The sequence below is a fragment of the Oncorhynchus keta genome, chromosome 16 (assembly GCF_023373465.1).
Source record: "Oncorhynchus keta strain PuntledgeMale-10-30-2019 chromosome 16, Oket_V2, whole genome shotgun sequence".
NCBI lineage: Eukaryota > Metazoa > Chordata > Actinopteri > Salmoniformes > Salmonidae > Oncorhynchus > Oncorhynchus keta.
In genome coordinates, this window is record NC_068436.1 from 3,924,871 (window position 1) to 4,213,228 (window position 288,358).

General features: G+C 44.4%; 5 protein-coding genes, 1 long non-coding RNA gene and 3 other non-coding genes across 25 annotated transcripts; 4 read left to right on the forward strand and 5 right to left on the reverse strand.

Moving 5' to 3' along the window:
• Window positions 1-4,280: 4,280 nt before the first annotated feature.
• On the forward strand, window positions 4,281-72,989 carry LOC118395363 (RING finger protein 24-like). 4 transcript variants are annotated; one of them, XM_035789109.2, is made up of 6 exons: window positions 4,281-4,442; window positions 52,357-52,506; window positions 59,706-59,748; window positions 60,370-60,411; window positions 69,712-69,791; window positions 72,124-72,989. In XM_035789109.2, exons 2-6 carry the CDS (start codon window positions 52,364-52,366, stop codon window positions 72,272-72,274), a joined length of 459 nt encoding a protein of 152 aa, XP_035645002.1. In that variant the 5' UTR covers window positions 4,281-4,442; window positions 52,357-52,363; the 3' UTR covers window positions 72,275-72,989. The 4 variants fall into 4 exon arrangements, with proteins under 4 accessions (XP_035645002.1, XP_035645001.1, XP_052320380.1 ...); XM_035789108.2 differs by lacking the exon at window positions 4,281-4,442 and adding an exon at window positions 15,462-15,920; XM_052464420.1 differs by lacking the exon at window positions 4,281-4,442 and adding an exon at window positions 25,521-25,615.
• Window positions 72,990-87,392: 14,403 nt separating this feature from the next.
• LOC118395365 (F-box only protein 41-like) lies at window positions 87,393-200,509 on the reverse strand. 3 transcript variants are annotated; one of them, XM_035789110.2, is made up of 14 exons: window positions 200,255-200,504; window positions 166,870-167,792; window positions 166,265-166,494; window positions 143,668-143,884; window positions 135,392-135,465; window positions 124,640-125,034; window positions 115,426-115,673; window positions 114,970-115,085; window positions 105,013-105,165; window positions 100,956-101,051; window positions 100,759-100,877; window positions 94,629-94,787; window positions 94,089-94,204; window positions 87,393-92,639 (listed from the first exon to the last, which is right to left on the reverse strand). In XM_035789110.2, exons 2-14 carry the CDS (start codon window positions 167,470-167,472, stop codon window positions 92,577-92,579), a joined length of 2,589 nt encoding a protein of 862 aa, XP_035645003.2. In that variant the 5' UTR covers window positions 167,473-167,792; window positions 200,255-200,504; the 3' UTR covers window positions 87,393-92,576. The 3 variants fall into 3 exon arrangements, 2 of the variants coding, with proteins under 2 accessions (XP_035645003.2, XP_035645004.2); XM_035789111.2 differs by having other exon boundaries at window positions 166,876-167,792; window positions 200,255-200,503; XR_004827942.2 differs by lacking the exon at window positions 87,393-92,639 and adding an exon at window positions 99,952-100,057 and having other exon boundaries at window positions 200,255-200,509.
• LOC127907914 (uncharacterized) lies at window positions 118,106-122,448 on the forward strand. 9 transcript variants are annotated; one of them, XR_008065521.1, is made up of 6 exons: window positions 119,121-119,216; window positions 119,708-119,810; window positions 119,914-120,245; window positions 120,705-120,774; window positions 120,812-120,881; window positions 122,080-122,448. It is a non-coding gene; the product is annotated as an uncharacterized LOC127907914 (long non-coding RNA). The 9 variants fall into 9 exon arrangements; XR_008065524.1 differs by having other exon boundaries at window positions 119,914-120,172; XR_008065528.1 differs by lacking the exons at window positions 119,121-119,216; window positions 119,708-119,810; window positions 120,812-120,881 and adding exons at window positions 118,106-118,155; window positions 119,503-119,539 and having other exon boundaries at window positions 122,047-122,448.
• Window positions 200,510-227,025: 26,516 nt separating the features above from the next.
• Window positions 227,026-230,621, reverse strand: LOC118395673 (early growth response protein 4). The gene is made up of 2 exons (XM_035789541.2): window positions 230,226-230,621; window positions 227,026-229,970 (listed from the first exon to the last, which is right to left on the reverse strand). Exons 1-2 carry the CDS (start codon window positions 230,380-230,382, stop codon window positions 228,664-228,666), a joined length of 1,464 nt encoding a protein of 487 aa, XP_035645434.1. The 5' UTR covers window positions 230,383-230,621; the 3' UTR covers window positions 227,026-228,663.
• A 12,402-nt stretch (window positions 230,622-243,023) lies between these two features.
• Window positions 243,024-250,868, reverse strand: mogs (mannosyl-oligosaccharide glucosidase). 4 transcript variants are annotated; one of them, XM_035789112.2, is made up of 5 exons: window positions 250,711-250,868; window positions 248,850-249,209; window positions 246,921-247,144; window positions 246,502-246,695; window positions 243,024-245,595 (listed from the first exon to the last, which is right to left on the reverse strand). In XM_035789112.2, the coding sequence occupies exons 2-5, from the start codon at window positions 249,199-249,201 to the stop codon at window positions 243,834-243,836; spliced, it is 2,532 nt and encodes an 843-aa protein (XP_035645005.1). In that variant the 5' UTR covers window positions 249,202-249,209; window positions 250,711-250,868; the 3' UTR covers window positions 243,024-243,833. The 4 variants fall into 4 exon arrangements, with proteins under 4 accessions (XP_035645005.1, XP_035645007.1, XP_035645008.1 ...); XM_035789114.2 differs by lacking the exons at window positions 248,850-249,209; window positions 250,711-250,868 and adding an exon at window positions 248,255-248,424; XM_035789115.2 differs by lacking the exons at window positions 248,850-249,209; window positions 250,711-250,868 and adding an exon at window positions 248,229-248,424.
• Window positions 250,869-251,260: 392 nt separating this feature from the next.
• On the reverse strand, window positions 251,261-279,930 carry LOC118395368 (programmed cell death protein 4-like). The gene is made up of 12 exons (XM_035789116.2): window positions 279,705-279,930; window positions 279,486-279,585; window positions 265,912-266,202; window positions 265,520-265,617; window positions 263,856-263,969; window positions 263,439-263,660; window positions 263,064-263,161; window positions 261,467-261,581; window positions 255,580-255,687; window positions 254,027-254,134; window positions 253,471-253,610; window positions 251,261-253,144 (listed from the first exon to the last, which is right to left on the reverse strand). Exons 2-12 carry the CDS (start codon window positions 279,529-279,531, stop codon window positions 253,093-253,095), a joined length of 1,392 nt encoding a protein of 463 aa, XP_035645009.1. The 5' UTR covers window positions 279,532-279,585; window positions 279,705-279,930; the 3' UTR covers window positions 251,261-253,092.
• Window positions 279,931-281,476: 1,546 nt separating this feature from the next.
• trnag-gcc (transfer RNA glycine (anticodon GCC)) lies at window positions 281,477-281,558 on the forward strand. The gene has a single exon. It is a non-coding gene; the product is annotated as a tRNA-Gly (tRNA).
• A 5,872-nt stretch (window positions 281,559-287,430) lies between these two features.
• On the reverse strand, window positions 287,431-287,522 carry trnar-ucu (transfer RNA arginine (anticodon UCU)). Its single transcript is given in 2 exon segments — window positions 287,431-287,466; window positions 287,486-287,522. It is a non-coding gene; the product is annotated as a tRNA-Arg (tRNA).
• Window positions 287,523-288,060: 538 nt separating this feature from the next.
• Window positions 288,061-288,133, forward strand: trnak-uuu (transfer RNA lysine (anticodon UUU)). Its single transcript has one exon. It is a non-coding gene; the product is annotated as a tRNA-Lys (tRNA).
• Window positions 288,134-288,358: the final 225 nt, after the last annotated feature.

Below are 288,358 nucleotides of genomic sequence, written 5' to 3' on the forward strand. Positions count from 1 at the left end.
TGTCTGTTCTTTTGGGTCCTTTGCTGTATGTCTCATTCTGGATAGAAGATTGATTCTGTTTCAAGGTAACACAACAAGGTGCACTCACAATGGTTAATGGAGGACGTACATTCCTGGGAGAGAAGAGTCCTCTTTTTAAAGGTCAAGGAACATGGTTCTTTTGTGAACCTCTCCTTTTACATAGGGAGTAGTGCTGTATGTACACTTCCCTGCATATTTATTTGAACACTGAAGATGAAATTGTAACATTTTGCTCTATAATCCACCATTTTTTTTTATTTGAGACCATATTCTTCATATGAAGCGACAGTACAGAGTCACCTTTCATTGGAGGGTATTTACATGCATATCTGTTTTACCTTTTAGAAATGAAAGCACGTTATGTATCTAGACCTCCTATTTGAATACGTTTTTTTCCCCCACAAGTATTTGGACAAATTCACTGTGTATAAAAATGGTCAAAAGTTTGGTATTTGGTCTCATATTCCTAGCACACGATGACCACATCAAGCGTGTTGCTCTACAAACTTGTTGGATGCAATTGCAGTTTGTTTTGGTTGTATTTTGGAATATGTTTTGCCCAACAGGAACTGAATGAGTAATAGTGTATTATGTTATTTTGGAGTCACTTTTAATTGTAAATAAGAATAGAAAAAGTCTCTGAAAACTTCGACATTAATGATGATTCTTCTATGATTACAGATAATCATGACTGAATCATGAATAATGATGAGTGAGAAAATTACAGAGGAACAAGGATCATACACCCCCCCCAAAAAAAAATACGAAACTTCCCTTGGTCGTTCCACGAAATGATTGCTTTTTGTGTCCCTTTGATATTTTCTGTATAAATTGTGCACAAATATGACATTTTCAAGGCCTGATATAATACATTAAGTGCCCTTTAATATAGACCATATGGAACATTCAATCAATCTGATTTTTATATGAATAAAGACTTGCTGAAGTGCCCAGATTCAACATTTTCACATGTCCCTCTGTGACTTCTAGGAAGATTCTGACACACTTAACCCCAACATCATTGTAAAGCCCTAGTTATTCTTTAATGTGATTAGTGGTTCACTTTGAGGTCAACTCTGTTAAGTGAACTGGACTCTTGTTTTAATATGGTGAAAGTATTCCTTTTTAAATGGTTTTTTTTTTTCAAAAGAAAGATTTAACATCTAGTAGTCAAATCACAGTGTATAATCGGGTGAGTCGGTTCTATTCTTTGTGGGCATTTTGTGGTGGAGAACTGAGCGGTTCAGGCATAACACGTTGACCCTGTGACCCATGGATAGGCAGGCTAGAATGTTTTTAACAATGACATGTTTTTGTTTAGCTTGTTTAAAATTGCCCCTCCATGTTGCACACAAAAAAAACTTGTCACAGGTCTATTTATGGATGATTTCAAGATGAATTCGTCAACCCTGTTACACAGGTTGAAGTTCATTGTCATGAATCTTCCCCTGGAGGCAGAACTGAGCGATTTCTGCTAGCTGGGCCAGCTGCAAAGTAAAAATTGGTTATCATTATTGTACAAATTAATGAAAACAAAAAATGTGCTTTTTGGTCTTAATTTATGGTTAGGTTTAAAATGACGCCTCCCGAGTGTCGCAGTGGTCTAAGACACTGCATTGCAGTGCTAGCTGTGCGACCGGAGATTCTGGGTTCGAGTCCAGGCTCTGTTGCATCTGGCCTTGATCGGGAGACCCATGGGGCAGCGCACAACTGGCCCAGTGCCGTCCGGGTTAGGGGAGGGTTTGGCCGGTAGGTATGTCCTTGTCCCGTTGTGCACTAGCGACTCCTGTGGCGGGCCAGGTGCAGTGCATGCTGACACGGTTGCCAGGTTTACGGTGTTTCCTCTGTCCTTTTAATTGTCCCCAGCACAAGGGTATTTTCATATCTGTTTTACCATTTAGAAATGAAGGCACTATGTATCTACTATAGTCCCCATTTGAAGGTGCCATAAGTATTTGGACAAATCTAGAGTTTGGGACTATAAGGTTCTATCTGCATTTATGTCCAAATGATATTGACATAGTCTTGTTCTGTTCAATGTTCTCTACCAATATAGTACTCTAAATTCCCCAATTCATGTTGTTAAGTTAAAAGAATAGAAGATAAACATTTCTGAAAGATTGAAACTTATTGTCCCAAACTCTAGAACAACATGTATAGTGTATTACATTTAGTCAAAGGTTTAGTAGGTCCCATCTTCAGCTACTTTCTTCACTGCCTCGGCATATGACAACTTCTGCACTACTCTAACCCTGGAAACCTCAACCTGCCTCTCTCGCACGGGACATTTCTGATCCCCTGCCCCATGGGCACCCCTACAATTAACACATACCACTACTTTCTTTTTCCCTTGTGTTCCTTTGTCTCATGACCTTCCGCCCACTTCTCACACCTAGGAACCTCCCTCCTACACACTGCTGCCACATGCCCATGAGCTTGACACCTGTAACAACGTAATGTGTTCGGCACAAACGCTCGCACCGGATAACTTATATATCCTAACGTCACTTTGTCGAGCAAAGGCTCAACATCAAAACTCAAAAGAACAGACAATGTGTAACGGTTTTCATGTGGTGAAGGAGAGTCGGACCAAACTGCAGCGTGTATATTGCGATCCATGTTCAATCAAATAAACGTAACACGAATCAATACAAAAAACACTACAAAACAATAAACGAAATGAAAACCAAAACAGCCTAAACTGGTGCAAACTAACACAGCATAAGGACATCAAGACACTAAGGACAATCACCCACAACACAACCAAAGAATATGGCTGCCTAAATATGGTTCCCAATCAGAGACAACGATAAACACCTGCCTCTGATTGAGAACCACTTCAGACAGCCATAGACCTACCTAGAACACCCCACTAAGCTACAATCCCACTACATACACACCACATACAAAAACTCATGTCACACCCTGGCCTGACCAAATGAATGAAGATAAACACAAAAATACTTCGACCAGGGCGTGACAGAACCCCCGGACTCCCGAACGCACCTCAAAACAATAGGGAGGGTCCGGGTGGGCGTCTGTCCATGGTGGCGGCTCCGGCGCGGGACGTGGACTCCACTCAACCACTGTCTTAGTCCCTCCTCGCGTCCTTGGATAGTCCACCCTCGCCGCCGACCATGGCCTAGTAGTCCTCACCCAGAACCCCACTAGACTGAGGAGCAGATCGGGACTGAGGGGCAGCTCGGGACTGAGGGGAAGCTCAGCTCGGGACTGAGGGGAAGCTCGGGACTGAGGGGAAGCTCGGGAGTGAAAGTTGTTGTTCTGAACCCACTGGACGCAAGTCGTTGTGACTCACCACCCCACTACCCACATCCGTTGGTTGGTTGCGCATGCTGGTCTGCCCTGTCTAATCCCCATATACTAAAATATCCACGTAAGCCATTAGCCAGCCAGACATATATCATGGGTTAGAAGATTATGATTATATTATGAAGTTATTATTTAAGAGCATTGAAGATAAATCATAATCAGTCCCAAAAAATATTGCGCTAGCTAACTAGCAGATTTACATAAATCATCAACATCCATGATGAGCTGATAGTCCACCCTATTTCCCCGATGTAAATCATGTCTTTAGGAGGCACTGTGACTAGCTTGCATACAATTTGTGATGCTGAGTGAGTGTGTTGTTGCAGAAATAAATAGACCTATTCTATGTAAAAAAATAAATAAAAAAAAGATATATAAAAAAAAAAAACATTTTGAGCACCTGCCCCTTGAAAGGTCTGTACACTGTACTGGTGTGCAAGCTGTCCCATGGGGGGCATAAATTACGTAACACTGCGACCCTGTCCCTTTCAGAGCGGAGGACAATGAGGAGCTGGTATGCACATGACAGGCCGACAGGCTGACTACTGTCCCTTAGAAAATACATCCCTTTCATCTTTTGCAATTTACAGGAAGCAGAACGAGAGATGCATTCATATTTGAATCGTGCGTACATAAATGAGCTGTATAATACTATAGCTGCGAATCCTATTTCTCCTCACATGTGCTTTGCTTTATATCGTCTTTCTGTTGTGAGTGTGTTGTTGTGAGTTTGTTTTTGTATTCCCAATTATTTTTGAAAATGCTGAGCAGAGTATACTACTGTATAACTTATGCCACATTACCGGAATTACCATTCCATTGCCACCTGACCTGTGAGGCACGGTTTTCAACAGTAGAGGGCAGTAGAGATTCATATATTGTGGAAACAGCTCACGAGTCAACTCTTTCGCTGCCTCTCAAGACAAGGGGCAGACTGCCGAAACATAACTCAACACTAAATATCCACACATGTATTTGATGGAATGCGTTGTAAAAGTTGGCGGTAAAGTTCCCCAAACGAGACAATAAATGCTTCTCTAGAAGGCAACGATTGAGCACACATTCCAAAAGAGCACCAAGGTTACAGCAAAGTAAGTAAACAGAGAGAAAAACCAGACATAGAATAACTGATATTTGAGTTGCCTCTGAACTTAATAATAAAAAAAAGTATATATTCATATAAAATACATTTTATGGCTTAGAGTCTTACACTCGTGAAATTCAGAGGTATGTTGGTTTCTAAATATGTGATATGAATCATTGTCAGCTCCATAGCAGAAGTTGGGTCTTCTGTGACCTTTGACTCTCTGGAGGGCTGATGTGTATGCATGTTTAGTTAGATCAGATGCGATTGTGCTGAGCTGGAACAAAAACATGTACAAGGTTATTATAGTTAACTAACACTAAAACAAATCATGAAAAAACTTTTGAGTCCACTAAAACAAAATAATTCATAATAATTTGCTTGTGCATCACAACCCCAAGCTATCACAAGCTAAAAGGGGGAAAAAATGCTAAGTAGCTAACTTGAATTTTCTTACATGTTGAAAAGCAGGTGTAAACATGGGTGAGAGAGAGTTTCCTTCCACCATATTTGTTGCACCAGTCTCTGCGCCATTCCTTTAAATCCAAGTCACATTGAGATTGACTTTATATCATTTAAACTTAACCTATGACCTGACCCTAACCCTCACCTTATGTATTACTGCCCCCGAAATTGCACACTAACCCTTGAGGAATAACAAAGACTGTCTTGGAGATACCAAGTAGCCTACTCAGGGAGCACGATATTCATTTTCATTTTCAGCATCTTTTCAACTAAAAATAATGATTGTCAACGTCTTTTGCTCATAGGCTACAAGTCATTTGACGTTCATTGTGAAATCCGTTAGTTATGTGTGTTCTGTTCTCTAGACTGTGTTCTGTAGAACTTACTCCATGACATAGACTGACCAGGTGAATCCAGGTGAAAGGTATGATCCATTATTGAGGTTACCTGTTAAATCCACTTCAATCAGTGTAGATGAAGGGGGAGGAGACGGTTTAAAGAAGGATTTTTAAGCATTGGCATAAGTGAGACGTGGATGGTGTATGTGTGCCATTTAGAGGGTGAATGGGGAAGACAAAAGATTGAAGTGTCTTTGAACAGGGTATGGTAGTAGGTGCCAGGCGCACCGGTCTGTGTCAAGAATTGCAAAGCTTCTGTGTTTTCACGCTCAACAGTTTCCTGTGTGTCAAGAATGGTCCACCACCCAAAGAAAATCCAGCCAACTTGACACAACTGTGGGAAGCATTGGAGTCAACATGAGCCAGCATCCCTGTGGAACGCTTTCGACGCCTGGTAGAGTCCATGCCCTGACGAATTGAGGCTGTTCTGAGGGCAAAAGGGGGGGTGCAAGTGCAGTTCAATATTAAGGTGTTCCTAATGTTCGGTAAGTGAAATAGTTTTGCTTCGTAAACATGGAATTGAATATATTAAAAAGCAGCTTGTCTGCAGTTGACAAGGTGTGGGCGTAACCCTTGTTGCATAATGACGTGGGCGTGTTCCAATCATAAAACATATTAACGTGAGTAGGCCACTGATTGGCCAGCTCATCCTTCTCAGGAGCAAATAGCAAGCATTTTTGAGGCAGGGGTTTTGAAGTGTTTTCTTCTTCTTCTTTTTTCCTCTCCAGTTTATCCGTTGGAGACAAACCATATTTGTTCCAACCCAATGGTGATCAGTGCTTTACTCAACAAACCTGTATAAAACGACTTACTTACTTGGAATCTAGTGCACCTTGCTTTGTACACTTCAATCAACCCAGTGAGCGTTGTCACACATTCTGTCTCAAAGTACCTGTAAAGTGAAAATCTCACTTTTAAAAGGTAATGTTCTGATGACTCATACCCAGATAATGTTGTTGACTCATCCTATACTCGTCTCTGTGTGTACTTCATGGTCAAGTAGTCCTAGGAATCAGTATCATGTGAACATTACTAGATATGCGTGTTTATCTAGAACAAACCTATTTTGGGCTAAGTGTGTACGTGTCCTTCCTCTCTGTGTGTGTGTACGTGTGTCGTGCCTCATAAATGAGCCAAATGTCTTTTTCACCTCTCTACATTTTGGGGAGTAAAACACTGATATAGTCTGTTTTATTGTTTTATTGCCATTTTATAAGGTTTGGACCTTGTATGAGCAATCTTCTCCCATAAAGGCCATATGGGCAAAACGCTCTGAGTAGATGTCGATAATACACTTCTGTGTACAAAACGGGACATAATAGCTAACATTAGCATGGAATGATGAAGTGCAAAATGCTCTCCTATTCTAGCTGGAAGAATCATTCTATTCAGCCTGTACCAGGCAGCAGGCTTCCTCCTCACCCACCCCACTCATGCCGGGTATGTCAGGGTGGCTGGGGTACTGGTGCCAGTCTAGCACCCAGTGTGCCACACTCAATGGGCCTTTGTGGACACTGCCATCCTTCCCTCCTGACCAACCCCCCGCTGTCCATTCAGGGTGGTCACATCGCACGCCCACTCCCAGCCTGCCGTGCTCTGTCTCACAATGTGTCCCTGTCACGGGCACCTCGTTGGCATGCAAACGCCGTGGTGTTCGTCTGGAACGGGCGCGCTCCTTGACGCCTCTCACAGGATAAGGGAAATGAGGGATACAGGCTTGTGATAGGGTGGTGATGGCTGCTTCCTGTATCCGTTGGTAACTCATTCAAATCCTCTTATTATAGTCTGGGAAGATTCCTCACTATGGAAGCTAGTGGGAAATTCAATGACATCATCCCTTTAACGATGAGGTAAGATAAGATGAGATAAGATGGTCAACAAAAATAAGACCCTCACGAAATTCTACAAATTCACAATTGAGAGCATCCTGTCGGGCTGTATCACCGCCTGGTACGACAATTGCACCGTCCGCAACCAGCCGCAGGGCTCTCCAGATGGTGGTGCTGGTGCCGTCAGCTCAGTATCTCACCAGGGGAACACTGCCTGCCCTCCAGGACATCTACATCACCTGGTGTCACAGGAAGGCCAAGAAGATCCTCAAGGACCGCAGCCACCCGAGCCGCGGCCTGTTCACCCTGCTACCATGCATCCACCCTGTACCCTGCCTCGAAACGTAGACTTTTTAAAATTTTCTTAAAAATAAAAAAACTTTATTTAACTAGGCAAGTCGGTTAAGAACAAATTCTTATTTACAATGACGGCCTGGCAAAAGGCCTCTTGCGAGGACATTGGGCTGGGATTAAAACAAAAAATGGAATTAAAATATAGGACCAAACACACATCGCGACATGAGACACCACAACACTACATAAAGAGAGACCTAAGACGACAACACAGCATGGCAGCAACACAACAGCACAACGGGCAAGACGATAGAGACCGCAATACATCACGCGAAGCGGCCACAACTGTCAGTAAGAGTGTCCATGATTGAGTCGTTGAATGAAGAGATGGAGATAAATCTGTCCAGTTTGAGTGTTTGTTGCAGCTCGTTCCAGTCGCTAGCTGTAGTGAACTGAAAAGAGGAGCGACCCAGGGATGTGTGTGCTTTGGGGACCTTTAACAGAATGTGACTGGCAGAACGGGTGTTGTATGTTGGAGGATGAGGGCTGCAGTAGATATCTCAGAGTTAGGCCAAAGTGGGTTTTATAAATAAGCATCAACCAGTGGGTCTTCCGACGGGTATACAGGGAAGACCAGTTTATAGAGGAGTATAGAGTGCAGTGATGTGTCCTATACGGAGCATTGGTGGCAAATCTGATGGCTGAATGTTAAAGAACATCTAGCCGCTTGAGAGCACCCTTACCTGCCAATCTATAAATTACGTCTCCGTAATCTAGCATGGGTAAGATGGTCCTGAATCAGGTTTAGTTTGGCAGCTGGGGTGAAAGAGGAGCGATTACAATAGAGGAAACCATGTCTAGATTTAACCTTAGACTGCAGCTTGGATATGTGCTGAGAAGGACACTGTACCATCTAGCCATACTCCCAAGTACTTGTATGAGGTTACTACCTCAAGCTCTAAACCCCCAGAGGTAGTTATCACACCTGTGGAGAGAGGAGCATTCTTCTTACCAAACCACATGGCCTTTGTTTTGGAGGTGTTCAGAACAAGGTTAAGGGCAGAGAAAGCTTGTTGGACACTAAGAAAGCTTTGTTGCAGAGCGTTTAGCACAAAATCCAGGGTGGGGCCAGCTGAGTATAAGACTGTATCATCTGCATATAAATGGATGAGAGAGCTTCCTACTGCCTGAGCTATGTTGTTGATGTAAATTGAGAAGAGCGTGGGGCCTAGGATCGAACCTTGGAGTACTCCCTTGGTGACAGGCAGTGGCTGAGGTAGCAGATGTTCTGACTTTATACACTGCACTCTTTAAGAGAGGTAGTTAGCAAACCAGGCCAAAGACCCCTCAGAGACACCAATACTCCTTAGCCAGCCCACAAGATTGGAATGGTCTACCGTATCAAAAGTTGGCCAAGTCAATAAAAACAACATCATTGAGGAGCTTTATGATTGCAGTGACACATCCATAACCTGAGCGGAAACCAGATTGCATACCAGAGAGAATACTATAGACATCAAGAACGCCAGTCAGTTTATTGATTATTTTCCAACACTTTTGATAAACAGGAATAAATAGAAATGGGCCTATAACAATTAGGATCCGCTTGATCTCCCCCTTTAAATAAAGGACACACCGTGGCTGCCTTCCAAGCAATGGCAACCTCCCCAGAGAGGAGAGAGAGGTTTTTAAAGCTAATAGAAAGGCTTGGCGATGATAGGGGCAGCAAGCTTAAAGAAGAAAGGGTCTAAACCATCTGACACAGATGTTTTTTTGGGGTCAATTTTAAGGAGCTCCTTTAGTACCTCGGACTCAGTGACTGCATGCAGGGAGAAACTTTGTAGCGGGACAGGGGAAAAAGAGGGAGTCGCATGAGAAGGTGTGGGAGATGAGGAAATGTTGGACGGGCAAGGAGGCATGGCTGAGTCAAATAGGAACCCTGACTTAATAAAGTACTGACTAAAGAGCCCAGCCATGTGCTCCTTGTCAGTAACAACCACATCATCAACATGAGGTGTGAGGAGAAGGGTTTATTCTCCAGGTCTTTTACCATGTTCCTGTCAGGATTTGGCCAGGGTTGTTCCGGTTTTGGTTTCTGACCCTTTTGTTTTCCCTTGTTCCCAGTTATTATTTGCACCTGTGCCTCGTTTCCCTTGATTGTATTTAAACCCTTAGTTTTCCTCAGTTCTTTGCTCTGTGTTTGAATGTTGGCACCCAGCCCAAGTGATGCTGTGAACATTTGTTGCTCCAGTTGGACTCGCTTGTGGTACTCTGTTTTTGTTCTTGTTTATTTATTTTTGTCTTGGAGTATTACCTTTGTTCTCTTGGAATTACTTTTGACGTTGTGGATTTATATTTTTGCCTGAAGAACTTTCCTTTTACTTTATTAAAGCACCGTCTCAAGTACTGCTGTGTCTGCCTCATCTTCTGGGTTCTGCCGACGATTCGTGGCTCCGTTTGCTACGTGATTGTTTCTCACACCGGAGACCCGGGTTCGTAACTGGGTCCTGACAGTTCCAGAACTTGTTGGGGTTAGATCCACAGAGAGAGAACTGCTCCTTAAAGTACCTAACTTTGGCCTTCCAGATAGCCTGAGTGCACTTATTTCTCATTTACTTGAAACGAGAGCCTGAGTATGCGTGTGCCGAGCCTTTCGCCAAATGGAATTCTTTAGGTGGGGTAACTCTGCAAGATCACGGTCGAACCAGGGGGAAGAACCGGTTTTTAGTTCTTATTTTCTTTATGGGGGCGTGTTTGTTAACAATACCACTGAAAATATTAAAAAAGAAGGTCCAGGCGTCTTCGACAGAGGGGATCAAGCTGATTCTATACCAATTTACAGAGGCCAGGTCATGAAGGAAGGTTTACTCATTAACATTTTTTTAGCAAGCATCTATGACAAATCAGGAGAGGTCGTTTCACTGAGCAGCCATTACAAACACAGGCTGTAAAACAGTGATCACTAAGGTCATTACAGAAAGCATCAGACTGATACCTATCAGGATTATTTGTGAGGATAACATCAAGGAGAGTAGCCTTTTCTGGGTGTTTGGAGTCATACTTGGTCACTGTTACTAGCTGGCTATCACCCTGTACTCTATACAGCACCTTAGAGACTGCTGCCCTATGTACATTGTTATTGAACACTGGTCACTTTAATAATGTTTACATGTTTTACCCACTTCATATGTATATACTGTATTCTAGTCAAGGATCATCCTATAAATATACTACTGTACACAACTTTTATATTCATATACTGTCTATACTGTCTACACACACCATTATATTCATATATACATACATACACACACACACATACAGTGCATTTGGAAAGTATTCACTATTCCCTTTGACTTTTTCCACATTTTGTTACATTACAACCTTAATTTAGAATGGATTCATTTGTTTTACTTCCTTGTCAATCTAAATCCAATACCCTATAATGATAAAGCAAAAACAGGTTTTTAGAAATTTGTGCAAATTTGATTAAAATAAATACTTTACTTAGTACTTTGTTGAAGCACCTTTAGCATCAATTACAACCTCAAGTGTTCTTGAGTACGACGCCACGAGCTTGGCACACCTGTATTTAGGATGTTTCTTCCATTCTTCTCTGCAGATCCTCTCAAGCTCTGTCACGGCACAGCTATTTTCAGGTTTCTCCAGAGATGTTCGATCGGGTTCAAGTCCCGGCTCTGGCTGGGTCACTCAAGGACATTAAGAAACTTGATGACGAAGCCACCCCTGCATTGTCTTGGCTGTGTGCTTATGGTTGTTGTCCTGTTGGAAGGTGAAACTTCGCCCCAGTCTGAGAACCTGCTCCAGAGTGATCAGGATCAAGAATCTCTCTGTACTTTGCTCTGTTCATTTTTCTCTCGATCCTGACTAGTCTTCCAGTCCCTACCACTGAAAAACATCCCCACGATGGTGCAAGTTTTCCTCCAGACCTGACGGTTGGCATTCAGGCCAATCTTAGTTTCATCAGAGCAGAGAATCTTGTTTCTCATGGTCTGACAGTTCCTTCAGCGGATTTTGGCAAACTCCAAGCGGGCTGTCATGTGGCTTTTACTGAGGAGTGGCTTCCGTCTGACCACTCTACCATAAAAGCCTGATTGGTGGAGTGCTGCAGAGATGGTTGTCCTTCTGGAAGGTTCTCCCATCTCCACAGAAGAGCTCCGGAGCTCTGTCAGACTGACCATCGGGTTCTTGGTCACCTCCCTGACCAACGCCCTTCTTCCCCGATTGCTCAGTTTGGTCGAGCAACAAGTTCTTTGAGGAATCTTGGTGGTTCCAAACTTCTACCATGTAAGAATGATGGAGGCCACTGTGTTCTTGGGGACCTTCAATGCTGCATACATTTTTGGTACCCTTCCCCAGATCTGGGCCTGGACACCATCCTGTCTCGAAGCTCAACGGACAATTCCTTCGACATCATGGCTTTGTTTTTGCTCTGACATGCACTGTCAACTGTGGGACCTTTTTATAGACAGGTGTGTGCCTTTCCAAATCATGTCCGATTCATTGAATTTACCACAGGTGGATTCCAATCAAGTTATAGAAACATCTCAAGGATGATCCTTGGAAACAGGATGCACCTGAGCTCAATTTCGAGTCTCATAGCAAAGGGTCTGAAAACTTATATAAATAAGCTATTTAAGTTTTTTTTTATTTTTAATACTTTTGCAAGAATCTGTATAAACCTGTTTTCACTTTGCCATTATGGGGTATTGTGTGTAGATTGATGAGGAAAACATATAATTTAATCAATTTTAGAATAAGGCTGTAATGTAGAAAAAGTCAATGGGTCTGAATACTTTCCGAAGGCACTGTCTATATACACTACCATTCAAAATGTTGGGGTCACATAGAAATGTCTGTCATGCCCTGACCATAGAGAGCCTTTGTTTCTCTATTGTGTAGTAGGTCAGGGCGTGACTGGGGGGTATTCTAGTTTATTATTTCTATGTGGGGTTCTAGTTTATTATTTCTATGTTGGTGATTTGTATGAATCCCAATTAGAAGCAGCTGGTAATCGTTGTCTCTAATTGGGGATCATATTTAGGTAGCATTTTTCCCACCTGTGTTTGTGGGATATTATTTAGTGTTTTGTGCATGTGCACCACGTATTCACATTTCGTTGTTAGTTCATTGATTTATTGTTTTTGCTAAGTTTCACTTTAATAAATATTATGTGGAACTCAACATACCCTGCACCTTGGTCCGTCTCTCCACACGTACGTGACAATGTCCTTGTTTTTGATAGAAAATTTAGAAGAAAAACAATAACATCAAATTGATCAGAAATACAGTGTAGACATTGTTAATGTTGTAAATGGCTAATGTAGCTGGAAACGGCTGATATTTTTTTAAATGGAATATCTACAGTTGAAGTCGGAAGATTACATACACCTTAGCCAAGTACATTTAAACTCAGTTTTTCAGAATTCCTGACATATAATCCTAGTAAAAATTCCCTGTCTTAGGTCAGTTAGGATCACCACTTTATTTTAAGAATGTGAAATGTCAGAATAATAGTAGAGAGAATGATTTATTTCAGATTTTATTTCTTTCATCACATTCCAAGTTGGTCAGAAGTTTACATACACTCAATTAGAATTTGGTAGCACTTCATTTAAATGTTTTAACTTGGGTCAAACGTTTCGGGTAGCCTTCCACAAGCTTCCCACAATAAGCTGGGGGAATTTTGGCCCATTCCTCCTGACAGAGCTTTGTGATGGCCACTCCAATACCTTGACTTTGTTGTCCTTAAGAATTTTGCCACAACTTTGGAATTATGCTTGGGATCATTGTCCATTTGGAAGACCCATTTGCGACCAAGTTTTAACTGATGTCTTGAGATGTTGCTTCAATATATCCACATCATTTTCCTTCCTCATGATGCTATTTATTTTGGGAAGTGCACCAGTCCCTCCGGCAGCAAAGCACCCCCACAACATGAGGCTGCCACCCCCGTGCTTCACAGTTGGCATGGTGTTCTTCAGTTTGCAAGCCTCCCCCTTTTTCCTCCAAACATAATGGTCATTATGGCCAAACAGTTCAATTTTTGTTTCATCAGACCAGAGGACATTTCTCCAAAAACTGTGATCTTCGTACCCATGTGGAGTTTCAAACCATAGTCTGGCTTTTTTTATGCCAGTTTTGGAGCAGTTGCTTCTTCCTTGCTGAGTGGTCTTTCAGGTTATGTCGATATAGGACTCGTTTTACTGTGGATATAGATACTTTTGTACCTGTTTCCTCCAGCATCTTCACTAGGTCCTTTTGTGTTGTTCTGGGACTGATTTGCACTTTTCATCTCTAGGAGACAGAACGTATCTCCTTCTTGAGCGGTATGACGGCTGCGTGGTCCCATGGTGTTTATACTTGCGTACTATTGTTTGTACAGATGAACGTGGTACCTTCAGGCATTTGGAAATTGCTCTCAAGGAATGACCATACTTGTGGAGGTCTACAATTATTTTTCTGAGGTCTTGGCTGATTTCTTTATATTTTCCCATGATGTCAAGCAAATAGGCACTGAGTTTGAAGGTAGGCCTTGAAATACATCAACAGGTACACCTCCAATTGACAGAAGCTTCTAAAGCCATGACATCATTTGCCAAGCTGTTTAAAGGCACAGGCAACGTAGTGTATGTAAACTTCTGACCCACTGGAATTGTGATAAGTGAAATAATCTGTCTGTAAACAATTGTTGGAGAAATGACCTGTGTCATGCACAAAGTAAATGTACCAACCGAATTGCCAAAACTATAGTTTGTTAACAAGAAATGTGTGGAGTGGTTGAAAAACAAGTTAATGACTCCAACCAAAGTGTATATAAACTTCTGACTTCAATTGTACATAGGCGTACGGAGGCCCATTATCAGCAACCATCACTCCTGTGTTCCAAAGGCAAGTTCTGTTAGCTAATCCAAGTTTATCATTTTAAAAGGCTAATTGATCATTAGAAAAACTTTTGCAATTATGTTAGCACAGCTGAAGCAATAAAACTGGACATCTTTGACTAGTTGAGTATCTGGAGCATCAGCATTTGTGGGTTCAATTACAGGCTCAAAATGGACAGAAACAAATAACATTCTGCTGAAACTCATCATTTTATTCTTGTTCTGAAAAATGAAGGCTATTCCATGAGAGAAATTGCCAAGAAACTGAAGATCTCGTACAACGCTGTGTACTATTCCCTTCACAGAACAGCGCAAACTGGCCCTAACCAGAATAGAAAGAGGAGTGGGAGGCCCCAGTGCACAACTGAGCAAGAGGACAAGTACATTAGAGTGTCTAGTTTGAGAAACAGATGCCTCACAAGTCCTCAACTGGCAGTTTCATTAAATAGTACCCACAAAACACCAGTCGTAACGTCAACAGTGAAGAGGTGACTCCGGGATGCTGGCCTTCTAGGAAGAGTTTCAAAGAAAAAGCCATATCTCAGACTGGCCAATAAATAGAATAGATTAAGATGGGTGAAGGAACACAGACACTGGACAAAGATACGCCCCATGTATGGAATGATCTGCAGACCCCAAACTTTTGAAGGAGTGTGTATATATTCCGGACTCTGACATTGTTCAATCTGGTATTTCTTCATTTCATTATTTAAATTGTTTGGATTTGTGTGTATTGTTAGGTATTACTGCACTGTTGAAGCTAGAAACATAAGCAAGATTTTGCTGCACCTGCGATAACATGCAAAATATGTGTACGTGACCAATAACATTTTATTTGATTTAAAAAAAAATAGTTGTTTGCTTTTGGTCTAGTTTTAATGGACTAATCCTATTGATTATATAGGTGACACTTGACACGTGATCTAGTATAATTCACTTTGAGAGATGCTTTTTATTGTTCATCATCATGTCAAAAATGTCCAATCCCGACGCCAGCCAGGCAGATGTGAAGTTCTCCCATATTTTATGCCAGCTAGGAATACACACAGCAAACGACGTGAGCAATGCATCAATTCTTCTGCCTCCCTCCTTCCTTCCAGAACACAGCCATCCCCGCGTATACACTGTACACGACTCTGTCTCCGTTAAACGGGCTAGGAGGAGGGACTACGAGCACTACGTGCTGGGAGAACTGTTCAAAATTGACCACGAGAATAGTGTACACCTGGGAATCAATTTAGAAAGTCGTCCGAGGAGCAGTGGTTGCGATTTTAATCGGTTTCATTTATCGTTATGTCCGCTTCTCAGTTTTTTTATGTCTGTTACAGTGTTGATAAATATTGCTACATTGCTCGCCAGCAAGCCAATATCGAGCAGACCATAGTCGACCACCAACATTGCGAGTTGAATGAAGACGCGTTGCATGGGCTGTAGCCTATCCCGTGTAGATAAGACAGTTGTGTAGCTAACGTTACTGTAACTAGTTATCTGACGTGCAGAGTTTTTTTTTAGTTTGAGTTTTTATTGGCCTGATATTTATCTCATTGGTATTGGTGAAGAAGAGACGAGCAGATATCGAGGACGGTATTGATTGGTAAGTGTCCTCTAATATTTGTATTGCTTTGCAGCATCAAACGTGTCTGTATACAGGTTTGTATGTATAATAGGCGTGGTTGCAGCTGGGATATCGTTGTGAAAATCGAGCTAGTTTACTTGTTTTGTCTGATGTATAAATTATAGGGGTTCAACCTAAACCATTGTTTCATCGATTTTTGCAAATACGCCCCCCCCCCCCTCCGCGCTATCCTTTTCAGCTGACGATGGACAAGCAAAATGCATTTAGGCCCGTTATCATCAGCTGGGCTTTAGCCTACCTCTCGTTGGCTAATATTGGATCATGTTTTCATAATAACATAGTAAAACGATTGTCAATATTGTATGAGTCGATACAATCGACGCTGTTGATAAGCAAGTGTAATACTCGTTAGGCCTAGCTCGTGCTGTGGAAATCAGTTGCTCGGGATGAACTGCTTGTTCAATCGTTTGCATATCAGACTGATTTGCGAATTGTGAATTTGCTATGTAGTTTCACTTTTAAAACGCATTGGCTACTGGTTCAGCAAAACGTGAAAGTGAAGTTACTATGTTTGCACACACGATAGAATGTTCTAGACTTGCTCCTATTCGAAGTGCTGTTGGCTGGCTTTGTGCTTTGGCCATGCATGTGCATAGTAGTGCTAACGTTATATAAACAAACTAGTACCACCAGACAGCACTATAACCAATGGCGAAATAATTTTCTTCCCTATTGACGTAGGCTAAGTAGTTGCACATAATTGCATATCATTACAGGGTTGGTGTCATCAGTGGATGGGAAGAAAGGGTTTAGGTAAAGCATTAACCCTTACCTGTCCAGAACAGACTGCTGTTAAGTTCGAGGCTCGCCATTAGCTACTGCACATACAGCATCTGCTCTCTTCCTGGGGTCCACATAAAACTGTTATGGCTATATGATGCTATAACCCCGCTATAGACCTCACTGGCTTCTGACTCAAGTTGCTCAGCATATGTCATGCCATGTGCACACAGATAGTTGAATAGCTGAAGACGTAAAATCTTAACTCTGTATTCTCTGTGATTCAGTCCCTGGCAGCAATTTCCATACCATGTCCTTAGGCATACAGTTTCACTGTAAACCCAAGTGTACCAAGAGCTTCTAAGGTGTCATGTTCATTAGGGCACAGAAAGGACAAAGGTTTGAAAACATTTTACAACGGAAAATTCATTTGTGTTTCTCATTGGACAACTCCTGTTTCATTCCCGTTTCCTTCTGTATTGCACCCAATGAACACGACCAAGGTCTCTAAAGCCATTAGGAAGGTGACGCCACCCAAATGCGTACCCCATTTACCAAACCTGTCAATCAATGGAGTGGTACAGTAGATGACAGGCTTCAAGCTGCGCTAGCTAATCCCAAAACGACACAATTCTGCTGTTAGGCGCAGGGGTGCAAGAAATGTGGTCCGGTATATAAATAGTGGGGGTACGCCGTACCGGTAAAACGTGAGCCTATGAAGATGAATACAACATGCCTAAAGAACTGTTACACCGCTATGTAATATTACTGCATGTCAGCCGCATGAAATGTGCAAATGAACTGGAAACTGGGAAGTATACGCTCCAAATTGCGTTGTGGTTTGAGGAGAACACTACCAGTTTTGTCAAGGCGGAGATGAGTGGCCGAGACCGAGGCGCGCATGGACAACAGTGGACAGATGATGCATCAATTCAGGCTACAAGTGTAGGCCTAATGACAATCGCAGAATGTCATTGCACGTAGGTGTCTTAGGACTTGTCTCTTTCCATGCATTAGATAGCGGGTGCACAGTGAACTGTTGGGGTTTGGATGCTGAAATGATTTTGTGAGTGAACGAATGATTGATTGTTCGACAATCAGATGAAAACGTCATGACTGGTTGTGTTTATGCCACATTAGAAGGCAAAGTCCATAAGGCTAGGGAAAGCTAGGTTTTCCCTAAAGTAAATGTAATTAAATTGCCAAAATTATATATTATTTTATATATATATATATATATATTAGTATACCTTACTCCTGTCCAGTGGTGGAAAAAGTACTCAATTGTCATACTTGAGTAAAAGTAAAGATACCTTAATAGAAAATGACTCGTAAGTAAAAGTGAAAGTCACCCAGTAAAATACTACTTGAGTAAGTCTAAAAGTATTTGGTTTTAAATATACTTAAGTATCAAAAGTAAAAGGATAATAATTTCAAATTCCTTATATTAAGCAAACCAGATAGCACCATTTTCTTGCCAAAAGGCCAGTATCTTTGGCAATGACATGGAGGGGTCGCGGCCAGCTGCGACACAGCCTAAGATTGAACCTGAGTCTGTAGTGACACCTCAAGCACGGCGATGCGGTGCCTTAGAAAGTTGCGCCAGTCGGGAGGCCCGTTTTATTTATATATATATTTTAATGGTGGCACTTGTGTGCACTTCCGGTAATACCGAATACCCCAGTGTTGTACAGAAACGGTAGGATTGGGCTGTCCCCAACAGCAAAAAAATCTTGGTCGACCGGGAGTCGTCCTATTCTTTCCACCGATCGATTGGTGTAAATGTTTAAACCTATTTTTTTTTCCCATATATAGACACACACCCTTTGTGTTTGAATGAATTCAACTACATATGCACTGAGCTTGTTTGATACTTTTGAGCACACCGTTTGATTTGAAATGGTTAAAGACACAAATGACTCAAGAAAGAGCCCGACGGTCACACTGTGTTAACAAAAATGACAGAGTACCTGTGTGAGAGGCGGGTGTTTTCTCGCTCTCCTCCCTACTGCAGCACAGCAAGCGTTTCTTGCGCTGTCTGTGTTGAAGCTGCAACATCATGTCAGCCGCTTAGTTTCTGATTGAGAGGTTCTGTTAACGAAGTCCCTCATTTCTTTACTTAAAACATCCCCCTATTCCCTCAACCCTCTCTTTACGTGAACCATGTAAGTATCGCATGCTTGTAACCAATAGGCCTGACCTATTGCCTGTCATAATCACATCAATAAATTGGTTATAACAAACTTCGAACACAAATAAGGTTGGCAGCAAAAATGGATGTGGAAGACGTGAAAAATAAACTTGAGTCTGTTCTAGTGTACCAGAGAGTCTGTTCTAGTGTACCAGAGAGTCTGTTCTAACAGGGAACAAATGTATAAAGCATTTTATTACAGCAGACTAAGAACAGTTGCATGCGTTTGTGAATTGCGGTTTATTTATTGTTTAGGCTAATTATTCAAAGCACCCTTTGTTATTTGATTTGAAAACGAAAATGCTCGATTGCATTTCAAATCATGAACGTTTCGTATTCTGTGTGACGGCATGAACGAACGAATGAATGATACTGTAGCCTATATATTGAAATACAAGCCTAAGTAAGTTATGGTATTAAGACTAAACAGGACGCCTTCTTAGGCCTACAGCTCGATGGTGGTTATACAAGCCTACGATACAAAGCCTACTAATGATGACAACATGACTTATTATGATGATAATAGTTGTAATAATAACAATAAGAAGGAGCTCAAGAAAAAGGGGGGTATAGGAACAAGAGCTGTGTACTTATTATGTGTGACAAACAGGTGCTGTTATATTACAATATGATTTTTCTGCCTGTTTGGAATAGTGTAAACAACACTAAATCAGTTATAAGTAATACCAGTCTGTTCTAACAAAAAAAAAAGTTAAGTCTTCATTACAGCATAGCAAATATTAAAAAGAGCAAAATTGCTTTGCCCAACATTTTGCTGTTGCATGAGGCTTGGCGCTCACGGAATCAGTAGGCTATTAAACACTCAAACAGGAAACAGAAGCAAGATCTGTCTTATTTCTGTAGATCTATATATGGATGATTATATACCTAATTAAATTGGGGTTTCTTCCCTCAATTTTCTTCGACAATTAGGCTAAGGCAAGGGCTGTATCCTTGTCTCTGCTGCTGCCGCTGGTTAACTTATATGCACATGGCAACATAGGGAAAGGCGTCAATTCCACGGTGCACTGAAGATTATGTTTCAGAACCGAGGACAGCGACCGTATCCAACGTGGGAGAAATAATGTTAGATTTATTAGTGTTGCACCATTATTTTTTTTTGAGTCAGACAAGACTCAGTAGAGGTCGACCGATTAATCGGAATGGCCGATTTTAATTAGGGCCGATTTTAAGTTTTCATAACTTTTTTTTAATACCTTTTATTTAACTAGGCAAGTCAGTTAAGAACACATTCTTATTTTCAATGACGGCCTAGGAACGGTGGGTTAACTGCCTTGTTCAGGGGCAGAATGATAGATTTTCACCTTGTCAGCTCAGGGGATCCAATCTTGCAACCGTACAGTTAACTCGTCCAACGCTCTAACCATTGCACTCCACGAGTAGCCTGCCTGTTACGCGAATGCAGTAGAAGCCAAGGTAAATTGCTAGCTAGCATTACACTTATCTTATAAAAAACAATCAATCATAATCACTAGTTATAACTACTAATTCAGTTTAGCAGGCAATATTAACCAGGTGAAACTGTGTCATTTCTCTTGCGTTCATTGCACGCAGTCAGGGTATATGCAACAGTTTGGGCTGCCTGGCTCATTGCGAACTAATTTGCCAGAATTTTATGTAATTATGATATAACATTGAAGGTTGTGCAATGTAACAAGAATATTTATACTTAGGGATGCCACTCGTTAGATAAAATACCGAACGGTTCCGTATTTCACTGAATTAATAAACGTTTTGTTTTCGAAATTATAGTTTCCGGATTCGACCATGTTAATGACCAAAGGCTCGTATTTGATAGAGAAGTCTGACTGAGCAGCAGCAGACCCGTAATCATTCATTCAAACAGCACTTCCGTGCCAGCAGCTCTTCGCAAGCACAGCACTGTTTATAACTTCAAGCCTATCAGCCTAATGACTGGTGTAACCAATGTGAAATGGCTAGCTAGTTAGCTGGGTGTGCGCTTATATCGTTAAATAGTTCTATAAATACTATAACTACAACCTAAAACCTCTTACCTTGGAATATTGAAGTCTCATGTTTAAAGGAACCACCAACTTTCATATGTTCTCATGTTCTGAGCAAGCAACTTAAATGTTAGCTTTTTTACATGGCACATATTTTTACATGGCACACACTTCTCCAACACTTTGTTTTTGCATTATTTAAACCAAATTGAACATGTTTCATTATTTATTTGAGGCTAAATTGATTTTATTGATGTATTATATTAAGTTAAAATAAGTGTTAATTCAGTATTGTTGTAATTGTCATTATTACAAGTAAATAAAAAAATTGGCTGATTTTAATCGGTATCGTCTTTTTTGGTCCTCCAATAATCGATATCAGCGTTGAAAAATCATAATCGGTCGAACTCTACTTATCAGAGTTAGTGCAGTATGCTGACAATTTATTAGGTAAACCAATCGAGTACTGGATCGGACCCCCCCTTTGCCTTCAGAACAGCCTGAGTTCTTCGGGCCATTCTACGAAGTGTCGGAAATGTTCCACAGGGATGTTGGTCCATGCTGACGCGATAGCAGATTGGACGACGGGAAATTCATGCTGCCAACAGCCTGGTCCATCTCATCCCAATGACGCTTTATTGGGTTGAGGTCTGAGGACTCCGCAGGCCACTCGAGTAAACTGAACACGCCGTCATGTTCCAGGCAATGTCGTTCCACTCTTCAATTGACCAGTGATCATGTGCCCGCTGGAGCCGCCTCTTCTTGTTTTTAGCTGATAGGAGTGGGACCCGGCGTGGTCGTCTGCTGCAATAGCCAATCCGTGACAAGGATCGACCATTTGTGCATTCCGAGGTGCCGCTCTGTTTGCGGCCCGCGTGTCTGTTTGCACGATTCTTGCCGTTCTCTTTCGACGTCTCTCCTCAACGAGTTGTTTTCACCCACAGGACTACCGCCCACTGGATGGTTTTCTGTTTGTTTGTCACCGCATTCTCGATAAATAGTAGAGTGTCGTGACTGAAAAGCCCAGGAGGGCGGCCGTTTGTGACAGACTGGACCCAGTGTGCCAGGCACTGACTATCATACCACGCTCAAAGTCGCTTAGGTCACTCGTTTTGTCCATTCTTCTAACGTTCAGTCGAACAGTAACCGGATGCCTGTCTGCCTGCTTTGTATAGCAAGCCACGCCCACGTGACTCACTGTCTGTAGGGGTGATCCATTTTCGTGAACGGGGTGGTGTGCCTAATAAACTGGCCTATAATTCAACCTAATAAAAAGCAAGTGCCATTTAAGGTACCTTTTTTTGAAACCGTAATATTATATTGTTATTATATCGTGGAACACAATCTTCAAAGGCAGTAACCTCAGCAGTGGCGCTTGCATAGAAGCCTATGGCTGTGCAATGGCATAGCCTTGTTTTGTTTATTTAATGAGCCCCTTATCACAGTCAAGACTCACCCAAACCATGACGTAATATAAAATAATAAAATGGAACATTTGCCGGTGCGAAGTGATGTGCATCTCGTGTCTGGAACACTTATTCTCAGTGATAATTTGCATCACTGTGTGATGCCTGGCTTGGTTTATTTTTTTGTTGTTGTGCCCCGCAAATGTACAAATGGAACACTAGAGTCAACGGAAGTTAACATGGTCTTCTCACTTGCCTGTTTGGGCAGCCATGAATTTCTTTTCTTTCTTCTCTCTCTCCTCGCCAAATGAAGCCCCGTTTCAAATTATCACTGAGAATAACTGTTCCAGACACGAGATGCACATCACTTTGCTCCGGCAAATGTTCCATTTTATTATGTTCCTAGGCCGTCACTGTTCCTAGGCCGTCATTGAAAATAAGAATTTGTTCTTAACTGACTTGCCTAGTTAAATAAATGTAAAATCAATAAAAATACCATTATTGCATTGAGATGAATTACAGCCACAACGTCTGTTTGTTGATTAGGCCTATATCTAAGGATTCTGATGACAATACACTCTTTGACTTTATCAAACTGATGTTTTTGTGTATTTATAGTGTGGAACCTGTCTATGTTTACGGGGGTCATAGCCTAGGTTAACCAATTTAAAAATGTCACTAGCAGTTTGCAAAGTAGCCTAAAGAGAAAATAGACCGGACGCAATTATTCTAAGACTGCAGCTCGTTGTTGGAACACCATTTTTTTCCTTCTTCAATCAACCAGTCCATTTTGAATTCTGTGATAGAACTGTCGTGATTTGACAAGGAATGTAAGCTTGTGTATCCCATCAGTTAGATACCTTTTCATAGGCATTTCTGTAAGCCTAATGGGAGCTTGTGTGTGCACTCAGCACACGTGTGGAGGAAGGAGTCGGAACGCATTTGAGTGACTGAGACACAAGGGGAAAGGGAATTTAGGGAGAATCACTGTGATTTTGAATTTTTTAAATTTGACCTTTATTTAACCAGGCAAGTCAGTTAAGAACATATTCTTATTTTCAATGACTGCCTGGGAACAGTGGGTTAACTGCCTGTTCAGGGGCAGAACGACAGATTTGTACCTTGTCAGCTCGGGGGTTTGAACTCGCAACCTTACGGTTACTAGTCCAACGCTCTAACCACTAGGCTACGCTGCTTGGCTTGGTTTATTTTTTTGTTGTTGTGCCCCGCAAATGTACAAATGGAACACTAGAGTCAACGGAAGTTAACATTGTCTTTTCACTTGCCTGTTTGGGCAGCCATGAAGCACATTCCACTTAATAGTTTTACAGTATAATAAAATAAAAAAAATCTCTGGTTAAAAATCGAGCTTGACGTTACTCATTCTCATCCCTAATCTTGACTGTACCCAATTCAAGAGTGTAGAAACAACAGACACAACATCCTTTACTTCTGTTGGGTAACTCCATTCTCCAGTCGTAAACAAGGAAGTTGGGCACCGGCTTAGTAACAGTGTTACCATTTAGCATCCTATCTGTCATCGTACACATGATGCACCTCTGTCATCACGCAGATTTACGATTCCCTTTTTTGATGCAACCGAGCTTACTTAACGGTTAAGCAGCCACAGATGTGAGGCAGTCATCTCATAGGCCTTTTATAGCAGTCGGACACACGCACATCCCCTGGCTTGGCTTAGTGCTGGGTAGTATTGACCAATGAACTTGCAATAGTATTGTGCCATGGTGCCTCAGGATATAACTTCTGTTCTGAGACAGTCTCTTGTCATAGGTCTGTCTTGTCAGGGCTGCAGGTAGCCTAGCGGTTAAGAGCTTTGGGCCAGTAACCGAAAGCCGACTAGGTGAAAAATCTGATGTGCCCCTGAGCCAGGGCACTTAACCCTAAATTACTAAAATGTCAAATGTATTTCAGGAAGTACTAGCCTAAACTTATTTGACATGTTGGAATGTCATTTATGTGATGGAATTGTAGCAAGGAGGGCGCTTGGTGGGCAAGCACAAACACAATTAGGGCCTAGGCTATAGGCCTGCATCAATAACACTCATTTCCTCAGTGTTGACCTGTAGCCTAATCCTGATTAAGCCTAACTGATGGTTTGAAAATGTGAATATTTAATACATTTCCACTTTAGCTTTCTTAGGGCTCGTTTTCCTTGTCGTTTGTGCCAGGCAGTGGCTTGCTCTGTAAGCCAACATCTGGACGATGCTCAAGGACAAGGCGGTCAGGCCTTTGAGAGTGCTGCTGAGTCAGGGCTTTGCTTCATTTGACCTTGATTAATGTGTCATGTCCCATTCAGTCCCATTTGTCCACCACGGGTAATCAATTAGGCATCTTTAGCCCACGGGTTCGGTGGTGTGTGTGTGCGCGCGCGTGCACATGTGCAACTATTCTTAGGTGTAGAGATGTTGATATTGATGCCATGTTTTATATCCATTCTTGTCTCACTCTTTGTATTTGTATAGTAGGCGCTCGACTCTTCCGATCACATTAATGCTGTACTATATGCAGAAGTTCAGCCAACAAAAGCATTGATATTGAGTCTTTGTGTTGTGTTGGATTTGTCTTTGGCTTTGCCAAGCGTTGCCAAGTTGTTGTCAGGCCCCGGTCTGCCCATTCACTCGTCACATGACCACAGGATTTATTTAGCGACACTGGGCAGGGCTCTTCTTTCTATCATCTCATTGAAATGAAATGCAAGTAGACCATTAGCAAAACATCTACATACTGTGTTGTGTTTAGTGAATCTGATTTGGTCAATTTATATCCCCAAACAAAAGCCTATGTCTAAGAACTAGCATAGTAGGCAAATTGGGTTGAAAAGTAGCCCAAGTTCAGGCTAAAAGTTAGAACATGTTCAACTATAGACGAAAGGCCTGGGTGACCGTTTAAACTCCATTTAGAAACACAGGAGAGTTTGATCCCCTGGCTTTGAATGAGTCACCCAATAGTCAGTCAATTATTATGTGTGTATGTGTATGCAGACAGGACGTGTAAACCATGTGAATGGGGGTAAAGTGCGAAACCAGGGGCCTCCACCAAAAAGTAGGGCTGTTTAAAAATGGTCCATGTTCATGAGATGACACAGAGAGAGATGGGTAAGAAGAGAGTAATTTCTTCCTGAAAATGTAGGCCTAGTGCAGGATGTGAGGGGGGAGGAGGAAGAGGGGAGGGCTACATGCGACAGCTGCGCGTGTCAGTTCCCAGCTTGTTTGTACCAGCTTGTGTTACTGTCTGAGCCCACCGAAGAAGAGCGAGAAAAGCTAAAAGGGAGGTGGAGAGAAGTGTTTGGCTGCTGGCCACAGGGAGTGTGAGAGAAATAAATGCAGAAAGGTATGAAAAACACATTTTCATTTTTGAAGTAGACAAATATGGGCCCTATGGCTCTATATCTCTTCATTATCAGTTTCTCACAAAACTACAGATATGAAAGCCTGTTGTGGCTAATAATTAGCATAATGCTACGACCAATGTCAGTCATGAAGGTGGGTTCTATGCCTTTTTTTTTGCGTCTCGTGGAACACAATCTAATAAAGTCATGACCAATGTTGGTCATGCAGCCAGGTCAGTGTCCCACATCAAGACATGCAGCCAGTGTCCCGCCTCAGTCTCTTGCCCATCTGCCTCTAAAGCCATTGAATCCAAGTCGGTGTCCGTGAGGCCGATCCCACAGCACAGCCCCAGATCATCCCTCAGGGTAAAGGGGATTAATTAGCCGCAGGAGCAACACCGTTGCCCTGGGTCAGGGGTTAGAAGATTGATCCTGCTGCCCGGCTCGCACGCAGGGAACTTAGACTGTCTGCCATGCAGTTCTGGTCCCGTATTCATAAAGCATCTCAGAGTAGGAGTGCTGATCTAGGATCAGTTTTGCCTTCCATTCTAATGAATAGGACCTGGTCCTTGGCCCTAGTGATAGTTTCATATTGGGATATTATTTTTGATGTATCATTTTGCCAATAGTGCAACATGCTTGCGGTAGTTGGCTGTACCTGCACCAGAAAGCAGTATTTTTTTTTTTTTTTCTCTCTAACTTTATCTCAACTTTTTCTTTTTTCAAGGGAGCCAATTTGTTTTCAGCACTTATTTCCATCAAAGACTAATCTTGTTTTCTCATGGCTCTCTCTTGTCCCTCTGCAGCAGACACATGGTGAGCAAAAAGTTTGGAACATCGAATCGCAATAAGAACACAGTATTGAATCGCAATACATATCGCATTAGCACCAAAGTATCATGATAATATTGTATCTTTAGGTCCCTGGCAATTCCCAGCCCTAAAGGGTCCTGATCCTAGATCAGCACTCCTCATTTTTTGACGCTCAAGAAGGCTCCTGAAGAACACAGTGTAGTGGTCTATGGTTTCAACAGCCTCTGTTCTGTTGTTGTAAGGTTTCTTCTAAAAGTCACTCTAGCAATGTTTTCCCCAAACCAACTGACCTTTGCTATCTCTAAGCAGTCATTGGTCTGTTTATGTGACCTACTTGGAGTATTCCCTGGTTTAATTCTGGGAATCGAGGCATCTGCCCTCAGTATCCTGACATCTGATACCAAATGAGACAATGACAAAACGTCTGTGTTCCATTGGTTCAGTGCCGTCTATTAAAGATGGGCTATAGAAGAGTAGCATAATCTTAGACATAGGCCTATGTTATTGTGAATGCTGGCTTTGGATACAGTGCAATTAAAAACACAATCCTTAGATAGCTTTTCAGAATTCACAGATAAATTGGTCCACGTGGAAAACTAAAGGCCATAAAGGACTTGGTAATGGGAAATAAAGTTATTTACATGACAGAATTAAAAGCAATTTTGGACTGACCAATGTTGATATTTTCAAATACATGCAACTTGAAAGTTTAATATCAAGAAATGTAGATTTGAAATCTTTTGGACATCAGCGCAATCTTGAGGGAATCCTTTGTCACGCCCTGATCTGTTTCACCTGTCTTTGTGATTGTCTCCACCCACCTCCAGGTGTCTCCTGTTTTCCCCATTAGTCCCCAGTGTATTTATCCCTGTGTTTCCTGTCTCTCTCTGCCAGATTGTCTTGTTTTGCCAAGTCAACCAGTGCTTCTCCTAGCTCCTATTTTTCTCAGTCTGTTTTTTCCTAGCCCTCCTGGTTTTGACCCTCGCCTGTCCTGACCACTCTGCCTGTTCTGACCTCGAGCCTGCCTACCCCCTGGTACTGTTTGGACTCTGACCTGGTTTATGAACTCTCTCCTTTCCCCGACCTGCCTTTTGCCTACCCCGTTTGGTGTAATACATTATCGGAGCTCAACCATCTGCCTCCTGTGTCTGCATTTGGGTCTCGCCTTGTGCCCTTATAATCTGAGTCAGAAAATGATATTCATATGATAGGTAAGATATATATAAAACCTTGCAGAGAGCCTATCCAACTGACAATCTCTTTTGAAAAATATGAACTATTGGAACAAGATTTAAAATAACTGATATTGGCACAAGATGGAGGGAAAGTTGGAACATAACTAACGAAATGAGTTAGCGAAAATGCTTAATCCGGTAAAAACTAATGTTTAGAATTTATTACTAGACAATTCACAAATTCTACTGCACAAAAGCATGCCATGTTGTTATAGTCAGAAGTATGTACATTTGGGCCTACTTTAAATCTGTCTGTGTGCATATTTCAAGCCTTGGTATATGAGGAAGCAGTGAGATATCCGATGAGTTGACGATACTTTCCTTGTCAATCATCTTGGAAAGCTGACGTGGCAATGGGCACAGTCGGCACAGCTGAATTTACGAGGCCCCGCATCTTGACATTTTTTTTTCACGCCCATTTCCTGTAATTCTAATACTTTCTCCATGGAGCTGAACTATTTGCAGTTTTAAAGCAAATTTTCAGGAATTCTGCACATTTTGAATTGACAGAAAATGTTGCCGTTTTTAAAACAAATTTCCTGCAATTCTATGCATTTGGCCTTGGCTAATGGTGTGCTATTTTGCTCAAACATAATAACAAAACCAATACTGCTAAATTAATTGTTTTTGTCATTTAATTCTCCCTGACTGTCTAGTTTTTATTTTGGGGATTTTTAGTTCTCAAAGATTATATTATTTAAAAAAATATATATATATATATATATATCATCATTGTTTCTACATACTTTCATCTGGTTTTAGTCATTTAAGTTTACACCGTGATTTATTATTAATACAGCGGCTCGAAAAAAACCGCTAAGGATTTCAATGGCAGAAACATAATACATCCCTGAGGTTGACCTTGTTTGCTCTTATTGAAATGCATTCTCTACCCTTCGCCACCACATCTCCATCTCTGGAACTAAAGTTAGTCTGACCTAGTTTATTGCAGAACTTGGCATCAACTGTGCAGAAAAACAATCATTCTTTTTTTTTTCGCAATACATATTTCAGCGCCTGAGGGAACAGTGCTGTTATGTTTTCTCCCCGAATCGCTATGACACCTATTTAACGCTATAGCAGTGTCGCTCCCCCTCGGTGAACAAAACCAATCACCCATATTGTCCCGCTGGCCAATAGAGAACAAAGTGGAGCTTTTCCGAAGGTTTCCCCTTTTAAGAAAGAGACTAAATGACAGAAGTATAGGATGTATCCCGTGGTAAGCTTTGTGAGTCTTCTGCATTAGGGCTGACTTGACTGGGTCATTTTGCAGATTAGCTCACCACTGTTGTCACAATGATTAGGAACAATGCTATATACTTTTAGTCTAAGCTGTGATGATTCCAATTACTTCTAAAGCCCTGATAATGCTACTACCACCATGTCAGGAATTTGGGCTTCAAACTCAATTAAACAATGGCTGACTGATTTGTGTGTGTATAGGAGTGGTGTGTCGTGACGGGCAGCTTTTTGAACAGCAACATGTCTGCCTGCCTGCCTGCTGCCGCTTATGGAGCTCTGCCTTCTGCCCGATGCCTCTGGTTTGGTGTTGCCCTTTGGCATGTTAAGTTTAAAATGTGCAAATCATGGCTGGCTGTAGCTGCCAGTGGAAATTTCCACGTCAGAATCAGATAGTGGACTTTGTTTCGGGGGCTGGGGGCTCGTCACAAGCCCTCTGTAAATTGTCTGGTGGTGTTGGTGGTGTTGTGAAACACTGCAAACGGTCAGCTATTTTAATACAAAAGAAAGAGAGAGGGGGGGGGGTGTCTTACAAAAGCATGTGTTCTGAACCAAAACTATACAACTGGAGTTAGTTAAAAAAAAGCAGTTCTACAAAAAGGTATTTTGTCTCCTTGATTTCTCATAAGAGGGTGAAAGCCCGGTTTTAGTGTGAACGTGTTACACTACTGTCTATGATAATTAGTGAACTACTGTAGTGACTTTTTGCTTGCTGATGTTCCTTCATAATGTATCAACCTACCATGTTTTGTCGGTTGAGCCCACCGAAAGTCTAATTGTTTGATGAATCTCTGCCAATGAGTGTAATCAAACCACCACGAAAACCATTTACAATAGGATATGAATACAAATGAAAACATGTTGTGATCTTGTTTCCTAATCAAGCAGTAGTGACAGTCGGTTTCCCTTCAATCCCGCACAATTCTGTTGCGACGGAGAATTATTCGTCCTCTAGCAAAACTAGTATTGATCAAACTCTGTAAGAGATCTTCAGGAAAACCCCCCAGCTAAATGTCTTTTGTCTGAATGTAAAGGGTGTGTACTCTGCCCTCTCCTGTACTCCCTGTTCACCCACGACTGTGTGGCCATGCACGCCTCTAACTCAATCATCAAGTTTGCAGACGACACAACAGTAGTGGGCTTGATCAACAACAACGACGAGACAGCCTACCGGGAGGAGGTGAGGGCCCTCGGAGTGTGCAGTCAGGAAAACAACCTCTCACCCAAAGTTTAAAAAAGGAGATGATCATGGGCTTCAGGAAACAGCAGAGGGCGCACCCCCCTATCCATATTGACGGAACAGTAGTGGCGAAGGTGGAAAGTTTTAAGTTCCTGGGCATACACATCACAGACAAACTGAAATGGTCCACCCACACAAAGTGTGGAGAAGGCGCAACAGTGCCTCCTCAACCTTAGGAGGCTGAAGAAATGTGGCTTGTCACCCAAAACCCTGACAAACTTTTACAGATGCACAATCGAGAGCATCCTGTCGGGCTGTATCACAGCCTGGTACGGAAACTGCTCCACCCTCAACCGCAAGGCTCTCCAGAGGGTAGTGAGGTCTGCACAACGCATCACCGGGGGCAAACTACCTGCCCTCCATGACACCTACAGCACCCGATGTCACAGGAAGGCCAAAAAGGTCATGAAGGACAACAACCACCCGAGCCACTGCCTGTTCACACCGCTATCATCAAGAAGGCGAGAGGTGCATCAAAGCTGGGATAGAGAGACTGAAAAACAGCTTCTATCTCAATCTGGAAAATGGATGCTGTGTCTAGATAAGCCACTGACTTACCCTGCTTTGGACCATTCCTGCTGCTTAGTATTAGGCCCTGCCCAATGCAATGGAAAATTACTGGAAAGATGCAATGAGGGTTCTTCTTTCACTTTCTGGCTATCTACTTGGCTGGCTATCTGGTGGGAGGGACATCCAGGCACCTCTAATTTTAGGTCCAGTGTAAGGCAATATGCTCTGGTCTGGGGTTCCTTAGTTTGCCGGAACAGCACGGCTCAGAGTGGATATGGTATTACGGCCCCATGCCAGCTTGTAATGTGATTTGAGAAAGCCACAGGTTATTCAAGGGAGAAAAGGAGGGTCATTTTGTTAGAGCCTTTCAAAGGGCATTTTGGGTTGTGGCGTATTCAGATTGAGGTATGAAAGCAATGATTTTTCAACACAAATTGACAAATTGAGCCATTACATTTATTGCGGGGGGGGGGGGGATGCACACTAAAGATAGCTCCTTCATGGCCGTATTAATTAGATAACCAACATTTTAAATGGTACAGCTTGCCAGTAAACCACCACTTCCCTCCAAAAATAAGGAAATGACCTTGCCCAATAATCCCCGGACTACTCACTTGGCACCTAACATCCTACCGTGTGGGCGGTTACTCTGGTGGAATCCAGGAACCAGCGGCCAGCGCCATGTGACCAACGCATGGCGGCAACGAGGGGAAAACTACTGAGGCCTCACCCTGAGGTCACCCAGTCCCAGCCAAGGTAATCAGATCCCTTATCCCTGGGCAATACTCTAGTCAACGGTTTCTCATACTAGTCCTCGTCCTGGGAACCTCAGGCGATCCACATATGTAATATATTCCAGTACGAACACACCTGTTTAAGCTTGTCAACAAGCCATCATCATCAAGCCCTTAACCAGGTGTGCAAGCGGTGGAATAGATCAAATGTGGAAAACTGTCAATGCGACCAACGACATGTTTGAGAAACACTACTTTAACGAGAGAAACAGCCTTCCCTCAGTGCTGGTGATCTTGTTTCTCTGCAGCCGATACATGTCTGACTGGGACTTCTGTGGCATAAGAAATGCACCCTCTTTTGCATGTGTATTTGTGTAGTCAAACTTTTGTTCGGGTCAAGGCTTTGAGATTGGTCACATCTTTCAGTGTTGTCTGACTAGACTAAATTGTAATCAATAAAGCAGGCTAGTTTTTATTGAAAGCCAGTTTGGCATTAAGTAGGCTTTGGCTACTGTATGTTTTGGCATTAACTAGGCTAGGTGTTGTTTAAGTGTTTTGGCCCATCTATTTCCCCTTGAAGATGATTTGTGAACAGTCCTGTGGATTGGCAGCTGGTTGGTGGCTGCTGGGCAATGGCTGAGAGGCACTCCAGAGAGTATGTGTGTGTGTGTGTGCAAACACAAGGCATGTCTTACTTCCTATACAACACTTCTGAATCGCATACTGTGGTTTTATGGTGCTTAACCAAATACATTTAAATTGTTTGAGCATTCGTTTGGACTATTTTGTTGAAACAAATCGGTTCAGTAACCCCATACCTTTATAATTTGCCAAATGTCCAATTTCCGTATGAAACGTGGTCAAAGACTTCGCTCCAGCCACATTGGAGGGCTTATTGAAATCAATGTACGATGGGATCACACAGAGGGCAAATAATTTATCTTCAAACCAGATCTGGTTTCACTTTCACTGTCCAGCAGGAATCTCCACTGCTGTAACCTCCGGAGGACACCCAGGACAAGCTGGAGAAGGGGAGTAGAAGAAGGTCTAGAAGAGTAAATTACTGTAAGAAAAGCCCTGTGGAAGAACTTCGAGCTGTTCTGGGGCTTGTGGGAAGAGGGTGTTGGTTGTGTCATTTGAGACCTCCACTTGTTAAAAATTGCAACCCACTTGAAGGCTGCAGCACTTGAGGAATCTTTCAAAAAACATCTCTGCTTAACTACAACCTACATCAGAGGGCCTATCGTCAAAATGTGGCTGCTGGTTTTTGTGGAAATGTCAGCAAATTAGTTTAGTCTAAATAAATGATTCAATATGGAATGAAACCTGAAAGACACTGCAAGCCTTGAAGACTAAAAATGTCTATTTATTCTGGACAAATGTTAAGAGCCTTGCCAAAGAGAGAGAGCCCTCACCTTATCTAAACTCACAAAGCGCTTAGGCTACATAGCTTCTCAAAGGTTAGCCTTTGAAACAAAGAGCCAACAACCAAAAGCCTTTTTTGCCTTGTCGTTGTCTCACCTTAAATCACACTCTCTCAAAACGAGTTGGCTATCAGTTCTCCGCTTCTCACATTGCAGAGTGCGTCGTGTTCTCTCTCGGTCTATTTTTAAGGCTTTATCATCCTCTGTGAGCCTTGTATAAGTCTCCTCTGAGAGAGGCACGACCGACATGTTGAAATGCGAACTACTACTGTAAGGATGGACCCGTTACCTCATAGAACGATGAGAGTGCAAAGCCTTTGTTCCTCCCATTTAAAATGCTTTTGGCTGAACTGGCCTTGGCATAGTTAGCGAGAATATACGGCCTATATTGAGCAGATATAGGCTAGTCTGTAAGCACAATCCCATTTCCCTCTCCTCCTCAAGGCTGTCTCCAGTCGACTATGAGCTGTGGGGTTGTTGTGTATTGTCCTGGCTGAGAGGGCCTTCCAGTTTGAAGGGAGGATAGGCTAGCCTAGGAGGTGTTTTTAGATGCTCTAATAGATTTTGGATTGGAACCAGTCTGAGGTGGATGGAGTGTTGAGTAAAGGAGAAGTAGGAGCTAGGGAATTTTCAGGTCTTTTTTGTAGGATATTTTAGGTACTTTTCTGTGATGAGATCTGATGACATTTAGGTGCTTTCCTTTTGAGGGCAGTGGTGTGTCAGCGGTAGATTCTGTAATTTATACAGTCAATAGTCCTCTGACTGCCAGTTCAATTGGCTTTGTTTTGGCACTGTGTGAGGCAAATGAAGTGTACTTTGGATTTTTCCCCTCTCAAAGTGGCCTGATTCAGTACAAACAAGGGAAATGTGAATAAAGGTCCACGTTGTGAGGTCCGTTGATCCCTGGAGTGAGTGTGCGTTTTATTTGTAGGCATTTGTGTGTCCCAGGCCCACAGAGTAACTGGCTGTAGGCCGTAGTCTCCCTAGCTGTCAGTGCCCATTTGAGAGTAGATGTCTCTCTGTCTGTTTGCTCCTTCAGTGAATGACCGTCGCTGTCAGTGCTGAGAGGCATAGGCTCTGGACCAGTATCTCCACTTCCTGGGCTTCTTCGACCTCCTGTAAGGATGTGCTTAGAGACGGAGAGAGGTCCCAGTGATGAAAGAAGAAAAAGTATTTTTAGAGGGTAGTCGGTGACAGAATTTAAAAGGGATAAATTAGGACTGCCAATAGTGTGTTTGAGTATTTTCTTCTCATTTCTTTGCTCCATTCAATAGCAGGACAACATACAGCCCTGAGTGACACCTGAAACGCGCCTTTGTGGACGACGTCGGTTGTTTACCGCGGCGGGGTAGGGTTACCGGGACGACGGGGTGTACCCGGGACCATCTAGCTAAGCGAATCCTGATACTGTCCATTAGCAGGGGGCCGATGGTCGACAGCCACCTGCGACACAACGAGGGGAGGAAGGGGTTCTGGGAGGGATTCTATAAATCACTCTGGACGAGATCCCCAAGAGAGACCATTAAAATCCGCTCTTCCCTGCCCCGTTCCCCAACCCCCTCCTTACCCCGTCCCACCCTACTTGAATATGTGAACCCTTTAGAAATACCTGGATTTCTGCATAAATTGGTCATACAATTTGATCAGATTATCATCTAGGTCACAACAAACACAGTCGGCTTAAATGAATAACAAATGATTATACGTTTTCATGTCTTTATTGAACACACCGTGTAAACATTCACAGTGCAGGGTGGAAAAGTATGTGAACCCTTGGATTTAATAACTGGTTGACCCTCCTTTGGCAGCAATAACTTCAACCAAACGTTTTCTGTAGTTGCGGATCAGACCTGTACAACGGTCAGGAGGAATTTTGGACCATTCCTCTTTACAAAACTGTTTCAGTTCAGCAATATTCTTGGGATGTCTGGTGTGAACTGCTCTCTTGAAGTCATGCCACAGCATCGCAATCGGGTTGAGGTCAGAACACTGTTGTTGTTTTACTTCTGTGTTTTGGGTCGTTGTGCTGTTGCATCACCCAACTTCTGTTGGCGGACAGACTACATTCTCCTGCAAAATGTCTTGATAAACTTGGGAATTCATTCTTCTGTCAATGATAGCAAGCTGCCCAGGCCCTGAGGCAGCAAAGCAGCCCCAAACCATGATGCTCCCTCCACCATACTTTACAGTTGGGATGAGGTTTTGATGTTGGTGTGCTGAGCCTTTTTTTTTCTCCACACCTAGTGTTGTGTGTTCCTTCCAAACAATTCCATACATCTGTCCACAGAATATTTTGCCAGTAGCGCTGTGGAACATCCAGGTGCACTTTTGCAAACTTCAGACGTGCAGCAATGTTTTTTTTGGACAGCAGTGACTTCCGTGGTGTCCTCCCATGAACACCATTCTTGTTTAGTGTTTTACGTATGTAGATGTTAGCATGTTCCTCAGATTTCTGTAAGTCTTTAGCTGACACTCCAGGATTCTTCTTAACCTCACTGAGTATTCTGCTCTTGCATCTTTGCAGGACGGCCACTCATAGGGAGAGTAGCAACAGTGCTGAACTTTCTCCATTTATAGACCATTTGTCTTACTGTGGACTGATGAACATCAAAGTTTTTAGAGATACTTTTGTAACCCTTTCCAGCTTTATGCAAGTCAACAATTCTTAATCTTAAGTCTTCTGAGATCTGTTTTGTTCGAGGTATGGCTCACATCAAGCGATGCTTCTCGTGAATAGCAAACTCATATTTTGTGAGTTTTTTTTTTATAGTGCAAGGCAGCTCTAAACAACATTACCAAATCTCTTCTCATTGATTGGACTCCAGGTTAGCTGACTCCTGACTCCAATTAGCTTTTGGAGAAGTCATTAGCCTAGGGGTTCACATACTTTTCCCAACCTACACTGTGAATGTTTAAATTATGTATTCAATATAGACAAGAAAAATACAATAATTTGTGTTATTAGTTTAAGCACAGTTTGTCTATTGTCAATGTATGCAGAAATCCAGTTAATTCCAAAGGGTACTTTTTCTTGCCACTGTAGGCCAAGACCTGAACGGCCAGATCTTACATCAATTGAATCAAAGCCGTGTCCTGTATGTCCTCTGTGTGTCACCACACGTGGTGAAAACGTAGCTTTTTAATCAACATCATAAATCATGCCTAACTGTAATAGGCTAGATTTTTGGGAATGTAGTGGTAAGAAGTCCACCATTTTGAGATGATAGTCAGGGGCCTCGGACAGTTGGTCAGGGACTGAAATGGTCTTTTGTATTCAAGTCCTCTTGTAGCTAGCCTGTTAGCCTTTCTGTTTTTTTACACTGACTAATCTTTAATGACCGCAAATTGCCTAATGGTCAATCCATAAAACTCTGAAAAAAAATCACAGTATGCTACCCGGGGCACCAGTCGTAAAAACAAACTGCTCCTCCACACACACCTTCTAGTCTACCTCAGTCATAAGTTATAACAGTCCCTTCATAAAGAAATGAGTGATCATATCTGAGTGCTGCTTGCCTGCCATGGCATTGGCACCCACCCAACAACGTTTACACGGTGGGTGTTGCATAACGACGCGTGGCTCTGCCAGTCCGGACAGAAACAGCCTTTGTCTCAGCAAGCTTGCGCAGGCTCGTGTGTGTGTGTGTGTGTGTGTGTGTGTGTGTGTGTGTGTGTGTGTGTGTGTGTGTGTGTGTGTGTGTCTGTGTGTGTTTCTCAACATTGTTCAGAGGGAGAGAGTTCCACTGCCGGATCCAGCTCGAGCCACAGCAGAACTACTCTTAGGGTGAGCCAAGCCAAGCCCAGTCCAAACAAGGCGATAGTGGAGCTAATTGTTATCCATCTGGGCTAAATATATAAACTCAGCAAAAAAAGAAACGTCAATTTTTCAGGACCCTGTCTTTCAAAGAAAGTGAGAGAAAATCCAAATAACTTCACATATCTTCATTTTAAAGGGTTTAAACACTGTTTCCCATGCTTGTTCAATGAACCATACATAATTAATGAACATGCACCTGTGGAACGGTCTTTAAGACATTAAAAGATTAGGCAATTAAGGTCATAGTTATGGAAACTTAGGACACTAAAGAGGCCTTTCTAAAAACACTAAAAGAAAGATGCCCAGGGTCCCTGCTCATCTGCGTGAACGTGCCTTAGGCATGCTGCAAGGGGGCATGAGGACTGCAGATGTGGCCAGAGCAATAAATTGCAATGTCCGTACTGTGAGACGCCTAAGACAGCGCTACAGGGAGAGGGGACGGACGGACAGGATCGGTACATCCGAACATCACACCTGAGAGACGGGTACAGGATGGCAACAACAACTGCCCGAGTTACACCAGGAACGCACAATCCCTCCATCAGTGCTCAGACTCTCTGCAATAGGCTGAGAGAGGCTGGACTGAGGGCTTGTAGGGCTGTTGTAAGGTAGGTCCTCACCAGACATCACTGGCACCAACATCGCCTATGGGCACAAACCCACCGTCGCTGGACCAGACAGAACTAGCGAAAAGTGCTCTTCACTGACGAGTCGCGGTTTTGTCTCACCAGGGGGATGGTTGGATTTGCGTTTATCATCGAAGGAATGGGCGTTACCCTGAGGCCTGTACTCTGGAGCTGGATCGAGTTGGAGGTGGGGGGTGGCATGGGGAGGTGTCAATGGACTGAGCTTGTTGTCATTGCAGGCGATCTCAATGCTGTGCGTTACAGGGAAGACGATCCCCCCACACAGAAATGTCCGGGAACTTGGTGGAAGAGTGGGGTAACATCTCAGCAAGAACTGGCAAATCTGGTGCAGTCCATGAGGAGGAGATGCACTGCAGTACTTAACTCTTGGAACTACCCATCCTGGATCCGGGAGAATTGTCATCAACTACACTAATTAGCATAGCGCAACGGTCAACAAATATTACTCGACAATACTTATATTCATGAAATCACAAGTGAAATATAATGAAACAAAGCTTAGCCATTTAATCTCAGATTTTGAAATTATTCTTTACAGCCAAAGCAAGACAAGCGTTTGTGTAAGCATTCGATAGCCTAGCATAGCATTATGTCCAGCTAGCAGCAGGAAGCTTGGTCACGAAAATCGGAAAAGTAATCAAATTAACCGTTTACCTTTGTTTTCACTGACGAGACTCCCAGTTAGACAGCAAATGTTCCTTTTGTTCCATAAAGATTATTTTTATACCCAAACTACCTCCGTTTGTTGGTTACGTTATGTTGAGAAATCCACCGGAAATAGCGGTCACGACAACGCTGAAAAATGTCAATTATATCCATAATATCGACAAACATGGCAAATGTTTTTTTATAATCAAGCCTCAAGGTGTTTTTCAAATATCTACTCGATAATATATCAACCGGGACAATTGGCTTTTCAGTAGGAGCAAGAGGAAAAATGACTACCTCTGTCTTTTACGCAAGAATCACTGAGAGCCCTCAGCTGGCCACTTACGCAATGTAGTCGTTTACGTTCATTCTTCAACATAAAGGCGTGAAACTACGTCTAAAGGCTGTAGACACCTTGGGGAATACGTAGAAAAGGAAGCTGGTTGATATCCCTTTCAATGGCCAATCGGGATGCGTAGGAACACAACGGTTTCAAAATAAGAGGCACTTCCTGATTGGATTTTCCTCAGGTTTTCGCTTGCAATATCAGTTCTGTTATACTCACAGACAATATTTTGACAGTTTTGGAAACTTTAGTGTTTTCTATCCTAAGCTGTCAATTATATGCATATTCTAGCATCTGGTCCAGAGAAATAGGCCGTTTACTTTGGGATGTTATTTTTCCCCAAAATAAAAATAGTGCACCCTAGTTTCAAGAGGTTAATGCAGCTGGTGGCCACACCAGATACTGACTGTTACTTTGTTCAGGGACACATTATTCCATTTCTGTTAGTCACACGTCTGTGGAACTTGTTCAGTTTATGTCTCGGTTGTTGAATCTAGTTATGTTCATACAAACATTTACACATTACGTTTGCTGAAAATAAACACAGTTGGCAGTGAGAGGACGTTTATTTTTTGCTGAGTTTAGATTGGATTAACATACAACAATGTCTCCAAGTAGCCCTAGACTAGCCGTCATAGTTGCCTTTGGGTCTATATGCGAGCAGGCCTTTCTAATCGGCCTTGGGTCTATCTGCGAGCAGGCCTTTCTAATCGACCTGGCCCGTGTATCCTGGAAGGACATTGACCTCATCCCGTCAGTTGAGGATGCCTGGTCATTCTTTAAAAGTAACTTCCTCACCATTTTAGATAAGCATGCTCCGTTCAAAAATGCAGAACCAAGAACAGATACAGCCCTTGGTTCACTCCAGACCTGACTGCCCTCGACCAGCACAAAAACATCCTGTGGCGGACTGCAATAGCATCGAATAGCCCCGTGATATGCAACTGTTCAGGGAAGTCAGGAACCAATACACGCAGTCAGTCAGGAAAGCTAAGGCCAGCTTCTTCAGGCAGAAGTTTGCATCCTGTAGCTCCAACTCCAAAAAGTTCTGGGACACTGTGAAGTCTATGGAGAACAAGAGCACCTCCTCCCAGCTGCCCACTGCACTGAGGCTAGGAAACACGGTCTCCACCGATAAATCCATGATTATCGAAAACTTCAATAAGCACTTCTCAACGGCTGGCCATGCCTTCCGCCTGGCTACTCCAACCTCGGCCAACAGCTCCGCCCCCCCGTAGTTCCTCACCCAAGCCTCTCCAGGTTCTCCTTTACCCAGATCCAGATAGCAGATGTTCTGAAAGAGCTGCAAAACCTGGACCCGTACAAATCAGCTGGGCTTGACAATCTGGACCCGCTATTTCTGAAACTATCTGCCGCCATTGTCGCAACCCCTATTACCAGCCTGTTCAACCTCTCTTTCATATCGTCTGAGATCCCCAAGGATTGGAAAGCTGCCGCAGTCATCCCCCTCTTCAAAGGGGGAGACACCCTGGACCCAAACTGCTATAGACCTATATCCATCCTGCCCTGCCTATCTAAGGTCTTCGAAAGCCAAGTCAACAAACAGGTCACTGACCATCTCGAATCCCACCGTACCTTCTCCGCTGTGCAATCTGGTTTCCGAGCCGGTCACGGGTGCACCTCAGCCACACTCAAGGTACTAAATGATATCATAACCGCCATCGATAAAAGACAGTACTGTGCAGCCGTCTTCATCGACCTCGCCAAGGCTTTCGACTCTGTCAATCACCAAATTCTTATCGGCAGACTCAACAGCCTCGGTTTTTCGGATGACTGCCTTGCCTGGTTCACCAATTACTTTGCAGACAGAGTTCAGTGTGTCAAATCAGAGGGCATGCTGTCCGGTCCTCTGGCAGTCTCTATGGGGGTGCCACAGGGTTCAATTCTCGGGCCGACTCTTTTCTCTGTATATATCAATGATGTTGCTCTTGCTGCGGGCGATTCCCTGATCCACCTCTACGCAGACGACACCATTCTATATACTTTCGGCCCGTCATTGGACACTGTGCTATCCAACCTCCAAACGAGCTTCAATGCCATACAGCACTCCTTCCGTGGCCTCCAACTGCTCTTAAACGCGAGTAAAACCAAATGCATGCTTTTCAACCGATCGCTGCCTGCACCCGCATGCCTGACCAGCATCACCACCCTGGATGGTTCCAACCTTGAATATGTGGACATCTATAAGTACCTAGGTGTCTGGCTAGACTGCAAACTCTCCTTCCAGACTCACATCAAACATCTCCAATCAAAAATCAAATCCAGAGTCGGCTTTCTATTCCGCAACAAAGCCTCCTTCACTCACGCTGCCAAGCTTACCCTAGTAAAACTGACTATCCTACCGATCCTCGACTTCGGCGATGTCATCTACAAAATGGCTTCCAACACTCTACTCAGCAAACTGGATGCAGTCTACCACAGTGCCATCCGTTTTGTCACTAAAGCACCTTATACCACCCACCACTGCGACTTGTATGCTCTAGTCGGCTGGCCCTCACTACATATTCGTCGCCAGACCCACTGGCTCAGGTCATCTACAAGTCCATGCTAGGTAAAGCTCCGCCTTATCTCAGTTCACTGGTCACGATGGCAACACCCATCCGTAGCACGCGCTCCAGCAGGTGTATCTCACTGATCATCCCTAAAGCCAACACCTCATTTGGCCGCCTTTCGTTCCAGTACTCTGCTGCCTGTGACTGGAACGACAGTGAAGTTGGAGACTTTTATCTCCCTCTCCAACTTCAAACATCAGCTATCCGAGCAGCTAACCGATCGCTGCAGCTGTACATAGTCTATAGGTAAATAGCTCACCCTTTTCACCTACCTCATTCCCATACTGTTTTTATACTGTTTTTATTTATTTACTTTTCTGCTCTTTTGCACACCAATATCTCTACCTGTACATGCCCATCTGATCATTTATCACTCCAGTGTTAATCTGCAAAATTGTATTATTCGCCTACCTCCTCATGCCTTTTGCACACATTGTATATAGACTGCCCATTTTTTCTACTGTGTTATTGACTTGCTAATTGTTTACTCCATGTGTAACTCTGTGTTGTCTGTTCACACTGCTATGCTTTATCTTGGCCAGGTCGCAGTTGCAAATGAGAACTTGTTCTCAACTAGCCTACCTGGTTAAATAAAGGTGAAATAAATAAATAAAAATATATAATATCCACAGAAGTAGAATCGCTCGAAGGGTTTCCAGTCAAATTGCCATGGACAGAGATTCTGTCCGATATAGTGATCCTGTCTATCTCTATATCACTGCAGAAAATAAGGCAGTTAGGCTTTTTGTTGGTTTCTGTATCAATAAGCCAAGGTAAGTTGCTAGCTAGCATTAAACTTATCTTATAAAAAACAATCAATCATAATCACTAGTTAACTACACATGTTTGATGATATTACTAGCGTGTCCTGCGTCGCATATAATGTGACTGAGCATACAAGTATCTAAGTATCTGACTGAGCGGTGGTAGGCAGAAGCAGGCGCGTAAACATTCATTCAAACAGCACTTTCGTGCATTTTGCCAGCAGCTCTTTGTTGTGCGTCAAGCATTGCGCTGTTTATGACTTCAAGCCTATCAACTCCCGAGATGAGGCTGGTGTAACCGAAGTGAAATGGTTAGCTAGTTAGCGCGCGCTAATATCGTTTCAAACGTCACTCGCTCTGAGCCTTCTAGTAGTTGTTCCACTTGCTCTGCATGGCTAACGCTGCTTCGATGGTGGCTGTTTTCGTTGTGTTGCTGGTTCGAGCCCAGGGAGGAGCGAGGAGAGGGACGGAAGCTATCAAATCAAAAATCAAATTTATTTATATAGCCCTTCGTACATCAGCTGATATCTCAAAGTGCTGTACAGAAACCCAGCCTAAAACCCCAAACAGCAAACAATGCAGGTGTAAAAGCACGGACGGAAGCACGGACGGAAGCTATACTGTTACACTGGCAATACTAAAGTGCCTATAAGAACATCCATTAGTCAAAGGTTAGTGAAATAGAAATGGTATAGAGGGAAATAGACCTATAATTCATATAATAACTACAACCTAAAACTTCTTAAATGGGGATATTGATGACTCATGTTCTCATGTTCTGAGCAAGGAACTGAAACGTTAGCTTTCTTACATGGCACATATTGCACTTTTACTTTCTTCTCCAACACTTTGTTTTTGCATTATTTAAACCAAATTGAACATGTTTCATTATTTACTTGAGGCTAAATTGATTTTATTGATGTATTATATTAAGTTAAAATAAGTGTTCATTCGGTATTGTTGTAATTGTCATTATTACAAATAAATAAATAAAAATCGGCCAAATGTTTTTATTTTTTTATATATATTTTTAAAAAAATCGGTATCAGCTTTTTTTGGTCCTCCAATAATCGCTATCGGCATTGAAAAATCATAATCAGTCGACCTCTAGTTTGGACCATTCTAGTTTGTTGGTGATGTGGACCCCAAGGAACTTGAAGCTCTCAACATGCTCCACTACAGCTCCGTTGATGAGAATGGGGGCGTGCTCGGTCTTCCTTTCCCTGTAGTCCACAATCATCTTTTTTGTCTTGATTATGTTGAGGGATAGGTTGCTATTCTGGCACCACCCGGCCAGGTCTCAGCCTGTAGGGAGGAGGTCAGTCTCGTCGTTGTCAGTGATCAGTCCTACCACTGTTGTGTCGTCTGCAAACTTAATGATGGTGTTGGAGTCATGCCTGGCCACACAGCCGTGGGTGAACAGGGAGTACACGAGGGGACTGAGAACACACCCCTGAGGGTCTCCAGTGTTGAGGATGAGCGTAGCAGATGTGTTGCTACCTACACTCGCCACCTGGGGGCGGCCCTTCAGGAAGTCAAGGATCCAGTTGCAGAGGGAGGTGTTTAGTCCCAGGATCCTTAGCTTAGTGATGAGCTTAGAGGGCACTGTGGTTTTGAACGCTGAGCTGTAGTCAATTAATAGCATTCTCACATAGGTGTTCCTTTTATCCAGGTGGGAAAGGGCAGTGTGGAGTGCAATAGAGATTGCATCATCTGTGGATCTGTTTGGGCGTTAGGCAAATTGGAGTGGGTTTAAGGTTTCTGGGATAATGGTGTTAATGTGAGCCATTACCAGTCTTTCAAAGCTCTTCATCGCTACGGACGTGAGTGCTACGGGTCTTTAGTCATTTAGGCAGGTTACCTTAGTCCCTGTGGCCAAGAACACTATGGTGGTCTGCTTGAAACATGTTGGTATTACAGACTCAATCAGGGACCTGTTGAAAATGTCGGTGAAGACACCTGCCAGTTGGTCAGCACATTTCCGGAGCACACATCTTTTTAATCCATCTGGCCCCATGGCCTTGTGAATGTTGACCTGTTTAAAGATCTTCCTCACGTCGGCTACGGAGAGCGAGATCACACAGTCGTCCGGAACGGCTGATGCTCTCATGCATGCCTCGGTGTTGCTTGCCTCGAAGCAAACATAGAAGTGATTTAGCTCGTCTGGTAGGCTCGTGTCACTGGGCAGCTCGCGGCTGTGCGTCCCATTGTAGCATGTAAGAGTTTGCAGGCCCTGCCACATAAGACGAGCGTCGGAGCCGGTGTAGTACGATTCAATCTTAGTCCTGTATTGGCGCTTTGCCTGTTTGATGGTTCATCGGAGGGCATAGCAGGTTTCTTATAAGCTTCCGGGTTAGAGTCCCGCACCTTGAAAGTGGTGGCTCTACCCTTTAGCGCAGTGTGAATGTCACCTGTAATCTATGGTTTCTGGTAGGATATGTACGCGCAGTCACTGTGGGGACGACGTCCTCAATAAACTTATTGATGAAGCCAGTGACTAATGTGGTGTACTCGATGGCATTGGAAGAATCCCTGAACATATTCCAGTCTATGCTAGCAAAACAGTCCTGTAGTTTAGCATCTGCTTCATCTGACCACTTTTTTTTAGATTGAGTCACTGGTGCTTCCTGCTTTTATTTTTGCGTGTATGCAGGAATCAGGAGGTTAAAATTGTGGTCAGATTTGCCGAATGGAGGGCGAGGGAGAGCTTTGTATGCGTCTGTGTGTGGAGTACAAGTGATCTGGAATGGTTTTCCCTCTGGTTGCGCATTTAACATGCTGATAGAAATTTTGGTAAAACTGATTTAAGTTTCCCTGCATTAAAGTCCCTGGCCGCTAGGAGCGTCGCCTCTGGGTGAACAGTTTCCTGTTTGCTTATTTCCTTATACAGCTGACTGAGTGCGGTCTTAGTGCAGGAATCCGTCTGTGGTGGTAAATAAACAGCTACGACAAATATAGATGAAAACTCTCTTGGCAAATAGTGTGGTCTACAGCTTATCGTGAGATCCTCTACTTCAGGTGAGCAAAATCTAGAGACTTCCTTAGATTTTGTGCACCAGCTGTTTACAAATATGCACGATCTGCCGCAAGCTGAATATCCATGTTGGCAAGTAATACTGGCGGTGAAGGCAGATTTCCCACCTGCCATTGGCGTATCCTTACGAGGCACCCTGCTCTGTGTCCTCTGTACCTGAGTCTCTTTCTCCTGCCAATGATGGGGATGTTGGCCTTGTCGGGTGTCTGAAGTTCATCCTGTGCGTCCTGCTTGTTGAAGAAAAAATCTGTCTAATCCGAGGTGAGTGATCGCTGTCCTGATATTCAGAAGCTCTTTTTTTTTTTTGCCGTTAGATACAGTGGCAGAAACATTGTGTACAAAATAAGTTGGAAATAACACGAGAATCACCCCCACATAATAACACAATTGGTTAGGCGCCCGTTAAACTGCTGCCATTTCTTCCGGCGCCATTTGCCTTCTCTTCCCTAACAGTTGAAACTCAACTCAAACATTGAAAAACAACCGAGCTTGTGAACAAAACAAGGTAAATAGCCAAGAAAAACAAGGACAGAGTCTCACTTCAGTAGACTTTAGTTTCAAGTAAATTAGACCTGTCACGGTGGCTGCTGGACCAACAAGTTAATTTTAGGCCCTGGTCTGAACTTATGGGTTTAATTTTACCCCAGAGTTTGTGTGTGTGTGTGTGTGTGTGTGTGTGTGTGTGTGTGTGTGTGTGTGTGTGTGTGTGTGTGTGTGTGTGTCAAAGGGCCATGTGGAACCAGTGTGTTTGGGAGCCCAGCTAAGTGGCGATAACCAGGCTTTCCAGTCGTGGCCTCGTTTTGATAAAGACTGTGAGGTTGGCGTGGGGCCACAGCATACTAGCAGAGCAGGGGGGGGGGCAGATTTGAGCCCAACCCAGAGGGCAGAAGTGTTTATGACCGCATACTAGCCTAGCGGCTAAGCTAGGGAGACTGAGGGTGTTAAATTGTGATGGTGTTATTATTGCCATTCGTGTTCGCAGTGTGTGTGACAGGGGGAAAAGGAAAATGAACAAAGGCTGAGCCTCTTCCCAGCGCTGCCGTTCTCAGAGTTATAGATTTAAAGATTGGGTTCCACTCAACACTATGAAGGCACCACGCGGGTGAGTGTGTGTGTGTGTGTGTGTGTGTGTGTGTGTGGGTTAATGAGTGTGTCCTCTGGACGTAGACAGTGTGTGTGGAAGACAGGGTTTATGGTTTATTATGTCTGTTGGCTTGGCTGTATAGGGAGGAGTAACTGTAAACTCTCTGTGTGTGTGTGTGTGTGTGTGTGTGTGTGTGTGTGTAGAGTTGGGCTCTATCCAGTTTCCTACCTTCTTACTGTGCCTGTGCCATCCCAGGATATACATTATTACCGGTAGTGCACACAAGGGGTGCAGTTTTTTCCCCAAAAAAGCCCCCCCCAAAAAAATGTATTTACCAGAATGCTAACATGAACTAAGGAATCCCCATAGGGGATGCTAGGTAAACTCTAACGAGCACATGCAAACATTTTCTACTAGGACATCTCATAAAGTAATGCAAGTATCTCTAAACACAGTTTGCAGCACACACAAAACAAATATTAGACCGCAGGGATCTTCATCTAGGAGGTGATTGTCTCTGTTGCTGTCACCAAGAAGCTTGATCTTGCAAGCTAACGTTGGCCATTTAGCAAAACCCAGCTGGAATGAGTTAATTTGGCACATCTTAGATAGTTAACTTAATAGTTATAAAATATATCAGTTTTGAATTTCATACACGTGTAACTTGTTCACCTCACTTAAGTTGCGCCGCAGGAGTGACTCACCTCAAGAAGCTCCAGTTTTGCTTGTTGTGCATCTTTGTAAACAAACACACTTGACTGGCTTAAACATCTGTTTTGGGAAACTAGTACCGGTAAGCTTCATAATGAAAAATGATCTAACGGGGGAACTGATGAACATGATCTGCTTTGTCTATTTCCTAGTGCACAGGTTGACTGCAGGTATTTATTTAAAATGGCCAAATATTCAGATTTATATATATTTTTTAAATGTATTGGAAAATCCATACAGAGGATCTTTCTAAATTCCCGGGATACGGTAAATATGGTATACCACCAAACCCTTGAAAATAAAAGTGAGCCGCACACTCTTAACAGTATAGCAACGTTTCGACAGCCAGGCTGTCTTCATCAGGGTATAATCACAAACACTGCGGGATGACTTGTTTATGTAGTGTCAAAAGTGTCTGTAATCATGGCCAAGAGTGGCCTAATCATTGGTTAATTATCAAATATTAAAATGGCATACAAAGAACAGCATACAAACAACAAATGGATAGCATACGATCATAAATTCATTTTAGACGACACAAGCTTAACAAAAATTGCAAAGGCAAAGTCACAATAATCACAAGAATGGCTTCAGATCGAAGTCTACGTTGAGACCGAAGGGAGCAAGGGTCTTTAAGTTAAAGATCCAGCCTCTCGTTTTAACAAGAAATTATCAAGGTCACCCCCTCTCCTAGGGAGGGTGACATGTTCGATGCCAATATAACGTAGAGACGAAATCGAGTGGCCTGCCTCCAAGAAGGTGGCCGCAACTGGGTAAGTAAAGTTTTTACACCTAAGTGTGCTACGATGCTCTGAGATACATACATACTTTTAATTGCCGCTTTGTTTTACCCACATTATTTTTACCACAAGGACAAGTTATAAGATAAATAACTGCCTTAGTGGAGCACGTAATGACACCTTTGATTGGGATCGATTTTCCCTGTTTGTGGGTGTTTTGAAGGATCTACATTTATAAGTGCCATTGCATTGAGCACAGCCATTGTAGTTTCCATCCAGTAGGGGTGCAAATAGACATTGTTCAGGAATATCTTTGGGTGGTAAATCAGAGTGTACCAATTGGTCTGAGATTTCTGCCCCGCGAGAATACGACCAAGGGAAGGTCCGAAAACACATTACATAAACTATCATCGGATTTTAGACTGTGCCAATGTTTGTGAACGATTCCCTTAATATGTTCAGAATGCTTTGAATAGCGGGTAGTTAGAACACAAGAATGCGTCTTTTTGCGAGACTGACCTTGAAAAAGGTAATGTTTTGAATTTTCTCAATGGCAATATTAATCTGATAATTTTTGTAGCCCCTGATTTTTGCGTCTCAGCCATATTTCTGTCGAAATCTGATTTTGTTTTTTGCAAATTCTTTTGATTCGACAGAATTGGCTGTAGGGCAAACTATTTTTCAAGGGAAGTGGGTGACAACTATCGGCCCTCAACAAACTGTTACGATCAGAAGGCTTCCTGTAAAGATCAGTGTATAAAACATTATCTTCACACAAGATCGGAAGATCAAGAAAACTGATTTGACGTGTATCAGATTGCATAGTAAATCTCAGATGATCAGAACAGGAGTTAAGAAAAGCATGGAAAGCCTGGAACAGTTTTGCATCACCTCTCCATAGAACAAAAATATCATCAATATATACCACCTAATCCTAGCATGTGTGTGTTTTTGATTCTCTTTTCCTCTTTTCATTCTTAGGCATGTCCCTCTGTGGAGAATGGGAATTTTCAGTTGTGGACCACTAAAAAACACATACTCAATAGTAGTGTGTGTGTGTGTGGACAAATTATACTATACTTGTTAGTACCAAAAGTCCTCACAAGAATAGTAAACCAACTAACATTGGGGCGGCAGGGTAGCCTAGTGGTTAGAGCGTTGGACTAGTAACCGGAAGGTTGCAAGTTCAAATCCCCAAGCTGACAAGGTACAAATCTGTCGTTCTGCCCCTGAACAGGCACTGTTCCTAGGCCGTCATTGAAAATAAGAATTTGTTCTTAACCGACTTGCCTAGTAAAACAAAGGTAAAATAAAAACTAAATAAGTCAAAAACATTGTGAGGACATTTTGGGTGAGGGAAAATAGGATTTTGAATGGGCATAAATTGTTGGTCCCCAAAAAGTGTGTGTGTGTGTGTGTGTGTGTGTGTGTGTGTGTGTGTGTGTGTAAAAAAATATGTGTATGTAAGTACCTAAACTGAGAATGGCAATCTACCACCACACTATCAGATTAGAGAAGCAATGTATGTTAAAAAAAAACTCAATCACATCAAAATTACCATCACCCACTAATTAACTTGTCATTTTTGCACTGTTTGCACGAGTAATTTATTTGTCTTAAACAATTAGCTATGACAACCAAATAATATATAGCACAACTTTGGAATTCACCCCAACTTTTTGGGTGACCTGACTAAATTGAATACTCCACCAAAAGTATGTGCCTTGTGCACGGGGAAATTGTCATGCTGAAACAGGAAATGGCCTTTTCCCAAGCTATTGCCACAATGTTGGAAGCTCGGAAATGTCTAAAATGTAATTGTATGCAGTAAGCGTTAAGACTTCCCTTCACTAGAACTAAGGGGCCCAAACCATGAAAAACAGCCCCAGACCATTATTCCTCCTCCACCAAACTTTACAGTTGGCCGTATGTATTCCGGCAGATAGTGTGTGGGGGGGGGGGCTTTTGAAGTGTGTTTGGAACAATATTGGCTGTATCCAAGGCTCAGCAAATCGTAACAGCAGAATGCAGCATGCGACTGAAGAGAGAAGAGACGACCAATTTGCTAGTTACAACATCTGCTCTGGAATGACCGCAGAGAGTAGAAAGGCAGTTTGCCATTTACAGCAATGCGTCCCCTGAACAATAACGAAGAGCTCGGTCTCCTGACCACGGAGACGGGGGTGAGAAAGGCGATGAAGCTTACTTCATGACCTGTAACCGAAAAACAACTGGCATTTGGAAAATTTGAGGTGAGGGATAAAGTGCGGTGGAACAAGTATTGTTAGCAAGATAACGTTTCTTAAAATGCTATCTGGATCAAATGATCCGTTAGCTAAGTTAGCCAGAGAAACCTATAGAGGTGAAAGAAACACCACACACTTTCCCTCTTTCTCACTTGTTCAATACAGTGGATAAAAAAAGGGGTATGCCAAGTGTACTCTCTGCCTGAAAGAGAGAAATTATGCCAACAAAGGGTCTCATGCTCTGCTGCTGGCACATTGTAGAACAGATGTCCACAGGCAGAAAGTGTGCAATGTAATAACCTGCAGAGTAGCCCAAAGATATTGCTTTTAGTTGTGTTGAGCTCGACAGTAACACTTTTGTGTGAGTGAGGGGGGATTATAATGAGGGGGGATTTTTTTACTCAGTGAACATTATTTTTGGACACATGTAGCCTTGTGCACTTGATCGATGTCTATAGTATCTAATAGTATCCACTGTAATAGAGCAAAAATAAAATGCCTGTTTCATTCTATTTCTACTCTGTTTTTTCCCAAGTGCAATATTTAGATGTGTGTGTGTGTGGTCACAAGCGTTCTATTATAAAGGCTGCCTTGGCTAACTGCAATATTAGTGTACTGTTTTTGTTTTTTTCAAGACTTGGATCAATTGCAGTAAAGTCTAGGCAACAAATATTTTTTTTTAGCTATGGGTTAGGTTCACATTAAGCACTTTTTATTTTATACAACCACAATTCTTTGTTGTTTAATTAGTTAACCTGCATTTCCCCAAAGAAGGGATTCTTTTTGCATTGTTTCGGTGCAACAAAATAAAGTGACACCTTTTTTGGGCCCCCACCAGTTTGCATCCCTGCAGACTGCCAGATGGTGAAGCGTGATTCATCATTCCAGAGAACGCTTTTCCACTGCTCCCAATGGCGGCGAGCTTTACACCACTCCAGCCGACGCTTGGCACTGTGCATGGTGATCTTAGGCTTGTAGCTGCCCTGCTATGGAGACGCATTTCATGAAGCCCCCGACGAACAGTTCTTGTTCTGACGTTGCTTCCAGAGGCAGTTTGGAACTCGGTAGTGCGTGTTGCAACCAAGGACAGACGACTTCAGCACTCGCCGGTCCTTTTCTGTGAGCTTGTGTGGCCTACCACTTCGCAGCTGAGTCGTTGTTGCTCCACTTCACAATAACAGCATGTACAGTTGAGCAGGTCAGAAATTTGACGAACTGACTTGTTGGGAAGGTGACGGTGTCCTGTTGAAAGTCACTGAGCTCTTCAGTAAGGCCATTCTACTGCCAATGTTTGTCTATGGCTGTGTGCTCGATTTTTATACACCTGTCAGCAATGGGTGTGGCTGAAAATAGGTGTCCACTAATTTGAAAGGGTGTCCACATACTTTTGTGTATAGATAGATCTATAACTCACGTTTATACACTGTCATTCGCATGGAAAGCATGTCTAAGAAGCAGTATGTGCTCTATTTTTGATGCTTTCCGTGTTTATGTTCTTCTGCGTCTTTTACTTTCGAATTTGTACACTAGCTTCAAACCACTGAAAATACAATATTTTGGTTACTGAAAATATATTTTACAGCGATTTAGATGGCACAATGATTCTCTACACCCCTCAAACTCTTATGGACCAAGTGGCGCAGCGGTTTATGGCACTGGCGTCACTCTGTCCCTAAGAGGTTTAAGGGGTGTAGAGAATCATTGTACCATCCAAATCGCTGTGAAATCTCTTTTGTCTGGCGCAGCGGTCTAAGGCACTGGATCGCTGTGCTACAGGCGTCACCACAGACCCAGGTTCGATCCCAGGCTGTATCACAGCCGGCCATGATTGGTAGCACCATAAGGCGGTGCACAATTGGCTCAGCGTCGTCCGGGTTAGGGGAGGGTTTGGCCGGGGTAGGCAGTCATTGTAAATAAGAATTTGTTCTTAACTGACTTGCCTAGTTTAAATCAGGCCCTGATTTTAGAGGGAACAATGAAACATTGCAGTGGATCTAGCTCCGAGGTCCAGAATTGAATTTATTTATTATTTAAACTTTATTTCACCTGGGACACTTAAGTGGGTGCAATTATTTATCAGGTAGAACAGAAAACCAGCAAACCACCTCGTAGGATTAGAGACAAATAACCCTGCTCTACACTGAAATTAGGTGAACTAATCGAATTTTAGCAACCAGGAAATGGTGTTGCATCTTTTAAAATCGAGTGGTTTTGACCATTTTGGAGATTTTTACAGCATGAGCTTCTCTTCTCATCCCACTTCAACATGCAGTGCTATTATGGTGGTGATCTTGAACAATAAAATCTAATGTAAGCCCCGATCAGCAGGTATAGCCAGATGAGAGATGTCTCCGGTAGGTAAAACACCATTTTCAACAGCGCATTTGTTAACAACAACCTAGGAAATTACATTGTCACTGTACTAATGAAGACTAATATTGCTCAATCCATTTTACAAGCATTCGAATGCTGAAGGTGCCGCAGTGATGTGCAAGATCTGGAATAGGCCTACCTCAGATATTACGCAACTAACAAATGTATATGATCATGGTGGCCTGTTCTCGTCAATTCACCCTACCTATTGTCATCATATGGCAGGCTGGAAGCCTTATTATTATTATTATTATTATTTTTTTACCTTTATTTAACTAGGCAAGTCAGTTAAGAACAAATTCTTATTTTCAATGACGGCCTAGGAACAGTGGGTTAACTGCCTGTTCAGGGGCAGAACGACAGATTTGTACCTTGTCAGCTCGGGGATTTGAACTTGCAACCTTTCGGCTGCTAGTCCAACGCTCTAAGATTTCTGCTGGCTATGAGAAATTGTCCAGTACTCTCAGCCCAATAGTCACATACAGTCCTGTGGTCAATCTATCACTTTATCACATCCCCTAATCCATCTCTCTCTCTCTCTCTCTCTCTCTCTCTCTCGTTGCAGGATATCCATGAGCTCCAATTTCCAGCACTACAGTTTCAGGATGCCTAATATCGGGTTTCAGAACCTTCCTCTCAACATCTACATTGTGGTGTTTGGAACCGCCATCTTTGTCTTCATTCTCAGCCTTCTCTTCTGTTGCTACTTGATAAGGTATGATCCACACTGCTACATCCTAGTTGACATAGGCTGGTTTCTATAGTCTCCTTTGAAAATCTTGATTTGTTTTTAGGTTTCCTTGCACCGGTGCCAGACAGTGTAGATTCTGGGTTATGACATTTGTTTGTGACCCCATATTTGACATCAACAGAGCCTCACTCCAATGTTTACGGTGGCCATTTTTTTAAATGCTAGCACACTAAGTGTAATAAACCACAGATTCTTAAAAGCTGATTGATGTAGGCTGAATCTATTTCCTCGAGAATTACTTGCCATATCCAATTTTGAGTTACCAGTGTTTTTAATTTCAACCCCAGTGGTCAAAATATGACTTTGTTTTTCCCATATGAGATGCAGCATTTTCACTGTAACCTCATTGGTTATTGATATACCCACACCAATAGGTTAGATGTTAAATACACCCGGACTGCGAGTGAATTCACAGTCATACACAGTCATTCGCCTCCCAGGATGGTATGTCCCACCATGTGATGGTCTACTCTGTTTACAACAAAACTGTGCGTCCCAAATGGCACCCTATTCCCTACATAGTGCAATACTTTTGTCCAGATTGCCTATGAATACGGCTTTCTCCCAAACACAAGTAGCCTAGCCGTGCTGTTTTACAAGACCTCGGTGTAATAGAGGGACTATTTGTGTCTTTCAGTCCAAGCAGTGCATGTTTCTCTCTCTGGTGTAGTTTGTAGAACTAGGGGGGACAACATATTTCCCCTATGAAAGAGGGTGATGTTTTTAATACAGCTTTAAGCCAATATAACGTGAGAACAGAGGGATAAACAGCATAAGAGAGGAACACAGACAGATGGTACAGCTTGGGAGAGAAGGACACTTCTTTCATCCCTCTCTCCACCATGTCAGTGACTACGTGTCCTAAATGGCACCCTATTCCCCATATAGTTCATTACTTTTGACCAAAGCCCTATCGGCACTGGTTAAAAATAGCACACCATACAGTGGGGCAAAAAAGTATTGTCAGCCACCAATTATGCAAGTTCTCGCACTTAAAAAGATGAGGCATGTAATTTTCATCATAGGTACACTTCAACTATGACAGACAAAATGAGAAAAAATTGTAGGATTTTTAATGAATTTATTTGCAAATTATGGTGGAAAATAAGTATTTGGTCACCTACAAACAAGCAAGATTTCTGTCTCTCAGACCTGTAACTTCTTCTTTAAGAGGCTCCTCTGTCCTCCACTCGTTACCTGTATTAATGGCACCTGTTTGAACTTGTTATAGAACTTTTTGGTAAAAACTCAACTCGTCGTGTTTGGAGGACAAATAATGCTGAGTTGCATCCAAAGAACACCATACCTACTGTGAAGCATGGGGGTGGAAACGTCATGCTTTGGGGCTGTTTTTCTGCAAAGGGACCAGGACGACTGATCCGTGTAAAGGAAAGAATGAATGGGGCCATGTATCGTGAGATTTTGAGTGAAAACCTCCTTCCATCAGCAAGGGCATTGAAGATGAAACGTGGCTGGGTCTTTTAGCATGACAATGATCAGTGTTGCCCAGCAACAGCCCCAAAACATCACTGCTCTAGAGGGGATCTGCATGGAGGAATGGGCCAAAATACCAGCAACAGTGTGTGCAAACCTTGTGAAGACTTACAGAAAACGTTTGACCTCTGTCATTGCCAACCAAGGGTATATAACAAAGTATTGAGATGAACTTTTGTTATTGACCAAATACTTAAAATACTTATATTCCACCATAATTTGCAAATAAATTCATTAAAAATCCTACAATGTGATTTTCTGGATTTTTTTTCTTCTCATTTTGTCTGTCATAGTTGAAGTGTACCTAGGCCTGTAATTTTAATAATTTCTCATCTTTTTAAGTGGGAGAAGTTGCACAATTGGTGGCTGACTAAATACTTTTTCGCTGTATAGGGGATTGGGAGTCATTTGGGACACAGAACAGGCTGTTCATCATTCACACTAGTTGACTTTGAAGACCTGAGCTGCTTTGCGCACAGGCAGAAACACAGAGGGTTAGCCAACATTTAGGCTGCTTTAACACGAGCAAAGGTGCTCATTATATAAGAGTTGCTAAACTGTGTTGCCAGCCTGCGATCATCAGATGTGATGATGAGACTAGAATTTGTGCATTTTCAGGCTCCCAGCATGCAACACTCAGCAGGGGTACCAGGCAATCTGGTAGTCCATCAACTGCATATAAAAAAAATACTTCTGTCCACAGCAAATAAGGCTGGATTTGTCTGAAGTGTAAGATCTGTTACCTAATGTGTTCAGGCTACAGGTTTTTGAACTCAACTATGACCTAGCCTAACCTTTGCGGCTCCAAACAAAGCTACCAAGGCTTTACAACCAACCAACGAGATGTAATGCACTAATTAACTGCAGCAGTGTTTTTAAAGTAGTTGAGAGCCCAGATGGACAGAAAAGCGCCAGGTCTGTCTTACGCTTAATGAAATGGCTTAAGTAACTGAAGCGAGTCCAATTATTAGCCAAAAGTAAATGCATGTTCTCCAAGACAGGTCAATCACATTTGCTGTCATTAAGGCCTAAAAAAACTCCTTTCTTGGTGGTCTCGATTTAATGAAACATTGGCATATTGGGTCTAAATTCAATCTGGGTTGTTTTTAATTTCCTTTTGTTGTGTTTTTATCATGTTCTTCTCAAATAAAAATGTTTTCATTAAAGGCTTATAAAAAAAGATTCAACAGCACAGTTTGGAGAAGGTATCGCTGACTTGATCATCTGAACTGGAATAAAAATCCCACCAGAAAAAGAAAATCCAGACTTGTTCTCCCCTGCTGAAACATTTTATAGAAACATCTATTAAAAACTGCTTAGCTGCATAATCACTACCACTACAACTCCCAACCTTGGAAGAGGCTTGTGTCGTGCCTCTCATGTTAAGTCCTTAGGCATCCTCTCTTCTCTTAGCTGGAAATGGGCGTCTGAGTAGATGTTGGTATAAATCCAGCACAGTTTATGCATGCTTCCAATTGGCATCCAATTTGCTATATAATGCACAACTTTTTACCAGGGTCGATAGGGCTCTTAGCACTGAGTGGTTAACATGGCTGAACCGTGGACAACGAAATTAGTATTATCTCCTTAAAGAATGGCCCCTTCAATATGTTTGAAGTCCCAGACCTGGCTGTATTATATTGCTTGCGGAGATCTTATTGGCCCGCCACTCTAGCCCCTCTGGTCCAATCACGGTAGTCCTGAGCACTGTTGCCATGGTGGACAACCATGGAACGTTCCAATGACGTTGGAACTCTGTAGCATTTCTCTTCTAAAGTAGTGAGAAGCCGCATCGCTCAACCCAAAATCACCCTGCCCTTTACCTAACCCAGCGGGGGAGAGGGTAAGTGTGTTTCTGCTTTTGTTTCGTTGTTTTGCCCCTCCCTCCTCAAGACAAACTATGAAATTGATGCAGTGTCATGATACAATTCTGTGAGGGAAAAGGTGGTCGGATTACCAAGTAATTTATAGAAAAACGTTGTCCCAAATGGCACCCTATTCCCTATAGTGCACTACATTTGAGCAAGCAGAGCCCTATGGGCCCTAGTCAAAAGTAATGCACTGTATAGGGTGCCATTTGGGACAGTTTTTACTCTGAAAGGCTTCTGAAGATGCAGTCTCCCTTTCTAACATGTGACCCCCATGGTTCCCTAAACCACAAAACCACAAGGCCTCACTGGATAGGCTACACTTCCCATGTATATTAACACAGAATCATTTTGATTTTCCTTGACCCAGTTTCATTGCCTTTAGAGACCAATGGATGAAACACTGAACTTTAGCCCCATTCACATCACACCGAGGCTCCAGTGTGGCATTTCCCCTAGATACAGATCTAGGATCAGCTTCCCCCAATCCTAACCTTAACCATTAGTGGGGAAAATGCAAAACTACCCATAGATGCTCTTCTTGGGTCAACTTGACCCTACTCCTCACAACCAGTCCACAGATGATCCTCTAAAAGCTGGACAAATACAGGAAAGGAGAGGGGAACGAGGCCAGTCGGGCTCTGGAGAGGACATGTGAATCCTCGCTTTCCCGGTGTGACCCAAGCAAACACGGCCCGGACAGCTTGACATGAGGCTGAACGTCACAGGTAGACTCGACTCCCTCCTCTCGGTCAGTCCCGAAGTCCACACACATACGTGAAATAAGCCTGTGGCTGGCGAACACACCATACGTACACACACGTTGAGGAGTGTTTATGTTGCCCAGTTCTGTTTTAGGAGTCAGTTACATTATTTTAGTGTAGGAGTCCATGGAAAGATCACATCCCTAAGCACCACGTGGCCCTTCTGTGGTCTCCTGTACTAAATGTTACTGAAACTTTAATCTATCCCCCTCACTACCATGCTAACAGGGCCACTCATCAAATCAGCCCCTGACCCCTCACCCAATGGGGATCTCTGCACATTTACCCGCTGCTATTTTTCAGAAGGTGTCAGTCTCTCGCCTAGAACTGTGCCGCTGTGTTTTACAGATCCCTCAGCCTCTCGCTCTGCTCCGAGAGGTTCAGGTTACTAGTAAACGGAGGTGAATCTTCAACACATGTCTCTCAATCGCTTTCTCTTTTTCTCCCTGTTGATTTTTTTATACACTGAGTGCACAAAATATTAGGAACACGTTTCTAATATTGAGTTGCACCCCCTTTTTGCCCTCAGAACAGCCTCAATTCGTTCCTACAGGGATGCTGGCCCTTGTTAACTCCAAGGCTTCCTTAAGTTGTGTCAAGTTGGCTGGATGTCCTTTGGGCGGTGGATCATTCTTGATAGACACGGGAAACTGTTGAGCGTGGGAAAAACCCAGCAGCAGTTCTTGACACACTCATCCCAGTGCGCCTGGCACATACCCTGTTCAAATGCACTGAAATCTTTTGTTTTGCCCATTCACCTTCGAATGACACACACACACACACACAATCCATGTCTCAATTGTCTCGAGGCTTAAAAAGTCCTTCTTTAACCTGTCTCCTCCACCTTCATCGACACTGATTGAAGTGGATTTAACAGGTGACATGTGTAAGGGATCATAGCTTTCACCTGGATTCAGTCTGTCATGGAAAGAGCCGGTGTTCCTAATGTTTCGTGAAACTCTGTGTATATCTATCTATCCCTCCTACTACTGTCTTTCCGTTCTGTTTTTCATTCAACATGTGTTTTTTTGTTGTTGTTGCCTCTTCTTTGATTTGTGCTGAAGTGAATGGTTGGTTGGTGTATGACAATCCAAACCGACTACTGGCGTTATTTATCTATGATCTTCCTTTTAACTTCAGGTGATGGTGGAAAATGTCTAAACGGAGATATTATTTGTTTATAAATGTCTGTTAATATCGAAGCTAGCTTAATGTTAATGCACCACTTGTATTAACTGGTCATAGTAAAAAATTTCACAGGGTGGTATATACTCACCGTTTTCATAGTATTTTGGGATCATTTTCCATTCACAACACTTTTCAAAGGGGTTATTTATCTTAAGAATATGGACTTCCCTATGCTTGGCTGCCTTGACCTTAGTACTCCTCTCCCTTTCGTTAACATTATCAGGCCCTTCTAAAGGGCCTCAGCTCCCCCACTAAAGATGAAGGTTAATGTGCCCATTCGTTTCCTTAAAGGTGAAAGTGAAATATCAGAGCCCTATCCAGTCCTTATCGCCCATCATTGCTTGTGAAGGTCAAGGGAAGAAAATCAAGAAAGGATTTCTTTTTTAAAAAGTTTTATTGGGGATGTACTGTAGTAAAGCAAAGCTCCCATTTCTCCCACACAAGTGATTCATCTGTCTCTCCTTCTAGCCTAGTCAGGACTACGGTAAGGACTACGGTAAAGTCAAGACAGGAGCTCTGGTTAGATGGGCACTCTCACGTGAAAAGCATCCCTGCTGCATTCACACAAATGATGGTGATAAAACCACGTGTCCTGCTGGCAGAAACCGTACGTGGGGGGTGCTGAAGAGTTGCTAATGTAACAGGGATGATTGGTTTAAAGGGGATGTATCCTAGGCTATAACCACCTCAAAGCTGTCAGTTGTGGTACTTTTTTTTTTTTAATGCTTGAGAGAGAGCATTAGTCTCTCGACCTGGCTGACATTTTGTCTAAGCAGTCCAGTTCGGACCAGACCATTTGCCATTCAGTACGGGGGGCCCACATTAAATTGAGTTGTGTCAAGGTGTGGAATTCCCACCTAGTTGTGGCAGTGGAGCTGTGCCACAGCACGACTGCTGACCAGTGCTCCGTCAAAGTCGTCATAAGGTCGTCCGGGTGACGTTTGAGTGAGATTGAGTTTGGTACTGATAGGTGGGAAGTAGGTTATGTTTTGGTTTGGTCGGGGTTAGTGGGGGAGGTGTATAACTGTGTCATTAGAGCCAGAAGCAGCCAAGCCATTGGGGTTAAATGTCACTGTTCACAGTTGTTCGTCCCAAATGACACCCTATTCCCTATATAGTGCACTAGTTTAGACAAGAGCACATAGGGATTTGCGATACCCCCATTGTGAAATCAAATGGGTCTGTGGGCAGAACGGGTGACCTACCCGACCTCGGGCCATTCCATTTCATAGACCGTAAAAGATAGCAGATCCAATCCTTTTCAAAAGCCATTTTTAAAATGCCAAGTGGAACCACTTATGATGACAGACAGTATTTCCTGTGTGTGTATATAAAGAGTTCATAGGGAAAGGCCTGGATTCAATTCAGTGGTTATTACAATGACCATAGCTTTTATCTTCCATCAACTCATCTGGATTGATTTATGACTTCAAAACTAAAGATTTAAAAGAAAATGTGAAGGTTAAGATTGAATCCAGGCTACCGTAGTCAAGATATTGTACAGGGCTGAGTTTCCTGAAAGTTTTGTAGCACTAAAATCATTTTTAATCCAATGTATACCAGGCTAGTTCAAAACTGCAGCGCTGCCATCAATGTCTGTTTCTAACAGCGTCTAAACAGTTGAATTTGACTTGCTTTTATTTCCGTGCTGGAGATTTGAATGGACATTGTTACATCAGCTATGTTCTTCTGCCCTGAATGCTCTCTATCTATACAGTTGCTCACTTCCTGATTCAGGGTCTATTGACTTGCCACTGTATCTGAATGTACTGTGAGTGCAACTGGCGAGTTGTAGCGGCTCCTTTTACTAATTGAAGAGATGCTGTGTTTCTCTGCGTTGTCCCTGCAGGTTAAGGCACCAGGCGCACAAGGAGCTGTATGCATACAAACAAGTAAGAGGCCCGTCGTCTTACGCACGTGCGCACACACACACGTGCGCACACACACACACACACACACACACGCACACAATTACATGGTTTATTTTTCTCACAGTATGTCACTGGAGCCTACAAATCCTCTGTTGCTGAACACACACATTATATAGTACACACCCTTTAATATACATACTGTAGAAGGCATCGGAGTAAAAACAGAAGGATTGTGGTTTATTTTGGGTTAGTTTCAATAGAAGTGGGGGACTCGCCCCTTAATCAAACGTACGGCCAGTTTTAGCCAGCCAGCCTGCTGAAAAAGTAACTTCTGGTCGTAGCTGTACTACTTCCTGTCAGAAGACATTTCCAGATGCTATGCGTGAAATAGCAGCAGGAAGCATTGATTTTGTTGATACGCCTTTTAAGTGAGTGGTGAGGGCTTGGTGCTGAGCCACACAGGACCATAACTGCCTGTAACTGAACTGAACTCTACTGTCCATTCACACATCACCATTCTTCTAATACAAAAAAAAAGAGTATTGGATTCACTTCTGGATGTTTCCTTTGAGAGAAAGTGTGTTTTATGTTGTCTGTTCTAATTGTATGCTTTTTTTTTTCTCTCTCTCTTTTTCCCCTCAGGTTATACAGAAGGAAAAGGTCAAAGAGCTAAATTTGCATGAGGTAAGCACTTAACCTTTTTCTTGTTCCATTGTCTTGTAATTCTATTGATCTCATGGTTACATGGGCTCTGAGTTGATATTGTTTAGCTTTGCACCAGGTGTTGAGAAACTTTTGTTGTTGTTATTGGACCGGACATGGACATTCTGTAATACGACTGACGAGCTCCGCACACTCTGCGCTGTACTTCCCTAATGTAACATTAGCAACGGCGTTTGGTCGTCGTACTGAACTGTGCTTCTCTCAAATGCAAAACCTTTCAGACAGCAAACGCCACGTATTTGTTTTACCATTTTTTTTTAAAGAAAATGATTGCAATTACGTTAGGGGTTTGCGTTAGGCTCGGCTCCTTCGGGGGTCTCTCACTGCCAGAGCGTGCGTCGTGTTGAAGCTGTAATATGTCACTTTTTTTTGGGGTGACCCTTACCCAATTCACATAGAAATATGAGTTATAGATCTGTGGTTCTCATTGAAAGCAAGTCTAAGACGCAGTAGATATGTTCTATGTGTGCTATTTCCTTTTGGTTTTGTACGCCAGCGGAAAATACAACATTTTTGGTTATGGAAAATCTATTTCACAGTGGATTAGATGGTACAATGATTCTCTACTTGCTTGTTTTGTCACATAAACTGAAATTAGGCTAACTATTCACATTTTTGCAACCAGGAAATGGCGGAGTGATTTTTGCATAGTGCACCTTTTTTTTATGATCGTAATAATTACAGGCATTGAGCAAGGTACTCTGTACCAATCCCACCACAGGACGGAAACACAGAACCAACCAGGTGGTGGTGGGTGGGTACAAGAAAATGCACCCGCATACTATCGCGTAACCAACAGCAGTAGACAATGTGAGTAAAACTTGATCAGCTTAAATATACCACCATATTAAGGTAGAAAGTGTTTGTAGAATATGATTGGTGTGATGTCAGCTAATGCATATCCTCTGGTTTCCTGTCTGAACAGGCTGCGCTTCATAAACTGTAAAGTCGCCGTTGGTCTGGTGTTTTACATTGATTGTTTTGGGGTTTACTGCTGTGTTATATGGGTCCCATGACATACATTTAGGCTACTTATTGGTTTAGAAACGTGTGATCTTGGTGAGGCAGATGTATCATTGTCGTCTGAAGCAAACTGGTTATTCAATAGCCACAAGATCCCTGAAGTTTCTCTTGAAAAATAGATTTGTATCTCAACTAGACTAACCTGCTAAAATGACAATGTTGTTTACATAGCGAGGGAACCCCTTTATGCAAAGTGGACCTGTCGAGACACATTTAGTTGAGCTGTCAGCAGACTGTTGTTGTATCTCTCTCATGTTTAGGGTATCCATGTCAGAAGAGGCTGTGTGTGTGTGTGTGTGTGTGTGTGTGTGTGTGTGTGTGTGTGTGTGTGTGTGTGTGTGTGTGTGTGTGTGTGTGTGTGTGTGTGTGTGTGTGTGTGTGTGTGTGTGTGTGTGCGCGCGCGCGCATTGTGCCCTGTCCTCTCATTATGCCATGTCTGTCTCTGGAGCTTGTTACAATCCCATCTGTTGCGTCAGACAATGTGTTGAAGTCATGTCAGCCCCTTTTCCACAGATCTCCTTCACAGCCTCAGCCCTGGCCCCTGTTATTGAGTCATTCTATGTCATTAAACGTGGGAGAGCGCTACAGTATGTGACATGTTTGTGAGCGTGTGTGCGTGATTGTTGGACAGCCAAGTTGTTATGTATTACTGAAAAACACTCACCAACGCTGGCCGGGGGAATGACCGATTTTATTGGAAAGGCCCTGTCCAAAGGAAAATGTTTTGGAAAAAAGTGTATAGATTGCGCCTCTTGCAGCTGTATACATCTAACCTTCATTTGACACAGAGCATGGCTACAACAGTGTTGAATAACACTCGCTGGCAAGGTACAAATCTGTCGTTCTGCCCCTGAACAAGGCAGTTAACCCACTGTTCCTAGGCCGTCATTGAAAATAAGAATTTGTTCTTAACTGCCTTGCCTAATTATATAAAGGTCAAATACATTTTTTTTTTTTAAATGAATTGTATCCAGCTGAACATAATAACCCTTGTAAATACACATAGGTCTACAACCTCACACACACACACACACACCGGTACTTCACTTGGTGTCCTTGTATGTGTATGATGGACAGGGGTTGTATTGTGCGAGGAAGCGCATCAGCTCAATGTTGTTGCAGTTCAGTAGTGGTGTCCTTGATAGTACTCAGCCAAACTATTACCGATAGTGTTGCTGTGACGTTGCACTGTACAGCCGCAGCAATGTAACATTCAAAGAACATTAAGGGAACTTTCTAGGCCTAAACGTTGTGACAAAGTAGCATATTCAAAATGTAGGACTACTGGTATGTGGCTGATGAGTGTTGAAATTAGCAAGCTTTGACTTGACTTTTGCTTCAATACGCTCTCAGCTCTGTTTGACTTGACTTTTGCTTCAATACGCTCTCAGCTCTGTTTGACTTGACTTTTGCTTCAATACGCTCTCAGCTCTGTTTGACTTGACTTTTGCTTCAATACGCTCTCAGCTCTGTTTGACTTGACTTTTGCTTCAATACGCTCTCAGCTCTGTTTGACTTGCCGTATTGTACTTGCGATCCTTCCCAGAGCAAACAGAGGCCTACTTTTGAATTAGTCAGCCGATATCGTTTTGATAAGATAAGCCTAACTCTGGCATTGCATCACAAGTGGCACCCTATTCCCTACATAGCATAGTGCACTACTTTTGTTCTGAGCCTTTTGGGGACACGGTCAGGGTCTAGGTTCACAGCACTACTGATGATCTCAGGAGCATGAATGAAATGCCATTACAAGGGCATGGTTTGGTGGGAGCAGCAATGCTCCCTGTTTGCCAATATTTGCCTATAGATTAAGGTAGGCTTTTTCAGTTTGAACACGCACGCACACACACACACTGCTGTTTACGAGCATCGTAATGGACGTCTGTGATGACCAAGGGACTGTGGCCCCCAACAGTAGTTTTGTATGGGCCCCTGGGGGTGAATCACTGTCCCCATTACGCCCCCACATTGTCCCCATCAACTCAAAAGCTCTTTGTCCCTGGTTGTGTTTCATTCCAGAGGTATGTCCGCTTCTTATCTGTCATTGGACAGATATAGACTAACCGATAGCTGAACTTTTCCCTAGTTTCCTTGCCAACTGGTCATCTGAAATGAAACCCAGTCCCTCAACTCTAGTTCAGTGCAGTTGTAGAGGGGAGAAGGGAAACTTGTCAGGAATGAGATGCAGCCCATCTCAACTCAGTGCAATTAGCCTAGTGGTTAGAGCGTTGGGCCAGTAACTGAAAGGTTGCTAGATCGTATCCCAGAGCTGACAAGCTAAAAATCTGTCGTTCTGCCCCTGAACAAGACCGTTAACCCACTGTTCCTAGGCCGTCATTGTAAGTAAGAATGTGTTCTTAACTGACTTCCCTAGTTAAATGGAAAAACAAGCAAAAAAAAAGATTTACTCAGTGGAAAAACTCACTAGCCTCAGCCTGGATCTCTGGTGACCCCATTTCCTGCCCAAGGCAGAGCTGCTTACCCTCCAACCCATAGCCTGCCTGGGGGCGCACACACTGACCAGTACACTTTCTGACACACACACACCTCACGTACCATCCCCACTTAACAAACTGCTCATTATGCCAAAGGGTTTTATTTTTTTACCTTTATTTAACTAGGAAAGCCAGTTAAGAACAAATTATTATTTACAATGACGGCCTACCGGGGAACAGTGGGTTAACGGCCTTGTTCAGAGGCAGAATGACAGATTTTGACCTTGTCAGTTCGGGGACTTTCAGTTACTGACCCAACGCTCTAACCACTAAGCTACGTGCCGGCCCTCTTAAGTGGCTACGTGGGATTAGAACTACGCAGAACGGTTTGGTTAATAGGAATTGTATCTCACAAACTGGCCTAACCTGAACCAGCGCGAGACGTTGTTGCTGATCTTGGGTCAGCTTAGCATTTTCTCCACTAATGGTTAAGTATATGATTGGGGGAGGGGAAACCAGATCTGTACCCAGGGGAAACTTCAGACGGAAAACAACCCAAGCAACCTTTAGGTGGAACGGTAATAATAGAGCCAGACTGAATAAATGAATTTGCCGTCATGAATTTTCATGAGGCCGTTGGCATTTGGAGCAGAGCGGTTGTTTTTCAATCAGACACAGGCTGTCTGACTTTGTTTAAAACGCTAGCTATGGGGATAGTGGTCTGTGTTGTTGCTCAATTTTTCCGAGAGCAAGAAGGTATGTCTTACGTAAGCTGGGATGTGGACCAAGAGGAGCAATGGATGGCCAGTTGCCAGGGCCAGTATTTCATAAAGCGTAGGATCAGGTCCCCCTCTAATCTCTCGACGGACAGATCTACGTAAACATAACTGACACCGTGGAATCTGGCGGGACTGTACGGGATGCGTAGGATAACCAGCAGCAGTAGTTTGGGATATTTGGACAAATCACGTTTTTGCAGGTGCTGGCGTCTTCTGAGTTTCGGGAAGGGGAGGGGACTTTCGGCCCGTGACTTGCTCCACCCTCTCTCTTCGCTCCTCGTTCATTATCATCTGAAAGGCAAACCTGATACTAAATCAGCACTCCCACTGAGACGCATTATCAATATGGGCTGAGCTGGAATCAAAGTGAAGAGACACGTAATAGCCTAGTAAATATTCTTACTGTGTAACTGCTGTACATCTGTACAACGGGATGATTTGAGTTAAAATAAACAAACAAGCAGTTACATAGTATAAGATAGAGAGAGCACTCACAATGTCAGACTCTCTATCTCGCCCACCCCCCTCTCCTTGAGTGGAGTGACTATCTTTTCATAAAAATGTATTCCAGGATTTGCAGTGGTTGGAGTTGTCGGGATGTTTTTTTCCCATGGCGACAGAGCTCAGTGGTCTCGTAAATACTCATATGATGGCCGCTGTCTCCAGTGTCCCTATGTCCTGACTCTCAAATCAATCAAATGTATTTATAAAGCCTAAAGCCCTTTTCACATCAGCAGATGTCAAAGTGCTGTATAGAAACCCAGCCCGAAACTCCAAACAGCAAGCAATGCTGGGAAAAACTCCCTAGGAAGAAACCTAGAGAGGAACCAGGCTCTGATGGGTGGCCTGTCCTCTTCTGGCTGTGCTGGGTGGGGATAGTTCATGGCTATTAAGGCCAGATTGTTCTTAGATAAAGAGAGGCGCGCGCACAGCAGGTGATCAGGTCAGGGTTGAAACTGGAGCAGCAGCACGACAGGGGACTGCCAGTAGTCCTGAGGCATGGTCCTCGGGCTCAGATCCTCTGTGTGGAAGCTGGCTCCTTAGACTATTTTCAGTGCAGGTTGCTATTGTAACCCTGGCTACATCCAGAGACTGCTTTCCCGAATTGAGCACAGCAGCACACCGATTTATTCTAGTGATTTGTAAGGACATGTACATGCCCCCGTACACTCGCACACGCTGTGAGACCTGGGTGTGTGCTGTACTGAGCTCAGGAGGAGGTAGTGCTGAGATGTGCAGTTTGTTCCATATCGTGCACACAACTGTCAGATTTAATGCACTGCTCATCTCCGTGATTTAACTCTCACTTGCATAGATACCACACACACACACACACACACACACACACACACACACACACAGGAGGAGGTGATGCTGAGACGTGCAGTTTTGGGCCGTATCTCACACACACCATCCTTGCTCATCACTCCTCTCCTCCCATTAGTGTAACAACGTAGTTAAAGAGAGGGCAATGAAAGGAACTGACACCATTGATCTAGTGAATGAGAAGGAGCCAGGGTTAGTGTTCAATGGAGCTCAACCGAGAGGATGGTGTCTTGTCTCTAACTACACCCTAGAGAGAAACCTTAGAGGGCTTAGCCGGCAGTACCTCTTTTCATCCCCAGCCCCAAGCTAGTCTGTATTGAAAAGGGGGGAGAAAGGGAGAAGTATGCCTTTTGTCCTTGAAGTGTAGCACTCCGAAGTAGGTCCTGCCCCGACGTAATACTGTAGCCAAAATGGCCGCAGACAAAAAGCTAGGCTCATAGAGTTGGATAGAGGACACATTTGCAAAGATGTGACCTCTATCCAACTCTATGGCGAGGATAAACAGCACTAGAGGTTATTCTGTATTGAGGGAATGTTACACGCATTCTTGAATTTAGCCTAGTAACTCGCATAGAGGTCATTGTGCTTGTGTTTCGTGAGCCTCCTGGGCCGTCGTCCCAGGACAGATGTCATGTGTTGTACTGATATTTTTAATTTTTTTTTTAATTTTACCTTTATTTAACCAGGCAAGTCAGTTAAGAACATATTCTTATTTTCAATGACGGCCTGGGAACAGTGGGTTAACTGCCTGTTCAGGGGCAGAACGACAGATTTGTACCTTGTCAGCTCGGGGGTTTGAACTCGCAACCTTCCGGTTACTAGTCCAACGCTCTAACCACTAGGCTACGCTTAGTTTTTGAAAGTACCCTTGGACATAGGGATGCACTTAATGACGCAGTACAACATTACTATCTTTGTCTAGATAGCGTTTGTGGTGGTTAATTTCTGTATTATGAAATGAGGAGAGACAAACTTATCACACAAGTCAGAGTTATACTTAAACTGAATCTTTATTAGTGAGAGCTTTGCAATAGCGATGGCTGGTTGATGAATCAACCTCAGAAGATTCGTTGAGAGCCACAACACAAAGGCTACTGAGATCTTTTATGGCAAAGATCCACCCCCTAGTTTACATAACAAACAACAGATGTTTGGAACGGGTCACAAGGTGAGACTTTTTAAATGAGAAAGGAGTGTCCGGTAGCCAGATAGCATTCGCTATAAATTATCGTTCAGTTTGGCCCCTAAGACGAGGCTCCGATCTCATTCCTGGTACTTCATAGCACAAAAACACCAACTCATCCAATGTCATAAATCAATTGTCAACTCCAGATACTCTCATCTCAAGTAAAACCCCTTCTTGACCACACGCCTGGACAAGCTGATTGAGGGGACTGAGCCTCTAGGTCACACACTATCCAGGGATAAGTGCAACATCAGAGATGATATACAATGGTTCCAGACACTACCCAGCACATCTGTTGTCTCAAACCTTATTTCCCCCAAGGCCAAAGGAGGAAGTGACTGGCACACAGACATTGTGGAGACAAGTAATTGGTTCCCCATTAATCACGCCATCCCTTCACATGTTTTAGAATAGGTAAAGACACATTCACATATGAAGACAATGTTCCCTCCTGTCCTCTTCCCTTTCTGATATTCTGCATAGCACCAGGGACATGTGAAAGACGAGCCTGACTTCTCCCCTCTCTGGGCCCCAGGTGACTGAGCCCCAGCCTGAGGGAAGAAGTGCAACTGCCAACACCAGAGTCTGAAAGAATGCATTCTAATAACAAGTATATCATATAATAAACATATTATGCAGATAAGACAGATAAGACATCTTAATTATCTGTTACCCAACTAATTCTGATTCTTCTGCCACAAGTTACAAGGGTGATTCTTCATGAACATTGTGGAACCACTACTGGCAGTAATGTACACACACACACACACACACACACACACACACACACAATAGTGCTGATAGGTCACTGAATGGGGAGTGTGTGTGTGTACAGCAGCACTGACAAGCTCCATCCTGCCTCTGTCAGCACCGTTGTCTTGTACCTTCTCCATTGACCACTGACAGACTGAAAAACAGACAAAGATCTCCCGGTCCACACAGAGACCTATTGTGACAGTGGGTTAAATGCTTCATCACAGACCCCAACACTCATGCAAACCACACACACACTCTTCTTCTCCCAGCCCACACATAGTCCTATTGTGACAGTAGGGCTCATCCTTCCTCACTACCACAAACAGACTACTCCCAGTCATTGTCAACACACACACACACACAACCACTGCCTCTCAGCACGCTGCTCAATCGAACATGCTCAGCTGGTACAAACAGTGTGCGTCCCAAATGACACCATAATCTCTACTAAGTGCACTACTTTTGAGCAGGGTCCATGCGATTCAAATCCAATGTAGTGGACTATATAGGGAATAAGGTGTCATGAGACTCATGCATAGACTAATTTCTCCAGGGGGTGTCCTATAACAGAGCCAATTTGGCTTTGGGTGACTTAGGTGGGTGCTTACAGGTTTTCAGAATAAGGTCTGAGCATGTAGTAGTAGTTCTAAACAACGATCCCTGCATCAATATTGCTAATGCAGAAGTGATTGAATCTAGCCCTCCACAAAAAGAGACTTTAAATACCCAGGCGAGTGTACCTCTCCCTCCCTTTGTGGTGTTCTCTTGTCTTACTACACAGCTAGCATTTGCTTCATCTTGGCCAAACTAGGCTATAAAACTAGCTTTTAATGATCTTATTCAGGCCTATTTGCCAAGCGGTCTGGGCTGGCACCTTTACTCAGGAAAGTACACACAGTACACCGCACCCAGCTGGGCCAGACTGTTTTGGGCTGAGGAGACCATTACTGGATCTAGTTTCAACTGGTTTTAATGACTCGTGAAGTTGTGGGCACAATCGACATTGTGTGTCTGTATCGTATGTAATTTCTTGATTTAGTTGGGCTGTGGTATAGATCACACCCCTGTGCATTTCTACAACACTCCAGGTGCAGAGGCCTTTTCTGTTTCCACTCTCCAGAACGCTCCCTCTAACGTCACAGTTTAATGACAACATTCTACTGTTTGAGGGAGAGGCTTCTTTCTCCAGCCCGAGGAGTCTGATCTCGCGAGGTGTGTCGCCACTCTTTCTAGGCCTGACAAATCACATATTGACGTCTGGCATGAGAAGTGGTATATCGAGGTGATGTGTTCCAGGGCCTATATTCAGAAAGCATCTAGTAGGAGTGCTGATCTAGGATCAGGTTCCCCTGTCCATGTAGCCTTATTCATTATGATCTAAAAGGCAAAACTATCTGATCCTAGATCAGCACTCTCTGAGAAGCTTCAGGAATATGGGCCCAGAAGTGTACAAATCGTATATATGTGTCGACGCTCCCTCCCGTGGCAATGCCCGGCATGTTTTGGTTAGAGATACCGACGCCTGTCATCCTTGATGCGTTGCCATAACGGTACATACAAAACCCACTATCTCGAAGCTGTTTTATGTTGTTTGGTTTTTCTGCCCTGCTAGTGCTAACAGTCCTGTTTCTCCCTCGCTCTGTCTCAATCTCTCCTCTCTCTCTCTCCTTAAACTTCAGCTACAGTGACTGTGGTTGTTTTGCTGCCTTGCTAACCCTGTTCCCCCCCGCCCATCTCTCTCCGTCTGTGTCAACAGATATGTGCGGTGTGCTTGGAGGAGTTCAAACAGAAAGACGAGCTGGGGATTTGCCCGTGCAAACACGCCTTTCACAGGAAGTAAGTACATCAGAGGCCTGGCTGATGCCCACACCCTGTACACAGAGCCTGTGGATGGAGCCTAGCCCAGTTAGGCCTAGCCCAGCTAAGCCTAGGCTGTCTTCCACTCAGCCCCAGTCTCACAATAACATTAAACAGTGTGGTTGAGCCCCATTTACATAACCCAATCTAATAGCCACACCCTGTACACAGAGCACCGTCCCCATCCAAACTGCGATCTCTAAAAGATCACCCAGTTGCAGGATAAGTTCTGTTGATGAGCATGTATAGCTAAGCGGACCCAAAATGGTGCCTCCCGCCTCCTTGCACAAAGTTACATCCACACAGTGATTCCAGCTCGCTCAGCCCAGTCTAATACACACACACACACACACACACACACACACACACACACACACACACACACACACACACACACACACACACACACACACACACGCTGTATGCAGCCCTATTCGCACAATAACAAGTTCCGTTGATGATGAGCATGTGGGTCCAACTAGACCCAAAATGGTACACAGAGCACCTTTCCCCATCCTAAATGTGATTCCAACTCACTTATCCTAGTCTAATTCACACACCCACTGTACTCAGCCCAGTCGCACAATAACAATGATATTGGTCTGTTGTTGATAAGCATGAGGGGCAAAGTGGATCCAAAATGGTGGATGTCCTCCTCACACAGAGTGCTTACCGTCAACACAGTAAGTCCAGTGATTCCAACTCACTCAGCCCCAGTTGCGCAATAACCGTAACTTCTGTTGAGGGGCAACGTGGACCCAATATTGTGGACCGGGCACTTCCTCACACCAAGTCAAACATGTTATGATTCGGCTGCAGAAGTGATGGTCCCTTTACTGCCATTTCTTCACCGCTATCTAAAGTACACGCCCAAGGTCTCTTAGTAGAGCAACCCAGCACACGGCAACAGAGTGAAAGACTGGGGGAGATTATAGGGAAAGGAAACTACCGACCGAGAGCAAGTGAGAGGGAACACAATGCAGCACTTGATGGATTGGAAGTCTCTGGTGGCCTGGGGCCAAATGAGTTTCCTCCCACCAGCATGACAATTTAAATTGGGCTGTTTACGTCGTGCGAGCCTCAGCCTAGTTTTTACTACGTGTCAGGAGCTGGGGCGAGGCCCACTCAATCACAACACACTGACTTGCATGTCAACACACTCCGCTGTGTGTGTGTGTGTGGCCCTCTGGGACTGCAGAGAGAACTAGATGGCACTAGAGAGCAGAAGATTTATAAACCTCACAGGGGTTGAATGCACCCCTCTAGTAGGTGACCGTGGGAAGGAAGCACAGTCCCTCTCCTCTCCCCCTTCACTCCTGTGTGTGAGTCCCTTCCCACCCCTGTTGGACCAGAGTGTACCAAAATAGAACTGCCAGCCCCACTGTCAATAATTAAGTAGCAACGAACACGCCACACCGCCCCCACTTACTTCTGACTGAGTCATGGGCAGAAGCTCTAGTTGTGCTTCCCAAATGGCACCCTATTCCCTCTTTAGTGCTCTACTTTTGCACTCCATTCCCTGTTTAGGGCTGCATACATTTTGCACCCTATTCCCTATTTAGTGCACTATATCGTGCCATTTGGGACGCACACCCTAGTCTAGGCCCCATCAACCTACTGTACTGACTCGCGCTGTAGTCTCGCTGTCCGGTCCGTTAACAATGCATAGCGCAGAGCATCCTTATTCAGTAGGGCTGAACGTGTAGGGATGGTAGATGGCTGCAGATAGAAATGGAACACACAGAACAGGTAGACAGAACACACACATTCAATTTGTATTATACAGTTACTGAGCTATTTCTAGCTGCTATGCGGAACAGTCTGCCCTGTGGAATAAGCCCCCTGGTCTCCCAGTGCTAGCACTTTGTGAGCAGTCAGAAATAGAATAGCTGGATCAGTTGCAGCAGTCAAAGAGCTGAACGGAGAGGCCTAGTGTTTTAGAGAGACAACACTAGAAACGCCCACACAGGTACACTCATAGTCTAGCCGATGTTAGTGTCACCCACATTTGCAAGTGATGACTTAAGCCTAAGGGTTAAGAGAGTTGGGTCAGTAACTGAAAGGTTGCTGGTTTGACTCCCTGAGCCGACTAGGTGAACAATCTGTCGATGTGCCCCTTGAGCAAGGCACTTAACCCTAATTGCTCATGTAATTCGCTCTGGATAAAAGTGTCTGCTAAATGACCTTAAAAATGAACAATCTTGTCTCTTTCCATCCCTCACCATCCTCTATCCCCCCCCTCTCTCCCTGTTCTTCTCCCTCACTCCCCCACCCCTCTCTGTTCTCCCATTGGTCTCTCTCGCTCTACCAGGTGCCTCATTAAGTGGCTGGAGGTGAGGAAGGTGTGCCCGCTGTGCAACATGCCCGTCCTGCAGCTTGCCCAGCAGGCGGGCAACACCATCGACGTTACCGTCACCGTGCCCATACAGCAGCCCCTGCCAGGCATGGAAAACCTGGTGTAGCGCAGACTGCAGTGCACATACACACACACCTGTACAAGTACACATATACCTCGATCACACAGGCAGCGTCATTGCATTTTTGGTACACCAGAAGTACATTAATTTCCAATGGAACGCTGTGTTTGCCTTGCATCATCGGACGTATGCATCAAATTTCTTCGGCTTGACAGAGATGGTAGAAGAAGGTGAAGGTTGAACTTTTGTTGCACACATATCCAGATGATGCCGCGTACCATTTTGCGCAATGACGCTGAAGGGATGATCGAGGCGTTTTATACGTGATTAAGAGACAGGGCAGAAACGCAACAGTGTTACGGTGCGGACAGAGACTCACGGTGACGAAGAAGTGAATCTGCTGCATCTCCTCTCATCTCTCTGCCTTGGTGGATTCCCATAAGGATTTTTTGTAATAACGGTTCTTTACTGACACACTTTTATTTTTTGGACACGGCCGTGGTCACTATTCTGACCGTTTCACAACCAAAGCACTTTTCTGGGGACACCAGCGCGTGACGAGTAAGAGGCACGAAAACCAACAACTACAACACGTTGAAATGAAAATGGCGTCATCGTTTAGTTCTTTTTAACAACTAAACCTTAGTCATTTTTTTTTCTACAAGCACTTTAAAAATGGAACGCTTGTGAGGAGGTTGTAGTAGCAACAAGGTTATATTTTATATTTTATTATTATTTCAATTAACTTTTTTTGTGTGTACATACAGAGCCACGTGAGTTAATTTTGTAGTTGAGTGGATACTGTTTTTTTGGGGGGATATCTTAAAGGGACAGTAGCCTCCAAATGAATTAATGTCAGGATACTCATGGGAAGCTCAAGGAACTGCAGAATTCTGTGGCCTGATCCACCCTCTCTCACACACATACAAAAGTGGATATTGGAGGTGTTTGTTGTGTGTGTGTGTGTGTGTGTGTGTGTGTGTGTGTGTGTGTGTGTGTGTGAAGGGAGGATCACCTCAGTACTTGGTGTGAATTAAGAGAGGATGGGTGTGAATGTGGGGTTGTGACCCGACTGATTCACCAGTGTGCATCGGACTCTGCGTCCCCTCTTGCATATGAAGGTTGTACAGTTTGTTAATCACTGCACACCTCAGTGTCAGCGTTCCCAAATGGCACCCTATTCTCTAAAAAGTGCACTATTTAGGTAATAGGGTGCCATTTGGGACACTACCTGTGTGTGTGTGTGTGTTACAAAAAGGCTATGTGGCCACTGTCACGGTCTGCATCTCATTTCAGAAAAAGCCAATAGTTACTATTCTGTTGGGGGGGAAAAAAATGTGAACTAATTGTTAAAACGCAACAATGCCGAGTTCGTATTCTCATTGAAATATTTTTCACAATGAGGTTGAGGGTAGAATCAAAATAAAATAGTAGTATTCTCTAGTGTAAACATAGAGCCCCCCGTGTGTGTCCCACACAGACAGACAGACACACACACACACCCGACACAAACTGTGGAGGGGTCCTGGCCTCTGTCACTTCCTGTGGACTGGCGATCAGGAAGTAAGAGAAACCCAACACCCAGAGCTCATGGCACCCCTAGAGCCAACATCCAATCAGATGCCTCCGTTACTGTTACATAAGAGAAGACTGAGCCCCTCCCGAGCCCACAGTGCTCCCAAAGCATTACTCATTCAGCTTGTGGCAACGGAGCGCTATGAAAACGCATAGCTGGAAGATTCCTTTTTTGGTTTTATACAGTTAAAAATGCATCCCTCTCTTGCCGTCCTCGGGTTTGAGTTTGAATGAGGTTTAGCCTGATGGTAGTCTAAAACAACTAGCCCAATCTACACACTACATAGTAAACTAGAGTACTTGATATAATGCCAATATGATTATATTCCATATTGTCTCCGATGTGATTATGTCTAGAATCATATATTCTATACGCTAATCTTTACGAAACCTAGAACAAACACTGGTCCACTGAGGCAGTGGTGGTTCTTAAACTTTTCCAGCTCGAGAACCAAATTTAGAAATTGATCGTCCTCCAACAACCCAAATGAAGAATAAATAGTGCGTGATTATAGATGTTTTCCCACAACTCGCAACCCACCTGACATGCCCAGGGCCCCAACCCATACAGTAGTTTAAGAAACCCTGCGCTAAAAGGCATTGTTGCATTTTGACTGCTATACATAAAAGTATCAAACCAGACAAATTTTCTCAATTCATTTTATTTCCATCAAACTTTTGACACACTATGATGGTAGTGAACGCTACAGGGTGACACAGCACTGCCTTGGAGCGTGAAAGGCTTGGTGAAATCGATCAAGTTGTGACTCTACGCAAACTAGGCAGCAAACCTCGTCTCTTGTTTGCTAGCCGTTACGGATGTAGCGTGACATATGGCAGAAAGACGCATGGTCTTTTGCTCAGCACTGAAAGAGCAGGACCACCCGCACTTTCACTTCCTTCTCAATTCAGTCAACGACTCAAAGCTGCTTCTGGGATTAGTAACTACTTAACGCTATTTAGCTTTAGCTTAGCGTTGAGCTAATTAGGCTATGGGAGATGTAGGCTAATTATCTAGTTCAAATTCTGGCAGCACTCATCGGTCAACACGCATAAGTACGTTTCCAGCAGATGTCATTGAGCTGGTATAGGTCCTGGTTAGCAGTCGTAGAGAACAGCAGGCTCATTCTAGCGCTTTTCCCAATCGCTCTCTCCACACTGGCGTTTTTGTTCCCCGATATACACACGCACACTAACCCCTCTACCCTGGTGCTTTGTTGCACCACCTTTTGTGGCATCACTGTAGTAAAAGTGCTGTGTGATATTTTGGAACAGAGGGGAAACAGTGTCCCATAGGTCAGGGGTCAGCTTGTGTCACTGGTCACAGACTAGATCTAGGTGATTGGTCATAATAATGGTGTTAAATTCAACTTTATTTATAAGAAAGCCTGGTCTGTCCTAACGGGGTCGATTCAGTTCTTCCCTCTTAAGTGTTTGTACCTTTTCAGGAACCCGGGCTATTTCAGTGTCCCGAGCATCAGGCCCAGCTCTAGAACCACTGCGCTTGTGTCTCCTAAAAAATAGAATGGTATTCTTAGAATTCTAGGTGTTAAGAACACCAAGTCGTTAATGAAATGTTCTGTGTCCACTGGCTTTACCTTCGTACAACAACAGAGGGGAATGCTAGCTGGTGAAAAGAATAGGAGGCCATTATTTCTTGCCAATATCAGAAACAATGTCTCCCTTCCCACTTCGCCCAATAATATCTATTGTATTTGAGGGAGGAGGATGACAATTGTGATTATTGTATATATATTTTTTTTAACTTGTGCTTTACTTACTGTGTGTTCATTTTGGCTATTTGTTTGAAGAGACGCCAGTCCGTGGTTGAATGTGGAATGAGAAAAACCATAACCTCTTTATTGAAGGCTCCCGGCGTTACTTGTATGTGCGGGTCGCTTCGGCACCTGTTTGCCTCTTCTTGGTTCTTCTTTGTGGCTACACACAAAAATGAGCTACACAGGATGCAATGGACGTGACACCCTTTCTGTATACAACTCAAATATAGGTATATAACACACATCATTGTACAAAGAGACTTCAACTCTGATATTAATCTCAGAACTCCAAAGTTTGACTGGTCCGAAGTTTATCTTTTGACAACTAGCCCCGGCACTTTCTTATTCCCTTAAGACTCCGATATTGTAACAGACAGCCAACAAGAACACAGCAAGTCTTGACGCTTCGTCCTCTACTATGTGTGGTCGTCTCTGAATTGACGGTTTAGAGGGAGATTTAACGATAGGACTGGGTGGGGAGGAGACCGATAATGTGAATAGCATGCGATGAAATGGCGGCTGCACTTGCAACCGATTTCACCATTTTGCAATTGTACATAGAGAGTAGTAGTGTTGGTAGGACGACATACTGCATAAACACTTTTTTACTGTGGAGGGGGTGTGCATTGTGCACCTGTGAGGTTCTAATTCAGAGTAAAAACACTCAACGGACACTATGAAAGCTTAGCCAAGTTTATTCTGCCCAGAGGCTCCATACAGCTGCATTCAGACAAACACATGTTTCCACCACCACACGTGTATATATATATACTCCAATTTAGGCACTCCTCCTTCTCTCCAATCCTTACATCTTTTATGGTTTGAAAGGAAGACGAAGTGATAGGGTAATAAACCATCATTTCTCCCTCAAGCGGATCTGACCTGACCCCCACCTTGATGCCTAATACAAAGATCTCCACCCGTATCCCCTCTAGCAATCCTGTGACTTCTTCCCATCCACCTAGCACATTCCAAAGCCATCTGGATCCTACAGATAACCATTCACTTCTGATGTAAAAACCCAGTCTCTACGATAGCAATGTTCCAAGTTTAACACAACATATAGTTGAGGATAATTCTTCCATTGAAAACACTGCATCTGAGCACTTAGAACTACTGCCATTTACCCATCTGAGAATTGCAACAATTCCAGACATTTTGTAATGTCTTCTTTCAAATGAGAGTTGAAGGTCAGAAGATAACTCATCTATTATACCCCATAATTTATTCCTGTGTAACTCCCTAATCCTTCCCCCACTCTTCTCAGACCAGACAACATGGTTCTAGGTTCTCTCCGAGTCCTGGAAAGCATGTAGCCACGGTCAAGTGCCATAACAGCAGGCAGTTTGAGGGCCTTCTGCGAGAGGAAGGAATCATGTGTATATTCATAGTGAATAATCACCCATCGTCTATTGGTTATTACTGCGAGGAAAGTACCAGGCCAAATCTATTTGAAAAACATTGGGATTTTGGACGGTTGATGAATTTAGTGATGACTCACCCCACCGTAACCTCCATTGATGTCAGCACTGTTCCAGAGAACGCCAGGCTATTGGGCTGTAATATTAAAGGACTATGATGTACTTGCTTCAATATCATGAATTACTGAGAGGAAAGTGAGGCTCTTTGTCAGCAACCAAAATGCTTAATAATGGGCCCCTTATCGCTTATCCTTTCTATAAGGTGCTTTTATCTCAAAGTATGTATACCCAGAGACAGAGGAACATCCCACTCCTTATTTCTTTCTGTTTCAATGGAAGCCAATGAACTAAGTAGACCAGACCAAACTGCGATCACATTGGTGTCTATAGTAGAGCCACTCCCTTAAGTAGACATTTTTTCAATGGTAAGTGAAACACTTTTTTTTTTAATCAACCATCTGGCTGTTGGCAGCCATTTTGTGAGTCGGACCTCAAGGTCAACGCTGTGTAAATTGGCCGCTTGGGCCTCAATAACACATGTCACTGCCTCTCAATGTTGTGTATGGTGTCTATTTATTCAATGTATAGCTCTTGTAGTGCCCCCTCCCCCTTCTCTCCCTTCCTCAAGTACATCCCCTGTCTCGCCCCTAACCCACTTTATCCGATAGCCACCACATTCTTCAATGGGTCAACCTACCCCACCCTGTGATAACCTCTCCCACCATCTTACCCCAACCTCCTGCTTCATCCACCAGCCCACACTTTCTTCCCTTGATGGGTGAACCTACCCTCCATGGGTCTACCCATCCTACCCTGAGATATAACATTGTTTATACAATTAAGAATTCTGCAGCAGAATATTTTTGGAGAAATTTGCTGTACAGTATTTGTAAGCTCTATTTTTGTATATTTAATTGACATTTTGGAGGGAAAAAAAATAATGAATGCATTTCTTTTGCTAATTCTGTTTTATTCATTAAAAAAAATGTTGCATGTGACTGACTTGAACTGTAAATAAAATTACCACATTTTGGAAATAATGACCGCTTGCTATGCTTTATTAGTGAAGTTCCTTTTACATGGTTGTAGCAGCATCCTTAAAGGGGTAATATGGGATTCAAACAGCAGTAGGTCCCCGACACATGTTTTGTAAACAGCTGAGGGTTGGGGGCTGTTGAAATAGAACCACTCCAATCCCAGATTGCGACTTTTGAACATTGTACTGCACAGGAAGGTATGTCAAATAGTTAGCCAGATCTCAATGATCCTGAACATGTGCTATTACGCCTGAGGGGTATACTAGGAAGGAAGCTATAATGAACTAAAATATATACCGTTTCAAAGATTTGAGTTACAGTTCACATAAGGAAATCAGTCAATTGAAATAAATTAATTGGGCCCAAATCTGTGGATTTCACATGACTGGGAATACAGATATGCAACTGTTGGTTACAACTTTTTATTTATTTATTACAAAATGGGTTGTGGATCAGAACCAGTCAGTAGCTGGTGTGACCACCATTTGCCTTGTGCAGTGTGACATCTTCGCATAGACTTGTGGACTGTTGTCCCACTCTTCAATGGCTGTGCAAAGTTGCTAGATATTGTCGGGAACTGGAACACGCTGTCGGAAGACGTCGATCCAGATCATCCCAAACATGCTCAATGGTGACATGCCTGAGTATGCAGGCCATGGAAGAACTGGGACATTTTCAGATTCCAGGAATCGTGTACAGATCCTTGTGACATGGGGCCTTACATTACCATGCTGAAATATGAGGTGATGGCAGCAGATGAATGGCACAACAATGGGCCTCAGGATCTCGTCACGGTATCTATGTGCATTCAAATTGCCATCGATAAAATGCAATTGTGTTTATTGTCCATCGCTTATGCCTGTCCATACGATAACCCCACCGCCACCATGGGGCACTCTGTTCACAACATTGTCATCAGCAAACCGCTCACCCACGCGGCGCCATACACGTTGGACGTACTACCAAATTCTCTACAACAACCGAGGCAATTTATTTGTGCACAACATTTGAGAGAAATAAGCTTTTTGTGCATATGGAACATTTCTGGGATCTTATTCCAGCTCGTGAAACATGGGACCAACACTTTACATGTTCGTTCAGTGTAGATCTACTCTGGGTTTTCTACAGCTAGCCAGCTTCAGTTAACTTCACATTCCAGCCCAGGCTTCATCCGTACTACACAACGGTGGATAATTGCTTTTCTGCCTGCCGCTAACTAGCAGGTTTGTAATTGCACATGCATGCCGCACGTGGATAGTCCAACACCGAACTCTTCATTGAGACAATGACGTAACATCAATCCATGGGCGAGTTATTGCAACATCTTCATTTGTGCTCGAAATCTAAATGAAAGAAGACCTAGCCTGCTGAATTTGCCAAGATATGGTGTGAGAGGCTTTTCGAAGTGCAGTCTTTATTTTATTACTTATCCCCATTCCGTCTTTGTACATTTTTCTCCCCACCCTTATCGATTTAAATAATTGTATTAAATCATACAAAAGTTTGACTGCATCAGTGGAGCTCATCTCAAGAACATGGAAGCGCCGTTCTTGGGGAGAGTAGTGGGGGCAGGAGCGAGAACTGCCACTGACCTGACACACCCACTCAACCAGGAGTACCAACTCTTACCATCGAGCCCCCGATAGAGTCCATCTTTACAGATCCCAGAAATCATCCTTTCCCACCACCCCGCTGACCAGAAGCTCTCTGGGTGTGCGAGAACACGTGGGCGGACGAAGAGAGAGCAGTAGGAGTAGCAGTGTTATCTGTGGTGATCCATGTTTCCGTCAGCGCCAAGAAGTCGAGGGACTGGAGGGAGGCATAGGCTGAGATTAACTCTGCCTTGTTGGCCGCAGATCGGCAGTTCCAGAGGCTACCGGAGACCTGGAACTCCACGTGGGTCGTGCGCGCTGGGACCACCAGATTAGGGTGGCCGCGGCCACGCGGTGTGGAGCGTTTGTATGGTCTGTGCAGAGAGGAGAGAACAGGGATAGACAGACACATAGTTGACAGGCTACAGAAGAGGCTACGCTAATGCAAGGAGATTGGAATGACAAGTGGACTACACGTCTCGAATGTTCAGAAAGTTAAGCTTACGTAGCAAGAATCTTATTGACTAAAATGATACAGTACTGCTGAAGTAGGCTAGCTGGCAGTGGCTGCGTTGTTGACTTTGTAGGCTAGCTGGCAGTGGCTGCGTTGTTGACACTACACTAATCAAGTCGTTCCGTTGAGTGTAATAGTTTCTACAGTGCTGCTATTCGGGGGCTAGCTGGCTAGCTATCAGTGTTGATTACGTTACGTTGCTTTAAAAGAACGACAATAGCTGGCTAGCTAACCTAGAAAATCGCTCTAGACTACACAATTATCTTTGATACAAAGACGGCTATGTAGCTAGCTATGTAGCTAGCTACGATCAAACAAATCAAACCGTTGTGCTGTAATGAAATGAAATGAAAATGTGATACTACCTGTGGAGCGAAGCGGAATGCGACCGGGTTGTTGAGTGCGGAAGTTCTATTCGGTAGACGTTGGCTAGCTAGCAGTGTCTCCTACGTTAAGGATGACAAATAGCTGTCTAGCTAACCTCGGTAAATTAAGATAATCACTCTAAGACTACACACTCTAAACTACACAATTATCTTGGATACGAAGACAGCAAAGACAACTATGTAGCTAGCTAACACTACACTAATCAAGTCGTTCAGTTGAGTGTAATAGTTTCTACAGTGCTGCTATTCGGTAGACGGTGGACGTTTGCTAGCTGGCTAGCTGCTGGGCAGATAGCAGTGTAGACTACGTTAGGACGACAAAATAAGATTAGACAAATCAAACTGTTGTACTATAATGAAATGTAATGAAAAGTTATACTACCTGCGGACCGAAGTGCGGATGCGACCGCTCGCTCCAACCCGGAAGCAGAATATGTTATATTCAAGTGGCTAATCAAGACTCTTGGCTCGCACACTGCATCAATAGTTGCATAACGCCAACTTTTACGGATGCAGACCCGCCCCAAACAAACAGCAACACTCCAAATGACATTGCTTAGTTTATAGCCGAACGTGGCAGGTAAACGCATGGTGTGAGTATTCTGTCATCGGTGCTGTATCATTCCTGTTACAGTAACAGACTTTAAAGTGGAGGCGTGGTTTGTCTAATAGATGGAAACAAACCTGATAAGTTTACTCGGGCCGTTTACCATTGGACCATTTTTTTCAAGGTTCCTGTATGTCAGTGGGTGTCTCTGTTGTTGTTCTCAACCTCTCTCAACCTCTCTCTCTCAACCTCTCTCTCTCAACCTCTCTCTCTCAACCTCTCTCTCTCAACCTCTCTCTCAACCTCTCTCTCTCAACCTTCTCAACCTCTCTCTCTCAACCTCTCTCTCTCAACCTCTCTCTCAACCTCTCTCAACCTCTCAACTCTCTCTCTCTCTCTCTCTCTCTCTCAACTCTCTCTCTCTCTCTCCTCTCTCTCTCTCTCTCTCTCTCTCTCTCTCTCTCTCTCTCTCTCTCTCTCTCTCTCTCTCTCTCTCGTTCCCCTTCCCAGACGTTGCATGCATCAACCAATAACATATGTGGTTAGCTGATACGTAAAATACCTTTCCAGGCGTTGTAAGATCTAGCAGGCATCAATGACACCTGGGCAGAGGAATGCGCCCAATATCTGGCATGCTCATGTGACAGAGGGGACAGTTGGCTCTGGTCTACTTATTGTCCCTTCCCGCTCAACCAGATTTTTTTTTTTTGCCAGTGCGATATCTTGCCCCGGGGGCAATGAGTAGACCAGAGAAAATGAGTGGGGTGTCACACCTTCCTTACCTCAGAGCTACATGGCAACAACAGGCCTCAGAGTGTCTGTACTGTTCCCTTACTCAACATGCTTCGGCCAATCAGAGAATTGGCTGGTTTAGATCATTCAAACTCAACTCTGGACCTCAAAGCCAGTTGCATTTCATTTTTTCAACGTTCCCCTCTAATTGGGGACTGTTTTAGACCTGGGACACCAGGTGTGTGCAATTAATTACCAGAACAGAAAACCAGCAGGCTCCAGACCTTGTAGGGTAAGAGTTGAAGGTATTTAGATTGAAGGTATTGAGTCTGATAATCATGTTGTACAGGATAAACTGTGATTGACTAAGATTATCACGAGAAATGGGACAAACGCATTGTATCGAGCATCTCAGAGCAGGAGTAGCGATTTAGAATCAGTTTTGTACTTTCAATCACAAAAGTTACATAGACAGGGAAGACATGACTCTAGATCAGCACTGCTACTCTGAGACCCTTTATAAATACAGACCGATTAGGGTGTGAAGTGCCACCACTAACTCACTACCTGTTGAACTAAACAGGAGATTGGTGCTTTGATTCGACCATTTATAAAGAATCTACAGACGTTTAATGTATGTTTTAAGGATATGGGGCCCAGAAAGTTAGCCTGGATAAACCAGACTGGACACTGCACTCACCATTGTGAATCCCTTCTTTCAGTACGGTGTAAACAGGCTACCACGAAAGCGGCCTGCATCTGCGCTCTAACGCAGCCCACTCAGATTCTTTGCCCAAATGTTGGCAAAAGATCAGAATTGGGCTGCCTGTGTAGAACCACCCTAAGAGCTGTACCACTCTAAAGTGCTTTTAAAATGTAAGACAGATGTGAATCGGCCACGAGAGGAAATTAAAAGTAGTGCCTGGTTGGACGCCTTCAGTTTGCTGAAATAAAAAGGAAATTGCCTTGCCACTTTACACCTGTTTTCAGACCAATTTGTCCATGCCTGTTGAGTTTCTGTAATCACAGGCAAGTGAAAGCATCTCACCTCGAATTCACACTCCAAATATCCATATTCAGAACACGGTGACTCACACACACGCGCATTCCAGTTAGCAAAATGACATTGAAAATACATTTTTTATGACGTTGACAATCAAGGTTAATTTTCAGTTCTGAAATCAAATAAAAAGGGATCTGGTTCAGCCAGCAGCTCATACGAGGCAAACACAAAAACCCCAGAGAAATAAAAGTTATACAGTTAACCGCCAGAAGCAATGGAGGATGACAAATCACATATTATAAACGTGAATGTTTTGATTGGCTAATTGCCGGTAGGAAGTCAACCATGTTTACGTGCCGTGACATTGCACATAACAGGGCGGTGGTGCTCACATTGGGCTCAGACGACATTGAATCATAAGATCTCCATATTGTGTAATGACAACTCAAATCTATGTCAACATTTCGTAATGAAACCAATGTGTTAACGGAAATGGTTCGAGGAAGAAAGGCTCCATTGTCAAAAGTATATGAATAGAGCCGCAGGCTCTGTTGCTCAGTCCACTTTTACAGCAGGGGTATACAAGTAATACCAACATCTGGACTTGGTATATTCCACACACTCTGGTCAGCAGTGATGACTATCAATAGTAAATCCTGTTCCAGTGTTTGTCTGTCCCAACCGTCACCCTATTCCCTATATAGTGTACACATTTTGACCAGGGCTCTTATGTAGGTAATAGGGTGACATTTGGGACACATACTTGGCCTTCACTGGAGCCCTCTGGGCCACAAATCAAATAGTACGGCCATTCATGACTTCTCTGTACAGCTGGAGCAGAGCTGGTGTCCATTTGTCTTGTCACGTGATGGAGTTGACACGTGTGTGTGTGTGTGTGTGTGTGTGTGAGAGTGGGTTGGTCTGAAAGGTGAAGAATATATCAAAAGCAGACCAGGGGCCACACATCACGTGCAACCTCTGCACCATGGATGGGAGCCTAACGACCTTGACCAGTCTTCAGCAGTTGAGGGCCCCCTATGGGCCATGGTTAAAAGTAGTGAACTAAATAGGGAATAGGTGCCAATAAGGATGCAGCCTGTGTTGTTGTTTCCCTTTGCCCTACTGACCAACTGGCCTCTCCCAGTCCATACTGTGTTGCGTCTGCTCTGGATTGGCTCGAGAGGTGAGACGATAAGACTAATCAGCCGCTTGACTTCCACCTACTTTCCCCTGCAGTCAGAACCTTGTGACCCGGTCAAAGGTCAACCACAGAGTGCCGTGGTCTGGCTGAGTTGTCCTTTAGTTTATAGCCTTTGGTCCTGTCCAGAAACGACCCCTAAGCGTAGACCAGGGGGATTCCCAGACGCTTTTTACCTCGTGACCCACCAATTGATGTGTCTGTTGAGTCGCGACCCAACGTGACGGTTGAGTGGTGAAAAAAACATGTTCAGACCAAAGAATAAGTTGTTAATTTATTAGTAATACCCTCTTCTTCAAAACATGTACCTGAATGTAGATTACAGTACGGGGTCTTAAGGAATTGACTGCATAATAACGCAAATATTTGTAACAATGCACACAAAAACGTCATCCCGTGACCCACCTGTTCCCCTGCCGCAACCCAAAAGTCGGTCCCGACCCACAGTTTGGGAACCACTGTCCTAGACTATGATGGAAGAATTGGACGGGTGTAAGTTGTGTGACGCATAAATGATATCTGGCCGGTCAAAGGTTAGACATGTGGCAGACAATGCCGTGTGCAGTCCACGTTAAATCGTCATCACAGGCATGTTGTAGAATCTCGAAAGCAGCAGCGATAGTACCTTGGGTGTGAGCCTTGCTTTTGCCACACGTGTTAAGGTGGTTGTGTGAGGCCTGGGGCTCTATTCAGTCCGTAACACGGCCGTCAAAGCCCCATTTAAAGGCAATGTTCCCACGTTAGCGGACACCTCATTCACAGTAAACGCTGCATACGCTCAATCGGAGTTGCATACATCTGTGAAGTTGCATACATCTGTGAAGGGTGATGATACTCTTGACTAGATTTTGGCCGGTTTTACCGGGTTGAGTTCTGTTATCCAATAGAGAGAGGAAGGAATAAGTTGAACTACCATAGGCACAGCCCGAGGCCCAACATTAGGCCACTGTGCTCGTAAATGGAGGAGCACTGCCCTCTAGTGGACAAATAGGATGCTTCAACTCAATCTATTGGCCGCTTAAATAGAGTATGGCGAAGTGACACTGATCTTAGGTCAGTTTAGTATCTCCTCCCCCCACACACTACTAATGGTTAAGGATAGGATTGGAGGAAGGGATAGCTGATTCTAGATCTATACCTAGGGGAAACAGTCCATTAGGAGTACATCAAGCGTTTTTTAAAAGAGAACTGCTTCTTTTGTAAGTCGCTCTGGATAAGAGCGTCTGCTAAATGACTTAAATGTAAATGTAAATGTTTTAGGCTTGGTTTTTATGTAAACACTTTCTGACAACTGTTGTAAGAAGGGCTCTATAAATACATTTCATTGATTGATTTATTCTACAAAAAATATATATATAATTTGCTTTACAAACAATTCAATGTATTTAAGCCATTTTATTGATGATAAGAAATGGATGAATTTGACTATGAATGGGAAAATAACACCTTTTAATTTATTGCAATGGTCTTAGGATGATGAACATTGTAGTGGGAATGACCTGTTTGGGTTTTGAATCAACCTGGTCATACCAATATGACATACCTATATTCGATACAGTACATTAATGAGCAGAATATCAATGACTGTCTAAAAGAATAAAGAATGTGCACACTTAGTTGCCCAGATAAGTGTTGAGGTAATGAGTTCAAATACTATTCAGACAAATGGACAGAAAAATACAATCATCTATACAGAGAATGTGTGCAGAAGAGGTAAAAAGATGCTAGCTAGCCTGTGTCCCGGGTTCTGTTTGTGCCATCTCGCCAATCCCTATGGTCATTGACATGGCAAGATGTAGCAACAGATCTGGATCCAGGCTAATTAATCACATGAGACTTGACACATTTGTTTCTAAAATGGCACCCTATTCACTATATAGCGCACTACTTTTGATCAGGGCCCATAGGATTCTGGTCAAAAGCAGTGCACTATATCGGGGATAGTGTGCCATTTGAGACAAAAGAGACATAAGAGATGAAAACATAAAATCTTGGCACAAAGCTGGTCTTAGGAAAATGCAGTCAAATGCCTGACACAGGAGAATAGTATGTTTTACAGACAGAAAGGGCCATATCCCAAACAACCTTACTCCATGAATCAGAACTGGGCTTTGAAAGAGCAAAAATTAAGATGCACACAACAACAAAAAAAGAGTATCAATAGGAAACAATAGCCAGGGTTCTCGAAAACAACAAAACAATTAAAGTGTCATGTACAAACTTATTACAATAAACGAATACAAATAAAATGTCGACAAGGAATCTTGATCATGGGAATCATTCAATTATTTGATATTCGGAATGACTAAGTCACCAAATCAAGTCCTAAAAACTTCAAAAGGGATAGTTCACCAAATTACAAACGGTTACATTGGTTTCCTTATAAGCAGCCTGCGGCAGTGTCCAGGTAAACAAAACCAAAGCACGGACTTACCTCGTCAATAGACTGCTTATAGGGTAAGGGAAACTATGTCATTTTGTCATTTGGGCTAATTCTCTCTTTTAACTACAGACACATTGAATCTTAGCTATGGATAAGATCCTAGTAGTGGAACATACAGCAGGGATCATCCAACTATAAATCGGCCGTGGGCCGGTTTTATTCTTGAGCGGCTGGCCAGGGGGAATAGAAGATAATTACAAATCATTTGTAGGCTAAAACTTTTACCTTACGGTAAAACAGATACAGTACCAGTCAAAAGTTCCAGATTGACTGACCTTCATGTCTTAAAGTAATGATGGACTGTCGTATCTCTTTGTTTATTTGAGCTGTTCTTGCCATAATATGGACTTGGTCTTTTACCAAATAGGCTAAATATACCAATCCTACCATGTCACAACACAACTGATTGGCTCAAACGCATTAAGGAAATTCCACAAATTCACTTTTAAGAAGGCACACCTGTTAATTGAAATGCATTCCAGGTACCTCAAGAAGCTGGTTGAGAGAATGCCAAGAGTGTAAAAAGCTGTCATCAAGGCAAAGGGTGTCAAATCTAAAATATATTTGAATTTGTTTAACCCTTTTTTGGTTACTAGAAAATAGTAAAGAAAAATAATAAATAAAAACCTTTTGAATGGATACGAGTCTAAACTTTTGACTAGTACTGTATATTTGCCCAAAACAATCATTTCAAACCTTGCATACATTTGTATACGATCACATATCTCTCTCTATTATGCGTGGGAATAGGCGGTGTCAGAAGAAAGCCCAAGAAATTGTCAGAGACTCCAGTCGCATAGACTTGCCACCGAACGGCAAGTGGTACCGGAGCGTCAAGTCTAGGTCCAAAGGGCTTCTTAGCAGCTTCTACCCCCAAGTCATAAGACTGCTGAACAATTCATTAAAAATGGCCACTGGACCATTACATTTACCCCCCTCCATTTGTTTAGTACATATTGTCTTGAACTGCACTGTTGGTGAAGGGCTTGTAAAAGTAAGCATTTCACAGTATGGTCGACACTTGTTGTATTGGGCGCATTTGACAAAGAAAGTTTCATTTGAATACTTTGGAACAGATTTCCTAAATGAAAATCAATTGGAGCCGATTTGATGGTTTTAACAGTACTTTATGTCCAACCAAGTTCTCTTTTGTTGCTCAGAAATCAAATACAACCCCGGCCCGGGACCCCCAGTCGGGGAACCCAGACATAGAGTATGTTTTTGTCCGAACGACTCCTCTTCAACTCTTAATCTCATTCTCTTATTTGATTTTGGTTTTCAGGACATGTTCTAAAACAATGTCAGCAGGGCTTCTGTCACACAATACATTTGGATAAGAAGCTTTAAAGCAAACCAACACAAACACACAGAGGACACGAACATAGTTAGACTCGCCATTACCTGGTAACGATCATGAGCATAAGGTCATGTCGGCGTAAAATGAACCTCAACAGGACTTGAAATCCAGTTGACCCAGGTTCAACCATAAACTTCAACCGCCAATGACAGATATAGGCGATTAAAATAGGGTCTGCATTGTGTGACATGTTAAAAACTCCCACCATTGCCATTGGCTACCGGTCATGAAGTGATCTACCTTCTTGCCCCTAATTGGCCACCATTCAGTTTAAACAAAAATCAACCAAATCATCACGACTATGTAAGAGAGCAACCAACCGATCGCTCACACCACAGAGGAAACCATGGAAACGGCATGACAATGTTTGACCGACGGAAGTGTGATTTTTGTTCATCTTTACAGAACCACACGGGCCTCTAAAAGCGCTCGGGGGGAAAAAGTGCATCATTATCTGTCAAATACTGAGAAAGCGTTTTAAAACATTAAAAAAACAGCACTAATATTAAATATCAGTATTATCTTATTTTTTCCCACTAGTGCAAACAGACGTATTAAAAATAAAAAAAACACAGCATAAACCTTTTGCAAGCAATCTTAAAATCTTTTAAAATATTAATCTAGAACTACAGCCACTACAGCAGAATATGTTAAAGGCAACGTGATGATTGGTGCATGAACACAAACATGCCAACATTATAGACCTCTCTTTTTTTTATAGAAATAAATAGCTCAAATAAATCTTTATCCTCTTTCTTTCCTAAATAATGTCCATCTCTATCGCACATTTCTGATGAACACTGAATACAAAGCATCTATAGGACACAACTGCAAACTTCAACACTACCGTTTATACATAATATACAGTGGCAAGAAAAAGTATGTGAACCTTTTGAATTACCTGGATTTCTGCATGAATTGGTCATCAAAATCTCATCTGATCTTCATCTAAGTCACAAACACAGTGTGCTCAATAGACAAACTGTGCTTAAAACTAATAACACACACATTATTGTATTTTTCTTGTCTATATTGTATACATAATTTAAACATTGGGGAAAGTATGTGAACCCTTAGGCTAATGACTTCTCCAAAAGCTAATGGGAGTCAGGAGTCAGCTAACCTGGAGCCCAATCAATGAGAAGAGATTTGGTAATGTTGTTTAGAGCTGCCTTGCCCAATAAAAAAAACCTCACAAAATATGAGTTTGCTATTCACGAGAAGCATCGCCTGATGTGAGCCATGCCTCGAACAAAACAGATCTCAGAAGACTTAAGATTAAGAATTCTTGACTTGCATAAAGCTGGAAAGGGTTACAAAAGTATCTCTAAAAGCCTTGATGTTCATCAGTCCATAGTAAGACAATTTGTCTATAAATGGAGAAAGTTCAGCACTGTCGGACAGATGAAACTACAGTTGAGTTGTTTAGAAGGAACACACAACACTATGTGTGGAGAAAAAAAAAGGCACAGCACACCAACATCAAAACCTCATGCCAACTGTAAAGTATGGTGGAGGGAGCATCATGGTTTGGGGCTGCCTCAGGGCCTGGGCCGCTTGCTATCATAGACTGAAAAAATGAATTCCCAAGTTTATCAAGACATTTTGCAGGAGGATGTTAGGCTATCTGTCCGCCAATTGAAGCTCAACAGAAGTTGTGTGATGCAACAGGACAACGTCCCAAAACACAGAAGTAAATCAACAACAGAATGGCTTCAACCGAAGAAAATTACGCCTTCTGGAGTGGCCCAGTCAGAGTCCTGACCTCAACCCAATTGACATGCTGTGGCATGACCTCAAGAGAACGGTTCACACCAGACCTCCCAAGAATGTTACTGAACTGAAAGAGTTCTGTAAAGAGGAATGGTCCAAAATTCCTCCTGACTGTTTTTGCAGGTCTGATCCGCAACTACAGAAAACATTTGGTTGAGGATATTGCTGCCAAAGGAGCACATTTTTCCCAACCTGCACTGTGAATGTTTACACGGTGTGTTCAATAAAGACATGAAAATGTATAATTGTTTGCGTGTTAATAGTTTAAGCAGACTGTGTTTGTCTATTGTTGTGACATTTGATGACCAATTTATGCAGAAATCCGGGTATTTCCAAAGGGTTCACATGCTTTTTCTTACCACTGTAGTTGAATCTTTCCTTTCGACTTTGGAGAAAAAAAAACCTCACAGAATGGACACCTGTAGACTCTTAATATTTGTCTGTTTTCGTCATTTCGATACTTATACGTATGACCTTAATTTTTTAGAACACCAAATGCAGTAATCTTTTTATATTATAAACAACATTATGTACAGTGTTTAATGTCTTAAAGAAGACAAGATTGTCAGGAACTGAAAACCCCCTAAAGTTGAATCCCAGAATGGCACCCCACTCCCTATATAGTGCACTACTTTTGACCGGAGCCCTATGGGCCCTGGTCTAACTTACAGCAGTTCACTATACAGGGGGAAAGGGTGCCATTTGGACCACAGCCTAAAAAAAAACAAAGGATAAGTCAAAGCCTACCAGAGGATCAGCTTCCAACTGTTGTCTTCTGTCAGAAGGAGTCCACAATAGACTTGAGATGCCTCCCTGGGGTGTTGCATGGTTTGGGTCGGTGTGCATTGTTGCCTGAGCTCGACGACTTGCTTGAATGCATTAACGGTACAGTATTGCGAGTGGATCCATACAGGCTAATGCTGTCCTCTTCTCCCATCATTGCACTGAGCGAAAAACAACTGGTCAGGTGTAAGATAGCCTAACTGGGAGCTTCCACCATTTTGCTTTCACTTGACAAGGCAATCAGTGCAGGTGAAGAAACAAGAGGACTTTGAGGCAAATTGAGATCAACGCTGCATCCCAAATGTCACCCTATTCCCAATATAGTGCACTGCCTTTGACCAGAGCCATTTGGGAGGCATCCAGGGACACTTCCTACCTCTCCACCAGCTGTGTGTCGTTGCACGAGTCATCCTGCTCAGCAGAGGGCTCCGGAGAGTCAGCTGATCTATGACATCGAACAAATTGCAACTGGCCATAAAGTTGGATAGAGGGCACACCTATGAAGTCGTTGTGACGAAAGAGGCAAGTATGTGCCCTCTATCCAACTCTATGTAACTGGCGGACAATTAAAAGCCCTTCCGGTGTACTGGCTGTAAATACAACAGCGTGTATATATATATATATATATATATATCATAATAAACGGCTGTAACATATATACATGTATTATACATTATGTTTATAGCCAGTTAACATATAAATTGCATCGTGTCAATCAACAATCAACAACTCTTTTCGCTCACGGAAGTTGTGCTTTTGCGTGCACTGGATGTAGGCTATAGCCGTTTCTCAACTGGCACCCTATTCCGCGCACTACTTTTGACCAGAGCCTTATGAGCCCTGGCTAAACGTATTACACTACATAGGGAATAGGGTGCATTTGGGATACAGCTTATGCATGTAATTCACTGCAGCTTACAGAGCAAGTGGCTAGTATAGGGTTAACGCCTGCCTTTTACAACACTCCTATAGATCAGTGGCACACTGGAGAAAGCATTGTACGAAATGGAGAACAGACACACGGCTGTGAATGGCATCAACTCTGAAATAGAGGCCTAATGAATTCATTTGCAACCCTGCTTAAAAACAAATAACACAGTAGCTGCCTTGTGGACCAACCGGCCTATAGATACCGTATGACTCCCACAGACAAAAGTAATTGACAGCTGAAAAATCCAAGAGTGTGCGAGAGATGGTGCTCGGCTGATGAGCATGCGGAGGATGGACCTAGTGTTCAATACTGCGCTGTTCCCATGGCGACCGCACCACGGAGTGGCTGATAGGCCGATAAAGAACTTGGAATAAAAACGTTCTCGAGGTGACAAGATATCTTCTCGTTTTATGTTCGACCAAGTCTGCAGCTGGTGTGTCATGTATCCCTCCCTTAAAAACACACACACACACAGGTTGGGAATCTATTTTAACTAACGGTTTAGCATCTTGATAAAAAGCATCCCAGACGCAATGCTCTCAGTGAAGAACGAGAGCCTGCTCTTTCATGACATCCGTCCTCCTGCTTACAGCTCTTTTCTCAGTTGAAATCAAAATGGCCGCCGAGATTACAGCATCTACAAAGTCCAATAGTCCTGCTGAGTTTACGTTTCAAATCTGTTTGGCAGGTCAGCAACTCACAGGCAGGGTCCCTGTATGCTTTTGCGGAAACTTACGGTTCCCTGGTCTTGTTACCTGACGGATGATGTCTTTACCACACCATAAAGTTGGATAGAGGACACACAAAATGTAATACTTTAAAATGGAGTTATAGCCCTCAATGTTGCTGCCCATGAGCTCTCGTACTTATCTATGGTAAAGGAGGGCTTGGTCCCTTCATGAAAATCTCCACTGGGTTTGTATGCTCCAGGGTAAGGTGTGGACCTATCCTACCCAGGCCTCTTGTCTTGTCTATCCTCTGTTCCGTAATGCATTGTAATGGTCTATCGGAGCATCTATCTGTCTGTGGTGTCTGTGTCTGTCTTTTAGTCGAGGCTAAGGGCCGAAAACACATTGGTTTTTATTTTTAACTAAAAAGCAGCATGTTCATCAACTTCCACTTTCTCCAACAGTTGCTGCATTTCCTCTTCAGTTATGTGTGTGTGTTGGCTGACTGGTACGTCAAGGGGTTTCAAATGACAGGGTCTGTTCTGTTGGTGTGGCTGGAAACAAAATGACCGACCCTTCTTTGGGGGGGGTCCTGAGTGGTGAAAGGGGTTAGCAGAGGATGTCCGCCTTCACGTGCAGAATTTTGGAGAAGCCCGGTCTCTTCTTCAAGCCCTGGAGGGTAAAGAGGGGATGGATGGAGGGCTTAGACCACTACACTCATTTATGCAGAGAAAAGTCAACATCACTTCTTGAGTTTGTAGACCATTGTGCATACGCACGCACACACACACACACACACACACACACACACACACACACACACACACACACAGTAGAGGCCGTTGAACCATCGAAAGGGTGTGTGTAAATGAGCGTGCCTCAATCTATTAGGGCCCGGTGACTATGCCAGCGTCGCGATACTCGTTAGTATCACGGCAAGGGAGCAAAACGCAAAGCGGCTTCAACGTCTTTAGGAAAATAGCTCTAATGTCGGAAACAAACATCAATACGTTGTCATTCCCGAGTCACATTTATTTATTTCCCTAAACTATTAGCACACTACATTTAACATACAGCGGACGAAAGAGTTCGGTCTGCTTTTTGCTTTTTCATATTCGACCATGGGAAAAATATTGCGACGTCAATATCGTCACAGCCCTATTAAGAATGTGTGAACCGAAAATACACTTAAGAGTGTTTCTCCAGGAGAAGCGGTATTTAGATACAGAAAAGTAAGCATATAACTACATTTGTAGACCAGCATATAACTAAGTTTGTAGACGGTGCTGGTTCCTTATAGCGGTTTTCACTGACTGTACAGTACACACACACACACACACACACACAACTCATAGGTTTCTCCCCCTCGAGGGTTTATTGAGTTTGACTAAATGTTTGCTCTGCTTCTCCCCCGTCTGGCTACAGCCATGACAAATGAACAGTGCCGAAATTACACACACACACACACACACACTTTTAGCTCTCTGGAGTTAGTTACTTAACGACTATGAGCAATCTAGCACAGCATTCACCAGTGGGAAAGGGGCACCTTCCCCACTGACTCACAGAAGGAGGGAAGGCTCACACGCCCACCCTATTCCCTATTTAGTACGCTACTTTGACCAGGGCCCATAGAGAAAAATGTAGACGAAATCCGAGTGCGAATATCGACGCGCTCTTCCTCTTAACCTCTTAACGCCGTGGGCGTGCGGCCGCCCTCAACGCCCCGCTTCCTCCCTTCAGAAAGCAGCTGGGATTAATTCCATTTCCTCAATTCCTCAGACGACCAGCTGAACTGGACTTCCTGGTTTGGAGTCGCGGAACGGTTCAGTGTGGTCGAGTTGTAATAATAGACAACTCTCGCTCGCCCACCGAACCGCCGCTAAAGGATGCTACAGACTTAGTCATATACATTACGTGTATACTGTGGGCAGGAGAGAACCCAAAGACAGGAAATTGTTTGGACTGGCATAGTTAGGAGAACTGATCCAGAGTAAGTTTTAATAGTATTCCCCCCCTTATTAAGTGTATTACACCCCCTTTTTAAAAATGATCTAAGCTGATTTTTAAATGCAATTCTTTTTAAGAGCATTTGGGATTCATTGGGACTGTTCTAATTACCTGCAGCTTGTTCACCATCTCGTCAAACAGCTTCCTAGCCTCAGGGCTGCTGGGGTCCTCGAAGTAGTCCTCCACCCCGATCTGCACCACCATGGACTTCAGGTTACGACACACACCTGGAGGGGCGAGACTGTGTTTTACAACCCTCACGCGGAAGCTGCAGACTCGCCATCCAATTCCAAATAGAACCCCCTTCGACCCTACGCCCCCAGTCACTTGTGTAGATCTGAAATGATTGGCTGGATGAGAAAAGTGCAGGCCTGGGTTCAAAAAGGGTGCTTACGCAACACTTTGAGCCGTTGCTTGGGCAATGGAAAACTAAAAATGGGCAGGGATTTCACTTTTGGGATTGTTCTATTGGTTCCTTTGTGAAAATAAAGCACATATTTACTTGAACCTGGGTCTGGTGTAGGATGTACTCACTGTTGAAGTACAGCAGTGTCTTGGGGGTGGAGGTGAGGACCCGCATCTCTCGAACCTCCAGACCCTCCCAGTAGTGTTCTATGTAGTGCACTATGCAGTGTAGTCGGGTGTACTCACTGTTGAAGTGAAGCAGGGCCTTAGGGGTGACCGGGGTGGAGGTGAGGACCAGCATCTCCAGGCCCTTCAGACCCTCCCTGCACACCTCAGCTGCCACTTCCTGGTTGACCTCACTCACGTGGTCCAGCTCCAACACCTGCAAACGCATGCAGTTTCTCGCTGCAGGGGGAAGAGGGAGGAGGAGAGAAGGAGGTTGAGATGCCTTTGATACCAACAGCTTAGTCGGTAGTATGGAAGTAAGTAGCATTGACCGCACCAGAACAGCCCATAGGGCAGGGGAATATCTTCAGTTTCTGTAGCGTGAGGCAGCTAGAAGCACAAGTACCCCCCCCCCCGGACAGGACGCTTGGTATGTGCTAATCCATCATTTTTCAAGTGCTAGGTAAGATATCTAAAGAGCCTATCCCGAGTCTAAAGCAGTCATATACACCTGGCACCACATATTGATATACTTCTGTTCACGGGTTGAAGTGTTAGACGAAAATAAAACTTAATAACGACACTACCTAAAAAAAAGTTGAAAAGAGAGACGGCCATAGCGAAAGCGCACATAACCAGCCTACAAAACCAAAACAGTAAGTTCACCGGGTTTCTACCATTTGTATGATATACTCTCAGATATAGATGTATTTGAGACAGCTTGGGGATAGTGTTTCCTCATGTTTCGCCCGAGATGGTAGGATGAGTGTGAACCGATCAGAATGGCTGATTTCCAAATGGCATCCTATTCCCTTAACAAGTCCACTACCTTTCACTAGCGCACATACAGAGCCTTCAGAAAGTATTCATACCCCTTGATTTATTCCACATTTTGTTGCGTCACCAGCTTGAATTTAAAATGGATTAAAACAAAATCTGCTCACCCATCATCAAACAACACCCCACAATGACAACGTGAAAACATGTTTTAAGAAATGTTTGCAATTTTGTTGAAAATGAAATAAATCTCATTTATGTAAGTATTCACACCCCTGAGTCGATGCATGTTAGAATCACCTTTGGCAGCGATTATAGTGTTTCTGGGTAAGTCTAAGAGCTCTGCACAAAAGGATTGTGCAATATTTCCACTTAAAAATATATATATTCAAGCTATGTCAAGTTGGTTGTTGATCATTGCTAGACAGCCATTTTCAAAGTCTTGCCATAGATTTTCAAGCCACTCAGGAACATTCAATGTCGTCTTGGTATGCTACTCCAGTGTATATTTGGCCTCGTGTTTTAGGTTATTGTCCTGCTGAAAGGTGAATTTATCTCCCAGTGTCTGTGAAAAAGTAGACACAGGTTTTCCTCTAGGATTTTGCCTGTGCTTAGCTCTATTCCATTTATTACAAAAAAAATTGATGATGATAAGCATACCCATAACATGGTGTAGCCACCACCATGCTTGAAAATATGAAGAGTGGTACTCAGTGATGTGTTGGATTTGCCCCAAACATAACGCTTTGGATTCAGGACAAAGTTAATTTCTTTGCCGCAGTTTCACTTTAGTGCCTTATTGCAAACAGAACACATGTTTTGGAATATTTTTATATTCTGTACAGGCTTCCTTTTCACTATGTTAATTAGATTAGTATTGTGTGGTAATTGCAATGTTATTGATCCATCCTCACTTTTCTCCTATGACAGCCATTAAAAGTGTTTTAAAATCACCATTGGCCTCATGGTGAAATCCCTGAGTGGTTTCCTTCCTCTCCGGCAACTGAGTTAGGAAGGACACCTATATCTTTGTTGTGACTGGGTGTATTGAAACGCCATCCAAAGTGTAATTAATAACTTCACCATGCTCAAAGGGATATTCAATGTCTTTTTTTATCTACCAATAGGTGCCCTTCTTTGCGAGGCATTGGAAAACCTCCCTGGTTCTGTGGTAGATTCTACACTATATATACACAAATGTATGTGGACACCACTTCAAATTAGTGGATTTGGCTATTTCAGCCACGCCCGTTCCTGACAGGTGTATAAAATCGAGCACACAGCCTCCATAGACAAACATTAGGAGTAGAATTGCCCGTACTTAAGAGCTCAGTGACTTTCAACGTGGCACAGTGATAGGAAGCCACCTTTCAGTTTGGCAAAAGCTTTCCCCTGCTAGAGCTGCCCCGGTCAACTTTAAGTGCTTGTTATTGTGAAGTGGAAACATCTAGGAGCAACAATGACTCAGGCGCTAAGTGGTAGGCCACACAAGCTCACAGAATGGGGCCGCCGATTCATCGAGCTTCATGAAATGGGTTTCCATGGCCCAGCAGCTGCACATAAGCGTAAGATCACCATGCGCAATGCCAAGCGTCAGATGTCGGTCCGAAGGACTAATCTGGGTTTGGCGGATGCCAGGTGAATGTTACCTGCCCCAACACATCCTCGGATGGGGCCACAGTGTCTCCTGACCCCTCCTGTCTCAGCCTCCAGTATTTATGCTGCAGTAGTTTGTGTCGGGGGGCTAGGGTCAGTTTGTTATATCTGGAGTACTTCTCCTGTCCTATTCGGTGTCCTGTGTGAATCTAAGTGTGCGTTCTCTAATTCTCTGCTTCTCTCTTTCTTTCTCTCTCTCGGAGGACCTGAGCCCTAGGACCATGTCCCAGGACTACCTGACATGAGGACTCCTTGCTGTCCCCAGTCCACCTGGCCATGCTCCTGCTCCAGTTTCAACTGACCTGAGCCCTAGGACCGTGCCCCAGGACTACCTGACATGAAGGCTCCTTGCTGTCCCCAGTCCACCTGACTGTGCTGCTGCTCCAGTTTCAACTGTTCTGCCTTATTATTATTCGACCATGCTGGTCATTTATGAACATTTGAACATCTTGGTCATGTTCTGTTATAATCTCTACCCGGCACAGCCAGAAGAGGACTGGCCACCCCACATAGCCCGGTTCCTCTCTAGGTTTCTTCCTAGGTTTTGGCCTTTCTAGGGAGTTTTTCCTAGCCACCGTGCTTTTACACCTGCATTGTTTGCTGTTTGGGGTTTTAGGCTGGGTTTCTGTACAGCACTTTGAGATATCAGCTGATGTACGAAGGGCTATATAAATAAATTTGATTTGATTTGATAATGCCAACTGTAAAGTTTGGTGGAGGAGGAATAATGGTCTGGGGCTGTTTTTCTTGGTTCAGGTGAGGCCCCTTAGTCCCAGTGAAGGGAAATCTTAACACTACAGCATACAATGACATTCTAGACGATTCTGTGCTTCCAACTTTGTGGCAACAGTTTGGGGAAGGCCCTTCCCTGTTTCAGCATGACAATGCCCCCCGGGCACAAAGAGAGGTCCATACAGAAATGGTTTGTAGAGATTGGTGTGGAGGAACTTGACTTGCCTGTAAAGAGTCCTGACCTCAACCCCATCAAACACCTTTGGGATGAATTGTAATGCCCAAAATCAGTGCTCGACCTCACCATTGCTTGTGCCTGAATGGAAGCAAGTCCTCGCAGCAATGCTCCAACATCTAGCGGAAAGCCTTCTCAGGAGAGTGGAGGCTGTTTTAGCTGCAAACTACATGGGTTTGGAATGAGATGTTTGAGGAGCAGGTGTCCACATACTTTTGGTCATGTAGTGCATGTTTGAAATTCACTGCTCGACTTGAGGGACCTTACAGGTACGTGTACAGATATGATAAACACTACCATTGCACACAGAGTGAGTCCATGCAACTTATTGTGACTTGTTAAGCAAAGTTTGACTCCTGAACTTAATTAGGCTTTCCAATAAAAAAAAAAAGAGGTTGAATACCTTTTCAGCTTTACATTTTTAATTAATTAGTAAGCATTTCTAAAAACACTAAACATAATTCCACTTTGACATTACGGGGTATTGAATGTAGGCCAATGAGCCAAAATCTAAATAAAATATAAAATGTTCAATTCAGGTTGTAACACAACAAAATGTGGAAAAAGTCTAACTTTTTGAAGGCACTGTAGGGCTCTGGCCAAGAGTAGTGCACTATATAGGAAATAGGGTGTTATTTGAGAGGCACTCAATGTCCTTTCCTATTGCCACCCCTCATCCTCACTCAGCCCATGTTTGTTTATTTTACAAATGTTAATTTCACCTTTATTTAACCAGGTAGGCCAGTTGAGAACAAGTTGTCATTTACAACTGGGACCTGGCCGAGATAAAGCAACGCAGTGTGACAAAAAACAACAACGCAGAGTTACACATAAACAAACGTACGGTCAATAACGCAACATAAAAAATATATGTACACTGTGTGCAAATGTAGAAGAGTAGGGAGGTAAGACAAAATAGGCCATAGAGGCAAAATCATTACAATTTAGCATTAACACTGGAGTGATAGATGGTCCTTCTGTAGCTCAGTTGGTAGAGCATGGTGCTTGTAACGCCAGGGTAGTGGGTTCGATCCCCGGGACCACCCATACGTAGAATGTATGCACACATGACTGTAAGTCGCTTTGGATAAAAGCGTCTGCTAAATGGCATATATTATTATTATTATTATGTGCAGATGATGATGTGCAAGTAGAGATACTGGGGTGCAAACGAACAAGAGGATAAATAACAATATGGGGATGTACTGATAGACAGACCACCAAAACAACTGTTTCTCATCTAGCCACAAAAGTCATTTCCTCCCTCTGTTCCTGCATGCTGTGAATCGTGAGGAGGAACGTAATAGCTGGGTTACATTTTTCCTTCTGACTGGGAGGGTATTTGCAGTCGCACGCATCCCGCTTCCCATACGTGTGGACGGGCCAGAAATAAATCAGAATATTTTGTTCCTCAGAAGAAGAAAAAAAGTGGGGGGAAAAAATCTAATATGTGACAAATAACCCCTTGAAGTACAAAGTTCTATCCATCAACAAACAGTTCCTCCAGGATTCCGCAATCGCATAATTCAATGCAAAATCTACCAATCAGCGTATATTATGCGAGAGCTCGCAATTTTGACCAAATCCCGCACTTCTAGCGCATAAAATGGGTCCAATCAAAAGCGGGTTAATAATTTTGACTAATTACTGCACTGTTACCGTGGAAAATGGCCCAATCCAACCACGCGTCAACGAAGTTTCCCCCCCTAGCCTGTCAGCGTATTCACGTGAGAAGATCATGGGCGATTGTTGATGGCTTGACAGGCAGTACAACGAACAGAAATCAATCTCATTTGCCAACCAAAAATAACAGCTAACGGCCGTGCGAAACTATTTCTAAATGTTTTTGGAAACTAGAGAAAGTCGACAATCAACAGTCACTTCAAATCAGCAAAGCATATGAGAATGTCAGAATAGTTCCCACAGCAAAGTGGTAGCAGGGAAGACCGTGGCAAGCGCTGACAGTAGTATGAATCAAGGTGAGTGGCGTTTTACTCCGCTAACCTTGGCTTCAGTAGGGTGGTCGGCACTCTGCTCTCCGCCAGTCTGTCTATGGAGACGCTGCTCAAAGAGCTGAGTGTAATTCGTCGGTTTTGCCATTTTAAACTCTCTGTAAAACATAATACGGATCACGAAAGCACAATCTTTCTGGATTTTTTTATTTATTTCTTTAGAAATGGAACAGTACATTTCAACCACGATATTATATTTCTATGTTTCCTGTTGTTTGTCTCCCTTACGACACTTTCAGGAAAAAAAATCTCTCGAGAATTTTGAAGACAACTTATTAGAAATAAATATTGATCCTCAAATTGAAAGCGATTGATCAGCTTTGAATCCATTAGGGGGGGGGGGGTTGAGAGAGAGAGAGTGAGTTGGAATGGGAGGTGCATCTTGTGTTGATAGCAAGCCCCAAGCCTGATGGATTGGAGAGGTGTGTGTGACTGATGCGTGAGTGGATTATGACAGAGCTGTTTGTTCAGGAAAATAAACTAAACTAAGCACTTTAGATGTTTCTAATTGTTTTTGGATGATGTATTCTGCTTTGTATTGCTTTATATGAAATTTAGCGTGAAGAAGAAGAAAAAAAACATCGCAAAATGTATTGCAGAATTTCAGAAAAGCTGCCGCAAAATCAAGCATTTTTGGCCGCAGAAATCGCAACAAAAACAGGCGAAAACCTGGGACTGAACAAAGACCTCTGATTACAAAGCACTTCAATCCAAATGGTTTCTTTTTTTCTGAAAGAATAGTCCCTATATCAGTTTATTTATTAAATCATGAGATATTTATCCAAATGAATTTCCTCACCCAACGAGGCTAGTCCCTGAATGCCACATCCTGCCCCGCCCACGCCCAGGGCTCTGAGGTGCGGCCAGCATCGGCCAATGGTCTGCAGGCATCGGTTGCTGAAGCGAGCCGGTTGTTGGCTGGAGGAGAAAGAGAGAGAGGTACGTTACAATATATGTGTTAAGAGTATTCATAAAATAAAATGTGTAGCCTCTCACCATGGATGTAGTGGTGCCACCTGGAGGGAGATGATGTCTCTACAGCCGGCTCCTAGAGCCCAGATCACCTCCTGTCCTACAGGGTCTGTGGCACTCCTAGAACAAAAAACACCAATTCACTATACTTCATGGTATATCAATCTAGACACACATTCATAATATATAATCAGGGGTCTCAAACTCATGGCACGCGGGCCAAACGTGGCCCGTCTACTGCTTTAATGTGGCAGATTAAATGCTACTGTACTTACAGTATATTCTGTAATACCACAGTGGAATACTATATAGTATACATACTGTAGTGGATTATATTGTATAGAGTGTGAGCACCCCGTGGTGGTAGTACCTGTAAAGACAGGTGGGTTGTTTAGCAACAAAGCCGATGCATGCACAATCGTGGAGCAAAACAGGCGGGGGTTGGCTTAGAATCAAAGGATTGTTGACAGAATAACCAGAATAATGTCATAGATCGATTGAGTCATTTATTTTATCTAGTCAACGTTGGTAAAATTCTTCAATCTCTGCTTCTCTTGCGCAGCAAAATTTCCTAATAACAGTTTGCCCGGAAAATGTAAAAAAGGTGTGAATACTACCCAACATGTTTCTGATAAGATTTCAGTTTAACTTCATGATGCTGATAAAGATGGCACCTATAGATGATCACGAACTGTCTAAATGTGTATAGCGCCTCGCAATCATCCTCTACACCAAATCCTTCCTGAACATTAGGCTATTGTTCTGGTCCTCCCTTCTATTGATTTTCCAACTCCTTTTTGCAGCTTTTTTCTTATAGAATTAAACTCCGACATTGTTCTTTTTGACTCAGTGGGTCGAAGTGAACTTCTTCTACCCAAGTACTTATTTGCACTGGCAAATAAACCGCTTCAGAAAGTATTAGAAAACATGAATATAAACTAAACTTATCTGCAGATGATCTCCTGATATACCTGACCAATACTTATTGCAAAAAATATTTTCGGAATACTCTCAAATCTCAGGATATAAAATTAACGTGAGAAAACTAAATAAATGCAATAAGTGTTTAAAAAAAAAAAATTTAACTCATGATTTACAGCAGTCTAAGTGGACCACAAAAAAATATTAAATACTTGGGAATAAACCTCTTCAAAAAGGTTTTGTATTTATTTTTGTAATACTAATTCATAGAATAAAAAAGGAACGTTTGACATCTTCCTACTTTACGTCTTGAGGGTTGTTTTAACCTTCAAGACTTGGAATTGTATCATCAAATCGCCACCCAAGTTTTTTTACTTGCTTCAAATTCACTAAAGAGGAACAACAGGTAACAACTACTGTATCTTTTAACGTGTCTATTTTCAAAGGGGAACGTTAAGAACATGAATAACTTCATTGTTAAGAACACGAGAACAACGTGGAAGTAAATGAAATATAATTCTACAAAAAAAAAAAAAAAAAACCTTGTGGAACAATCCTTGGATTAGCTTTTCAGAATTCACCGATGAATCGGTCCACGTGGAAAACTTCAAAGGCATAGAAACCGTAGATGACTTGGGAATAGGAAATACATTCATCTCCATGACGGCTTTAAAAAGCTATTTTGGATCGGTCAACGTAGATATTTTCAAATACAATGCAGCTTAAAAGTTGTCTATTACAAAATGTCGATTTGAAATCTTTTGGATATCAGAACAATCTTGAGGGAATCCCATTTGAGTCAGAAAAGGATATTCATATGATAGGTAAGATATATGAAACCTTGCAGAGAGCTTAACCAACTGACAATCTCTTTTGAAAAATATGAACAAGACTTTTACAGAACAAGATGGAGGGAAAGTTGGAACACAACTAACGCGTTAACAAAAGAATGTACATTTAATTCGGTATAAAATCATGTATACAACGTATTATACAAGAGACAACATCCTAACTCTACAGAACAATCGAAGAGTCATGTCTGAAGTGTAAAACTAACAAGGACTCCATAATTCATGCCTTCTGGGATTGTTATAAAGTCCAAAAGTTATGGCGGCGTTAGAAGGTTGAAGTAGTACAACGTAAATGTACTTTAAATCTGTCTGTCTGCATATTTCAAGACGTGGCATATGAGGGTGCCTTGAGAAAGCCGATGGGTTGAATGATGCTTTTGTGTACTCAACAAAAAATGTCTGCAGCATTGAAGGTCCCCAAGAACACAGTGGCCTCCATCATTCTTAAATGGAAGAAGTTTGGAACCACCAAGACTCTTCCTAGAGCTGGCCGCCCGGCCAAACTGAACAATCGGAGGAGAAGGGTCTTGGTCAGGGAGGTGACCGAGAACCCAATTGCCACTCTGACAGAGCTCCAGAGTTCCTGTGTGGGGATCGGAGAACCTTCCAGAAGGACAACCTTCTCTGCAGCACTCCACCAATCAGGCCTTTATGGTAGAGCGGCCAGACGGAAGCCACTCCTCAGTAAAAGGCACATGACAGCCCACTTGGAGTTTGCCAAAAGGCACCTACAGGACTGTCAGACCATGAGAAACCAGATTCTCTGGAGAGACCTGAAAATAGCTGTGCAGCGACGCTCCCCCATCCAACCTGACAGAGCTTGAGAGGACTTGAAGAGAAGCGAGAATCAGTTTTTCCTTTTGTCGTTATGGGTTATTGCGTGTAGATTGATGAGGGGGAAAAAAACAATTTAATCAATTTTAGAATGCTGTAACAAAATGTGGAAAAAGTCAAGGGGTCTGAATACTTTCCGAATCCACTATACTGAATGAACACTTAATTTAATATAATACAGAAATAAAATCTATTTAGTCTCACATAAATAATGAAACGGTCAATAATGCAAAAACAGGAGGATGTTTTGGAGAAGAAAGTAAAAGTGCAATATGTGCCATGTTTTAGTTCCTTGCTCAGAACATGAGAACATATGAAAGCTGGTGGTTCCTTTTAACATGAGTCTTCAATATTCCCAGGTAAGAAGTTTTAGGTTGTATTTATAGGAATTATGACGAGTCGACTATTTCTCTCTATACCATTTGTAATTCATGTACCTCTGACTATTGGATGTTCTTATAGACACTTTAGTATTGCCAGCCTAATTTCGGGAGTTGATAGGCTTGAAGTCATAAACGGAGCTGTGCTTCAAGCATTGCTAAGAGCTGTAAAAGTGCTGTTTGAATGAATGCTTACGAGCGTGCTGCTGCCTACCACCGCTCAGTCTGACTGCTCTATCAAATCATAGACTTAAATATAATATAATAAACAAACAAACACGAGCCTTTGGTCATTGATATGGTCGAATCCGGAAACTATCGTTTTGAAAACAAAACGTTTATTCTTTCAGTGAAATACGGAATCGTTCCATATTTTATCTCGTCTCAATATCTAAATATCCAAGTCTAAATATTGCTGTCAATAATTATGTAAAAATCGGGCAAATGAATTACGGTCTTTGTTAGGAAGAAATGGCCTTCACACAGCTCGCAACGAGCAAGGCGGCCCAAACTGCTGCATATACCCTGACTCTGCTTGCACAGAAAGCAAGAGAAGTGACACAATTTCCCTAGTTAATATCGCCTGCTAACATGCCTTTCTTTGAACTAAATAGCCAGATTGATTGTGTATTGATTTGAAGGAAGGTGATGTTTATGGTTAGGTACTTGTGTGCTTTTGTTAAATCATCACCCGTTTGGCGAAGTTGAAGTAGGCTGTGATTCGATGATAAATGAACAGGCACCGCTGCGATTATATGCAACGCAGGACCATCTAATTAACCTAGTAATATCATCAACCATGTGCTGTTAATTAGTGACTATGTGAAGATTGTTTTTAATAAGATAAGTTTAATGCTAGCTAGCAACTTACCTTGGCTCCTTTCAGCCACAAGGTCCTTTTGACGCTGCACTCGCGTAACAGGTGGTCAGCCTGCCACAGTCGCCTCGTGGAGTGCAATGTAATCGGCCATAATCGGCATCCAAAAAGGCTGATTACCAACGGTTATGAAAACTTGAAAATCGACCCTAATTAACCGGCCAACCTCTAATGCACACTGTACTATATTATGTGTGATCGCCCCCTGGTGGTAGTACCTGTATGTGACGGCCTGCAGGGCTCGGCAGAAGCAGCTGGCGAGCCACAGGGAGCGGTCAGTTAGCAGGTTGGGACAATGAGACACCTTGAGGATCAATAGGTTCCCTCCTGTAGCCTTCAGCAAGGACTCCAGACCCTCTTCCAGACAACCCCTGGGAGGGAGGGAGGGAGGGAGGGAGGCAGGCAGAAACAGACATACAAAAAACAAGTTAATATATATTTTTTTACTGAATAACCAATTACTCCGTACAGACCGAGTATTGTCCTGGAGTTGAACAAGGCACTGCAGTAATGTATGCATCTGGAGTTGTCTGTCTAAGCAGTAGAATGTTAATAATGCATGGCATTACGCCGTTCTGACCAAGAGAGTCAAGACAAATGTTGTACTAAAATGTGTTCAATCTGTTTGTGCAAATCATAATAAAATAGAATAAAAGCCATTTTGTATTTATAAGGATAAGAGGGATAAGCGAGCAAGCATGCAAATGCAGTGTGCATACGCTCATACACAAGCACGCCCATAAGGCCGTGAAGACGGCCTTGACTCAGTGCATTCTCAACCGGCGACAGTATATAGACTAGGAAGGAGAGATGGGGGGGAGAGAGAAAAAAGAGATGAGGGGAGAGATGGGGGGGAGAAAGAGAGAAGAGATGAGGGGGGGGGAAAGAGAGAAGAGATGATGGGGAGAAAGAGAGAAGAGATGATGGGGGGAGAAAGAGAGAAGAGATGATGGGGGAGAAAGAGAAAGAGAGAGATGATGGGGGAGAAAGAGAGAAGAGATGATGGGGAGAAAGAGAGAAGAGATGATGGGGAGAAAGAGAGAAGAGATGGTGGGGAGAAAGAGAGAAGAGATGATGGGGAGAAAGAGAGAAGAGATGATGGGGAGAAAGAGAGAAGAGATGATGGGGGGAGAAAGAGAGAAGAGATGATGGGGGAGAAAGAGAGAAGAGATGATGGGGGAGAAAGAGAGAAGAGATGATGGGGGGAGAAAGAGAGAAGAGATGATGGGGGGAGAAAGAGAGAAGAGATGATGGGGGGAGAAAGAGAAGAGATGAGGGGGGAGAAAGAGAGAAGAGATGATGGGGAGAAAGAGAGAAGAGATGATGGGGGAGAAAGAGAGAAGAGATGATGGGGAGAAAGGGGGAGAAAGAGAGAAGAGATGATGGGGAGAAAAGGGAGATGATGGGGGAGAAAGAAGAGATGATGGGGGAGAAAGAGAGAAGAGATGATGGGGGAGAAAGAGAGAAGAGATGATGGGGGAGAAAGAGAGAAGAGATGATGGGGGGAGAAAGAGAGAAGAGATGATGGGGGGAGAAAGAGAGAAGAGATGATGGGGGGGAGATGATGGGGGGAGAAAGAGAGAAGAGATGATGGGGGGAGAAAGAGAGAAGAGATGATGGGGGGAGAAAGAGAGAAGAGATGATGGGGGAGAAAGAGAGAAGAGATGATGGGGGAGAAAGAGAGAAGAGATGATGGGGGAGAAAGAGAGAAGAGATGATGGGGGAGAAAGAGAGAAGAGATGATGGGGGAGAAAGGGGGAGAAAGAGAGAAGAGATGACGGGGGGAGAAAGAGAGAAGAGAGGATGGGGAGAAAGAGAGAAGAGATGATGGGGGAGAAAGAGAGAAGAGATGATGGGGAGAAAGAGAGAAGAGATGATGGGGGAGAAAGAGAGAAGAGATGATGGGGGAGAAAGAGAGAAGAGATGATGGGGAGAAAGAGAAAGAGAGAGATGATGGGGGAGAAAGAGAGAAGAGATGATGGGGGAGAAAGAAGAGATGATGGGGAGAAAGAGAGAAGAGATGATGGGGGAGAAGAGAGAGATGATGGGGAGAAAGAGAGAAGAGATGATGGGGAGAAAGAGAGAAGAGATGATGGGGGAGAAAGAGAGAAGAGATGATGGGGAGAAAGAGAGAAGAGATGATGGGGGAGAAAGAGAGAAGAGATGATGGGGGAGAAAGAGAGAAGAGATGATGGGGAGAAAGAGAGAAGAGATGATGGGGAGAAAGAGAGAAGAGATGATGGGGAGAAAGAGAGAAGAGATGATGGGGGAGAAGAGAGAGAGAGATGGGGAGAGATGAGAGAAGAGATGATGGGGGAGAAAGAGAGAAGAGATGATGGGGAGAAGAGATGATGGGGGAGAAAGAGAGAAGAGATGATGGGGGAGAAAGAAGAAGAGATGATGGGGGAGAAAGAGAGAAGAGATGATGGGGAGAAGAGAGAGAGAAGAAGGGAGATGAAGAGATGATGGGGAGAAAGGAGAAAGATGATGGGGGAGAAGAGAGAAGGGAGAGATGATGGGGGAGAGAAAGGGAGAGAGAGAAGAGATGATGGGGAGAGAGACAGAGGGGGAGAGATGATGGGGAGAAAGAGAGAAGAGAGATGATGGGGAGAAAGAGAGAAGAGATGATGGGGAGAGAGAGAAGAGATGATGGGGAGAGAGAAAGAGAGAGAGATGATGGGGGAGAGATGAGGAGAGATGATGAGAGATGATGGGGAGAAAGGGGAGAGAAGGGAGAGAGATGGGGGAGAGATGATGGGGAGGAGAGGAGAGAAAGGGGAGAGAGAGGGGAGAGATGATGGGGAGAGACAGAAGAGAGAGAGAGAGGGGAGAGAGAGAGAGAAGGGAGAGACAGAAAGGGGAGAGAGAGAGAAGGGAGAGAGACAGATGGGGAGAGAGAGAAGGGAGAGATGAAGGGGGAGAGAGAGAGAGAGATGAGGGGAGAAGAGAGGGGGAAGAGATGATGGGGGAGAGAGAGAAGGGAGAGATGATGGGGAGAGAGAGAAGAGATGATGGGGAGAGAGGGAAGAGAGAAGAGAGATGATGGGGAGAGAGAAGGGATGAAGAGAGAGAGAGATGGGGGAGAGAGAGAGAGGGAGAGATGATGGGGGAGAGACAGAAGAGAGAGAGAGAAGGGAGAGATGATGGGGGAGAGAAAGAGAGAAGAGATGATGGGGAGAAAGAGAGAGAAGAGAGATGATGGGGGAGAAAGAGAGGGGAGAGAGAGAAAGAAGATGGGGAGAGATGATGGGGAGAGAGAGAGAGAGAGATGATGGGGAGAGAAAGAGAGGGAGAGATGATGGGGGAGAAAGAGAGAAGAGATGATGGGGAGAGAGACAGAAGGAGAGATGATGGGGAGAGAGACAGAAGAGAAAGAGAGAGATGATGGGGAGAGAGACAGAAGGAGAATGGGGAGAGAGACAGAAGAGATGATGGGGAGAGAGACAGAAGAAGAGATGATGGGGAGAGAGACAGAAGGGAGAGATGATGGGGGAGAAAGAGAGAAGAGATGATGGGGAGAGAGACAGAAGGGAGAGATGATGGGGGAGAGAGACAGAAGGGAGAGATGATGGGGAGAGAGACAGAAGGGAGAGATGATGGGGAGAGAGATGATGGGGAGAAAGAGAGAAGAGATGATGGGGGAGAAAGAGAGAAGAGATGATGGGGGAGAAAGAGAGAAGAGATGATGGGGGAGAAAGAGAGAAGAGATGATGGGGAGAAAGAGAGAAGAGATGATGGGGAGAGAGACAGAAGGGAGAGATGATGGGGAGAGAAAGAGAGAAGAGATGATGGGGGAGAAAGAGAGAAGAGATGATGGGGGAAAGAGAGAAGAGATGATGGGGGAGAAAGAGAGAAGAGATGATGGGGAGAAAGAGAGAAGAGATGATGGGGAGAAAGAGAGAAGAGATGATGGGGAGAGATGATGGGGGAAAGAGAGAAGAGATGATGGGGGAGAAAGAGAGAAGAGATGATGGGGAGAAAGAGAGAAGAGATGATGGGGAGAGAGAGACAGAAGGAGAGATGATGGGGAGAGAGACAGAAGGAGAGATGATGGGGAGAGACAGAAGGGAGAAAGAGAGAAGAGATGATGGGGAGAGAGACAGAAGGGAGAGATGATGGGGAGAGAGACAGAAGGAGAAAGAGAGAAGAGATGGGGAAGAGAGACAGAAGGGAGAGATGATGGGGGAGAGAGACAGAAAGGAGAGATGATGGGGGAGAGAGAGAAGGGAGACGGGGGGAGAGATGATGGGGGAGAGAGACAGAAGGGGAGAGAGAGAAGGGAGAGATGATGGGGAGAGAGACAGAAGGGGAGAGAGAGGAGGGAGAGAGACAGAAGGGGAGAGAGAGAAGGGAGAGATGATGGGGAGGGAGAGAGAAGGGAGAGAGACAGAAGGGAGAGAGAGAGAGAAGGGAGAGAGACAGAAGGGAGAGAGAGAGAGAAGGGAGAGAGACAGAAGGGGGAGAGAGAGAGAAGGGAGAGAGACAGAAGGGGGAGAGAGAGAAGGGGAGAGAGAGAGAAGGGAGAGAGAGAAGGAGAGAGAGAGAGGAGAGATGATGGGGGAGAGAGAGAAGGGAGAGATGATGGGGGAGAGAGAGAAGGGAGAGATGATGGGGGAGAGAGGGAAGGGAGAGATGATGGAGGAGAGATGATGGGGGAGAGAGACAGAAGGGGAGAGAGAGAAGGGAGAGATGATGGGGAGAGAGAGAAGGGAGAGAGACAGAAGGGGAGAGACAGAAGGGGGAGAGAGAGAGAAGGGAGAGAGACAGAAGGGGGAGAGAGAGAGAAGGGAGAGATGATGGAGAGAGAGAGAGAGAGAGAGAGAGAGAGATGATGGGGGAGAGAGAGAAGGGCGAGATGATGGGGGAGAAAGAGAGGAAAGAAGATGGGGGAGAGATGATGGGGGAGAGAGAGAGAGAGAGATGATGGGGAGAGACAGAAGGGAGAGATGATGGGGGAGAAAGAGAGAAGAGATGATGGGGAGAGAGACAGAAGGGAGAGATGATGGGGAGAGAGACAGAAGGGAGAAAGAGAGAAGAGATGATGGGGAAGAGAGACAGAAGGGAGAGATGATGGGGGAGAGAGACAGAAGGGAGAGATGATGGGGGAGAGAGACAGAAGGGAGAGATGATGGGGAGAGAGACAGAAGGGAGAGATGATGGGGGGAGAAAGAGAGAAGAGATGATGGGGGAGAGAGACAGAAGGGAGAGATGATGGGGGAGAGAGACAGAAGGGAGAGATGATGGGGGAGAGAGACAGAAGGGAGAGATGATGGGGGAGAGAGACAGAAAGGAGAGATGATGGGGGAGAGAGAGAAGGGAGACGGGGGGAGAGATGAAGGGGGAGAGATGAAGGGAGAGATGATGGGGGAGAGATGATGGGGGAGAGAGACAGAAGGGGAGAGAGAGAAGGGAGAGATGATGGGGAGAGAGAGAAGGGACAGAGACAGAAGGGAGAAAGAGAGAAGAGATGATGGGGAGAGAGACAGAAAGGAGAGATGATGGGGAGGGAGAGATGAAGGGGGAGAGATGAAGGGGAGAGAGAGAGAGAGAGAGAGAGAGAGAGAGAGAGAGAGAGAGAGAGAGAGAGAGAGAGAGACGGAGAGAGAGAGAGAAAGGAGAGAGATGATGGGGGAAAGAGAGAAAGGAGAGATGATGGGGGGAAAGAGAGAAAGGAGAGATGATGGGGGAAAGAGAGAAAGGAGAGATGATGGGGGGAAAGAGAGAAAGGAGAGATGATGGGGGAAAGAGAGAAAGGAGAGATGATGGGGGGGAAAGAGAGAAAGGAGAGATGATGGGGGGGAAAGAGAGAAAGGAGAGATGATGGGGGGGAAAGAGAGAAAGGAGAGATGATGGGGGAAAGAGAGAAAGGAGAGATGATGGGGAGAAAGAGAGAAAGGAGAGATGATGGGGGGAAAGAGAGAAAGGAGAGATGATGGGGGAAAGAGAGAAAGGAGAGATGATGGGGGGAAAGAGAGAAAGGAGAGATGATGGGGAGAAAGAGAGAAAGGAGAGATGATGGGGAGAAAGAGAGAAAGGAGAGATGATGGGGAGAGAGAAAGGAGAGATGATGGGGGAGAGAGAAAGGAGAGATGATGGGGGAAAGAGAGAAAGGAGAGATGATGGGGAGAGAGAAAGGAGAGATGATGGGGAGAGAGAAAGGAGAGATGATGGGGGAGAGAAAGGAGAGATGATGGGGGAGAGAAAGGAGAGATGATGGGGGAGAGAAAGGAGAGATGATGGGGGAGAGAAAGGAGAGATGATGGGGGAGAGAAAGGAGAGATGATGGGGGAGAGAAAGGAGAGATGATGGGGGAGAGAAAGGAGAGATGATGGGGGAGAGAGAAAGGAGAGATGATGGGGGGAGAGAGAAAGGAGAGATGATGGGGAGAGAGAAAGGAGAGATGATGGGGAGAGAGAAAGGAGAGATGATGGGGGAGAGAGAAAGGAGAGATGATGGGGGGAGAGAGAAAGGAGAGATGATGGAGGGAGAGAGAGAAAGGAGAGATGATGGGGAGAGAGCTAGCTACATAGCCGTCATAGCTAGCTACATAGCCGTCTTTGTTTCAAAGACAATTGTGTAGTCTAGACCGATTTCCTAGGTTAGCTAGCCAGCTATTGTCGTTCTTTTAACTCAATGTAACGTAACAACACTGCTAGCTACCCAGCTAGCCCCCGAATAGCAGCACTGTAGAAATTATTACACTCAACGGAACGACTTGATTAGTGTAGTGCCAACAACGCAGCTACTGCCAGCTAGCCTACTTTAGCAGTACTGTATCATTTTAATCATTTTAGTCAATAAGATTCTTGCTACGTAAGCTTAACTTTCTGAACATTCGAGACGTGTAGTCCACTTGTCATTCCAATTTCCTTGCATTAGCGTAGCCTTTTCTGTAGCCTGTCAACTATGTGTCTGTCTATCCCTGTTCTCTCCTCTCTGCACAGACCATACAAACGCTCCACACCGGTGGGCCGCGACCACCCTACTCTGGTGGTCCCAGCGCGTACGACCCACGTGGAGTTCCAGGTCTCCGGTAGCCTCTGGAACTGCCGATCTGCGGCCAACAAGGCAGAGTTCATCTCAGCCTATGCCTCCCTCCAGTCCCTTGACTTCTTGGCACTGACGGAAACATGGATCACCACAGATAACACTGCTACTCCTACTGCTCTCTCCTCGTCCCCCACGTGTTCTCGCACACCCCGAGAGCTTCTGGTCAGCGGGGTGGTGGCACCGGGATCCTCATCTCTCCCAAGTGGTCTTTCTCTTTCTCCCCTTACCCATCTGTCTATTGCCTCCTTTGAATTCCATGCTGTCACAGTTACCAGCCCTTTCAAGCTTAACATCCTTATCATTTATCGCCCTCCAGGTTCCTCGGAGAGTTCATCAATGAGCTTGATGCCTTGATAAGCTCCTTTCCTGAGGACGGCTCACCTCTCACAGTTCTGGGCGACTTTAACCTCCCCACGTCTACCTTTGACTCATTCCTCTCTGCCTCCTTCTTTCCACTCCTCTCCTCTTTGACCTCACCCTCTCACCTTCCCCCTACTCACAAGGCAGGCAATACGCTTGACCTCATCTTTACTAGATGCTGTTCTTCCACTAACCTCATTGCAACTCCTCCAAGTCTCCGACCACTACCTTGTATCCTTTTCCCTCTCGCTCTCATCCAACACTTCCCACACTGCCCCTACTCGGATGGTATCGCGCCGTCCCAACCTTCGCTCTCTCCCCCGCTACTCTCTCCTCTTCCATCCTATCATCTCTTCCCTCTGCTCAAACTTTCTCCAACCTATCTCCTGATTCTGCCTCCTCAACCCTCCTCTCCTCCCTTACTGCATCCTTTGACTCTCTATGTCCCCTATCCTCCAGGCCGGCTCGGTCCTCCCCTCCCGCTCCGTGGCTCGACGACTCATTGCGAGCTCACAGAACAGGGCTCCGGGCAGCCGAGCGGAAATGGAGGAAAACTTAGCCTCCCTGCGGACCTGGCATCCTTTCACTCCCTCCTCTCTACATTTTCCTCCTCTGTCTCTGCTGCTAAAGCCACTTTCTACCATTCTAAATTCCAAGCATCTGCCTCTAACCCTAGGAAGCTCTTTGCCCCCCCTCCCTCCTCCTCTCTGCAGATGACTTCACAACCATTTTGAAAAGAAGGTCGATGACATCCGATCCTCGCTTGCTAAGTCAAACGACACCGCTGGTTCTGCTCACACTGCCCTACCCTATGCTCTGACCTCTTTCTCCCCTCTCTCCAGATGAAATCTCGCGTCTTGTGACGGCCGGCCGCCCAACAACCTGCCCGCTTGACCCTATCCCCTCCTCTTCTCCAGACCATTTCCGAGACCTTCTCCCTTACCTCACCTCGCTCATCAACTCATCCCTGACCGCTGACTACGTCCCTCCCGTCTTCAAGAGAGCGAGAGTTGCACCCTTCTGAAAAAACCTACACTCGATCCCTCCGATGTCAACAACTACAGACCAGTATCCCTTCTCTCTTTCTCTCCAAAACTCTTGAGCGTGCCGTCCTTGGCCAGCTCTACCGCTATCTCTCTCAGAATGACCTTCTTGATCCAAATCAGTCAGGTTTCAAGACTAGTCATTCAACTGAGACTGCTCTTCTCTGTATCACGGAGGCGCTCCGCACTGCTAAAGCTAACTCTCTCCTCTGCTCTCATCCTTCTAGACCTATCGGCTGCCTTCGATACTGTGAACCATCAGATCCTCCTCTCCACCCTCTCCGAGTTGGGCATCTCCGGCGCGGCCCACGCTTGGATTGCGCCCTACCTGACAGGTCGCTCCTACCAGGTGGCGTGGCGAGAATCTGTCTCCTCACCACGCGCTCTCACCACTGGTGTCCCCAGGGCTCTGTTCTAGGCCCTCTCTTATTCTCGCTATACACCAAGTCACTTGGCTCTGTCATAACCTCACATGGTCTCTCCTATCATTGCTATGCAGACGACACACAATTAATCTTCTCCTTTCCCCCCTTCTGATGACCAGGTGGCGACCGCATCTCTGCATGTCTGGCAGACATATCAGTGTGGATGACGGATCACCACCTCAAGCTGAACTCAGCAAGACGGAGCTCCTCTTCCTCCCGGGAAGGACTGCCCGTTCCATGATCTCGCCATCACGGTTGACAACTCCATTGTGTCCTCCTCCCAGAGCGCTAAGAACCTTGGCGTGATCCTGGTAGACACCCTGACGTTCTCAACTAACATCAAGGCGGTGTCCCGTTCCTGTAGGTTCATGCTCTACAACATCCGCAGAGTACGACCCTGCCTCACACAGGAAGCGGCGCAGGTCCTAATCCAGGCACTTGTCATCTCCCGTCTTGATTACTGCAACTCGCTGTTGGCTGGGCTCCCTGCCTGTGCCATTAAACCCCTACAACTCATCCAGAACGCCGCAGCCCGTCTGGTGTTCAACCTTCCCAAGTTCTCTCACGTCACCCCGCTCCTCCGCTCTCTCCACTGGCTTCCAGCTGAAGCTCGCATCCGCTACAAGACCATGGTGCTCGCCACGGAGCTGTGAGGGGAACGGCACCTCAGTACCTCCAGGCTCTGATCAGGCCCTACACCCAAACAAGGGCACTGCGTTCATCCACCTCTGGCCTGCTCGCCTCCCTACCACTGAGGAAGTACAGTTCCCGCTCAGCCCAGTCAAAACTGTTCGCTGCTGGCCCCCAATGGTGGAACAAACTCCCTCACGACGCCAGGACAGCGGAGTCAATCACCACCTTCCGGAGACACCTGAAACCCCACCTCTTCAAGGAATACCTAGGATAGGGTAAGTAAGGGTAATAATCCTTCTCACCCCCTCTCCCCCCCAACAAGATTTAGATGCAAGTGGCTGTTCCACTGGTTGTCATAAGGTGTATGCACCAATTTGTAAGTCGCTCTGGATAAGAGCGTCTGCTAAATGACTTAAATGTAAAATGTAATGTAAATGAGAGAAAGGAGAGATGATGGGGGAGAGAGAAAGGAGAGATGATGGGGGGAGAGAGAAAGGAGAGATGATGGGGGGAGAGAGAAAGGAGAGATGATGGGGGGAGAGAGAAAGGAGAGATGATGGGGAGAGAGAAAGGAGAGATGATGGGGGGGAGAGTACTGCAGACCCCTGCTGTTCGCTGTGTCGATGGAAATCAGTCCATGACACACACACGCCTCTCCTCTCACCGTGTGCTCTTGAGGTACTCCTCCTTGACCTCCTTCTTGCCCCTCTGTCGTGGTTTCAGGTTCTGGAGGATGAGGGAATGGGTCTGGGTGCACCACTGGGACAGTGTACTCAGGAACTTGGGACGAAGAGATTACAGTCACATTTGAGTCAGTCGGCAGACGCTCGAAGCAATTACAGTAACACATATCACAATTATTGCACCGAAACTAGCAGCAGAATCGGCGCGAGCGCGCGTGTGTTCCACGGGAGATTGGTGGCAGCTTCATTTGGGGAGAACGGGCCTGTGGTAATGAACCCGGAGCGGAATCAATGGAATGGTATCAAACACGTCAAAACACCATGGTTCCCCGCTGGTTGATGTCATGCCATTCGCCGCCGTTCTCCCCTCAGAAGCCACCGGCGGCGGTCCGTGTGTTTGGCCTGTTCTTCCGCGTGTACGACCCGGGGTCCTCTACCTTGGAGGAGATGCGGGCGTTCTCCAGCAGCACCCGGGTCCACACGGCAGGGTGGCGGCCCACAAACCTCCAGTCCCTGCAGACCTCCGCGGCCCTCAACAGGGTCTTGGTGTCCAGGTAGGTGAAGATGCAGAACAGAGCCGCCCTCATCTTCAGTATCTCCGGGCTGATCACCTCGTTGTTGGAGCGGGACAGGCTCCTGTCGTGGCGACACGGCTTGTTGTGGCGGTGGCCCCCCTCCGACCGCCCTGCAGGGACGGAAGAGAGAGAAAAAAAGGATAGAGGTTCGGTGAAGAAAGAGAGAGAGGGATATTACTCAGCTAGGTAGAGAGGGAGAGAGAGAGAGGGGGATATTAGTCAGGTAGGTAGAGAGGGAGGGGGAGAGAGATATTAGTCAGGTAGGTAGAGAGGGAGGGGGAGAGGGATATTAGTCAGGTAGGTAGAGAGAGGGAGGGGGATATTAGTCAGGTAGGTAGAGAGAGGGAGGGGGATATTAGTCAGGTAGGTAGAGAGAGGGAGGGGGATATTAGTCAGGTAGGTAGAGAGAGGGAGGGGGATATTAGTCAGGTAGGTAGAGAGAGGGGGAGAGGGATATTAGTCAGGTAGGTAGGAGGGAGGGGGAGGGGGATATTAGTCAAGTAGGTAAAGAGAGGGAGGGGGAGAGGGATATTAGTCAGGTAGGTAGAGAGGGAGGGGGAGAGGGATATTAGTCAGGTAGGTAGAGAGAGGGAGGGGGAGAGGGATATTAGTCAGGTAGGTAGAGAGAGGGAGGGGAGAGGGATATTAGTCAGGTAGGTAGAGAGAGGGAGAGGGATATTAGTCAGGTAGGTAGAGAGAGGGAGAGGGTTATTAGTCAGGTAGGTAGAGAGAGGGAGAGGGATATTAGTCAGGTAGGTAGAGAGAGGGAGAGGGATATTAGTCAGGTAGGTAGAGAGAGGGAGAGGGATATTAGTCAGGTAGGTAGAGAGAGGGAGGGGATATTAGTCAGGTAGGTAGAGAGAGGGGAGGGGGATATTAGTCAGGTAGGTAGAGAGGAGGGGGATAGAGGGATATTAGTCAGGTAGGTAGAGAGAGGGAGGGGAGAGGGATATTAGTCAGATGGGTAGAGAAAGGGAGGGGATATTAGTCAGGTAGGTAGAGAGAGGGAGGGATATTAGTCAGGTAGGTAGAGAGAGGGAGGGGGTAGAGATATTAGTCAGGTAGGTAGAGAGGGGGGAGAGGGATATTAGTCAGGTAGGTAGAGAGAGGGAGGGGGATATTAGTCAGGTAGGTAGAGAGAGGGAGGGGATATTAGTCAGGTAGGTAGAGAGGAGAGGAGAGAGGGGATATTAGTCAGGTAGGTAGAGAGGAAGGGGGAGAGAGATATTAGTCAGGTAGGTAGAGAGGAGGGGGTAGAGGGATATTAGTCAGGTAGGTAGAGAGAGGAAGGGGAGAGGGATATTAGTCAGGTAGGTAGAGAGGGGGGAGAGGGATATTAGTCAGGTAGGTAGAGAGGGGAGGGGGAGAGGGATATTAGTCAGGTAGGAGGGGAGAGGATATTAGGGTAGTAGAGAGAGGGAGGGGGATATTAGTCAGGTAGGTAGAGAGAGGGGAGGGGGATATTAGTCAGGTAGGTAGAGAGAGGGAGAGGGGAGAGGGATATTAGTCAGGTAGGTAGAGAGGGAAGGGGAGAGGGATATTAGTCAGGTAGGTAGAGAGAGGGAGAGGGATATTAGTCAGGTAGGTAGAGAGAGGGAGAGGGATATTAGTCAGGTAGGTAGAGAGAGGGAGAGGGATATTAGTCAGGTAGGTAGAGAGAGAGGGAGAGGGATATTAGTCAGGTAGGTAGAGAGGAAGGGGGAGAGGGATATTAGTCAGGTAGGTAGAGAGAGGAGAGAGGTAGGTATATTAGTCAGGTAGGTAGAGAGAGGGAGAGGGATATTAGTCAGGTAGGTAGAGAGAGGGAGGGGAGGGATATTAGTCAGGTAGGTAGGGGGAGAGAGGGAGGGAGAGGAGGGGAGGGATATTAGTCAGATGGGTAGAGAGGGAGGGGGATATTAGTCAGGTAGGTAGAGAGAGGGAGGGATATTAGTCAGGTAGGTAGAGAGGGGAGAGGGATATTAGTCAGATAGGTAGAGAGGAAGGGGAGAGGGATATTAGTCAGGTAGGTAGAGAGGAGGGGAGAGGGATATTAGTCAGGTAGGTAGAGAGGAAGGGGAGAGGGATATTAGTCAGGTAGGTAGAGAGGAAGGGGAGGGGGATATTAGTCAGATAGGTAGAGAGGAGGGGGGGATATTAGTCAGATGGGTAGAGAGGGAGGGGAATATTAGTCAGGTAGGTAGAGAGGAAGGGGGAGAGGGATATTAGTCAGGTAGGTAGAGAGGGAGGGGAGGGGGTAGAGGGATATTAGTCAGATAGGTAGAGAGGGAGGGGAGAGGGATATTAGTCAGGTAGGTAGAGAGGGAGGGGAGAGGGATATTAGTCAGGTAGGTAGAGAGGAAGGGGATGGGGGGGGGATATTAGTCAGATGGGTAGAGAGGGAGGGGGATATTAGTCAGGTAGGTAGAGAGGATATTAGGGGAGAGGGATATTAGTCAGGTAGGCAGAGAGGGAGGGGGAGAGGGATATTAGTCAGGTAGGTAGAGAGGGAGGGGAGAGGGATATTAGTCAGATGGGTAGAGAGGGGGGGAGGGGGGTAGAGGGATATTAGTCAGGTAGGTAGAGAGGATGGGGGAGAGGGATATTAGTCAGGTAGGTCAGGTAGGTAGAGAGGAAGGGAGAGGGGATATTAGTCAGGTAGGTAGAGAGGAGGGGAGAGGGATATTAGTCAGGTAGGTAGAGAGGAAGGGGGAGGGGGATATTAGTCAGATGGGTAGAGAGGGAGGGGGAGAGGGATATTAGTCAGGTAGGTAGAGAGAAGGTAGAGAGGAGGGGGAGAGGGATATTAGTCAGGTAGGTCAGGTAGGTAGAGAGGTAGAAAAGGGGAGAGGGATATTAGTCAGGTAGGTAGAGAGGAAGGGGAGGGGATATTAGTCAGATAGGTAGAGAGGGAGAGGGATATTAGTCAGGTAGGTAGAGAGGGAGGGAGAGAGGATATTAGTCAGGTAGGTAGAGAGGAAGGGGAGAGGGATATTAGTCAGGTAGGTAGAGAGGAAGGGGGAGGAGGGATATTAGTCAGATGGGTCAGAGAGAGGAGGGAGAGGGATATTAGTCAGGTAGGTAGAGAGGAAGGGGGAGAGGATATTAGTCAGGTAGGTAGAGAGGGGAAGGGGGTAGGTAGGGATATATTAGTCAGGTGGGGAAGGGGAGAGGATAGAGAGGGAGGGGGAGAGGGATATTAGTCAGGTAGGTAGAGAGGATAGGGGGAGAGGGATATTAGTCAGGTAGGTAGAGAGGAAGGGGGAGAGGGATATTAGTCAGGTAGGTAGAGAGGTAGGGGGAGAGGGATATTAGTCAGGTAGGTAGAGAGGAGGGGGAGAGGGATATTAGTCAGGTAGGTAGAGAGGATGGGGGAGAGGGATATTAGTCAGGTAGGTAGAGAGGAAGGGGGATATTAGTCAGGTAGGTAGAGAGGGAGGGGGAGAGGGATATTAGTCAGATGGGTAGAGAGGGAGGGGGATATTAGTCAGGTAGGTAGAGAGGGAGGGGGAGAGGGATATTAGTCAGGTAGGTAGAGAGGAAGGGGGAGGGGGATATTAGTCAGGTAGGTAGAGAGGGAGGGGGATATTAGTCAGGTAGGTAGAGAGGGAGGGGGAGAGGGATATTAGTCAGGTAGGTAGAGAGGAAGGGGGAGAGGGATATTAGTCAGATGGGTAGAGAGGGAGGGGGATATTAGTCAGGTAGGTAGAGAGGGAGGGGGAGAGGGATATTAGTCAGGTAGGTAGAGAGGAAGGGGGAGAGGGATATTAGTCAGGTAGGTAGAGAGGAGAGGGTCAGGTAGGGGGATATTAGTCAGGTAGGTAGAGAGGAGGGGGAGAGGGATATTAGTCAGATGGGTAGAGAGGAGGGGAGAGGGATATTAGTCAGGTAGGTAGAGAGGAGGGGAGGGGGATATTAGTCAGGTAGGTAGAGAGGGAGGGGGAGAGGGATATTAGTCAGGTAGGTAGAGAGGAAGGGGGAGAGGGATATTAGTCAGGTAGGTAGAGAGGGGAGGGGATATTAGTCAGGTAGGTAGAGAGGAAGGGGAGAGGGATATTAGTCAGGTAGGTAGAGAGGAAGGGGAGAGGGATATTAGTCAGGTAGGTAGAGAGGAAGGGGATATTAGTCAGGTAGGTAGGAGGGGAGGGGGATATTAGTCAGGTAGGTAGAGAGAGGGAGAGGGATATTAGTCAGGTAGGTAGAGAGGATGGGGGAGAGGGATATTAGTCAGGTAGGTAGAGAGGATGGGGGAGAGGGATATTAGTCAGGTAGGTAGAGAGGATGGGGGAGAGGGATATTAGTCAGGTAGGTAGAGAGGGTGGGGGAGAGGGATATTAGTCAGGTAGGTAGGGGGAGAGGGATATTAGTCAGGTAGGTAGAGAGGAAGGGGGAGAGGGATATTAGTCAGGTAGGTAGAGAGGATGGGGGAGAGGGATATTAGTCAGGTAGGTAGAGAGGATGGGGGAGAGGGATATTAGTCAGGTAGGTAGAGAGGATGGGGGAGAGGGATATTAGTCAGGTAGGTAGAGAGGATGGGGGAGAGGGATATTAGTCAGGTAGGTAGAGAGGATGGGGGAGAGGGATATTAGTCAGGTAGGTAGAGAGGAAGGGGGAGAGGGATATTAGTCAGGTAGGTAGAGAGGAAGGGGAGAGGGATATTAGTCAGGTAGGTAGAGAGGATGGGGGAGAGGGATATTAGTCAGGTAGGTAGAGAGGAAGGGGGAGGGGATATTAGTCAGATGGGTAGAGAGAGGGAGAGGGATATTAGTCAGGTAGGTAGAGAGGAAGGGGGAGAGGGATATTAGTCAGGTAGGTAGAGAGGAAGGGGAGAGGGATATTAGTCAGGTAGGTAGAGAGGAAGGGGAGAGGGATATTAGTCAGGTAGGTAGAGAGGAAGGGGAGAGGGATATTAGTCAGGTAGGTAGAGAGGAAGGGGAGAGGGATATTAGTCAGGTAGGTAGAGAGGAAGGGATATTAGTCAGAGGGATATTAGTCAGGTAGGTGGGGAGAGAGAGGGAGAGGGGGATATTAGTCAGGTAGGTAGTCAGAGGGTAGAGGGGGAGAGGGATAGATGGATATTAGTCAGGTAGGTAGAGAGGAAGGGGAGAGGGATATTAGTCAGATGGGTAGAGAGAGGAGAAGGGGAGGGGGATATTAGTCAGATGGGTAGAGAGAGGGAGAGGGATATTAGTCAGGTAGGTAGAGAGGATGGGGGAGAGGGATATTAGTCAGGTAGGTAGAGAGGAAGGGGGAGGGGGATATTAGTCAGATGGGTAGAGAGAGGGAGAGGGATATTAGTCAGGTAGGTAGAGAGGAAGGGGGAGAGGGATATTAGTCAGGTAGGTAGAGAGGAAGGGGAGAGGGATATTAGTCAGGTAGGTAGAGAGGAAGGGGAGAGGGATATTAGTCAGGTAGGTAGAGAGGAAGGGGAGAGGGATATTAGTCAGGTAGGTAGAGAGGAAGGGGAGAGGGATATTAGTCAGGTAGGTAGAGAGGAAGGGGGAGAGGGATATTAGTCAGATGGGGAGAGAGAGGGAGAGGGATATTAGTCAGGTAGGTAGAGAGGGAGGGGGATATTAGTCAGGTAGGTAGAGAGGAAGGGGGAGAGGGATATTAGTCAGATGGGTAGAGAGAGGAAGGGGGAGGGGGATATTAGTCAGATGGGTAGAGAGAGGGAGAGGGATATTAGTCAGGTAGGTAGAGGGGGATATTAGTCAGGTAGGTAGAGAGGGATATTAGTCAGGTAGGTAGAGAGGGAAGGGGGAGAGGGATATTAGTCAGGTAGGTAGAGAGGAAGGGGAGAGGGATATTAGTCAGGTAGGTAGAGAGGAAGGGGAGAGGGATATTAGTCAGGTAGGTAGAGAGGAAGGGGAGAGGGATATTAGTCAGGTAGGTAGAGAGGAAGGGGAGAGGATATTAGTCAGGTAGGTAGAGAGGAAGGGGGAGAGGGATATTAGTCAGGTAGGTAGAGAGGAAGGGGAGAGGGATATTAGTCAGGTAGGTAGAGAGGAAGGGGAGAGGGATATTAGTCAGGTAGGTAGAGAGGAAGGGGGAGAGGGATATTAGTCAGGTAGGTAGAGAGGAAGGGGAGAGGGATATTAGTCAGATGGGTAGAGAGAGGAAGGGGAAGGGGGATATTAGTCAGATGGGTAGAGAGAGGAAGGGGGAGGGGGATATTAGTCAGATGGGTAGAGAGAGGGAGGGGATATTAGTCAGGTAGGTAGAGAGGGAGGGGGAGAGGGATATTAGTCAGGTAGGTAGAGAGGAAGGGGAGAGGGATATTAGTCAGGTAGGTAGAGAGGAAGGGGGAGAGGGATATTAGTCAGATGGGTAGAGAGAGGGAGGGGGATATTAGTCAGGTAGGTAGAGAGGAGGGGGAGAGGGATATTAGTCAGGTAGGTAGAGAGGAAGGGGGAGAGGGATATTAGTCAGGTAGGTAGAGAGGAAGGGGAGAGGGATATTAGTCAGGTAGGTAGAGAGGAAGGGGAGAGGGATATTAGTCAGATGGGTAGAGAGAGGGAGAGGGATATTAGTCAGGTAGGTAGAGAGGAAGGGGGAGAGGGATATTAGTCAGGTAGGTAGAGAGGAAGGGGGAGAGGGATATTAGTCAGGTAGGTAGAGAGGAAGGGGGAGAGGGATATTAGTCAGGCAGGTAGAGAGGAAGGGGAGAGGGGGGTGGTGAGAAGGAGAGGGGTAAAGAAAGAGAAGTGCAGAAGGGAAGGAGGGAGGAAGGTGAGGAGAGGGGAAGATGAGGAGGCAGGGAGCTGAGTCAGAAAATAAATGTGGCGTGGAAAGAGACGGAGGGGAGAGACGCCATCCTGAGTCGCAAATATATATATCACAGTGGCATTCTACAACACATCCACAATGTGGTGCCAGCGATCCACTTCACCCTCAAGCACAGATATGAGCGTTACCATTATGTACTGTACTATATTGGCCAATACCATGTGACCAAAACTGACTCCAGCACATTTCCATTTCTCCCAGCAGGCATCAATCTATGTGATGTGTCATCGCTGTTGGCCTCCGAAAAGAAGAAGCGAAGGAGGCTTTGGAAGCGACAGGCCCTCGCGGCTAGAGGCACACCGCCTACTCTAGCTAGCAATCTACCAGTGCATGCTCGCAGTCATCCCGTGGGATACGTTGATGTGTGCCATTTCAAACGCAACCCTGCCAAACGCTTTGAGAATCGTATATGGACGACAGCGTCCGAGCATAAAATGTCATTTACATGACAAGTAATATTATGTAAACGTCGGTGGTGCCAATTTGAATTCTCATACCAGACATTCTGGGTTGTGTAAAAAAATTTTTTTTCTTAAAGACAGCTTTATTGCCTATTCGAGTTTACAGTAGCTCCTTTGCCAAGTAGATATGTGGCCAAAAGGACCCACAGGGAATAGGGTAGGCCTATCTTTTGCCCAAAATGTGTCCATTTAAGGCAAAATGGGCATGTTTCAATGGCCTCTGTCCTAGTTAAAACTCCATCCCAAATGGCTCCCCTATTCCCTTTATAGTGCACTATTTTTGACCAGGGCACGTTTAAGGAATAGGGTGCCATTTTGGGAAGCAGCTTCCCTCGTTCCTAGCATGACGCACCTGGTCTCTCTGCATCCCAAACGGCACCCTATTCCCTATTGTCCCTGGTAGAAAAGCAGTGCACCAAATAAGGAATAGGGTGCCATTTGAGACGCAAGCAAGGTGTTTAAAGAAAATGGAGGTTGCCAGCCGGGAATTGTGGGATCTTGGCTGGAGAAGGCAATTAAGGGAGAGATATGCTTTCTGTGTTTGAACCAGGAGTGGTGGAGGTAAAGGTGCTTTTCTCATCAACATTGTCAGTGTCTAAGTCCCAAAGGGCACGCTTTCCCTATATAGTGCACAACATTTGGAGAGAGCCCTGTGGCCCTGTCAATATGAGAACGTTTAGCCATACTGGGAAAGGTGCGGTACATAAACTCAGCGAGAAAAGAAACGGCCCTTTTTCAGGACCCCGTCTTTCGAAGATAATTCGTAAAAGTCCAAATAACTTCACAGATCTTTATTGTAAAGTGTTTTAAACACTGTTTCCCATCCTTGTTCAATGAACCAGAAACAATTAAATGAACATGCACCTGTGAAACGGTTAGTAAGACAGCTTACAGACAGTAGGCAATTAAGGTCACAGTTATGAAAACTTAGGACACTAAAGAGGCGGAAGAGTGGGGTAACATCTCACAGCAAGAACTGGCAAATCTGGTGCAGTCCATGAGGAAGGATATGCACTGCAGTACTTTATGCAGCTGGTGGCCACACCAGATACTGACTTAATTTAGATTTTGACTCCCCATTTGTTCAGGGACACAGTATTAAATTTGTTAGTCACATGTCTGTGGAACTTGTTCAGTTTATGTCTCAGTTGTTGGATCTTGTTATGTTCATACAAACATTTACACATGTTAAGTTTGCTGAAAATAAACGCAGTTGACAGTGAGGACGTTTCTTTTTTTTGCTGAGTTTATAAACACAAGCACACACAAAGGCATCCACACACACACACACACACACACACACACACACAGTCATTCCATGCCGTCCCCTGGAGGTTGTTCGTGCGTGATCAGATTGTGGTGCGCTCTGGTCATTAGTCGTCCTTCACTGTTCTCTGGACAACCTTACCCTGGAACACCTGGGACTAGAACAACCATGACCCAGTTTCACACCAGCCACCGTCCTTCTCTGACAGACCTGACTACTGTTAGCCTGGGCCGCAGGACTGTGTGTGTGTGTGTGTGTGTGTGGGATTCCGGCTGTGTGAGGGAGGGGATTCTATGTGTGTTGGCTGCAGGTGCCATTGTCAGGCAGGCTATCAGGGTCATAAGGTGCGCCAGACATGTGAAAACGGTTCCTTTTACAAATGACTTTCAGCAATGCACCAGTACACACCGTTTCATTACAAGTTCCTGCCGAGTAACAATCAATCAATCACTGGACAAATAAACAAATGGTGAGCGACTTTTAACCTCCTACCTGACGTAGCCTAGCCCAGCATCCTACCGCACTGTACCTAAGCAAGGTAAAGATTAGCAGCTTAGCTTAGCCTCCTGTCCAGTCGCACCTGTGCCTAGGCGGTATCCAGATGGTCTCGGCGCTCCAGACTGCTGCGTCTCGGCCATGGTGGCCCTCCTCTCCTGCTGCTCCCACATCTCCGCCTCCGACTCGGTAGTCCTGGAGCCCACGTCCGACACGTCGCCCTCCTCGCCCTCCTCCCCCTCCTCCGTGCTGTTCCGGTAGGGTCTCCGCTGCCAGTTCTGGATGGCCTGCTTGCGGAGCCCCCAGCTCCGGGACACCCCGGCCCTCTCATAGCACTGTCCGCCCCCTTCCCCTAGCCGACACTGGACGTGGTAGTACTGGCCCTCGGGGCACTCTTCCATGGGGTGCATCTCCACGCTGTCGCCGCTGTCGTAGCCCCCGCCCGAGCCCTGGGAGAAGGACTTGACCCGGCCCGACGCTCTGGGGAGAGAGGAAGAGGGGATGAGTTATACGCAAAAGGTACCACTTTTTTTTTTTTTTACGTTACTCAAAGCAATTTTTGTGGACACGTCACATATGGACAAGTAACAGACAGAACCATTGAAACGTAGACAGTATCATGTCGTTTTCTACCCAGGTTTCATCAGATAGGTCATCTGCGTTACTGTAGCCGGCTCCCAGATCTGTTCGTCAGGTCCGTGATTGGCTGAAATGAGTCGAAGAGGCAGCGGAGCCACCACTCGTTGTCACTTCCTGATTGATACCACATGATTCTATAGCCCAACAGTGTGTTGCCATGGTTTCCACAGCTCAGTATTGACCAAGACTTAATGAGTCCGTCGTAAGATTAACAACTTCCCGAAACGAAGAATATGAAACTTCTGCTAACTGCAATGAATGTTTACACCTCGTTGTTTTTTTTAAACCTTGTAGTAACTGCACAGGTTTGGGCATGACACTTGTCCAGGGGTGTTTTGAGGGTGTCGCTTAAACTATGTTCGTGGAGGGAGACATATTTGAATAGTGATGTGGTGTGTCCCTTTAAGTTTGTAGAGACATATTTGACTAATGTTTCTTCCTCTCTAGGTTTCTTCCCAGGTTTTAGCCTTCCTAGGGAGTTTTTCCTAGCCAACGTGCTTCAACACCTGCATTGCTTGCTGTTTGGGGTTTTAGGCTGGGTTTCTGTACAGCACTTTGAGATATCAGCTGATGTACGAAGGGCTATATAAATACATTTGATTTGATTAATGTCTTGGCAGTGACTAAGATTCTGGGCACAGGTGGAAACACGGTGCCCCTCAAGGACAGCTCTTTTTACCCAGAATGCATTTCATGAGCTTACTGCCTTCTGGCAGTCGCTACAGGTCCCAAAAACCTGAGATGCACAATGTCCTTCCCTGTAGCATTGAGAATATAAAAAAGGTATTTTTGACACTTTCCCCACTGACTGACACAGACAACACACGCACTCCTCAACATGGTGTCAAGTACGCGATTGTCAATCTATGCACCTACAGAGCATTTTTTTTTTTTAAATGATATATTTGACCCAAGGTAATAAAAAGTTTACTGAAAGTTTAGACTACAACGTACTGTAGTGCTTTAAAGTCAGCCTGAAAAACAGGAGGAATTCATTCCCTTCCCAGTAATATGAACCATGACAAAAGTAGAGGGAAAACAAATGAAACTTTTCTGCTCGTGGCCATTTTTCATGGATATTCATATTTATACCCAGCTCCTGTGCTCTGGATTATTTGGAGACCCCAGGCATTTGTACACGAGAAACATTCAACTGTACGGAAAATAAGAACCGCCAAGTTCCAAACTGCCTCTGGAAGCAACGTCAGCGCCCAAGAACTGTTCGTCGGGGCGCTTCGTGTAATGGGTTTCCATGGCCGAGCAGCAGCCGCACACAAGCCTAAGATCAGCAATGCCAAGCGTCGGCTGGAGTGGTGTAAAGCTCGCCACCATTGGACTCTTGAGAAGTGGAAACGTGTTCTCTGGAGTGATGAATCACGCTTCACTATCTGGCAGTCCAATGGACAAATCTGAGCTTGGCGGATGCCAAGAGAAAGCTACCTGCCCCAATAATTCTGTGGCAACAGCTTGGGGAAGGCGCTTTCCTGTTTCATCATGACAATGCCCCCGTGCACAAACCGAGGTTCATACAGAAATGGTATGTCGAAGTTGGTGTGGAAGAACTTGACTGGCCTGCACAGAGACCTGACCTCAACCCTCTTTGGGATGAATTGGAACGCTGACTGCCAGCCAGGCCTTATCGCCCAACATCAGTGCCCGACCTCTAATGCTTTTGTGGCTGAATGGAAGCAACTCCCCGCAGCAACGTTCCAACATCTAGCGGGAAAGCCTTCCCAGAAAAGTGGAGGCTGTTGTAGCAGCAAAGGGGGGACCAACTCCATATTTAAGGCTCAAGATTCAGGAATGAGATGTTCGACGAGCAGGTGTCCACATACTTTTGTCCATGTGGTGCATGTATGGGAAGTGGACTTTTAAAACAGGTTGGTATATCATTACATATTCATTGAGGTGCTAGACACTGTAGCTAGATACTGTAGCTGTGTGTGTTACATTCCCTGCATTCCCTGAATCTACTTCCGGCGCCGACTGAGATGGCCGCCTCGCTTCGCGTTCCTAGGAAACTATGCAGCTTTTTGTTTTTTTACGTGTTATTTCTTACATTAGTACCCCAGGTCATCTTAGGTTTCATTACATACAGTCGAGAAGAACTACTGAATATAAGATCAGCGTCAACTCACCATCAGTACGACCAAGAATATGTTTTCCGCGACGCGGATCCTGTGTTCTGCCTTACAAACAGGACAACGGAATGGATCGCTTGCAGCGACCCAAGGAAACGACTACGAAAAAGAGGGAAACGCGGCGGTGCTCTGGTCAGACTCCGAAAAGGGCACATCGCGCACCACTTCCCAGTATTCTTCTTGCCAATGTCCAGTCTCTCGACAACAAGGTTGATGAAATCCGAGCAAGGGTGGCATTCCAGAGGGACATCAGAGACTGTAACGTTCTTTGCTTTACGGAAACATGGCTTACTGGGAAGACGCTATCCAGGGCGGTGCAGCCAACGGGTTTCTCCACGCATCGCGCCGACAGAAACAAACATCTCTCTGGTAAGAAGAGTGGCGGGGGCGTATGCCTTATGACTAACGGGACATGGTGTGATGAAGGAAACATACAGGAACTCAAATCCTTCTGTTCACCTGATTTAGAATTCCTCACAATCAAATGTAGACCGCATTATCTTCCAAGAGAATTCTCTTCGATTATAATCACAGCCGTATATATCCCCCCCCAAGCAGACACATCGATGGCTCTGAACGAACTTTATTTAACTCTTTGCAAACTGGAAAACATTTATCCGGAGGCTGCATTCATTGTAGCTGGGGATTTTAACAAAGCCAATCTGAAAACAAGACTCCCTAAATTTTATCAGCATATCGATTGCGCAACCAGGGGTGGTAAAACCTTGGATCATTGTTACTCTAACTTCCGCGACGCATATAAGGCCCTGCCCCGCCCCTTTCGGAAAAGCTGACCACGACTCCATTTTGCTGATCCCTGCCTACAGGCAGAAATTAAAACAAGAGGCTCCCACGCTGAGGTCTGTCCAACGCTGGTCAGACCAAGCTGACTCTACACTCCAAGACTGCTTCCATCACGTGGACTGGGACATGTTTCGTATTGCGTCAGATGGGAATATTGACGAATACGCTGATTCGGTGTGCGAGTTCATTAGAACGTGCGTCGAAGATGTCGTTCCCATAGCAACGATAAAAACATTCCCTAACCAGAAACCGTGGATTGATGGCAGCATTCGCGTGAAACTGAAAGCGCGAACCACTGCTTTTAATCAGGGCAAGGTGTCTGGCAACATGACTGAATATAAACAGTGCAGCTATTCCCTCCGCAAGGCTATTAAACAAGCTAAGCGTCAGTACAGGGACAAAGTGGAATCTCAATTCAACGGCTCAGACACAAGAGGCATGTGGCAGGGTCTACAGTCAATCACGGACTACAAGATGAAATCCAGCCCAATCACGGACCAGGATGTCTTGCTCCCAGGCAGACTAAATAACTTTTTGCCCGCTTTGAGGACAATACAGTGCCACTGACACGGCCTGCAACGGAAACATGCGGTCTCTCCTTCACTGCAGCCGAGGTGAGTAAGACATTTAAACGTGTTAACCCTCGCAAGGCTGCAGGCCCAGACGGCATCCCCAGCCGCGCCCTCAGAGCATGCGCAGACCAGCTGGCCGGTGTGTTTACGGACATATTCAATCAATCCCTATACCAGTCTGCTGTTCCCACATGCTTCAAGAGGGCCACCATTGTTCCTGTTCCCAAGAAAGCTAAGGTAACTGAGCTAAACGACTACCGCCCGTAGCACTCACTTCCGTCATCATGAAGTGCTTTGAGAGACTAGTCAAGGACCATATCACCTCCACCCTACCTGACACCCTAGACCCACTCCAATTTGCTTACCGCCCAAATAGGTCCACAGACGATGCAATCTCAACCACACTGCACACTGCCCTAACCCACCTGGACAAGAGGAATACCTATGTGAGAATGCTGTTCATCGACTACAGCTCGGCATTCAACACCATAGTACCCTCCAAGCTCGTCATCAAGCTCGAGACCCTGGGTCTCGACCCCGCCCTGTGCAACTGGGTACTGGACTTCCTGACGGGCCGCCCCCAGGTGGTGAGGGTAGGCAACAACATCTCCTCCCCGCTGATCCTCAACACGGGGCCCCACAAGGGTGCGTTCTGAGCCCTCTCCTGTACTCCCTGTTCACCCACGACTGCGTGGCCACGCACGCTCCAACTCAATCATCAAGTTTGCGGACGACACAACAGTGGTAGGCTTGATTACCAACAACGACGAGACGGCCTACAGGGAGGAGGTGAGGGCCCTCGGAGTGTGGTGTCAGGAAAATAACCTCACACTCAACGTCAACAAAACTAAGGAGATGATTGTGGACTTCAGGAAACAGCAGAGGGAACACCCCCTATCCACATCGATGGAACAGTACATTTACATTTACATTTAAGTCATTTAGCAGACGCTCTTATCCAGAGCGACTTACAAATTGGTGCATACACCTTATGACAACCAGTGGAACAGCCACTTGCATCTAAATCTTGTTGGGGGAGAAGGATTACCTACCCTTACTTACCCTATCCTAGGTATTCCTTGAAGAGGTGGGGTTTCAGGTGTCTCCGGAAGGTGGTGATTGACTCCGCTGTCCTGGCGTCGTGAGGGAGTTTGTTCCACCATTGGGGGCCAGAGCAGCGAACAGTTTTGACTGGGCTGAGCGGGAACTGTACTTCCTCAGTGGTAGGGAGGCGAGCAGGCCAGAGGTGGATGAACGCAGTGCCCTTGTTTGGGTGTAGGGCCTGATCAGAGCCTGGAGGTACTGAGGTGCCGTTCCCCTCACAGCTCCGTAGGCGAGCACCATGGTCTTGTAGCGGATGCGAGCTTCAACTGGAAGCCAGTGGAGAGAGCGGAGGAGCGGGGTGACGTGAGAGAACTTGGGAAGGTTGAACACCAGACGGGCTGCGGCGTTCTGGATGAGTTGTAGGGGTTTAATGGCACAGGCAGGGAGCCCAGCCAACAGCGAGTTGCAGTAATCAAGACGGGAGATGACAAGTGCCTGGATTAGGACCTGCGCCGCTTCCTGTGTGAGGCAGGGTCGTACTCTGCGGATGTTGTAGAGCATGAACCTACAGGAACGGGACACCGCCTTGATGTTAGTTGAGAACGTCAGGGTGTTGTCCAGGATCACGCCAAGGTTCTTAGCGCTCTGGGAGGAGGACACAATGGAGTTGTCAACCGTGATGGCGAGATCATGGAACGGGCAGTCCTTCCCGGGAGGAAGAGGAGCTCCGTCTTGCTGAGGTTCAGCTTGAGGTGGTGATCCGTCATCCACACTGATATGTCTGCCAGACATGCAGAGATGCGATTCGCCACCTGGTCATCAGAAGGGGGAAAGGAGAAGATTAATTGTGTGTCGTCTGCATAGCAATGATAGGAGAGACCATGTGAGGTTATGACAGAGCCAAGTGACTTGGTGTATAGCGAGAATAAGAGAGGGCCTAGAACAGAGTAGTGGAGAGGGTAGCTAGTTTTAAGTTCCTCGGCATACACATCACAGACAAACTGAATTGGTCCACTCACACTGACAGCGTCGTGAAGAAGGCGCAGCAGCGCCTATTCAACCTCAGGAGGCTGAAGAAATTCGGCCTGTCACCAAAAGCACTCACAAACTTCTACAGATGCACAATCGAGAGCATCCTGGCGGGCTGTATCACCGCCTGGTACGGCAACTGCTCCGCCCTCAACCGTAAGGCTCTCCAGAGGGTAGTGAGGACTGCACAACGCATCACCGGGGCAAACTACCTGCCCTCCAGGACACCTACACCACCCGTTGTTACAGGAAGGCCATAAAGATCATCAAGGACATCAACCACCCGAACCACTGCCTGTTCACCCCGCTATCATCCAGAAGGCGAGGTCAGTACAGGTGCATCAAAGCTGGGACCGAGAGACTGAAAAACAGCTTCTATCTCAAGGCCATCAGACTGTTAAACAGCCACCACTAACAGTGAGTGGCTGCTGCCAACACACTATCATTGACACTGACCCAACTCCAGCCATTTTAATAATGGGAATTGATGGGAATTATGTAAATATATCACTAGCCACTTTAAACAATGCTACCTTATATAATGTTACTTACCCTACATTATTCATCTCATATGCATATGTATATACTGTACTCTACATCATCGACTGCATCCTTATGTAACACATGTATCACTAGCCACTTTAACTATGCCACTTTGTTTACTTTGTCTACACACTCATCTCATATGTATATACTGTACTCGATACCATCTACTGTATGCTGCTCTGTACCATCACTCATTCATATATCCTTATGTACATGTTCCTTATCCCCTTACACTGTGTATAAGACAGTAGTTTTGGAATTGTTAGTTAGATTACTTGTTGGTTATCACTGCATTGTCGGAACTAGAAGCACAAGCATTTCGCTACACTCGCATTTAACATCTGCTAACCATGTGTATGTGACAAATAAAATTTGATTTGATTTGATTTGACTCAGCACAATATAACCCATTGCTTTAATACTGGTGTGCCTACGTGTAAAGCACTTTTTTGTTTTGCTTTTGAGTTAAATAAACATCACATTATTAGCATTGTCAACTACTATCCCTTTTTCAGAAATCATTTCTGATCGTTTTTAGTCAACTGAGAGACATTTTGAGTTCATAAACCAGCATATCAAACCAAGCTGTAAACACATTCCCTCTTCATCATGCACGGACAAAGACCAACTTCCTGGTGCCGACAAGGCGCTTTAAAACTACGCAACAAACAACTAAATATAGAATAACATCAGTGGAGAGTGAAGATACGACCTCAGCATAAAAGTGTTTTGAAGCTCTGATGAAATACAAAGTAGACCAATTTAGATCATGAGTAGTGGAAATTGACGACAGTGACTGCCTCTGGAAACAGCAGTTCTTCCCCTGAGGCAGCCATTGCGCACACACACACACACACACACACACACACACACACACACACACACACACACACACACACACACACACACACACACACACACACACACACACACAACAAAGACCCTGTTAAATTACTATACCGATAACTTCCCTCCACATAATAAGCAAATAACGAGGAATTTTAAAACCAAGCCTTGCAGAAAAGCACCACAAACAAAACAAAAACAGACTAGAACAGAACCGATCATCTGGCATAACCAGTGGATGAACTGCACACCAAGGGGCAGACTTCCATTCAGTCCTTCCAACACCTAATCAGGATTCACTTTGTGTGATATTAGTGCGTACCTCTATTCTTCTTTTAAGGCTTTTCGCCTTTCCGTTCTTACTTTTGTCCCAAATGTCCGCATTAAAACTCCACAAAACAATCAGAGAACCTTCCTCCACCTCTCAGCACGGACATGCACACGCGTTAGATGAGTGACATCAAACACAACCGCCCTGCGGTCCCGCGGGCTAATTAGCGAGCGTAGCTAACGCATCCTGAATTCAGTGTGAATGGAAAAAAACAGTCTAGGCGCTTATATCAAGCTGCTACACGACTCCTACAGGGTACTAATTAGAAGTTAGGCGTGATGGCGAACCTGGTAAATCCGAACCAGACCTGGAATAAAATATAAAATGTTTTTTCTTTGAAATACATTAACTGTGCTCGATTGATTTCACGTGTTCACCTCGTCCACGCATACATAGAACCTAATGACGCCGCCAAAGAAGCAGAGGAGAGGCCACCTGGCAGTGTGGCTTTGGGTTTGCATCCAAAATGGCACCCTATTCCCTATATATAGTGCCCTACTTTTGACCAGGGCAGACAGGGCTCTAGTCAAAAGTAGCACACTGTATAGGGAATAGGGTGGTACTTGGTACACAGCACATATTGGAGTGGTGGCTTCAGCAATAAAAGCCACAGGTTGGATCAATACTGTGGAATCAAATCAGCAGAGCTGGCTCACTGGGTACAGATCATTATTCAAGTGTATAACAGGGAAGTACAGTTTCCTGCCCAGTAATGCACAGTGGGGCTCAGGATGGATGACAGAGCAGCCATTTCGGTACAAAATGGAGTCGAGGATTTCAGTGCGAATGATCCAGCCCACGTCAATACAGCAACAGAATAAGATGTTTTTAAACCCAAATATGCAAATATCTATTTCTCATCAAACAAGCACCTAAATAGGATCTTCCGTCACTGTATTTGGAACAAATAAAATCACATTAATCTACGGGAGACCGAGGGCATTTATGGTTCTAATCTAGGAAGTGAAAGGATCACTTGGTGACCAACGATTGGCTCGCCAAAAACGAACGCCGAAGAGAGATGATGTCATCGCCTGACAGAAGGACGGTAAATCAGGATCATGTGTAACGCACTCACAGAAACGCGCACGGGCACTCACAGAAACGCGCACGGGCACTCACAGAAACGCGCACGGGCACTCACAGAAACGCGCACGGGCACTCACAGAAACGCGCACTCACAGAAACGGGCACTCACAGAAACGCGCACGGGCACTCACAGAAACGGGCACTCACAGAAACGCGCACGGGCACTCACAGAAACGCGCACGGGCACTCACAGAAACGCGCACGGGCACTCACAGAAACACGCACGGGCATTCACAGAAACACGCACGGGCACTCACAGAAACACACGGGCACTCACAGAAACACACGGGCACTCACAGAAACACACGGGCACTCACAGAAACGCACATGGGATCACGTACAAACACAAAGAGTTGCATAACGATGCAAAAAAAGGACTACATTTTAGTGTGAGCAACAACAAAAAAGAGCAGGTTCTGCGTGGATGTGATACCATGGTGATACGGAGCTTGATCATCATACTGGAGCGCCAGGGCTGCACACCAAACAGGCACCCTATTCCCTTTATTTTGGTGAAGGAGTGTGCCAAATAGGGAATAGGATGCCATTTGGGACGCAGCCCCAGTGTGGGTGGGTTTGGATCAGCAGTGAAGGAAAGAGCACGAGATGGGCCTCTCGAAATGCATGAGATTAGGGGTCGGGTTTTTGGGCCTTTCAGCGAGCCACTCAAATCCAAAATGCACACGAAGATGCGTCATTGCCAAAAGCTAAGCAGATCAGTCCGTGACGATCTGAAAGCCACATGGGATGAATCATATCCTTGGTTAGGGTGACTTTAGTTTGTGACGAATTAATTCATTCATTGAAGAATGAAATAAAGCCAAAACCACCTGTGACTTACCATTTTCTTCCAATCTAAATGTTTGCTTGTGTATTTACAACATAATCACAACCAAATATGACAAAGTTGTCCATGAACACACCCAAACAAAAAAGTACACATCAACAGAGAGCTTTTTACAAATTCATGGGTTCTCCCTCTTTCTGTACCACTCTCTCTGCCCTGTGCCCACAGAGGCAGCCAGGCCTGAGGAAGCAGGACTGACACTTAAAGTCCTTACCGTCTGACTGCCGCTGTTTACAAGCATGTGTCAAAGAGCAGTGGCGATGCCCATCGGCTGGTTTTGTGTGTGTGTGTGTGTGTGTGCCAGGTTCGCTTGCGTGCGTTTGGTGCGGGTGGGAACGCATAGCGGCAGAAGGGAGAGCTGGGACAGAACATCCCCCTACCGTTTATGCATAGCTGACAGACTCGGTCTCACTTCTGCGCCTGGCAGGAAAACGGGAAGTTGTGTTGTGTTTTGTTTTGTGAGGCTGCCGGGGGCCAGGGCACAGTACTGGACAAATACGACCTGGCTGGTGCCCTCTGATACCTTCCATGCTGGGGGGGGGGGGTCCAGTTCGGTCCGAGTCAGTATTGCCACAGTCTGATGCGTACTGGCTCAGGCCATGGTCTGGTGCTCAGAATCCATCTGCTGGACCACTGGCCCCCAAGCATAGGGGCCCACATCAAGTCACTGTACCTAAGTGCACCGGGGGGTTGCATCTTACCTTTAACAGATGCTCTCATCCAAAGCCACTTACAGTGCAGAGAGTGAAGATGGGATATAGACGACGTCACCCATAGGCACAGACCTAGAATCAGCTCATCTCCCTCTATTCCAACCTCAAACATGGGGAGAGGACCCGACTCTGGGCTCCCGAGTGGCGCAGCGGTCTAAGGCACTGCATCTCAGTGCGAGAGGCATCACTACGGGAGGGCAGTGCAGTGTGGGATAGCGTGTGGAGGACTGGCTTACCCGGTGCTGGGTGAGGATCGTCGGTCAGAGACCTGGTACATGCCCCTGGACGTCCCCGAGACGCTGGAGTTCCTCTGAGAAATGGGGAGAGAGAGTGACAGGTGTGTCAACACATTCAACCGTTTCCTTGAATTCTGATACTTCTGGGGGGGGGAACTTTACACATTGTAGTGAAAAATACTCCTCTGTTCGTGTTCTGACTAACACAGGAGGCTGCTGCGTGGAGAACGGCTCATAATAATATCCGGATCAGCGCAAATGGAACGGCATCAAACATCTGGAAACTATGAGTTTGAGGTTTAATCCCATTCCGCCAATTCCGCTCCAGTCTTTCAGCACGAGCCAGTCCTCCCCTATGAAGGTGCCACCAACCTCCTGTGTTCTGGAACTCACAGTGAATGTTGAATAGACTTCAATATTCTGTTGTTGTGCCCTGCAACTATTTACTGCTGTGCGATGTTCAGAGGGTAGTTTGTCAAGGGTCAACAACACCTCCCACAGTTAGTGTTTCTCTTCAATCTACTCTACGTTTTAAATAAATACATATTTACACACACACACACACCAAAACAGCCACTATAAAACTGAAGCACATACAAATGCTTGTGTATATGTGTGATACCTTCTTAAATGACCCATAATAACTAGGACAACTACTCTCATTCAAATCCCAAGAGGTGATCGGTTTAAAAACAGCTTCACATTCAACCGGAGGCAGCGATTGGCTAAAACACTCACATTTCACAAATGAAAAAAAGAACAGACTGTGGTGTAGTTAATCAAAGAATAAGTATGAACGTCTCCTCTTCAGATACAAGTACATCTGCCAATATTTATATACACTGCTCAAAAAAATAAAGGGAACACTTAAACAACACAATGTAACTCCAAGTCAATCACACTTCTGTGAAATCAAACTGTCCACTTAGGAAGCAACACTGATTGACAATACATTTCACATGCTGTTGTGCAAATTGAATAGACAACAGGTGGAAATTATAGGCAATTAGCAAGACACCCCCAATAAAGGAGTGGTTCTGCAGGTGGGGACCACAGACCACTTCTCAGTTCCTATGCTTCCTGGCTGATGTTTTGGTCACTTTTGAATGCTGGCGGTGCTTTCACTCTAGTGGTAGCATGAGACAGAGTCTACAACCCACACAAGTGGCTCAGGTAGTGCAGCTCATCTAGGATGGAACATCAATGCGAGCTGTGGCAAGGAGGTTTGCTGTGTCTGTCAGCGTAGTGTCCAGAGCATGGAGGCGCTACCAGGAGACAGGCTAGTACATCAGGAGACGTGGAGGAGGCCGTAGGAGGGCAACAACCCAGCAGCAGGACCGCTACCTCCGCCTTTGTGCAAGGAGGAGCAGGAGGAGCACTGCCAGAGCCCTGCAAAATGACCTCCAGCAGGCCACAAATGTGCATGTGTCTGCTCAAACGGTCAGAAACAGACTCCATGAGGGTGGTATGAGGGCCCGACGTCCACAGGTGGGGGTTGTGCTTACAGCCCAACATCGTGCAGGACGTTTTTCATTTGCCAGAGAACACCAAGATTGGCAAATTCGCCACTGGCGCCCTGTGCTCTTCACAGATGAAAGCAGGTTCACACTGAGCACATGTGACAGACGTGACAGTCTGGAGACGCCGTGGAGAACGTTCTGCTGCCTGCAACAACCTCCAGCATGACCGGTTTGGCGATGGGTCAGTCATGGTGTGGGGTGGCATTTCTTTGGGGGGCCGCACAGCCCTCCATGTGTTCGCCAGAGGTAGCCTGACTGCCATTAGGTACCGAGATGAGATCCTCAGGCACCTTGTGAGACCATATGCTGGTGCTGTTGGCCCTGGGTTCGTCCTAATGCAAGACAATGCTAGACCTCATGTAGCTGGAGTGTGTCAGCAGTTCCTGCAAGAGGAAGGCATTGATGCTATGGACTGGCCCGCCCGTTCCCCAGACCTGAATCCTTTAAGAATATTTCATTCATTCAGATCTAGGATGTGTTATTTTAGTGTTCCCTTTATTTGTTTGAGCAGTGTACACACACACACACACACACACACACACACACACACACACACACACACACACTTGGGCCGACTCTTTTCTCTGTATATATCAATGATGTTGCTCTTGCCGCGGGCGATTCCCTGATCCACCTCTACGCAGACGACACCATTCTGTATACTTCCGGCCCGTCCTTGGACACTGTGCTGTCTAACCTCCAAACGAGCTTCAATGCCATACAACACTCCTTCCGTGGCCTCCAACTGCTCTTAACGCTAGTAAAACCAAATGCATGCTTTTCAACCGTTCGCTGCCTGCACCCGCACGCCCGACTAGCATCACCACCCTGGATGGTTCTGACCTAGAATATGTGAACATCTATAAGTACCTAGGTGTCTGGCTAGACTGTAAACTCTCCTTCCAGACTCATATCAAACATCTCCAATCTAAAATCAAATCTAGAGTCGGCTTTCTATTCCGCAACAAAGCCTCCTTCACTCACGCCGCCAAACTTACCCTAGTAAAACTGACTATCCTACCGATCCTCGACTTCGGCGATGTCATCTACAAAATAGCTTCCAATACTCTACTTAGCAAACTGGATGCAGTTTATCACAGTGCCATCCGTTTTGTTACTAAAGCACCTTATACCACCCACCACTGCGACCTGTATGCTCTAGTTGGCTGGCCCTCGCTACATATTCGTCGCCAGACCCACTGGCTCCAGGTCATCTACAAGTCCATGCTAGGTAAAGCTCCGCCTTATCTCAGTTCACTGGTCACGATGGCAACACCCACCCGTAGCACGCCCTCCAGCAGGTGTATCTCACTGATCATCCCTAAAGCAAACACCTCATTTGGCCGCCTTTCCTTCCAGTTTTCTGCTGCCTGTGACTGGAACGAATTGCAAAAATCGCTGAAGTTGGAGACTTTTATCTCCCTCACCAACTTCAAACATCTGCTATCTGAGCAGCTAACCGATCGCTGCAGCTGTACATAGTCTATCGGTAAATAGCCCACCCAATTTACCTACCTCATCCCCATACTGTTTATATTTATTTACTTTTCTGCTCTTTTGCACACCAGTATCTGTACATGACCATCTGATCATTTATCACTCCAGTGTTAATCTGCAAAATTGTAATTATTCGCCTACCTCCTCATGCCTTTTGCACACATTGTATATAGACTTTTTTCTTCTTCTTCTTCTTCTTCTTCGTCTTCTTCTTCTATTGTGTTATTACTTGTTAATTGTTTACTCCATGTGTAACTCTGTGTTGTCTGTTCACACTGCTATGCTGTATCTTGGCCAGGTCGCAGTTGTAAATGAGAACTTGTTCTCAACTAGCCTACCTGGTTAAATAAAGATGAAATAAATAAAAAAATATGTCAATTTAACTATACATTCATGTACATAGTACCTGAATTGGGCCGACCAACCAGTGCTCCCACACATTGGCTAACCGGGCTATCTGCATTGTGTCCCACCCACCGCCCGTCAACATCTCTTTTACGCTACTGCTACTCTCTGTTCATCATATATGCATAGTCACTTTAACCATATCTACATACAACCTCAATCAGCCTGACTAACCGGTGTCTGTATGTAGCCTCGCTACTTTTATAGCCTCGCTACTGTATATAGCCTGTCTTTTTACTTTTGTTTTATTTCTTTACCTACCCATTGTTCACCTAATAACTTTTTTGCACTATTGGTTAGAGCCTGTACGTAAGTATTTCACTAAGGTCTACACCTGTTGTATTCCGCGCACGTGACAAATAAACTTTGATTTGAGAGATGGACAGATGATAGATGGACGGACGATGGTCAGATGAATACACACACACACACACACACACACACACACACACACACACACACGTTAATTTTTATACAGCAATCACATAACAATAACACATTACCAAACATAAACTCTTTAATCCCAACCCCCCCCATCACCGTAGACCACACAGGTTTGGTTTCCATGATCAAATGGGAGCAGATTTCCCCCCTCGTTCATCCTCTCTATCAACATTGGCTGTCCACCATTTTGAAATGACACTATGTACAGTATGTCAACTTCACACAACGATACAATACCAGGAGACCAATTAGTTAGCCAAACAAAATGACTAAAATTAGTGGGAGTGGATGAGTGACTTATTATTTTTGAATTCCACATTTAAATAACAAAGAAAGAAAAGAACAGTCATTCTGCCACCATGAACAGTACTGGAGAACAAAGACAAAAAAATGGAAAATAACTTGAAAACGTGGGAGTCCAGTCTATAGCTTCAACGCACATACTCAATTCTCGTGCAACCGGGCGCGCACACAATCTTGAGGGAACTGCAAAGCTCCTGTATGTGAGTGCTGTCTGAGGGATAATTAACTGCGATTGGATGAGGCTCTGAAAACATGACAGCTAATTGGCTGACATGAAGGAAGTGTAATCGGAGCTATCTGAAAAGAGTGTCTGCGTCCCAAAGGGCACCCTATTCTCTATATATTGCACTACTTTTGACCACCCTGGTCAGACCGTGTGAAAAGGGAGGGAGAGTTGGTAATCCCCCTCTTTTACACCAGGAGCCGAAGATATTCAGGAGGCTTTGGGCGTGGGCCTGCCACATTTCCCTTCATCTTCCTTCCCTATTCCCCTCACTTTATCTACCGTATAGGAACTCACGCTGTCTCCCATCCCTCTACTGAACCTAAACCTCTATCCCGCTCTCCTCCTCCCGCCCAATCCCTTCATCTACAGTACCATTGCCTTTTTTCTCACTACCCTCTGTAGATTCCTCCCCAACTCTCCCGCTCTTCTCCTCCCTTCAAGCAAATTCCCTACAGGGGCTCCCCAAATATCTCAGATGTACTGAGGTGTGTGTGCGTGACACACACACACACAAAACCCTGTCTGGGCCCAGCGCCAGTGGAAACAGAACAGGGAGGAAGCAGGCAAACACCCATCCATCTCAGAGAGAGAGAGAGAGACAGACATACAGAGACAGACATACACAGAGAGAGAGAGACAGACACAGACAGAGAGACAGAGAGAGAGAGAGAGAGAGACACAGACAGAGAGACAGAGAGAGACAGAGAGAGACAGAGAGAGACAGAGAGAGAGAGAGAGAGAGAGACACAGAGAGACAGAGAGAGAGAGACAGACAGAGAGACAGACACAGAGACACAGAGAGAGAGAGACAGAGACAGACAGAGAGACAGAGAGAGACAGAGAGACAGAGAGACAGAGACAGAGAGAGAGAGAGAGACACAGAGACAGAGAGAGACAGAGAGACAGAGAGAGAGAGAGAGAGAGAGAGAGAGACAGAGACAGAGAGACAGAGAGAGAGAGACACAGAGACAGAGAGAGAGAGAGAGACAGACATACAGAGACAGACATACACAGAGAGAGAGAGACCGACACAGACAGAGAGACAGAGAGAGAGAGACAGACATACACAGACAGAGAGACAGAGAGACAGAGAGAGACACAGACAGAGAGACAGAGAGACAGAGAGACAGAGAGACACAGAGAGAGAGAGAGAGAGAGAGAGAGAGAGAGAGAGAGAGAGAGAGAGAGAGAGAGAGGAGGGGAAAGTGAGCAATGGCAGAGAGGATTGCCAATGTGCAGTACCTTTCTGGTGTCCGTAGCATGCCAAATGTCCTATAATATAATAATATCCTAGCCATGGACATAGAATACTGAAAACAACGACTCATAAGCACAAGAAGACAAACAAGATGACTACTGTGGATACAAATCAAGCCTCAAAAGCATCATAACACTGCTGCACATCACTGTCTAACAGCCTCTTAACACAGATGAAGTGCAAGCCCTGTAAAATGTTGACAATTTAGCCACTCAATTGAGCATTAATGGAGACTGGGCGGGGGGGGGGGGGTCGCATCCCAAAATGGAGCCCTAATCCCTATATAGTGCACTCGTTTTGACCAGGTCCACATGGCTCTGATCAAAAGTCGGGCACTATGTAGGGAATAGGGTGTCATTTGGGACACATCCTAGCTGGATCAGGCTGGGTAATGAATGAGCTTGATGGGATGCAGGTTGTGCATGGTAAATGGTAAATGGTGGGGAATTTGGCCAGCGTGGGAAACACATTCACTTAACTCCGTCAACTGTGGGAGAGGTCAGAGATGGGAGCGATACGGGGGGAGAGTAGAATGTGGTATCCAAGATGAATCAGAGACGAACTACTGCGCTATCACCTGACCTGGACAACTTGAGCAAGTAGAGCCACTGGTGTGTCTCCATGGAAACGATAGATGGAAGGAAAATGGATAGAAACTGGCCATCTATTTCTCGCTAACAACACTTGGATAATAAAAATTAAAACACTTTAGATTTTGCGAATTGGAAATGGCAGGGGAGAGTTTAGTCAAATGTATCACGATGTTTACTTTGTTTCGGTCTATAATATGGCGGCATATGGAACCTGCTGGAATGTCACCATTGCCTCCTCTGTATGGATGTTTTCTGCATGTAACCAATAACAACGCAATATTTTAAGGGTATGAGGAAATTCTGATACCCAGATACCAAGTCAGTCAGACACCACTGATTCCTGGAATCAAAATACTTGATCATCAGCTAAAAGCTATTTAGCATTTCAATTAAAGCCGGGTGCATCTCTATGCCAACAACAGTAAATGACTAACACCTGGACAACCACTTATACCTCCGAGGTAAATTAAGATATAGAGTGGCGACATGACCAGAGGCCACACACACACACGCACAGCACGCAAACACACACACACACACACAGCACGCAAACACACACAGCACGCAAACACACACACACCTCCTCCTTCGCTGTCCAATTCCGCTATTCACAGTCCAGCGCTCTCCCATTCTGTTTAATAAATATTTCACACATTCCCTAAATCGGCCCAGATCAAATTAAAATGCAAAATTGTGATGAGTCGACATGTATCAACACGCCCACCTTGCCTGTTTCTAATCGCCCAAGTGATAAGATGCATCCCGTTCATCTACACAGTGCGCACTACTCTTGACTGGGGCCCATAGAGCTCAGGTCAAAAGTAGTGCACTACGTAGGGAATAAGTTGCCATTTGGATCTCAGACATAGACATCCACGTGCTAGGTTAGATTGTCCGACTGTCTTCATGTCACTCCAAAATCATTTTTATTTTCGTCACTAATCATTTATATCACCCCCCATTCATTTGGACTGGAACTAAACATACCCTGTTGTAGAACCAATTCTATAAGTGACTTACGTCATGTGGACTAACGACGCAGGGACTATATTAAGGAATCCACAACGCGGGAGGGTGGTGGACGCTTCATTGGGGAGGACGTGCTCGTGGTAAATGGCTGCAGTGGACAGGTGTCAAATACATCAAACGTGGTTTCAATGTGTTTGATGCCAGTCCATTCGCTCCGTTCCAGCCATTGTTATGCGCCGTCCTCCCCTCCCGCAGCCTCCTGTGATGTACAACTGTTCAAAGTAAAAACACGCACGCAGTACATGCACACCGTCGATTAATCAGATACCCAGTTTACTTGACCAAGCGCTCTCTGGCTTGTGCAAGTCCATCCTGGTTTTGTCCTGTGAGTCGACAGTCAATAGACCCGATGCCTATTCATTATTCAAGTGAAAAAGCTACTTTGACGAGTTGTCACTGACATCTGTTCCCCCAGACAGCGACGGATTTGCCTTCCCCTATTGGCTGTCCTGTCAATGTAACAACAGGAAGTGTCTAATTTGTGGCGATGCCATTGGCCCTGGTCTAATTCCATGAAGAGGCATCCTTCCTTTGTCGCTTTGGAGTTAACAGATGCTTCGACCACATTAGATTGCCCTAGATTATTTCACATCAAGGAAGGGGAGTTTTTAAACAGGGACATTATCTGAGCCCCTATCTGGCACAGATCTCGAATCAGCTTACCTTTCTAACATTAACCATTAGGTATACACATACAAATCTGACCTCAGATCAGTATCTAGGTCAACATCTCATCATCATATCATATCATAACATCTCCTCCACTCCAGATCACCAGAAACAATCTAGGATCAGTTTACCTTTCTCAACTCTTAACCATTAGGCTCCCCTTGCACACATCTGACTTTGTTTGTCTACTACACGGCCAACTTCCTCTCTCCACTCCAGATCACCTGGCAGTTGTTGCCCTTTTGGAGCCTGGCAGGCTACGGATCTAGAGAAATCAGCTTACCGTAACAGTTTGTGTAATCAAAAGCAAAACTGGTCTTGGATCAGCTCACCTGGCGTCCATTGTCGGAGCCCTTGTTGGAGCCGGGCAGGCTGCAGCGTCCCATGCTGCCGTTGGGCGTGGTCCCGCAGCTGCTGATGATCTGCAGCTGTTTCTCGGCGCGGTCGGCACGGTCCAGGAGCTCCTCGATGAACTGCTGCAGGCGCACCTTGGCGTTGGCCTCGCGCGCCGCCGTCTCCTGGAGGAACTGGTCTATCTGGGTTACCTCCCTGGTGAATCGGGAGGAGAGGAGACCAATGGTTACTGGCGTGCAATAAACACACATAGGTTAAAAATAAAAAAAAGCACCACATTTCCTTCACACACACACACACAACAAAATTGTAAAGTGTTGGTCCCATATTGTAAAGTGTAGATCCCAGAAATGTTCCAATACGTTCCAATATATTTCCCTCATGTTTTGAGCACAAATTTGTTTATATCCCTGTTAGTGAGCATTTCTCCTTTGCCAAGATAATCCATCCACCTGACAGGTGTGGCATCAAGAAGCTGATTAAACAGCACCATCATTACAAAGGTGCACCTTGTGCTAGGGACAATATAATGACACTCTAAAATGTGCCGATTCATGTATTTTGTCACACAACACAATGCCAAGTTTTGAGGGAGCATGCAATTGGCATGCTGACTGCAGGAATGTCCACCAGAGTGGTTTCCAGAGAATTGAACATTCGTTTCTCTACCGTTGTTTTAGAGAAGTTGTTTTAGAGAACAACGCCAGCCCAGGACCTCCACATCCGGCTTCTTGACCTTCGGGATCACCTAAGACCAGCCACCCAGACAGCTGACAGCTGATGTCTGTAATAAAGCTCTTTTGTGGGGAAAAACGTATTCTGATTGGCTGGGCCTGGCTCCCCAGTGGGTGAACTCCTGCCCAGTCATGTGAAATCCATAGATTAGGGCCTAATGACTTTATTTAAAAATCAACTGATTTCCTTATATGAACTGTAACTCAGGAAAATCGTTGAAATTGTGACATGTTGCGTTTATATATCTTTGTTCAGTATAGTTGCGCTAAATTTGAACAGAGCCATATAGGCTGAGCAGTCATGGACTGGTCTATCTGAGCCACCTCCCTGGTGGAGAGGCGAGGAGAGACACAGAATGGTTTGAGTACACACACACAGACCAACTCCCCTGTGTGTGTGTGTGTAACAGTGCAACCTCATTAAATTTAGATCGATATCTGCACACTGATAAATGGTCCTGCAGTTTACTGGGCAACAATAAGCTATATTAACACCAATATTATCTGTTGCAGTTGCATTTAAGTAATAACGCCAGAGAAGTCGGTATTTGGAGGATATTGGTACGAAGTCGAGGGCCGCCAAACCATGCCAATATATCCTCCAACCACCGGCTTTCGAGGGTGTTATCACGTTTATACAACTGGTTACCAACAGATTTAAATAACGAGTTCGTTCTAATGTTCCGTTGCCATTCTGCCTGGCAACGTTCTTATCCCTTGGTTCGTAGCTAGCCAACTATGGCTAACACAGTCAAACAGGGCGGACGGAACAGCCAAGTAGCTGCATTTGCGTTTGTTTAAAGCTGTTTATCTAGTGACGTGTATTTGTCGTGACAATGAGCTACTGATGAGCGATTTCATATGGAATAGAAAATGTGCTCTCTCGTCAGGACAATGTTCAGAGGAGCTAGCCAACTACACGGCTAACACAATCACTTCAAACTGAATCTGGAAATAGAGCAAACTACAGTAGCTCTATTGATATTTCTTTGCATATATCCATAAATATTATGCCGATTCATGACTTTCGACTGGCTGAGATAAGATGTCTCGTCCTGACACGGTAATCCTGAAATGGGACAGCGGAGATCAAATTTCAATATTGAAAAAGGTCGGAGAGACAGACAGCAAGCTTTATACTAATCTCTGCTGTTGCAAACCAAATGCTAGTCTAAAAGAAAAGGGGACGTGTTTAGATTATTTCTTACAGTGGAGATCAAGTTTATAAATTGCCTGGTTGGGCTGATGAGTGGATTACGTCATAGCCTTAGCCGGTGGTAACTTGTGGAATAGAAACCGGCTGGAATATGGTTTTAACCAATTAGCAACCAGGATTAGACCCACCCGTTGCATAATTCATGAATTTATAAACTGTAGGTTATTGGATGCGAGTACACTCCATTTGCAACTAACTGGGCGACCTAACTCCCTGGGAACATATGGGAAGAATGGGTGGTTTGGGGAATACAACAAAACAAACACACCCCACTTCTAACGGGAGGACAGAAACCAGATGGATAGGTGCACACATACCAGACCTGGGTCAAATACATCATGGAAAATACTGCACTTGACTTGGACCCAATAGAACACACAGTACAGTGGAGCTGGACATGAAGATTTGTGCCATCTTTAACAAGACAGTTGAATGTCACAGAATCTCCTGCTGAGGTGCCACAGACATGTCTGGACTGTTAAATGCCATCGATATCACCCCCCCGGACCATTCAACAAGGTGACCCATGGTAGAATAATTTACTCCCCACAATAGCGGAATATGGACACTGATGAATCTAATTATAGGATCATATTAAGTACCGTAAGTGAGACCTTCTGGAAGCACACACATACCAGGGGGTAATGTTGACCTTAAGGTACTGTCTCTCCAAAACACACACACACACTCCAACACAAACACACAGGAGCCGACTGATTAATGCTATCGCACTCGCTGTCCCAGTTTTATACATACATTAAGTTTCATTTCCACACAGATACTGTATCACAGCTGAATCTTTTTTCAGATTTTGCTTCTCCTCTCTCACGCAGTCTTTTTTTTCTCTCCCCTCACTTCTGTGAAACAAGCTGTATTCCCTTCCCTCATCTCGGTGGTGTGTGTGTGTGTGTGTGCGCGCGTCTGCATATACCACATCTCTGTCCTTTCCAACAACTGCAGCCGCTCCTGTCCAAACAATCTCCTCAGAAAATCCAAACAAGACGCACACAAAAAGGTCCCACTTACCGCTGGGCTTTGTCGTTGGTTTTTCACGGGAGCAAAAGTGACTACTGTCTGAAGGTTAACGTCGCACGCTCCAGTTATGAATGCATATTCCCATAATAGCGCACTACATTTGACCAGGGCCCACAGAGCTGAATAGGGTGCCATTTGTGATGCAGATTTGCCTGCATTTCCACCGCTATTGACAGTGTTCCGTGAAACCGGCACGTGGACAATAACAGTCATGTAAAACGTTCTATAAAAATAAAAAAAAGGTGTGACCACCCTCCCACTCTGTCTGCCGAATTCTCTCTTTGCTCTCGTTTTCCTTATTAGGATGTCGGTGGGCGGAGCCGGGAGGGTCGTCAGCGAAATGGGACACACCTGGGCTCGGGTGTGTCCCGGGGATAAATACACCCCCCCCATACACCGAGAAGACTCTCCACGCAGACACACCGTCTTCTGGTTGTGGTAATTCGGGTCTTCCTGTTAATTTGTTTTGGCACCTCTCAACACCCCTCATTATCACCAGCTATGCATGCATCCACTCACACTACTGACTGCACAATCCATTGTTACTTGTATATAGTTTTAATAAATATGGGTTTGTTATTTCTCTCCCTCTGTGTTGCCTCTTTCTTACGGGCTATGAGCCGGTTCGTAAACAAAAGGAAGAGGCTAGACTTGAGAGATGTTTGGCATCTGGTGAAATTAAGTGTCTGTCTTTGGGGCAAAGACATTCCAAAATGAGATTATTCAGATTAGGGTTAGAAGAAGTGTTTCATCAACATGAAAGACGTGTTTATCAAATGGGTGTGGAAATATATAGAGGTGATAAAGCTGGATCAAATGAACGTTTATACACACACACACACACACACACACACACACACACACACACACACACACACACACACACACACACACACACACACACACACACACACACACACACACCGCAGTAGTTTGAGGTTTGACAATAGCATCATCCTTTTTTTCCCCCTTTATTTAAATGGGCAAGTCAGTTAAGAACAAATTCTTATTTACAATGACGGCCTAGGAACAGTGGATTAACTGCCTTGTTCAGGGGCAGAACGACAGATTTTTTACCTTGTCAGCATGATATGAGGTCAGAGCTCATCTCAGGGTTGTCGTGTATATTTTAATCAAACTTCCAACCCGCTTTTGGAGACATTACTTCTACTATCTCATTCATGCTGAGCAGGATAGAAAAGCTAATGAGTGACTCTTCAACTAGCCCAGAGAGGATTAACATTTTCCCTGTTGCTAAAATGGCTCCAGTCACAATATGAGCTTCTCTCTCCCCCTCTTCATTTCTCGCCCTCCCTCCCTCCTTTTCTCTCTCCCCCTCTTCATTTCTCGCCCTCCCTCCTTTTCTCTTCCCCTCTTCATTTCTCCCCCTCCCTCCCTCCTTCCTTTTCACTTTCCCTCTGAAATCGACAGGCACGAATGCAATCTCACACCTGCCATTTTGTATACCTATGGTTCGTGTAGGAGTGCATTTATGTTGTGTTCCAACAGCTTTCTGATGATTCATCTTCGCTCCCCGTGTGTGTGTGTGTGTGTGTGTGTATATATATTCACACTGCCTGCTTCTGTTTTCAGTGTCACAGCTAAAGCGATCAGGAGTCAGGCCTGCCATCACAGTCACCGCCATTCTCCCTTACCTCCAGGCAGTGGGAGGACGTGTCAATAGGGGTACACACACACACACACACACACACAGGATTTCAGCAGCCACCCTCAAAAACATCAAAGAGGTCAATTTCAACACATAACAGATACAGGAGTCGAAGTGGCTGAATCAGATTTTCCTCTATATTATGGGATGTGACGGGCGTCATCAAAGGAAAAGTGCACTACTTTTAACAGGGCCCAGGGGAAAAGTAGTGCGCTATGAAGGGAATAGGGTGCCATTTGGGACACAGACAGAGAACAGAGGGTGACTGAGAGGTTGCTAAATATATACACAAATATATAATAAATGGTGTAATGAATAATCTGGTTTACACTGAGAATTGAATCCCCACTTAGAACGTGCTGTAGGATTGTGGGTAGTCCGTGTATATAGTGGTCTATTTTTGTACTATGTAGAGAATAGGGTGCCATTTTGTCCCAGAGACACAGAGTGGTAGTAGAGTTGGGTTATACTGTTGAAGAATTGGTATTCATGATACATTGATCCAAAAATGATCGGCTTTACATTTCTTTTTGTTGGAATATATCCCATCTGTCTTTTTGAGTAGCCTTTTCTACTCACTTCATCTGGATATTCAAATCGTTTTTTTTTTTTTCCCCCATACACTAGACCGATATGAAAAATAGAAAAATCTCCTTTGCAAAAGATACCGGTGCTTGAATGGTTGCAGTGAATACTTATTTGTAGTGGTCTGGTAGGTTGGAGGGACTTGAGGGGCACGCACACAGACGCACACACACACATCCCATCCAGTCTAGAGCAGACCCACCTGGGTGAGTAGAGGGAAGGAGAGGAGCGTGACCACAGATGGGATTAGAGGTGTGTGTTTGACTGATTGTACCAGTGGACGTGTGTTCGACATGTACAGTAAGTGCGCTACACAGCTGATTTGAATAATCAACTAATCATCAATCTTTGATCGTTTGAATCAGCTGTGTAGCGTCAGGAAAACATTTTTTTTTATTTTTTTAAATGCACCCTTTAGGGTCACGAGGACAGAGTTTGGGGAACGCTGATCTAATGCGTGTGCTCCTGCAACCCGGCCTCTGCAGCTATTATCCCACCAGATAGGTTTCACAAAAGAGCAGCAAGGCATTCATCCATGACAGAGCCATCGTCCAGGAGTGCGTACACGTGTGTGTGTGTGTGTGTGTGTGTGTGTGTGTGTGTGTGTGTGTACCGGAGTATCAAACCGCTGAGGATCCATGTTTCCTGTATGTCACATGGCTGATGGCTCCTGGTTATTAACTAGCCACATCAATACAGAGAGACACTCGTCGAAGTCTTAGGGGCTAAACACGTCTGGGAAGAAAACATGCTCGCAAATGTAATGCTGGAGAATATGATAAGAGTACAGTCAGCCGGATGATGACCAGGTTTTTTCTAAAGCGTTATCGTTTTTGATGAAGATATAAAAGGACAGAAAAACGGGACTGCAACTCTTCTGCCCAGCTCACTGTTAAATGCATCTCAGTCCACACTGGATCAAACTGGCAAGGCTCAAATCAGACCTGGGGCTAGAGAGATACGCCAATCCTCTGGGAGTGGAGGGCTAAGGACATGCAAAACTGAAAAGCCTCGCTCTTCTCCCGCTCTCCCCAGAAGTGTTGTGTTAATGCACTATACCACCAGACTTGGCGGACGGACGGCTCACTCTGCATAACTGAAGCTGAGTTTGATATTAGAGGAGGGGAAGAGGGTGGGTTTAAAGAGACGCACACAGACATGCATAGACACAGAAACCTGCAGAAAGAGAGAAAGGCGTACCAAAAGAGACACAGCAGGAAATCAAAAAGACACATCTCAGTAGGACATATACACGTGATGTGTCGGTTTCCTGTTGTCAACCTTAATTTAAGGCGTGACTCATCGTCTTCCTTCCAAAACTAGCACCTCCAGACAGGGGGAACAAGTCGACAAATAAGCCCACATGTTCACACCGGCACTGGGGAAGTTGAAAACCAGGTCTCCTACAGTCTTTCCTGGGTCTTACTGTACTGGGACACTAGGCCGTGTGTGTGTGTGTACACGTTTTGCTATACTTGCGAGTACCAGAAGACCTCAAGAAAAGTAACCCAACTAAAATTCACAAATATAGTAAGACATAGCGGTGTGTGTGTCTGTCTGACTGGCACAGACCTAGACAAGACATTGAGGGTGAAGTAGTACCAGACCACCTGTTTACAGGTTGGTAGGATGGCGCTAGAGGACGGAGCTTCCGTGAATCCATGCTCTCTGTTCCTCACCCGTCCTCTCCTCTTCCATATGCTCTACCCGCACACACCTGCCTCCCACACTCAGTTTCCCCATGCAGTACACCATATAATAGACTTCCATAAGGAACACAGTGTCTCAGGTGGCTCGTCCTCTAGTGACACCTCTCTGGTTGTCCACACTACAGGGCAGATAAAAAGGCATGTCAGAGACATTCATATGGAGGGGAACTGAAAACGTGTGTTATTGCATCTCGACAGTGTTCGCGCCCCAAATGACAGCATTATTCCCTTCATAGTGCATTACTTTTGACCAGGGCCCATAGAAGTGCACTATAAAATGGAATAATGGTGCCATAGAGTACCAGAATATGAGTCATAATACCCATAAAACCTAGCAGTCAAACAGGGAAATGGTTCCAAATCATTTTTTTCCCACCATTTTTAGAAACCCTTCAAATAAGGGATGTGTTTCATGTAGGCTTACCCTGGCGTAACGTTTCGTGTAGGCTTACCCTGGCGTAACGTTTCGTGCAGGCTTACCCTGGCGTAACGTTTCGTGCAGGCTTACCCTGGCGTAACGTTTCGTGCAGGCTTACCCTGGCGTCACGTTTCGTGCAGGCTTACCCTGGCGTCACGTTTCGTGCAGGCTTACCCTGGCGTCACGTTTCGTGTAGGCTTACCCTGGCGTAACGTTTCGTGTAGGCTTACCCTGGCGTGACGTTTCGTGCAGGCTTACCCTGGCGTAACGTTTCGTGTAGGCTTACCCTGGCGTCACGTTTCGTGCAGGCTTACCCTGGCGTCACGTTTCGTGCAGGCTTACCCTGGCGTAACGTTTCGTGTAGGCTTACCCTGGCGTAACGTTTCGTGTAGGCTTACCCTGGCGTAACGTTTCGTGTAGGCTTACCCTGGCGTAACGTTTCGTGCAGGCTTACCCTGGCGTAACGTTTCGTGCAGGCTTACCCTGGCGTAACGTTTCGTGTAGGCTTACCCTGGCGTAACGTTTCGTGTAGGCTTACCCTGGCGTAACATTTTTATGGCTGTGTAAATCTCTCAGACATGGTGACTTAGCAATATACAGTGCCTTCGGAAAGTATTCAGACCCCTTGATCTTTTCCATTTTGTTACATTACAGCCTTATTATCAAATGGATAAAAAAAAATGGAAATCTACACAAAATACCATAATGACAAAGAAAACAGTTTATACATTTTTTCAAATGATTTACAAAAGTTCTCAGATCCTTTGCGGTGACACTCAAAATTTAATTGACCTCCGGTGCATCCGGTTTCCATTGATCATCCTTGATATGTTTCTACAACATGGAGTCCACATGTGGTAAATTCAATTGATTGGACATGATTTAGAAAGACACAAATTGTGTCGAAGGCACAGATCTGGGGAAGGGTACCAAAACATTTCTGCAGCATTGAACCACCAAGACTCTTCCTAGAGCTGGCCACCCAGCAAAACTGAGCAATCGGAGGAGAAGGGCCTTGGTCAGGGAGGTGACCAAGAACCTGATGGTCACAGACAGCGCTCTAGAGTTCCTCTGTGGAGATGGGAGAACCTTCCAGAAGGACAACTATCTCTGCAGCACTCCACCAATCAGGCCTTTATGGTAGAGTGGCCAGACAGAAGCCACTCCTCAGTAAAAAGACACTGCTTAGAGTTTGCCAAAAGGCACCTAAAGACTCTCAGACCATGAAAAACAAGGTTCTCTGGTCCGATGAAAGCAAGATCGAACTCTTTGGCCTGAATGCTAAGCATCATGTCTGGAGGAAACCTGGCACAATCCCTACGGTGAAGCATGATGATGGCATCGTCATACTGTGGGGATGTTTTTCAGCGGCAGGGACAGATCAACGGAACAAAGAGATCCTTGATAAAAAACCTTTTCCAGAGCGCTCAGGACCTCAGACTCGGGCGAAGGTTCACCTTCCAACAGGACAATGACCCTAAGCACACAGCCAAAACAACGCAGGAGTGGCTTTAGGACAAGTCTCTGAATGTCCTTGAGTGGCCCAACCAGAGCCCGGAATTGAACCCGATCGAACATCTCTGGAGAATCTGTGGAAAGAACTGAAAACTGCTGTTCACAAATGCTCTCCATCCAACCTCACTGAGCTCGAGCTGTTTTGCAAGGAGGAATGGGAAAAAATGTCAGTCTCTCGATGTGCAAAACTGATACAGACATACCCCAAGCGACTTACAGCTGTAATCGCAGCAAAAGGTGGCGCTACAAAGTATTAACTTAAGGGGGCTGAATAATTTTGCACGCCCAATTTTTCAGTTTTTGATTTGTTAAAAAAGTTTGAAATAGCCAATAAATGTCGTTCCACTTCATGATTGAGTCCCACTTGTTGTTGATTCTTCACAAAAAAAATACAGTTTTATATCTTTGTTTGAAGCCTGAAATGTGGCAAAAGGTCGCAAAGTTCAAGGGGGCCGAATACTTTCGCAAGGCACTGTATTTGTGCCATTTATAGGGTGAATGAGCGAAACAAAATATTTAAGTGCCCTTGAACGGGGTATGGTGGTAGGTGCCAGGGCACACCGGTTTAAGTGTGTCGAACTGAAAATCTACTGGGTTTTTCACACTCAACAGTTTCCTGTGGGCATCAAGAATGGTCCACCACCCAAAGGACACCCAGCCAATTTGACACAACTGTGGGACGTATTGGAGTCAACATGGGCCGACATCGCTACGGCACGCTTTCGACACCTTGAAGTGTCCATGCCCCGACAAATTGAGGCTGTTCTGAGGGCAAAGGGGGGGTGCAACTCAATATTCCTAATGTTCTACACACTCAGTGTATCTATTGAACTACTATGTGTTTAGCATTGCAGGGACCAAGATGAAAAATGAAATGTATCGGAAAGGATCGAGTAGGAGTATGTCACATGCTAATGTAAAGGACGTCACAATGCTTCTTAGCGAGTACCACTTCCTCCCGATTCGGCTCACACCGAGGCTCAAACCCAGGACCTCTGCCCTGCTAGCGCACGTGACCTCCCTCCTGAAGCGTCTTACCATTTGGCACTACACGAAAAGCTAGCTGTTCAGTAGCGCAAGGGGCGACACAAGGCTGAGGAGGACGGGTCGCACACCCCCATATGCTACTAACAGGACGATTTCAGACAGGGTACAAATGCCTAATTAGTAATCATAGGATGTAAATGACTGTTTTGGTAATCAATGAGGTGAGCAGAGGACCAGGGAGGCCGGGACTAATGAGAATTAGACTTTGCTCATAAATCCGCTGCTAAATCACCTCCGGTTAAGTGGATGGGTGTCCAGTAGGGTCCAAGCCAGGCACCCTAAACTGTTACCACCTAGCTTATTACATTGCGGCTCACTGAATGCTAATCATTCCCTTTGCTGACCTACAGAAGGCAATTAGCCTGAATTGTAGCATTAGCATATTAGCCAACGATGCTAGCATGGACAGCAGCGCATTCTATTGGGAAATGCTAATCATCATGCTAACACACAATGGAGTGGAAGGCAAAAGGATATTCCAGGGAGCATATTTCAACAGTGCTTTCTAAAGGAGATCACAGTATGCTCTGACGTTGTGACATGAAAAGAGTGTCATGCTGACTGAAGAATAATGATCCCGATGAAGAGGGGAGGGCCAAGAAGGACAAAGGGATGAAAGCAGATAGAAATGTAATAGTCTCCAAACGATAATGATCTAAACCCCTGCTGTTCATGGATATAAAGATAGGGGAAATATACATGAACAGGATCTAGTATCTATCCATCTAGGGCTAATGACCATGATAAGAGGGGCTAATGAATAGTCACACTAGCTTACAGCCAGCCACCGTCACTTGAGATGAGACAGACAGAGGGGGCCATGTCCCAAATTACACCCTATTCCTTATTTAGTGCACCATTTTTTAAAATAGGACCCTTGGGGGTCTACATAGGGAATAGGGTGCCATTTGGGACGCAGGCCCTGACTCGCTCTGTACACCCAAGGGTCCAATAAGCCACAACAGCCACGATGAATAAGACACGGTCGGCATTCCAAATGGCATCCTATTCCCTATATATTGCACTACTTTTGACCAGACCCCTAAGGACCCTGGTCAAATATAGTGCCCTCAATAGGGTGCCACTTAGGACACAGACATGATCTTCTAAAGTGGTCCTGTTCATATGCTAATTATCACCACTGGTCAGTCCGTCTTTCATAGTTGTCATGATCACCGGTTATTAATTCAATATTATACAGCATTAATATTCATGGCGTGAAATAATTCATTAAAAGCCATGCATGACAGACAGATAGAAAATACCTTTTATAAATAGTTGCTTTGTGTCGCTCAGCCAAGTGACAAGCGCTTATTACGGATTCTACTTAGTCACCTGGATGGGACTAAGTAGATGTGTTTGTTTTACGTACACACACGCATATGCATGGAACAAATGCTTACACACCACACACACACACACACACACACACACACATTTGTACACCTGATCTATTGATCATACTGAACCGTGAGAGAGAACATGTGGTACAGAGGGAAGGAGGGAGACAAAGAAAGAGAGAAGCAGCAGCCTGTCGAGGGTGAGGTGAGAAGAGAGCACTAGAATAAAGGAGAGGCAGCGAAAGAGACAGTGAGCGACAGATGTAGGAGGAGACGAGCTAGAGAATAGAGGGTGCACGAGACCCAGGTAGCAACGAAGGACAGGGGAAAAAAATGAGTATGCCTTGATCATGATGAAGCTCATCGACCTGTTTTCAAAGCCTTCTCTCCCTGAGGTTCTTGATTTCCAAGAAACCCTAATCCAGGTCCCGGTGCTCTACTATTGGATTGAGTGCATTTTTTTTCATTTTTATGTAGCCTACCAATCCCAAAGGACAAAACACATCGTGCCCACAAATGGTTAAAAGCAACGGTTAGCTGTCCTATCACCTCTGAGTAGAAATGTCGGCCATCATTTTCTATACATTTCCCGTCGATACAACATATAGAATCGTCACCGTATGTCGACACCCCGCAGGTTCTCGCTAACACCTGCTGCCTTCAGATGTGAGTCTATGCGGTGCGTTTTGTCATATAGAATGTCATCCTACGGTCAATAGTAGGACCGGGACAATACCAGTATCGTGATACTCGTTAGTACGTGGCAAGGAAACTTCTTTAGGAAAACAGTTCCTAATGTTGGAAACAAACATTGTCATTCCGAGTCAGATTTATCCATTTATTATCCAATCTATAGCAACACATCATTTATATACAGCAGTTTTTTTTAAAGGACTAGAGAGTTCTGTCTGCTGGGTGTTTTCATTTTTGCCATGGGAATCTTTTTTCCTATATTGGCATCATCACAGCCCTAGTCAATAGAATGCTTTGACAATTCTGTCAAATGAGTCAATAACAAAAATCAAGACTCTCCTTTCTACAGATTCGTTATATTCTCGAATGCTAAATAATGGCTAAGGGATAGCGGGACTTCCTTCTCTGCTTCTGTTTGAAGCCTTGGTCTAATGGTTATTTTATGGTCTTATCGGATCATGCTAATAAGGCTGAAGAAGAGGGGATATCAATGTATTCATCTGGTTTGAGTTTCCTCTTCTGATTCTGAAACATGGGGGGAGAAGGGGAAGACCTGATCTTAATCACCTGGTGATGGCAGTATTCACACATGCCATCTTGCAAGCTCACATCAACACCTAGAACCAAGACTTGAGCTAAAGTCATTCCGACACGGTCAACCTAATTGGAGAGGTGTGTCGTAAGTCTCTCCATTGCGCCTGTCCTCTTGCTCACGCTCTCTTCAATTGGTTTCTATGCCCCACTCACTCACCTCTCCCCAAAGCCAAGGACCTGCAAATCAAACCCTCCATCATCTAAACTCGGGCCGGGGTTCATTATCAATCCCCTAACTTCCTGGTTTCGCCACATCTATGCTAAGGGCTGTAACATGCATTTCTCATAAAGTGACTTCATTTTGTGTCAGTGCCTTCGGTTGAGGTTTAAATGATTCACCTTTAAAAAAGGAGTCTGTTAAAAGGGGCAATCTAGGATTGGAACATCCAATTTGTGGACTAGGCGCATAAGGTGAAACAACGCCACTGATCGTACCAGTGCATGTGTTATTGTTTTGCCGATGAAACGGAAGAGAGAAGCATCTGGCATTGTGGTATATAGCAAAATGGAAGTACATTCTTTGCTGTTCTATCATGCGTGCAATGCTGTACTATAAGATGTAAAGTATTCATTCTACAGTCGCATAGCATAGATTTACACACCACTTTAAAATGTCAACCTTTTTTCCATATCATTAATTAAGGAAAGCGTTTCATCTCCCGTCAGTTGAGTGTGAGTCTCTCTCATTGGTGTGTGTGTGTGTGTCTCTCATTGGTGTGTGTGTGTGTATGCACGTGCATGTGTGTGAACCCACTGCTCTAAGACACTGGCTCCTCCCTACCCGGACAGTAACGCTTTGGCATTCTGGGAATGCTGCCTCGCTCGGCGCAGAACGAACCTGTTTCCACAGTAGCGTCACATCGGAGAGACATTGTAAGCCGCCCTCCTCCCTCCCACCCTCCCTCTTAAGGGAATGAGCACGGAATACGTTAGATGAAATATGGTACTGAAATTGCATCGCATTGAGAGTGGCCTTTTGATGTTCTCACTAGGGGCTCGGTCATTCACTCAGCCCACCCTGGCTGGGTGTGGGGCATAAATCACAGGGACAGTAGCGCTGACCATGTATGTATGCATACAAAATTCTCTCTGGTTTTACTATTTATAGTTACGTGTTTGGGTAAAATGAAAATGTTAGTTTTATTCTATAAACTGACAACATTTCTCCCACATTCCAAATAAAAATGGTCATTTAGAGAAAATGACAACTGGTCAAAATAACAAAAAAGATCAGATCTCTAATAATGCAAAGAAAATAAGTTCACATCCACCAGATTTCACAGTGGGTGCGAGACCTGGAGAGGCCTACAAAGCCACAGTGTCTCGCAAACACAGTGAAATTTGGTGGAGGGTCGGTGATGATCTGGGGGTGCTTCAGAAAGGCTGGAGTCGGGCAGATTTGTCTTTGTGAAGGACGCATGAATCAAGCCACGTACGAGGATGTCCTGGAAGAAAACTTGCTTCCTTCTGCTCTGACAATGTTTCCCAACTATGAGGATTGGTTTTTTTCCCCCAGCAGGACAATGCTCCATGCCACACGGTCAGGTCAATCAAGGTGTGGATGGAGGACCACTAGATCAAGACCAGACCAATCTCCAGACTTGAACCCCAATTCAAAACCTCAAATTTGATCTAGAGAAGGATGGACGGTCAAAGCCGAGCTGCTTGAAGTTTTCCGCCAGGATGGCATAAAGTCACCCAACATCAATGTGAAAGACTGGTGGAGAGAGCATGCCAAGACGCATGAAAGCTGTGATTGATAAATCAGGGTTATTCCACCAAATATTGTTTTCTGAAGTCTTCCTAAGATAAAACATAAGTATTGTGTTGTTTAAAAAAATTAATATGTACTTATTTTCTTTGCATTATTCAAGGTCTGACAACACTGCACCTTTTAGTTATTTTGACCAGTTATCATTTTCTGCAAATAAATGCTCTAAATTACAATATTTTTATTTGGAATTTGGGAGAAATATTGCCAGTAGTTTATAGAATGGGTAAATTAACATTTTGTTTTAAACATACCTAGAAATAGTACAACCAGAGAAACTGATCATTTTTCCAGTGTTTTTATTATTTTTTTTTATTTTCCAGATCAGTCATTTTATTTTATTTAACTAGTCAAGTCAGTTAAGAACAAATTCTTATTTACAATGACGGCCTAGGAACAGTGGATTAACTGCCTTGTTCAGGGGCAGAACAGATTTTTACCTTGTCAGCTTGGGGATTCGATCTAGCAACCGTATAGTTACTGGCCCAAAGCTCTAGCCACTAGGCTACCCACCGCCCCACATGGTCAGTGCTATTTAAGATGAAGATAGTTGGGTTTTTTTTTCATGAGAGCGGCCTTATTTCTATTACAGCGGTGGTCATTCATATTCCATTCACCCAGTTCAATGTAACAGCAATAGGTTTAGCCTACTTGAATTTATAATCAAATTTTCCCTAAGGACATTAGGAGGTTGCTACAACCTAGCCTATGAATGAAAGATTACAACGTAGGAGCACAAGGGTTGAGAGGGAAAAAAATGACACATTCAATTCCGCCTTGCACACTCTTGCTTGCATCTAGATGATGTAGGGTATAATCATTCGTCCAACAGTTTCAAACGAGAGTTTCTATTGCACAAATATAGGTATGAGTTCTAGTGCTGTATTGGATAGTCATAGCCAGCTAGCTAACATAGGGATGCTATGTTTGAGAGGGGTGTTTGAGTAGGCTGAACTAGCTAGCTGCATTTGCTACTTAAGTTAAGTGGGGGGAAATTAAGAGAAATCTCTCCCCCTCTCTAGCTTCCCCTTCATTTTGGAAGACATTACTTTGTTCAAAACGGTTCTGTCTTTCTCACTCCTTGCCACATTTTATGCACTACAGTGCTAGCTAGCTGTAGCTTACATTCATTCTCTGATCCTTTGAATGGCGAAAAGTTTATGTGCATGTAATGTCATTTGAAATTCCGTTGTTTCAAACCCTCTTCAGTCTGAATAAGCCCCTAGTTGCCCTGCTATCTACAACAACCTGTGCTTCTCCTCGTGTCCCTTGACCTTCATTTCAGATCACAGCAGGAAGAGTTTAATGACTCTCCCATCCAATCAACTGCGTAAACGCTCCATGAACAGCCAATCGTCACTGCTCACACTGACATGGCCCAGGCTATTATTGGACAACTTTCATTTCCCCAATCAAAGCAAAGCGCTGGCAATACAATGCAAATGACTTGGGCAATCTGCTGCCTTTTACCTGATAAGATCAAAGTGGGTTAGAAAAAGAACATCCCTCTTCCTGATTTCCTGGCACAATGTGTTTGGTTATCGAGTTGCCAATCCAGTAAACCTGAATAAGTCATCTAATATAAACTCAGCAAAAAAAAGAAACGTCCTCTCACTGTCAACTGCGTTTAATTTCAGCAAACATAAAATTTGTAAATATTTCTATGAACAAAACAAGATTCAACAACAGACAAACTGAACAAGTTCCACACAGACATGTGACTAACAGAAATGGAATAATGTGTCCGTGAACAAAGGGGGGGGGGGGTCCAAATCAAAAGTATCAGTCAGTATCTGGTGTATCTATCATGGACTGCACCAGATTTGCCAGTTCTTGCTGTGGGATGTTACCCCACTCCTCCATGGAGGGATTGGGGGACTGATGGAGGGATTGTGCGTTCCTGGTGAAACTCGGGCAGTTGTTGTTGCCATCCTTTTACACCTGCATTGTTTGCTGTTTGGGGTTTTAGGCTGGGTTTCTGTACAGCACTTTGAGATATCAGCTGATGTACGAAGGGCTATATAAATAAATTTGATTTGATTTGATTTGATTTGATCCTGTACCTGTCCCACAGGTGTGATGTTCGGCCGTACCGATCCTGTGCAGGTGTTGTTACACGCGGTCTTTTAAGGGAATCGTTCAAACATTGGCACATTCTAAGATTCGATGATAGTATCGGTAATGTGTTTTCGGACCTTCCCTTGGTCATATTCTCGCGGGGCAGAAACCTCAGAGATCAACTGGTAAACTCTGATTTACCACCCCAAGATATCCCTGTACAATGTGTATTTGCACAACTACTGGATGGAATCTACAAGCTGTGCTCAAAGCAATGGCACTTATAAATGTAGATCCTTCAAACACCCACAAACAGGGAAATCGACCCCAATCGAAGGTGTTATTACGTGCTCCACTAAGGCAGTTATTTATCTTATAACTTGTCCTTGTGGTAAGAATTGTGTGGGTAAAACAAAGTGCGAAGTAAGTCCCAGAGCATCTTTGCACCATTAGGTGCAAAAACTCGACATGCCCAGTTGCGGCCCACTTTTTGGAAGAAAACCACTCGATTTCGTCTATGTTATATTGGCATTGAACATGTCACCCTCCCTAGGAGAGGGGGTGACCTCGACAATTTGTTGTTAATATCAAGAGGCTGCTTGGATCTTTAATTGAAAGACCCTTCGGCTCCCTTCAGTCTCAACAGACTTTGATCTGAAGCCATTCTTGTGATTTTGCTATTGTAAATGTTTGTAGGCTTATGTAGTCAAATTGTATCTATGATCGTACGCTATCCATTTATATTTTTTGTATGCTATTTTAATATGAGAATTAACCTATGATATCAGGTCACACCTGGCCATGATTACAGACACGTGACTAAATAGGTGTGCCTTTCTTTCGCCTCTAGGTTACACGTGGTCTGCCACTGCGAGGACGATCAGCTGTCCATCCTGTCTCCCTCTAGCGCCGTCTTAGGCGTCTCACAGTACGGACATTGCAATTTATTGCCCTGGCCTCATCTGCAGTCCTCATGCCTCCTTGCAGCATGCCTAAGGCACGTTCACGCAGATGAGCAGAGAACCTGGGCATCTTTCTTTTGGTGTTTTTCAGAGTCAGTAGAAAGGCCTCTTTAGTGTCCTCAGTTTTCATAGCTATGACCTTAATTGCCTACCGTCTGTAAGCTGTTAGTGTCTTAACGACCGTTGCACAGGTGCACATTAATTGTTTATGGTTCATTGAACAAGCATGGGAAACAGTGTTTCAACCCTTTACAATGAAGACCTGTGAAGTTATTTGGATTTTTAACAATTATCTTTGAAAGACTGGGTCCTGAAAACGGGACGTTTCCTTTTTATATACATATATAAATAAAATAGCAAGGAGCATCTTGAGAAGAGACAAATTATGCCTAGGTTTTCAATTCCGATCTGTGAGTCTATTAGCGAGCACACACACACACACACACACACACACACACGTGATGAAACATTGAAATTACTGGGAAGGCTCAGCTTAACTACATATCACATTACATTTGTATCCTGAGGCAACACTTTAGTTGCGTAACCCTGAAATGATTTATGTTATCGCAAATTAGTCTAAAAGACCCTATTTCGGACTGTAGTGGCTGACTGTTGAAGTAAAGAGGTTGACTTTCTCCGCTTGCCTATTCTATAAATGGTTGAGTTCTGATTGAATACAACAACGATTGCAATCGTGGTTGCTAGAAAATTATACCTTCCCTTGACAAGGACATCTAATAACAATAATAATGCTTATATTAGGCCCATATAGTTATCATTTTATGTAGAAAACGAGCTAAACCAAATTTTCAAGACACTAGACGGTTCAAAAATATCATAAAATTATCATTTAATACGACAACTTGTATATCTCCCATCATGCTGAGAAGACGCAGCGGCCATCTTTTAGCCATCGTCAACCACACCGCTGAGTCATCTTTTGCGGCTTACCCTGAACATTCACAGTCTGTGATGCACTTTTTCCATCTCTGCAGCTAGCCTACATTTCAGTGTCAGAAAGACCTTACTGTTGAGTTGCCAGCTTTTCTTCCACGCAAGGAGAGCCAATGGGTCGCATCCCAAATGGCACCCTAGTCCCGATGTAGTACACTACTTTTCAACATGGACCATAGGGCCCTTGTCAAAAGTAGTTCAGTGCATAGGGAATAGGGTGCCATTAGGTACACATCCAATGTCTTTGGCATAATGGAGAAAGTCAAAACAACTCAGACAAATGGTAGTTGGGTCTATGACCTTCGTAGAGGGTGCCTTAGCGACAGGATATTCATCACTCTTACAACGACAACAGTCATTTGGCAGACAAACTTTACCCAAAGCAAGTTAAAGCATCCATCAAAATAAGGAGGCTGAAACAACAAGAGCTAGAAAAAGAGAATGTATATCAACCAAGATAAACCAAGCTTAAAAAAATAATATTTAAAACTTTTTGTAAAACCTTTCAAAATAGAGTGATATTACCACTGTGCTGGGATAGTCCCATCTCATAATACCTGAGATGTTGGCCTTGGGCCTCCGCTCTCATATACAGACACTGGCAGGCTGTGTGTGCCTGTGTGTGTTTGGTTTTACTATCCTTGTGGGGGCCAGAAGTCCTCACGTGTATGTGTATATATGTGTGTGTGTGTGTGTGTGTGTGTGTGTGTGTGTGTGTGTGTGTGTGTGTGTGTGTGTGTGTGTGTGTGTGTGTGTGTGTGTGTGTTTACTATCCTTGTGGGGGCCAGAAGTCCTCACGTGTATGTGTATGTGTATATATATATATGTGTATGTGTGTGTGTGTGTGTGTTTTTACTATTCTCGTGGGGACCAGAAGTCCTCACGTGTGTGTGTGTGTGTGTGTGTGTGTGTGTGTGTGTGTGTGTGTGTGTGTGTGTGTGTGTGTGTGTGTGTGTGTGTGTGTGTGTGTGTGTTGTTTACTATCCTTGTGGGGGCCAGAAGTCCTCACGTGTATGTGTATATATATATATATATATGTGTATGTGTGTGTGTGTGTGTGTTTTTACTATTCTCGTGGGGACCAGAAGTCCTCACGTGTGTGTGTATGTGTGTGTTTACTATCCTTGTGGGGGCCAGAAGTCCTCACGTGTATGTGTGTATATATATATATATATGTGTATGTGTATGTGTGTGTGTGTGTGTTTTTACTATTCTCGTGGGGACCAGAAGTCCTCACGTGTGTGTGTTTGGGACCAGAAGACCTCGCAAGGATAGTAAAATAAGGAAAATTCCAAGTGGAGACATTTCACCAGTCCCCACAAGGAAAAAGGCTATTTTAGGTTTAGGGAAAATAGGACATTGAATGGGAATCAATTGTTTGTTCCCCACATTAAAACTGTGTGCGCGCTGTGTGCATTGTTATGTCCGGTGCGATGGCAGTAATGTGGCCATGATGACCTCCCAGGCCTTGCTCTGGAGAGTATCTATCCGTCTGTCTGTCTGCAGACAGCCGACCTATTGTCTAGCCCTGATTAGCAGACTGACTGCTGAGTTAGAGAGAGGGAGGAGGTATAGGCAGGCAGAAAGAGGAAGGGGTTGCTTTAACATCCTACACTGTGCAATGATGCTCTCTGTGCCTCTTCTATTAACGTTCCAATGCATCATTAATGCTCGCTGAGCTGAACTTACAATGCCAATCATTTTCATTTCAAATCAGGGAGTCACCATTGAGACTGGTGTCTCTTACAACAAAGCCCTGCATATACAATTTCATAAAACACATCAATAATCAAATAAAAATAAAAAGCTGAACATATATTGAACAGACAAAACTAAATGTACACAAAACAAGTCAACAAAAACATTCTTCATGATAAGAATCCTCTGTTCACTGCCCAAGGGACACTAAAGTACCTACTCAAAATGTATTTTGGAGACCATTCCAAACATGTGGAGGAAGAAAACGAAAAAGGCTGACTCACCTAACTGTAGAGACCAAAGGAGTCTCCAGAGTTATCAAACCTGTTCACAGGGTTGGTTAACTTGTCATTTCAAATCTTGACAGTGAAGTTAGGCAAGTCGGAAGCTTGCAGAGCAGGGCTTCGCAAAAAAAAATAGAAAAATGCAATGACGTGGGGTTAAAAGTAGAGGCAGCTGCACTTTGATAAACAGTTTCAGCCTAATCTAGAACAGGTAGAAAGGATGACTGCACAATCTGCTTCCTGCTGACTAGACACACAGTATATATTTCTGTAAAAAAAAAATAGCCCGCTTTCAATCTTGGTTTAACAAGCTAATTCGTATGTTTTATAAACTGTAAATCATTAAAGAACCATCCGATGACTGAAGACGTAATCCATCTAAGTGAGACGATCTTACTCGCATGAAACAAACCCTAAACTGAACCACCACAATAAAGTGTGTCAGCTATGCTCACGTTCCCCGTTCACCCGGAACGAATTAAGTGTAACGAGTATGCCTTGTTGAAGCTGTCCCAAACACAGTAGGCCAGGTGGTTTGAGCCTTTGTGATACTGGTCCAAAGTGTCTCCTAATGGCCAGATGTTGCTGTCCAAGCTGCACTTCAGCACTGAGTGACATGGAGACGGCAGCAAGGCCACATCTGGAGGAACCGGACGTCCACAGAGAATCGCACCATCGAGAGAGAGAGAGAGAATCGCACCATCTAGAGAGAGAGAATCGCACCATCTAGAGAGAGAGAATCGCACCATCGCGAGAGAGAGAGAGAGAGAGAGAGAGAGAGAATCGCACCATCGAGATAGAGAGAGAATCGCACCATCGAGATAGAGAGAGAATCGCACCATCGAGAGAGAGAGAGAGAGAGAGAGAGAAAATCGCACCATCGAGAGAGAGAGAGAGAGAGAGAGAATCGCACCATCGAGAGAGAGAGAATCGCACCATCGAGAGAGAGAGAATCGCACCATCGAGAGAGAGAGAATCGCACCATCGAGAGAGAGAGAATCGCACCATCGAGAGAGAGAGAATCGCACCATCGAGAGAGAGAGAATCGCACCATCGAGAGAGAGAGAATCGCACCATCGAGAGAGAGAGAATCGCACCATCGAGAGAGAGAGAATCGCACCATCGAGAGAGAGAGAGAGAGAGAGAGAGAGAGAGAGAGAGAGAGAGAGAGAGAGAGGAGCGTAAGAGAGCGTTGTATCATCCATGTCAGGGTCACTGTTCTGTTTACCCTCGGAGTTCAGCCAATGCGTCAGTAACACTGACACAGCTCTGGACAACTGTGTGAACAGGGAGAGAGACCAAAGCACCCAGCAGCCGTCATCAGCTGTGAGTTATCCACAAGGGTCCAGGCAAACACACATTCACACACACAGAGTTACGGACACAAACATCACAAAGTTAAAGTCAAACAATGTGATGCCTCCTGACGGTTTGGCAGGAAAACCAGGGTCCAAACGTTCTCGGTACGTGGCACTAACAGCTTCTGTATATTGACTCACTTATCCACAAGGGTCCAAGATAAACAAAACTCACACAGGGATATCACAGCCACTAAGAATATACTGTTAAGCTAAACCTGTACAGAATATTGTCTGACTCACTTGCAACAGTAAAGAGCTACAGTAGTAAATATAGTAGTAAATACATCAAAGGTTTACAGTAGGCGCTATTATCAGACTCACTGCTGTTTGTGGGCGAGCTCATACTGTAGGGGTGTGTCGAGTAGTCGGACAAAACAAGTATTTTATTTGCAGATTAGGCCATTTTCCTACGATTCTAATCCGAGAATTTCTCTTTCAAAAATATTTATCGGTTGGCAGCGCGCAACTTTCAATCAAGTGCAAGGTGCTAGATGGCCCTAAGAACTCAACTGGCTAGTTAGCCTGTCTGTAAAGGGAAGGGCGGGCTGTACGTTTACCCTCCTTCGCCGATTGGATAGAGCGAAGTTATATTTCTCAGTCCACTTGCTTCACTTGCATGTTTCGGTCTGATCATTTAGATAGCTGCTGCATCCTACTACAAAACATCAGAATTCAAATGGCGAGGACGTTGGTTAGTTTGCAAGCTATCAATAGGCATAATATCTAACAAGCAGGCCGAGGGCAGGGGGAAAAAAAGATGAACCGCTGATGCACATTCTGACTGAGTAACAGCAAACTTTTCTGCCTGACCCACTTGTATAAATACATGTATGGCCAGATTGGCAGAACCCCTATCCTACTGGTAGTAACAGTACAGCTCCACTAAGCCTATACACTAAAAGGTAAAAACACCATATTGTGTGACTCACTGTTGTTTGTGGGTAAGCTCCTCCTCCTTGCTGACCAGGTCCTGCTTGAGGTTGGCCAGCATCTCCACCGAAACGTCCACCTGGCGGGAGAGCTCCGACGCCTTGTCCTCCAGGTCCTGTTTCTCCTGGCCCAGCCGCTCGCTCTCATGCTTGGCCCGCTCCAGCTCGCCGCTCTTCCTCTCCAGCTCCGCCTGCAGCCGGCCCACGCGGGCAGCTATCTTCTGCTCCACCTGCAATGGAGGAGGGATTTTGGTTCCAGTCCAGTGGTGGTGATGGGAAGTACTTTTTCATTTGAGTGTCTTGGAACATATGTAAAAATATATATATATAAATTAAGATTTTTTTTATTTATTATGGAAAAAAGGGGAGAAAATACAAAAATATATGTTTTACTTTTCTCTTCCAAAGACGGGTAGTGTTGGGAAGAAATTCAATTAAATCAGGTGTTAGTATTAGTATTCCAGAACTAGCCTGATTCAATTAATGAGCTTCATGTGCTTGGTGATTAGGTGTGGTAGTACTGGTATGCATTGAATAAATGGAATGGCTCAGGGCACTCAAGGAGAGGTTTGGGAAACACTGAAATAAATAAATAAGATGATTACCATTACCTCCTCTGAGAGTTTCTCCAGCCTCTCGTCCAGCTCCAGACGCTCAAAGGCTCTCGCCTTCAGCCTGGCCAAGCCCTCCTCATAGGCCGCCTCCACCGCGCTCGCAGCCACATTCGCCGCCACTGCCACGGCCGTGCTTTGGTTGCCGTGGGAGCCGCGGGGGTCCCCGGCTGCGCTCATGGCTTTCTTCACAAAGATCTCCCCCAGGGGGAACTCTACATTGGGGATGTAGCGAGCCGCAGCGTTGGAATTTGTGGATAAACCGCCGAGGTCGTCCGGGCAGGGAAGCTCGCGGCACGGGAAGCGGCGCTCCTTGAAGTCCCTGAAGGCAGAAGGCCGGAGTTGAAGACCGTCGAAGGGGTCGTTAATGTTGTTGCTGCGGTTAATGCCGGGGACAGAAGGAGCGAGGAGAAGGTCTCCGTCGGCCACCAGGGGGAGTAGGGCAGCTGCGTCGCACACGCTGTTGGACTTGGAGAGCACGTAGAGCGTCTCGTAGGTATGGTTGTACTCCAGATGAGCGCGGAGGGAGGACAGCGACCGGAAGCGCTTGTGCTCCCCGCAACGAGGACAGCGGTAGGGCAGGTCCAGAGAAGCCATTCCGCGAGAGGCCGGGGGGGGGCCCTCACGCGGCACAGCGCTCAGCGGCGCCGATACGCCGCGGGCTTACTACTCACCGAGTACTGGGCGGATCTTCTCATGGTACAAAAATGGGGGCGGTGAGATGAGGGTGGCGGTGGGAGTTAGATGAGGGCGAGAAGGAAGAGGGATGTCTGAGGGAGGCGAGAAGACGACCAAAGGCCATTCACGCCATCACACATACTGGAAGTCTGACACACACACACAGATTCGGAATCTTCTTAGGTTGTCGTTTTGTTCCTCTTGTCACCGTTACTTCTGCCTCACCATTACCTTTGGCCCTGAAAGAAATAGCGAAAGAGAGTTGACATTATTTTCAGTACTTATATAGACAACACTTTTTTTGCCTTGGAATGTAATGGTGCACAATGCTATTGCAAAAACTAAAAAAACAAGTGAGCGAGCATCTACTGCATCTAGCATGAGCTACTTTTTAAAAGAAATGTAACACAGCCGAGCTACTCTTTTTTTCTAGCTTCAAATAGGCCCATTCTTCTCCTCTGCAACTCTTCCCCAGCTCCTTAGTGCACGACTACTGCCTGTCTCTCTTAAAGTATGTGTTCTTTCTTTATACCTTGTAAAATAATGGTTAATAAAAAAATATAAAAAATAATCTGATTTTTTCCCCAAATTATATATATTTTTTCCCCAACTTATGTTTTTTCCCTTGTTTTACATTTTACATTTTTACTCAACATTACAATTGTTCATAGCGAAACAACGAAAGTGGATGTTGAGTCGATGTCATTGCTTCAATCATTAGATGGTAATTCCTCAGTGCAGAAACAATCTTCAGATAATGTTTTTATCTGCAGATGATGTATCGAGCTCAAAAAAGGAATGGTAAAAGTATGCAAATCAGGGAGTCAAATTAACATCTTTCACATATGGGATTTGACTTTCACCAAGAAGAGCCGTATAAAAAGAGCAGTTTGTTCGCAAACAACCCATCCCTATTGGCTACACAAGGAGTGATATACAAACGCCCGCAACACACAGACAAAAAGTGGGCAATATTGCTGGGAATTAAGTGGCAGATATTGTGTAAAGTATGGCTTTTTAAGCCAATAGTGTCTAACCAGGTTATGGGATAATGTCAATGTTGCGTTGACTAGATGGTAGGTGGGAGCTTGCAGTGTCTGATACTTGTGCGATTTGTTTCAAGACAGTTTGCAGTAGAACACGTGAAAATTGCACGTACTTTCAGAATTGTTTGGCGAGCTACTGGTAGCTTGCGATTGACCTGTTGGTCTACTGAATCATTGTATTAAGTCATTTGAGTTTGATATAGTTAAGATCTAACTAAAGCAATGGTCACCAACTTGAGTCAAGATCACCGAGACAAAATGCAAGCTGAAATCTACCGCACATCATTTTTTTGTTTTAAGCTAGCCGTTTCACATCCGTTACATGAGCTTAATAATATATATATTTTGTTGACTGATGGCATGCATCTGATGGTCAGTCTGAGGGGAGGGAGGTGAGCAGTGATGAGGCTGCCTCTCACTCTCTCTCCCTCCGCTGAGAAAAGGGGACAGTCTTCCAGCTGATGGCGAAATGCAAGTCGCACTGCATTATTTCTGCCTCATGCACCAATTCATGTTGTTACTCATATGACCAGAAAAAGTGAAATACTCCTCGATATATAAAAAGACAAGCCTTTAATAATAATAATAAATAATAATAATGCGAGTTTATCAGAACCCTGCTCATTCATTGCAGCTGGTTGTAGCGTGAGTGGAATTGGGGAGAACGTGCATTTCATGGTTTATAAAAGTTGACAGTGCTGAATAACAACTTAAACATGAACTTACTCAAACAGCAGCTCTTTGCTGTATTCGTTGAGTCGCTCTTGTCATGGTTTTAAACGGGTTTTTAAACTCGCAGCACCAATTTTACTTTGCGTTCGAGGCTTCTTTTACAGTCAAAACTGTGCAGATTGGAAGATCTGAGCTATCCGATTGGCCAGCTGTAGACCTATATGTGCACTTGATTTGCTCTCTGGGCCTGCCGGTTAAGCGGAGTTCTACCTTCAGAGACATCAAATGGATCCAAATAGGAACACTGAATCAAGTGCATCAAGAGCAGCTACGAAGGCAAGGCTTTATCGTTGTGTCTTTACACAAATGTTTTGTGATCGACTAGGAATGCCTTGGAGATTGACCAGTCCCCGATCGACCGGTTGGTGACCACTGAGCTAAAGCATAGCGCTAATTGAAATACAGCCACAGAAAGCACGGATGCATTCACAGGTTTCCTAAAATAACAAATCTACATCTCAGCCCACAAAAAGTGCTTGTTTGAGTCTGTTTGTTGAGGCAATGTGCTGCCGAGCCAACGCTGGAAACAAGAACAGACAGCACAGCATTGTGTCCCAAATGGCACCATATATGGGTCCTGTTCAACAGTAGTGCACTATATAGAGAATATGATGCCAGTTGGGACAAGCCGTTTTAGAGGGGACAACTGACAGGCTGAGCTCATTTTTAGAGACATCTGACATTTCAGTGAAACAAGGTCGAGAGACTGCCGAGGATGGAAATTGCTGCTGAATGAAAGATGAATCATTTCCTTGCCCTACCCTTCCCCTTCAGTGCATTGGCTTATCAGTTTATTTATTACCTTTTGGTTAGCAATAAAATATAGAACGAGAGACATCTTTCGATCCTATCCTCCCCCAATTATAGATCAGAACGAGATATGATTTTGTTAAAGCTATTTCACTAGACGAGCATTATCGAATGCAGCTCCATTTAACTAATAGCCTACCAGGCTAATTCGATTATTCCTATACACAATGGATAAGGGTTTTATAACAGCTAAGTGACCCCCAGAAACACACAGACCAGATGGACACAGCCCGCTATAACAGACGCAAGTAGTGGAGAGAAAAAAAATAAAAATCGGGAACTCCTGCCAGATTCTCTTTGTGTATGGAACGGAGAGTCTCTCTGCCCCCCTTCCCCTAGGCGCATTCCCTCGCTCTATCACTCCCTCACCGTCGCTCTCTCTCTCTCTGCATTCTGAATGGATAGACGTCGGGGGCGGAGAGGTAAACATTGGGCCCATTAGTCTGTTTATTTCGGTTTACCGCTGTCCTCGCTCGCTACATCTTCAGGGCGACCACGCTAAGTAGCCAACAATGAAGTCGAGAGGGTCGACCCGGGGTGCGTGTCTGGTTTACCCCTGCCGCCACGGTCAAAGCCTCACAATTCTGCTCACTTTGTGGTCTCCTCACTCGACCCGGTTTTTTTTCTTCTTCTTCTCTGCCCTTCCACTGCAGGCCTTTGATTCCTGAATTGTGCCTGTCAAAGTCATCCCAAATCTAGCGCGGCCCGTGTTGACAACGACCATATGATTTGGCCAAAACAGAGATGGGACCTGGCTTATTCCAGACAACGAGAGTCGATGAAAACAGCACCCAAAAGGACAAAAGAACTTCAGACCAAGCACGTCAAATCTGATCCCTTTCCTATTTTAATTCATTAATTTAGCTATGAATATCTCAGACAGTCAGCGTAACAACAGCAGGCTACAACAGTAGGGTCCATGTTAATGGCATTTAACAGTCCAGTGAGCCCACCCAGCCATCTGCCAATTAGAGTTCGGACGCAGAGTGCGAGCAGTTGGCCCGCTGTGGTGAACGTCACAACCGCAGGCAATTAACCTGAAAGTGATGCCCCTCGCTTAATTGAATCGAATTAATTATGCATGGCATTTCGTTGGTTTTTCAGGAACTATTGTGGCGTCCCCTGTACCGTCTGATCTAATGAGTGAAGCACGTTTAGCTTCAGCGCAGATTGTCTGCTGGGCTAAAAAAAAAAAAGTCCAGCATGTGAGACGTTGAGGTCAGATACTGTATAATATAAGTAGGGGGTACTTGTACTGAATAACAAGGAGAGACTGGTGGGTTAGAGTTTCAGCTAAATCAGATCTGACAGTATTGATTGTGGAATTGACTGGTGGCCCCAATTTAAATACATGGTAAAAAAAAAACTAATCCTCAGCCACATTACAAAGCCTTATGAGGATCTGTTAATAGGTGAGAGCAGCATTAGTGTGCTGCTGCCATAGAGACCAGCTCTCCACACACAACCCCCTGAAGCACTGCGAGAATGTCAACTCGCATATTGCAGCGCTGACAAAATGTTCATGACGTGGGACTCTGAAAATAATGTGGGCAGCACAGCCGACCTCTAACCTCACCCTAGCGAAATAGCTCATCGTGCTATTTACCCTTGAACAAATCGCTTTCGTTATGATTAGCTTGTGCCGCGTTAGTGGCGCTGCCATAGATCGGCATGACGAGCCGGGACAAAGAAACCCCATCAGCGTGCCTCCCTATTCAATTGACATGTCTTCCAGACACTGATTGTGTGTGCGTTACAGGTCTGAGACCCAACGAATTAGGCAGAGTGGGCTTTTAGGCATTCAGTGGAGGGGGATTAGGCATGAGGCTCTACAATGCTCATTAACATACTAAGCGGGTATGATAGTAGGCATAATAGCCTGGGCACAGACGCATCCTGACTCAGATCAGAAGTGTTCTCATACACCGCGATCCCTAGACCAGTGCCTGGGTTCAACAAGTGTTTGTTGTCTTTCAAATCGTTTTGGCGTGTTCACCTGAGCTTGCCTGGAGTGTCAGATGGGCAGGGTTTGCATTTTTTGGGGACTACTCTATTAGTTACATTTCTGCCAGGTAAGCTCAATTAATACATTTTTGAAAGAAGAAAAATGACAATTTTGGAGGTCTGGATCTGAGGTGATGTGTTGTGCTCCCTATAGACTAAAGTAACAATGGAGAAACAAATGCACTATATGGCTACAACCCAATTCTCCACAAAATGTGCACTTTCTTGCATGGATTTAACAAAATGGTGGAAACTCCCACCTTCCAATGCACACCATTTCATGCTTTTAAATGAAAGGGAATTCCCAAGGGCACACTTCTGGAAAAAGAGTGGGAAAAATCATCTAGAATGGGAAGAGTACTGCCAGAGTAGAACGCTCATTAAACCAGGAAGGCCATGGTCAGAGACGATAAAAGACACACCCAGAGAGATTTAATTGGCCAATTGGGTGGGAAGGAAGTGAAGCAGCTTGTCAGTCACGTGTCACTTCCTTTGACAGGAATGCAATCGTTGGCATCCCACTGGCCTGCTCTCACAGTAAGAACTCACTTGGATGTACAGTACTGCTTTAGCATAGATAGACACGTGCCACGCGCACCCCGGAACGGTTTACCCACACACTTTCTCTTGACACAAAATAGCCCCTTCTAAAGCATTCTCCTCAATAACTGACTGTGTACACATCCAGTTCCAAACAGAACAGGAGACCGAGATGAAGCAATCTGATGCGCCAATGACACCACAGGGAGATCCTGTCGATGCAGTGTTTACCTCAGTCAAACATAAACACACTCAAGCTGTAGCCCACTCACTGCCTGCAATATCCCCCACCCGCCTGCAGTACATGCAATCGTCATATACAGACCCGGGTTCAAAGAGTATTTGCAATTGGTCATATACTTTCGCTTCAACAGGTGTCTCCAGTTTTGTTGACATATTGCCGTTGGTGATGTATCCCCTTGCCAAACATACCCGAGTTTGCCAATGGAACAGTCACAGATGTGCAAACCCCACTGAACTTGGCACTCCAGGCAGGTTAAACAGGGTATATGAAATAAAACAAATACTATTTGAACCCAGGTCTGGGTGAACGGTATACCACTGTTAGGGCTGTGGCGTAATTGAAATAACCATGTACCTGACAGTCATGGATGAAGAGACTGTCATGAAAATAAAATACCCATCAAAATAAGGCCTACATTCTTTTTTTGGATTAACTTTATTTTCATGTCGATAAACTTGACCTAATAACGGGAGTGTTCACTTGTGATTATAAGTATGGCTGCACATTTTGGGGAATATTCAGAGATGGAAACTTTCCATGGGAATTAACAGGTATATATGCAAATGAATACCATTTAAATGTAGATTTTTTTGCATTAGATATATTTACCATATCATATGGACACAGAAACATAATTGCAAATTATTAAACTCTTCCATATATATATATATTTTTTAAACTATTTAGATACGAATTGAACTTTAAAAAAGTTCACTCTTCACAATGGATGATTTCACTGAACAACAAAAGGGAATATTGAATGATCCATCGCATCTCCCAAAAACGTTTTCAACATAGATCTGTAAAATGATCATCTAGAAACTAAAGCTTTGGTTGTCTTCCTCTCAGGATTCCATGTCTTCTCCCTGGACCTCCTCAATGTCTACCTCTTGAACATCAGACTGAGGCCTCATCTTCACGGTCATTTTCCAACCTTGTTGAGGATGGCTCATTGTCAGGCTCAAAAAGCCTCAAACGTACAGATAAATAGCTAACACGGAACCCAAACCGTCTGCGCGCGTGCGCCATCGTGCATACATTTATTTTGTCCCCCAACATCAAACGCAATCACAACACGCAGGTTAAAATATCAACTCAAACTGAACCAATGACATTAATTTGGGGACAGGTTGAAAATAATTGAACATATGGCAATTTAGCTAGTTAGCTTGCACTTGCTAGCTAATTTGTCCCATTTAGCTAGCTTGATGTTGCTAGCTAATTTGTCCTGGGATATAAACATTGAGTTGTTATTTTACCTGAAATGCACAAGGTCCTCGACTCCACCAATTAATCCACACATAAAACGGCCAACCGAATCGTTTCTAGTCATCTCTCCTCCTTCCAGGCTTTTTCATCTTTGAACTTATATGGTGATCACATCTACACTTTCATGGAATTACCACGATGACCGGCAAAACAGTCTTTCAATTACGCATGTGGGTATAACCACATGGCACATGGGTACCTGCTTCTATAAACCAAAGAGGAGATGGGAGAGGCAGGACTTTCAGAGCGATCTGCGTCAGAAATAGAAAGGAGTTCTATTTTAGCCCTTGGCGTCGCTCATTGGCGTAATAAATGAATAACGTGGTTTTATAAATGTTTTTTTGCAACGCTCGCGCACGCGATGTGTCTTGTCAGCATGTAAGCAGTTAGATTAAACAACTCCTTTGTAAGATACATTTTTTTAAATACAACATGTATGGAAACAGGTAACACTCAGCAGGCTCAAGCAAGCTAAAACCCACATGGTAGCAAAAACTACCGAGCAGAAATTAACTAATTAGAAATTATGTAAACACACTTTGCTGTAGGCTACTACTTACTGGTTAACAATAAAAATGCATGTCATAAAACACTGCTCCAAAAAATAAAGGGAACACTAAAATAACACATCCTAGATCTGAATGAATTAAATATTCTTATTAAATACTTTTTTCTTTACATAGTTGAATGTGCTGACAACAAAATCACACAAAAAATATCAATGGAAATCAAATTTATCAACCCATGGAGGTCTGGATTTGGAGTCACACTCAAAATTAAAAGTGGAAAACCACACAAGAGGCTGATCCAACTTTGATGTAATGTCCTTAAACAAGTCAAAATGAGGCTCAGTAGTCTGTGTGGCCTCCACGTGCCTGTATGACCTCCCTACAATGCCTGGGCATGCTTCTGGTGAGGTGGCGGATGGTCTCCTGAGGGATCTCCTCCCAGACTTGGACTAAAGGATCCGCCAACTCCTGGGCAGTCTGTGGTGCAACGTGGCGTTGGTGGATGGAGCGAGACATTATGTCCCAGATGTGCTCAATTGGATTCAGGTCTGGGGAACGGGCGGGCCAGTCCATAGCATCAATGCATTCCTCTTTCGGGAACTGCTGACAGTCCAGCCACATGAGGTCTAGCATTGTCTTGCATTAGGAGGAACCCAGGGCCAACCGCACCAGCATATGGTCTCACAAGGGGTCTGAGGAGCTCATCTCGGTACCTAATGGCAGTCAGGCTACCTCTGGCGAGAACATGGAGGGCTGTGCGGTCCCCCAAAGAAATGCCCACCACCAAACCGGTCATGCTGGGGGATGTCGCAGGCAGCAGAATGTTCTCCACGGCGTCTCCAGACTGTCACATGTACTCAGTGTGAACCTGCTTTCATCTGTGAAGAGCACAGGGCGCCAGTGGCGAATTTGCCAATCTTGGTATTCTCTGGCAAATGCCAAACGTCCTGCACGGTGTTGGGCTGTAAGCACAACCCCCACCTGTGGACGCCGGGCCCTCATACCACCCTCATGGAGTCTGTTTCTGACCGTTTGAGCAGACACATGCACATTTGTGGCCTGCTGGAGGTCATTTTGGCAGTGCTCCTCCTGGTCCTTCTTGCACAAAGGCGGAGGTAGCGGTCCTGCTGCTGGGATGTTACCCTCCTACGGCCTCCTCCATGTCTCCCAATGTACTGGCCTGTCTCCTGGTAGCGCCTCCATACTCTGGACACTACGCTGACAGACACAGCAAACCTTCTTGCCACAGCTCGCAATGATGTGCCATCCTGGATGTGCTGCACTACCTGAGCCACTTGTGTGGGTTGTAGACTCCGTCTCATGTTACCACTAGTGAAAGCACCGCCAGCATTCAAAAGTGACCAAAACATCAGCCAGGAAACATAGGAACTGAGAAGTGGTCTGTGGTTATCACCTGCAGAACCACTCCTTTATTGGTTCTGCTCTGGCCCCCCAATGGTGGAACAAACTCCCTCACAACGCCAGGACAGCGGAGTCAATCACCACCTTCCGGAGACACCCGAAACCCCACCTCTTTAAGGAATACCTAGGATAGGATAAGTAATCCCCCCCTGAAAGATTTAGATGCACTATTGTAAAGTGGCTGTTCCACTGGATGTCATAAGGTGAATGCACCAATTTGTAAGTCGCTCTGGATAAGAGCGTCTGCTAAATGACTTAAATGTAATGTAATGTATTGGGGGAGTCTTGCTAATTGCCTATAATTTCCACCTGTTGTCTATTCCATTTGCACAACAGCATGTGAAATGTATTGTCAATCAGTGTTGCTTCCTAAGTGGACAGTTTGATTTCACAGAAGTGTGATTGACTTGGAGTTACATTGTGTTGTTTAAGTGTTCCCTTTATTTTTTGAGCAGTGTATATTCACCCCACCCAGTATTGAAATCAACATTTACCAGAAAGCATGTAGTCCTTGGCTCAGACAGTTCAGTAGTGTGGGCTCAATAGCATCTCATTAGTGTGCAAGATCTTGAGAATCAAATTGTACATGTGATGGAAGAATGCACTGTGCATGTGATGGAAGAATGCACTATGCATGCAGAGGGTTGCAATGCCATTGAATTCGGGACAGTTTAACCAAAATATTCCACAAGACCTAGAATTGCCTTGTGTATCCCACAAAAAAAATTGAGGAATTTAAGCAAAATTCCCAAAATTCCGGGGCTTAACTACCCATTTACAATTTCCTGAAAAATTCCGGAAATTTACTGGAAACTTTGACCCTTCTCGACCCTAATTATAAGCAATTGTTTTGCCAATATCTGGCATGGTATAGTTTTATACAGAATGAATAGACTGTGCTGCCTGCCCTCCAATCCCTGCAAAGTAGTATACTAGCCTAGGCTATACAGCGTTAGGCCGCAATGCACTTTTGTGAATGCCATGTGGTCGACTGCAGTTTGTAAACAGGCAATTTACCATTAATCCCTGTCATTTGGTTACATTTATGTTAATTTTACCATTTCATTCTCGGAGTTGAAAAGTTATTTGTAGAGTTCACAACTTGCTACACTACACTGAGAAACACGTTTTGGTTTATTTCATACCATCACTTACGCGCTCCATGTGAGCAATGAGCATGTGTCTGGTTTCTTTGTCATGTTAACCTTGACGGAGCGCACATGCCTGAACACGCATAGAAGTTTGCTTCTCACAAATGTAGTAAAGTGACCAACTGGGCTTCTCCGTGCTTTTTTCTTCACCTCACAAATTAGAATAGTTCCTCACAGTGTTTGAAAAATCTTACCAACACTTTTCCTCTTGAAAATCAACGTTGCTAATAAATAGTCTATGGACATGTTGCGCGATATATTTGTTTCCATTTTAATCTTCATACTATAGAATAGCTGTCCCCTTTCATACTTTCCTTGTCAATTCATTATCTTCCAGCCACAAGTAGGCCTACGTTTAATACGTTTTAAGGAAAGGAGAAATATTTGCTTGTGTCTGACATACGCTGTTGGCTGTGATTGACTGGTGCTTTTACCGGGACGTGCGTGTGAGCTTCCTAAAGTAGCCTGGGTGAACTCCATCTCTTTAATAAGAATCAAAACGCTCCGGTCATAATTTAATCTTGTAAAGGGCCTCTCAGTAGCTTAGAATAAATTATTTATTTTATTACGGCTTTCTCTTTGAAGAAAATATATGTTCATGAAACTACCATCGCCTGACCGCAGCAGCAGGGATTGTGACGTTATGCGAATATTTTGGTAAAAGTGGGAGAAACCCCATCGGACTTAATTTGAAAGGTTTCGTGTCAAATAGGATCTGTATTAAAAACAATGATATGCAGAAAAGCCAACCGACAAGGTAGGCATAGATCTTAAGTTTGACTCCATTAATGTGACAATGCGAAAATGACAGATCCTCTCCAACCTGTCATTTCTTCATTCGTTGATTACTATTTGTAAGTAATAACCTGAATAATACTGAAATACCAAGATAATAACGAAGTGTAATGGCTGGTTTCAAATAAGCATTTCCATGTAAACAAGTATACAAACAGAACTGTTACACACACACCACCCCTACCCCCATGGTTGGCCTGGCCAATTACCTTAACCTCAAATACCAAGACCGTCACAGCCCGAACTACTGCATGTCTGTGAGGGAGGGGATCCTCCCTTCCACACATGCACATAATCCTGTCTCTTCACAGCAGCAGGCACCTGGGGCTTCCACTGTGTTCTCAGAATCATGCAAGCCTGCAGGGGTTAGACTTGTACAAGGCAGTACAGTGTTGAGCTATGATATTTACTGTATCAGATGTTACTGTATTTTATTTCATCACTTATCCTCATGTCTACACAGCATTGAAATGGTTTTGTTTTGACTGACGACATTCAGTCGTTTCCCTGCATGACCCTATTGTGACTAACCTCAGCTCTTCAAGTCTAGACTTTAAAACAATGAAGGTGACCTTTAAAACTGAGATAACATTTAAAAGAGCCTTCCCTGGCTGGCAGGCAAACTTTAACGATCTCACAAAACCTCTTTATTGGCGTCCGTTTCTATTCAGGCTTCCAGACGAGAAGGAAGCGAAATGGAAATGAGACAGGATTCATGCCAAGTCAATATGCCATAAATCCCGGTGAAATAGAGCAACACCGTTATTTAAATTCAAATGGTTTCAGCCAAGGTTTGGCAAGATTAACATTCAGATTGGCTTCGTCCCAAATGACTCCCTATATAGTAGTGCAGTCGGCTTGGGCGGTATACCAGGGTATTTTGAAATACCCACGGTATGATTTTTTTAATACTGTCAATATTAAATACTTAGTAGTCAACTTGTGCAATAGCTCGGTTAATTTTATAAAGCAGATTGTTCATAATTTCGCCTGTTGTGTTTTTTCATTTTGAAGCTGTTCCCCAAAGCAGCTGATTGTAAACAAACATACTATGACTGGCTCAAAAAGCACACGGAAGCGTGTCATGACGATCCAATGTTGTCCAGCTCAAGAGGTGTGGTCAAGTTACTAATTCACTACTAAATGTTTGCCAGCTAAATACAGTATCTTATAAGTTTCAAAATAAATTCCCTTCAGCTCAGGGCTCCAGCTATGCATTTGGTTTGCTAACTTGCTAGCTCATGTGGCTAGCTTGCAAGATTAAGCTTCTTGGTTACATTGATTACAGCGTGCCTCTGAGTGGGGTATGATAGTAGGTGCCAGGCGCATCAGTTTGAGTGTGTCAAGAACTGCAAACGCTGCTGGGTTTCACACTCAACAGTTTCCCGTGCTTCAAGAATGGTCCACCAAGGACATCCAGCCAACTTGACAACTGCGGAATGCACTGGAGTCAACATGGGCCAGCATCCCTGTCGAACGCTTTCAACACCTTGTAGAGTCCATGCCCCCGACGAATTGAGGCTGTTCTGAGGGCAAAGGGGGGAATCAAGGCTGAGAAGAACATTGAAATAATGTTTGCCTGTGGCTCTGCAGAATCTAGCGGGTCTAAAAATGGAAGTCTCAGGGGATACCAGCTGACTCCAGAATCCCGTTCTGCTGTGATGAAAGGATCTGTGGCATACCAACAGGAAGTTGAAATGACTCATCAGTGAAAGGTTGCAGGGAGAGAAAGAGTAGATCAAGACAAGGTGGTGGCAGCAGAGCGGAAGTGAAACAAAAACGAGTGAGGGCAAGCGGGCACAGAGAGCCGAGGGGTTGAGCTGTGAGTGTCGGGACACACACACACACACACACACACACACACACACACGGTAGAGGAAACAAGTGACATGGAGGTAACAAGAGACTGCAGCAGTAGACAGGCCAGGAGGGCATCAGCCACTGTGAATAACACCTCTGACTTATATTAAGAGGGAGGGAAGAAGAGGAGACTGCTGGTGTCACTATCATCAAGTGCGGGTGATTTGGTTATAGCCAGCGTCCTAGGAAAGAGGGTGTATCCTTCCCAGTGAGGGTTAAGGAAGTTTAGCATTTTTGCTTTGAATTAGATTATACTAATTATGCTATTATAGTATGCATGATTGCTTTAGCCTTCCTGCAAGTCTGCATTGACTGGCCAAGCAGAGAAAAATGTAGTGTTTTGAGTAATCTTTCTGTTGTAGGGCTGAATCTAAGATAGTAGGAAATAGGTTTCTACACAGTGTGCCACTCCAATTTGCTTACCGCCCAAATAGGTCCACAGACGATGCAATCTCAACCACACTGCACACTGCCCTAACCCATCTGGACAAGAGGAATACCTATGTGAGAATGCTGTTCATCGACTACAGCTCGGCATTCAACACCATAGTACCCTCCAAGCTCGTCATCAAGCTCGAGACCCTGGGTCTCGACCCCGCCCTGTGCAACTGGGTACTGGACTTCCTGACGGGCCGCCCCCAGGTGGTGAGGTTAGGCAACAACATCTCCACCCTGCTGATCCTCAAAACTGGGGCCCCACAAGGGTGCGTTCTGAGCCCTATCCTGTACTCCCTGTTCACCCACGACTGCGTGGCCACGCACGCCTCCAACTCAATCATCAAGTTTGCGGACGACACAACAGTGGTAGGCTTGATTACCAACAACGACGAGACAGCCTACAGGGAGGAGGTGAGGGCCCTTGGAGTGTGGTGTCAGGAAAATAACCTCACACTCAACGTCAACAAAACTAAGGAGATGATTGTGGACTTCAGGAAACAGCAGAGGGAACACCCCCTATCCACATCGATGGAACAGTAGTGGAAAGGGTAGCAAGTTTTAAGTTCCTCGGCATACACATCACAGACAAACTGAATTGGTCCACTCACACAGACAGCATCGTGAAGAAGGCACAGCAGCGCCTCTTCAACCTCAAGAGGCTGAAGAAATTTGGCTTGTCACCAAAAGCACTCAAACTTCTACAGATGCACAATCGAGAGCATCCTGGCAGGCTGTATCACCGCCTGGTACGGCAACTGCTCCGCCCACAACCGTAAGGCTCTCCAGAGGGTAGTGAGGTCTGCACAACGCATCACCGGGGGCAAACTACCTGCCCTCCAGGACACCTACACCACCCGATGTTACAGGAAGGCCATAAAGATCATCAAGGACAACAACCACCCGAGCCACTGCCTGTTCACCCCGCTATCATCCAGAAGGCGAGGTCAGTACAGGTGCATCAAAGCTGGGGCCGAGAGACTGAAAAACAGCTTCTATCTCAAGGCCATCAGACTGTTACAGCCACCACTAACATTGAGTGGCTGCTGCCAACACACTGACTCAACTCCAGCCACTTTAATAATGGGAATTGATGGGAAATGTAAAATATATCACTAGCCACTTTAAACAATGCTACCTAATATAATGTTTACATACCCTACATTATTCATCTCATATGTATACATATATACTGTACTCTATATCATCTACTGCATCCTTATGTATCACTAGCCACTTTAACTATGCCACTTTGTTTACATACTCATCTCATATGCATATACTGTACTCAATACCATCTACTGTATCTTGCCTATGCTGCTCTGTACCATCACTCATTCATATATCTTTATGTACATATTCTTTATCCCCTTACACTGTGTATAAGACAGCAGTTTTGGAATTGTTAGTTAAATTACTTGTTGGTTATTACTGCATTGTCGGAACTAGAAGCACAAGCATTTCGCTACACTCGCATTAACATCTGCTAACCATGAGTATGTGACAAATAACATTTGATTTGATTTGATTTCGTAATGACAAGAGCACTCAAAAATAGTACCCTACAATATGTAACACCCCCCTTTAAGACAAACAGATTAGAGGTTGACCGATTAATTAGGGCCGATTTCAAGTTTTCAAAACAATCGGAAATCGGTAATTTTGGACGCCGGTTTTGCCTATTTTTTTACACCTTTATTTAATCTTTATTTAACTAGGCAAGTCAGTTAAGAACACATTCTTATTTTCAATGACGGCCTAGGAACGGTGGGTTAACTGCCTTGGTCAGGGGCAGAACAGATTTTTACCTTGTCAGCTCAGGGATTCAATCTTGCAACCTTACGGTTAATTAGTCCAACGCTCTAACCACCTGCCTCACGAGGAGCCCGCCTGTTACGCGAAATGCAGTAAGAAGCCAAGTTAAGTTGCTAGCTATCATTAAACTTACCTTATAAAGAAACAATCAATCATAATCACTAGTTATAACTACACATGGATGATATTACTAGTTTATCATCTAGCGTGTCCTGCATTGCATATAATCGATGCAGTGCGCATTCACGAAAAAGGAATGTTGTTGCTCCAACGTGTACCTAACCATAAACACCAATGCCTTTCTTAAAATCAATACTATATTTTTAAAACCTGCATATTTAGCTAAAAGGAATCCAGGTTAGCAGGCAATATTAACCAGGTGAAATTGTGTCACTTCTCTTGCGTTCATTGCACGCAGAGTCAGGGTATCTGCAACAGTTTGGGCCGCCTGGCTCATTGCAAACAAATTTGCCAGAATTTTACGTAATTATGACATAAGAATTGTGCAATCTAACAGGAATATTTAGACTGATAAAATACGGAACGGTTCCGTATTTCACTGAAAGAATAAACGTCTTGTTTTCGAGATGGTAGTTTCCGGATACGACCATATTAATGACGACCGGCTCGCATTTCTGTGTGTTATTATGTTATAATTAAGTCTATGATTTGATAGAGCAGTCTGACTCATAAGTATTCATTCAAACAGCACTTTCGTGAGTTTTGCCAGCAGCTCTGCTGTTTATGACCTCAAGCCTGTCAACTCCCGAGATTAGGCTGGTGTAACGATGTGATGTGAAATGGCTAGCTAGTTAGCGGGGTGCGCGCTAATAGCGTTTCAAACGTCACTCGCTCTGAGACTTGGAGTAGTTGTTCCCCTTGCTCTGCATGGGTAACGCTGCTTTGAGGGTGGCTGTTGTCGTTGTGTTCCTGGTTCGAGCCCAGGGAGGATTGAGGGGAGGGAAGGAAGCTATACTGTTACACTGGCAATACTAAAGTACTACATATTCGTCGCCAGACCCACTGGCTCCAGGTCATCTACAAGTCCAAGCTAGGTAAAGCTCCGCCTTATCTCAGTTCACTGGTCACGATGGTAACACCCATCCGTAGCATGCGCTCCCGCAGGTGTATCTCATTGATCATCCCTAAAGCCAACACCTCATTTGGCCTCCTTTCGTTCCAGTACTCTGCTGCCTGTGACTGGAACGAATTGCAAAAATCGCTGAAGTTGGAGACTTATCTCCCTCACCAACTTCAAACATCAGCTATCTGAGCAGCTAACCGATCGCTGCAGCTGTACATAGTCTATTGGTGAATAGCCCACCCATTTTCACCTACCTCATCCCCATACTCTTTTATTTATTTACTTTTCTGCTCTTTTGCACACCAATATCTCTACCTGTACATGACCATCTGATCATTTATCAGTGTTAATCTGCAAAATTGTAATTATTCGCCTACCTCATGCCTTTTGCACACATTGTATATAGACTCCATCTTTTTTTTTCTACTGTGTTATTGACTTGTTCATTGTTTACTCCATGTGTAACTCTGTGTTGTCTGTTCACACTGCTATGCTTTATCTTGGCCAGGTCGCAGTTGCAAATGAGAACTTGTTCTCAACTCGCCTACCTGGTTAAATAAAGGTGAAATAAATAAAATAAAAATTTAAAAGTGCCTATAAGAACATCCAATAGTCAAAGGTATATGAAATACAAATGGTATAGAGAGAAATAGTCCTATAATAACTACAACCTAAAACTTCTTACCTGGGAATATTGAAGACTCATTTTAAAAAAGGAACCACCAGCTTTCATATGTTCTCATGTTCTGAGCAAGGAACTTAAAATGTTAGCTTTCTTACATGGCACATATTGCACTTTTACTTTCTTCTCCAACACTTTGTTTTTGCATTATTTAAACCAAATTGAACATGTTTCATTATTTATTTGAGGCTAAATTGATTTTATTGATGTATTATATTAAGTTAAAAATAAGTGTTCATTCAGTATTGTTGTAATTGTCATTATTACAAATGCATACATACATACATACATACATATATACATACACATATTTATATTTATCGGCCAATTTAAAAATCGGTATCGGCTTTTTTGGTCCTCCAATAATCGGTATCGACGTTGAAAAATCATAAATCGGTCAACCTCTAAAACAGACCCACAGACCAACTGATTGTGTTAATAGCTTAAGGAGGTCAATGAGCTTTCCTGTTCCATCAGTATCATCTCACTGGGTGGATGCAGAGAAGCTGACCTTTAATTAGGCCCAGAGGGAATCCGAGGGAGACGACCCATCATGTGCCCATCACCAATTGGCTCTTAAAACGACGTCCAGTGGCTTTTAATTGAACAATCCATACTGCTGGCCCACAATAGATACCTAATCATCCAAATCAGAGATTTGCTGAAAACAGAAGCACTGAAATCAGTGCCGAATTGCATCCCATTATCGGTAAGCACTGTACAGTTAGAGAGGTGCATCACGTCCTCAATCTGATCTATGATAAAGTAAATGTTTTGCCTGGAGGTGTGGAGAGAATAGAGAAGCAAGGCAGGGTGTGGCTGGCTAATAACCGGCACAGAGTCTTCTACCTCTGTGGTGCTTCACGCGGAGGTGGTGTTGTGGCATTTAGCGGTGCCAAGACTCTGCAAGGTGCGACACAAGCATCTGCCTACTCTTAGTCAGCGTTGTTCAGACTGTTCAAGGTTTTTATTCTGAAGATGTGAACTAGACAGTTTACGAGTGAGAGGAATTAAATATCAATTTTATACAGGCATGTAATTAAACATATTGGGGAACATTATGACAATAACTAACATGCGCCTGTGTTTTACTGTGATCCCATTGGCTCCACAGATTGCCATATCTCCTTACTGTATACGGGCTTCTGCTATGATTGTAAAGTTCCAGCAACTTTACCAAAATTCCCAGGTATTCAAGAAATCACAGTTAGCAGATTACACAAATCACGAGGGAATAAACAGGAAATACAGATTCCTCCAACCAGGATTTCTGGAAAGGTTACCAGATTTTAGCTACCCTAACATTTGCCTTACCTTTAACACTGTGTTTACTTAAACCCCCAATGCTGGCTAGGCTTTAGCATGAGCGTGTCAAAGTGTTAGTCCTGAGGAAGCCACGGGTTCCTTCCAAGACAGGCCAAGCACACAGCAAAGGGCTACGAACCTGACAGCAGAGAGCCAAATCCCATTGCCAACCAATTGAACAGAATGTCGAAGTCCTCTTCGGGGATGCCCACTCTATTCAAAATGGACTGGACTGTGTCACACAATGTTCTAGCTTTCCTTCGTGACAGTTGATAGGTGAAAGCCATGGTGGGAAGTGGAAACCTGTCCACTCCTTTCATGTATCACAGCTACTGTGTGAAGGAAAATAAGACAAGAAAAAAAAGGTGGGAATTTTTAAGAGTAGCTACACTGTGGATGCAGCTGTTGAGGACTGAGGAGACACTGCTACTGTACTGTGACTAGGGTTACAAATGGTCAGAAACTTTCCAGGAAATTTCCCGACATTTTCCAGGAAATTTCCCGAAATTTTCCATGGGAAGTTAAGCCCTGGAATTATGGGAATTTTGCTTAAATTCATTAAAAAAATAGCTTATAACAGTGAACCTTTTTTGTGGGTTAACATAAGGCAATTCTAGGTCTTGTGGCATATTTTGGTTAAACTATCCACAATTCAATAGCATTGCAACCCTCTGCATGCACGGTGCATTCTTCCATCACATGTACAGCTGATTCTCAAGATCTTGCACACTAATGAGATGCTATTGAGCCCACACTACTACACTGTCTGAGCCAAGGACTACATGCTTTCTGGTAAGTTTTGATTACAATACTGGGTGAGGTGAATATACACTGCTCAAAAAAAATAAAGGGAACACTTAAACAACACAATGTAACTCCAAGTCAATCACACTTCTGTCAAATCAAACTCTCCACTTAGGAAGCAACACTGATTGACAATAAATTTCACATGCTGTTGTGCAAATGGAATAGACAACAGGTGGAAATTATAGGCAATTAGCAAGACACACCCAATAAAGGAGTGGTTCTGCAGGTGATAGACCACTTCTCAGTTCCTATGCTTCCTGGCTGATGTGTTGGTCACTTTTGAATGCTGGCGGTGCTTTCACTAGTGGTAACATGAGACGGAGTCTACAACCCACACAAGTGGCTCAGGTAGTGCAGCTCATCCAGGATGGCACAACAATGCGAGCTGTGGCAAGAAGGTTTGCTGTGTCTGTCAGCGTAGTGTCCAGAGCACGGAGGCGCTACCAGGAGACAGGCCAGTACATCAGGAGACGTGGAGGAGGCCGTAGGAGGGCAACAACCCAGCAGCAGGACCGCTCCCTCCGCCTTTGTGCAAGGAGGAGCAGGAGGAGCACTGCCAGAGCCCTGCAAAATGACCTCCAGCAGGCCACAAATGTGCATGTGTCTGCTCAAACGGTCAGAAACAGACTCCATGAGGGTGGTATGAGGGCCCGACGTCCACGGGTGGGGGTTGTTCTTACAGCCCAACACCGTGCAGGACGTTTGGCATTTGCCAGAGAACACCAAGATTGGCAAATTCGCCACCGGCGCCCTGTGCTCTTCACAGATGAAAGCAGGTTCACACTGAGCACATGTGACAGACGTGACAGTCTGGAGATGCCGTGGAGAACGTTCTGCATGACCTCCAGCATGACCGGTTTGGCGGTGGGTCAGTCATGGTGTGGGGTGGCATTTCTTTGGCGGGCCACACAGACCTCCATGTGCTCGCCAGAGGTAGCCTGACTGCCATTAGGAACCGAGATGAGATCCTCAGACCTCTTGTGAGACCATATGCTGGTGCGGTTGGCCCTGGGTTCCTCCTAATGCAAGACAATACTAGACCTCATGTGGCTGGAGTGTGTCAGCAGTTCCTGAAAGAATGATGCCATCCCCAGACCTGAATGCACCTGGGACATCATGCCATCCACCAATGCCACGTTGCACCACAGACTATCCAGGAGTTGTCGGATGCTTTAGTCCAGGTCTGGGAAGAGATCCCTCAGGACACCATCCGCCACCTCATCAGGAGCATGCCCAGGCATTGTAGGGAGGTCATACAGGCACGTGGAGGCCACACAGACTACTGAGCCTCATTTTGACTTGTTTTAAAAGGACATTACATCAAAGTTGGATCAGCCTGTAGTGTGGTTTTCCACTTTAATTTTGAGTGTGACTCCAAATCCAGACCTCCATGGGTTGATAAATTTGATTTCCATTTATAATGTTTGTGTGATTTTGTTGTCAGCACATTCAACTATGTAAAGAAAAAAGTATTTAATAAGAATATTTCATTCATTCAGATCTAGAATGTGTTATTTTAGTGTTCCCTTTATTTTTTTGAGCAGTGTATATTTTATGGCATACATTATTTTTGTTAACTAGTAAATAGTAGCATACAGCAAAGTGTATTTAAACCATTTCTAACTTGGTAACAATTTGTTAGTTTTTTCCACCATGTGGGTTTTAACTTGCTTGTGCCTGCTGAGGAGTGTTAATTCAACTGTTTCCATACAGGTTTCATTTTAAAACTTTTATCTTACAAAGGCGTTGTTTAATCTAACTGCTTAACTATTTATCTGTACATGGAATTCTATATATATATTTTTTAAGTCATCTTTACAGAAAACTGCCACGGGCACTATCTGATGTGTAGAGACATTTCACTGCAGCTAATGTAGAAGGAAAAGCTGTGTACATTTGCAAATACTGTGCCAAATCATATGTGAAGAATGCAACAACGAGGCAGAATCATCTGGCCAAGTGCATAAAGTTCCCTCAGTGCACACAACAAGCAACCTCTGACAAAAATCCCTCTGGTTCTATTCGAGGTGAAAATGATGAAGCAGACACCTTATCAATAGCAACAGCTTATGGTCCTCCTGGAATCAGAAGTTTTTGACTCAATGGAGGAACGTAGTCAGAGAAATGCTGATGAATGTCTTGCTCGAGCTGTATATGCAACTGGTTCACCTCTGATGCTCACAGGCAATGTGTATTGGAAGAGATTTCTGAATGTTCTTCACCCAGCATACACCCCTCCAACCTGACATGCTTTATCTACTAATTTGCTGGATGCAGAGTTCAAGTAAAGGTCAAGCAAATCATAGAGAAATCAGACTGTATTGCAATCATCTCTGATGGGTGGTCGAATGTTGGTGGGCCAGGAATAATGAACTACTTCATCTCCACCCCTCAACCAGAATTCTACAAGAGCACAGACACACCGGTCTCTACATTGCAGATGAGCTGAAGGCAGTCAATGACCTTGGAACACAGACGGTATTTGCACTGGTGGCAGACAATGCTGCGAACATGAAGGCTGCTTGGTCTAAAGTGGAGGAGTCCTACCCTCACATCACACCCATTGGCTGTGCTGCTCATGCATTGAATGTGCTCCTCAAGGACATCATGGCACTGAAAACAACAGATACACTCTACAAGAAAGCCAAGGAAATGGTTAGATATGTGAAGGATCATCAAGTTATAGCAGCAACAGCCATTGGTGTGGTATTGTCATCAAGTTTGACAGTCTCCTGGAGGGGAAGGAGTCTCTCCAAGAAATGGCCATATAAGAGTCTGCTGATATGGACAGCCCCATCAAGAGGATCCTCCTTGATGATGTATTTTGGGAGAGAGTGGTAAGCAGCCTGAAACCTATAGCAGTAGCCATTGCACAGATTGATGGAGACAGTGCCATCCTGTCTGATGTTCAGACTCTGCTTGCAGATGTAAGAAGAAAGCCGTACTGCCCTGCCCACTCCACTGATGCGCCAAGCAGAGGAAACTGTAGTTCTAAATAATGCATGAAGACTTCTGCCTGAAGCCCATACACACCGCAGCGTACATGTTGGATCCCAAATATGCTGGCAAGAGCATCCTGTCTTGTGCAGAGATCAACATGGCCTATGGTGTCATCACTACCATGGCTCACCACCTTGGCCTAGATGAGGTCAAGGTTCTTGGCAGTCTGGTGAAGTACACTTCCAAGCAAGGGCTTTGGGATGGAGATGCAATATGGCAGTCATGCCAACATATCTCATCAGCCACCTGGTGGAAGGGACTTTGTGGATCTGAGGCTCTTTCCCCTGTTGCCTCCATCATCCTCCAAATCCCACCAACATCGGCCACCTCAGAGCGCAACTGGTCCTTGTTTGGGAACACACATCAAAACAGGCTGACCAATACAAGGGTTGAAAAATTGTTGGCCATCCGGGCTAATTTGAGGCTTTTTGAGCCTGACAACGAACCATCCTCAACAAGGTTGGACAGTGACCGAGAAGATGAGGCCTCAGTCTGATGTTCAAGAGGTGGACATTGAGGAGGTCCAGGGAGAAGACATGGAAGCATGAGAGGAAGACAACCAAAGCTTTAGTTTCTAGATGATCATTTTACAGATCTATGTTGAAAACGTTTTTGGGAGATGCGATGGATCATTCAATATTCCCTTTTGTTGTTCAGTGAAATCATCCCATGTGAAGAGTCAATTCATTTATTTAGAGTTCAATTTGTAATTAATGATTCATTTACTTTTTCTATTGGAAGGATTTAGTCATTTGCAATTATGTCTACTTATGTTTCTGTGTCCATAATATATGGTAAATATATCATCTAAAAAAACATCTAAAAATTGTTTTAATATTAATGCGCATATATTCCCGTTAATTCCCACAGAAAGTTTCCACCTGTGAATATTCCCCAAAATGTGCAACCCTAACTGGGACTAAAGGCTAGGACAATAATCGTATGGTCACGTTAAAAAAAATAATTCCAACAACTATGGACAATAACAGAAATGTAAAATAAGAATCGTCATGAGTGTCAAAGTAGTTTTAGGAGTGGTATATTCAACTTTATTTTCAAGTAGTTATAGTTCACCCAATTGGTAGCGACCAAAGTCAATTTTATTATTAAACGCAGGCATGAGATAGAAGCCTTCTGAGCCTGGGTCTGTAACAAATGGTTTTGATTATACAACAATTGTATTCCTTAACATTCCAAATTATTGACATCACTGCATTTCCATCCAGTCAGTGAGACTTTTAAACAATGTAGAAATATTGTATAGGAGGCCATTGATTTGAGGTGGCAAAGCAACATGTATTGATGTGTGTCCACAATCCATATGTTTAACCGATGTTAGGGGAGACGAAGGGACACCAACTAGTGCTGTGCAAATATCCATCGAGGATGGGATGTAATATTTAAATTGATTCAGACCGTGCGATCAAATAGTATTTGAGCCTCCCTGGAGTGCCAGATGGGCAGAGTTTGCACTTAGGGACAATATCTGCTGCCCCATTGGGATTCTTCTCCACCACTACAGATCTCACACTCACCCAAACTAGACCACTCACTAAGGTGGGAAGATAGAGTTACTTTGATTAAGGAGGGAACTGGTAGATTGGTGAAGGGGCAGCTCTTGGTGAAGGGGCAGCTCTTGGCAGGGGATGAAGTGAAAAGGCAAGTGTCAGAAAAGCAGGCAATGAAATGCTGGGCTGATGGTGGTGTCCCAACTGGCACCCTTTTCCCAATAAAGTGCACTACATAGGGAGCCATTTGGGACGTAGGTGATTTTCCCCTTCTGACTGGGGGTGGCCTTTATTCACACAACGGTAAAAGGTCTGATTGATCCGATTCACTATTATTGGAAACAGAAATATACGTGTCATGCTGATGACAGAGTCAGGATTTGGCGTAAGCAGCATCAGTCCATGGCCCCATCCTGCCTGGATTCAACGGTACAGGCTGGTGGTTTAATGCTGCAGGGAATGTTTTCCTGGCACACATTAGGTCCCTTGATACTAATTGGGCAACGTTTTCATGACCCAAAGAATTACGGCCGTTCTGGAGGCAAAGGGGGGTCTGACCCAGTACTTGATGGGTGTACCTAATAAACATTGTGTATAAGTGGTGCTGTATCAAATCTCCGTTCAAAATTGTGGGGAGAGTCAACAACTGAGGTCTCAAATCTGTAGCTCAAAGAGCATGGCGCTTGTAACGCCAGGGTAGTGGGTCAGATTCCGGGACCACCCATACGTAGAATGTATGCACACATGACTGTAAGTGATGTGATAAAAGCGTCTGTTTACTAAATGGCATATATTATTATTATTATTATTATTAACCTACACAAGGAAAATGACGTTACCATCCCATAGTGGCAGTCAGATAGTGAAGTGGCGCTATGGGACAGTAGGAGTATGATCAATGTTGTTTTGCCAGAGGTGATGTGATGTTGTATGTTTACTTGAGGAAAATTACTATGGGATTGGGACGCTCCACTGTCACTGTAGAGAATACTTGACACCTACACAAGGAAAATGACTATGGGATTGGGACGCTCCACTGTCACTGTAGAGAATACTTGACACCTACACTCGGAAAATGACTATGGGATTGGGATGCTCCACTGTCACTGTAGAGAATACTTGACACCTACACAAGGGAAATGACTATGGGAAGATCCACTGTCACTGACGCACGTACACACAGGAATACTTGACACCCAACTGTCTGCGCGACAGACTGAAAACATTCTGCATGAGAATGAAATGTCACTGAATATGCAGCATTCCTCCAAGGTAACTAGTGGTTAAAAGAATGCATTAGTTGTTGACAGAGATCATGCTCATCGGTCACCATTGTCAAGGAGATTTTCTTGAATCGCTTTGGGAATGTCTTCCACCCTGGGTCACTGTGTGGAAATTGAACAAAAATGTCCCATGAATTTCTATTTGAAGAAGTGGAGAAAGAAACTAAATGGGACGGAAATTCTTTTTAGAGCTTAATATATTTGTACTGAACAAAAATAGCTGAAATAAAAGATTCCAGAAATGTTCCATACGTACAAAAAAGCTCATTTCTCAGATTTTGTGCAGAAATGTGTTTACATCCCTGTTAGTAAACATTATTCATTTGCGAAGATGATCCAGCCACCTGACAGGTGTGGCATATCAAGAAGTTTAAACAGCATTATCATTACACAAGGTGCACCTTGTGCTGGGGACAATAAAAGGCCACTAAAATGTGCAGTTATTGACAAACACAATGCCACAGATGTCTGAAGTTGAGGGAGCATGCAATTGGCATGCTGACGTCAGGAATTTCAACCAGAACTGTTGCCAGAGAAATTAACGTTAATTTCTCTATCATAAGCCACATCATTTCAGAGAATTTGGCAGTACGTCCAACCGGCCTCACAACCACAGACCACATGTAACCACGCCAGCCCAGGACCTCCACATCCGGCTTCTTCACCTGCGGGATCGTCTGAGACCAGCCACCCGAACAGCTGAAGAAACTGTGGGTTTGAACAACTAAAGAATTTCTGCACAAACTGTTAGAAACCATCTCAGGGAAGCGCATGTGAATGCTCGTCGTCCTCACCAGGTTCTTGACCTGACTGCAGTGGGCAAATGCTCACCTTCCATGGCCACTTCATAGATTAATACAGGTTTCAACAGATGGCAGACAGCATATATGGCTGTGTGTGGGCGAGCGGTTTACTGATGTCAACGATGTGAACAGAGTGCCCCATGGTGGCGCTGGGGTTATGGTATGGGCAGGCATAAGCTACAGACTAACACAATTGCAATTTATTGATGGCAATTTGAATGCACAGAGATACCACGACAAGATGCCCATTGTCGTGCCATTCATCCGCCACCATCACCTCGTGTTTCAGCATGATAATGTACAGCCACATGTTGCAAGGATCTGTACACAATTCCTGGAAGCCTACATTGTCCCATGTCTTTCATGGCCTGCATAATTAGACATGTCACCCATTGAGCATGTTTGGGATGCTCTGGATCAACGTGTTTGACAGCGTGTTTCCAGTTCCCGCCAATATCCAGCAACTTCGCACGGCCATTGAAGAGGAGAGGGACCACATTCCACAATCAACAGCCTGATCAGCGCTATGCGAAGGAGATGTGTCGCCTGCGTGAGGCAAATGGGGGTCACACCAGATACTGACTGGTTATCTGTGGCCAACAGTCATGTGAAATCTATAGATTAGCATTTCACTGTAAGGGCTACACCTGTTGTATTCGGTGCATATGACAAATAACATTGGATTAGGGCCTAATGACTTTCTTTCAATTGACTGATTTCCTTATACCAAGTGGTCACCAACCTTTTGAGTCAAGATCACTTTCGCAGTAAAAAAAAAACAAGCAGAGATCTTCTGCTCAGATATATTTAAACATGACTTGTAACAATCTAATAAAAACAGTTTTGTAGGAATGATGTTTGGGCAGTAAGCCTAATACATTATCACAGCATATTGGTTATATGCCTGGTAATATTGTTCTTCTCAGACCATATCAGCTTTCAAAACTCAAGCTTTGATAACAAACTAGATCAGTTGGTGTATCACTTGCGAGGCACTGCGGACCGGACCATAAATTTAAATAATTCGCTTTTTTTTTTTTACTGGACTGATGGTACCTGCATCTAATGGCCATGGTGCTTTCAAGACAACTGGGAACTAAAAAAAAAAAAATATCAGTCAAAATCATGAAGTCTGATCGTCAGGTCGGAAAGTCAGAGCTCTAGAAAGATGCCAGAGTTTCCGACTTGGAATTCCAAGTTCAAAAGAGTTTTCCCAGTCGGATCTCGTTTCGAGTTCTCAGTTGACCTCCCAACTTCAGTGTGTTCAAGACGCCAATTTCCAAGTTGTTTTGAACACAGCATTTGTCTCAGCAGAGGGAGGGAGAGACAGAGACAGGACAGTCTCCCACCGAATGGCTAAACTCGAGTCACACCGCATCTGCCTCAGTCATGCACAAATTAATGTTATTCCTATGACCAGAGAAAGTTAAATATTCCTCTATATTAAAGTGGCCATGACAAGCTGCTAATAATAATAAAAAGACAAGGCTAACAATACACTTGGCTACTCATTCGTTGCAGCAGTGCGTGTGGAAGTACGGAGAAACAAATGTTATGTTTTGTAATCGCGTTGAATTCAAAAAACAGTGTTGACCGTGCTAAATAAAAACTTAATCATGAACTCGCCCATAAAAATAGCAGCTCTTCGCTGTGTTCTTTGACAGTCTCTGTGGTCAGGGGTTTGTAATCAAACTTTGCTGTGGCCGGGGAAGCTCTGTCGGCACAGTGGTTGAGCTAGCCGATTGGCTAGCCAGTAGGCGCACTTGATTTCGTCTAAGATCTCCCGGTCCTCCCGGTCCTAGGCGGAGTTAGTCTTTTCAAACAGAAATGGTTCAGAATGGAAACACTAAGGCACCTACCGCCAACACTGCAACGCAAACAAAGATAAAGCAGTGCAAGCCTTTATCGTTGGCTCTTCTACAGAAATGTTTGGCAATCAACTAGGAATGCCTTGAAGATCAACCAATCGATCGCCATCGACCAGCTGGCGACCACTGCCTTATATGAAGTGTAACCCAGTAAAATCTTTGAAATTGCTGCATGTTGCGTTTATATTTTTGTTCAGTGTAAATATGTTACTGAAAGCTGTCCTGTGACCTACATTATCCTCATATTGGCTAACTTAATAGCAGTGGTAATTGACAGGGAAGTGAAAATCACCTGTGATAGTAAGCCTGAACGCTCAGCTTATTCTAGTACAGACAGAGACGTTGTGGTGGGCCGACTGTCTTTACCTTTTAAAACGAGAGGAAACGATACCTTTCTTCACGAGCAGCGGACATGCAAATGTATCTCAAATGACTAAAAGTGTGTGCGCAGTGTTTCCTCTGAAAATAAAATGAGCAGTGGGGTTGGGTCTGTGCATGCAAGTGTGCGCTTGTGTATTTGTGTCCATGTGCATGCAATTTCATCTTGTGTTTAGGTCTAAAAGTAATGTCGGTCTGCTCATACAGGTCTAGTGAAGCCCCAGTGCACTACTTTTGTAAAATAATATATATATATTTCTAATAAATACTGTAAAGTACACACACTAAAGCATAGCCGAGGGAAGTAGGGGTGCTGAGAGTGCTGCAGCACTAGCTGAATATCTATATATTATTTTTACATTTCAGGGGGTGCTCTAGCACCCACACTTCCCGTACTTCCCGCAGCTATGCTTTTAGTGTGTGTACTTTACTGTATTTATACTTGGAAAAGTTTCAAAATTACTTTAATTAAAGCTTGAATGACTTTACTTTAGTCCCATCTGATGCCTGACAGAGCAGCATGGACACAGCAACAGCAAGTCAGTATTTCCCACAGTAGTCAGCCAGTCACACACAAACAGCAAGTCAGTATTTCCCACAGTAGTCAGCCAGTCACACACAAACAGCAAGTCAGTATTTCCCACAGTAGTCAGCCAGTCACACACAAACAGCAAGTCAGTATTTCCCACAGTAGTCAGCCAGTCACACACAAACAGCAAGTCAGTATTTCCCACAGTAGTCAGCCAGTCACACACAAACAGCAAGTCAGTATTTCCCACAGTAGTCAGCCAGTCACACACAAACAGCAAGTCAGTATTTCCCACAGTAGTCAGCCAGTCACACACAAACAGCAAGTCAGTATTTCCCACGGGTCACACACAGCACAATTTCCCACACTCAAGTAGCCTGTCTGTCACTTTAGGCAAAGTGCTGCTGTGGCTTCAAGAGCTGTGGGGCCAGATCTGGGAAGTTCTCTAAATGGCCAAGCAGAAGCAGTGCATAATGCCAACTCATAATTTCCTTCGGGACATTCCCCTTGAGCTCAAGTGTATTTAGAGGGACAGCTGGAATTACTATGAGGCTCATAGCTGAGTAGTGGGATCTTTCAAAATATAAAATACATATTTAAAGTAAATGATATGCGGTATTATCAGATAGGCCCTAATCATATTGCTTTGATCTTAGGACATTATGCCCAAATAAATGTAATTTCTCTGGAGAAAAAAAAACATGGATATACTGGAATAATAGTGTTTCTGTACTTAAAAGCTTCCAAAAATAGGCTACATTACACGTTATCCGTTGAATAATGATTCCACCCGAACTAACTTCCGGCGCCGACTGAGATGGCCGCCTCGCTTCGCGTTCCTAGGAAACTATGCAGTTTTTTGTTTTTTTACGTGTTATTTCTTACATTAGTACCCCAGGTCATCTTAGGTTTCATTACATACAGTCGAGAAGAACTACTGAATATAAGATCAGCGTCAACTCACCATCAGTACGACCAAGAATATGTTTTCCCATCCTGTGTTCTGCCTTACAAACAGGACAACGGAATGGATCGCTTGCAGCGACCCAAGGAAACGACTACGAAAAAGAGGGAAACGCGGTGGTGTTCTGGTCAGACTCGAAAAAGGGCACATCGCGCACCACTTCCCAGTATTCTTCTTGCCAATGTCCAGTCTCTCGACAACAAGGTTGATGAAATCCGAGCAAGGGTGGCATTCCAGAGGGACATCAGAGACTGTAACGTTCTTTGCTTTACGGAAACATGGCTTACTGGGAAGACGCTATCCAGGGCGGTGCAGCCAACGGGTTTCTCCACGCATCGCGCGGACAGAAACAAACATCTCTCTGGTAAGAAGAGTGGCGGGGGCGTATGCCTCATGACTAACGGGACATGGTGTGATGAAGGAAACATACAGGAACTCAAATCCTTCTGTTCACCTGATTTAGAATTCCTCACAATCAAATGTAGACCGCATTATCTTCCAAGAGAATTCTCTTCGATTATAATCACAGCCGTATATATCCCCCCCCAAGCAGACACATCGATGGCTCTGAACGAACTTTATTTAACTCTTTGCAAACTGGAAAACATTTATCCGGAGGCTGCATTCATTGTAGCTGGGGATTTTAACAAAGCCAATCTGAAAACAAGACTCCCTAAATTTTATCAGCATATCGATTGTAACCAGGGGTGGTAAAACCTTGGATCATTGTTACTCTAACTTCACGCACATATAGGCCCTGCCCCGCCCCCCTTTCGGAAAAGCTGACCACGACTCCATTTTGCTGATCCCTGCCTACAGGCAGAAATTAAAACAAGAGGCTCCCACGCTGAGGTCTGTCCAACGCTGGTCAGACCAAGCTGACTCTACACTCCAAGACTGCTTCCATCACGTGGACTGGGACATGTTTCGTATTGCGTCAGATGGGAATATTGACGAATACGCTGATTCGGTGTGCGAGTTCATTAGAACGTGCGTCGAAGATGTCGTTCCCATAGCAACGATAAAAACCAGAAACCGTGGATTGATGGCAGCATTCGCGTGAAACTGAAAGCGCGAACCACTGCTTTTAATCAGGGCAAGGTGTCTGGCAACATGACTGAATACAAACAGTGCAGCTATTCCCTCCGCAAGGCTATTAAACAAGCTAGCGTCAGTACAGAGACAAAGTGGAATCTCAATTCAACGGCTCAGACACAAGAGGCATGTGGCAGGGTCTACAGTCAATCACGGACTACAAGATGAAATCCAGCAGTCACGGACCAGGATGTCTTGCTCCCAGGCAGACTAAATAACTTTTTGCCCGCTTTGAGGACAATACAGTGCCACTGACACGGCCTGCAACGGAAACATGCGGTCTCTCCTTCACTGCAGCCGAGGTGAGTAAGACATTTAAACGTGTTAACCCTCGCAAGGCTGCAGGCCCAGACAGCATCCCCAGCCGCGCCCTCAGAACAGACCAGCTGGCCGGTGTGTTTACGGACATATTCAATCAATCCCTATACCAATCTGCTGTTCCCACATGCTTCAAGAGGGCCACCATTGTTCCTGTTCCCAAGAAAGCTAAGGTAACTGAGCTAAGACTACCGCCCGTATCACTTCCGTCATCATGAAGTGCTTTGAGAGACTAGTCAAGGACCATATCACCTCCACCCTACCTGACACCCTAGACCCACTCCAATTTGCTTACCGCCCAAATAGGTCCACAGACGATGCAATCTCAACCACACTGCACACTGCCCTATCCCACCTGGACAAGAGGAATACCTATGTGAGAATGCTGTTCATCGACTACAGCTCGGCATTCAACACCATAGTACCCTCCAAGCTCAGCTAGACCCTGGGTCTCAACCCCGCCCTGTGCAACTGGGTACTGGACTTCACGGGCCCCCAGGTGGTGAGGGTAGGCAACAACATCTCCTCTCCGCTGATCCTCAACACGGGGGGCCCCAAAGGGTGCGTTCTGAGCCCTCTCCTGTACTCCCTGTTCACCCACGACTGCGTGGCCACGCACGCCTCCAACTCAATCATCAAGTTTGCGGACGACACAACAGTGGTAGGCTTGATTACCAACAACGACGAGACGGCCTACAGGGAGGAGGTGAGGGCCCTCGGAGTGTGGTGTCAGGAAAATAACCTCACACTCAACGTCAACAAAACTAAGGAGATGATTGTGGACTTCAGGAAACAGCAGAGGGAACACCCCCTATCCACATCGATGGAACAGTAGTGGAGAGGGTAGCTAGTTTTAAGTTCCTCGGCATACACATCACAGACAAACTGAATTGGTCCACTCACACTGACAGCCAAAGAAGGCACAGCAGCGCCTATTCAACCTCAGGAGGCTGAAGAAATTCGGCTTGTCACCAAAAGCACTCACAAACTTCTACAGATGCACAATCGAGAGCATCCTGGCGGGCTGTATCACCGCCTGGTACGGCAACTGCTCCGCCCTCAACCGTAAGGCTCTCCAGAGGGTAGTGAGGACTGCACAACGCATCACCGGGGCAAACTACCTGCCCTCCAGGACACCTACACCACCCGTTGTTACAGGAAGGCCATAAAGATCATCAAGGACATCAACCACCCGAACCACTGCCTGTTCACCCCGCTATCATCCAGAAGGCGAGGTCAGTACAGGTGCATCAAAGCTGGGACCGAGAGACTGAAAAACAGCTTCTATCTCAAGGCCATCAGACTGTTAAACAGCCACCACTAACAGTGAGTGGCTGCTGCCAACACACTGTCATTGACACTGACCCAACTCCAGCCATTTTAATAATGGGAATTGATGGGAATTATGTAAATATATCACTAGCCACTTTAAACAATGCTACCTTATATAATGTTACTTACCCTACATTATTCATCTCATATGCATATGTATATACTGTACTCTACATCATCGACTGCATCCTTATGTAACACATGTATCACTAGCCACTTTAACTATGCCACTTTGTTTACTTTGTCTACACACTCATCTCATATGTATATACTGTACTCGATACCATCTACTGTATGCTGCTCTGTACCATCACTCATTCATATATCCTTATGTACATATTCCTTATCCCCTTACACTGTGTATAAGACAGTAGTTTTGGAATTGTTAGTTAGATTACTTGTTGGTTATCACTGCATTGTCAGAACTAGAAGCACACGCATTTCGCTACACTCGCATTTAACATCTGCTAACCATGTGTATGTGACAAATAAAATTTGATTTGATTTGATTTTGATTTGATAGATTGTATCATGTTATGATGGGCATGGGCCAGATTGTCACTAACCGTCACGTAGCCTATGAGAAGCAAATTAGGCCGGTGACATAATGGATTCCGAACGTTCGAGTGACAACTGATTGATTAAGTGAAAATTACGCACGTGCAATGAACGGCTTGCAACAATCGCACTGACTGAACGTTATCAGTCTTCGTTTGGGTGTGAAGACCCAATACAAGTGGCATAGGTAGCATACCGCAGCAGGAACATGCAGCTTGACGGTAGCCTACCATTCATCAATTTAAATAACCAGAAGAAAAACAACACGTTTCATTACATAGCGTAACATTGACAAATATCAATGCAGTCGTGTCGATACGGAGGACAACGTGTCCGGCGCGGGTAGTAGCGTAGCACTAGCAGCATGCCCTGATTTTCTTGCCTACCATTTTCTACAGTGCACAGACCATCACTTGTGTGCTGCCTGCTAGCTCTAATCTAATATGCGTTATTTTCAGCCATTCTCTCGAACGTGGTGTCAACTGATACATACACACAAACACTTAGCACTGCCATCCCTCCAAAACATTATGTAGGGTAAAAAGCGCTTCTCACCTTGCAATTTTCTCCCCATTTCTCGCTCGAGCGAAGGAGCCGCTCCAGCATTCGTTGACGTCACACGCCCCACTCTGCAGCATAAATACAGTAGGCTTGCAATAGAACGAGAGGGCGCACTGGGAGAGCGAATGAGAGAAAATAAGGCTGTTCGAGCTCGAATAGAGATTTCTGCCCACCGAAATCTAGAGGATGAAAGACATCCCTCTACCTGTGTGATTCCCAAGGAGCCTTCATTCCTGTGAACACAGGACATTAAAACACGATAATTCCCGGGAGAACTAGGATTTGAGATGAATGCATGCATATAGAGAAAAATACTACAAACAAATACTTTTATTTTTTATTTTTAGAACATCCTTTTTTAAAGCATGTCAAAGTAGGCCCAGTCACTGCAACTGTATGTACTAGTAATAATGATCCCCTGTCATGTCATCTATAATGGGCTCCTCACTTTATTTCAACCAATCAAATTTGATTTGATCAACAAACCAATCAGTAATAAATGTATCAATGAGATTCTCTCTTTTTTTTAAGCGCCTGTATAAACGGGTAGACAACAGCCACAAAGTAACAAGCTAATGCACTATAAAACTCAGCAGCTAGTGCAAGAGGACTTAGGAGTCCTTGAGTATGGAAGTGAGGTGTCTGTCTGTCTGTCTGTCTGTCTGTCTGTCGGAGTCATGCTCATAGGGAACACAGGGCCATGTGTACATCCTGGTATTTTTTGTGTGTGAATGTTTAGTTGTTGTGTCTCTGTAATGCTAATTTTATGAAGTTGGCTTTAGCTCGCCCAGATTGGGAAGCTATCTCCCAACTAGCTACAAGAAGCCATTTCAGGCTATTCATTTTCACCTTTATTTAACCAGGTAGGCCAGTTGAGAACAAGTTCTCATTTAGAGTAGCTAGTTAGAGTAGCTAGTTTGTCTAACTACGCTGGCATGCCTGCTGGCAAGGTTGGTAGCCTTTAGAAAAGCAAACAATTACTAAAATGTACTGAATAACAATTACATTCCTTTCAATCTTTTACCCAGATTTTAGCAGGGATGCAGAGCGGCATATTTAGTTTTTTTAACTAAATAATCACCAGTCAGCTTCAAGATGGCCACCATTGTTCCTGTACCCAAGAAAGAAAAGGTACCTGAACTAAACAACTTCTGTCACCTCTGTCATCGTGAAGTGATTTGAGAGACTAGTCAAGGATCATATCACCTCCACCTTACCTGTCACCTTAGACCCACTTCAATTTGCTTACCGCCCCAATAGGTCCACAGACGACGCAATCACACTGCCCTAACCCATCTTGACAGAGGAATACCTATGTAAGAATGCTGTTCATTGACTATAGCTCAGCATTCAACACCATAGAACCCTCCAAGCTCATCATTAAGCTCGAGGCACTGGGTCTGAACCCCGCCCTGTGCAACTGGGTCCTGGACTTCCTGATGGGCTGCCCCCAGGTGGTGAAGGCAGGAAACAACACCTCCACTTTGCTGATCCTCAACACTGGGGCCCCACAAGGGTGCGTGCTTAGCCCCCTCCTGTACTCCCTGTTCACCCGTGACTGTGTGGCCACGCATGCCTCCAACTCAATCATCAAAGTCTGTAGACGACACAACAGTACTAGGCTTGATTACCAACAATGACGAGATAGCCTACAGGGAGGAGGTGAGGGCTCTGCATGTGTAGTGCTAGGAAAATAACCTCTCACTCAAGGTGAACAAAACAATGGAGATGATCGTGGACTTCAGGAAACAACGGAGGGACCACCCCCCTATCTACATTGACCACAGTGGAGAAGCTGGAAAGCTTCAAGTTCCTCTGAACACATGTCACGAACAAACTGAAATGGTCCACCCACACAGACAGTGTGGTGAAGAAGGTGCAATAGCACCTCTTCAACCCCAGGATGCTGAATAAATTTGTCTTGGCACCTAAAACTGTTACAGGTGCACAATTGAGAGCATCCTGTCAGACTGCATCACCGCCTGGTACGGCAACTGCACAGCCCACAACCACAGGGCTCCCCAGAGGGTGGTGCGGTCTGCCCAACGCATCACGGGGGCAAACTACCTGCCATCCAGGACACCTACAACACCCGATGTCACAGGCAGGCCAAAAAGATAATCAAGGACAACAACCACCTGTACCACTGCCTGTTCACCCCACTATTATCCAAGAAGGCGAGGTCAGTACAGGTGCAAAGCTGGGACAGAGAGACAGCTTCTATCTCAAGGCCATCAATGTTAAATAGCCATCACTAGCACATACAGTTGAAGTCAGAAGTTTACATACACTTAGGTTTGAGTCACTAAACTAGTTTTTTAACCACTCCACAAATTTCTTGTTAACAGACTATAGTTTTGGCAAGTCGGTTAGTACATCTACTTTGTGCATGACAAGTAATTTTTCCAACAATTGTTGACAGATTATTTCACTGTATCACAATTCCAGTGGGTCAGATGTTTACATACACTAAGTTGACTGTGCCTTTAAACAGCTTGGAAAATTCCAGTAAATGTCATGGCTTTAGAAGCCTCTGATAGGCTAATGATTTAATTTGAGTCAATTGGAGGTGTACCTGTGGATGTATTTCAAGGCCTACCTTCAAACTCAGTGCCCCTTTGCTTGACATCATGGGAAAATCAAAATAAATCAGCCAAGACCTCAGAAAAAATTAATTGTAGACCGCCACAAGTCTGGTTCATCCAATTTACAAACGCCTGAAGGTACCACGTTCATCTGTACAAACAATAGTATGCAGGTATAAACACCATCGGACCATGCAGCCATCATACTGCTCAGGAAGAAGATGCGTTTTGTCTCCTAGAGATGAACGTACATTGGTGCGAAAGTACAAATCAATCCCAGAACAACAGCAAAGGACTTTGTGAAGATGCTGGAGGAAATAGGTACAAAAGTATCTATATCCACAGTAAAAACGAGTCCTAGATCGACATAACCTGAAAGGCCACTCAGCAAGGAAGAAGCCACTGCTCCAAAACCGTCCTAAAAAAGCCAACTACAGTTTGCAACTGCACATGGGGACAAAGATTGTACTTTTTGGAGAAATGTCCTCTGGTCTGGTGAAACAAAAATAGAACTGTTTGGCCATAATGACCATCCAAGGAACCAACCAGCCGAAGAACACCATCCCAACCGTGAAGCACAGGGGTGGCAGCATCATGTTGTGGAGGTGCTTTGCTGCAGGAGGGACTGGTGCACTTTACAAAATAGATGGCATCAAGAGGGAGGAAAATTATGTGGATATATTGAAGCAACATCAAGACATCAGTCAGGAAGATAAACCTTGGTCGCAAATGTGTCTTCCAAATGGACAATGACCCCATGCATACTTCCAAAGTTGTGGCAAAATGGCTTAAGGACAACAAAGTCAAGGTATTGGAAAAATCCATCACAAAGCCCTGACCTCAATCCCATAGAAAATTTGTGGGCAGAATTGAAAAAGCGTGTGCGAGCAAGGAGGCCTACAAACCTGACTCAGTTACTCCAGCTCTCTCAGGAGGAAGGGGACAAAATTCATCCAACTTATTGTGGGAAGCTTGTGGAAGGCTACCCGATACGTTTGACCCAAGTTAAACAATTTAAAGGCATTGCAACCAAATACTAATTGAGTGTATGTAAACTTCTGACCCACTGGGAATGTGATGAAAGAAATAAAAGCTGAAATAAATCACTCTTCTCTACTCTACTAAATATCAGGAATTGTGAAACATTTAAACTCAGTTTATTTGGCTAAGTGGATGTAAACTTCCAACTTCAGCTCTATATATGACTTATTTCCTGGCCACTTTAATAATGTTGACATATTTTGCATTACTCATCTCATGTATATATCATATCTTAGTCTATGCCGCTCTGACATTGTTCATCCACACATTTATATATTCTTAATTCCATTCCTTATCTTAGATTTGTGTGTATTGGGTATATGTTGTGAAATTGCTAGATATTACTTAGATATTAATGCACTGTCGGAGATGTGATTTACAGGCAGCTCAAGTGTTATGCTTAGAAATGCAGCATAAAATTAAGATACATTTTTTACATAAAATGAAGCATAATGATGATGGGGGGGCGTTTGTTGTGCATGCTGCCTGTCTGTCACTTTGTGCAAGTGGTCCATTAGCAAATTGCTACATGGTTAGGGAGGGTGACAGACAGGAATCTTTAAAAGAAAAGGGCAATGCACAAGTTAACTATTTAAATTTAACTTACTACATTTTAAATATTTTTTTATTACTAGCCCAACCCAATTGTCTACCCTTGTCATTTCTCATCATTACAATCATTTTCCTTTAGATATCGAAAGAAAGCCCTAATGCTGGGTGGCATTCATTAGTGTACGCTAGGAAAACGTAAACAAGCATTACTCAGTCCCTTCCTGTTTGTCTGTTTCATTCAATGTGGTGTCTAGTGAATGCAACCCTGATGTTTATTGTTCCCAATACGGATGCAGCCAGGACACAGTGTGCAATCAACGTGCAATACAATGCATGGATGATACTGCAGGTGCTGCCTGTCAGTGTGCGGTCTGATGTTTTGATCAGGGGGGGCTAAAGCACCACCTTGTGGCCAAATGACAAGACTGCACTCCATCGTTCACCACATCAAAGGGAAACGCCACCACTTTTCAACCTCATTTTCATTGTTTCCAGCACAATACCAGTGTCACGTGTTTCTATGTTTTGTAGAAAAAAAATGAAATAGTTAAAATAGTTGACTACCTGATGACATGTTCAACAGTTAACATTTCAAAAACGGATTCTCAAATGGAGAGGTTGGTGGTGACTTTGGGAGCAAGAAATGTATTTGTAATTTTTATTTCACCTTTATTTAACCAGGTAGGCAAGTTGAGAACAAGTTCTCATTTACAATTGCGACCTGGCCAAGATAAAGCAAAGCAGTTTGACACATATAACAACACAGAGTTGCACATGGAGTAAAACAAACATACAGTCAATAATACAGTAGAAAAATAAGTCAATATACAATGTGAGCAAATGAGGTGAGATAAGGGTGGTGAAGGCAATGGTGGCGAAGTAAATACAATTTAGCAAGTAAAACACTGGAGTGGTTGATTTGACAGTAGATGAGTGTGCAAAGTAGAAATACTGGGGTGCAAAGGAGCAAAATAAATAAATAAATACAGTAGGAGAAGAGGTAGTTGTTTGGGCTATTTACAGATGGGCTATGTACAGGTGCAGTGATCTGTGAGCTGCTCTGACAGCTGGTGCTTAAAGCTAGTGAGGGAGATAAGTGTTTCCAGTTTCAGAGATTTTTGTAGTTTGTTCCAGTCATGGGCAGCAGAGAACTGGAAGGAAAGACGACCAAAGGAGGAATTGGTTTTGGGGGTGACCAGTGAGATATACCTGCTGGAACGCGTGCTACGGGTGGGTGCATCTATGGTGACCAGTGAGCAGAGATAAGGCGGGACTTTACCTAGCAGGGTCTTGTAGATGACCTGGAGCCAGTGGGTTTGGCGAAGAGTACGAAGCGAGGGCCAGCCAACGAGAGCGTACAGGTCGCAGTGGTGGGTAGTATATGGTGCTTAGGTGACAAAACGGATGGCACTGTGATAGACTGCATCCAATTAGTAGGGTGTTGGAGGCTATTTTGTAAATGACATCGCCAAAGTCGAGAATCGGTAAGATGGTACCCTCCTTTGGGCTAGAAACTGGTTGCAGGGTTTGAAAATCACTCTCTTTTTTTTTACATTTAATCCTACCTTGTGATGTCAAATAGAAGCTTTTTGTTCACCTTTCTTCATCTTTAACAGATAGAAACACACATGTAGACATTGGTTTGGTGCTGGAGATGATGAATAGGAGGTTGACAGTCAAGACTGTCTGGAGCTCTTCAGAGATGGATCGTTCGTACTCAGGAATGAAATGGACGCGAGTGGGCTGAAACGGGGAGGGACTATCTGAACTTGCCCAATAAGAAACCCTTGTTTTTGTTTTCCGTTGCAAAACGTTTTGCCACACTGTGCATTGGCTGCTGGGTAATATTATCATGCACACTCAAATACAGAAATTTCCTTTAGGGGATACTAACAGTATAGTGTATGTCCCAATACAAATCAACCACTATAGTTCTCAAGGATGTCCTATGCATTATGAATGGAATAGGGTGCCATTTGGGATGCAGCCAAGGGGAGAATCCTGGCGTTGTTTAAGCGGCAGTTAGCCAGAAGATTCTTACACTACCGTTACGCTTGTTTACACTGAGCTGCACTGGGGTCGGAACGCCATCAAGGTTAGATTAAAACACTGTGGAGCCGGAACGAAATCAATGCAGGGATGGGATTATGACACTGTACTCCAAATTGTACTTTTATCCAAACTGATACAGCGAGAACATTTACATTACATTTAAGTCATTTAGCAGACGCTCTTATCCAGAGCGACTTACAAATTGGTGCATTCACCTTATGACATCCAGTGGAACAGCCACTTTACAATAGTGCATCTAAATCTTTTAAGGGGGGTGAGAAGGATTACTTTATCCTATCCTAGGTATTCCTTAAAGAGGTGGGGTTTCAGGTGTCTCCGGAAGGTGGTGATTGACTCCGCTGTCCTGGCGTCGTGAGGGAGTGTGTTCCACCATTGGGGAGCCAGAGCAGCGAACAGTTTTGACTGGGCTGAGCGGGAACTGTACTTCCTCAGTGGTAGGGAGGCAAGCAGGCCAGAGGTGGATGAACGCAGTGCCCTTGTTTGGGTGTAGGGCCTGATCAGAGCCTGGAGGTACTGAGGTGCCGTTCCCCTCACAGCTCCGTAGGCAAGCACCATGGTCTTGTAGCGGATGCGAGCTTCAACTGGAAGCCAGTGGAGAGAGCGGAGGAGCGGGGTGACGTGAGAGAACTTGGGAAGGTTGAACACCAGACGGGCTGCGGCGTTCTGGATGAGTTGTAGGGGTTTAATGGCACAGGCAGGGAGCCCAGCCAACAGCGAGTTGCAGTAATCCAGACGGGAGATGACCAGTGCCTGGATTAGGACCTGCGCCGCTTCCTGTGTGAGGCAGGGTCGTACTCTGCGGATGTTGTAGAGCATGAACCTACAGGAACGGGCCACCGCCTTGATGTTAGTTGAGAACGACAGGGTGTTGTCCAGGATCACGCCAAGGTTCTTAGCGCTCTGGGAGGAGGACACAATGGAGTTGTCAACCGTGATGGCGAGATCATGGAACGGGCAGTCCTTCCCGGGAGGAAGAGCAGCTCCGTCTTGCCGAGGTTCAGCTTGAGGTGGTGATCCGTCATCCACACTGATATGTCTGCCAGACATGCAGAGATGCGATTCGCCACCTGGTCATCAGAAGGGGGAAAGGAGAAGATTAATTGTGTGTCGTCTGCATAGCAATGATAGGAGAGACCATGTGAGGTTATGACAGAGCCAAGTGACTTGGTGTATAGCGAGAATAGGAGAGGGCCTAGAACAGAGCCCTGGGGGACACCAGTGGTGAGAGCGCGTGGTGAGGAGACAGATTCTCGCCACGCCACCTGGTAGGAGCGACCTGTCAGGTAGGACGCAATCAAGCGTGGGCCGCGCCGGAGATGCCCAACTCGGAGAGGGTGGAGAGGAGGATCTGATGGTTCACAGTATCGAAGGCAGCCGATAGGTCTAGAAGGATGAGAGCAGAGGAGAGAGAGTTAGCTTTAGCAGTGCGGAGCGCCTCCGTGATACAGAGAAGAGCAGTCTCAGTTGAATGACTAGTCTTGAAACCTGACTGATTTGGATCAAGAAGGTCATTCTGAGAGAGATAGCGGGAGAGCTGGCCAAGGACGGCACGTTCAAGAGTTTTGAGAGAAAAGAAAGAAGGGATACTGGTCTGTAGTTGTTGACATCGGAGGGATCGAGTGTAGGTTTTTTCAGAAGGGGTGCAACTCTCGCTCTCTTGAAGACGGAAGGGACGTAGCCAGCGGTCAGGGATGAGTTGATGAGCGAGGTGAGGTAAGGGAGAAGGTCTCCGGAAATGGTCTGGAGAAGAGAGGAGGGGATAGGGTCGAGCGGGCAGGTTGTTGGGCGGCCGGCTGTCACAAGACGCGAGATTTCATCTGGAGAGAGAGGGGAGAAAGAGGTCAGAGCACAGGGTAGGGCAGTGTGAGCAGAACCAGCGGTGTCGTTTGACTTAGCAAACGAGGATCGGATGTCGTCGACCTTCTTTTCAAAATGGTTGACGAAGTCATCTGCAGAGAGGGAGGAGGGGGAGAGGGGAGGAGGATTCAGGAGGGAGGAGAAGGTGGCAAAGAGCTTCCTAGGGTTAGAGGCAGATGCTTGGAATTTAGAGTGGTAGAAAGTGGCTTTAGCAGCAGAGACAGAGGAGGAAAATGTAGAGAGGAGGGAGCGAAAGGATGCCAGGTCCGCAGGGAGGCGAGTTTTCCTCCATTTCCGCTCGGCTGCCCGGAGCCCTGTTCTGTGAGCTCGCAATGAGTCATCGAGCCACGGAGCGGGAGGGGAGGACCGAGCCAGCCTGGAAGATAGGGGACATAGAGAGTCAAAGGATGCAGAAAGGGAGGAGAGGAGGGTTGAGGAGGCAGAATCAGGAGATAGGTTGGAGAAGGTTTGAGCAGAGGGAAGAGATGATAGGATGGAAGAGGAGAGAGTAGCGGGGAGAGAGAGCGAAGGTTGGGACGGCGCGATACCATCCGAGTAGGGGCAGTGTGGGAAGTGTTGGATGAGAGCGAGAGGGAAAAGGATACAAGGTAGTGGTCGGAGACTTGGAGGGAGTTGCAATGAGGTTAGTGGAAGAACAGCATCTAGTAAAGATGAGGTCGAGCGTATTGCCTGCCTTGTGAGTAGGGGGAAGGTGAGAGGGTGAGGTCAAAAGAGGAAAGGAGTGGAAAGAAGGAGGCAGAGAGGAATGAGTCAAAGGTAGACGTGGGGAGGTTAAAGTCGCCCAGAACTGTGAGAGGTGAGCCGTCCTCAGGAAAGGAGCTTATCAAGACATCAAGCTCATTGATGAACTCTCCGAGGGGACCTGGAGGGCGATAAATGATAAGGATGTTAAGCTTGAAAGGGCTGGTAACTGTGACAGCATGCAATTCCAAGGAGGCGATAGACAAATGGGTAAGGGGAGAAAGAGAGAATGACCACTTGGGAGAGATGAGGATCCCGGTGCCACCACCCCGCTGACCAGAAGCTCTCGGGTGTGCGAGAACACGTGGGCGGACGAAGAGAGAGCAGTAGGAGTAGCAGTGTTATCTGTGGTGATCCATGTTTCCGTCAGTGCCAAGAAGTCGAGGGACTGGAGGGAGGCATAGGCTGAGATGAACTCTGCCTTGTTGGCCGCAGATCGGCAGTTCCAGAGGCTACCGGAGACCTGGAACTTCACGTGGGTCGTGCGCGCTGGGACCACCAAATTAGGGTGGCCGCGGCCACGCGGTGTGGAGCGTTTGTATGGTCTGTGCAGAGAGGAGATAACAGGGATAGACAGACACATAGTTGACAGGCTACAGAAGAGGCTACGCTAATGCAAGGAGATTGGAATGACAAGTGGACTACACGTCTCGAATGTTCAGAAAGTTAAGCTTACGTAGCAAGAATCTTATTGACTAAAATGATTAAAATGATACAGTACTACTAAAGTAGGCTAGCTGGCAGTGGCTGCGTTGTTGACTTTGTAGGCTAGCTGGCAGTGGCTGCGTTGTTGACACTACACTAATCAAGTCGTTCCGTTGAGTGTAATAGTTTCTACAGTGCTGCTATTCGGGGCTAGCTGGCTAGCTAGCAGTGTTGATTACGTTACGTTGCGTTAAAAGAACGACAATAGCTGGCTAGTTAACCTAGAAAATCGCTCTAGACTACACAATTATCTTTGATACACAGACGGCTATGTAGCTAGCTATGTAGCTAGCTACGATCAAACAAATCAAACCGTTGTGCTGTAATGAAATGAAATGAAAATGTGATACTACCTGTGGAGCGAAGCGGAATGCGACCGGGTTGTTGAGTGCGGAAGTTCTATTCAGTAGACGTTGGCTAGCTGTTGGCTAGCTAGCAGTGTCTCCTACGTTAAGGACGACAAATAGCTGGCTAGCTAACCTCAGTAAATTAAGATAATCACTCTAAGACTACACGCTCTAAACTACACAATTATCTTGGATACGAAGACAGCAAAGACAACTATGTAGCTAGCTAACACTACACTAATCAAGTCGTTCAGTTGAGTGTAATAGTTTCTACAGTGCTGCTATTCGGTAGACGGTGGACGTTTGCTAGCTGGCTAGCTGCTGGGCAGATAGCAGTGTAGACTACGTTAGGACGACGAAATACGAAGTTGCAATAGAAGTGCTGACTGTTTCACTTTGTTGTCCTCTTTCTTTTCCTTTTTCTTCTGTCCTTCTTTTGTCCTTATTTTGTCTTCCTTTCTTCTGTTAACTAGATATTTTTGTTTGAGAAGATTGAAATACTGAGTTTTTCCAGAAAAACTGCCCTTTTTGTCCTCATGCTAGCAAGAGAAGCCACCGCAGCCATTTTGGAATGGCAGTGTCAGCCAATCGGCTCTTTTGTTGTTCAATGCAACAACACATCCTTGTCAGTGTTAGAATAAAAGCTTAATTGCTTGGATTAAATTAAGATGAAACTGTACCAAAGTTCCAAGACAATGATGTCAACAAAGTACTGTGACAGATTTAGATCAGACACTTCTCCCATCCGTTCCTTTCATTCAGTTTTCTTATGAGAAGTGACGGCCCCATTGGCTGCTGGGTAATAGTAGGGCTGTGACCCTTTGTTGTCTCTTGATTGGCTGATTGAGTCATGCTGCGCTTTGGTCTTCCTTCATCATCGCGCAAACAGCCGCAGCTGGTGTAGATATTATTAGTATCTGTTTGCATAGCAACCATTGTAATAAATAATATATGCCATAACACATGCTTTGACATTTCAGCACAATTGAAGTCACTTTTTTTCTCTTCCCAAGAGTGCATTTTAACGCTGGTTGGCCGTGAGGACGGAGGAATAAGAAAAGAATAGAATGGAGGAAGGAAGGAAAAATGTCAAGAATGAGATTTGGAGACAACCTCTCTCGTCTAGCCTTTTCTTTGTACCTCAGCAAGGAAATGCATGTGAATCTAAAGACCTTGAATGACTGAGGACGTTGAATGATGCCAGTACATGTCACAGACAATACAGTACAGATAGTACAGATACACACAGATCCAGAAACGGGCACAGAACATTTCAGAGACTGTGTCTGCGCCCCAAAATGGCACCCTATTCCCTACATAGTGTACTGCTTTTGGTCCACGGCCCATGAGGAATAGGAAAAGATATAATCCGAGACGGAACTAGCATTCAACATAATACTATTGCTCCCAAATGCGGTGATTATCTCAGCGAAGAATCTCTTTTTGATCATATTGGGCTGTGTGACTGTGTCAATTCCCACATGAAGTCAATAGACTTGTGTAAAGAAAATGTACTTAAGCATAAAATGTTCACTGTAAGTACACTTAAGTATCATCATTTTTTGCTGAAGTACACTTAAGTATCATAAATCATTTCAAATTCCTTGTATTAAGCAAACCAGATGGCGTTTATTTACGGATAGCCAGGGGCACATTCCAACACTCAGACATCATTTACAAATGAAACGTGTGTTTAGTGAGTCCGCCAGATAAGAGGCAGTAGGGATGACCAGGGATGTTCTCTGGATAAGTGCATGAATAGGACCATTTTCATGTCCTGCTAAGCATCCAAAATGGAACTAGTACTTTTGTGTGTTAGGGAAAATGTATTGAGTAAAAAATACATGAAGGAATGTAGTGAAGTAAAAGTAGTCAAAAAATATATAAATAGTAAGTAAAGTAGAGATACCCCCCCAAAAAACGACTTAAGTAGTACTTTAAAGTATTTTTTATTTAAGTACTTTACACCACTGGATATTATCTTGAAGGAAAACTCCACTCAAAAAAAGATATTTTGGTATTTGTTTCATTAGTCCCAAAATATTATATTCAACTGATGCGAAACGTTTTTAAGATATGTAACTTTCAAAATACAGAAATGATCCCCATATGATGTATTATGTGTCATATGGTGCCACATTTTGCATCATATGATGCTACGTTTTGCATCAGTTGAATATAATATTTTGGGACGATGTCAACAATGGAATAATGAAACAAATACCAAAAGATAGTTTTTGGGTGGAATTGCCTTTTAGGATGGTGGAATACTGTACAGAACCTGCAGGTGCTGTTTCTCGACAGCAGAGGGCAGCAGTAGTGTACAAATAATAACAGTGTCAATCCATACGACTGTAAGAACTACTCATGATGTGACAGTACCTCATAAATCAGGTTAAACTAAGAACAGCTACATTTTTCAAAATGATTGGGTTACTGCTGCTCACTCTTAAAGTGAATAGGAAATATTGGACAATGGACAGGTTATGATATACAGAGGGTTAGTTCTAAATGGCACCCTATTCAGAGCACTACTTTTCACCAGAGCCCTATGTGTGTCCAGGCAGAGTTTCTCCAGATTGATGAGTGCTGGAGGTGAACGGAATATGGTATTGATGAGGGTGAAACAATGGTTGTTGTACACTGACATGGGTATAGGAAGTAAGGGTCACACGTACACACACACACAGAGAGAGAGAGAGATCAAAGTCCAATTTTTGTTTTGATGTGACAATAGTGGTCAGGGACTTGTTGAGAGAGGTAGTTGACTTCAATAGAGTGACAACCTGTTGACAGGTATATAGGACCTAACCAATCAGAACAGGTCTCACCGAGAAAGCGAGCCAAACTTTTCAAAGTTTGACACGTTCATCAGAAAGTCAAACGAGTTTGCTTTTGTTAATCATGTCACTTAGTCAATGAGAAAACGGAGGACAAAACAACAAAACAACATAAAGTCAAAGGGATCACTGGTCTGTACTCATTTATTACGTCGAGTACCAATTAAACACAATACGTGGATTAAATGTAATAAATTGCAGGCGAAGGGCTTCATAACGATAGGAGCATTCTATGCATACCAATGTAAATCAGACATGATGATACCATGTGGACCACGGTGTGTCGAGAATCTCCAACGAGATGACAGTCCATGGAATTACATATAGAATGCCTATAGACTCTAGATACCAATATACATTTAGACGTAAATGATCTCTCTGGTGTAGTAGTCAAACAGGCCAATGTTACAGTGTAGTTGCACACACTACCGTGATGTATACAGAAGATGTGTAAAGAACCATGGATGAGTCCTTCTGTATGAAGAATACATTCGTTTTTTTTCCCGGACACTATTGAAAGCTCCCTAATTACGACCGGTTGAAACCAGATTTCTTCTATCCCATTTACGAGAACGATACATGGGTCTGATAGCGAAATCCATGTACACAATGGCAACGATTATACAGACCTCTGCATTTTCCGCTTGAGCCATACTGTCGACGTTGCCATGGTAACAGAGTGTGTCTTATCAAGTATGGCTCTTGTTTTTTTTGTTGTTTTTTTTCCAGTGGAACTTATTTTGGGCCGGCTTTCAGTGGGGTAGGTATGACAACAGGCTGGTGAGTTGCATTCATTTGCATATTAATACTGCGGAACAGCCATTGTGTGTTAGTTTAACCCCTGCCTGAGGGACCTCATCAAATCACTGTCACATTACCTAGAACTTGGGCTATATATAGAGGCTTTTATGCAAATGGTGTAAAACACTTGGAAACTATAAACGGGTGGTCGTTCAGATACGGATGGTGATATCGACAACAGCAGCAACATCTTGTTCTCCTTCAGTAAGGTTCATGGAGGGTTCTTGTTTATCACAAACCGTGTGGACGACCAGGTCTTCTTCACACAGTGTATCTCGCGTAACACTATTTGGAAGTATGGTGTAATTACACAAATCCACAAAAGGACACAGAAGCAGAGGGGAAACAGATAAAGGGAAAAGACACAGCAGGAAGGGCCAGACACGGGGATTGAACCCTTGTCTCCAGTGGGAAAGCACGCACAGTCTATATGCTACAACTAGACCGCAGGCTCTGCACCAGTGTTTTCTGTGTTAATGGTAACTACTTTTATCTCCACTGACAGTCTGACAGGCTCTCTGCCTATAGCAGGCTGGGCGGCCTGTCGATATGGCGTGCATAGCATACCCACAAAGTTCAGATATTATTTGAACTTTGGTCACTTTGTAGCCCCCGCTCGTCATCTCCGTGTACTTTGCGTTTCCTCCCTTGTTGAAAATAATGAGCAGGTTTGATGTAGGGCTACTATAGCCGGTAATGAGAGGAGTGTTGCTGTTCAGGCGACATGAAAGCTCTTCAGTCTATCTGGCCTCACAAGCGGCGGCCATTACGGAGCCGGATAGAGCGGTTAAAGCCCCCATGGAGGTCTAGTTGCGGACTTTATAATGGGGGTTGGCAGAAAGTGACCGAGGCTACAGCTGGGAACCCCTTTTAAACCATACTGGAGGGATGGAGCCGTAATGCACACGTTAGGTTTTACTAGGAATTCCCAACCTGATTCAAGGGTACAGTCAGAAGGGACATCAGAACACAAGCTTTATTGTAGGCTTAATAAAGTGGCTGTCTTGTGTACACAGGCTTTGCGGAGTGAAAGTGGGGGTCAGTCATAGGAGTATGTGTGCTTTCGCTATGTGGAGCTTATCATAAAATACAAAATGTTGATAGCTTTGACAATAACACATCCACACAAAGCCATGGCAAGAAGATGTAAAACGGTTTGGAAACATACATAAATGTGACAACTGCTTAAGTAAACAATCATAACGTGACAAGCTCTGTCGCTTTGATGTGCGTGCGTGTGTGTGTGTGTGTGTGTGTGTGTGTGTGTGTGTGTGTGTGTGTGTGTGTGTGTGTGTGTGTGTGTGTGTGTGTGTGTGTGTGTGTGTGTCTGTGTGTGTGTGTGTGTGTGTGTGTGTGTGTGTGTGTGTGTGTGTGTGTGTGTGTGTGTGTGTGTGTGTGTGTGTGTGTGTGTGTGTGTGTGAGAACGTCGAGTCCATAAATTCTTCAGCCATGTCGAGTAACAGGAAACGGCACATTCGTCAGCTGTCGTATCAATCTTGCCGTTTATCCTTATCATTCACGTGCAGGGGGACGCAACTGTCCTCTGTGGTAAACGAAAGAGGGGTGAATGAATAAAGAGGAGAAGGGACGGTGATGGAGGGATCAGGGATCCCTCTCTTATCTGTCTACGGGACGAGAGGAAGGCCCCGGCGGTGACACGGTTAACGGTTAACCACCTTGTCCTGGGGACCGTGTGATCTGTTACCCCCTAGAGCAGCCCAGGAAACTGGCTCCCCTGCCAAAGGGTCCTGTACCTAGTTAATGGTTAAACCCAGCATCCTGCCTCCAGCCATCATTTTGGATCCATAACAATAGAGGGTGCCTAGACCTGGATGGATGTACTGTGGAGGAATGGAATCCTCTCGTTGTCTGTCTCCCCTTGGCACGCAATGGTTGTTCAGTTAATGGTTAATGGGGGTACGCCTGGATCAATCGGATGGACTGTCAAGAGGGCACAAATACACAAATACACACACACAGGGGGATCCTGAGGATCGACTCATCTGATTGTACACAGATCATCCAGATAGCTTGTTAACAGGAAGTGGACCCTATGCCACCTGAGAGTTGATTGCCAGTCGAGATGACTGATGCTATTCGTCTTTGTGTTGACCTCGATCCTTTCCAGTTGTAATATATGTTCTCTTTCGAAAAAAATCCAGTTCCATGAGTTTGGAACTTTCTTTTTCTCCGCTTTGCATGTGCGTAACTTAATAAATCCTTGGCCTCCACTCGAACACTGTGAACTAGATTGTAAAGTAAAGTTATATTGTACCAATGCCATGTATTATTTAAACTAGGGGGAAGGATCATGTATACTCTTCAAACAGCCTTGTGGCTGTTCAAGTATAATTCACAGGCTGTTATTCAACAGAAACATTACTTTTTTGAACACATTCTCCTATTTAGAACTTAGAAGTTGTTTAGTTGTCCCTTCTTTACCGTTTCCCATTTTCACCTGAGTTGAACTCATAATCACCTTAGCCACGAATGTAATTACCCAACACCGAACATTCATTTGCATTGTCACATGATCCACGGGAGTGCTATTAGAGCAGCAGAAGACAAGGGAATTAGCGGCTATAACAAGAGAAAGTGTTTTGATTTTCAAACGGCCAGCGATGCTCTGAGTCATTCATATGAAACCCCATTTACAAAGGAAAAGAACAGCTAAACGTCTCTTTAGGAGCTCAAAACGCTCCAAGGGGCTCACATCCAGAGACAGTTTCCGTCAGTGATACTGACAAGGCCTGGGCTTTGGGTCAACTGAGGCTTTTGAGGGGCCCCTGTGAGGCCCCAGCATGGCGTCCATACACTCAGAACAGAGAGAGACGTCACTCTCCCCTTCCTCCCCCAGGTGAGGGTGACAATCCATCACCCGCCCAAAGGCCACAGCACTGGGGGTGCGGGGAGGGAGGAGCAGGGCTATTATGCGTCATTGAGGGGAGGAGAGGAGTGAGGGGGTTGTGACTTTGTGTGATGCTATACCGTTAACCCGGAGGGAGGTAAAACAGCAGGTACAAGCCAGGCTTGGAGGAACAGAACATGGGATCCTCGAGCCAGCTACTACTACTCCACAACAGTCTGATAGTGTTCTCCTATGTTCTCCCAGTTCTCTCTCTCTGTGTGTGTGTGTGTGTGTGTGTGTGTGTGTGTGTGTGTGTGTGTGTGTGTGTGTGTGTGTGTGTGTGTGTGTGTGTGTGTGTGTGTGTGTGTGTGTGTGTGTGTGTGTGTGTGTGTGTGTGTGTGTGTGCGTGTGCGTGTGCGTGTGTGAGCCACAGTGTTTCTATATGGAGGTGTGTTTGTGTGAAGCCAGTTGAGGAGGAAGCTACGTGTGACGTTACACTATTGCCTGAGGCTGCAATGTGGTGTTTCGACTGGACGGATTATAATGTGTGGTGTGTCGATATGACAGACAGGTGATGTCATACTGGGTAGCCTACCTTTGTGCCCTGAGCACGGGCAACTTGAATTACTTTTCTGTCGCTTTATCTCAGCGACTGATTGGGTCCCATCAGCTCCTATCAAACTGAGTATGAGACGATAAAAAATGTTCCCTATATCATGCACTACTTTTGACCAGGACTCATAGGGTTCTGGTCAAAAGTAGTGGACTACGTGGGGAATATGGTGCCGAGACGCAACCAATATCATTTGGCATGTTTGCCTCTGAGCAATTAGTTGACAATAATTCAGATAAACATGAAATTCAACATCATCTAAGAATGGATCATTTGGTCCTTTGTGGCTCAGCTGGTAGAGAACGGCAGCATAGTGGGTTCAATTCCCAGGACCACCCATACAGTGCATTCAGAAAGCATTCAGACGCTTTGACTTTTTCCACATTTTGTCACGTTAAACCTGATTCTAAAATGGATTCAATTGTTTCCCCCCCATTATCGATCTACCCACAATAACCCATAATGACAAAGCAAAAACATTTTTTTAAACATTTTTGCAAATGTATAAAAATAAAAATAAATCTAAATATCACATTTATATAAGTATTCAGACCCTTTACTGAGTACTTTGTTGAAACACCTTTGGCAGCAATTACAGCCTAGAGTCTTCTTGGGTATGATGCTACAAGTTTGGCACACCTGTATTTGGGGAGTTTCTCCCATTGTTCTCTGCAGATCCTCAAGCTCTGTCAGGTTGGATGGGGAGCGTCGCTGCACAGCTGTTTTCAGGTCTCTCCAGAGATGTTTAATCAGGTTCAAGTCCGGGCTCTGGCTGGGCCACTCAAGAACATTCAGAGACTTGTCCCAAAGCCACACTTGCATTGTCTTGGCTGTGTGCTTAGGGTCATTGTCCTGTTGGAAGAATTACCGTTGCCCAGTCTGAGGTCATGAGCGCTCTTTCATCAAGGATCTCTCTGTACTTTGCTCCGTTAATCTTTCCCTCGATCCTGACTAGTATCCTAGTCCCTGCTGTTGAAAAACATATCCACAATCTTGTTTCTCATGGTCTGATAATACTCTAGGTGCCTTTTGGCAAACTCCAAGCGGACTGTCATGTGCCTTTTACTGAGGAGTGGCTTCCGTCTGGCCACTCTACCATAAAGGCCTGATTGGTGGAGTGCTGCAGAAATGGTTGTCCTTCTGGAAGATTCTCCCATCTCCACAGAGGAACTCTGGAGCTCTGTCACAGTGTCCATTGGGTTCTTGGTCACCTTCCTGACCAAGGCCCTTCTCTGCCGATTGCTCAGTTTGGCCGGGCGGCCAGCTCTAGGAAGAGTATTGGTGGTTCCAAACTTCTTCCATTTAAGAATGACGGAGGCCACTGTGTTCTTGGGGACTTTCAATGCTACATAATTGTTTTGGTGCCCTTCCCCAGATCTGTGCTTTGACACAATCCTGTCTCGGAACTCTACGGACAATTTCTTTGACCTCATGGCTTGGTTTTTGCTGTGATCTGCACTGCCAACTGTGGGACCTTATAAAGACAGGTGTGTGCCTTTCCGAATCATGTCCAATCAATTTCATTTACCTCCAATCAAGTTGTAGAAACATCTGATCTGATGATCAATGGAAACAGGATGCACCTGAACTCAATTTTGAGTCTCATAGCATCTCATACTTATGTAAAAATGTATTTTTTTGTTGAATTTTACCCCTTTTTCTCCCCAATTTCAGGGTATCCAATTGTTTAGTAGCTTGTCTCATCGCTACAACTCCCGTACGGGCTCGGGAGAGACGAAGGTTGAAAGTCATGCGTCCTCCGATACACAACCCAACCAAGCCGCACTGCTTCTTAACACAGCGCCATCCAGCCCGGAAGCCAGCCACACCAATGTGTCAGAGGAAACACCATGCACCTGGCAACCTTGGTTAGCGCACACTGCGCCCGGCCCGCCACAGGAGTCGCTGAGGCGCGATGAGACAAGGATTTCCCTACCGGCCTAACCCGGACGACGCTAGGCCAATTGTGCATCACGCCACAGACCTCCCAGTCGCGGCCGGTTACGACAGAGCCTGGGCGTGAACCCAGAGTCTCTGGTGGCGCAGCTGGCGCTGCAATACAGCGCCCTTAACCACTGCGCCACCCGGGAAGCTGTAAAAAGGTATTTCTGTTTATTTTTTTTTACAAATTTGCACAACTTTCTAAAAACCTGTTTTTCACATTGTCATTATAGGGTATTGTGTGTAGATTGATGAGGAACATTTTTTATTTAACCCATTTTAGAATAAGGCTGTGTAGCGTAACAAAATGTGGAAAAATGGGTCGGAATACTTTCCGAATGAACTGTACATAAAAACATGTATGCACGCATGACTGTAAGTCACTTTGGATAAAGTGTCTGCGAAATGGCATTTATTATTGTTATACTGTCAATCCACTAAGGAGAATTACTAGGTTTACATGGTTAGTTCCCCAGCTAATGGTTATAATTCACTGCTATAGAAAAACAGTATTTGACATGCACACCATATCCACTGCTAGATGATCGATGCTGTTACTACTGTAGTAGGTACATTTTGCATACATTTCACGCGGCTCAGATGTGCGATGCTTGATTTGATGGTTAATTCAGATGCAGGAAACAGAGAGCTGCGTGGAGCCTGGTAAGCGAATGCAAATCCTCACCCTGCTCAAGCTGAAGGTTCAGTGTACTAGCAGAGCCCGCGTTCCGTTCAGCCCACTCATTTTATGCTGCTATTCTTTATGGCTCAGGCTTCTCTCTCTCTCTCTCTCTCTCCCTCCTTTCTGCTCTCTCTCTGTCTCTTTCAGGCTCTCTGATTCCATCCTGCCTGTGACAGAGGGGGTATCATTAACACACATGCACATGCACATGCACATGCACGCAAACACACACACACACACACAAATGCAAGCACAAATGCACACACACACACACACACCGAGTATTCTCCAGACCTCTGCCATTTGCAGTGACGCTCGGAGGGTGAGCCATCGTTAGAGGAGAGCGGTGCACCGGTGCCATCGCTTGGCCACAGTACATCTCCTTCCCCAGTGTTCGTCTGAATCGCGACAGTACAGCAAGACCGCAAACAGACGGCTCGTAGTGACACAGCTGCCACAAGACATGCCTCGTTAATGCTCCTCAAATGTCACCCCCTGAAGTCATCGCTCACTAGTCACACTGATCTGCCGGCCCTGGACACACATGAGGCTTTCTTTTAGGAGAGGATTTGGTGTGATTGTGTTCATAATGCATGGCTGTTTGTAGATGTTTATTAAATTGGAGAACTTGAAACAGGCTGCCATGAAGCTGGATGCTTTGAGAGCCAGTTGGAAGGGGGGTCTCTGGCCAATAAAGGGTGGCTAAATGTAGTCGCACAACTATGACATGGTTGAAGTCCAACTCCAACATTCTGATACAACGCTTCGCTGTTGTAATTCGTTTCCACTAAGAAAAATGTATTGCAAGGTGTGAACTACACACACACAAACACACACACACACACACACACACACACACACACACTACACTGCAGACACTAGGAGTGCATCGCTGAATCAGCAGAGTGGTGAAGCCGATCCATCCATCACTGGGCGTGGCAGGAACCAGCCATCACAGGGGCCCCAGCGCACTACAGCTAAACCCAATCCGGGGAAAACAGGAGAGGTGTCCTGTAGAATCTATACACAATGACGGTCATCACAGACTGATCCATCACACTAGACTAGAGGAAGTTGAGCCGCTGAGAGTCGCTGAGCCTGTTGCTGTGCTGCCAGTGCCACCGGCTGGACCGGGTTAATGGTTAACCCATTGCATCCTGTCATCCATCTTGGATCTGCCGGATGCTGTCCGATACAGGCGGGGCCACTGTCAGGGGCATTGTTATGGCCAGGGGGGCTGATATAATCCCAATGTAGGCTAAGGCAACACTGAGAGAGGGGGGAGGGGAGGTTGTTGTCGTGACAGAGTGCTCCTGTCCTGGGTTCTCGCTTTGGGGTTTTCCTTGTCATTTCTTTGTTTCTAGTCTCATTGGTTTGGAATCAAAGATCTTCGTAACAAAAAAACTACGTAATGACATGTCGATGACTCAGGGCTATAAGTACAACTGTAAGCATTTATTATCCAATGAGTATCAACTGTAATTGAATTTATTTAGACATTCCTCCAAATCTATCAGTTTGACATCTTGCAAGAAGCCACAGGTATATACAGTGAGTAAACTTGCATTTAATAATTTAGCATATGCTCTTATCCAGAGCGACAACTACTGCAGTAGAGTACACCTAAGATATAATTGACATTGGTACAGTACACGATGGTACTGAATCCAGAGTGACAACTAGTGCAGTAAAGTACACCTGAGATATATATTTGCATTGGTAGAGTAGATGATGGTACTGTACATTGCTAGGGTACATTGGTCATTTCCAGAGTAATTCATTCACATTTCCATTTAGAGCCGTGAATTTATAGATTCTCAATAAATGAATCCTACCAGAGATACTGGGAAACTGCGTTGTCGCCCTGTGTTAACATGACATGGGTCCAAAATGGCACCCTGTTCCCTTTATTTATTTTATTTATTTCATTGATTTATTTGGTCATTTTAAACACAAAACAACCGCATGGGGCTCTGGTCAAAGGTGATGCACTATATAGGGCAGGGATGGGCTCCCCTTTTTTTTGAAAGTTCTGGGTTCAATTTCCACAAAAAAAACTCAGTTGGGGCCTCAATTTACGGTGGCGCGTTGGAATAGAATAATAGAACAAGGTGCAATTTCGACATTCGGGTTGTTGCGTCAGCAGTTTTTCTCTTATGATGTCGGTCACTGATAATCAGTCAATTAGCCCATGTCAGCTAACACTTTTTAGATTGCTAATTAGCTGGCCCGCTAAAACTATCCAAACTTGTTATCGAGGTGGAATTACTGGCTGGGGGCCCCCATTGATTTTGTTAGTCAGTCTAACTACGATTTCATATTAAAAACTGCAAACATCTCACTCCACCTTATGGCAAAATGTGTAGAATTGCATGAAATTAGCTGAAAAACAGCTAATTTTCCTCTCCAACCCAATACAAAATTTGTAGAATTGCATGTTATAAAATAGCTAAATATGCCCTCAGAACCATGGCAAAAAGTGTAGAATTTTGCAGTTAACATGCTTTAAAATTGCAACCTTTTCACTACACCCCATGGCAAAATGTGTAGAATTGCACGAAATGAACTCTAAAACGTAAAAAAAAATGCTCTCAGCTGTCAAATAGGGAGGCCAATCAAATGTTTTGCATGCAGACCTGCAAGCAATTGCGGGTGAGTTCCGATTTTCCGTGACCCCCCACCCCCATCAAAGTTGCACATCCCTGATGCACAGTATACAATATAAAGCTGCACGTGCCATTTGTGACTCATCAACGGTCAAATTAGAGCAGACACTGCCTGCAAGGATCTTCAATCAATATTTTTCTCCAAGAATTCCTGTCATGGCAGATGCCCAGTACACTAACAATCCAGGGTTATTATGAGGGCCTTTGCTTTTAACGGCTGCATCAAGGACGGTGGTGAATTGTCCAGCGGTGATTGAATTGCATTGAAGTCATTTACCTCGCGCCAAGAAATGTTCACCTTTCTGTGCTGTGCACCCGTGCAACACCTTTGACTGGAGCTGTTACCAAGGAGATGTTGCGCGCGGGAATAGAACAGCAAACGAAGACTAATTGACCCTTTGGTTTAAAACGCAATTTGTCAGGGGAAGAAGTAAGATAAATTAGTACAGTGCGTTTTCCCTCCCGTCCATCCGCTATAGTGCCTCCCCTGATCTGTCATATTAATGAAGAAATGTGGCGCCTCCGGAACAATGGGAAAGAATTAGACACTTGGAGAACATGTTTGCATAACGAGCTCCTTTGCCGTTTTCAACAGTTTCTAGTCTTAATCACCTGGCGCTCTCCAGAACACCTACACCCTTCTTCAGGATCAGATATGGGGACCACCGGAACGGGAAATGATCTAATCCGCTAAGCCTGATTGCTATTACCGCGGTGTGATTATGCAGCTTGATTACCGAGCCCACCCCAAGGACCATGGCGCGCCTGCTTCTACGCGTTCTCTAGGTGCGAATCAAATTACGCAGTGATTACTTTGTAACAGATCAATCGAGACGTGGCGGCCGGTGTGGTCATACACGATATAGACGTGCGTCTGAAGAAGGATGACTGTGATTATTAATGGGTACTTGAGGTGGCCTGGACGCTGTAGACTTGAACTGTTAAATCGGACCTTGATGCGTAATATAACCAAATGCATTCATAATACGTTTCAGACGAGTGATTATTGGATTATTGCTGTAGACACAGAAATGTTTGGAGTTCAAGCATAGACAAGGGGGTTGTTTTGTGCTCTTGAGAGGCCAAGGGCAATAGCTACTTAAATAGGCGTTCCTTACCTCATTTCGGCCCGAATGTAGTGGACAGCTTGCGCAGTGGATGGAGTGCAACTTTTTTTTTTTTATCGATTATAGGCATTTTAGTAGTGATTTTTTGAAATGTTATTATGGAGCTGTCTGTACCTAAACCATACACTGACCTTAACCACACAGGGGTTATTATTTAACCGTAACCCTTCTAGGTTATTGCATCCTAAGTCATAATGTTTGCAGATGTTGAATAAATGCCAAGAACAGAAGTGTGCTTGTGAGATGATGGTATGCAAACACACCAAATGTACATGGAATTTTTTGAGTTTCCAACAGACCTAGTACACAAGGCCACACATAGGGTTGATAACCCTAACCCTAATTTGCTACATTGGTGTCAGAAGTGGGATGGCAGCCATGGGAGAGGTGTGTACACGAGAGTGACTTGGCATAGAGAAGCGTGAGGACACGCTCTCCCAAATGAAGGGGTAATGTAGCGAACTTAACCCAACACCTAGCAACCTCAACAACAAGGTATATAACTGGCATAACGCATAAGGTGTTGGCTTGAGAGTCGCTGGACACGGGTTCGAGTCCCGGTCGAGGCTACCCCTGAATTCAGTACAATATCTAATCCTTTACTAGGTTTCACTCCCCGCGTCAGGGTTTTTCATCTAATCCTCAGCCAAAACACGAATATCGTTCAGGTTGACTTCATATCCTGTTGAAATGCGATTAAATGGAAAAGACAATAGACAACTGGGCTACGTGTTTTGTCTCACTTGCCCCTTGGAAAGCATCAATCACACAGAAATTGTAGGGGATAGTCTCGACATATGAATTGAATTACTAAAACTCAATACCCATCACAGAACATTGACTTGAATGGGGATTTCCGTTCTAGTAATTCTACGTTTATGACTCTCCCTTTCTCCTGTAGTTGTCGTTTGCTCTTCATGTCAACCCTATGCATTACGGATCTGACGGCTGGGGTCTGATTGACACAATGAGTTGTCATCGCCGTCGTGCAGGGCCTACCCCTGTGAAAACACAGGTCTCCGCGGGGGGTTCGCCAGCTTTCCCGACTGGACTACTTAATGGCCTTCATATAATTATTAACAACCACCGTGTGGCTCCAGCTCCATAAATGTCAAACTCCGAAAGTGGAGTTGATGCATTGCGGACTGGACTCTCATCTCCGTGAAATACATGGTTTGAAACAACATTACCCATGTGTCTGAGAGCAACTCGTGTTCAGGCTGTTTAGGAGGGGGTTGGTAATTACAGCTGAGATGGTTGAGGCTGCCGTCATGGGGTTCACCGGAGTCATGTTCTAGATCTGAATGCGGGAAAAGAATACCAGTTTAAGCTGCTCCGTGCGGGATTCCATCAGTGGCACAGTTCAACAGCTCTTCAGACTTCAAGTGTCTGGATAATGAATCACTGTAACTGCACAGCTATGCAATTCAGATTTCAACCACCCTCCACTGGACATGTTGGCTACTTAAACAATGTGCTATACCACTGAATACCCCCTGTCCCCCCTGTCCCCCCTGTCCACTGTGCTTTCAGAAGTGGTGAGGATGGATTGAAGAGAACTGTTGCCATCCATAAGGGATGATGGACAGGAGTTGGTGATATACATTGAGCTCCATGTGGTAAGGGTCACATGTTTCACGCTGCCTGGTATGGTGCGTTGTGTTGTCAGAGAGACCGGGAGAGAACGCAGGCTCTTACGCACTGGTGTGGGCAAGGGGCAATGTTCTGCCAGGCAGCCACGTCACAGGCACACAGGGTGTTCTAAATTGCCTGCCTGTTTGCATGCCTATACACTACCGACGACAGATTGCCCGGAGAGAGTCCAAGCGAGTTGTCTGCAGAAGGAAGTGTACTGAAGATCTCGATGGTCTCTCCTGTGTTATCCCGATATAACTCTCTCTGTCTCCTCTCTTGGTAATCACTACTCCCCTTCCGTGGAGGACACAACGGGCTGAGTTGCCTTGACCACAGTCAGGGAAGATCCTGCTCTACTCTGCTCTAATGTTGACAAACAGCCAGAACGACCAGGCATAGAATAGAATAGAATAAAATAACTTCATTTTTGGAGATGTTACTGTAGGCCTTTTCGCATGCAAGTGTTGGGAATTGAACTTTCAGGACACAACGGCTTAACACTATATGATGTGACTGTGGCACAGTATAAGTATTGTATTCAAAGATATTGGTTATTAAAAGCTCAAGTGTAGCACAATAATGGGCAATAATAACACCCGAAGAATGCTTGTTTCTGTTCAGGCAACCTTATCAAGTCTAATCTAACTCATAAGTGACCAATGAGATCCCTGATCGCAAGCTCAAGAGCACAATAGCCAGATAAGAGTGCAATCTGTCATTTGCATAGAAATAATATTAGAAATTGAAATATTTTCTTTCTTTCCTTTTTTTTATACCTCTGACACATTGATTCAAATGGGCTCATTTGCATTTAGTAGACATACTGTATACTGGTAAAGACCAGCACCACACACAAAGTCACAGTACCGTTGAATTAGCAGGGCGTGTTATTGGACATGTTATTTCCTTTGTGCATATTTCTTTTGATAAGTGACATGAAGGATACGAATGATGAGCGAGTCAGACCAACAACTGTCAGTGGGTAACATTCTCTCCGACACAGACAGCATGAAAAGGAGGAGGTCAAAGGGGAAGATTGCAATGCTACTGGGTCACAAGGAGACAAAGAGAGAGAAACAAACAATCATTGATCTCTTATCTATCAGCATTGTGGGAATGAATGACAGGTTAGACGGGGGAGAGGCTAAACATAGAGACATACAGTATCTCTATGGGGCCCTTTGAGATGAACAACATACAGCAGGCCATGGACCTCCATGGAAAGAGGAAGTATGGTTAAGGTGTCTTTCTGATGAAGGTCTGTTTTAAACCGAAACATCTGCACCCGAGGTTATACCAAATAAATACCAATTATAATGGTGTCCTCCCTCAGCTAATGTGAGTGTCTCATCTCCACATTTGGTAGCTATAAACCCATGATCTTTTTCATGTCAGAGGGACCAGAATCACAACACTGAGTAATAGGGTATTCACTTTAATGTGTTGGAGACCAAAGCCTCGTGAGTCAACATTACATAGAACTGTGATGTCTAATGTTAGGATTCCACTATCTGCTGGTTCTAGGTTGCCCGGTTAGAACGTGTATTTTTAGGAACAGCCGCAATAGTCATCCATATGACTGCTTTTGGTGGAAGATACTGTGTTACTTACATAAAGGAAGTTGTCAGCATAGGTGAGGAAGGACTGAGGAATTTCTATGCATGGACAAATGACTCTTGCAATGTTTCCAGAAAACCAAACATTTTATTCATAAACATTTGTCATAAAAATAACAACATCAATATTCAATTTATCGAAAGTATTTTCGTATAAACTGTGTATATATACAAAATTCATGATATACCCAAGCAGTTAATATAACTTAATGCGAGTTAAAACACTTTTTTTTTTACAGTACCCTGACTGATTGGTGACATTCTCGCCAAGCCATAACCATAGTTTTTTTTCTTTCTAAAGTGAATAGCTTCCTCATCAGCAATGCCTTGTCAAGTCTTAAATCATCTCATCTGAAAAGTACATAAACTCGCAGCAATGTGTGCTACCTGATTACTCAACAGCAATGTTTTAGTGTTGTGCTGCTAGTCAATTCTGGCTTGACAGTACAATACGGTACATCGTACTGTACCAGAGCCATGTATAATGACTTACTAGTTTAACACTATAGTCCTCATCACGAACTGATTAGCAGTGGAATCAAATGAGATTTCGAGTCGCTATTACACGAACAGTTAGGTCATCTTTTACTTGTCTTAGAAATATATTTATATCAAATGACAATCTCTACCTAAAACACTATTTTGCTACCAGCCCTCCAAAAGGTACACGTAAAACATTGTGAGTATGTTTTAAAAAAGAAAGAAAGCCTTTTCCACTTTAACAATTCAAGGTTAAACAGTGGTCTTTTGAAATATGTATATACACAGCTATAAAAATACAAAGTACAGTCATACAAATATATTTATTTTCCATTTATGGTATAACTTTCACGATGTAATAATTCAACCATTTTGTTCAAATACAACACAAAGACCAAATCAATAGAATACTGATAGCAAAGCAAAATCAATTCTCAAAACCTTGGCACAAATGGACTGCTTCGTGACTAAAGCCAAGAATAATGTGTTACATTCATGTCATAAAACGAAGTCTCCTGTACTTCCATTCGGCAAGTGGAGGACTAAGTTATTTGTTGGCTATATTCAATAATACCACATGAACATAAGCATGCATTTGAAGAAACAATCTCTGACTGGTTGCAGTGTTAGTGGAATAAAAAAAGCCTCGAAAGCATAAAATATAAGACTTTCTAGTGGATAGAGGATATCTCAAATTAGATATAAGCGCAATACCATGGACAGCAGCACTTTCGATGCAGTTCGTTTTCTTATTGGTATATTTCTTCGTCGAGGTTTGAAGTTGGAGCTGTCCAGACGAAAGGGTGCTGAACTGCTGCAGGCATTTGTTATGATGCCTTGGTGTTTGGTTTGGCATGACCAAATTGGTTGATTGTAACAGAGAAATACAACACGTGTCTGTTGAGCTGTCAACTCGGGAAGGTTTTACAATCAAGTTATGCATGTGTTGCATAGTCAGCAGCAGCAAATAAACCAGGGTCGAAAGAGCAGACCCTTTTCACAATTCACTTTCCGATATAGCATTATGCAAATCAAACTCGCAAAACATCCTTATTATAAGACTCCCTACAGAGACTTTCACAGTCAAACCAATTTCACTCGACCTATATGTCACATCGCAAACGTTGATACGTCGACCTGTAATCAGCAATGAACTGTCAAGCTTTTTATCTTCGACGGAAAGATTGTAATGTTGTGTGGACAGAGCTACTCGTATGCGTAGTGGTGTCTCTTCAAATTCCATCGGGAAGAGTAAATGGCCACGCGGTGATCACTTGTGGCTTCAGCTCCATCTTCTCTTTCTGTTTTAGGTGCACTCGACCGTGCCTTTTCCTCTCGTCGCTCCGGGCGAACCTTTTGCCGCATACGTCGCAGGAGAACGGCTTCTCTCCCGTGTGAGTCCGGGTGTGGGTGGTGAGGTGATCGCTACGGCTGAAACTGCGCAGACAGATGCGGCACTGAAAGGGTTTGTGTCCGGTGTGGATGCGGATGTGCCTGTTGAGTTCATCCGAGCGTGAGAAACGCCGGTCGCAGTTCTCCATGGGGCAGGTGAAGGGTTTCTCTTTGGCAGGCCCGGTGGAGGCCGCGGGGCTTTTTCTAACACGCGGTGCCTTTTGCGCGCGCGGCGTGTAACTTTGGACAAAGGAGTCTGGCAATAAGGAGGAGTAAAGAATTGAGTCTATAGTACTGGGTAAAGCTGGTGAGGTAAGCTGGCAAGACGAATCGCACTGGTTAGATAATGGCGGAAGTTCCATGTTGGGAAACATAGCTGGCTTGAGGAGGTTGTTGGTTGAGAGGTCCATGACTGGCACTGGGTAGTTGGAGTAAAGAGAACTGCAGAAACTCTGAGAGCAGGTGTCAGAATAGCACTGCTCCTGCTTGATTCCGCCTTCAACTTTGAACTCCATCGCTGAGTTTGGACACATTGGGGAAAATGAGTCCAAAAGGTCCTTTACATCCACTTGTTGGTCAGACGGGAAGTCAGTGGACATCGGGAACGTTTCTGATGATTGGAAGCCCGTTTCCAAATAGGAGTCCGATTTATTGAAAGTGCCCCATTCGTAACAGCTGCTCTCGAACTCATTCTTGACCACCACTGGAAAAGACGCAGCTTCTGACTGTGGCTCGGTGGTGCTGTTTCGGACTTGAGCTGGGGAGCCGAAGCTCACCTGGGGAGAGGCTGAATCTTGAGCTTGGCCGCCGGATTGACCGTCGGGGTAGCTGGGACATGTCTGCCCCGGCGAGTACAGGGGCGGGGTGGCGCTGCAGGTGGATTGCCTCTGGACGCCGGCGTCGCCAAAGCTGCTGCTGTCCATGGTGCTCAGTTGAACTTCGGAGATTGGTAACGTAGAAATACCGACAATTTCTGTGATCATGTTGAGCAATGTCTCTGTGCTGCACTGCCCCCCCTGAGTCGCCTCGACATAGAAGCTGCCTGAGTAGGCGAGGGAGGAGGAGTAGCTGCCTTTGGGCCCCTCGCAGGGATTAAAGGCGAAATCTGAGTTGGAGGCCTCGGTTTTCAGGGTTACAGGTGCTCCCTCTGAAAAAGAAAGAGGGAAAGTTTGCCATTACAAATTTTGATTTTAGACTGAAAAATGCACATAAATGAAAGTCGTTATGTAATCAATAAGCATACATGCGTAACATGCACCGCCGCAAATGGGACAAATGAAATCCATGCGATGTTTTTAATAAAATACAATGTGCAACCACAAACTATGTTATTCAAACTATCAATGCATGCATATTGATTTATCACATTATGCAATGCAGCAAGAGGCTACTGCGAATTTACCATGGGTAAACTGGGTAGGTGTTCCTCTCTCTGCGTCCGAAAACATCTCCTGGGTATCTTTCCGAGCGCTATTTTCCATCCCCAGGGAAGAACCGTTACAATTCTCAAACTGAGGGTAGAAGGAATCTTTAGAGTTCATATCCATGTTATTCAGCATGATTGCGAGATTGATTTCAAGTCTGTCAATCCAGGTAAGTGTAGGTAGATTTTTTTTTTAACTAAACGAAACAAATACAAATGATGTGTCCTTTCCCCTCTGATGCACGGGGCCGTCAATTATCCCCGAAATGTGCTGGTGGTCGTTTGAGGAAAAAGGTGTCAATAAATATTTCGAAATTTCCTTTTTGTCCAGATGACTGCGTGTTGTATCGCTTTGTAGCTTTTCGGCTATCTGTTGCTGTGGGTAGGTTTCACACCAGTGGCTTCCCTCTCCTTATATACACTCCGGCGGGTCGATAGACCCCTCCCCCCATTCATCGGCTCCAGTGAGAGGATTCCCCGCTGCGTGTAAACTTCATGCCCATACATGGACAGAGGATGTGACGGGCTTCCCCAAAAAAAGGAGAGTTACGATTCTGACGTTGCAACAAGTCTCTTGGATCTGCGAGAGAGACTGCCATTGATTTGCCATCGGGTATGTTAATGTTATGTATGAGAATAAACGCTTGATTGATCAAATCATGATAACAATATATCATGGCAGTGGCATTGGGAAGTGTTCTTGCATTTAACTCGGTCGACTAGAAAACATGGTAGCTTTTAGACAGTCATTCGATGCCGTGTGGAGATGTACAATGTCTTCTGCCACCAATCAACACACCAACACACTTAATAACTTTCTCATTAAGCAAACAAATTAAGATTGGGAAGGCTTTAGACCATATGACGTTACGTTTAGGCTACTGAGCGTCAATTTCACTTCACTGTAGGATTAATAGAAGAGATACTATACAAATCAAGTTAACTGTGATGTAGCCAAGGAAGAAGAGACCCCCCCCCCCTCCACCCCCTTCTATTGTGGCAGCTGAAGTTACTGCACCCATCAATATTTAACTGGTTCTGAAAGTTTGACCATGGGCTTGTATAACATAAAAAGGTAACAGTTGTAGGCACCCTGTTTCCTTTGTAGTGCACTGCTTTTGACACAGGGCCCATGGGGAATAGGGTGCCCTTTGGGATGCAACCTGTAGGTTATCTAGGTGATGCACTTGCTCACATCAAAAGATGACACACCTTAAACTCAAAAGAGAGGCACTGGGTCACCTTATAACAGAGGTTATAGACCTAATCCTTGGAACATTTGAGATTTTTGTTGTACACTACATGACCAAAGGTATCTGGACACCTGCTCGTCAGCCAAAATCATGGGCATTAATATGGAGTTGGTCCCCCCTTTGCTGCTATAATAACCTCCACTCTTCTGGGAAGGCTATCCACTAGATGTTGGAACATTGCTGCAAGAGCATTAGTGAGGTCGGCACTGATGTTGGGCAATTAGGCCTAGCTCGCAATCAGCGTTACAATTCATCCCAAAGGTACTTGATAGGGTTGAGGTCAGGGCTTTGTGTAGGGTTGAGGTCAGGGCTATGTGCAGGCCAGTCAAGTTCTTCCACACCGAAACAATTTCTTTATAGACCTCACTTTTTGCACGGGGGCATTGTCATGCTGAAACAGGAAAGGGCCTTCACCAAACTGTTGCCACAAAATTGGAAGCACAGAATCATCTAGAGTGTCAGTGTATGCTGTAGCGTTAGGAATTCCCTTCACTCGATTTAAGGGGCCTAGCCCGAACCATGAAAAACAGCCCCAAGGCCATTATTTATTCTCCACCAAACTTTACAGTTGACACTATGCATTGGGTCAGGTAGCGTTCTCCTGGCAACCGCCAAACCCAGATTAGTATGTTGGACTGCTAGATGATGAAGCGTGATTCGCCACTCTAGAGAACGTGTTTCCACTGCTCCAGAGTCCAATGGTGGCGAGCTTTACACCACTCCAGCCGACGCTTGTCAATGAGCATGGTGATCTTAGGCTTGTGTGCAGCTGCTCAGCCATGGAAACCCATTTCATGAAGCTGCCGGCTAACAGTTCTTGGGCTGACATTGCTTCAGAGGCAGTTTGGAACTTGGTAGTGAGTGGTGCAACAGACGATTTTTACGAGCTATGCGCTTCAGCACTCGGTGATCCCATTCTGTGAGCTTGTGTGGGCTACCACTTGACGGGCAAGCCATTGTTGGTCCTAGATGTTTCCACTTCACAATAACAGCACTGACAGTTGACCGGGGCAGCTCTAGCAGGGCAGAAATTTGATGAACTGACTTGTTGGAAAGGTGGAATCCTATGATGGTGCCACGTTGAAAGTCACTGAACTCTTCAGTAAGGCCATTCTACTGACAATGTTTGTCTATGGCGATTGCATGGCTGTGTGCTCAATTCTGTCATCAACGGGTGTGGCTGAAATAGCCGAATCCACTCATTTGAAGGGATGTCCACATACTTTTGTATCACATACTTTGTATATATAGTGTAGCTGCTGCTACTTCAAACTCGATCAGTTCTAATGTCGTGGCCCCACTGAGCACATGTGGGCGACAGAAAGGTAGGCCTGGATGCTGTTTTCTTTTATAAATGCGACTCAGGAAAAGTCCTTGCTGGTAATTGCTTCCTACACGCTGCTGCTGCTCAGCACTGAACTGTTTTCACTCATTCACTTCCATCGTTGTCTAATAGCAAACGTGACCGCTGTGGTGGTGTTGTCACCGTGCTGAGAGCCTAAACTACAAAACACTAGGCTATCTAAAGGGTTGGCCTTTCAGGTATGCGGGGGAAATCGATAATACCCCGAAGTGTTCAGTGGTTGAACCAACCTGTCCTCACAGACGTTGACATTTCAAACAATAAAAAAGGCGTTTTATTTTCGCTATCTGATGCTGGGTCCATAGAGGCGATGTAGCACATGTCCCTATGGGGAAAGTTGTTTAAATCGAGGGGACAAACTGTTATGTGCATGAGTTTTCTTTCTATGATATCAAAAAGTCGATAAACACTGAGTGTACAAAACATTAAGAACACCTTCCTAGGTGTGTTGTACACTCAGTGTACACTTTCATACCGGCAGCGCAAATCAGCCGTTGCGCTGTCCACGGTCCTGAAAGCACCCTTGTATCGCCACATTCCATCGCCCTTACATGGGTGATTTCAGGAACACGCCAGTGCAGATTTGAGCACTGTCACCATATAAACGCTATGGAAGCTCATTGGATCATATTCCCTGCTTAATTCATTTCACATGTAATCTATATTATTGCACAAGTGTATTGAAACGATAGTCTAGGCTACATATTGCAATACGATGACAAGTGGTAATGGTATTGCCTACCTAAACTCGCTAAAGCCAAATACATGGTGGTGGTGGGGGGGGGTCTCTTTGTAAAACTTATAGGTAGGCAATTTCAAATAAAACACACATGGTTTGCCATCTCAGTTGTGTTCTCTCCTAGCTCGCAAATGACACCGATTTGAAGAGTAAGAATGGATCTTCAAAATCGTTGCCGTCACTGCATATGGAGAGAGGAGCACTCCCCGTCCACTTTCTAAGTTATGATAATAGCCTAATGCGCTACTGCTCGCGCCAGCCAGCGAGGCTTTGACATTCTCTGGAACAAATCGTTTTCACCTCAGTGACGTGCCTCTAGCTGCTCTAATTCTAGGGCCTCGAAATGTTACGTCTCTCGGAGATGTCTTCAAGTAAACCCATTGAAGTCTATTAAAACAGATCTGATCACACAGAGGTATCCGTCCCGAATAGCACCATATAGTGCACTACTTTTGACCAGGTCTTGGGTCGAAGCTAGTGCACTATATAGGGAATAGTGTGCCATTTAGAGCCACAGGGTTTAGAACGCTGTTAAGATAACTGCAGAGTGCACGCTAACCTCTCTGCTCCCTGGCGAAATACCACAGGGCCAAGAAGCCTAATGGATTTGCGTAATGTCAGCACTTACCGAGATTATTGCACAGAGCCCAATTTAGTGCATGTAAAAGTTTAATCAGACACAGGTGTTATTGTATGCTGTGTAAAATAAGTCGGATTTCTATTATGGAATTTGGTAGGCTAGTTTTAGGATTGGATGCTCGTTCTAGATCATAGCATGGCGTTGACATCAAAGAATAATGTTCAACGAGTTGGCTAGTGCTAAAACACAAAACATGGCTGGAATGAAAGGATATCTTCCCAGGTTCAGGAGGCACACTTTGAATAATGTCCGTCCCAAATGGCACCCTATTTCCCATATAGTGCACTACCTTTGACCATGGCATGTAGGGAAAAGGGTGCTATTTGGGACGCATAATATAAGTACAACACAATCATTGCTACACCACTATTAATAAAGTTACAGATGATGAAACACACTTCCTTTACCAGGACAATAATGACCTACATATTGAATATGGACCTTTGAAAACTGTCCTAACCTGGTCAACTCCTATGGTCATTGTCAAGTTGGCGAGACAGCACATACAGATCTGGGACCAGGCTATCTTTTTATTGAACTGGGTGTGATTTTTAAAAATTGTTTTAAACTGGGCTGTTAACCAAATGGCACCTATTTCCTTTACAGTAAAACATTTTTTAAACAGAAACCCTATGTAGGGAATACGGTGCCAGTTGAGACATATCATGGATGACCTACAGTAAACATGGGGCCTATCCCATTGCTGAAAGAGCACACAAAGCAGGATGCTTGAGGGAAACTGCAGAGCATGCTGAAAGGCCTAGAAGACCTATATAAGGATATAGGGATAAGGGTTAAGCATGCGCTCTCTCTTTAGCCAATTGAAGGTGCCAATTAACCCTCATCAAAGCATAACATCTGTGGTCATTAGAAGCTCCCCATTGGACATATACAGTTCCTGGTAGAGAATAGAGAGAATCCTTTATATACAATTCCTTATAGAGGGAAGACTGTATACAGAGCATAGAGAATCCTCCCCACTATCATACTCTATAATGCAGGACTGTGTCCTAAAATGGCACCCTATTCCGTATTTAGTCCCCATAGGGCTTTGGTCAAAAGTAGCACACTATGGGGAACAACAACCATAATCATTTATATCCAGTATCTAGGCTTGAGCTCAAGAGCTGTTTATTCACCGATACATTTGAATTTAATTACCTAGATACAACAGGTTTTTGGAGGCAATACCACAAAAAGAGAAGGAGAAATCCTATACCCCCCCCCACCCCCACCCAGTCCATTTCTGACAAGAAAGTCCCCCACATTAAAATATGAAATACCCCCTTAGGCAACAGATGAGAGAACATCTCAGTCTAAACCTGGATGGATGTAGAATAGGGCTTCTGAAGAGAAGCGAATAAAATGGATTGGGAGTGGTAACACCAAGAAACCTCTGCCGGAAACACGACTCGCTATAAATACAAGATGCTCGCCTCGGCTGCCAAGTATTTTTTTTATTTTTTTATCCCTTCCTTCTCTCTATCTCTCTCTCGTTGGGCCACGCATAGTTACATATACCATCATTCAAACACCGGGTAATGGAGAGAGCAGAGAGAAAGAGGGCGAGAGAGAGAAAGAGAGAGAGGAGCGGAAGCGTGGTTTATCTTTTGAAGGAGCAGCTCTTTCTCTCTGTCTCTGTGGGAGTGATGGGTTAGGGAAGCCCGGGTAACTAGGCCCCTGTCTGTTGGTCGGTGTGGCAGGTTCCCCCTGTGTTCTTAAAATACACCCGTCCGCTCGCCCACCTCTGTCCCCGGCCGCCCCTTCCCTCTCTTCTCTCCTCTCTTTTCCTCTCCTCTCCAGCAGCGTTGGGATTAGAGCCTGCACTTCTTTCTCCAATCGGGACTGCAGATGGTGGCAGTGGGCTCCAGCTCCAGCGGTTCACCCAGCCCTCCCCCTCGCCAAAACACCCCCACACATCTCACACTCATCTGGGCCCCTACCCAACCCTGCCCTCCTCTCACCACAGGATCCCCGCTCGAGTAGCACTCTGACAGGCCAACTTGCTGGTCCCACTGGCCCTGTGCCAGCTACCTGCCGTTACCTAACTACTCAGAGGCTTGGAAGTTAAAGTGGCGTAATGGAACGCAGAGTGAAATTATAACAGTGAAATGATACCCTTTGTGGTCGATGTTGAGGGTAAGGGCAATATTTAGCTTGGTTGGAAGTTACTCAGGGTGAAATAGAACCTGAAGTGCTAGGCTGTCATTGTGTTGTGAGTGACAGATGGCCTTGAACAGTGAAAATCACATGTACAGTAGGGTGATGATTATACAGTTAAAACAAAGCTGAGGAAAGCTGTATGATTTTCTCTGCAAGGTGCAACAACTACCTCCAAGGGCACAAAATGCCCTACCCAAATGTCCATGCAAAATCTAGACCCCACTTAAAAACCATCTGTACTATTCAAAATCAATAGGGGCCAACATTCTGACTGCCTTCGACTGCCATTTGTGAGATATTCTACAAGCATATATTGACTGCTGAGTTTGAAGCAGGCTTGCTTATTTGATACATAGACAATATGCAACAGGGAGAATGGATTATGATGACAGTCCACGCTCGAAATAAAGGATATCTGATAGGCCATACAGTGATTCAATCACCTTTTTGATGCACAATCACAAGAGAGAGAGAGATAGATATAGATAGTGAGAGGGAACAGTGAATACAAACAAATAACTTGCAGCTGTTCTGAGGCAACAAGACTGAGAGAATGCAAAGGCTCGGTCGGGCTAACAAAAGTAACTATGGTTACGGCCGCTCGGCATGGCACTAGCTTTCCACAGCTTCACTCCAGATATAAAACTGTTGGGCTAAGAGCGAAGAGCAGGTAAAGACAAAAGATCCTGGGTGAGCACTATTTATAGCGGCCAGGCTTTACATAACCAGCACAGAGGGCAGTGTGGGTACTGTAGAGATACTGGATGGAGCGGCTGCTGCTGGGTGCTTCTGGTTGCTGGAATGCACTGTAGGCTTCTGAAGGGGGCAGAGGGGTAGAGGTGCTGGGCATGAGGGCGGGGAGAGGGTCACGGAGAGATGCGAGAACCAGTCCTGGGGTGAGAGAAGGAAGGGAGGGAGGGAGGAAGGGAGTGAGTGTGGTGGCATATCAGGGGAGCTCTATTATGAAAGATAAGAAAGTGTGGAGGGCATTTGTTGTCGGTGGTGGTGGGACAATAGGCCTAACTAGTGAGGGGAGGGAAGACAGGAAACTGCGCAGGAAGAGGATGTTGTTTTGTTTTGCTAACGGACGGACGGACACACACCACACACTCAACGCTCCGCTCTTGCGTCTATCGACATCCCATGCTCCCCTGGGAGAGGCAGTGATGTCAGAGGCGAGGCGCCACCAGAGTGTACGCCCGCCGCATGGCGTCAACATCAGCATTTTAATAATTGTGAGACGCGCTAATGAGTGTTTGGGAGCTGGGAGTGAGGGAAAAACATTAGCCGAGCTCAGAGGGGCCAGTTTAGCCACGGGGTGTGTTGTGGAATCCACACACAGTCACACGCACAAACAAACCTAAACGTCATAGCGTGAGCTCATAGACAGAGCCAGAGGCTGCCGGCATTCTCACCTAATTTGAAAACCTGTGTCAGCGGAGAGTCAGGTGATCCCCCCCCCCACATTATCATATCACCCCAGGACAAAGCCGCTGACAAGTCTCCCCTGTATCTATGAGAACACGCTCCATTGACTCTAATGTACGTGCCAGCATGAAACAATGATCTAGGATCTACGCACAGCCAGTGAATTGCCTAGAGATACTCTTCATTACCACCATCACATGTTACACAAATTGATCCATTAGCATAATTACCCATTTATAGGGCTAATGTACTGCACTTCTCAATTGTAAGTGTAAAGCGATAGTCGAACTGTATTCAAAAAGAGCTTTTCTCCAACTCCAGAAAAGCTTGATTCGTTGGAAGTGTTGCTATATGCGGCCGGCAGATTTTGTATGGTGCCTGACGTCGGTCAGACTCACCATATGCCTAACCAAATCAAATCAACATTTATTTACAGTGTATTTTACAAACAAATGTGGGCTTGACAATCTGGACCCGCTATTTCTGAAACTATCTGCCGCCATTGTCGCAACCCCTATTACCAGCCTGTTCAACCTCTCTTTCATATCGTCTGAGATCCCCAAGGATTGGAAAGCTGCCGCAGTCATCCCCCTCTTCAAAGGGGGAGACACCCTGGACCCAAACTGCTATAGACCTATATCCATCCTGCCCTGCCTATCTAAGGTCTTCGAAAGCCAAGTCAACAAACAGGTCACTGACCATCTCGAATCCCACCGTACCTTCTCCGCTGTGCAATCTGGTTTCCGAGCCGGTCACGTGTGCACCTCAGCCACACTCAGGTACTAAACGATATCATAACCGCCATCGATAAAAGACAGTACTGTGCAGCCGTCTTCATCGACCTCGCCAAGGCTTTCGACTCTGTCAATCACCAAATTCTTATCGGCAGACTCAACAGCCTCGGTTTTTCGGATGACTGCCTTGCCTGGTTCACCAATTACTTTGCAGACAGAGTTCAGTGTGTCAAATCAGAGGGCATGCTGTCCGGTCCTCTGGCAGTCTCTATGGGGTGCCACAGGGTTCAATTCTCGGGCCGACTCTTTTCTCTGTATATATCAATGATGTTGCTCTTGCTGCGGGCGATTCCCTGATCCACCTCTACGCAGACGACACCATTCTATATACTTTCGGCCCGTCATTGGACACTGTGCTATCAAACCTCCAAACGAGCTTCAATGCCATACAGCACTCCTTCCGTGGCCTCCAACTGCTCTTAAACGCGAGTAAAACCAAATGCATGCTTTTCAACCGATCGCTGCCTGCACCCGCATGCCCGACTAGCATCACCACCCTGGATGGTTCCAACCTTGAATATGTGGACATCTATAACTACCTAGGTGTCTGGCTAGACTGCAAACTCTCCTTCCAGACTCACATCAAACATCTCCAATCAAAAATCAAATCCAGAGTCGGCTTTCTATTCCGCAACAAAGCCTCCTTCACTCACGCTGCCAAGCTTACCCTAGTAAAACTGACTATCCTACCGATCCTCGACTTCGGCGATGTCATCTACAAAATGGCTTCCAACACTCTACTCAGCAAACTGGATGCAGTCTATCACAGTGCCATCCGTTTTGTCACTAAAGCACCTTATACCACCCACCACTGCGACTTGTATGCTCTAGTCGGCTGGCCCTCGCTACATATTCGTCGCCAGACCCACTGGCTCCAGGTCATCTACAAGTCCATGCTAGGTAAAGCTCCGCCTTATCTCAGTTCACTGGTCACGATGGCAACACCCATCCGTAGCACGCGCTCCAGCAGGTGTATCTCACTGATCATCCCTAAAGCCAACACCTCATTTGGCCGCCTTTCGTTCCAGTACTCTGCTGCCTGTGACTGGAACGAATTGCAAAAATCGCTGAAGTTGGAGACTTTTATCTCCCTCACCAACTTCAAACATCAGCTATCCGAGCAGCTAACCGATCGCTGCAGCTGTACATAGTCTATAGGTAAATAGCTCACCCTTTTTCACCTACCTCATTCCCATAATGTTTTTATTTATTTACTTTTCTGCTCTTTTGCACACCAATATCTCTACCTGTACATGCCCATCTGATCATTTATCACTCCAGTGTTAATCTGCAAAATTGTATTATTCGCCTACCTCCTCATGCCTTTTGCACACATTGTATATAGACTGCCCATTTTTTTCTACTGTGTTATTGACTTGCTAATTGTTTACTCCATGTGTAACTCTGTGTTGTCTGTTCACACTGCTATGCTTTATCTTGGCCAGGTCGCAGTTGCAAATGAGAACTTGTTCTCAACTAGCCTACCTGGTTAAATAAAGGTGAAATAAAAAAATAATAATAATAAAAAAATACTCCTTACACACAAAACAAAGAAAGAGGGAGAAAAAAATGACAAAGGGCAAAAGGTGAGGAAAAACAGTCAAATCTGACCATAACTTTCACCCTAACCTCAGCCCCATTAACCTAACTCTAACCCCAAACATTTCCTTAACATCCCGACGTACAATTCTGCCGGCAGTACAATGTTCAATTCCGAATGGACCCCTTGTCCTGGACACTCCTGTAGATCTGAAAGGATTGGATAAGCAAAACTCCACCCAACCTATCAGAGAGTAAGGTAAAGTAATTTACCATACTGCTTACCTTCATGCAATCCTTCCATGTCTACAGGAAGTCCTAAGGGGTAGGAGGCAGGGGATTAAGGGTCCATTTGGAATGAAGAAACACACTTGGTTATTAATCAGCTCCCTCTAGCATAACTTTCTAGTCATTGCATTCTAGATAGCTGTGCTGAAAGAGGGGTTCTCCATTTCGATCTCCAACCAGCATTACTTGAATGATGCTCTCCATATGTCATTTGCTTTTTTTAAAGGCAAACAATGCAATAATTGAAATGTGACACTTTGCCCTACACATTGCTTCCTTCTAACAGGGTATTGGGCAGTCACAAATTCTCCAGAGGAAGCTCACATATTGTTGGCTGTAAATCCATACAGAGAAAATGCACCAATGAATAGACCGACACCGTGGGCCTGACTCATCTGTTTATTATACAGCCACATTAGTGAGCTCCGATGCCATTTGGCTATTATCCCATTTCACTGTGAAAAAAGGGGTCTTCGGAACAGGGGAAATGCTCGGTGAATGCTTTAGTCACACTGATGGGCCGCTCTCTTCAAAGGAATTAACACATTTTTTTCTGACTGACTGCCATTGCTTGGAGGGGATGTGGAAATGTGGAATACATTTCCTCAGTGTGAGAGTGAGAGTGAGAGAGAGGTGTGCGCTTGTGGTTCTACCATATTACTCAGGCCCAAGGCCCATGATGACCAGCATTATCAGGTCAAGGGGTCAAATTCTAAAGCAACAATATATTACCCATGCACATTTGACCCAGCAGCACTGTGCTAAACCGGTCACGTGGAAACTGCAATGGTTTCCCCAAAATGTGATTTAAAAAAATATATATCATATTTAAGAGTAGAGATTATTGTATGGAACAATATACATATGTTTTTTAGAAAGAAAATGTGAAAGATACAATGTTATTGAGTATTGAAATGTTATTGAGTAAATGTACTTATGTACTTATTTGATAAGAGATAAATGCAATGAATTTAAGGTTATTTGTTGATGTAAAAATCTAAATTGACCGATTTTAAGGTTGTGTCACTTGGGGTGGGGTTGGAACAAATTCTTGTGGAAAAAAAATGTGGTCCACTGAAATTCTGGCGGAAAAATGAGGGTCTCCGCTGAAAAGGTCTGAATACCACTGTGCTAAACCCCCTGCACTGTCGGCCTCTGATGTGGATCCTCTGACACATCTCCTCCCTACTGAACAACAGAGTGAACTATCACTTCCACACTCCACTCAATTGTTGGTTGTTAACATTCCCAAAATTCCCATTTTTTTTTACATTATAAATTTGGTTTGGGATGTTTCCTGGGAATCAGTAGGCTGGAAAACCTGGGAATTTGGGGAAAGTTACAGGACTTTTGCAACCCTATTCTACATTGGGGCTAACGACGATGAACAATAAATGTCTCTATGTATATCAATAAAAAGGATAAATCACCATTAGCAGAACGTGAAATAAGGACTAAAAAGGAAACAGTTCCAGTAGCCTACTTCCCAAAAGTGAGGGAAATGACAAGAACACAGAAAAGATGTCTGCTTTATGTTGGTGATGACAGTTTTAAGATAAATACTGAATGTTTCGTTGCTCTCTTTTTCAACTTTTGCAATCATTCTCTAACTGCACTTTGGAGCCAAACTAGCTACAGCCAGAGCCTCTTCCTCCTGAGCATAGGCCTATTTATAGAACTGCAAACCTGACAGCGCCGAGACCAACCTTGAACTACACATCTAATCAAAGGCTGTGATAACATGAAAGCCAGAAAGGATTCTGTCCCAGGGTCACGTGGAAGCTGGAAACCAACATCAGTGCAATCAGGAGCCAGGCCCTCTGGAATGGTGTTCATACACACACTGCTGTGTTAACAAAGATCTAGCCACTGTACACTATGCTCCTGTCGTGTTTGTATGCGTCTCGACTCTCTGCATGTCAACACTTGAAAAGAAGTTGACACCGGCGATGCACTCAGAGCCTGTCCATTTTATCCAATTTGCCCATGGGCCCCTTCACAACGACGCCTCGCCATGGTAACGGGCACCGCAGAAACAATGACTCTCTGCGGATTGACGTCAGCGGCTGTCCTTCGTGTGTCGCAGTCTGACAAAGGACCAGGATCAGGCTCCCATAGTGGCTCTTTCCTCGCCTCTCCTGTTACTTATTATTATTATTATATTACTTAAAACCCATCTGAGAAAGAGCTCCCAGGGAAGGATCCATGGACCATCTCGTCCAATATGGTGGAGGAGGTGGTTAGGAGAGAGGATGCAAGGAATCAAAGAGAGACAAATTGACCCAGTCACCGATCTGGAGGGTCACTCCTATTAGAAGTGTACATTATCAGCTGTAGTTTAATACACCTTAATAAGCACTGCTATAAACTATTTAAAAAAAGATCTACTTTCATTGAATTGCTAATATGTAATGATTGGTTACCAAAAACCAGAGGCGAGAGTAACACCACACAATGGTAGATTTTGAGCAAATATATGTCTTTCCTAAAAGGTGATAATGACTTGAATGTAAATCATCCTTCCCACAGACACTGAAAAAAAAAGGAAATCAGCAGTCAGAAACAATACATAAGAGTTTGACATGTTTATTGTTCTTTCCACTGAAGATCTAACAAACCAACGCAATGAAGTTAGTCATGTTATTCCGTGCCACTCAGGGTATCTGCTACCAGTGGAGATACAATACATCTTCGTCTTGTTTTGCATTGATAAAATTAACAGGAAACCGTTTGCTCGCAGCAAAACATTTGACGACATCAAAACTTATTTCTCAATTTTATACGGGCTTAAATGAGATTGTATGACGGGACAAAGCAACCCGAAACAAAATTAACCTAGGGATCAAATATTTTAAGACTGAATACACTATTTCTCAATACAAGTATTATTTTGTTCAACAGAAAACATCTGCGGTGACAAAAAAAAAAAAAACGTTTGAATGATTGACTTTGAAAAATGCATCAGTTCCTGCGGTAAGTCTTGATATGATACCATTTGAATGATTTATGTCAAGACTATTCTTTTGCTACTACTATTGTTACTATAGTTCTTAAAAGGTTTCTGACATCAGACAGACTTCTCTCAGTCAGGCGGCACTTGGGGAGTTCATTGAGAAGTATATGGGGTAGTCAAAAATAACCTTTCATGCGTTCTTTTGGGTATGGGCTTTGTACAAACACTCAATGAGACAGCCAAACGTGAAGAATTGGAACATTGGAGTTCTTTAGTTATCATTTGAGAAAATCATATTATTTAAGAAAATCTTAAAATCATAGACCTAACATCTATTGGCATTAAGGAGACAGATGGAGGGAGTAAAAATGGCACATTTTATGAGAACATCTTACAAAAAGCAAGATATATATTTTTTGCATCAGTGTCAATACTGCTCAGCCATTATCAAAACAGTTAGTGCCGACCAGCCGGTGAAGGGGTGGCTCCCTTGCCCACTGCCCGTGCTGTCATTGTACTGTTCCCATATATACCCAGTCTCTGCATACTGTCTGTAAACATTGTTCATGATATTAGTTCTGAGTTCCTGGTAGAGGGTGGCCGCCTTCTCCTGATATGGCCCCTCAGTGTTGCCATAGTGGTGCAGGGCCCTGACAGCCAGGTAGTTAATGTTGATCCATATGGGGCCCCGCCAGTAGGGGGCATCGTGCTCTGTGTTGCGTTTCATGTAGAGTGGGTCGGCCCTGGACAGAGAGCGCAGGCCGTAGGGCGTCCACAGCTTGTCCGCGTCCCTCATGTCTCTGAAGATGTGCTCAAGCTTGGGCGAGTCGGGCGTTAGGACGTGCAGCAGGAAGGGGAATAGGCTGATGTAGCCCAAAGCATTGACGAACTGCGGCTTGGGGGCCCGGCGGACCGAGCGCACCAGGCGCGCCACGGGAAACTGGTGCCTCGGCTGCCCTGGGGGCACATACACCTTCTCCTGCTGCAGCGACACCGCCTGCGTGTGGTTTCCATAGTCGCTGAAGGAGCGAAGCTGGTCTGACCAGTGCAGCTCGTCCAGCAGTGCGTTGTCGCTGAGCGTCTGGTGGGTGCGCTCGTACTCCTGGTGTGGCTCTCCCAGCAGCCGGGCTACGCTGGCCATGGTGCCTGACGCCAGGGCCATCCAGCAGTGCAGGTCCACGTGGCGCTCCTCAGCTGATGGATGCGAGGCCCGCGGATAGTCATCCAGGCCAGATGTCAGCGTCTTGGGATTGAGGAAGAGGTTGGTGTCCTTGTCACGGCCCCGCCAGCGGTAGGAGTTGGGCAGCGGGCCTGTCTGGGTGGTGTTGTACCACTCAAACCACGTCTGGAGCCGGGGGTAGAGCCTGCGGAGGAAGGGCAGGGTGGGCCGTGAGGACTCTGCGTCCGGGTTGGCTTGGAGCTGCTCCACTAGCTTTTGCAGGGCCAAGAAGAGGGTGGGCGGGTTGGCGTTCTCATTGCGCTGCACCACAAACTCGGCAGGAACCTTGCTGCGCGCCTCGTCGCCAAGGATCTGCTCCCGGGGAATCCATCCCTCCATATTGACCAGGTCCAACCAGTGAGCCGTGGCCTCCCGCGTCACCTGGGGGTCCCACTTGCTGAGCAGCAGCTGGTGGAAGCCTTCGTCCCACAGGAACCCCCGAGGGAAGAAAGAACGCGAGGGCACGGCGGTGAACAGAGCACCCTCCGGGTAGAGCAGCGGGTACTCATTGTACACCGACTGGACCACCGACTGGCCGTAGAAGTAACCCATCCCGCCCAGCATGTTGCTCAGCGCCGCCTTGCTGAACTTCACCTGGGCCTGGCCCAAGCCTTTGGCCTGGAGGCCGAACGTCTTCTCGAACTTGGCGTCGAACGCCGCCTTCCTCTTCTCCAGCTCCTCTGTCATGGCTGCCGCAGACAGCTGGTTGGTACGATCGCGGAAGCTACCAGACTCGAACAGGACCTCAATCTGGAAGGGCGTCTGGACGGTGACCTGGTGCAGGACAAAGTCGCTCTCCTTTCTGGGGTCGGCTGATTTCGGCTGGTGCTGGGGTTTGTAGGTGTCCACCGCAATGTACTGCCTCTTCTCGCCAGAGGGGTGGCTGTAGACGAATCTGCGGTTCAAGCTGTTCCTCACAATGTCCGTCAGCCTCTCCAAGCCTGGCGACATGGTCTGGAGGTAGTTGTAGCTGCGGAAAGGAGAGAAGACAAAGGTGAACCACCCTGAAGGTAGCAGAAATCTCTCATGTTCTCATTTTTCCAAAGCTTCCTCTCAGAATTGGAGCAAGGCACCAATATCTTAGACCTGCAGTCACCATGGGGTTTTATACCCTTCAGAGTGCATTGGCCTCCTGGAAAGTGGCAAGACCTGTGATTTCATACTACTTCAGCCAAGGGTCAGGGACAAAGAGTACCGCATACTGACCGATGTGTTATGTTGAATGAAAACTGAAAAGGAGCCTTGTCCTTTCCCGTCTAAATGGCAGACACACTTGTGATCGGCTTGTTTTGGTTGCTGTGTTCCTGCTCTTCCGACCTTCTATTCAACACTCTTTACTGGCCTGCATTGTGGCTTGATTATGCAACCTCCTCATGAAATCTTGCTGTTCCTTCAATTCCTATGCATCGGAGTCTCTATTGACTTCACCACTGGAACAGATCAATGTCTCTCTGTTCTGTCCCTCAAAAGGTTGAACAAAACCTTTATATCAGAGCCAGAACAGCAGTTTGGTTGGCCATCTTCATCGCAGACACCGAGGACATGTCCTCGCTCTGCTTTGTGTCTCAATGCATTGCGGTAGCAGCTGTGCCTTTATTATTTGCAATGCTTTGTTTTATACTACATGATTTCTTTCACATATCATGTTTCCCTCTTGACAGGCTCACCGACTTTATTGATAAAGATTGATTATGTGCTATTTATATTTTTCACTTAGAAAATCTTCTTCTGATTTTCTTCATGTATTTAATATTGCTTGGTATTATATTAATAAGGTCTATTGTGGCATATTTGTCCACTGTTTTCAAAAGTCTTTCTCTCTGATGGTTTTTGGGTTAGAAAATGCTAACGTTAGCAGTTTGGGAGGAGTACCTACCTGGCATATTTGGCACTGGAAGACTCCCCAGCGACGGGCTTGCGGAAGGTGATCTTGAAATTCCCCAGCTCCTCTGAGAACCCAGTGATGGAACCTAGACGGTTCCTCTCTTCCACGTGGGCCTCCAGATAACCCTGGGTGTCGGCAGCAGCGTAGAACATCAGGGAGATGACTGGCGCGTGGGGAGCCGAACTCTGGGGGAAGGAAGAACTGGGTCATGTTCAGTAAGATGGAGAAAATGTTTTGAAACTTAGCGAAATGGGAGAGAAAATCTCTGTGTTCAGTAGCATTCTAATTATTTTTTTTCCATACCATTAGACAATATGAATAGTTTCAAAACTCAAATGTCTTTCAATGTAAGACAAATAATCAGAATAAAATGGGTTTAAAGGTGTGTGAATGTATCCTGCCACACTCACATGCTGCTTGGCTGTGATCCTCCAGGTCCAATCCCCTCCGTGCTCACCGCCCATCCGCTTGACAAACTCTGTGGTGAGCGTAAAGTCGCTGTCGTGGATCTCCTGAACACCAAAGCTGAGGCCATCATGCATCAGCCAGCCATAGCCCTGCAGCCTGTCACCCTGCTCGCACGTGTGCCTGAGGTTCACGTCCACCTCAGAGAACTGACGCATCCACATCATCCCTGTAGAAAAATGGAAACACATTTATTTTATTTATTTCATCATTCCCCAAAATATGAAATGTTAAACATGTTCATGGATTATGTATAAATTAAAATGACTGCTGGTCACATTTTTCTAACGGAAACCCAAAAATCCAGCGTTTCCGTTTGAGAAATGTGGCGCTGGACATTTGACCAGCAGCATTTTAATTTACCGGACATTTAATAAATGTAACGGATCCATACGCAGTTACGTGCGTAACCTGGTTAGAGCGTCCACCCATGGTGCTCAGAATGAAATAAATCACATTATGGTTATTCATCTTAACAAAACAGGCAATTTGAGGATGCAATGGCGTGTGTCCTTCCTACCGAATCTCGATTAGCAATTTGACGAATAGCTGTCCACATGTACTTTTCCGCAGCCAACGAGACGTGTAACGAAAAAAATAAAAAATAAATCACTCGCCTATGTCAATCTACTATCCCCCATAGCAGAAAAGTTGACCTATAATTTTGGTCAGCTTGTTCTGTGCGAGAAAGAAATATAACAGACAAGGACAGTTGAGACGATAGATCCCAAAACCATACAATCAGTAGGTCGAGGCTACATAAAAAACACAATAAACCACACGGCTCATATAACAGATCCGAACGTTTAGCTTAAAATGTTGATAAAAATATTATTTATTCACATTATAAATGCGCAAAAGGCAGTAAGGCTATGCGCGAATGTTCGTTCCCTAATACAATTAGCGGTTTCACGAGACAGATGAAAATATCCATTAGAAATTATGAAAGAGTGGAGATCTAAAGACAACTAGCCTGGGTTGTTAATACGACTAGGATTGTGCCTTTGGCTACGGGACAATTAAAATACAGTTGGTTTCAATGGCGTGTGGAAGTCTTTATAAAAAATAATTACCTGCACGTTTGTTTGAATTTTGGCTAGGCTACTTTGAAGCAAGGAAAGACATGCCTCATAATATGTAGTAAGACGTTAAGGTTTCAAACAATTAAGTATATGTTTTCAAAATCCATACTGCCTCCAGTTCATTGCAAAGTGGTGTGTGACGCGCTGAAGCCTGCCTAGTTGTCTATGCACCTGAATGGCAAGCTCGCTTCAATTACCAGTTGAGAAATAAAAAGATAGGGTTAGTCTTCCCACACGGTCTTATCTCCCTCCATGTTACAGCGAGTGTTTACGGTAGACAAACGGTCACCCTGTGCTTACTAGCATGCTCCGAACACCTGTGTGTTACGGAAGAAGGCCGCCAGAAACGTGTCGTCACTGAAAAATACTGTTGGCTGCAACGGTGTAAAAGTGTACAGTATAAATAGCATTTGTAAAATAATTTTTGATGTGACATGAAACTAAAGGGCTTTATATTTCTCGAACCAAATCTCAATTAATAATCGATCACGTTTAGATAAGGGTATTTGGCTGTTTTAGCTGCCAGACCCAGTCTACCTCTGAAAATAAGATAAAATCCTTCGACCTTAAGGGGTAACGATAGGCTCCTTAAGAGGTAGGTTCCTAACATAAACCCTGATATAATATGAGGTTAACACTTATACAATTGATTTCCATTGTGTTCCTCTGGCAAGTAACTAACAGGTTAGTACTGCTTGCCACATAGCACACACAGTTATTGCCAACTGCCACTTTAGTCAATAGTATTAGCAAATGTTTAAGGATGAATGTAGAGAAACGACAGTCTTGTACCTGTGACAACAGATCTTGGGCTCCTGGTTTTCATCCCAAAGTAGACCTGGGGTCGGTAGGAGCCCCAAAACCTCTCAGGGGAGACCTCAGCGCTGGTGCTGTTGGCATCGAGGACAGGCGGCAAGTGGTGCAAAGTTACCACCCGTTTGGCCAGCGAGGAACGCATGTAAAGGGCATAGAAGAACCAGATAAGGCTGAAGGTGCAGAGGCCGATGGAGATGTTGATGAAGATTTTGCCAATGTCGAGCTTCTTTTTTTTCTCCTTGCGTTGTAGGGTGGCAGGCTTCTCGTCTTTCCTTGTGGGAGGGGGGTCAGCCTCACCGGTCACCACTCTCTTCCTCTGCCTGCCCATCCTTCCAGCTGAGGAGGAAGAAAAGATACAGGTGTCCTTCCTAACTTAGTTGCATGAGAGGAACGTAACCGCTTAGGGATTTTGCCATGAGGTCAATGGTGACTTTAAAACAGTTATAGGTGATAGGAGAAAACTGAGGATGGATCAACAACATTGTAGTTACTCTACAATACTTACCTAATTGGCAGTGAAAAGAAGGAAGCCTGTACAGAATAAAAACTATTTCAAAACCTGCATCCTGTTTGCAACAAGGCACTGAAGTAGCACTGCAAAGAAAATGTGGCAAAAGGGTTTTTCGGCTGTTCGTGCACATTACATTTTTCCCTTTGTCGCTCATTGGTCAACAGTAGGGATTCTTCAATTAAGTGTTCACTGTCATTCAACAATAGACGACTCGTTTTCATGCACATTTTTTATTTGAGAAATACTGCATCAAACATCCTAGTTAACTTAAGAACGTAAATGCTATATCTTTGATTAATTCGGGCTATTTTGTATACTGGCTATGGCATCTCACAGTACTATTGCCACTTGTTTTTCAAAGTGAAGGTCTTCAAAGGGAGTACGAGAGCACACTTGTTCACTCCTCTAGGTGCCAGCCGAACCAAAGCATGCAGAAAGAAGCCTTTAGTTTCTTCCCAGCAATGAGTCTGGATCGGAGTACCACCCCCCAACTATTTCTAGAACGCAAACACATTCTAAACATTCTAATTGGTCACTGAAACCGATGGGTTGGGCCAGAGCCACACGTGGTTAAAGCAGCGTTTTGAAATCATTCATTGGCTTTGATACTTCCATTGCTGGCTACTTGCTCTGTACAACCCCCAAAACGACTGAAGTATGGAGCAAACAGAGCAGCAGAATAACTGTTTAAATTGTCTGGCAAATCTCGCGGAGGAACTACATGGGTCTACAACAGACCTACGTTTGGGTATTGTTTATTTCTACATTCATATTTTTTCCCCCCTCTTGTGGCATTCCGCCTACAGTCAATATATAGAGTAAATTGAAAATGTATTTAACTTCTGGCTTCCGGGGAATATTAAGTTGTTTTGTAAGCTAATTGACAACGCTAGTGTGTAAATACTAGAGTTGCTAAAAGCAGCTAGCTACCTAGACCTCATCTTCAGCAGTAGGCAACAACATTGCTTGCAACTGCTGTACAGTACTAACTAGTAGTTTTATAGCCAATGCAATGTTGCCTCGTCGACTATGAAAAGAAATACATACCGTTACCTGCAAAGTTGTATAAAGAAATACCTTTAACTATTACAACGTATTACATTATTTTAGGAACTGCGCTTGGCAAAGCATGCATTCAAGCTTTTCGGCTAAAGCTAACTGGCTAATGAATGGTTAGCAAACCGGTGGCTGTCACTAAGGTATCGGGCAGACCCGTTTCAGAACGAGTTTGCAGATTTTTGAAAGACGCTTTCATGCCAATAATGCAGTACATAAAAAAAGCACCGAGAAAATGTAATATGGACAGTAAATGGGGGGGAAACTCACCTTTCAAATATACAGAATATCAGCTGCACATAATTCGCGCTACTTCCTGGTCCCCCAGCTCTCGTGAAACACTGACGTGTACATAAGTGTGGACAACCCACGCAAGGGGCATATTCATTACGCCTATTGTTGCAAAGCGTTTCTTAAAAGGAAAACGAAACGGAAATACCTACCCGAATTAAGTCCAAATTAAACTCCTTTGTTGCAAAACGGAACGTTGCAACTGACTAATGATTACACCCCAGCTCGAGTTGTCTGGCCAGAGGTCACAACATTGAATCCATGCAAACCATACTGTACAGTCAACTACTGATGCAATGACATTTGGGACTATGCTATCCTAAATGTTCACTAAACCAGAATATGCAACTATTCTTAAATTAATGTAGTTGAATTGGGACAGGTTGTGCAACGCATTCCAGTGTTGAGCATTCAAACCTATCAATTTTCTAGCCAGTATGGATCGAGCATTTATTTGCCATATGACTACCACTATCATGTAGCGTGTGATAGGAACTGGTTATACAAAAATGTCCCCAAAGAATATTACTGAAGAGAAATATGGAATTTTATTGAAATTGTAAAATGAACTGCATGAGGAAGGGCATTGGAAACAGTTCCAACCTTTTTAAAAGTGGTTCATAGCTATACAAAGATGGCTCTGTGGGGCTTATGTATAAAAACCCTCAGTATTCGTTTTGGACATATTCACATAAGCTGGACACAATGCATTGAACTGTGAATATGATTGAGATGCTTATCAATCTGCAGTTGTGTGATTTGTATAAGTAACAAGACTAAAGATTTTCCTTTATGTATCAGTTATGAACTTCTCAAAATTTAAACACTAAAATAAGTGATTGTATGGAGAATTGCAATCAGGAACATGTGATTCAGAGCTGATGACTCGGAGTAAACGCTGACGTCAGGCACATCCTCTGAGCCCTAGGTAGCGATGACCACTCACTTCTAGCTCATTGTTATAGCCATTCCCAAACCAGTTTATGTAAATAAACGGGGGTGATGACACTCAACCCCAGTTTTATGATTTTAAAAAAATCAATGACAAGCTGTATGTTTTCCCCATCCAGAACCCTCACATTACGAATCGGAGCTTATTACTTTACATTGGTCAAAGACAGGGAAAATCCATTGCATTCCCATACGAGACACTCGATCAGCGATAAGACTTGTTTTCTTACTCTCCTAGGGCCAGACCTGGGTTCAAATGTATTTTCTTTCACATACTTATTGAGCTTTTGATGTAGCCTGTCTGGAGTGCCAAAGGTAGGGAGACTAATTTGTTTCCATTGGACCAGACAAGTGTAATCAAGAGCAATAATGTATTTGATGATAACCCTACTTTTTAAACCCAGGTCTGCCTAAAAGAGATTCCACTGGTTGACATCTAACAGTTGGAGTTTGTGAATGAAACATCACACTACAAAAGCCTGCATGGCGTTCCAGTTTGTCTATCAACAGCTCAGTGAAAGGAAGAGGGGTTCTAGAGATCCTGAGTATTTGTACTGTATATTTCGAGATGCCGATTCCCCACTCCCATTCTGACACTCAATTACAGTGTACTAGTCAGGAGAATCCTCCACTAAGGGGAAGGAGGAAGGCCCTGATCTGGGCTTTTTTTTAATAAACCAGACAGACTTTTGTAACTGCTGCTGTGCTTAAAACAGTTTAACAACCCTGCCTAGGATCGAGATACACAAACGTGGAGTGGACAGAAATAGAGCAAAACCACCAACAGAAAGAAAAATATAACTGTCTTTATGTAATTACAGAACGCTTTGGCCAAAAATAAATGCAGAGGTCCAGGTCATTCCAAAGAGCGATTCAGTTCATAAGAGCTTGCAATGCAGTATGCTGACAAGTTGTCTTTTTTGACAAGTGCTTTGTATTTTTTTTATGAGCGTTATACATGCTAAGCAAAAATAAAAATTTTAAGACAGTCAATGGTGTAGCAAATAAAAATGTCAAGCCAAAATAACCCGTGGCCAGCACAAGACAATACATAATCCTCTTTCCACTTATCCGTTGACCCTTAAACCCATGATGCCATCTTAAGTGACTCCATTGACCCCCCCCTTTCTCCATGGTCTCAACTCAAGACTCAAAGAACAGACTGAAAAGAATAATCACCAACCATGTTTTTTTGTTGCTTTCTTACAAAAATGACCAAAAGAGAAAAAAAAAAAGAAAAAAAGATCGCCCGGTCCTTTCTCCTCGGTCCGCCTTCACCTGATGTCAGTGTGTGGTGGTGATGAGTGGGTCGGAGATAAAGCAGAGGAGTCTGACCGCGAGCCTGCCCAGCCTCAGGCCTGCGGATCTAGGGGCGGTGGGGGGCGTCGAGCAACCCCCCCCTCCTACACACTAGTTCTTGATCAGGCCCCCGTCTCCCTCACTCACAAACCGCTTCCGCCCCCTGGTGGACAGAGAACAGGTGATTCAGTACTTCATAGGCTACCAATGAGTTTAGAAACGAGTCCTCAGCCTTACAATATAAAACACTTGGGGCCTAGTGAAAAGCCTTTTCTAAAGTAATTCATATACTCATTGAGTGGGTTTACATGTACGCTAATAACTTGATTGAAGTGATGGGTCAATGTTTTTAGTCTTATGCAGAAATAGTGCAGTGATTCACCCTCATATGCAGGGAATTGTTGATTTTTCTCAAATGCAATCGCAGAATCCTGGAGGGACTGACTATACCCAAGTGACTAAATGAAAGGGAGTTTACAACACACTGACCTGGAGGGACAGGAGTCCCTCAACTGTTTGGTGATAACAGACTCCTGGTAGCAGAGGTCTGTAAAGGACTCCATGATGGAGTGGGCATGAGGCACATCCAGGTTAATCTCTGGCAGCTCGTCATACACACGCTGGAAGCCCTGGAAGTTACAACACAATACTTGATGAGTAAGCCAATCATAGGGCAATATAAGAAAAGATGAATCAATTCAGTCACTTCAGAGCTTGTCAGGTAACAAACAAATGCCTTGACAGTGACTACAGAGAATAACAATATATACTGTAGTTATAGGGAGAATATGACCGAATACTGTAGCTATATCAGCAATCAGTAAATATGCCTCGACTGAGGATGTTTACGGATGGGTTTAAATCCACAAGATCTGACGTTGACAATTACTAATTTAACATTTGATTCATGCTATGTTAATTGTAGTGCTGGAAAAGGAAAACCTGCAGGCATTTCACTGGAAATAGTTTAGAAGTTCAAGTTATTTTTGTGTGCTAGTGCTACCAGTGAATTTGGTGGTACTTTCTGGTGCGTAAGGGGACGTACCCGGTTCATCTGGTCCACTGTGATGAGGCCAATTTTCCAGAAGGCCTGGAGGAGCTTACACATCTTGACGGCCGTGTCGCCCTTGGACTCTAGCACCATGACAACAGCCTGGCGACCAGCCAGGAGAAGAAAATGCATTAGAGTTCATGCTAATGTCTGAACAGGATGTTTCATGTACAAAATGTTGTAAAATAAAATAAAGTGCCCTAAATGGCACCCTATTCCCTATGTAGTGCATTACCTTTGCCCAGCGCACTATAAAGGGAACAGTGTGCCATTTGGAACACCGGTTATGTCATGGACAGTTTTAAATTCTCTTATGTGGATTGTCAGCTTGACCAAGATGAGACTGAAGAGTGGAGGAAGAATGACAAAAGGCACTGGTCATCTTGCTATTTTCAGTGAGGTTTCAATCCCTTATTTAACCACATTGGGGCATCATTGCTTCAATTCTCACCATACTGCATGGATTTGGCAATCTTGAGTAACAGATTACATTTAATTAGTATCTAGGATACTGTTGCTGATGGAATAATGTTAAGTAATAGTTTGCAAGATAACAGACAAACAAATCAAACTTTATTTGCAGCAGAATGGACCGTAGATGCATTTAAGATATGTTTGACTTAAATCAAATCAAATGTATTTATATAGCCCTTCGTACATCAGCTGATATCTCAAAGTGCTGTACAGAAACCCAGCCTAAAAACCCCAAACAGTAAGCAATGCAGGTGTAGAAGCACCAATTATTAAAAAGGTTTTACTTAGTCTTACCATTATTAAAAAGATTACGCCACACATATTCAACATTGCACACATAGCCAACTAGCTACATAACTATTGAAAGTACAGTAGCGCTATCAATATCCTTGTGCTGACAGCAAAGACAATGTTCAGTATAGAGAAAAAAAAAAGAAGAGATTTCACCGGATGTATAAATGAGAGACATCTGGTTGGCTTTTCCTCTCACTACCAAATATGGTAGTGAGAGGAAGCCCAGTGGCCAGCAGTGTGAGAAGATTGAGCTAGATGGATTTAGCTAATTTTCAATGAAACATTTGATCTCCATGCAGTTAAAAAAAAAAAAAAAAATTAAACAGAAAATATCTAGATACAGTTCTCTTGCATTTTACAATAGCTAACTTTTAGCTACCTACAAACAGTAACATTACTTTAGCTAATGTCCTCTACAAAACATTTGATCTAATTTAGATAATGTATCAAATTGAACTATATTTATCTTGGTGGCGTTAAGTCTCAACAACGACTAGTTACTCGGTCTTCAAATTTAATCTCATTTTTAACTTAATTTGAATGACAATTATTGACGTCACTAAGCCATCTGAGACCAATAAACGAGACTTTGAAAAACCCATCGACACTTGATCCCACCCACTTGGCTCGCTTGCCCCCCATTGGAAACGACAGGATGTGGCCTTTCTTATTAGAACATCTTTGATATGGTTGCCAAATAACATTTTTGCCTTCTATTGCAAAACATTTGACAGTGTGCCCTTCTATACTGGACCCAAAGCGCTTTCAGTAGTGTTTACCTCGTAGACAAGCTCGTGGTGGAAGTGAGGTACTTCTAGGTCCCGCAGGCAGCGTTCCGCCTCCTTCACCTCTCCCGATACCAAGTACTCCTTCAGCAGAAAGTTCATCTGAAACACATATCGATAAAGTATGAATCAAAACACTCCATCTTTCACCACCCATGGTGAAAATACTGCCCAATGTGGATTTGACCGACCAAGGATCGAAGACTTATCCCACTGAACTAAAGCGTAAATCCAATAGATAAAATATGAATCTTATCTATAGTTTGACATTTCTCAGCAGTGACTACCGGGCCTGGTTTATTTGGTAGTGCAAGGTTTTCCCTGTCAAAAGGTAATCATGAATCGGGGAGAGGACTCCCAAGCGATTACTGGCTGGACAAATGGAGCAAATAGTCAATCACGATGCTCAATGACAAACAATGTCTGGTTTTGTGTGTAGTACTCAACCCTCATTTCTGTTCAGTTATGAACCTTGAGTACAACTGCAATTCCGCAAACACTTGGTGCTTCGCTGGCTGTTGGTCGACAATAGTCTTTAGTTGAACATATTTTTTTAAATGGCATGGTGTACAAGACACCTGTCTGAGTAGACAAATCTATTGTGTAGGCAGTGGGGATGGCACAGTCCATCAGATCAAGACATGCTACTGAAATTGTATAGGGTTATATACAGGCCTCCTTATTGTCCTTAGAATTTCTAAGCAAACAGCTGGAGGCAGGGCTTTCTCCTATAGAGCTCCATTTTTATGTAATGGTCTGCCTATTCACGTGAGACGCAAACTCGATCTTGACCTTTAAGTCTTTATTGAAGACTCATCTCTTCAGTAGGTCCTATGATTGAGTGTAGTCTGACCCAGGAGTGCAAAGGTGAACGGCAAGGCACTGGAGCGACGAACCATCTTTGCTGTCTTTGCCTGGCCGGCTCCCCTCTCCACTGAGATTCTCTGCTTCTGACCCTATTACGGGGGCTGGGTCACTGGCTTACTAGTGCACTTTCACTTGAGTGGGTTGAGTCACTGACGTGATCATGTCCGATTTTGCACCCCCTCGGGGTCGTGCCGGTGTAGGAGCTCTTCGTAGGCTATAATTAGCTCCTTCAGGGTAGTACGTTGGTCTGTTTATCCCTCTAGTGGTGTGGAAGCTGTGTATAGTGGGTGGGGTGATATCCTGCCGGGTTGACCCTGTCCGGGGGTATCTATGCTGCAATAGTCTGTGCCGGGGGGCTAGGGTCAGTCTGTTATATCTGATGTAATTCTCCTCATCTGGTGTCATGTGTGAATTTAAGTATGCGCCCTCCAATTCGCGCTCTCCCTCTCCTCCAGGACCATGCCTCAGGACTGCCTGGCCTGATTACTCCTGGCTGTCCCCAGTCCACCTGGTTGTGCTGCTGCTCCAGTGACAACTGTTCTGCCTGCGGCTATGGAACCCTGACCTGTTCACTGGACATGCTGCTGTTTTCAACTCTCCCTCTCCTGCTGTTTAGAACTCTGATTGCTCGGCTATAAAAAGCAAACTGATATTTACTCCTGAGGTAATAACCAGTTGCGCCCTCTACAACCACTGATTACTACTTGACCCTGCTGGTCATCTATGAACATCTTGAAAAACAATCTGGCCTTAACCTGTCTGGAAACGGGGTTCTGCTAGCCAACAGCCAATGAAATTGCAGGGCGCCAAATACAAATCAACAGAGTTCTCAAACATACAACTATTAGGCACCCCTTTAAAGATAAAATTCTCGTTAATCCAGCCAGTGTCAAATTTCAAAAATGCTTTACAGGGAAAGCTCCACAAACGATTGTTAGGTCCCCACCAAGTCACAGAAAAACCCAGCCAGTTGCCCAGCCAAAGAGAGGAGTCACAAAAAGCACAAATGGAGATGAAATTAATCACGAACCTTTGATGATCTTCATCAGATGACACTCATTCTTTACACAATACATGTATGTTTTGTTCGATAAAGTGCATATTTATATCCAAAACTCTCATTTTACATTGGCGTGTTATGTTCAGTAGTTACAAAACATGCAGTGATTTTGCAGAGAGCCACATCAATTTACAGAAATAATCATTATAAATGTTGATGAAAATACAAGTGTTATGCATGGAACTTTAGTTAAACGTCTAATGCAACCGCTGTGTCAGATTTCAACAAAACTTTCCGGAAAAAGCATACCATGCAATAATCTGAGTACGGAGCTCAGAGCCCAAACCAGCCAAAATAAATATCCGCCATGTTGCGCAGTCAACATTAGTCAGAAATAGCATTATAAATATTCACTTACCTTTGAATCCCAGTTCCACAATAAAATGTTTGATTTGTTTGATAAAGTTCAGAATTTATGTCCATATACCTCCTTCTGTTAGGGAGTTTGGTAAACAAATCTTAACGCACGTGCAACTTCCAGCGGAAAGGTCGGACAGAAATTCCAAAAAGTTATTACTGGTCGTAGAAACATATCAAACGATGTATTGAAATCAATCTTCAGAATGTTTATATCATAAAAGTTCAATTATGTTCCAACCAGAATTCTATTGTCTGTAGAAAAGCAATGGAACGGGAGCTACCTCATGTGAATGCATGTGACTGAGCTCGTGGCTGCTGGCAGACCTCTGACTCATTCCCCTCTCATTCAGCCCCCCTTCATAGTGGAAGCATCAAACATTCTGAAAACTGTTGACATCTAGTGGAGGCCTTAGGAAGTGCAACAACCAATATCCCACTATCTTCAATAGGGGGCTGAGTTAATCTACAAACCTCAGATTTTCCACTTCCCGTTTGGATTTTTTTCTCAGGTTTTTGCCTGCCATATGAGTTCTGTTATACTCACAGACATCATTCAAACAGGTTTAGAAACTTCAGTGTTTTCTATCCAATACTACTAATAATATGCATATATTAACATCTGGGACTGAGGAGGCAGTTTACTCTGGGCATGCTTTTCATCCAAAAGTGAAAATGCTGCCCCCTATCCCAATTAAGTTAATGGCAGTGTCCCACCTCAGTCAGGTACCTCTAGGTTCCTGCTTTTCTCTGGTGTTTTTCATAGCCCCCATGCCTATACATCTGCATTGCTTGCCATTTGGGGTTTTAGGCTGAGTTTCTGTATTTGCACTTTGATAAATCTATTTATAAACCAATTTTTACATCAGCAGATGTGAGTCATGATTTGAAATGCAATCAAGGATTTTTAGTTTTAAAATAAGTGACTAATTAGCGTAAACAATAAATAAACCGCTCCATGTCGGCAATTGCATTCACAAATGCATGAGACTTTAGTCTTTGCTGTAATTAAGGGCCACACCAAGATTTGCCCCATTTCAACTTTCACGTCATCCATTTTGCTCTCACATATGTATTCCGGTGTTCACAGTTTATAACAAATGTATTAATGTAATGTCAGGCCCGATGCGATTTATACACCTGTCATGTAAGGAGAGCAAGGGTTGAGGGAATAAGGAATGTTTTCTTGAACAAATCATTTTGGTAACAGAACCGTTCAGTCAAATGGCTATAATTATTTTGCCGGTACAGTACCACCGAAAGCGTGGTCGCTGCAGCAGGGAAAGAGACAATAGGTCAGTCAGTTTAATTTTTTTTATTGCAGAAAGTCTGAGCCCGGCCAGGCACAATCAATTGCGGTCGGACTCCCTCTAGTCATGTGTCATTTCATCAAACGGTGCACTTAAAGCATCAGACAAGCTCAGTGCGTATAGTTGATTAGATTAAAACACAGGATGTGTCTATATGAAAAAAATGTTGTAACCAATCGATTGGTCGAAAGAACAGACGAGACTCAGTCGACCAAGTACATTTTTTTGTCTTTGTTGTCTGGGATAGCATTATTGGTTCTGTTGGTACGGCCCCAGCTGTAAACAATCTCTTATGGAATGCACTTGCAGGAGAGAACACCTAGCCCCCCAAACACACACCCTCTCCAAACATCCCTCAGCTGGAGCAGGCACACTGCCGACTACCCCCCTCCATAGTGAAATAGGAGCAGGGTTCCAGCGGTTGCTGCCGCTGGGGGTTTAACAGGTGTTCAATCTCGTGACCAAGGCTTCACCCCTGAGCAGTAAGCATGGTACTGCCATACAATACCAATCCGGTCCTCTGGCAGACGGTGTTTAAGTGGTGAGAATAAGGGCATAAAGGCACGGCCAGGGGGATAAAAGCCCAGATTAAGAGAAGCCAGACAAGACACAGACTTGTGTCCCAAATGGCACCCTGACCCAATTCCCTTTAAAGTGCACTACTTATAGGCGCTGGTTAAAAGCAGTACACTAAAGGATATAGGGTGCCATTTGGGACACAAAGGATGCTCACGAAGACTCCTAGTCACTCACAGCACTGACTTATCAGTCCTATTCGGTTTGTGTATTCAATGGTACGGTATTCAATAAACTCTGGCTTAAATGTTTGTGCAGTAGTCACAGGCAGCTTTGTTTACAAATATACTCTACACACACCCAGGGGAATAAGGGCACTTGTCTGACTCTACACACACATCCCTGTATCATCCGGTTCTTGGAGCGTGTTGTCAAATCACACCCTGAAACGGTTATTTCCAGGTCATGAAAGAAAGCTCCAGGGAACCTCACCACAGTACCAAATCCGTGTGAAAACGCCGCAGGGGGATACTGCTATTCAAATCTCTTAATATCCATACTCTTGACCTCAATGTAGTCTGTGGCAGAGCGATTTGATCAAACCCAGACGAAAGAGGCAAAATCTGTTTCCCTAATAACCCTATCCCCCATGTTGTGCACTACTTTTGGCCAGGACCCGTAGGGCTCTGGTCAGTAATGCAGTATACAGTATACAGGCGATAAGGTGCCATTTGGCACGCACGCTAGTAGCTCCTGTTCTGGCAGGCTGTGTGCCCTCTGTAGCCCAGTGAAGACCCACTCGATCAGGGCCTGAGGCCCAACAAGGACAGGCAGGAAATTTAAACCTGGTCTGGAGTCTGCAGCCTACAGAGACTAACGTATAATGAGTTACACAATACTCTTGCTCTGCATACTCATTCCTGACACATCACATGCGTGTGTGTAGCCGTGCACGTTCACACACACGGGTGCCAAATTATCCATTTAGTTCAGGGAGCAAAGGCCCCTTTGACCACTCTAGACTATACAAATGCATGCACACACCCCTCATGACTTGAAAACCTGCACTCCGGTGTGTGTCCCTGTGAGTGTGAGCATTGGCCTCTTTGTTCCAGGCTTTGCAGTCAGATCCAAGCTCTGAGGGACAGCATTGTGCTGACATCAGCCTAGCAGGGCTTCCCGTGGCTCTTTTCCCAGCATGCAGTTCTCTCTCCGCCTTGTTGTGTTTACGTTACATAACAGACGAGTGCAGATCCAGAACACCAGACAGGCAGTATGTGTCCAAATGGCACCCTATTCCATGTTTAGTGCACAACATTTGGGGACTATATAGTAAATAGGGTGCCATTTGGGACACAGCCTGACAGAGCCCGTCTCTGCACCGAGAGTATCAGTTCAGGTGGAGAGAACAAAAAAGGTAATCTCGACTGTGTGTAAATACAGTTGACCCACAATGAAAGGCTGCAGAGAAATATAACAAAGCTCTCCATTGATTGGTTTTGCATGTTTCTAGCTCTGATAGATGGGTGTTAGCTGAATATATTGCACTTCAAATAATAAACAGAACCCAGGTTTTGCCATTTACCCATATTTGATTCTCATTAGGTTTCTCCTATCACTTCCAACAAGGCATCACATGTCATGCGTGCAGAGACAACATCCGGTTGCTTGTCAAACTGGAATGTTTTGTTATGAGTCACAAGATACAACACTGGCATGTGATGATTGGCAGGCAGGGAGCCAGGTCTTCTTGGCAGCGAGGGCCTCTTACCTCTTTGACGAGGTGTTTGACAGGTCTGAGGCCACCACCCACGCCCCACACGTTGTCTAGCCGCACCATCTCCCTCTTCATGGAAAGGAGCACCGCCGCGCGGTCCAACGCAGCTCTGTGGGGAGGGGAATAACCACAACAGTCATCCTCGTGACCATAACCACGGAGACGCAATGAGAAGAAGGGGGAACGTGACAAGTCACGGCTAGATATTGAACATGGTCACATGAATTCAGAACAAAATGATTTTCTGAATGAAATTGGCCAGGGAATGTGTATTACAAAACAGTGTCAGGTAACAGCAGGTTAACTACAACATGGACATTCCCAACTCATCAGAATAAATAACAGTATAATTTGCATTGGAATTTGCATTCAGGTTGGAGTAGTGCAGCTAACAGAAAATGGGAGATTAAACATTAGGTAAAACCAAAAATGGTAATCCTAGGCATGACATGTGGCTACAATCAGTTCTGGAGAGGGATCATTCAGTTGCTTGGAGAATGACTACGCTTTCATGGTGAGAAGACGGAAACATTTACCCTGGCCCCTTATCAGGCGGTTCTTAAGCGATTATCTTATGACATCAGCGACAGAGGTAGGTAACCACCGCTTTGATGTGGAGTGGGCTATTCCCCCCATGTTCCTTGTTGGCCACAGATCTAAGGTCAATTTCTTTGGGATAGGGGGCAGCATTTTCACTTTTGGATGAATAGCATGCCCAGAGTGAACTGCCTCCTACTCAGTCCCAGATGTTAATATATGCATATTATTATTGGATAGAAAACACTGAAGTTTCTAAAACTGTTTGAATGATGTCTGAGTATAACAGAACTCATATGGCAGGCAAAAACCTGAGAAAAAAAATCCAAATAGGAATTGGGAAATCTGAGATTGGTAGTTTTTGAACTCACCCCTATCGAATACACAATAGGATATGGGTTATTTTGCACTTCCTAAGGCTTCCACTCGATGTCAACCGTCTTTAGAATGTTGTTTCAGTCTTCTCATGTGAAGGGGGGCCGGATGGGAGCTGTTTGACTAAGGGGTCTGCCTGCAGCCTCATTCTCAGTCACGCGCTTTCACATGAGGTAGCTCTCGTTCGATTGCTTTTCTACAGACAATGGAATTCTCTGGTTGGAACATAATTGAACTTTTATGATAAAAACATCCTAAAGATTGATTCTATACTTAGTTTGACAAGTTTCTTCGCCCTGTATTATAACTTTTTGAACTTTTCGTCCAACTGGACCAGATTGTGCTTTTGGATTTGTTTATCAAGCGCCCTAACAAAAGAAGCTATTGGACATAAATGGACATTATCGAACAAAACAAGCATTTATTGTGGAACAGATTCCTGGGAGTGCATTCTGATGAAGATCAAAGGTAAGTGAATATTTATAATGCTATTTATGAATAATGTTGAATACCCAACATGGTGGATATTTCTCTGGCTGGATTGGGCTCTGAGCGCTGTTCTCAGATTAAAAATCTGACACAGCGGTTGCATTAAGGTAGACGTCTATCTAAAGTTTAATGCATAACACTTGAATTTATCAACATTTATAATGAGAATTGACCTCTAACCCCTGCTCACCTAGCGTGGTCGCAGTCCACCTTGCCTTTGTAGCGGTCCAGGAATGCCATAGGTAGAGCGTGGTCTGCGATGGCTCGGGCAATAAACTGTCCCAGCATCTGTAGAGTTGGAGAGAGTTAAAGGTTAAACCTACGGTATACGATCGGTTATTCTAAGTAAATAAAAATGGGATTGGGTTTAAAGCAGCATGACAAATTATAATTTGTCTTAAAGAAAATGTACAAAGACTGCATAACAAATGGCACCCCATTTATTCCTTATGTAGTGCACTACTTCAGACCAGAGACCCTTGGTCCCTGGTCAAAAGTAGTGTACTAAATAGGGAATAAAGTGCCATTTGTGACGAAGACAATGTATTTTCCCCCAATCCAGTACCTGTGGAGCCTCTGGCGTGTCCAGCATAAGGTCAGGCAGCTCTTTGAGGATTTTGTCGAAGGCGCGGGCCATGTCGGACTCCGAGAGCACCTTGCCGACCAGGTCACGGAGCAGCCTGGAGGTGAGCTCCCGGTGGCTGGCCTTCCCCTCTAGAGACAGGGACACTGCCAGGCTGGAGAACTCGTACTTGTGGTGGCCCAGGTTCAGCTCCTTCAGCAGCATCTGGGAGTGGAAGAGGGGGTTAGGGTACACACACAGAAAGAGAAACACGCACATAAAGACAGTTAACGTGAAGTAAAATGACATGTTGGAACTCTGCGTGGACAAAACAGTAAACGAAAATGGATGCACCATCACCTGAAGGCCTCCTCAAATAACCCACCTCTTCCTCTCTTTAGTACAACATCAAACACTTACTTGGACCTCTTTTGTGTCCCCGTGCTCAAAGTACTCCCGTACGATGGGGTTGACAGTCTTCTCCAGTTCCCTCTCGTCCACCTCTGGAACAACTGTTGCGTACACAGTGTCTCCCTTCAAAATGAAACAGACATTATAGGTCAGGAATAGCCATCTAATAACATGGCCGGCCCGCTCATTAGGCAGGATTAGCCTGTAATTCTGAAATGCTACTGATGCATTTGTTAAGTCCAATGCAGCTGTTGTTATTTCAATATCAAACCATTTCTGGGTAACAATGAAGTACCTTACTGTGATTGTTTTCAATTAATGGTCAAAAATAAATGAAATGGCTTCTTAGCAAAGATACATTTTTCAAGCAAGAATTCTGCTAGGTCTGTCCAAGTGGTGAGGCGAAAACTAATTTACTACATAGTGACGTCAACATGGAAGGCCAAAACTCCCACCAAAACAGGCAGAAATGTCAGGTGGTCTTTTCAAACAGTTTTTAAACTAAAAAAAGGGCAAATTCATGATTTGTACAATTTCACAGTACTATTCCAACTTTGGGTCAAAATCTATGTAAAACACAGGAAGAAAAATCACTGACTGCACTGGGCCTTTAAGGTATATTGCAAGGGTCAATAACTGCCATCAAATTTAGGCAGATGAGTGCCTTTGGCTGATTCAAGAGAAAGCAAACTTCCTCAGTGAGCAGGGCTTCAGGAAACGAGAGCGGAGTGTGAGACCTCTATTGTTTTGACCTACGTTGAAAAGAGGGGAAAATATTACTAGAGGGAGGGAGGGTTTCAGCCATTACCCAACACACTGACTCACTTTCCTGTTTTCCCCTCCCGGTTTCAGAAGTATACTTGACCTTTAAGAATAACCACAAATGTTCAGACTGCACCAATGACCTGTTCTGGTATTGTTGGAATACTTTAAAATATTCTGCAACTCCCTTAAAGTAACCATTGATCTAACTTGATTGAATTTGATCACACCATTTAACTTCCACAGACCCAGCCGTGATTGATGAGCGATTACTTCCAGGAAGGGAGGAGGACCCATGGGTCAAACAGGATCCATGTGACCCTAACCACTCCCTTACCACCTAGCTAGTGGGGATCCCAGACACACTACTACTGGGATATACTGGAGAGCAGACCTGTGTGTCTCAAGAGAATGTTGCGTCCAAATGGCATCCTATTCCCTATATAGTTCACTACTTTTGACCAGGGGCAGGCCCATAGGGCTATATGCTTTTAGAGGTCAGTAGAGCTGCGCTCCAGTGTCACCAACTCTGTCCTAGTTATCTTCTGCCACAGGACAACTGCTCCAGTACTGTTTCTGAAACAGCGGCACTCAAGGCCAAACTGCAATTTGTACCGTTATTTTTCTAGGTTCTCTTAAACATTAGCCTTGGAGGCACTTTCCCACTACACAGGATAGCAAACAAAGCCTGTGATATCCACTTTTAACTGATGTGTTTAAAGTAAAAAATATAAAAAATTATAAGCAACAATCCTCAGACCGAAAGAACCTGGCCCATAGTAGACCCCTCATCTAAGCAACTGTTGTCGTAACAACGTGGGACACTGGTGTACAGGAGAAGAGGGGTGCGTGCAGAGGCTCTATTGTATAGGTTGGAGAGCGCTCATGGTGTTCACACACGTACACCTCACCTGTGCAACCTCGTCGTAGTTGGGGTCCTTGACATCTGGTTCCTCTACCTCGTACACCATCCCGGCTACTCCCCACACACCTTTACCCCCTGCGCCACCTGTAGTTTAAGGACCACATCAACATCAGTGCTAGTCAGTTAGCACTATAGACACGTTTAGAATATGGGTTTTGTGAACCCAGGGAGATTACTGCTCTATGATCAGTTTACCAGACTTCAATCCTAAACAAACTGTTATGGCCCCAGACCAAAACTAGCACGAGACCACCAGGGCTTAGAGTAAATTACTTCCATCTCAACCATTATTAGCATAGTTAGCATTATTAGCCTAGCACAGACCTTTCAAAGGCAGGCCCCATTTAGTCTTCCATCTCAAAGGTTATTAGCACATACCTTTCTTGGGCAGGCCACGGCCCTTGCCTGTCCTGGACTTGCGGTCATTGGGGACGGGCACCTTGCCCTTGGAGCTGTAGGAGTCGCCATCGGCCAGCTCACCCGACAGCGACTCAGAGAGCGACTCGCTGCGGGATGACGATTTGCGCACACGCCGCTTGGCCTTGGCCTTGAGCCGTGCCTCGTGGAGCGCCTTCTCCTGTGGCGTCCAGTTGCCGTTCACCTCCGCCTCGAGCGCAGCCTCGTCCTCATCGCCATAGGGATGGTCCACATCGTCGAAGGATAACACCCCTGCAATTGGATACAAGGACAGGCAGTGAGTTTAAAGGTGCAGTATGGAGTTTAATCAATTACATGTAAATATTAATAACATTGAATCGGCAGGACTGAACCCTGGTTGGCTTAAATACATGTCTGCATATTATATATATTTTTTATTAAACCATTTTTGTGCAATTCTTCCCAGTGGCCACAGGTAAACAAAGACAAGAATACACCTTTGACAACAGGAGGTATACATTTGGTTGTGTAGCCTACATTCAGTGTTGCAAATTATGGAGATGGATATTCAGAAGATTTAGAGGTCTGTGGAAACATGACAACTATTTGGATGTCAACTGCCAACACTTCTACCACAAATTACACAAGCAGAATCCCCAAGTATGAGAAACGTGTCCAGATTACAGAGAGAGAGCCAGTTAGTCAAGGAGAATATTCACAACTCAATGTTCAAAAGAGACTTATTTCCCTTACAGATAACGAATGTTATTTTGGCACCGTGGACAATGTCTAGTGTAAATTGAGACGGGTGGCTTTTTAATGGATAGGACACATGTTAACCTTTGAGAATAGCTTAAAGCTGCAATAACTTTTTGGGCAACCTGACCAAATTCACATAGAAATGTGAGTGAGTTTTAGTTTCCATGGGGGCTGCTAGCTAAATATGCTAACAAGCGCAAATGAAAAAACAAACTACAAAGACAAGCAATCTAACTTATAAAAAGGTATACATATATAGGTAGGAGGCTGTCATTTTTAGTAAGTTTGGAAACTTACAAGCGAATGTGAATGAGAGACATTGAACAAAGTTGACGCATGCTTGTCTGAAGGAAGAACAATACTGGCTCTGGAGCAGCATGTGTACACGCTGTGTCTGTGTGAACTCTGGAGTCGCTAAGGCAACAGGCCTACCTGCTCTGCTCGGAGAAGAGTGGTGGCAGATGGGCAGAGAACTGAGAGGAGAGAAAAACGCAAGGAAATGAAGCTAGCAGCATCTATACAGATTTCTCAAACACGGCAGAATGCTAACACTGATGCCCCGTCTTCCTTATTAATTCAGCCACAGATAACAAACCAAAAAAAACATCTTGCTACACTCCTGAGGTGCCGCCCTTGACCGGGAGCCCCGGGTTAGGGGAGAGCTTGACCAGGGGATTTCCTTGACTCATCGCATTCTAGCAACTCCTTGTGGCATGACAGGCGCCTGCACGCTGACTACGCTCGTCAGTTGAATGGTGTGGCTGGCTTCCGGGTTAAGCGAGCAGTGTTAAGAAGCAGCGGTGCTTGGCGGGTCATGTTTCGGAGGACGCATAACTCCGCCTCTAGCGAAGAGACAAGATCAACTATCAATTTGGATATCACGAAATTGGGGAGAAGAGGGGGGGAGGAATGTCATTTCTGCTCGGTCTCAAGACTAATTTTGTGCTTCAGTTGCACTTCTCCACTGAGAAAAGAGCTCCGGCTGTGTAGCTACTTTTCTCCTCTAATTTTCGGTGTAGCCTACTTTTCTCAGGTAAAATGCAAGATACATTTAAGCTAAACATTGGGAAATGTAGCTGGCTACATTCTTTCTAGGATAAACATTAGAAAAGAAGACCTTAATTATATGAGCTTGCTATGAAAAATTGTGGCTGCCAGCCAAATAGCATTTGCACTTCTGTTATCCGATGAAAATTAAGCCATTTTCTGCCGAATGTGTTGCACCAATGCATTTTTTCTGTGAAGGAAAAAAGTTGCACTCCCCTGATCACTGTATTGAAGCAAAAAAGTTAAACTTAATCCACTGAAGCAAAATAAATGCAAATGTAAAGTGTTCCATGTTTAATGAAATAAAAGATCACAGAAATGTTGCATATGCATGAAAATCTACTCAGTTTTTGCACACATTTGTTTACATCCCTGTAAGTGAGCATTTCTCCTCTGCCAAGATAATCCATCCACCTGATAGGTGTGGCATCAAGAAGCTGCTGAAACTGCATGATCATTACACAGGTGCATCTTGTACTGGGACAAAAGGCCACTAAAATGTGCAGTTATCACAAACACAATGCCAACAGATGTTGACTGCAGGAATGTCTACCAGAGCTGTTACCAGATAATGTAATGTTCATTTCTCTACCATAAGCTGCCTCCAATGGCCATACAACCACAGACCATATGTATGGCTTCGAGTGGGCGAGCAGTTTGCTGATGTCAACATTGTGAACAGAGTGCCCCATGATGGCTGTGAGGTTATGGTATTGGCAGACAAGCTATGGACAACGAACACAATAGCATTTTAGCAATTTGAATGCACAAAAATACTGACGAGATCCTGAGGCCCATTTTATTTTTTAAAAGGTATCTGTGACCAACAGATACACATCTATTCCAAGTCATGTGAAATTGATAGATTAGGGCCGTATTAATTTATTTCAATTGACTGATTTCTTAATATGAACTAACTCAGAAAATTGACATTTTATCTTATCCAGAGTGACTTACACAACCAATTTTGGTAGTGGCTTGCTGAAGGGCACAGCTCTGCGATTTGAAGCAGTGACCTTCCGGTTACTGGCCCACCTGTTAATACACAGTTGGACTCACCTACTCCCGCTTTCTCCCATCGTGTTATTGGCAAACAAACACGACTGGCTCAACAGTAAGCTTCATAATGTGACAGGTGAAATCTTATCTCCTAGTTGACTGCATGTGTTTAACGTAGCTACAAATATGATAATTTACAGAAACTTTGAACAAATAGTTTAAACTGTATTGAAAAACCATCCTGTGGTTATTTTCAAATACCCCAGTATACCGTAGCGGAGCAATTTCTGCATATTGCACCTTTTAAACCAACAACCACAAAGTGCTTCACATTGGACACGGTTCTGCCATGTCAATGTGCCCGTGTCTATTTTTGTGTGCTTGTGGCTTTAATTTTTTTTAAGGATCCATCTGAAGTCAATCAATTTTGTGACTTTAATTTAATTACAAGTAACCATTGAATCTTGAATATAACCTATAAATGCCTCATGATCTTAGTTGAACTGTCCTATCCCATCAGAATCCAAAACATGCGCTTGTTTTTCTCCAATGTTCGTAAACAAACACTGTATAGCCTCAAAACATGATAAAAACTAGTCCTTGCACTGATAGCTCGGTCTATACATTTGAGAGTGGTTCCATTTCTCCAGCCCATCCCCCAGCTTTAGTCCAACAGTGGCAGGGAGTTCTTTGTTGTTTAAACTGCTGATTGCTGCTTTAAGAAAATTATGCAATGTTATCAACTGCACGATCGAATGGGGCCCTACAGAGTTTAAGAGCTTTACTAACCAAACTGCTTAGACCCATGAAGCCAGAATCATAAAAAGGTGTCTTAATGGTAAACAGTCCAGCTTTAGACTAGGCCGTTACCTTCCTCTGTCAAGTGTCGAGCCTCCTCCCTATTTTACGATAAAGCCTTATATTATCAGGTCAACTCAAGAATTGGGTGAACGGAGGTCAGTTCTGATCAATATTGGTCTGTTAAGCATAACCCATCAGTCCTATCTGCTTTTAAAGGGTTTGCATTCTAGTGATAAACGACTAGCCAATGGTTTGGTCAACGATAGCGCTTCAATCTCTCCAGCTCCAACATCAACAACACGTCAGCTCAAACAGCAGAGCATGCTCAGGCCCCGTGGGACGTTACCAGCTGGTGGCTGCTCACACTACATAGCTTAATAAGGTCATTTACAGAGGCTAGTCCACACGTACACAACATATGCAAACCAAAACGCACCTAATAGTCTACACCAAAGTCTCGAAACACCTTTGAGCTACAATAACAGACCAGGAGAACGAGATAATTACATGCATTATGCCAATCACAGTAAGACACACTGCCAGGACTACGCCAGCATAGTTGGCCAACTTCCAAATATTAAACAGTTGTGCGGCGACCCTTTTAGCAGGCACATGGTAACCTGTGCACACAGAAGACTCAAAGGCCTCTGCCCTTACAGCACCAGGGAAACCCACTAATCCCAGTTTATTATGGACACGGACCATACAACACAAGCCACACTGACAGACACACACTCTCCTGCACTCACCAGCCATTCAGCCCACAGGTGCAGTTGCTAGTTAAGACTGTTAGAGGATTAACAAAAAACGTAATTCCCTCATGTGTATGGAGCCAGGGAAAAGGACAAGTCCCAGTGTACTGTAAGCATCCTGTGGGAACAACAACACATTAAGTGGAGCCCTAGTAGTGGTGGGGGGCAAGCAAAGGGCATATGGGGGGATGCTGACGTGGGGGCTTTTTCAATCCTCCTTGTCGCTAATCCTCTGCATGGGTCTGACTACATATGGCAGTGTTGGGCCCAGCCAGTTAAATGACCCCTCAAGAGGAGCAGGAATTTCTAAGGGTGTAACAAATACCTCAGAGCCCTCCTACAAAGCCCACTGGAGAGCCCTAAGAGGAGGTATGGCCCTATAGATTACAGGGACAAGGAGGGTGGCCCAACCACAGAGCAGATCCAGCACTGTCTGGAGACTGGAGTGGAGCTAGCACCAGCCAAACTACTTTTACTGGCCATGAGTGCCTAAATCCAAAATGGCACCCTGGTCCCTAGATATTGCACTACTTCTGAGCCCAGTGGGCCCAGTTTAAAAGTAGCGCACTTTGGGACAAAGCCCGTGTGCCTGTTCTCCTAGAAGGGCTGTATGAGCCAGGACCCCACAGGTACGTCAATCATTCAAATGAGCTAGCAGTCAGTACATGGAACAAGTGAAGAGAATTCCTACAGGGTGTAAAAGCCGTAACAGATTGCTGTACAGTATGCACATACACAAGAAGAGTCCTCGCTCTCTGATTCTAAACACAAGCGTGGGCCGGCCTACCATTGGTCAGAACCACTCCCTGGGCCTGTAAACAACTGACCAAGTCTCTCATCCTCCTCCAACTCCCTTCAAATAGGCACATGCCAGAGCAGTAAATTAGAGAAAGACCATGTCAACCAGCCAAAAACAGGCCTGGCCAATTGGAAACAGGAAGAAAAGGAAGAGAGCAGAGAGGAAAATAGGGTTCTGCCAAGTCAAGCATTGCAAACCCGAAAAACAAAATGTGCTACCTAACAAGCAAAGGTAACTTTATACCTCTCTAATTAGCTAGTACTGGCCACATGCCTTTTGACATTTATAATGCAGTGATCTGTGGTCTGAGGCCATATGGGTTGTCACTGACTGTATAGGCAACTGAACATGCTAGAAACTAGTTTTTCTACTTCAGTATAGTTTGTTTTACATTTTTTTTAATAAGTGTCTATCATAGGCAGCTTAGCTGTATGTAGAAGTGCTTTCTGTAGCCATAAGTGTCCAGATATGTCCTTTGAAATAAATGTTTGAATCCGTCGACTGTATTGCAATTTGTGGATTCAAGTTTCTGCATGGCGATGACTGATGCAAATCAGACAGGTCCATTCTGCACTCTGTATTTAATGCAGACTTCCCCACCAACACTCAGACAATAATATTACTAGCTCATAGGCTACCCCCCCCCCAGTCTGAAACTCATTTTCTCTCAATCACTCCTCGTAACAGTATTACAGTAACCTGAGTAAATTAACCAGAATAAAAATAAAACACTAAACAGCAGGGCAGACAGCAGATCCTCCTAAAAGCTTTGGGCTTGATCCAAGTCAACGGGGAACTTTGCTGTCAAAAACAACCCCTTGCATTCCTGTGTTAGTAGCCAGTAGGCTACATGGGTAATCGTGAGATTAACTCCCACTATAACTGTAAACGGTATTCAGTTGGCCTGTGTGTGAGTGAACTTTTGAATGAAATTGGGATCTCTAACTGAAATTGTCATCGTCCCCTCCCCACAAAATGTTAAATCACATTGCAGCTGGCTCGCCTGCCCTCTCTCGACACTAATGTTGCGAGCGTGTGTTCAGTCTGTAGCGTATAGAATATCCTAGCCTACTCATTGGTGATAGGCCCTGCTTTACTGACGTTGCAAGACATTGCAAGCCAGGAAATACAGCTTTTGATTGGTGATAGATAGGCCTAGTACACGGTCCTGATTCAGTCTGTCTGGTGGCCGACCTGCCGTAGCCAAGGTGGTTAGAGTGTTGGGCCAGTAACTGAAAGGTTGCTGGATCAAATCCCCGAGCTGACATGTAAAGGGGCAGAATTACTTTTTTTTACCAAGGCAGTTAACCCACTGTTTCCCAGTAGGCAGTCATTGTAAATAAGAACGTTCTTAACCGACTTGCCTAGTTAAAGATTAAAATATAAACTCAGCAAAAAAAAGTACTCACTGTCAACTGTGTTTATTTTCAGCAAACATAACATATGTTCATACAAATATTTACAAGCTTCAACAACTGAGACAAACTGAACGAGCCGCTCGTATAGGGCCTCAGAACCTTTTCCGCTATGAATCGACTCATCTTTCTACTAAATGTCTTGGTAAGTCACAGTATTTAACTAACTTTAAAATACTTTTTTTTTAGGAAAGAGTGGTCTGCGAGCAGGCAGCTCAAGATTATTTGATTGACAGGTCTGGTCGCCTAGTGGACGGCATTCCTTTCAGAAGCAGCATTCCTTTACAGACAAGTAAAATACCCGTTCAGTGGCGCTTCGAAACTATCTCCAGAGAAGGTTTTGTGTCATCGTTAAAAATCCAGTGTACACTTGTAGTAGCCGAGTTGCATTCAAGGGTATATGACTGCGGTAGATATAACTTCATTGCCCGGCCTTAGCGTTCCTACATGCGTAACAGGACCATTATTCTGCATTGTGAATTTACACTGGATTTTAAGATTTTTTTCCTTCAAATTGTAACAGAAAACATGTAAAAAATGTGCAGTTTAAAGGTTAAGCAAAATTGTTCATTTGTCACATCCCTAGTGTGTGTACACTGTTTACACTTAGCATGTGGTGAGAGGCTGGGGCCTTGGGGGTCAGTGGAGCTGGGAGAATTGACCCAGATCCGCAGTTGTAATGGCTGCTGTGTGTGAGGTGATAGTGGCAGTTCAGTAAGGTCACTTACAGCCAAAAGGATTGGAGTCAGCGTGGTAATGGGCTTAAAGTAGGTTTGAAAAATTCCGTAAGCTTTTTCAAGATTCCGTAAACTGGTTGGAAGATTAACAGAATCAAGAAGGAATAGGCAAGAAATCCAAGAATCCTCCAACCTGAGGATTTTGGTTAAGTTACCAAAGTCTTGCAACCCTAAAGACAAGGCAAGGGAGGGGGCCTCCACATGATGAAATGCAGTCCAAAACTGCCGTCCGACACGGACGTGTTCAGTGTGGAGAATTTGCTTTCAAACCGGGTTAAAGGGGGAGATGCTACAACCTGGACCCACAGCACAAATTAATTTGTTGCTAAATGTATTTATTCGATGTGCCCTGCTGAACACGAACAAGCACTCTGGGGCCTGATCCGAGACAGACTTATCTGTTGTGTTTTTACAAATTGGGTTAAGGAGGGAGAGGGAGGTGTGTGGTTGGTTGATGGTTCTGTCCTGGGGGGGGGGGTCCAACTGTCAGTAAGGGGTGGACAAACAGAGGATTGTCCAGACAGACAAGTTGACTGGGCTTAAATAGGAAGATATTGGACGATTTCCAATTAGATCTATTATTCAATTAGGCTTTTTTTAAAGTTTAGTTTTGGCCTCCTTTAATTGACACATTGAGAGTAGATAATCGTTGACACTAAAAAGAGCCAATGAGGCTCAGTGTCTTTTGCTTAGATTTAAGCTGCATACCAAATAGCATATGGTGATAGGGAATATGGTGCCATTTCGGACAGGCTATATCTTTTCCCAGCTGGGTTTGTCTTCGGTCCTCATTTGAAATTAAGCGTCCGTTTCAGTGTAGTGCACGCTCCAGTATGCTTTACTTTTCAGCCTGTCTATATACATGTTCTGCTGACAGGTAGTACCCTACAATGCTGCTAAAATAACACTATTTCAGCAGCCTATCACATTAATACTCGATAGGCAGGTTGCTGCTCCATTCAAAAGCTGGGTTACGTTCCACACCTGCGTCAGATAATCATAAAATAAAGACATGACAAAGCAAGTATATTATAAGAATGTCAACAAACAAGTATACTACTAATAATTCAAATTCAATTTGTTCCAGTTGCTGCTAGGCTATATGTAAGCGGTGGTGTGGACGTTGCAGCATTTCAAGGGTGAAATAATTTCACTGACAGTTGTGTTGAACTCAATAGACCCACATAGGCCTGTTTGCGGAAGGGTTTTTACTCCAATCCACACAAAGGAGTCTTTGACAGGCTGAGCTGTTTAACCAAGCGCGACAGGCCTTCCTCGAGTAGACTTGGGCCAACAGAGCTCATATGGAGGAGCAACACTATAGAGGGTACCATTGAAGTGCACTTTCTTGTCTTACATATGTGGGAGAGAGGAGGAGGGGAGGGGGTTCTTAAAATATTTTCAGTAGATCTGAGTGATTAACCCCAACAACAAAAAAATCAGTTATTAAACAACTAATTGGACAAATTCGGTTCAATTACTTGAATTCCATTTAGTTTTTTTCATGAGCCCAGCACGCCGATTCCTGCAGGAGAGAAATCATGCCAAGGCCTATGTGGGACGCTGGGCTGAAGGGAGTTGTAGTTTTTCATTTAAAAAAAAAAAATCAGCGTAGTTCAGTACAACAATGTGGTAATTAACTGCAATGACCATAACCCATTGCGCCCATTTTTCCAGGCTCGGACCGAGATGAATACACGTTTATGCCTGCTATGTTAGACACACACAGACCGCACGAGAGAAGAACACAACCAAGAGAGGGATAAAGACAGTTCATAAAAGTATGCCCGATCTACTTTGAAGAACTAGTAAAATGATTGTCAGACAGCTCTGCAGCATGCCTTGCTATATAAGAGGACTAAAGACAGTACAGTATGGGGTACACAGAGAATGTTGTCTGGCTGTTTGATTGCTACTGCCTGCACAGAGATGAGATGACGGTGGAATTAAAAATAACACTAGTTAAATAAAAAGCAAGCAATATACAAAATGTTGTCATTTCCATTTTTTAAATGTCATAATGAATGTAAAAAAAAAAAAAGGAAACAAATGACTTTCAACACTAATTGCTAAGCAACACTTTTTTTGTTGTTGGAGAAATTCCAATGCATGTACTTTACAAATGGCAATAACTTTAGTATTTTCACACGTGACACTAGAATGAAACCCTGGCTTTAATTATGCTTAACACTTGTTGGATTTAATGTTCATGAATAAAATATTTTCACTGAATTGTAATCATTATTTGAATCCTTATCAGAAATTCCAAGTAGGAATTGTAGGTTGGTTTTAGTAATACTTCAACAAAATGACACAATTGCAACCCGATCTCCAAACCATAATCTATAAACTATAAATAAAAAAGGGCACCCATTTCACATTAGTACATTAAAACCTGTTGTGATTAGGGGGCCGTATTTTCATTTTTGGAAAAATAACGTACCCAAAGTAAACGGGATATTTTGTCAGGACAAGATGCTAGAATATGCATTTAATTAACAGCTTAGGATAGAGAACACTCTAATAAAGTTTCCAAAACTGTAAAAATATTGTCTGAGTATAACAGAACTGATATTGCAGGCGAAAGCCTGAGAAAAATCCAATCCGAAACTGACTCATGTTTTGAAAGCTCTGCGTTCCAATGCGTCCCTATTGAGCAGTGAATGGGCTATCAACCAGATTACTTTTTCTACGTATTCCCCAAGGTGTCTACAGCATTGTGACATAGTTTTACGCATTTATGTTGAAGAATACCCTTAAGCGGCTACATTGTGTAAGTGGTCAGCTGATGGCTCTCAGAGTGATTCTCGCGTAAAATACAGAGGTAGCCATTATTCCAATCGGTCCTACTGAAAACCCAATTGTCCCGGTGGATATATTATCGAATAGATATTTGAAAAACACCTTGAGGATTGATTATAAACAACGTTTGCCATGTTTCTGTCGATATTATGGAGCTAATTTTGAATATTTTTTGGGCGTTTCCGTGACCTCAATTTCCGGTGGATTTCTCAGCCAAACGTGAACAAACGTAGGTATTTAGCCTAGAAAAATAATATTTTTGGAAAAAAAGAACATTGGCTATCAAACTGGGAGTCTCGTGAGTGAAAACACCTGAAGCTCAAAGGTAAACGATTTAATTCGATTGCTTTTCTGATTTCCGTGACCAAGTTACCTGCTGCTAGCTGGACATAATGCTATGCTAGGCTATCGATAAACTTACACAAATGCTTGTCTTGCTTTGGCTGTAAAGCATATTTTGAAGATCTGAGATGACAGGGTGCTTAACAAAAGGCTAAGATGTGTCTCAATATATATCACTTGTGATTTTCATGAATAGGAATATTTTCTAGTAATATTTATGTCCGTTGCGTTATGCTAATTAGTGTCAGTCGATGATTACGCTCCCGGATCCAGGATGGGGAGTATCAATAGGTTAAGCACCTGCCTTACATAAATTCTTTCTATTGGTCCATATAGCGAGCTATACATGCCCACGCACTAATCTTGTAAGGCTTGATTGCTGCATTAGTAACCAAGTGGGAAGTGAGAATTTCCCACCAGAGAGTTAGATAGGACTCCAGAAGATAAAACCCAATTCGGAAATTACATTGCGCTTGAGGGCTTCCACCATTTTAAATGGTGAACTGGTTGGGCCTTCCCATCGGTGAAGGAAGGATCACACGATTCCATCCAGGTCATCAGCCAATGAATTACACACGTGAGCAAACGTTCCATAAATATAGGTGGCATTAAATCACTAACCTTGTTTGAAGAGGTATTAAGGCAACATACAAGTGTGCGTTCTCTAATTCTCTCCTTCTTTCTTTCTCTCTCTCGGAGGACCTGAGCCCTAGGACCATGCCCCAGGACTACCTGACATGATGGCTCCTCGCTGTCCCCAGTCCACCTGGCCATGCTGCTGCTCCAGTTTCAACTGTTCTGCCTTACTATTATTTGACCATGCTGGTCATTTATGAACATTTGAACATCTTGGCCATGTTCTGTTATAATCTCCACCCGGCGCAGCCAGAAGAGGACTGGCCACCCCACATAGCCTGGTTCCTCTCTAGGTTTCTTCCTAGGTTTTGGCCTTTCTAGGGAGTTTTTCCTAGCCACCGTGCTTCTACACCTGCATTGCTTGCCGTTTGGGGTTTTAGGCTGGGTTTCTGTACAGCACCCTTGCAGGTTTTTTTGCCAACTCATAGAAGTAGTAGAGAAGGAAAAGTACTACATCAAAATGGAGATTGCCTCACTGGCGCTGCCCGTGCGCTCAGACGCCATAATGGGACATGTAAAGATGATATTCATAATTCTTTATCACATAAGACTGGGGGGAAAAAACATTTGAATGGCCCTCCAACTGGTAATTTCTTGTGGGAAACGTATTTATCGTCGCTCAAGTCAGACTTCTCCCGCATGTCACCTACTAAGGAAATTACCTTGATAAATGCAACTACAAAATATTTTTTATGCAATCTATTCATACGGTTTTTGAACACTATAATTTGTTTACAAGCCTGATAGCTGTACTTTTAGTTTATGCTTGACACAGCTTGTTGGCCATTAGCCAAATTGGGTGTTTCTCAATGAGTTCAAAGTGTGCAAATGCATCCAACTGGTATTTACAACTTGAAATGGTAAATTAACCCTCCCACTTGGAGCTGAAGGATGATCGACTAGTTTCCCCACTTGTATCTACCAGATGGAGGGCCGTTCAAATAGATTTTTTCCCAGTTGTATGTGGCAAACAGAAATATCATCTTTGTATATGTACCATTATGGTGTCTGAGTACACAGGCGGCGTGATTGAGGCCATCTCCATTTTGAAGTAGTCAATTTTCTTCTATTACGAGTTGGCAAACAAACTGAAAGGGTACATACTGCCATCCAGAGTTGTTTCACCAGGTATAAAGTAGAAATCGTCCGAATAGGATTTTTCAACGCCGATACAGATTATTGACGGACCAAAAAAAAGCAGATACCGATTAAAAATCTGACCATTTTTATTTATTTATTTGTAATAATGACAACAACAATACTGAATGAACACTTATTTTAACTTAATATAATACATCAATAAAAATCTATTTAGCCTCAAATAAGTAATTAAACACGTTCAATTTGGTTTAAATAATGCAAAAACAATTGGAGAAGTAAAAGTGCAATATGTGCCATGTAAAAAAGCTAACGTTTAAGTTCCTTGCTCAGAACATATGAAAGCTGGTGGTTCCTTTTAACATGCGACTTCAATATGTATGAAGTTTTAGGTTGTAGTTAATATAGTATTTATCTGACTATTCCTCTCTATACCATGTGTATTTCATTAATATTATCTTGGTTTCATTGTGTAGTTCTGATAGAAAGGATGAGTCGAACTCATTTACAAATCCGTCCCATTCAACATAATGAATGATGTTCAATGTCATACACATTGTATTTAACTAATATGCATAAAAGTTATTCGGATGTTTGTTGAAGTATTTTTCAAGTAGCCCAATAAAAATGATATTGCACGCAACGGATTGCGCTTCTAGTAAGGGGGCGTGGTGTTGTTTGACAACATGAACATGGAGTTCGTCGTTTGACCGCATGCTTATGCAAACAAAGGGGTTTGTCAGGGTATTTAGCATTTAATCAAATTACCGAGATTGCTATATGGTTTTTAATCATTGGCCAAAAATGAAAGCACTGTTGCATCAATGTTTATGGACATTCCAGACAAGAGGTACAGGAAATGTGTTTTTCAAAGCAGTAACGTTAATCACAAAACAACCCTTAATACAAATAAATGTGTCGGCAAATGTCCGTAATTTAAACATTTGACAGGACAGTATATAACTGCTAGTGATTGCGCAACAACGGTGTACTACAGCATGTTGATTTGCGAAAGGCTAACGTATCTGGCTAGCCAGTTAGGACACTGCAAAAACACAAGTTTCGAATGGGTTAAATATTAGTGTGTGTTCATATATGCCCAGCAAGACAATGGGTCCATAAAAAAAACTATACAAACTCAAATTTGTCGTTCAGCAATTTGTGAGTTGGCCGTCGAACTAACTTGCTATCTAGCTTAATTGCTAACTGTCTCGCGCTAGTACAAGTGCTCGAGCACGGAGAGCACATGGTGGAGTGTGGCTGGAACTGCAACCCAACCCTTCGAGACAATAGCGAAGTGGGTAAACATGTTTTCCTCGTTCAAGCCAAACGACTTACTGCCTTGAAATAAGCATGCATTCGTGCATATGCTATTCAACTAACTCACCATCATGCTTTTGAACGGTGGTCCATGTCTCCCCTTCAGTCGCCATGGCGCTGTCTTGAAATGGTTGTTTACCGTTTAATAGCAATCCCCACCGTTTGATCTGTCACGAAAACAAATAGCAGAAACGTGCAAAACAGCGTGAACAAACAACATGTGCATCTAAAGTATACATTGATGTTATGCACATGCATGGCAAATTGTGAGAACGTTCATCCTCACCCTCAGTTTGCTTTCTCGCGCTATATAACGTCAGCTTTAATACCCCCAAAATATGAAATGCAGTAGCAAAATTAATATCAAATAAATTCGACACTTTCTTTTTATGAAAGTAATATATAACTACTACTCCTTTCACAATAAATCTGACAAGAGCATGGGAAAACTGATGAGCAAAGAGAACTAGTCCGTGCACCTTTCAGCAGCGACCTGAAAAATAAACAAAGTCTGTTTTTAACTTTGGAACGTCTGTCTTAATATCACGTGAAGAAAGCGCGAGCAGGGAGTGGTTAATACATGGGCAAGTCCTTATCTGTTCTGGCCAATCATTTGGGGTGAGTGTTATCCGAGATCCTTGGGACGTCCCTACCCTAAACCCTAAACTTATCCCCTACCGTTACCCTAATCATAACGGTACCTAACCGTAACCATTTTTTATTTCAACTTCTATGGGGTCGTCCCATGGAACCGAGATTGCAAGGACCAATCATACAATATAGACAGGACAATGGAGGTCATAGATTTACAATCACAAGCAAAAATCGATACATTTCATGAAGCTTGACCATACTCTTCATAGCATGTTTCAATGCTGTTGAAACATGCTATGAGTAGTATGTTTTTTACCTTATGGTGTTCTAGCAACATTACACCACAAAATAATTATCTGCTTGCATTTGTAAAAAAGGAATGAATCCTATGTATGAATGAACAAGGCAGCTTTAATTTGCATACAAATGTAATAAGACAATCATATGCTCTGATGTACACACACTTAGTACAACTGAGCAAGGCACATTAAATGCAAAGCTGCATTCTCATTTCTAACAAATCGCTCCAGTGGCAAATGTGAGTGAGGTATGGCTTCCTCTTCCTTCAGTTGGATTGGGGTCAGAGTCAGACTCATGTCTCTGACCTACTGACGACACCAGCTCCCCCTGAATATCCTTGTTACTGGTTTATTTCCAATATATTTTATATAAAACACACAAAAAATCTAGCTAAATGTTTATCAAATCCATATTAACAATTGCTTGATTTAAGCGAATTGGAGTCAATTTAGCCCTGGTCATGGACCACAGTCCCACTGCTCCGCAGCCTGATCTGAGTAAAAGCTTGCTCCCCGTTTTGCACCTAGGGGCCAATTACAGGAAAGGACCCAGGGTACAAACATTCAGTGAGCTCTGGCTGCGTGGCCCTTACACAGCTTTATCGACTCCGTTTACTTGGAGAGCCACAGAAGTATAAAACGTGTAGCCATTGGTGCTTTAGAGACAAAGATGGGTGAAGCTAATGCCTCATTGGGAAAGAGAAGAGTAAACGAAAGGTGGCCAATTGGGATGTCACAAAGGGGGTGAAGGAGTAACTCAGCAAGAGTTGATGTGGGTATTTTTCTTCCTCTTTCAAGAATTGACTTATCCCCAAATCCCTTCCCCTGCTTACTGATAACAACAAGAGCGGGCCTTAGAGCTGAGAGAGAGAGTGTTGACTCAAATATTATATCCAGTTAATGTGGGATATAAAAGGATAAGGAGACCCCCCTACAATTTACCCATGCGGTCAAGAAAAGGGCCGGGTTAAAATGTTTAATATATATGATATATATAATAATATATGCCATTTAGCAGACGCTTTTATCCAAAGCGACTTACAGTCATGTGTGCATACATTCTACATAAACTGTAAAAAAATAAATGTATATTGAAGCAAAAGTGTGTCGCTAAATTATTTCTAAAAGTTTGGATTAAACCCTGAACAAAACTTAACAAGTACATGATGAGGTGGCCGAGTGGTTAAGGCGATGGATTGCCAATCTATTGTGCTCTGCACGCGTGGGTTTGAATCCCATCCTTAATAATGTTATCTCTCTACTACCTACTCTCCCTCAGGAGGCTGAAAAAAATGCTGCTTGGCCACTAAGTCCCTCACAAAAGTCTACAGATGCACCACGCATTCTGTCAGGCTGTATAACCGCCTGCATTGCCAGCAACCGCAGTGCTCCACAAAGGGGGGTGCGTTCCAACGCATCACCAGGTGCACACTGTCTGCCTGCCAGGAAATCTCCAGGACCTGGTTTCACAGGAAGGCCAAGAAGATCATCAAGGACTTCAACCACCTGAAGCACAGCCTGTTCACCCTGCTAGGATCTAGAACAGTGATTTCAAACCTTTTTCATTTACTGTACCACCAACTGATTTTTTTTCCAACAGGAGTACCCCTAAAGTACCCCCTCATGTGCATTTTACCAGTAAGTGTATGGTCTCATGAGTCTTCTCAAGTACCCCGTGTAGATAGGCCCAGTAACCTTGGTTGGGAACCACTGATCTAAAAGACAAAGACAATACAAGTGCATCAAAGCTGGGACCAAGAGACTGAGAAACAGCTTCTATCTACAGGCCATCTGACTGTTAAACATTAATCACTAGCTAGCCTCCGCCCGGTACCCTGTCCTGAACCTTAGACACTGCACTCTACCCTGCGCGTTAGACTGCTGCCCTATGTACATAGTCATTGAACACTTGTCACTTTAATACTGTATTATTGTCATGGCTCATCCTATATTTTGTTTCATACAAAAACATAAAACATAAAAATACAACAAAAAAACACTGAAAAAACACTGAAAAAACACTGAAAACAAGGCAGGGAAGGAGTTCAATAAAGCATTGAATTTTAAATGAATACATGATTGACAAGATTGGATATGATTAAGCTAGAGTTTGATGATATGAGAGTGCAAGAGACAGACAGAAATAGAGAAAACCAAGATAGTATCAGAGAATGAAACAGAGGGTAAGAGAGATATGTTAGGTTGAATAAGGGAGCCTATAGTTACCCTACAAATGATTGACTGGAATGAATCAAATCAACATAAAAGTGATGACATACTGTATGAATAACTTCTGAATCACAGATGTCTGTGTTCATGATGCGATGCTGCATAAAGAAAGCTCAGCCCTGTTAGTAGATCTATTGTCCAATTGTAATGGTTCTCTTTTTCTGTGTAAAGGGCCTAGGGTGACCACATTTCAAATATTAAAATGTAGGACAACAGGATGATTTTGCTGGACATTCAGAGGACAGTCTCACCTACATGACATTTTCTGAGGAGGCAGCACCAACAGATGTAGCCTATTGAATCTCATTATACACTGAACAAAAATATAAAACGCAACATGCAACAATTTCAAGGATTTTACTGAGTTACAGTTCATATAAGCAAATCAGTCAATTGAAATTAATTAATTAAACCCTAATCTATGGATTTTAAATACACATATGCATATGCTACCATAAAAACAAAGGGGCATGGATCAGTAAACCATTTCATATTTGGTGTGACCACCATTTGCCCCATTTGCCTCATGCAGCGCAACACATCTCCTTCGCATAGATGGGTGGTGACGTTTAATTTAATTTTACCTTTATTTAACCAGGCAAGTCAGTTAAGAACACATTCTTATTTTCAATGACGACTTGGGAACAGTGGGTTAACTGCCTGTTCAGGGGCAGAACAACAGATTTGTACCTTGTCAGCTTGGAGGTTTGAACTCGCACCCTTCCGGTTACTAGTCCAACGCTCTAACCACTAGGCTAACCTGGATTCATCCCTGAAGAGCACACTTCTCCAGTTTGCCAGTAGCATTCGAAGTTGAGCATTTGCCCACTGAAGTCGGTTACGACGCCGAACCCTGGTGAGGACGACGAGCACGCTCATGAGCTTCCCTGAGATGGTTTCTGACATTTTGTGCAGAAATTATTTGGTGGCTGGTCTCAGACATTCCCGGAGGTGAAGAAGCTAGATGTGGAGGTCCTGGGCTGGCATGGTTACATGTGGTCTGCCAAATTCTCTAAAACGATGTTGGAGGAGACTTATGGTAGAGAAATTAACATTACATTCTCTGGGCAACAGCTCTGGTGGACATTCCTGCAGTCAGCATGCCAATTGCACTGTGGTGTTGTGTGACAAAACTGCACATTTTAGAGTGGCCATTTATTGTCCCCAGCACAAGGTGTCCCCTATCCTCCAGGCCGGCTCGGTCCTCCCCTCCCGCTCCGTGGCTCGACGACTCCGTGGCTCGACGACTCATTGCGAGCTCACAGAACAGGGCTCCGGGCAGCCGAGCGGAAATGGAGGAAAACTCGCCTCCCTGCGGACCTGGCATCCTTTCACTCCCTCCTCTCTACATTTTCCTCCTCTGTCTCTGCTGCTAAAGCCACTTTCTACCATTCTAAATTCCAAGCATCTGCCTCTAACCCTAGGAAGCTCTTTGCCACCTTCTCCTCCCTCCTGAATCCTCCCCCTCCTCCCCTCTCTGCAGATGACTTCGTCAACCATTTTGAAAAGAAGGTCGATGACATCCGATCCTCGTTTGCTAAGTCAAACGACACCGCTGGTTCTGCTCACACTGCCCTACCCTATGCTCTGACCTCTTTCTCCCTCTCTCTCCAGATGAAATCTCGCGTCTTGTGACGGCCGGCCGCCCAACAACCTGCCCGCTTGACCCTATCCCCTCCTCTCTTCTCCAGACCATTTCCGGAGACCTTCTCCCTTACCTCACCTCGCTCATCAACTCATCCCTGACCGCTGGCTACGTCCCTTCCGTCTTCAAGAGAGCGAGAGTTGCACCCCTTCTGAAAAAACCTACACTCGATCCCTCCGATGTCAACAACTACAGACCAGTATCCCTTCTCTCTTTTCTCTCCAAAACTCTTGAGCGTGCCGTCCTTGGCCAGCTCTACCGCTATCTCTCTCAGAATGACCTTCTTGATCCAAATCAGTCAGGTTTCAAGACTAGTCATTCAACTGAGACTGCTCTTCTCTGTATCACGGAGGCGCTCCGCACTGCTAAAGCTAACTCTCTCCCTCTGCTCTCATCCTTCTAGACCTATCGGCTGCCTTCGATACTGTGAACCATCAGATCCTCCTCTCCACCCTCTCCGAGTTGGGCATCTCCGGCGCGGCCCACGCTTGGATTGCGTCCTACCTGACAGGTCGCTCCTACCAGGTGGCGTGGCGAGAATCTGTCTCCTCACCACGCGCTCTCACCACTGGTGTCCCCCAGGGCTCTGTTCTAGGCCCTCTCTTATTCTCGCTATACACCAAGTCACTTGGCTCTGTCATAACCTCACATGGTCTCTCCTATCATTGCTATGCAGACGACACACAATTAATCTTCTCCTTTCCCCCTTCTGATGACCAGGTGGCGAATCGCATCTCTGCATGTCTGGCAGACATATCAGTGTGGATGACGGATCACCACCTCAAGCTGAACCTCAGCAAGACGGAGCTCCTCTTCCTCCCGGGGAAGGACTGCCCGTTCCATGATCTCGCCATCACGGTTGACAACTCCATTGTGTCCTCCTCCCAGAGCGCTAAGAACCTTGGCGTGATCCTGGACAACACCCTGACGTTCTCAACTAACATCAAGGCGGTGTCCCGTTCCTGTAGGTTCATGCTCTACAACATCCGCAGAGTACGACCCTGCCTCACACAGGAAGCGGCGCAGGTCCTAATCCAGGCACTTGTCATCTCCCCGTCTTGATTACTGCAACTCGCTGTTGGCTGGGCTCCCTGCCTGTGCCATTAAACCCCTACAACTCATCCAGAACGCCGCAGCCCGTCTGGTGTTCAACCTTCCCAAGTTCTCTCACGTCACCCCGCTCCTCCGCTCTCTCCACTGGCTTCCAGTTGAAGCTCGCATCCGCTACAAGACCATGGTGCTCGCCACGGAGCTGTGAGGGGAACGGCACCTCAGTACCTCCAGGCTCTGATCAGGCCCTACACCCAAACAAGGGCACTGCGTTCATCCACCTCTGGCCTGCTCGCCTCCCTACCACTGAGGAAGTACAGTTCCCGCTCAGCCCAGTCAAAACTGTTCGCTGCTCTGGCCCCCAATGGTGGAACAAACTCCCTCATGACGCCAGGACAGCGGAGTCAATCACCACCTTCCGGAGACACCTGAAACCCCACCTCTTCAAGGAATACCTAGGATAGGGTAAGTAAGGGTAAGTAATCCTTCTCACCCCCCCTTCTCCCCCAACAAGATTTAGATGCAAGTGGCTGTTCCTCTGGTTGTCATAGGTGTTTGCACCAATTTGTAAGTCGCTCTGGATAAGAGCGTCTGCTAAATGACTTAAATGTAATGTAAATGTAAGGTGCACCTGTGTAATGGTCATGCCGTTTAATTAGCTTCTTGATATGCCACACCTGTCAGGTGGATGGGTTATCTTGGCAAAGCATAAATGCACACTAACAGGGATGTAAACAAATTTGTGCACAAAATTTGAGCGAAATAAGCTTTTTGTGTGTATGGAACATTTCACATGTTGTGTTTACATTTTTGTTCAGTGTATAATATGCATACTCCAATTGCAACGCCTGCCTATTCCTATACATAATATCTTAAGAACAATATAAAGCCTTCCTATATTTTGTTTAATTCCAATCACATTCTGCCTAGTGGCACGTGCGAGTTTTGGCCACATGAGAAAACAATTGTGACTATTCAGCTAACCATCCTAAAATCTCATTAGAAATTAGGTGGTGTATTTGTGTAACAGTAACTTTTTATACAGTATTATTATATTTGTTTCTGTTATGTAGAATACTAATGAATCATTATGTGATCTTCCAAGGCGCTGATTAAGCTTTGATTTAACCTTACTCACACCATTGTAAGAAGTGGTGGAGAGACACTCAGGATGGAATCTAGTGCTGCTGGAGCACACCCATATTTTAATATTGTGGGGTGGTTTTGTGCTCTATGGAACACTAGTCAGATTGAATAAGGTAATACAAATCTGTGGGAAGATCATTGGAGAAAGCCAGGAACCCCTCAGGGACATCTATATAAAACAAGTGATGAAAAATAAAAATATCCTTGGGCATTACACAACACACTCAGGCATTGTGGCCCTTCCTCCCGCTAACTGCAACCAATCAATCATGTCCCACATTAAATCAACAAATTCAAACACCACTTATTTAGAAAAATCGTTGATTTGTCCTATATAGACGTTCCAACCTGTCTCTTGGAATCACGTTGCGCTTATGATAAGATATATATATGGTGTGGTAGGCCTAATGGGGACATTAAATACCTCTCCATTGTTGAGAACTGATATTCTGCACAGTGCATGCCAATATGTCTGGCTACTGAGCTCTCATCTCCCTGACCATTCCAAGATGGCGGCTCCCATAGCCTAGTTTATATTAGCATGCTAACAGGAATGCTAACGTTCTAATGTATGCTTGCCTATGTATGGATTTATACTTTTTATAATGTTCTGTTAGCTTACACTGTTCATAATGTTTTAGCCTTCTGGCTATATTAGCTTATCCCCTTCTTTAAAACTATGGGTCCACTTTACCCGGGTGGTGCTCTCCTTTCACAGAGGTTTGAAGCAGAGGAAGCAAAGTAAAAATGCCCCTCACTCAGTAGTGTTAGTCATTAATTGAAATAGGCCTACCTTGGACATTGACGTGACAAACAGATATATACCCTTCAAAGTAATTACCTAGATTATAATGGTCTACATTAACTATTATTTAGATATATGCTATAAAAAAAAATGCTATCAAGTAAAAAACTTGACGTGAGAAATGCATAGAGATTAAAATTATGTTTGATATGCCTTGAGGAGTATAAAGACCGCACTGGTTGCACTTCAGGAAAAAAATCGCGTGGGTTATATTGCATGCAATTACTGAAATCTGCAAAAGATGCGACTCCGGTGGGACTCGAACCCACAACCTTTGAATCACTCCTCAAGTGCTTGACTAGAAGTCCAATGCGCTATCCATTGCGCCACGGAGCCACCTGTTGATAGGTTACGGACTAGCTCATATAAGGTTGTCCCGGTGTCCCGAAATACCTTACACAAAACGTCACAATGGTCGCGTCATATGTGAAGGAAGACAAGTTTATTATTATTCATTTTTTTGTGAAGACAGAAGTGTAGATGTCAAATGCTGTTTTTGTGTACATACACTAAACAACTCAGTTCCACAAAAAAAATAGGAGTGCATTGTAAGTGAATAAAGTATAATCTACATTAGCCCAGATAATTTTGCTGTGTTATGCATTGAGTAAGAATAATGTAATTTGCTGGTGGCTTCTGGCCGAGATCTAAAACAGTTTACGTTTAGCTTGCCACGGACGAGTTTTGCAGTGAATGGAACAGAAAGGGACAGCTATTTCGCATTGTCAATAGGGAAAGAATCACATGTTGTTTAGTGAAATAAGCGAATATATGGCGCTAGCTGACATTGTAACTATATGAACAGCTGGACCTGAGACGAGGTTAGCGTTTTAGAAATGTGTTAAAATAACACACGTGACTAGCTTAAGCCAGAGCCCGGATAGCTCAGTCGGTAGAGCATCAGACTTTTAATCTGAGGGTCCAGGGTTCAAGTCCCTGTTCGGGCGATGTTTTTAATATTTTTACCTGCTAAATATTGCTGGACAAATCTTACATTTCATTAGCTAGCTAGGCGGCTCAACGAAATTTTGCACTCAAAGGCACATTGAAGACCCCGCCCAAGTTGTATTCTGTGTTTACACTAATTTGTTAAATTTACAAGGTTCGTTTCTTATATTTGAAAATAAAAGAGAACCGCACACTCTAGGAGCTCAGATGCAAAAATGTAATTA

Bases quoted from the DNA above. Each gene is read 5' to 3' on its own strand.
- LOC118395363 (XM_035789107.2), top strand. The intron at 59,749-60,369 runs GTAAGAGGCCCG...TTTTCCCCTCAG, and splicing joins AGCTGTATGCATACAAACAA to GTTATACAGAAGGAAAAGGT. The intron at 69,792-72,123 runs GTAAGTACATCA...TCGCTCTACCAG, and splicing joins AAACACGCCTTTCACAGGAA to GTGCCTCATTAAGTGGCTGG.
- LOC118395365 (XM_035789110.2), bottom strand. From the start codon at position 167,472: ATGGCTTCTCTGGACCTGCCCTACCGCTGTCCTCGTTGCGGGGAGCAC. The intron at 135,466-143,667 runs GTGAGCTGATCC...CCCATTTCTCAG, and splicing joins GCTCCGACAATGGACGCCAG to AGGAACTCCAGCGTCTCGGG. The intron at 94,205-94,628 runs GTGAGTACACCC...TCGCCCCTCCAG, and splicing joins GGCCCTGCTTCACTTCAACA to GTGTGTGTCGTAACCTGAAG.
- LOC118395673 (XM_035789541.2), bottom strand. From the start codon at position 230,382: ATGCTGAATAACATGGATATGAACTCTAAAGATTCCTTCTACCCTCAG. The intron at 229,971-230,225 runs GTAAATTCGCAG...TTTCTTTTTCAG, and splicing joins ACCTACCCAGTTTACCCATG to AGGGAGCACCTGTAACCCTG.
- mogs (XM_035789112.2), bottom strand. From the start codon at position 249,201: ATGGGCAGGCAGAGGAAGAGAGTGGTGACCGGTGAGGCTGACCCCCCT. The intron at 247,145-248,849 runs GTACAAGACTGT...ATTTTTCTACAG, and splicing joins CCCAAGATCTGTTGTCACAG to GGATGATGTGGATGCGTCAG. The intron at 245,596-246,501 runs GTAGGTACTCCT...TCCTTTCCGCAG, and splicing joins TCCAGTGCCAAATATGCCAG to CTACAACTACCTCCAGACCA.
- LOC118395368 (XM_035789116.2), bottom strand. From the start codon at position 279,531: ATGGCGACTGAAGGGGAGACATGGACCACCGTTCAAAAGCATGATG. The intron at 261,582-263,063 runs GTGAGCAGGGGT...CCCTCCCCACAG, and splicing joins GTGGACTGCGACCACGCTAG to AGCTGCGTTGGACCGCGCGG. The intron at 255,688-261,466 runs GTAAGAGGCCCT...TATGTGTTTCAG, and splicing joins TCAAACACCTCGTCAAAGAG to ATGAACTTTCTGCTGAAGGA.